Source organism: Acomys minous (genome assembly GCF_964271855.1).
Source record: "Acomys minous genome assembly, chromosome: 3".
NCBI classification, from domain to species: Eukaryota; Metazoa; Chordata; class Mammalia; order Rodentia; family Muridae; genus Acomys; species Acomys minous.
Genome location: NC_140485.1, coordinates 20418339 through 20706696, shown reverse-complemented (window position 1 = coordinate 20706696; position 288358 = coordinate 20418339). Strand labels below are relative to the sequence as shown.

The following is a 288358-nucleotide window of genomic DNA, read 5'->3' as shown; positions in this document are numbered from 1 at the left end:
TCTCCAGCCTCTCCCAGCATTCATGCGGGTCCCTTCCACACAAGAGATTTGTGGGAGCCTGCACTCTCTGCTTCTTGCTTTTGATTGGGATCCCCACATGACCCATAACAATTCACTGGCCTCCTACACCCTAGGAAATGGGATCATTCTAAAAGGGAGATCACCTGGTCTGACAGAACAGGCCCAACTGATTGAGTTTCTACTCTTCCACCTCCCATCTCTGGGGCAGACAGAAGAGAGAAGCAAGGAAGACAGAATTTTATTGTCATGGGTAGAGGTGATGAAGGAGGTCACACGATCTTTGTTCTAGCCCAGATAACTTTTCAGCCCCACAGGCAGAGGTGGGTTTCCCAGCAAATGCTCACAGAGTGCCCCTCACCAGGCTCTGAAGCCAAAAGATGAGAGGTGTCTCTGCCACTTTCCTTGCTCTCAAAATTTTCTCCATAAACGTATCTGAGGTCAGAAAGGAACTACTTTAGATGTAGCATCTCAGCCTTTTGGAACATCTCTAAGGTCAAAGGGCTCCTTCTGCCTTCAAAGGTTGCTTCCTCTGAGCTCTAACTGTTCAACAAGGCTTTATATAGTTATGACTGAAGCTACCCTGCCGTGTGTGTGTGTGTGTGTGTGTGTGTGTGTGTGTGTGTGTGTTTATGTATGTGTACATACATACTCATGTATCATGTATGCAGGTGAATGGGCTCCTTTGCATGAGTGCAGAGGCCAGAGGAGAATGCCAGGTGCCTTGCTCTGTCATTCTTCATCCTATTACTTTGAGACAGGGTCTCTCTCTGCATTGGAGCTAAGCTGTCAAGCCATGGATATCTATAGACTATGTTTTTGTTTTAATCCCAGGTACGGGGATAAGGGGCTGCTTAAGAGCAGCTGACTACGGTTTGCTTCATGCTTGAGCCAGGGTGTGGTTTTGCCAGCTGCAGACAGTTTCTTTGAGTATATGACCTTCGGAATTCTGGGAACTTCTCAGAGGATATATATAAATGTTAGAGCCCAGATGAGTGGGTGGCTAGTTGGTAGTTGGATGCTGTTGTCTTTCAGTTTTTTAAAATAGTCATGTGCAAGGAAAGAAGAAGAGGAAGAAGAAGAAGAAGAAGAAGAAGAAGAAGAAGAAGAAGAAGAAGAAGAAGAAAGAGGAGGAGGAGGAAGAGGAGGAGGAGGAGGAGGAAGAGGAGTAAATTAGACATCCTGAAGGTAAAAGTTGAACTTGCCCTGAGGAACTTGACACCCTTAATCAGCAGAAGTAGTCTAGTGGTGATGTTGCCCTTTTCCCCTCTATTCTTTTTTCTCTCCTATCTACTGTTAGGGGGTTGAAAATGTAGAAGAGGGTGGAAAAGAGGGAAGAAAGAGGAACCCACAAAGTAGCCAAACACCAGCAACAAATATCCTCCTGCCTCCACCACTCCCACATAGCAATGGGTTACAGGTGTATGTGTAGACATGCATGGTTGTTACCTGGATGCTGGGGATTTGAACTCAGGTCCTCATATTTGAGGAGCAAGTCCCCTTACCCACTAAGCCCCAGCCTCTGAAGCCACATCTTTAACTGTCAGGACAGTAAAAAAGAAAAAAAAAATCATACCACCATTTTTTACTCACATGTTAATTCCAACAAATGCAGAGATGGGGAAGTCATTTTGAAGTGAATTTAAGTACCGCAATGGAGACACTAACACAGGCAAAAGGGATATCAAATAAACTTCGAAGTTTCTTAAGCAAAAATAAAAAGTGTCAGATAACAAGCATGGGAGGCCTCAAAACGCCTCTCCCTTCTTGCTGGCTTGTTCGAGAAAAGTAAGGGTTAAATGGGAACCCTTCCTTTCTTTCCAGCCTTGGCACCAGACCCACTCACGGGATGAAAACGTCCATTGTCAACATCCTTAAGCCTCAGCCGTACCACTGCCAACTGGCCAGCTGTAGGCCATGTGGAGGGACAGCATCAGTGTCTGGTCACCAGATAGGCCAACATTAGAAATAGCTTCCTGAAAAAACATGGGTCACAGCACTTTCCCCCCTCCTGGATACAAAAAGCAGGAACTGACATTCTATCTAAGGTAAATCTTACTTACAGTGTCCCCAGCTCAAGAGAGAGCTCAAAGCACAGGGCTGGCCTAAGCGTTGGTTCCTGACCCCTCCTCGGCTTCTCTTGTCTTTCCAGGGATATTTCCACCCCAAACTAAGAGCAGAATTTGGGATGAGACTCCCTTTATGCCCATCTTTCAGAGCATCTCTGCCCTTCCATCTGTGCACCGTTGGCTCTGCCCTGCATTTTTCTACATCTTTGGGAGGGGGGAGTCCCCTTGCTCCAGTCTTTTGCTCATGGATTTGTTTCTGCTCTGGATGGTATAGCCCTTCCAGTCTGGAAGTTCCATGCCATCTTCACGCCAGGCCAAATGTGTTAAAGACGCAGGGGTGAATGGGTGAGCCTGGAAACTGAGTTACACCTCAAAGATCTGACACCCCCACAGCATAATCTCATTTATTGCTAAATCTTCTCCCTATGTAGCATATTTACTATTATGCTGAGGGATTTTTTTTTTGTATACTTGAAAATTCTTTTAAAAAATTATTTTTTAGGCTAAGCTCACTTGGTAAAATACTTGGACTTCTCCTTCCGTTTCTCTGTGCCGTGTCTTCTGTGTCCTGTGTACCTGGCAACCTTCTCACCAGAGGTGAGACTTGAAGGGAGTATTCTCAGATGTTCTGTCTCTGTCTTAGATATGACCCACCTATTTATTTATCCTCAGGCAACTGGGAGCCCAAAAGTCCATCTCCATGCCATCAGTAAATGTCACTTAACAGCAGTAAGCAAAATATCTAGGCACTAGAAGCCAAGGACAGAGGCACATCACGGGCAGGGAGAGCTTGTTAAAATAGACCCCCTGAGTCCCACTCCCAGACTGTGTGATCTGGCCAAGCTGGGAAGGTCCCAGAGAAAGCGCATTTCAAAGAATTCCCCCCCCAACAAGAGCAAAACTTTGTCTGCTATTCAAAACCTACCCAGCTACCCAGGGCTAGTGAAGTTTTGGATCTTGGCCCACAAGACCTCAACTCTATACAAAGAACTACAGGCAACTCAGGAATGCTGAAAGCTGAAGAAACAGTCTTCTCTAGGGACAAGCATAGCAATTGGTTATCCAATACCAAATGGGCTGCCCCGAAAACATACCTACAAGTAACATTATACAGATTGAGCAGATTGGTTTATGTATTCAGAAATACACGTGTAAGTACATGTATTTGTAGAACAACAATTTGTGGGTGTGGGGGGGGAAGGTCATGAATTTGAGAGAGCATGAAGGGGCATATAGCAGGGTTTGGAGGGAGGAAAGGTAAGGAAGAAATGATGTAATTTTATTATAATCTCAAAAAACAAAAGTAATAATAATAGCTATGATGATGATGGTGGTGGTGGTGGTGATGTTACCAGGTGATGGTATCATTCTGGGTTGAGGTCCCATCCCCTCAGAAGCCCCACTGGTCCAGGCACCACATCCCAAGAAGAACCATCTTCTAAGAAGCACCATTTAGGGATTGTTATCCCTGCACATCTCTGCCTTATTCTGCGCTGCATGTGGCAATAGGTGAACGGACACCCTGTGGATCTGGACTGTGTCTCCCTGGGGTCCTTAAACCCAACAGTTTGTCATCACATTGGCATCTGGCATTGATCTTCACTTCAGTCCCTCTCTGCCAGGATCAGAGTTGCTCACATCTATTTCCACTTGGTGTGGACCAAGCTAACTCTTGGCTGGAAGAGAACATTCAAAATTCAACAAACAAATTCATGACTGCATGAAGACTAAAGAGAGAATTGGGCAGAAAGACAAAGAGCTGATGACATCAGGAATGAAAAAAAAATGGAGAAATTAACAAGGCAAGAGTAAATACAGAAAAAGAAAACTAAGGAGGTGGGCTGTCTCCTCCCGTGCAAGGTGATCCCACCGCTAGCAGATGCCCACTTCTTGGCCAACAGAGAAGACACTGGAACCCTAATAAATTCCTGCAGGTAAATTATTGTCTTTAACTAGAAAAAAAAATGGTGCCAGAGAAAAATAACTGCCTGGTAAGAATTCTCCTTAAAAAAAAAAAAAAGTCACAGTTTAGCAGTCAAGGTCTGTCTATCCTGAGTCCTATCTACACATTTGCTGGGCCACAGCCCCCAAGGGTGCCCTCTGCTCCAGCCTAGCCCTTGCTCGCCCAAGCCCAAGTAGAAGCATGAAGAGACAGAGTGCTTTCCATTCTCAGGGCTTATAGCTGAAGTGCCTTCATCCTTGAAGTAGATGAACAGTCATCCGCCGATAGGGCGGTGATGGGAGTGAGGTGAGGCTGACGGTAGAGAGAACATTTCAGTCTTTACAGATGTCGGTGTTTGGGGTGGAGGCAGCGGCCAGCTACTCTGAGAGGCTGGGATGCTGCCAATGCTGCACCTTGAGCTCCATGAGGTGGCCTGGCTGTCAAGTAAGCAGGCTAGTCTAGAAGGAAAGTTGAGGCATCCTTTGTCCGCACAAGCCGTTTGTGAACCCACTTCCTTTCGCTCTTTTTTCCTATCTGCTCAGAGTAAATGCGTGTTTGCCATCGAAGGTTTTTAAACGCTGCATAAAATACTCTCTGTACAAGACTGAAATCCCAGCTACTGACAGGAGAATCAGAGGGCCAAGTCCTGCCTGAGCTGTAGAAGGGGGGTGTAACTTAGGTGTAACTTAGGCCTTCTCTCAACAGTTAAAGAATAATTTTAGGGTTGGCCCTGCAGCTCAGCAGTTGAACATTGTCAGCCATGACAAGGCCCTAAGAATAGTCCCCAGCTCCGCATACAAACGAATGAGACACAAACAGAGCACAAACCCTTCTTTGTGAGGCACGATAACAGTTTTCAACTTTGCAGCTCCAAGTGTGTTCTTTTCAGTAAACTCTTTCCTGAAGTCAAATGTACTTAGAGAAAAAGTAAGGGGAGGGGGGGGGGGAAGCAGGTGCCTTCTCATTGAGGTGACAAACCTGTGCAACCACAGCATCAAAAGGCAGGACGTAAGCAAAGGCCCAAGAGTCCCTCTGTGACCTCCAAAGGACCACCGTCTCGACTTCTCCCTGTATTGTATAGCTTTTTCTGTCCTTGAGCTTTGTAGGAATGAGACAGTCCAAGGCACCTTCTTGGCTGTCTTGAATATGGTGTTTATGAGCATCGTGCATGAGATGCTCCATCTCATTCATTTAGTTAATTTCAATACTAAGTGTACCTTCACGTACACAGCCACATCATTGTTATTAGAAACCGGGGTTAATTCCAGTCTTTGGTTAATATAACTACATGCTTTCGTGTTTTATGTGTTTCTGTGAGCACCGGTATGTCTTTCTGTTGGGTATGTCCTTTGGAGTAGAATTCCTGCTCATGGGATTGGTCAGGGGTTGAGGATGCTGTCCAGTGAATTTCCACAGTGGTTGTACAAGTGTGTCCTTCCTCCAGCCAATGGATGGCAGCCGCAGTTATACCGTTGTTTCTAGTGTGTGTCAGATTTATTTCTCTCTACATTTTTGAGGCAACTCTGGGGCTTTATAGTGTAAGTAGCAACCTGTGATTTTATTTTGCATTTTGCTGCCTTTGCTTTTTGGCTAACTGCAAACCTTGGCAAAGAACTCTTTCAAGCCATTTGCCCACTTGTGTGGGGCTCGTGGACCGTGCCTCCAGAGGAACTGTCATAGGACTAACAAGATGGAGGATGCGTTCAAGCCCTGAGAATCTCAGAATTTAAGATTTAAATCTCATCCTGAGAATGGACGGTGTGGAACAGAGCTCTCTCCTTGTTCCCCGGGCCTGCCTCAGGAGCAAGTGACACAGCCCCCAGGTGGTTACATGTGATCAGTTGCTGTAGGCTGTCCCCTCTTGTCTTTCTCCATGCAAGCAGAGCATCGCCAGCCTAGCTGGCACCATCCAATCAAACACATTCACCTCCAAAACCCCTCACACTGCCCAAGGCTTATAAGTCCCTGTTTCACATGAAACCATCCAGCACCACCTAGTTCAGCAAAGATTGTCTGAGATTCTTCGTTTATTCTGGGGAAAGAAGGGCTCCCCACATCTCTAAAGGACTCACTGCTAGACCTCTGAGCTTTACTCTGGTCAGACAGCCATAGTGAACTGGCTCAGCTGCCATGAAAGCTCTCCTGACTACTGGCCAAACAGGATACCCTGTGATGCGTAGACTCAGTTCCCCGTGTTTGTTCCTTCCCCACCTGGAGACCGATTGATGTTCCTGGGAGAGACAGAACCTTTGATTCCTTGCTTTGCCCTTTTCTGCCCGGAAGTGGTGGTGGTGGGACATACAGACCGAACTGAACCGTGTGTGTGTGTGTGTGTGTGTGTGTGTGTGTGTGTGTGCGTGTGTGTGTGTGTGTATCACCTTTTCAACCTATTAGCAGCAATCTATGACAGCCAATGTTCATAGTTTTAATCAAGTCTTGACCATCCCCTCTTTAGAACTTTCATGTTACATTTGGGGAAATTTTATTCCAAGGTCATGCAATGAATGTCTTGGGCTATCTTTCATGAGCTTAATTATTTTGCCTTTAATACTGAGATTACCCTTTAGCCGACTATGTGTATGGTGTGAAGTGAGATCATGACTGAATATTGTAATTCATGTCTAGAATCCAAGCCCTCAGGAGGCTGAGGCAGATTACAAGTTTGAAGCTGAGATTTATCAGTCAACACCACAGTGTTTATAAAGACTATCATCTATCCGATCCTTTATGATACATTAAGCTTTCAAATAAGGAATCCAACTTATTCTACAAATAAGCTAAAAATCCTGTTGTAATATACAGGCCCTGCTGTGGATCCCTTGGAAGGGAATTGAACATAGGCTCAGTAAAATAATGTCTCTTAACCCATGAATATTTATTTGACTATTTTAATTTCTCTCAGTAGTAATTCTGTAGCCTGTAGTTTTCTATTAAATTAGGTTTATTTCTCTGCACCTTTAATTCTATTAAGAATATTTGATATTTTAAGTGTTCCAATCATTTGTCACTCATGTAGACCGCTTTGTCTTCTCCTTAAGCTGATTATTGACCCCCCTGCAGAGCAGTTAATACAGCAATTTGAGAATCAAAGTCACCCCACACGGTTTTCCTTGGTTTATTTCTCTCTACTGTTCAGATTGGATGGTGTCTATTTTCTTTCACCAGCCTCACTGATTCCAGTGCCTGTTTTATCCAGTCTGCTCGTGAGAAGAGTCCTAGGAGGGTGTTTTTGAACCTTTGTCACTCTACCTTTCAGTCTTGTATTTTGTTCTGGGCTCTTCACATAGCTTCTCTTTCTTCTCTGGTTTTGTTCATTCTCTTCAGAAGGATCTGCAATTGCACTCTGATGTGCTTTTGCAATGGCTGCTTTGAAGTCTCTCTCAGATAGTTCCACCATCGGACTTGTCTTCACATGAGTGTTGTCCAGCCGTCATCTCTCTCACTTGTTTTCCTGGTTCTGGGCTGGGGAAATGGCTCAGCACCACACTGTTCTCCCAGAAGAGTTGAATTCAATCACCACCACTCATGTGGGGCTGCTCAGGACGATCTGGAACTCCAGCTGCAGGGAATCCAACACCTACAGTCTCTGCAGGCACCTGTCCACATACCCACCCACATACACACACATATATGCAAATTAAATAAAAAATAAATCTTTAAAAATAGTTTTCCTGGTTCTTGGTACACCGTGTGCTCTTTCACTGTATTAGGACACCTTGATTTTTGTGTTTAAGAGCCTCCTGACTTATTTAATTGGGATTTCCACTCTGGTTAGGTCTAACTTAAAGGACTTGGCCTCATTTATCGGCCTCTGAACCCAATGACTTTCTACCTTCATAACTTCCCTCACACAATTACAAACTCAGGGTTCCCTGAGGCTCTCCCAGATCCTCGCTGGTGCGGCCTGGAATGTGGGGATTTTCTTAGTCTGGCCCTCCTTATGCCTTCAGGTGAAAAGGGCATCTCAGACCTATGGAGACCAAGAGTGATGCTCAAATAAGGCTGTTGTTAAGTTGTGGTCCCCTTCCTTGTCCTGTCTGGTCCCTTGTGTATCTGTCAGTGAAGAAAGAGAAGACACTGGGCCCTTTGTGAAGAGAAGGACTGAATCTTCGCTACCCAGTTTAGGGAAGTGCCAGGCCCAGGTCATCTTCTGGGTGTGAGGGTACATGCTGCCATGCCATACCTCTAATCCCATAATCCCTAACTAGCCCCTCCCCCCACTTCTTTTCTTTTTACACTTTCAGAGCCCTCTTGCTGATGTCTCTTGCATATTTTTCAGAGCTTATTCTTCCCCTAGACGGGAGGAAAGAAGACAGGCCTATATTAGCTTGTCTGAAACAGAAGCCCTTTCATAAAGTAGTTCTTAAAAGATTTATTTTCCCTGATGTGTGTGAGTGCGTGCTCCCATGCATGTGCACACCCACCCTATGTTTGTGGGTGCCCAAGGAGGGCAGAAGCAGGTGTCAGGGAGCTGGAGTTTCAGGTAGTTGTGAGCTACCTGATGGAAGTGTTGGAAGGTCTTCTGGGTGAGTACAAAGTATTCGTAGCTGCTGAGTCATTCCTCTAGTCCCGAAAAAGTATTTTTCGTTTACATTTACATTTATTTCATTGTATTTATTACTAAGTGGAAGAGAGAGTGTGTGTGGGCGTGTGTGCATACCATAGCCCACTGTGGAGGTCAGACATGCAGGAGACCCTTCTCCCCTTCCTCTGTGAGACCCCACAATCAAACTCAAGTCACCAGGCTCTCAGGGCAAGCCTGGTGCTCTTGAGCCACCTTGCTGGCTCATCACAAAATAATTTAAGCCAAGGAATGTAGGAAAGCGTTGATCTCAGATCCAAGGTATTGACTCTTAAAAAGCTGTACTGTGAACAAAGAGTAAACCTGCATACTGCGTAGGACCTTCGGCTCCCCTACTGTGGAAAACTCCATCCCAGAGCAGCACATCCCTTCTGCTATTCCGCTCTGCAGGTATGTCAAAACTTGACGAACCCACAGGGGAGAGCTGAGGAGAACACAGCTGAGGTGACGGAGTTTCTTGAGTGCGTGAACAGCTGGTAAACTATTGACACAAAGAACACAGATGTGGGTGAGGCATGGAAACATTCTGAACACACACACACACACACACACACACACACACACACACACACACACACCAGCTCAGAAAAGAAGATAGAAACCTACATCCAAAACAGGAAACATAGGAAATACCAACTGAGAAGCTGCCCGCTTGTCACCTGCAAGCTGCCTGCAGGCCCCGGCCTATTTTAAGTCAATGACGCACAGCCACGCTTTCCTTTTCTGCACCTGAAAGAATAACTTCCATCCCAGCTAAGTCCCTCTCAGAAAGGACGGGTTTATTATTAGACCTGGACACGTAGCATTTTGCTTCATTCTTACCGATTGCCCCTGAAAGGAAGCAGCTGTTCTGTGACCGTCCCAACTGGGATCCTGCTGGAGGGAACCTGGTTTCCTAGGTAGCACACTGGAGTGGAGGCAGTGACAAGGAGGCCAGAAATGGCTCTTAGCTCCCTCCATACACCTGCTGCAGTTGCACCAGACCATACTAGATTGTCCCCGCCTGTGGAGGGGCTTCATAAGCCACGGGACTCTTCTCTCACTGGTTCACTGTCTCTGGAGGGCAGGAGAACACAGTGCAGTCATGTGAGTCCTAGGTTGGTACTCTGTAAGCTATGTGTTTGGGAGTATTAACTTCTCTGACATTTATATTCAATCTACATATGGTAGTACCCCTTTATCTGTAAAAGATACATTCTAAGACCTCCAATGGATGCTTAAAACCACTGATAATGCTGATTTCTCTATGTAACATGCCTTCCCCCCCCCCATACAAGTGTGATAAAGTTTAATTTATAAATCAGGCACAATAAGAATGTTACAACTACAAAGCCAAACATTTATACAAGTAAAGTGTTAATAAACTGCCATCTTCACTGTTATTACTCTTTGGGGCTATTATTAAATAAAGCAGATGCCATCTGAACACAAGTATTGCAATATTATGACAATCAATCTAGAAGCTATTAAATTACTAATGGACAGGTAACTATTACAGTGTGGCTATGTGAACAAAGGAGGATTCACGCCCCAGCGGGAAGAGGCAGAGCAGAAAAATTAAGTCATTATGCTGCTTAGAACCTTGCATAGTTTAAGATTCATGAATTGTTTATTTCTGGAAGTTTACATTTAAACTTATGGGGACCACAATTGACCATGGTGACTGAAGCCATGGTAAAGGAAACCATAGCTAAGGGAGAACTCCTGGAAACTCTGAGCGTTCTCTCTTGGCATCTTGGTTTAACTTCTAGTTTGATTCCATATTCTGTAAACTTGTTAATTCTGTATGCATATGTGTATGTGAATATTTGTATGCTTGTGGATACGTGTGTGTGTGTGTGTGTGTGTGTGTGTGTGTGTGTGTGTGTGTGTGTGTATGTGTGTGCATACCTGTGGGTGCCAGATGTTAACATCAGGAATGTTTTTTTGCCAGTCCTCCACTTTACTGGGACAGAATCTCTTGATGAACAAAATTCATGAGATCAGCTAATCTAGCTAGCCAGCTCGCCCCTGTCTCTTCCTCCTGTGCCCCAGAATTACAAGTGAGTCACCACGTGCTGGGAAGTCTGAACGCTGGTCCTTGTGCTCATGTAACTGTGCTGAGCCATCTCCCTGGTCCTGTTAATACTGTTCTATGACCTAAGATGTGTCCCACCTTGCTGTGTATTTCATAAGCCTTTCAAGAATCTGTATTCTGCTGCTGTTGAACAGAATGTGCTGGGATAGGATTAGATAGCTATCTGCTGGTGATGCCAGGTCCTATGTTCTCACTGGTTTTGTGTCTGGTTCCTGGACGTTCTGAGTGTGAGGACAATGGCTGGAGATCATGCCCTCGCCATTGTTGTAGGGTTGTGCATTTGCTCTTTCAGTTTACCTTTTGCTTTAAACCTGTGAACCTCTTGTGTTTGGTTCACAAGACAGTTATTACTTCTTGATGGATTGATTCTTTATTGTTTAATAGCTTCCCTCTTTGCTCACAGTAACTTTCCTGTAGGATGTTTTGATTTATTACAGCCAATCATGCTTTCTTTTTTATTAACAACGTTATGTTATATCCCTCCATCAGTTACTTAAGTCCGTGAACTTGAAATGAGTTTCTTGGAAGCAGCATATAGTTGGACCATAGTTTTAAAACTTCTCTGCCAATCTCTGCATTTTAATGGGAATATTTAAATCACTTAATTTTAATATAATTTTTTACCTATCAGGGCTAAATCGATTTCCTTATGGATTGGGGTTTGTTCTTTCTGTGTATCACTGTTCTGTTTTCTTTGGCCTTTTTGTAGGTTTCTTGATTTTTTTCAAGCGTTCTATTTGATTTCATTATGTTTTTCCTTAGAATATCACTTAATATTCTTTCTTTGTGATGCTCATGTTTGCAAGTGCTGCTGCTGGGAAACATGTGGGGGTGGAAAGTGGCTGCTAGGCCTAGCTTTCTAATGCCACAGTGGAGCTGGAAAGATCTAGGACTTCACTGCTGCTTGCTGTGACAGGCCACCTGCTGATGCCCTAACTGTAGACCAGATGTGGTGGGGGTGGGGGTGGGGTGGGGGTGATGACTGTGGTGCTGGTGCTGGTTATGCTAGTGGTGGCTGTGATCGATGGTGATGGTGGTGGCAGTGATGGTTATGGTGGTGGTAATGGTGATGGTAGTGGTGTTACTGTTTTTGCTGCTGCTGCTGCTGCTGCTGCTGGCAAGACAGGCTGTCTTTAAGGACCTTGAGTTTTAAGAATAGGGGCTGAAGCATGTGGCTGGGTTTTTATTTGGGCTTTCTCTCCTTCCTTGGATTTTAGCCAGAGAGAACAGAATGTCTTTGAAGATGTTCTTATCTGTACCTTTTAGTGATCCCCACTGCAAACCTCTCCTGAGGCAGGCCAGGTTGAATGAGAGAGAAAAAGGAATGCCAGGAAGCAGCAGCCATATCACTGTCTCTCAACTCCTTGGGTTTCTTGCCAACACATCTTCTTCTCCTCTCAGCTTTCAAGCTCTTATCATTGTCTGTTGACCAATTTCCAGAGCTGTTATTTGTAGTTAGAGAAGGTGTTTACATTGCTTTGCTCCAGATCCGGAAGTCAGCACAGCGCGTTCTTCAGGCTTGGACAGGTTTTATTCCCTGAGTGATTTCTGGCGCAGAAAGAATATGTGATCACTGGGGCCTCCCATGATCCGAAGTTCATCTCCTGCTTTCTTAGAAGGGGCCCATCGCATGCATTTCTGTGCACCTGCCGTGCGTTGAGTCAACGGGATGCTGGATTCCTTTTGAAGAGCTAAGCAGATTACCACTCCTCTCCTGGACAGAAAGTTTATTGTTGCTGTCCCCACTTGTCAGCGTTTTCTCTGAGCTCTCCCCTTCCCTTGCCCCACTCTTCAATAACGTCTCCCTTATTTTATCTAAGAGGAGGCAATCTTGGAGTGGCCAGAGCTTTCTTAATTATGAATGTTTAGCTGTGCTAACAGAGTCTTCTCAAAGCTGGATTCTGCTTGTGTCTGTCTTGGACTCTTGCCCGCCTTGGGATGGGCTTTCCGCCCAGTGACTCACGGAAAGTGCTATATTAAAAACTTGGAGTTAGTGGTTTAAATCAACCAGCAAAGACATACTAGAAAAACACACTCTGCCCGCTGATAGAGCCCCATCCCCCACTGCAAGGGGGTGGGGGGACAGTTCTGCCTCTTATGTGCTCCCTCACCACATGTAATCTTCTCTTTTTCTTAACTAGAGAATAGGGAAAAATCAAATTTGTTGAACATTTTTAAACCTCACAGACAAAGTTTAGAAAAGGTGGTCTGGATTCAACGTGTCACACTATTTTTTTTTTCTTTTTTTGTGTGCCCTGTGTTACTTGTCCCAATTTAAGAACTTCCATGAAGTTGACTTAAGTCAGTCTATAAAGTGTTGATATGTATATAAAAAAGCTATGTGCTTATCTGATTTAGGTTTATATAAGTATAATGATTTATATGATGAGATGTATTACATAAAAATATGTACACATGAGCACACACACACACACACACACACACACACACTCACCCAATTCAGGCCATCGGTCTTGGCATCAGGCCCTTTTAACCACTGAGCCATCTCCCTGGCCCCCTTAAAACAAATTGAATGTTCAAATATGAAGTATAATAAGCATAGTTAAAAAATGCCTTTTGGACATGTCAGGGTCCCCACTACACCCAGGGCTGCCCCTGATAACCAGAACCCCATGATGCCCACTGCACAGTGCATGAGCAGAGAACAAAAGCAATGTTCTGCTCTGCACATCTGGAGAGACGCCACCATGATCCACCCTGATGCTGGGGAGTCTCACCCGCCCAGTTTCCCGACCCTCGACTCAGAGACTTCTGTTAGAGACTGGACCTGACCTTCAGCTAAAATGTGCAGCACCGGTGAGCAGCCTTGGGGAGATGGGCCTAGGACCGTAGCTTGGATTTAGAGTATGAGCCTTGTGTGATGACCCTCAGCATAATAAAGTACAACTTCTGTTATTGCAACTATACGCCTACACACACAGACATGCACACTCATGCGCATGCGCACACGCACACATGTGCACACACACCCATACACCATGGACCTTCTTGCTTTCAACTAGAAATAAGGTATTTTAAGGTTCACTTTATGTTTCCCTTGTCCTGAAATCCCTTTATCACTGTGAGCTATATATTTGATTTTTTTTTTATTTATTTAAAAACATTTATGTCCTCCTCTGGCTCTTCATTCAAAGCTTATTGCTTGAAAGCAGGGTAAAAAAAGACACCAATAAATTACCATATTCTATTTTATATAGGAGCAATTTCCTTTAACCTTATCAAAGAATGAAATAAATCACCTCAGATAACCAAATAGTATAATAAACCTTTTCTTTTCTTTCTTTCTTTTTTTTTTTTTTTTTAGTTTAAAAAACTGGATAAGCACCTTGAATTGTCATTTTACTTTATTTTGGTAAAAGTGGAAGCAATACAGGTAACTTAAGGCGCAGCAGGGTTGCGAGACTCAGGGTCCTTAAAGCCTTAGCAGGAAATGTGGCTACAGGAGTTCACACAAAATTCACCCAGTCTCCGAATTCCCAGAAAGACACAACATCAACTACGGAGATGAATGTCTTCCATCTTATTCTGAAATTTCTCCTTGCCTTCCTGACTCCCAACACAGTGGAGGAAGAAAATAAACTTCTATAAAAACATGCAAAAGGCCATTTTACCTTCCCTTAACTTAAGCAAACCTAACATTAATAATAAATGAAAATTAGTTGGTAAAGGAAACAGCTTTCCTCCTGGCTTCTTTTGAAACACGTCTCCTTTTACTTTTCTTTAACCTACAAATGGAGGCTTGGAATGGATGAGTTTGGCAGTGTGAAAGCTTAGAAGATATAAACAAGGCTGTGTCCCCTCCCCTCCCCTCCCCTCCCCTCCCTTCCCCCCCCCCCCCTTCCCTCTCCTCCCTTCCCCAGTGTCTCAGTAAACACCTCAGCTCATAGTCTGGCCTTTTTCTGCTCCTTGGGGGTGGGGACTGAGGAGGTCAAGGGCCAGGGTGGAGTTGGGGTGCCCCGCCGTAAAGGGGAGAAAAGGACAAGAAGAGAAGAAGGGAGTCATTTGGCAAACCCCCAGCAAGGGTACATAAGGCCACGCCCCACATACACACACCACACACAGTGGAATCAAGCTCAAGAATAAGAGAGAATCAGAGAGAGAGAGACAGAGAGAGACAGAGACACAGAGAGAGAGACAGAGAGAGAGAGAGACAGAGAGAGAGAGACAGAGAGAGGGAGAGGGAGAGAGAGACTCTACATCAGAAAAAAATATATTTTCTGGTTTGATGTCAGCTCCCAGAACTGGCTCCAAATTGCCCACAGCGATATTGGGCCCCTGCCCACTCAGCAGGCAGAGTGTGTATCCAGCCAGCAACTGGCTTTTAATAAAACAACAAGACACTGTCCCTTTACTCAGGCTATCCTGGGAATGGACCCCTTTTCCCTGGCCCCACGAAACGTCCTTCCACCCCCAGGCGCAGGAGCAGCTCCTACACGCGCCCCTTCTGGCATTCCCTTGGCTCTGCCGCGTCTCCAGGGTTCCCGCCCAGTGTGCTGGCTCCTCCTTCTGCCTTCAGACCCTGTCTGCTTATCCGGGCCCCAGTTCGGTATGGATAGCCGAGTCCTGGATGCACTCAGCTGAGAGGGAGGCACTCCTCGTCAGACCTCACAGGAGACCTGCTTCCAGCTTAAAAAGAGACCAGTAGGAAAGGCCTGGATTCTATCCCCAAATCTGCTCTGCTCCATGTGGGGTTTTGAACACGCTGCTGTAGGTGTGGCTAGGCTCTCAGCTTGGAACGTGAGCGGCGGGGTGCTTAGAGAACAGTAAAGTGTTGAGCTCCAAAGGGCACTGGAGCCTAGGTGTGACAACTACGTTAGTCACAACCAAATGATGATCAGAGCTGATAGCGAAGGCCCGCGAGGATTCTGGGGCTCCCTCCAAGCTGGGAGAGTGTGCTGTCCATGCCCGTACTTGTGCTTGCTGAGGAGTTGTGGGGAGGAGATGGGAGGAAGGAGTGCGACAGATGTCCTGGTTTCTTCTCTCCCTCAGAGATGTTCCATGGCTTTGGAAAAGAAGAGAGAGGAAGTCAATGGAGGAACATCTGGGCGTGAGGATGGAGTCAGAGTTGGGAATTTTGTCTCCTGGGGCACAGCCCAGATCCACCCCCCACCCCCCAGAACAGCAGGGTCCTGCCAGGAAGCAGGGTGTAGCAGCCAACATCTGAGAGGAGGATGCTGCAGAAGACTAGCCAGGGTGACCGGAGAGCTGTTCAGATGGCAACTTCAGAGCAAAGAGTGCAGAAGGCCCCAATAAATCAAAAAACAAACAAACAAACAAACAAACAAAAACCCCCGCAATGGTAGAATGGTAGAGCCTTTGCCGGAGAGCAATAGCTGAAGTTCTTGTGAGCAAAAGGAACAGCTCAGAGGGGAGCATGAGAGGCTCCTTGGAGGAATCCCTGGGGTCAAGGGGGAATCTGGATTCCAAGCTGGAGAGTCAAATCCAGCCCAGGACAGCATTCGCCACTGTTGTCATGCTTTACCATACCACTAAGCTCAGGATTACCGAGGCAAGGAGGGCACTCTGTGCACAGACACATCCCCACTTTCACTGAAGGACAAGGCACCTAGATTACCGTCCCTGGGCCCAGTGGGAGAAGCAGTGTTTTGAAAGTATGTCAGACTAAGGAAGAGGAAAAGCTGTGGGTTACAGGTTATTGAAAGAGTGATGCCTGGCATGGGGGGGGGGGCGGGGGGTTCGAGGCTGTCGTGTACAACTATAGTAAGTGCCCAGACAAGAATCTGTTGAGAAAGGCAAGCAAACATAAAATTCAGTCCAGGAGGGCAGCTGGGCAGAGTGGATGGGTGACCCCCAAGGTCAGTCAGCAGGTGTGGATAACCCATCTGGATGGCTGGGTTAGTGTTAAAGGGTAAGGTCAAAACCAATTAATTACCGGCTCTTAGACCGTGAAGGGGGACAGACAAGAGTCAAGAATGCTCAGGCTGAAGTACAGGCTGGGACAGGGCAGTGCTCAGGGCTCTCCCACAGCTGCTCTGGTCAGGTCGGTCAGGCACTGCGTGTAAAAGGGCTGCCTGGGTCTCAGCCAGAAGGGAACAGGTGTCCCTCCAGGAGCAACAGGCATGGCGGGGAAGGCTCCTCTTTGCGAAAGCAAGTCTCCCCCATTCAGTTAGTCATAGTGCAGTTCTCAGAGTGAGACAGCAGGCTCATACTCTGGGTTCTCTCCTCATCACAGCTTTGCCACTCTGGGGCCTGGGCTAGCCTACACCTCTGACTTCTGTGAGAAGCAGCTTCAGAGCTCGGCAGGCAGAAGAAGTCCTGCTGATGTAACTGCTCTGAGCTCAGCTGTGCCGATAGCCAGCGGGTCTTTAGACGTGCTTTAGAACATCCTCCAAGGCAGAGGTTCTTCTTCTTTTTTCTTTTTTCAAGAAGATTATGAATCTTAGCTTCTATCCCAAAAAGTAAATGGGGGTGGTGGCGTGAGGGGGTGGAGTGCACAGACTCAAGACAAGATCTCAGTCCCAGAAGGTTTCTAAAGCTGGTTGGCCGGTAGACCAAAAGGAACAGGGCTTTGCATATGCAAATGCTTGACAAAAAAGAGCCAGAGATACACAATTGCAATTTAGCTTCCTCCTTGCCTAGTTAAAGAATCATAAGAAGGAGGAGGAGGAGGAGGAGGAGGAGGAGGAGGAGGAGGAGGAGGAGGACTGGAGAGACAGACATGAGTGGTATTGGACTTAACTGGTCTCAGCTACCATAGAGACTGAGGTAGAGGTTATAAATTCTAGCCCTGACTCAAAAAAAAAAAAAAGGCGCAGAGGACTGGGGATGGGGTGTTGCTGTAGAAGCATGAACAGCTGAGCTTGAATCCCTAGCACCCACATAAAGATAGGGGCACGAGGGGTGCACAGCATGCCTCTAGCATTGTGGGAGAAGGAGTGGGGTCCCCTGGGGGCTGCAGCCCTGGAGGACAGCGAGTTCCAGGTTCTGTGAGCCCTGTCTCAAGTGAATTAGATGGAGCTTGGCAGAAAAGGACACCGAATGCCTTCCTCGGCTTCCACAGACCTGCGTGGAGGAGCCATGCACACGTACATATACATAACACACACACACACACACACACACACACACGTACACACACGCAAACTAGAAACACAGGGGATGGGAAATGAGGAAGGTGATCCTCAGTTCCTGGGAAGGACAGTAAGTGACCAGCCTAGCCACAGATGAAAGCCTCTAGAAGGCTTGTTGTTAGGTATAAAATAATTAAACAGTGGGAAGTCCACTCCCGGAAAAAAAAATTGTCAAAACTGCAAAAATTGTGTGAGTTTTGTAAAAAGTAGATGGCTTGATGGGAATTCTTGGACTCTTCTATACTTATCAGGCACAGGGATTGAAAGCATTTCAGGAAGAACATAGTGATCCATATTGGTTTGGTTCATTCGAATGTGAATCTCCTATAACAGGTTAATTAAGCAGGGCATAAATGAGTGATTAAGGTTGATCGCATCAATTTCATCAAGGCAGTGAATAAAGTTCTTCAAAATACTCTCCCTTTTTAAACGGACAAATATGGACTTGATGAAATTTGATTTAAAAAAAAAAAGATTCCCAACTGATTGAAAACAGATGCCCGGATAGAACGCTGAACACTTTGAAATCGTGCGATGGAGACTGTTAAATCTCCATTAGGGACCTCCATCTTCCCAGCCTAGCTTTGCTGGTGTCCTTGGGGAAGCGCGTGGGCTGGTGGTATTGCTAGGGTCATGTGAGTCAGGTATGTGACTTCACACTCGTGCTGTCATCTATCAGCTGAGACCCTGCTCTGGTCATGTGGCCTGGTGTTAGAAGCACAGACCCTTATGGCCTTGACCTCATCTCCCTACTGTAGTCTTGTGACGTTGGTCAAGTCACCCCACCACCCTGAGCCTCAGCTTTCTCATTGTGAACTTCATGTTCGAAGACCTGAAATAAAAATGTGGAAAGCAGCTGGGGTGGTGACACATACCTGTGACCCCAGCACTCAGGAGGCAGAGGTAGGTGGATCTCTGTGAGTTTGAAGCCAAGCTGGTTTAAAAAGGGAGCCCAGGACAGCCAAGGAAACACAGAGAAACCCTGTCTCGAAAAACTAAACCAAGCCAAAACAAAACAACAGGATGAAACAGGAAATCCAAACCAACACCAAAAAATATTCAGTTGTAACATTTTTTAAAGAAAAATACTGAGAATTTAAAAATCAACCAACAGAAGTGTACTGGTTCAGGCATGGCCAGTTGGGCAGCTGCCTTGGTGAAAAAAACTCAGATTGAACAATGACTCTGTAAAAGCAAAGACACCAGCATGCTCTCGGGGCTAGGAGTCAGGGCTCAGGTGGAATTTTCTGGCACCTGAGGGTGTAAATGGGAGTTATACTGCAAGATGGGAATCCAGGCACCAAGCACTCTCTGCTTGGCAGGAACAGTTATACAGAAGCGTTCAGTGAGAGTTTAGAGCGATTGTCTGGCCCTGAGAACAGAACACATCCAGTGATTTAAGTGTCATGGACTTGATGGCATTCAGTAATGGGGCATAAGTCTTTTTGTTTTCTTTTGTTCTGCTTTTAAGACAAAATTTCTCTGTGTAGCCTTGGCTGTCTTAGATGCACTTTGTAGACCAGGCTGGCCTTGAACTCACAAAGATCTGCCTGCCTCTGCCTCCCTGAGTGCTGTGATTAAAGACGTGCACCACCACACCCAACTGGCGTAGAAAAATGGAAAAAGACAGCAGGAAATTCAAGACAAACAATTTATAAAACGTGGAAAGATCTTTGAACTCATAAACAACCAAAAACATGAAATAAAAACAGTAAGACACCGTGTGTCTCCCAGAGTGGCTTCCACACTCTTTTTTTGTTACCATCACACAATAGTGGAGGTAGAGTACTTTCTACAGAAAGGAGTGCTATTTAGTTCACAGCTCTGACTGCTGACTAGCAGGGCATCAGCGCTGGCTCTGGTGAGCTGGCACGGCAAAGAGGTTCAAAGAAGGGGCCAGGTTCCCACCTAGCAACTGTTCTTTCAAGGACTGATCCAGTCCCAGGAGAGCTGACACAGTCCTGTGAGAATAAAGATGGAGCTGGAGTGCTCAGCATCCCAAACTGCCTCCCACTAGGCTCCACCCCTTAAAGACCCCACTCCCTCGGCACAGCTCTGCTAAGTCAAACTTCTAGGACTTGAACCACTGGGGGCTGGCTGAGCCATAGCCACATTGTAGCTAAGGGTGAGACCATAGTAAGCACAAGTGTTCAGAGACAAGGACCACAGTGTAGGCGGGAACTTTTGTTACACATGCTGGGCCGGACTCCCTATGTTCCTGTACTAGCTGTGGCATCAAGTTTGGGGCCTTATTCACCAGTAGTTTCCCTGCCCATTCACTGAAGAGAGCCGTAGCTTCTGCTTCTGAGGGACATGCTTCAAGGAACTTTCTGTGTAGTCACACACAATTGATCCCAATACGTTTGTAAAATGAAAAGCATCTTTTACATTTGAATTTAATAATTAATTAATTAATTAATTTTTGCTCTTGAGACAGGGGTCTCGCATAACTGAGGCTGGTCCAGAACTTTCTATGAAGCCAACAGTAACCTTAAATTTCTAATCCTCCTGCCTTCATTGCCCCAGTTCTAGGATCACGGGTGTGTGTACGCTGCCACGCTTAGCTTATATAGTCCAAGGGGTTGAATCTAGTGTCTTGCAGGTTAGGCAAGCACACTATCAGCTAGCCATGTCCCTGGCCCTAGCCTTACATAAAGAGGAGGGAAAAGCCCATTGTTAAATTTCTTTCTTTATGGTAGTTGTCAATAATGGTGGACTTACAGGTAGGTGAATTTCTTCTTTGGGGGAGGATGGAAGCTGCTGGAAGCTCCATGCTGCCTGAAGTAGTACAAGGACATGATTACATCAGCCTGGACCAGATGTGGCTCTTCAGGGGCTGTGGCACCTGTCCACACATATCGGATGGGTGTCAGGTTCCAGAGAGGCCTGATTCAGCCTTCAAATCTCCTGCCTCTCCCATACAAGACCACGAGGAAGAAAACCAGCATGGACTTGGGTCCTCAGAGGAGATTCAAGGCATCTGTCCAGGGGATATCAACAGACAACACCCTACCTTAGTGACGTCTACTGCTGTGTGAGACTTAAGGTCCCTTGTCCTTCCTCCTTTCTGTCATCCTTCTGTGTTACGTTGTTTGTTGGAATATTTGCATGTAGGGCAGGCGGCAGGAATGCTTATCTTCAAAGCTGCAGGGACTAGTCATTTGGGAGCAGATGAGGAGAAGCAGGGTTTAAAACGTGACAGATCAGCAGAAACCCGTGACAGATCAGCAGAACTGCAGAGAAGGCGCAGAAGTCAAGAGTGAACGCTGCTCTTCCAGAGGACCAGGATTCAGTTCCCAGTTGCAGGTAGCTTACAACTTCCTGTGACTCCAGTGCTGGGGACGATCTGATGCTTCCTCCTGGCCTCTGCTGACACCTGTACCCAACTGTGTGACTCTCTCTCTCTCTCTCTCTCTCTCTCTCTCTCTCTGAAATATAAATCTTTCGCTTCTTAAAAATATGATAAAATGAAAAGCTTAGTACACAGTATTTCTGAAGTGAGAAGCAATCCCCACACATTAAACCGTATATAAGAATGTCATTTCCCAGGCTAGGGTTCTGAGCCTGGTGATTACATGTAATTCATCAAAAGCAGAGGAGAAAACCCAGAGTGGAGAGTAGAGGTTAACACATTCAAGGAGCAAGACCAACGTGTTATTTGGAGTCAACGAGGAGAGACAGACTATTTGGTAATTGGTGGTGGGACAACAGGGCCAAAAAGAATACAAAGTGCATTCTATAGACAAATAAAGCTGACATGGATCAAACACATAAATGTGAAAAATGAAACAGAGATAACTAGAAGAAGAAAATATGGCTTTCTGCTTTGTAGGGAGGAATAGTTTTAAATGTACAAACATAGATGCAAAACAGAAACGAGAAAAAAAACTGATTAAATCGATTGCATTTTAAAAAGTGAAACTTTGGGCTGTCAAGACGGCTCACCTACTATGTGAGGAACAGAGCTCAGGTCCCAGGCACCCACAGCTATGTCAGGGGGTGTGGTAGCCTGTCTGTAACTTCAGCACTCAGTAGGCAGACACAGAGGAACCCCAGGGACAAGCTGCCTAGCCAGACAGCTATGATGGAGAGACTGTGTTCAGAGAGATCTACCTCAGAAAGGCGCTAGATGAAGGTCCAGTGTAGCTCAGGGCTTGAGAAGGCGGAGTCCTTCATGGCGGGAAGAAAAGGCAAAAGTCACACAGACAGCTGCGGCTCCTGAGTGTAAACAAATCAGGAGACAGATAGCAGGAAAGGTGCCCGCATGGCCCTTTCTCCTTTCCTCTTTTTAGTCAATCCGGAATCCCAGTGCATGGGATGATGCCACCTACATGCAGGGTGGGTCTGCCTTCCTAAGTTAAACTTCTCTGGAAACACCTTCAGAGACATTCTAAAACGCACTCAAGTTGACACTGAAAGGGTACTCATCACCATCCTGATGGTGGCCAAACCTACCAGAAACACACACAAAAATCACCTGCAAAAGTTGCTTAAGATCAGTATCTCAGACAAAGCGGCAAAATCCGTGGCTTCCAGAAATCAATCAATTAAACAACAGCAGCCTAAGTATCCCATACAAAGCTGGGCAAAGAGTAGCACTGACCAGATGTGACGATTAAGTCTGTTACCTTAGACCACTCAGCCGCCCTGGTACCTGAGGTGTGCAGACTGAAATACAGTGTCGTATGCCTTTGAAGAGATGCTTTGCACCACAGAATGGAAGGGGGGGGGGGGGAAGCAACTGAAATCTACCCCAAAACATCACTTCAGGACTGTCGATTTTTTTTCTCATGTACTGTATCCAAAATATGTCCAGAAACTGCATCCTTCCTCCTATTGCTTGCTTGTAAAATAGAGCAATTATGGTAGAGCATGATTTGACTGCATCTATCAAAACTCCTAAGGCTTATCCCCTACCTGAGAGTCCAGCCTCTGAGAGCTCACAGAAAGGCCTGCTCAAGCAGGTGTGAGCCGCGTGCACCCACAAAGCTTTTTAGGCAGCATCGCTTGTATTCACTGAAGACTAAACACAGCCCCGAAAGTCTGACAGTCTGCAACTGGTTAAATAAACAGTGGCGAGGCACACAGCTCTTCATGCAATGAACTGAAGTGTCCTACCTTGTGTGTGTGCGTGTGCGTGTGCGTGTGCGTGTGCGTGTGCGTGTGTGTGTGTGTGTGTGTGTGTGTGTGTCAAAAATAGCTCCATTGGATCCTGGGCAGTACGACAGCAGTGGAGAGGCAGAGGCAGGGGCCGGCAAGGTGGCTCATTAGCTAAAGGTACTTGCCACAAAAACCTGGTGACCTGAGTTTGAGCTCCCAAAGCTCACTTGAAGGTGGAAGGGGAGAAACACCACCACAGAGATGTCCTCTGGCCACAGAGATGTCCCCTGGCCACAGAGATGTCCTCCGGCATGTTGTGTCACACGAGCCGCTTCCCCCATGTCACGCATACATACAACGCACATAAAAGTATCTCAAAACAACAGACACAGGCAGAAAGGGCCCTTCTCTGCACATTAGCTTGGATCTTTGCTATACAATGTGTATAGGTTATCTATTAAAATACAGTTAAATTTGTAAAATAAAAAACCCATGTCCTTTTTTTTCCCCCTCAGCAGTGGGCAGATTCTACATTGGAGCACACGCCATCCACTTTAGAGTTCTGGCAGGTCACATTGCTTGGTGAGTGCCCAAGGGGTAGGGCACAATGGAGAAGTTCCCTCTATGCTGTCCCGGAGCCACACCTCGGCTCTGTATGAACTAAGTACACATTAGCAACCTTTCCGCTTACTTACATCCTCTTAGGGGGGAAGCAGAGCAGAGCGTGGTGTTAAAAGTTGACAAACCCAAGTGTGCCAGCTGCTGGCCAGGCTCAGGACTTGGAGGCGTTAATTGATGGTGAATGCGTTTATGGCCAGGGCCCTTTTCACAGCTCAGGGTCACCTCATTCTAGGTTCAGGTTAAAAATAAACCGCCCACCGTTTTTCTTTCCTGCCCCATTCTGAAAACGGCACCAATAGAGGCTTCCCCACCATGACCCCAGTGAGCATGAACCCACTGTGGCCCTGACAGTTCTGACCAGCCATTGTGGCTTTGTGCTCTGTTATAGCACCGAGACACTCAGCTGCTGGTCTGCCTTTGGACTCAGAGCGCTTGTGGGTGACTGCTGTGTGCCAAGCCCCAAGCAGGATGGGCTTGGCACACCCTCTTTGGTTCCTCCAGCAAAAGTCTAGAATGAAGAACAGAGCCATTCCGGGTTTCACGGAGGGGGTTGGCTGACCAAGCGTCCAGCTGTCATCTTGTAAAGGAGGTGGCAGTGTGGCTGTCAGGGGCCTGGCCAGCTGCCTGTGGGTGTCAACAGTGAATTCCCTTGCCCCTGGGCTCAGGCACTGGCTTTCCTGGTCTGGCACTAGCCAGCCGGTTACTGGTTGCTCCTTCCCTGTCTGCCTTCCTCTGAACCCTGCCAGGAGGCGGGTGGTGGTCAGGCAGGCCCAAGCTGAGAGTCTGTGCTGCTCTGCAGAGGACTGAGCAGCCAGGAGGCAGGAAAACAGCACAGAAGGAAATTCCAGAGACAGCTTACAAAAGGCTGTGGGGAAAGATGGCAGCCTTTTTGTCTACCTGAGCTTTGCTTAGCCAGGACAGCATGCTCTGAAAAGCCCACTGCCTTACCTGAGAGAGGACCACACTACACTAACGACCCATAAAAGATGGGCAGAGATCTCACCTCAGGTCTTCTCGATCTTCTGTCTTGGAGCTGGGCCACAGGGGAGACATGGCACACCTCCAGGCCTCCTGTGTCTACATTTTAATAAACTGTCTCCATCCCTGTAACCATTTGTGTGTCTCTGTATAGTTCATTATGAAAAGGAGAGGCCCAGCTGGGCAATGGTGGCACACACCTTTAATCCCAGCAGAGGCAGCTGGATTGCTGTGAGATCGAGGCCAGCCTGGTCTACAAAGTGAGTCCAGGACAGTCAAGGCTACACAGAGAGACCTTGTCTTGAAAAACCAAAAAAAAAAAAAAAAAGGAGAGGCCCAGGAGCCTGGACACTCCCAAATCTACCCTCTAGTCAAGCAGTTCAGTTCTCAGCCTGTGGCTCACAACCCCTTTGGGGTCACATATCAGATATCCTGCATATCAGATATTTACATTATGATTCATAGCAATAGAAAAATTACAGTTATGAAGCATCAAAGAAAATAATGTTATGGTTGGGGTCACCACACCAGGAGGAACTATGTTAAAGGGTTACAGCATTAGGAAGGTTGAGAACCACTGCTCTAGATGCATGTCAGTCAATGACAGAAACACACGGATGTAGCGCCTCAGTCACTTTGCTGTTGCTCTGACAAGCCACCACGACCAAAGCAGCTGGTAGAAGAAAGCTTCTCTCTGGGCTTACAGGACTCTACAGGACTAGAGTCTGCAGTCCTGGAGCGGAGCAGCAGGAAGAGCTGAGAGCTCACATCTTGATCTGAAAACAGGAGGCAGAAACCACTCTGGAAATGGTGTGCTTTTGGGATCCACAAAGCCCACTTCCTATAGCACATGCCCTCCAACAAGGCCACACCTCCTAATCCTTCCCAGACAGTTCCACCAAATAGGGACCAAGTATTCAAACATTCATCCTAAACAGTCACTCAGACTTTTTTAAAGATGAGCTAGTCAGTTGACCTTCACGCTTTTAACCCCAGCATTGAAGAGGCAGATGCAGAAGGTTTTCAGAGCGTATGAGTAGTTCTTTAGAGAGTTCCAGTAGAGCCGTGGCTACATAATGAGACTCTGTCTCAAAAAGAAAAAAAAAGGGGGGGGGGCAGAGATGAAGGGCTGGAAAGAAGGCTCAGTGGTTAAGAGCACTGACTGCTCTTTCAGAGAACGTGGGTTCAACTCCCAGCACCCACATGTAGCTAACACCTGTGTATAACTCCAGTTCCAGGGAATCCAACATTCTCACACAGACATACATGCAAGCAAAACACTAATATACATAAAACAAACAAACTAATTAATTAATTTAAAAAGTTTAAAAGAGGAGCAACAACTATATTTTTTTGAAAAAAGGAAAGAAAGAATGAATGAAAATAAAGATGAACTACTAACAAATGCTAGGGCCTGAAATGGTTCCTGTGAGCCTGTGAGCATGCTGTGTCCACTGGGACTTTGTGTGTGCCTGTTCGTGGTGTGTGTGTATGTGTGTGTGTGTGCGCGTGCTTGCGCGCACGTGCACATGCATACTCGCGCCTATTCATGTATGTTTTCACACTTACAAATGCGTATATAAGCATGTCTAAGTGCTCACATGTGAATGTGTTAAGTGTTAACAAGTGTGCACATCCTTGAACCCCAAGCAAAAGAGAGCACCCCGTGGCTGCTTGAGTCACTCCTGCTCTGCCTAGAATCCTGTTCTGAGAATGGACCCAGTCCTCCAACTTTTAGACAAAGAAAGACCAGGAGAAAAACAGAGGCCTGCTGTGTAAGACCAAACATCTGGGTGCCCAGAGTGGCTATCTGAGCTGCAGTCTGGAGCAGAGGTGTCACCAGTGGGGCATGTGGCAGACCCCTCAGTGGACATAGAGACAGCTTTCCGTTGTTGCTGGGATGCTGTGGGCATTTGGTTTGAGCTGAATCCTGGTTCAGTGTCCGGGGGCGGGAGAGGGGGCACGGGGTTTGGGGGTATGACACTCATTGGCTTTGGCTGGGCAGAGAGCAGCTTCCAGCATTTCTGGTTAAGCCCAGAGGAGAGACAGCTTTCTGAAAGGAAGGAGAGAGGGGGAGAGTCACGAGAGGGACCTGGGAGAAGCCTTAAGAAACGTATGAAGAGTCAAAGTGCAGAACACTCAGCTCACTGAATTGTTTCTTTCCTGGAGGCTACAATTCATGGGCAGGTAGCCAGCAGCCACATTAGGATATGAAATGTAATCTGTTTATAATAAGTTTGCAATCGGGCTCTTGTTGGTACAGAGCATGTAGAGGGTGCCACAACCCATGGTGACGGGACCCTTGCCTGATGTCCACAGCGAGCTCATCTGAGCTGGCAAGCCACTGTCAAGTCCAGCCTCCCGCACACCTCTTTGCTTGGCCTTCTCTATCTCTCTGGAGGAGATAAACACGTTACCGAAGACGACAGCTGGGGTGGCTGAGCGCCAGCCCCAGCTGCTTCTCCCTCCCCCGTAGCTGCCGGAGGGCAGCTACAGAAGCAAAGAAGCAAATTGACCTCTGCAGGTTGGAAGGCACCCCACGGGTCACCCAGTCCCACTGATACAGGAAGCTGGGTCCCTTACACCAGCATCCTCCTGCGGGGGGGGGGGGGGGGGGGGGAGTGGTCCTGAGCAAGGCAGCAGCCCTGGCAGTTCCTGGCCACCTCTGGCCCTTGAAGGCATTGTTCTCACAGTGTCTGGGCTTCCCTGGGTCACTGCTTTCCAGAACAACAGTGAGTGAAAACAGCAGCCAGTGCAGCTGAGGCACTTGCTGCAGGCCTGCTGGCGTCTAACCACTTTGCACACTTCATCTTGGTGTACTCAGCAAATCTCCAGGGGGATGTTGGTCACCATTTTGTAAATGTGGAGTGTAAAGGGTTCTAACAGCATGCCTACGTTCTCAGTGTCGGTAGAGTCTGGATTTGAGCCCAGGCTTTCCTAGCTCCAGAATCCAAGCAGCTACCATGACCAGTGTCTTCCTTCCACCCTGACCCCCACGCCTTCTCCCAAAGCTAAACATCCCAGAACTGACACTGGACTGTCTAAGACTGATTCTAGAATCTTCTTCAGACCTCTTCAAACTCTGATCCCCAGAGGACGTTCCTCCTCTCCATTCAAAACCGAGCAAATAAACCCTATAGAGAAAAGGAAAGGGGAAAAGCAAGGGCAACAGAGCCACACAGATCTACTTGCCATTCTGTGTTCCCCTCTTACCAACTGTGAGTCACCTGTTCAGTCTCTCTAAATCACCAGTGCCCCCATCTAGAAGCAGAGAGCACACTCCCACGGGGCTGCGGTAAGAATTAAATGAATTCAGCCAGGCCTGGTGTCTCAGTCCTGAAATCACACCTACTGGGTTGGGGGAGGGGGGGCGGGGGCGCGGAGCTGAGGCAGGAGGATCATATTAAGCTCAAGGTTTGCTTGGGCTACAGAGTGAGTTCAAGGTTAACCATGGAACTCAGTGAGCACCTGTCTCAGGAAGAAAAGTAAAGAGGACAGGGACGTGTAGCTCCTTGGTCCTCAGTACTGTAAAAAGTTAAGTGGGGTAAAACCTACAGAATGACCAGGTCTGGGTTTGCACGCGACCACAGCTCTAGTGAGGATGTGGTGACAAAAGTGATTTGGCTCAGAAGACACGGGGACTGATCTGGCCAGCACCCGGCTTTGACAGTGATAGAAGGGTAACACCCAAGACTCCCTGACCCCAAGAGATTTGGCACACAGCACACAGACCTGAAGCTCTAGGGACCACATGTGGCTGTGTGTTTCTAACTCTACTGCCCCTCCTGGTGGGGATGATGCTGAAGATGGGCTTTGGAGGGAAGGGGGCTGGAGAAAGTGCAGGATGTGGGGGCACTGATGGAGAAGGCATATCCCTGAAAGCAGACAGTGAGACTCCCCATGCAGCCATGGTCAGAGGCTCTTTCGCTGGGCCTCGGGGGCTGCCCACCTTTCACAGGTGGTGCGTAAACCACCCCAAGATACGTTGTATAAAGATAAAGTTTTACAGGGAAAAAAAAAAACCCTGTGTCGTCTTGAAACCCAGCATTCTCCAAGTCGCCTCCCAGTCCTTCTCCTAATGGTCTGTCTTCTGTTCATCACTCCTAGACGCCTTCCCAACCTATCAGTTCACCTAGCTTTATTTAACCTTTGTAACAGGTGTTGCTAACTGATGTCATGTGTCTATTCCTTGTTTATATTATTGTCTTTCACCACTTGTTGGCTGAAAAAAAAACCTACTGATAATCATCCTGAAATGACTCATAATTCAGAGACTAGGTTCACTAAACAGAGACTGAGGTTAAGGAGAAAAAAAAATGAAGAAAACATTTTACAAGCTCAACTTGTGTTTTAGGTAGCTCTAAATTTTTCCTTCCTTTCATCTTTCTTCCTAGATTTAGTTATCTTATAAGTTTGGGTGTTTTGCCCTACATGTGTGTGCACCACTTGCCTGCCTGGTGCCTGCAGAAGTCAGAAGAGAACATCGTATCTCCTGGAACTGTAGCAACAGACAGTTAAGAGCAGCCATGTGGGTGCTAGGAATTGAACCAAGTTCTCTACAAGAGCAACAAGTGCTTTTAAATACCGAGCCAACTCCAACCCTACTAGTTTTAATTGTCACCTTGGCACAGCCTGCAAAGGGAGTCTTAGTTGAGGGACTGCCTGGATCAGATTGTCCTGAGACCGTGCCTATATGGGGAATGTCTTGTTAACTCATGTAAGAGATCCCAGCCTACTGTGGGTGTCATCATCCCCTGGGCCAGTGCTCCTGCACTGTGTGAGAAAGCTAATGATGCATGACGCAGAACAAGCCTGCTAACAACAACAATTCTTTAGGGTTTCTGCTTCAAACACCTGTTTCTGTCCTGACCTCCTTCAACAATGGACTGTAACCTGTAAGAGTCAATGGACAAATACTCAGCAATTGAAAGGGATGAATTGTGAAATGTGAATAGACCCCAAACACAGCACACAGAAAGAAAGGCCCAGGCAGAGATGAGGGCACAGTTCCTACTTCCGTTCATCACACGACAATGTAGAGCAGGTAAAGCTAATCTAGGCTTGCTTGCTTGTTTGTTTTTATTTAAAGAAAAACAATATTTGCCTTAAGAGGTGTTTGGAGGCAGAGATCAAGTGAGAAGGACTTATTTGACAAGTATCCATAAGAAAGGTGACAACTTCCACTTTCAGGAAGTTGGAGACGTTCTTGTCCCTTCTTCCTGCGGAGCATCACTAAAAAGTGTGCATATTATTATGCAGGGAAAATACAAAAAGCTTGGAAGGAGGAGAGATGACAGGCTGACTAGCAACCTGGGGACAGAGGACCAGCATGGCAGACATTCTTGTTACAGTAATTTGTATCCGTTCGGCCTACAAAGCAAATAACTGACACAGGGAGTCTGAAATGTACATTAAAGCTGCCAGCACTTCGCCGGGCAGAGTCTAAACTGATTCTAATCTACTCGTAAACTAAACAAACTACTCTAAACCTTGTAACATACATATATTCCAAGCACTTGCCACTATGACCCATGGGCTGGTCCTCATCAAGTCCCAACTTTCTCCTCCTCCAGGAAGTCCCGCCTCCCACTTCCTGTCCTGCCCAGCTGATGGGCTAAACAGCGCTTTGTTGACAGTTGATACACTCACTCAGCATTCCTACACACATTCTCTCTGTTCATTTTGTCTCACACGTAACAGGCACGGGCCTGAAGAAGGTGACTAAGGAGACTGCCAGGGCAAACCTACTTTAAGAATGTAGAAAGGGGCGTCCTACAAGAACAGAGGGCCTGAGGCAGTAACTTCCACTCCAGCCTCCACTACAGAAAACACGTAAGCTCCCCCCCCCCCCCCCCCCCCCCCCGTGAGCAAAGGCTAACTGGGAAGCCTAGCGTCCCACTATCTCCCTGGGAACTTCTCTGCTCGCCCACCCTCACCAAGTTCGTGTTGAAGAAAACTGACTAGAGAGATGAGACTTTACATCCATGTCCAAGGGCAACAGGCTTCCCTGGGGGCAGGTAGACAGACAACGTCAGGGAGCCTGCGCTTCTGACCTACCAGCAACCGGTAGCCTTTCTCTTTGGGTATCAACAGAAACTGCAGGAGAACCTGGTCTTCCGCCCTTACCTGGCCTTCTGCCCTTACCTGGCAATAACGAGTTGGTCTTCACTCTCCAATGTCTCCTGGGTGAGCTCTGTAAGGAAGCCAGCTAAGATGGAAGACAAAAATATAAGATCCCCAAATATCAAGATTTTGATGGAAAATACTTGTGCTAAAAATCCAGGGATATTTTAAACTGAATGGGGGCGGGGCAGGGAGGACAATAAATTCTAATACTGGAATGCAATATTATCTGACAAACTTTTTTCTTCAAGACAGGGTTTCTCTGTGTAGCCTTGGCTGTCGTAGAACTCACTCTGTAGACCAGGCTGGCCAGAAACTCAGAGATCCTCCTCCCTCTGCCTCCCTTAGTGCTGGGATCAAAGGTGTACATAAAAGGTGTGGTGCACCACCATACCCGGCCCCATCTGACAAGCATTTTAATTTTAAAGCATCTGTCGCAAGAATGTTGCAAAGAACAATGACAGTACTCTTGTATTTGTGAAACAAATTTCAAAAATAGGAGAAACATGGAAACCTAAGGTCTGAAAATGCCATAAACAAAACTATACACACACACAGACATCAGGAGTTTGGGGGAGCAACTTAACACCTCTGATGGCTAAATATAAGGAAAAGAGGGGAAAACTAATGAATGGGGTGATAGCACAATAGGGAATAAACTGAACGAAAGATAGGCTGGGGTTGGGGAGTGGACGGGGCCCCAGAAACCTATGGGGCTATAACCAATATCTACCTCTTAGGGTACTGGAGTTCTGAAACAGGAAGGAAGGGGAACAGAATAAAAATTACACAATGAAATAATGGCTCAAGTGTCCCCAAATTTAATAAAACACATTAGCTTATAGATTTAAAAAAAAATCTAGGCAACCCATTTACAGTAGTGTCAAAAATAGAAAATATGGGCCAGTGAGAAGGCCCAGTGAGGAAAGGCATTTGCTGCCAAGTCTGAACACCTGAGCTAAATTTCTCAGGGTCCAACCCACTTCAGAGAACTAACTCCTCAAAGTTTTCCTCTGACATCCACGAGCATATAGTGGCACACACACACACACACACACACACACACACACACTGAATGTGATCTTTAAAAAAAAAGTGTCAGTGAAGATGAAAGCTGAATACATATTGACAACCACGATGAGACGCCATAAATGCACTCGTGGGATGGGGGGGGGGCTGTGGGGGGACAAATCCAGCATTTGGACCAAGCACCAGCCCGGACCAGAGCAGAGGAGTTGTTCTCCAGACCAGTGGGGTTCAGAACTAACAAAGTCTGTTCAAATCCTCACTAGAGAATCTGTCTCAATTCTGCCTGCCATGCCCCATTGATCCACTTTCCCAGTCCCCTCTCCCCAGGGCCTCTGTGACACCAGCTGTCTTCTTCTGCCTCTGTCAAGAGCAAGCCCTGCTGTTCCAGGCAGCAGCGGGGGCTCCAGTTTAAAAATAATCTACTAAACCATTAAATGCTCAGTTCTCTGTCCTTCCTTTCCTTTCAGTGCTGGGGAAAGTAGCACTGTGTCTAACTGAAGCAGAGGTTGAAAATGCAAGGCACAGACTAAGCCACCACTCCAGACAGTTCTCAGAGGACCAAACCTCTGGCCACAGGTGGGGGAAGGGGGTCCAGTGAGGCCGAGAAAGATGCTGTATTAGTGAGAAGCCAATGACCTGTGTTGGGAGCCCTGAGGTTTTTGTCTATGGAAGCAACAAGTAAACATTCTCCAGGTGGGGCTGAAAGGGGTGAAAGTCTTGAGGAAGTGTTTTGCACTTTTACTGTCCTGGTTCCCACAGGACAGCCTGAACACCCAGGCCTGTGAGGGCCTTCTTTTATTATTATTGTGTTTAAGTGGGCTGTCAGTTCATAAACAGAGCTGTCAGCCTAGAAGCTCCGTGGAAGCCCAGAGCTCCACTGCATAAGTGAGAATGTTTAACCTTGGCTGGCTGGGATTCTAGCTAATGGAGCAGGACACAGGCTCATGGCGGCCTCAGCCAGCGCATGGATCTACTGGGCCTGGTCAAACTCCAGAATGGGCTTAACTGACTCAAGACGCCTAGTTCAGGAGGGCAGTTCTCCTTTTCTTCAAAGTTTTCTTGAAACTGAGGGACAAGGAGGAGGAGGGGGAGGAGGAGAGAGAAGAGAGGAGAGGAGAGGCGAGGAGGGAAGGGGAGGGGAGGGGAGGGGAGGGGAGGGGAGATGGGGACTCAGAAGACAGAGTTGTCCCTGGAGATGAGTATTACTAAAGATTCACAAATGAAGCAATTTTCTAGTAACAAAATAAACATTATTAAATTGTCCTTACAAGGTGGCAAATTGGTACAAGAGCACTTTGTTGTTCTTTTCAATGAGCCTCAGCCGAGCTGCACATTAAAATGCACCCTGTGGAGAATGTATTATTTATTTCTGTGCCCTGCCTCCCTGCCTGGCTGGTTTTTCCTTCAAGACCTGCACATGTTATCCACACCCACCCTGGAGCTGGGCTAGGGCTGCCTGGGGCATTGTCCTCTGCACTGACTTCTCCACCCCGGGCCCAGGATAAGGGAGACAGAGCCTTATTCTCACACCTGGGTGCTGGGACTCAGCACACCATCTGCACCGTAGGATAATAACTGGTGCTAGCTAGCCTGAGAGTCACTTTCTGGGGATCCTGTTCCTGGAGGATGAGAAAGGTGCTGAATGCTACCAACCTGGGGGGTCCCTTTCTCTTCTGCCCCTCATTTTACCAGGCTATGAAACTAAAGATAGGGTTCGGTGCTTGTGAGCTGTGTCTCAGCTGGGTTTGTAGTTTTCAAAGTTGGCAGAACCACTGTAACACATAAAAGTGGCCATCTATTTTGGGGATGTGGGTACCAGGGTGTTTATTGAGCTAGTCTGAATGCTTTCCCCGCCCCCCCCCTTGAAGATCTGATGTCTCAACCAAAGAAAAGTCCCCTATGAAACCTAGTCCCTCCCCACTCATAGGAGCGACCGCCTTCTTGGTGTCTCTTGCTCCTTTTGCTGAAGAAATCAACCGGAACCCACAGTGGGGGCCCTCCCCGTTTTGTCCAGAACAGCCGCTGCTCACCGGTCCTTTGGCTCGCTGGTGGCACGGGAGGCTTCTGGGTGCAGGATGACATGGTTTCCAAGGTTTGACTCAACCCTTGCCCCTGCTGCAATCCTGCCTGCACCAAACAGAAAGGAAGACCCGTAAGAATAGGAGAAATGCTCTCCGCTGTCATTAAAAGTGAACCCGGTGCAACAAAAAAATCCAAACAGTCTCAGGTTCAAGAAGAACACACCACTAGGGAAAACCCACGGTGACACTGGCTCTCCTCTTCACTTAAGAACCATCGATCTAAATTAAGTAACAACAACAACAACAACAAGAGCTGTTTCCTATGCCATTTGCCCAGCTTCTGCCACCAGTGTTCGGCCTGAACCAATTTCCATGCTTGAGTTATTAGCTTATGAAAATAGGCACAAAAGGGGGGAACTGTGCACAGATTCCCCCCCCCCCCCACCGCTGCATTATTACTCATGGCTATGGCTGAGTGGGTCCCAGCACAAAGACGTGTTATTCCGCCTGCCAGTCTCTCAGTTTTGAACAAAATGCAGCTCGCTAATGGGTTCTGCCTCATATACCTTTCTGTAATCATTACGTTGCCATTCTCTGTAATTTATCCTGTTTTTTTTTTTTTCACCAAGAGTGTGTGCATTAGTCAGGCGCGCACATGTCTTGTAAGTCCCCTTTCATTTGTGGCTGGAAAGAAAGGTCATGGAGCTGCCAGTCACTTGGGGCAAGCACCCATAATGTACCCATTATGCCCCAGACCTTGGCAATATTTGGAAATAGTAATGGATGGCTGTGAATAGAATCTGAAAACCCCGTGAGCCGGGTCAGCGATGGGAATGATGAAGGGAATTTGAAGGCAGTCAAGAGGAGATGGAATCAGGTGGGGGGTGGGGGGCGGGGCGTCCACCCATCCCAGCTTGGCGTCTGTTTGGGCAACATGAGGGACCACACTTCCCTCACCCAATCGGAGACACCTGCTTATGGGGCTGAGTGGTTTCAAGTTTTCCACTTGAACTCCTATAGTGCTGGCTATAGCCTGTTATTTCATCAATTTCTAACTTGTGCTCAGAAGTGCTACTTCAGGACTTGGGGAGATGGCGCGGTAGATAAAGCCCTTGCTACTCATGCTTGAGAACCCAAGGTCAGATCTCCCATGCCAACCCCAAAAGCCAGGTGTGGCAATGGAAGGAACCCAGTTGTGTGTCCCTTATAGGTGCACGGGAAAAGCACATGCGCTGCCACACACGGTCATGCATGTGTGTACGCAAACATTTTTTTTTTCCCCAAAGAAAGAAGAGCTGTCCTATACTAGCTTGAGCCAAGTGTGTAAAGGAACCGAGTGCCATGCTGCTTTTGGAAACCCCAGAATTGGTTGTGGAAATCGAGACCTGTCAATGTTCATTTAGGAGGTGGGGTGGGGGTGGGGGGGCAGGGGTGACAGCTAAAATTGCCAGTGAAGAAAACAATTAGGCAAAAGAACTTGAGACTACACAGGAAAAGCTGGGCCACCCAATTTTCAAGCACTAAGTCTGAAATTGCTAGCACTGGCTACTAAGCAGGTTTACGTGGGGCTGGGCACCTTGCAAGCGAGTGGCCCTAGAGCAGCCAGGGAGAAGGCTATGGAGCACCTCACTTCACCAGGGTAGCAGAATTCTCCACCGGGTTCTTCCCAAGTTGACTCCATGCCATTGACTCTTGTGTACAACAACTGTGCTCTTTCCTCTTCCTGGAAGTGCTAATGAATGCTTTGGTTTTAATCTTTCTCTTCATTTAGACTGAGCTCGATTCTGCCCCCCACCCCCACCCCCACCCCCCACCCCAGGAAGCTGCTCTAATCCCGCAAGCTGGCCACTCTCCTTCCTGCTCAGCAGAGCTCAAGCCTCTCTAAGGGGCCCTCTCCTGTCAGGTGGCCTGAGGGCCTACCTTGTCTAGTTTAGACTCAGCCTCTGGGCCTCTCCATAACACTCAATGCTCTCGGAGCCATTACCCACCTCTCTGGGGCCCAGCAGCAGATGTGAGGTTAGCTCAACCCCGGAAGTCCTGACAGAACCATAGGCACATCACATTTCCAAGATAGAGTGTGTTGGAGAGGCTGCCGGGTTTGACCGGATTTAGCAAGACAGCATGCTCAGAAGATCTTTAGAGCATGTATAGCCCAACCCCATTCGCTTTATTTTTGGTCAAAAATCTCTCACTGGCCTGGAACTTGCTAAAGGAGCTGTGGGGATCTGCCTGCCTCTGCCTGCCCAGAGCACAGCCTTTCTCTATGTGGGTGCTTGCGTGACAAGTACCTTATCAATTTAAGTATCTCCTCAGCCCTTTGCCCTCCTTATAAGAAATGAAGGAAATGAAGAAGTAAGAAAAGCAAGAAATGAAGTGAAGTGCTGTATGGAGACCCACGTTGCCAGGGTAGTGGACTAAGGCAGGAAGCAGCGTCTCTTTACTCCGCTTGCCCACTGTCCGCAGTATCCCCACCCAAGGCCCCCTCTTCCTCTTTCCCAGTGCTAGCGAAAAACCATCAGATCCTGCTGACCAGAGGACAACCTGAACTCACAGGCTTTACCCAGAGGCCACGGAAGGTAGAAAAAAACAAAAAACAAAAAAAGGCCTTCATGCAGCTGCACAGGAATGGTAGGCCTCTGGGACACAGCTCTGAGTCACAGTGACGGGCGAGGATACATCACAGATGGCCCCATATGGCTGCGAGACCTAGGTGGCTGCTAAGCTGTCAGAGGAGAAGTGAGAGGGCCACCTGGGGACAAACCTGAGCAAACATACCCCTCCTTGTCTTACCACACTTGAGTTATGACCAGCATGAGTTATGGGCCACATCTTACTAGGTGTGTGCTTATCACTGTATCCCCACATCCATGCCTGGGTCATAGGATGGTTGATGTAATCAGCCTGATGGGATCTAGCGTTACCTAGGAGACAGGCCTCTGGATAATGCCTGTGAGGTGGGAAGACTTTCCTTAACTGTAGGTAACACTGTGCTGTGGGTGAATTAACCGACAAGCTGAGCATCAGCGTTCACGCCCCTCCCCCCTCGGCTTCCTGACTGAACGTGCAATGTGATCTGTCACTTCAAGCTCCTTCCGCCAGCCCTTCCCCCACCAAGATGGATTGTGAGGCAGAAATAAGTCTATCCTGCCTTAAACTGCTTCTTCTTACATATTTGGCTGTAGCAACAAGAACAGTTGCTAATGCTGGTGGCTTCGTTTAAGTCACCTCTGTATTGTTAAGTATCTTCCCACTGCTGTGTAATACAATCTCCAGGCTGTTAACTCACTTGCAAAACTGAGACTCTACAGCCGATGACCCTTCACTGTCCACGCCCCCTCCCCCAGGCTCCCCGGCAGCTGCCACTCTACACCTCTGAATTTAACTGCTGTAAGCACTCCATACTAGAAGAGTCAGACAATACAATCTTCCACTGTTCTGTACACCAGAATTCCACATGTGACTAATCTTCATTCATGGTACCTGGGCTCAACTAAAACCCAAGCTGCTGGGCACTCCTGTGAGGGGAAGAACTTTCTCAAGCAAGTTAGAGGACCTGTCGTTCTCAACAGAGGCTCACACAGGTGCAGGAAGGTCGGCTCACCACCCCCAGCCAACACTGTCCATCAAACGTCTGTATTCTCTGTGCGCCTCATATCCTCATGTGCCAGACTGCTGTTTCGAAACCATCAGCAAACCCAAGCTGCGCAGAACCCAGAAGTATGTGGTGCCCACTTAATGGGAGAGGGCTGTGGGTTTTTTGTTTGTTTGTTTTGTTTGTTTTTTGTTTTTGTTTTTTTTTCATTCTAGGGCTGAAGCTGTTGGTGGAAAAAAACACTTAAATGGGTCAGCGCTGGGTAGCCATGCACACATCTGTTCTTAACAGGTTTCAGCTGAAAATATACCTAGATCTGTTTATGTGGAACCAGCTAAACATGATAAGATTACAACTTGGAGGGTAATGGTGGAGTTAGGGGCAGGAAGGGGGCACAGAGGGGAGCGGGAGGAAAAACCTGTCCGCACTCAATCTGTGGATTTGCTCCTCACACTTTACCACAGATGTGTTGACTGGGCCGGATTTGCCGTGAATTTTAAAAGCCAGAACGGTTCAAGATTAGTTACAGACAGACAAACTAAAGATGTTCCCACAGCCTTTCTGCAGCTCAGCCCTCCCTCCACTGCACCTCCCTTGTGAGTCCAGAAGGAGGCTATAGCTTGGAAGTCTCTTGAATTTGAGGAGTTTTGGCCCACAAGAAGACGGTGAGCCAGCTACTCACGCAGGTAGGACATGGAACACTTTAAGCGAACAACTCGAAAAGGCAAGGGGGTGGTTTCCCTTGGGTCAAGGTTACAGATCATAATTGACTTGTTCTAATGGCTGTAAGGCTGTGTCAAGAGCATCATTGTAGTGGGAGCATGTGGCGGACACCTCATGACAGACGAGAGAGAGAGAGAGAGAGAGATGGGGTGCAAGGAGGGCATTCCCTCGCCTCCCACTAATGGCATCAAATTCTGTACCCATCAGAATTACACTCATGGATTAGATCAGGACCCTCCATCAACCGATAACTTCTCAATGATTGGATGCACCAGGCCGAGGCCCAAAACGTCAACACAGGAGGCATTTTGGAGAGACATTTTATATCCAAATCATTATGGATACCAAAGTTCCCCAAGGAAGAGCAGGCATATGTCAAGTTCTCTTTCTGCAGGATTTTGAACCTACAACTACACCATGAGACTGCACTGTTGACCCCAGCCAAGAGATGAGCAAACAGGCTCAGATGTTTTTTGTTTTGTTTTGTTTTGTTGTTGTTGTTGTTTTCCTGAGACAGGGTTTCTCTGTGTAACAGCTCTGGCTATACTGGACTCACTTTGTACACCAGGCTGGCCTCAAACTCACCACCTGCCTCGGCTTCCCAGATTAAAGGTGTGTACCACCATGAGCAGCTGGGTTGATTTTTTTCTTAGCTCTGTGGTACTCTAGAGGAGACACTCTTCCCTTCCACCTAACTGACTGACATCTTCACAGGGACTAGCAGGAACTGAAGGAACAAGGGGCATAAAATGACTAATAATGGCTCCAGTGGATTAACCCTGGGAGGAAATGGAGCCTGTGGGCCAGCTTTTCTGAGTTTTACAGAGATAGAAATCACTGGATTTTTATATGATGACTGCTGCAACATTGACGGCAAATTAAAACCGTAGCCCTGTGGTGGCTTCTGAGTCCCTCGTGGGTCCCCTGGTATCTCCACAAATGGAGGAAGGAGGAGGAAGGAGCTGCACAGACTTTGTCTGCTCCGGGCTCAGCCCAGGTTTCCCATCTCCCAGGGCAGGAAGGCCCCATCTTAGGCAAAAGGTGTCAGTTTAGTACCCTTCGCCATTTTCCCTCTGCATGTTACCAGTCTCCATGTGCTGACTCCATTGGCTTGAAATAAGCACTCATCTGCAGACATCTGTCCATAATGTACCTATAAAAACTGATACTGGTCTATAAGATACACCACAGGACACAGAAATAATAGTCACACAGCCTCAGAAGCAATCAGCTGAAACTGACATCGGAAAACATCTCGGGACTAGGGTGGGCTGTGATTGGTAAGGGCTTCGGTCCTGATGGGGCTCCTGCTGTGAGCACTCACCTAGTTTAGTTCATCAAAAGCCACGTCTTTTAATAAGCAGTCCACAGGAAAACAATTATGGATGGCTGTTTCATTATACGGGAAGTTCTGGAACAAATAACACATCACCCACGCTTCTGTGACCCGTTAGATGATGCTGAATTTTAATTAAAAAACATTAACATGTTAAACTGACAGGCAAGGAGTATTGCTCCAAGGTTTTAGAAAGAAACCAGAAAGGCAAAATACGGCTGACAGGTCACCATGACTGTGCAATGTGCCTTAACATCTGTGGCTTTTTGTCTGAGGCTTTCAGTTCTGTTTGTTTTTTTAAGACAAGCTCTGGTTGACCCCCAAACTGGCTGAGAGCCTCCTCCCTCTAGCTCCCAGGTACTGGGATTACAGGTATGCACACTGTGTGTGCACAGAATCCCAGCTGGACACATCTGCAGCAGGGAGGGTTGTGGGATTTGGGAAGTGAGCTTTCTTTTCTTCTGAGTATGTCCAAAGCACATCCTGAAAGGGGGCCCATAGTTAAACACCCCCCAACCCCTGCCACATCCCCCAAGTGACTACTGTCCCAGGTTGTACAAGAAAAGCCCTTGAAAGGAAGCTTTTAGTTTGTTTGTTTGTTTGTTTGTTTTCTGAGCAGGGAACTTGATGCTAGTTCCAGGTGATTAACTTAAGAAGGCTTTCTTTAGTGGGGCTGGTAAGTGGAAGCACACTCTCCTGTAAGCAGCAGCCGAACAGAATCATCACAGGCAATGATGTTCAAGCCACCTCCACTAACCCCAAGAGCAGCGGCTTTTGAAATCATGCGTTAACAGAATAGGAGCATCCAAGTGCTCTAAGCCCATTGGCACACTGGCTTCAGAAAGGCCTTCTAGAGCAGATGAGTGTCCCATACCCTCTCTGGACAAGCCCCTGTGTCAGAGCATATGCTGTGTCAGAGCATGCCCAAGGTTCTGTAAAAGAGGAGACACTTTGCCCCAACCACAGAGCACTGAGCTGTGGCCAGGACCTCTGGGGGAAGACATTGGCTGGTGTCCAAGGAGGAAGTAGCTGCCTGGGTCTTGGGAGCCCACAACGACCAGCTTCACACCTAGGGATGAAAACATACTACAGGGTGCTGAGTGAGCCTGCCACATGTTCTGCAGGATGTGGGTCTTAGGAAGTCCCACCACATGGAAGTGAGGCAATTGCTCCTGTCCTAAGGAGGGTGAGGAGGCTGTGGAGTTAGCCACAGCTAGAAGAACACCTCTACTTCCTCCAAGGAAGAGAACAGAGTGCATTCTGAGAGCAGCTCCAGACATGCAATGGCTCAGTTGCTGAGGCTGGACTGGGCCAGTGTGAGGTAGGGAGTGAGCCACACCTGGGATCGTGGGAAGATGCTGGGGTAATAACCCAAAATGTGAAGTGAGTCCCGTCCTCAGAATACAAGTTCTAAAACCACTGGGTCAAAGGACACTTGCATGTAATCTCAGCACTGGGGAGGGAGAAACAAGTGCATCCCTGGGGCTCTCTGGCCAGCCAGCCTTGCCCACTTGACCAACGAGAGACCTTGTCTCAAAAATCCAAGATGGTTAGTGCCCAAGGAATGACACCTACGGTTGTCCTGTGGCTTTCACGAGCACACATACAAACACACACACACACACACACACACACACACACACACACACACACACACACACATTCCACACCGTACCATGAAATTGTGGGTCCTGAAAACTATGTAGAGAGAGATTAAGGTCATCATGGGAACTGTGTCCCCTACTATGCTTTTTGTCGCCGACATAAAACACTGACAAAAAACAACTTGTAGAGGAAAGGATTTGTTTGGCTTAGAGATTATAACCCATCATCAAGGAAAGCCATGGCAGGGACCTGGAGAGAGAAACTGAAATAGAGCTTTGTAAGTGTGTGTGTGTGTGTGTGTGTGTGTGTGTGTGTGTGTGTGTGTAGAGGGGGAAGGATGCTGCTTACTGGCTTGCTCAGATACCCCGAATAGCCCAGGACCATCCACTCAGTCATGCCCACAATGGGCTGGGCCCTCCCACATCAATCACAATCAAGACAATTCTCCATAGACACAGTCCACACCTGTGTGTGTGTGGTGGTGGTGGTGGAGGGTAAAGGTGACACAAGAAATCACTCTTGGACGAACTCTGGTGCCCCATATTTGACCGTGTCCCCTGGACAGGGAGGCCTGGTGGGGCACTCAGAGGAAGGCTATTAGGCTACCAAGAAGAGACTTGATACCCTATGAGCATATACAGGGGGAGGAGGTCCCCCTCAGTCACAGTCGTAGAGAAGGGGAGTAAGGGAAAAATGAGAGGGAGGGAAGAATGGGAGGATACAAGGGATCGAACAACAATTGAGATGTAATATCAATAAATTAATAAAATATATTTAAAAAAAAAAGAAATCACTGTTGGGTCCCAAACTGGAAAGGGATGTAGTTTGTACATTTCCCAAAGACTGGACTTGACTGCATGATGTCATATGATGATGTATGCTCCTGGTTGTACCTTTGGACACCAGTTCTTGGGCCACTTCCTCGTGTTGCCCCACCCCTGTGTCCTCACCATGTCAAGGTCAGTAGCTAAGCCATGTAGGTCCCTGCCTCTCGACAGGTATCCAGTAGGATGGGTTTGGCTTGCTCTTTCTGGGGAAACATGTGCAACTCCACTGAGGAGCAGTAAGGCATTGAGTGTCCAGGGTCTTGAAAAATACCATGGTGCTTACAAGAGGGAAGTGGCAGAGGACCACCACAGGGAGATCCAAGATGTCCCTGAAGTAAAGCAGGTGAGCAATACCTGAACACAGACCTCAAGCCAACACTCCTCTCCGAGTATCCCCATCGCAGTCAGCAGGAGCCCCTGTCAAGTGTGCACATCGGAGCCAGTGTGGTTCCTAGACACAGTACCGCCAGGGCCCTTCCAGTCTTCCACATGAGAAGGTGCTGGGTCTTACCTGTGTGCTCTTCCCACTGGCTGGATAGAGAGGCTTCCTGAGTGGGGAAGAGATGCCAAGGCTGGCTGAAAATGGACAGCAAGGGCTCATGGGGTGGGGTTCTCTGTGCCCTTCTTAGGTTGGGGCACATGACTAGTTTTCTCTGAGCCAGCACATTTTCCATTCTAAAAATAGCCCATGATGACCTAAGACATCTTCCCCTCCCAAGGGGACTCATGGTTCTGTGTTATTGTTGTTGTTGTTGCTATTTTTCCCCCAGAATTTTTGTGACTTCTGAAAGCACTGACCAGAGAAACCATTATACAGTCAACAACCATCCTGGGATCCCCAAGACACAACACCCTGAGGACCAGTATCCAACCCTTAGCTGAAGAAAGAGTTTGCCCTGGGAGGTAAGGGAAGCTCCCTTTGCCAACCCTCTTTAGTCAGCCTGCTTTCTCCCTCCACCAAGGGAAGCAGGGGTGCTGTTCAACTAGAAAAGATCAGCAGGCAACGATCCCCTTCCCTGCCGCCATGTTGACAGCAGGGCACGCCTAATAACCCTGAGGTTGTCTGAGCTAGCCACAGCTGAAGGAGCTTTTAACTGAGCTCTGGATTCCTATCTGCCCTGGGAACCTTCCTACAATCGATCCTGGGATATTTCTGGGAAGTTTAGGACACCAGCCTTTTGAAGAGGAGGCACCCACCACTGATCAGGTGACCCCTGGGACCTGTGTCCCTGGACTGCTTGTTTGCAGGCATTGGGGCTATTTTTACATATCTGAGTGAAGTCTTATTAATTGCTGCACAAGCACTTCTAGGGAAGTTCGTGTTTCCCCGAGGCCAACCCTTAACTCTAAGGGCGCCAACACTTCCCAACAGAGCCCTGGGAGTAGGGGGTAGAGAAACTTTGTGATTTGCTTATGAGAGTCACAAAACCGCACTCATCTTCCTTAAAGAGTTAATGGCTGCAGACAAAATGGTCATATGAAGTTATACATGGCAAAGGGTGAGCAAGGCAGGCAAGCAAAAGGAAAAAAAAACGTAAAAAGGGGAAGATAGGAAAAAGAAAACCACAAGGATCTGCACCCTCCCCCCACCTCCCTGCCCCCCCCCCCAACCCTCCTGCAGAACATTATATGTACAGGCCACAGATTGGAGCGAAGTTAAATTTGGCTCACAGGAGTACAGGAAAGAAAGAAAACAGATCAAGTTACACTGAATCCTATTCAGATTTGGGCTTGGGCCTCAGCATACAATGCCTGGCTGAAGAGAACAAGGCCATGGTGTGTTGTGGAAAAGCTCACACCCACCAGCTCGGCTTTCCCTATAGTCATCTGCTGGCCCTGCCCTCAGCTGCAGGCTAATTCCCTGCTCCACAGGTGGAGACAGATAAAACAAACCAAAATGGTGTCATGGACTGCAGGGAAACCTTTTCTTTCAGAACTTGGTCAGCCTCCAGAAAGGAAACATGCATGGACTTTTCTCTCGACAGCAATCTGTTTTCTTAGGGTGCAGAGAGAGGCCCGGTGGCCAGGGTAAATAAGGCAACCAGTGGCGGGGGCTTTTGGCAGGCTGAGTTGCACAGGAAGTTTGAAAAGACTGCTTCCGACACACTCTGATTCCAAGCAAGAGTGAGCTGTCAATCTTGCAGGATGGAGGCACTTGGAAAGCACCGGCCAGGAAAGAGCCGCTGCGAGGGGGAAACCTAAGTCACAGGTGCGTGCCTGGAATCCGCCCCAGCTCCCTCTGGCTTGTTCACCTGGCTAGAACCCAGACCCAGAAGCTGGATTCTCCAAGTTCACCAACTGGGGCCAAGCAGGGCTCCTGGAACTAAGCTCCTTTGAGCCGCTGGGTAGGCTGGCAGAGAAAATCAAATTGGACAAGTGACCCTGCGTGTAACGCCAGTCGTGAGATGGTCAGGTATGTCTTAACCCGTGGAGAGGAGACCCTATCCCTCCCCCCAGACACCAGCATGTAATGTAGAGAGGACAGAGTGCAGACAGCGCTTCCCAGGGAAAGTGGCAGGATGCTCTAAGGGTGGCGCCCCATATTGCTGTGGTGGGTGGGTCTTTTCAAAGCCGTTCTATCTTATCTTCTTTGTGTCTCTCCTGACCCTAAGTGGGCTGAGCAGGGAGAACATAGTCCTCATTGTGGAATAGGAAGATGCCTAGTAAGGCTTCCCTTTGCCTCAGAGAACATGGCCTAGTCTCTGAACAGACACATGCCAGGTCGGGTTAGGTGGCCCTGGGCCGCTCATACCTGGGTGTACATCACAGTCACCAGCCTTCATCAGCTGGTGCCACTTACTCTCCTCAAGAAGGTTGCAGTAGGGTCTGGAGGAACTGCTCAGCAGGCAAGAGGTTCTAGCTCCAACATCTACACGGCTCCTCACAACCATCTGTAACTGTGGTTCCAGGGGATCCAGTGGCATCTTCTGGCCTCTGCAGGCACCAGGGATGCATGTGGCACACAGACATACATGCAGGCAAAATACCCACGCACTTTTTTTTTTTAATTACAAATTTAAAATTAAAATTACAGTCAAGAATGTTACCCTGATCTGGACCTGGGCAGTGGAGTGGGCTTCTAGTATCCTTTGTTCTTAGAGGGCTCTTCCGTGATGTGAGCACAGCCTGTGTCCACAGCGTGGGGACGGTGCTCAGAGCATCCCCAAGGCTGATCCAGTGGTACAGTCACGCATCCCACCCCATCTTCTGCCTGTGATTCTGTGGAGCATCATCAAACCTATGCAAAGAAAAGGGTCATCATGGGAACTGCGTCCCCTATTACCCTACTTTGCTTTTCGTTGCTGACAGAAAACACTGACAGAAGACAACTTGGAGCTGAAAGAGTGTGTTTGACTTAGAAATTAAAGTCCACCTTCAAAGGAAGCCAAGGCAGGAACCGGGAGAGAGAAACTGAAACAGAGGCTTGTGAGTGTGTGTGTGTGTGTGGGAGGGGACAGGCAAAGGATGCTGCGTACTGGCTTGCTCAGATACCTTGAATACCCCAGGACCATCGGCTCAGTCATGGTACTACTCACAGTGGGCTGGACCCTCCCACATCAAGCACCAATCAAGACAATTCTACACACACACACACACACACACACACACACACACACACACACACACACACACAGTCCATAGGCCAATCTGCTGATAGAGGCAGTCCCTCGATCGATATCCCCTCTTCACAGACACTGCTAGGTTTGTGTGAATTCGACACTATGACTTGTACCAGACTCACCCATTCAAGTCCAACCTCTCTAGGACCTCAGAAGGTACCCCTAACTGGAAATTGGGGTGCTTTGGAAAATAATTAGTTAAGATGAGGTCACTAAACTGGGCTGGAATTCAAAATTACTGCAGTCCTTCTTTAAGGGGAAACTTGGACACCACAGCTTATACTCAGGACACATGCTATGTAACGGTGAAGACAGAGCTCAGGTGGTACTGCCGTCCCTGAGCCAACACTGTTAACAGCTGCCGGCAAACATTAGCGCTTTGAGCAAGTTCACCTTCACTCTCTCAGAAGGCTGGTCCATGCCAGGCTTAGACATCAACATAGGTTTCTATCCAGTGAGCCCTGGTTTGTGGCTCTCTTCAGAACAAGGCCCTGCACACCAACATGCTAAGAGAGCAGGTTGGAAAGGATTTGAGTCTGTGGTAAACGCTCAGGCAAAGCCAGAATCCAGGGTCTGCCAAGCTCCGAAGACAATCTATAGTTTGAATGAGTGGTGATACTGTGTTGCTGGGAATGCTCTCTCTCTCTCTCTCTCTCTCTCTCTCTCTCTCTCTCTCTCTCTCTGTTCCTTTGGGAGAGAAAGTCTGGTCCTTTGCTTTAACATCTTGTCCCTATTTGTTTCTCAACAGAATTCCTCTGAAGTGTCTCAGAAGTGAGAGCAACACGCAGTTCCTCTTTTGGGCCTAGACGGGGCTCTCACGTGAGTCACGGTGGAGAGGGGACACCTTTGCCCTCAGCAACTGAAGGCCTGGCCTCTGGATAGCTTCCCCTTTACCCCAGTGGCTTTTCTAGAGAAACCTGACAACTTATTCACATGACTATAGGAGAAGCTGCCGCTGGGAGCTTGTAGCAGAAGCTTCCCTAGGTGGGACTGAGGCTGCAGGATGCAACCACAGGCAGGCTCCTGTAGGGGCCCCAAGCCCCGACAGCACGCACGCTGCACGCTCATAATGTGAAGCCTCTCCCATTTGGTGAGAATAACTCCTCACCCACCCCCGCCCCCAGCACCCTGTGCAGGCTTGCTCAGTCCTCAAGCTCCCGGGGCAGCGTGGGACATCATGTCTGTTCTTTAAAGCCTCCTGACAGTATCCAATTGGCTCTGGGACATTGTCACCATATGGCAGCAGCCTTAGGACGCAGGCAGCCTTTCCGGTGAGGGTGAGGGGAGCTGTGCGCACAGGAGGTCTTCAGTATTCAGGTGGACCATCAGTGAGAGGGCACTCCCACACCTGATACGCTTTCTCCTTTCACTGTACCCCAAATCTACCTCCTGCTCTGCACTTCCCTCCTAAACACCCTCTCTTTTTCCTTATATTTACCCCCAAAGTCTTTATTGTTTATACAAGTCCAGAGTTGTTTTCTCTCACTAAACATTACTTAATATATCAATTTAGAAAACATTTTTTTTCTTCCATGGAGACACTTGGCCATCCATGTTTATTGGTGCTATATTCACAGCAGCAAGGAGGTGGACCCAGCCTAGCCATCCATCAATGGGTGAATGGATCCTTTAAAGGTGGTACACATACACAGTGGAATATTATTCAGCAGTAAAGAAAAAAAATTAAATCTATAGGAAAACAGATGGATCTTGAACGTATAACACCAAGTGATCCAAAGTCAGAAAGACAAAAAAAAAAAGTTCTCCCTTATATGTGGACTGTAGTCTATAATGTATACATGTATATATGTAAACAGGTATAAGGGTGAGTAGTCTAAAAGTCTAGGAGGTCAAGAGAGGGGAGTATTATTAGATGCTAAGGAAGGATAGGGGGTGCTGATTATGTTTTTTTTTTTTTTTTATCAATTTACACAAGCCAGAGTCATCTGAGAGGAGGGACCTTGATTGAGAAAAGGCCTCCATAAAATCAGCAAGCCTGTCAGCAAACCTGAGGCCATTTTCTTGACTGATGATTGATGTGGGAGGGTCCAGCGCTCTGTGAGTTGTGCCTCCCCTCGGGAGGTGGTCCTGGCATATATAAGAACACGAGCTGGGCAAGCTATGGAGAGCAAGCCAGTAAGCAGCACTCCTCTGTGGCCTCTGTTTCCGCTCCTGCCTCTAGGTCCTTGCCTTGAGTTCCTGCTCTGACTTACCTGAGTGACAGAGTGTGACCTGAGAGCTGCAAACTGAAACAAACCCTTTCCCCCTCGAGTTGGTTTTGGTTGTGGGTTTTATTACGGCAATAGAAACCTTAACTAAGGCAGAGGCCAGGGCAAAAGAAAACGTGGGACGTGAAAGAGGAAAGCATAAGGTGGGTTATAAAGGGGGGCAGGGGGAGCAGAAGGGTGGGAGAGATGAGGGAAGTCAAGGGTTGAAACACATTTTGTCGGGCTGGAGAGATGGCTCAGAGGTTAAGAGCACTGGCTGCTCTTCCAAAGGTCCTGAGTTCAATTCCCAGCAACCACATGCTCACAACCATCTAAAATGAAATCTGATATCCTCTTCTGGTGTGCAGTTGTTACAAGCAGACAGAACACCGTATACATAATAAATAAATAAGTATTAAAAAAAACACATTTTGTTATAATGGTATTGAACACATTAATGCTGGTTAGTGTATGTATGTGTAGATATGTATATATATATGTGTATGTGTGTATAGAGAAAGAGAGTAGGAATTATGCTTTTGTCTTTCCCTCTTCTCTGTGACTGGCATGTAGGAATTATTCAAGAAGTATTTGCTGGGGGGCAGATTCACCTGAATTTCTTGTGTTCGTGTACACTTGTCCTCTGTCTTGACCATCCTATCTTTCCTATTTGAAGCACTTGGTCAGCCCATCTATAGGTGTCCCTGTCTCTTACCTTAGTCACAATCTAGAGTGCCTAGTCTCCCGGTTACCTGACAAAACACTCATAGACATTGACTTACTTATTTTAACGTGTGTGTGTGTGTGTGTGTGTGTGTGTGTGTGTGTGTGTGTATGACTATAGTGTGCACGTGTGCTATATGCACAAGTATGTGTGATGGTGCATGCTGAGGCCAGAGGAGGGCATCAGGTGTCCTGTTTTATTGTCCTTGCATCCTTAGCCCCTTGATGCATGGTCTCTCATGTAACATTTGGAGCTGGAAGATTATTTTGAATGTATTTGATGCACTTCTATTCTTTTTCTTTTTCTTCTTTGAGAGAGGGTTTCTCTGTGCATTTCTGGAACTCACTCTGTAGACCAGGCTGGCCTTGAACTCAGGGATCTATCAGCCCCTGTCTCCTAATTGCCACACACCTTTAATCATTATTTATTATTTCTTCGGTAAGAGGCCGCATGGCTCATCAGACTCTCACAGCTGATGAAGTGGCAGAAGGAAGCACAGAAGACAGATGTTCTGGTTTGAAGTACAACTGTTTATCATGCAGATGAATATGTCCTCCATACGGAGTGCACGTGTCCGGTAAGTCAGGTATAAAGTTGTTCAGGAAGGCTCCTTCTGTTGGTTTCTGAGCACTTCAGTTTACCATTCACATGATTTCAAGAGAATCCAGGCATCCCTACTCAGTCTGCTCTGTAGCTATTCCCAGTGAGGAGCTGTGTGGGCGGTATGGACACTGTGGTCGTCCACCTTAACACAACAGGTTGAATGGCCGGGACACTGCTTCCCCTAGCTCGCAAACCCGCATCACACCCAGCCATGGTGACTTACACGGAGAGTGCTGTGCGAATCTCCGAGACAGATCTGTTTTCAAGCCCTAAGGAAGCCTAAAGCAAAGCAGCCTTCCTGGCACAGAAGCCAGCCTCATTGTTTTCAAGCCGAACACATGTTTTACATCAAGAGGAGGGCTGTGGTCGGGGTAGGAGAGCTCTAGGGAGATTCAAAGGTTCCTCGCTTCTCATAGGTCTCAGCCTTTTCAAAGAGTCATCCCACTCAACAGCAGTGCTTCTGCCCACACTTGGGCACTGTGGTGCATGCATGAGGACTTGACTGTGGGCCATAGAGCAGATAAGAGACACAGACAACACCCCCTGCCCCCTCCCCCCTTCTATCCCCAACAGATATTTTCCCTGGAGGATGGATGTTTCCCTTAGGAGTTTACTGAGCTCCCTAAGCTGAGTGCACGGGACATGAGATCCTGACTGCTCACGAGGCCCTGTCAACCATGCTGATGGGTACAAAAGGGTTCAAACTAGCACAAGTGGGGAACTTCTACAAGGGATCTTTGCAAGTGTCAGGGTCAGCGGGCGATGGAGAGATCTGACTGTTTGTGACATGGAGTGTAGTGCACAGATCACCACCAGGCCTCAGAATCATGCACAGGAAGCCGCCTTGTAAACGTCAGGGGACTTAGGCATTTGTATGATGGTGTTTCTGACAGAAAGGAGTAGAGGGGTGAAGGGAAGAGGGGAGGGGAAAAGACAGGCATCAGAAAAAAGAGAGGAGAAGGATTGCCTTTATTTACCTACTTAGTTTTCTAAGCTTCTTAGTTTTGAAGTTTTAATTTTCCAGAAAAGTTGACAAAGTAATCCAGAGACTCTCCCCGTACCTCACACCGGGAGCCCATGACTAGTATATCTCTCACCATGACTCACTATGTAAATTAACTGAAGTCTGTAGCTTTGTCACGTTTCCACCGTCTCTTACCTGCAGACTTGGCACAGCCGCCTACATTTACTTAGCGGGCTTTATTCCTCTCTTGGCCATGACAAGTTCCCAGACTTCCATTTTTGAAGCCTGTGATCATTTCAAGAACAACGTTAGGTGGAACTTTTGTTGGTTTTTTTGTTTTGTTTTGGTTTTTGTTGTTGTTGTTGTTGTTGTTTTGTTTGTTTTTGGAATCGCAGGTAGGTGATAAAACCTCAGAAGAGAAGTTCATTCCTCAACACTCTGTATGAATGCCTGCCTTCGTGACATCTCAGTGACCATCTGACTAGGATGGTATTTGAGGTGCCTACCCATGTACCTATGATGAGACTCCTCTCACTCTTTGGAAGGAAGTCATCATGCATGCAACGCTTGGAGTGTGGGACGTTGTATTCCACCTATGAGTGTGGAATGTCTGTACATTATTCAAAGCTCTGTGGCACCCTAGAGATTTTCTTATTTCCCCTCAGTCATTTAGTCAGATATAGCTGTGCCCAGCTATCTGGGAACCCATGCATGTTAATTTTGTACTTGAGTTGCTTAGGCTTTGTACGGCGTCATTCCTCGAGTCTGTCTCTCTCTCTCTCTCTCTCTCTCTCTCTCTCTCTCTCTCTCTCTCTCTCTCTCTCTCTCTCTCTCTCTCTCGCTGCTGGAAACGCTCATGGCTGTTACTCCCCTGACGTGCACTGTTGCTTGTTTTTCTAAGTGCTGTCTTCCTGGCACACCCACATGTACCACACTTGACTTGTTTATTTTCTGCCTGTCCTAGGATTTGCCGTGGTGTATGAAGTGGTGCTGAGGGTGAGGTTGTAAATTAAAATCTGGACATAAAGTGCAGGAGGGATGGCACAGTTGTTAAGAACACTGGTTATTCTTGCAGAGGACACAGGTTCAATTCTTAGCACCCACAATGCAACTCACGGCCAAGCGTAACTCCAGTTCCCGGGGATCTGACGACCTCTTCTGGACTCCAGTGGCACTGCATGTGTGTGGTGCACAGAAGTGCATGTAGGCAAAACACCCCTATGCATACAATAAAAATTAAAACAAACAAAAAATCTGGAATAGAGGTGTGTTCTTTGTTATTGTAATAAGACTTTTGCAGGCCCTCTCAGCTGACAGAATAATAAAATATGTGTCTGCACGAGCTATCTGAATATTTTGTATGTACTCATCTATACCTGTAGTAAGCCAGAGTTGATCCCATAGGGATCTAACAGGAAGCTATTACCAAGTGGACAATTTCAGCCTCTTTCTTGTCTGTAATTCTCACTCTAACAGTGAGAAACCTGACTCTTGCCCTCCGCTGTCCAGTCACTTCACTGTTAGAATACTTAAGTTGTAGCTTCCAGACGCAACCAATTAATCTGAATTGTATTCTTAAAAAATTGTGTGCATGGGTGAATAACACCTCTGAAACTTATACTGGAGTTTGATCAGTGTTGTGAGGGCTGAGGAAGGTGGAGGCTTCATGTAACTGTGGTGTTTACAGGCAGAGTCTTTAAGAGAAAGTTAGGTGAGAAAGATCATCGGGATAGTCAGCTTTGAATATTGGTTGGCTTTATGACAGAGAACAGAAAATACATTCATAAATACACACACACACACACACACACACACACACACACACACACACCACATATACACACATTATCTCTCACTACGTGTTCCTCTGCACCCCCTTGAGTCTCTGCCAAAAAGAAGGCAGTCACTGCTGATTGACATTAAAAATGGCACATGTTATAAGCAGCTGGCACCAGGGAGCATGCCAGTGTCTTGAAACCCTATGCAGCCAGGATGGTGGTAAACCTAAGACAACAGTTCCTCCACATCTGATGGCCAGTCTTCACTGAACACTTGGTGGGGTGTAGCACTGCCATAGAAACAATCCCCTTGGCATGTCTGTTGGGGGATGTTTCAGATTGTGTTAGTTGTAGGTTGGAGAGATGGCTCAGTGGTTAAGAACGCGTCTTGTTCTTGCCGAGGACCTGGGTTCAGTTCCCAGCATCCTCTTGGTAGCTTACAACCATCAATAACTTCTGCTTCAGGGATAGAGTGGCCTCTTCTAACCTCAGTGGGCACCAAGCATGCATAGGGGACATAGATAAACATGCAAGCAAAATATTCATACACATGAAAATGAAATAAATCACCAGGCAGTGGTGATGCACGCCTTTAATCACAGTACTTGGGAGGCAGAGGCAGGTGATTCTCTGTGAGTTTAAGGCCAGCCTGGTCTACAGAGTTCCAGGACAGCCAGGGCTGTTACACCGAGAAACCCTGTCCTGAAAAACAAAAAAACCAACCAAACAAAAAATTTTTACCTTGACTTAGTTGAAGTGGGAAAACCTTCCTAAGTGTGGGTGGCACCACTATCTGACCTGGAGTCCTGAACTGAATACAAAGGAAAAAGTGAACTGAGTGTCAGTGCACACAGGTCTCTGTGCCTGAGTGTGGCCCTACTGTGCTCAGCTGCCTCACACCGTTGGCACAGTGCCTTCCCACTATGTTGTACTTTTCTTGAGTTGGGCACCAGGATAAACCCTCTTCCCTTCCCTTACTTCTAACAGTAGTGAGAAAAGTACATCACACCCAGTGCCAGGCTCGGCGGCAGGTGCCCAAGCTGGGCCTAGCCTCCTCACACATACAGAACCATGGATCTAGATTGCTCAGGATTAGGGCCTGGTGATAATTCATCCTACACTGGGGCAGGGTTTCTAAGATCACATGCTTCCTGTCATTCCCCCCCCCCAATACCACCTCCCCCCTCCCCTCCCCCCACACATCACCTCCCCCCACCCTCCCACACACACCACCTCCCCTACACACATACCACCTCCCCCCCACACCACCTCCCCCACACATACCACCTCCCCCGCACACACCACCTTCCCCCCCACTACCTCCCCCCCACACCCCCACACAACCTCCCCCCCCACACACACCACCACCTCCCCACTCACACATATACACACTCCCGCCAAACATACCACCACTGCCCCCCACACCACTACCCACACACACACCACCTCCCCACACCACCACCCCCATACACACCCCTCCCACACACATCACCTCTCCCCCATACCACCTCTCCCCTACACACACTACCTCCTATACACACACACTACCTCCCCCCACACACACTACCCCCCCACTACCTCCTATACACACACACTACCTCCCCCTGCAACACGCACACACACCACCACTCCCCCACTGCCCTAGCTGAATCCTCATGCCACTCCTCCAATGTCTGCCGCTTAGCTGCTGAGTCCCTGCCAAGACTGGAGAGGTGCCACCCCCCCCCAACATGCTGGAGGAGTACCCCATCCAACATGCGTAGCTCCACAGAGGTTCTTCTGTCAGGGAGGCCCAGGAGAGAAATAACTATTCCATTAACGATTTCATTTTTGTTGGAATTGATCCACATCTCTATATTGTCGTAGAAACCCAATAGGAAACTTCCATCTTTTAAAGAGAGGGGATGTATAATTAAAAAGAAAGAAAGACACACAGCGAAGGCCGACCTGAGAGACTCAGAGACCCAGAGCAGACAGAGACCTGGTGAGCTACCAAGGAACAAACACCACCACACAGACTATGTGTCCTGACACATGGTCCTGGCTGCCGTGAGGGGCAGGAGACCGGGCCTTCCTGTCTGACGATAAAGACAGGGAGTTGGGGGCCCGTGGAACACATTGGAGGGTCTTGGATGTGCAAGGCTGTACGTGTGGGTGCCAGTGAGTAGGAGCCCCTATCTGGAGAAGAACAACTGCTTAAAGTGTTAGAGTCTGGAGCTGGGTCCCCAAGGCAACTAGAGTCCTGCCCGTTTTGGGTCCCTCCAGGTTTGTAGCTCCAGGCAGAGGTGATCCAGGCAATGTCGCCCCCTGGGGTGTGGTGTCCAGCAACCAGAGGAGAAGAGAACTTTTAGCTTTTTCTTGGCGGTTAGGCCTTTAGCCAACCGGAATACTCAACCTTGGGGTTCCAATAAGCTTTTTATTGGGCATTTTTCTTCTGATCGCAAACATGATGGATGTTTATTGCGTGACTTTTGGAAACAGAGAAAAGCAAATGAGAAATTAAAATGGACCAGCGTCATCCTTCCACCTAACTAGACTCATTTATCAATCAGACGTTTTTATTTCCCAGCCTTTGGAAAAATACAGACTGTAATGACAAGAATGGGAGAAAGCATTTGGATATTGGGGTGGGGGGAGGGGCAGGGCAAGGGGTGACCCACCACTCAGGCAGACTGAGCAGATGGAAAGCCATCCTGCCACCAGCAGGGGGAGGATGAGAACCCGAGACTTAGGAGATGGAGGAGAAGGACATGGAGAGGGGTGGGGGTGGGGTGGGGGTGGGGTGGGGGTGGGGTGGGGGTGGGGTGGGGGTGGGGTGGGGGTCGGGTGGTGAGGTCCTCAGAGTTTTTCAACCAAACAGAAGTAAGCAGTTGAAGCCTGAATGGCCGGCCTACAGAGACTGCACACAAAGCTCACAGATGAGTGAGCAATTCCCTCCTCTTTTCCAAGTACAACACCGCGGGTGACAATCCGTTTCTTGCTCTGGGTGGGATGTGAGCTATAGCGGTCATGGCTGAATCCACGTTTCTGGAGATGAGGATACTAACAGGCTATGTCCTTGTCACAGCTTTACTGGCAGCATCAGGAATAGGTACCATGGATCCCCCGTCCTGCCCCAGTGACCACATTTTTGTTGTTTCATTTTCTCTTTGTGTGTATGCATTCGTGAATGTGTGAATGTGGGCGCGTCCACACTGTAGCGCATCCATGGAGGTCAGAGGACAGCCTGCTCCTTGTCACCCACCTTCTTGAGATACCGTCCCCCCCCCATTGTTTATCTGTGCATATGTCAATTTGGCTAGCCCTCGAATTTCTGGGGATTCTCCTAGCTCCACCTCCTAGCTCCCCATGGGGATGCTTGGATTATAAGCAAGCTCTGTTGTTTCCAACTTTCATGTGGCTTCTGGGGGCTTGAAGTCAGGTCTTTGCACCTGCAAGTGCTTCTCCTACTGGACCATCCCCTCAGACCACCCAGTGGGCGTGTGTGTGTGTGTGTGTGTGTGTGCGCGCGCGCGCGCGCGCGCGCGCGCGCGTGCTTGTTCAGGTGCATGCATGTATAGAGGTCAGAGGTCGATCTCAGGTGTCACCCACCACACAATGGGTTCAATTACCAAATACAGTCACAGTCATCAGCTCTGCTGAAGCTGCTAGGAAGGGCTCGTTGCCTTAAGTCAGGGCTCAGCCACCTCTTTTTACAGTGCATGCCATTTACAAAACAACACAAAGCGTTCTTAAGTGTCTTCTTTACCAATCAATCAAAATGAAAATACGCATACTAAGTCCTAAGGAAAGAGCTCAGACTCATTTTAGGACTTGAGGGTCCTAGGAGGGGATGAAGAAATATCCACGCAGAATCTGGCATAGCTCTTCAAACACAGCTGTTGGCTCTTGGTTGAGAAACAAGCCCAGGGGACCTTCTTTATCTTCTGGGTCAGACTCAGCTGTGCACTGAGGTCATAGGTCACTTGCAATGGGCATCAGGGATGCACCACTGGGTTTGACACAGACAAGACACAGTTCCACAGGGCCAGTGTGTTCTGCCTTACCCATTCTTCACTTCTGTTGCACACTTTCACTCCCACTAGTAGTATTTGCTGCAAGTTTAGCTGGTCAGGCTCCTGGCAATAGAAAGCGCCCTGCTGGAGCCACAGGGGATCACTTCCCAATTGAGAAAGCTAAGGTCAAAGCAGGCAGGATGCTCACGGCCTTAGTGTTACCACCTACAGAGGCTCAAGCTGCCTCGTGGTTAGAACCCAAAGGGGCCTGTCAGCAGAATGAAGCCGATTTTCTTCCTCCATAGAAATCTAGAATTTTCAGGAAAGAGGGGGGAAACGCACCAGAGCTACATTTTTAGGAAAAGGAACTTAAAGGAAGCAGGTCCACTCTGAGTGGCCCTCATGGAGTTTTCCAGATTCCAAGCATTTTCTCCTGGTTCAAAGTATGCAGCTGGCAGGCAGGGAGGGTGAGGGTAAGCCTCATGGCGACACTTGAACCTTTACAGTGTGAACATATTCATGTCCAAAATAGTAATTGTAACAAATAACAGAAGCTGGGTGTGATGGCTCATGCTTTTAATTCTAGCACTTGGGAGGCTGAGATGGGACGATTTCCACGGGTCTGAGATCAGCCTGGACAACAGAGGAAGCTCCAGGCCAGCCTGTTATAATAAGAGACCTGTCTCAGAGAAACAGTGCCACAAACAAAAACGAGCCACTGTTAGTGTCAGTGAAAAATAATGACATCTTGCCAAATGAAAGACAACACAGGGGCCCAAACCAGTCCCCACTCAGACATCTGGGCAGTCACACGTGTGACTCCAGCAAAGGTGTATGCAGGCCAGGTCAGAGGCAGCCATTTCTTTGGAAGTAGAAATATCAACAGTGAACAATGGAAGTCAAGCAAAATTATAGTTTAAAAAAAAAAAAAAGCAACAATGGGTCACACAGGTGTGGTGTTCTTCTGAGTGCAAAGAATTACTTAAACATTTTATATACAATAGCTAAGATCCTCACACTTGTACTGAACAGATGAGGAAGGTGGGTCCCAGAGAGCTTAGGCAAGGTACTTCCAGCCATACAGCTTGTGTGTGTTGGAGATGGGGCTTAACAGACGCAGTGGGGAAGCTGAAGCTACAGCAATTCTTGCGGATGAGGGCAGCTCGAGGATGAAATCCAGACAGGCTGCCTTCAGGGCCTGCATGCTTTCTACCGCTAAACTATCAACCCAAAGCATTTGAACCTTCAAATCATTTTATTTGAAAATCTCAAGTGGAAGAGAAAATATAGCCCACATCCTCAGATCCGATTGGACAAGTATGATGATTCATTTCAGTTGTCAACTGGACACAATCTAGGCTTTTCCTGGGGAGAGAGTCACCATAGGGATTGCTAGATCATCAGGTTGGCCTGTGGCCATGGCTATGGAGGAATGCCTTGATGGTTAGAGGAGGTGCCAAGCCCTTCCATGAATATGCTCACACAGCTCTTACCTGCTGGGAAGAGCACTGGACACAACAGCAAACAAGCAGGCTCAATGTGCAGCTTTATCCCTCTTTGTTCTTGGGTGAGAGGTGACTAGAGCCGTTTTGATTCCTTCCACCTTGACTCTCCATCATGAACGACGTGGAATGGTGAGCCAAATAAACACTTCCCTCTCCTAAACTGATTTGAGCCGGGGTATCTTATCACAGCAACAGAAATAAAACTAGAGCACCCCAGCAAATAAAAGAACATTTTGAAAGACCTTGGTCGTCCATTCAGTGCCAAAGCTCCCCAGATGTGCTTGCTGGGTGCATTTTTTTTTCTATTTAAAAATTTACATAGTTATTTATTTGTGGTGGTGGGTGGGTATATGACAGACACACTCACACAGAAGGGGGAGGGAGGGAGGGAGGTAGGGAGGGAGGGAGGGAGGGAGGGAGGAAGGTGTGTGCCAGTGCCCAAAAAGGAGGCTAGAAGAAAGCACTGGGTCCCTTGGAGCTTGAGTTACAGGTGACTGTGGGCTACTTGATGCGGATGCAGGGAACTAAACTCAAGTCCTCTGGGAGAGCAGCACATGCTCTTAACTGCCTACTCATATCTCTCCATCCACACATCACTATTTTTTTTTCTCTCTTTCCTGAAACATGGTGGATTTCGGAACCACTCCTTCCCAGTCAGAAGATGCAGTTGAGCTCAGAACAGTCTGATGTTGGTTTTGATCTCTGCACTCTCAGTGGGAGTGAGTCTGTGGGACTCTGGGCAGCTCTTCTCTCTCTCTCTGGGATTCTGACAGTTCTCATGAACAAGGACAGATGCCAGGTGGAAGCCTCATTACTAGAGATTTTCCCACTCGTAGACCTCCAAGAACTCCTCAGAGAGACTCCCCTGGGAAACCCCAGTGCCCTAACACCAATACCCCATTTATCAGTAAGAATGAATTTTGCAAGTTTAAGTTGATCAAAAATGAACTGCACTTTCAAGGGGTGTTCCTGATAAGCAAGAAAATACCAGGATCCCCATGGAAAAAATAGGGTACAAGACCAACCCAATATAATGTTATTTAATGCTTGAATTATGGGGAGCTGCATTGTATATTTGTACAAAGTATTAAAAACTTCTGAAGACCATCCTCCCACCACAAATTACCTTTATACAGCCTTCGGGTGCCCAGGCACTGTTAGACATCTAGGAAGTAGCTGGCCTGGTATTCTCTGTTCCTGGATTCCTACCGTTCCTGGATTCCTGAGACATTCTAGCTCTCAGGAAAGGCTCTAAAGAGCTCTGGCTACTCTTAGGGAGCTATTCAGAACATTTTCTGTGGAGGTGAATTTTGAAATATAGTTTTCAGAACCTTAAGATGGGTACAGAAGTTGTAGGTGTGGCAGTGGTGGAGCAGAATGGTTCCCAACAGTCAAATCCTCTCTAGGAGATTCATAAACTCTGAGCAAAATGTGAAAGAAAAGCATATATTTGGAAGCTTTGGGAGCAACTGAAGCAGGTGGAGAAGCTGGGACATGACTTTTGGAGACAGAAACTTCATTGGGTAAGACCAGGACTGTACTGCCTTCCACTTGGCTCCTCCAGATGGTTGGCAAAAAACTGCCATGAGGTGACAGAGCGCGGTGCTTGCACTACCACAGTGACTTGAGCTTGGGGGAGGGGTGTGTGTCTGGAAGTACCAGAACATTTTTAAAGGTGGGCTGGGATTTCATCTCCTACCCACCAACTGGGAGACAGAATTTAGAGTTTGAATCCTGCCAACTTTTCCAAAAGAGCCTTAGAAATGTCTTAGACCAAGTCACAAAATCCTAGGACACATCACACTGAGGAGCAGGAGACCCTGTCCCAGGGATTAATTTTTTTTCTCTCGTTCTAAGGGGAAATGTTGAACAAGGCTACATTAAAGATGCCAACCTTCTCCAAGTTTGAGATGATGTCCTTAAGTAACCACCTGATGATGTCAAAGAAAGACAAGATCCAACATCTTGGCAACCACCATCATGAGGAAAAGTTTCAGTGAGAAGTTTTAGGTAGGCAAGAAAGTGCTTCAAAGGGAAAACACAGTGACACAAAAGCCAAAGTACATCACATGTTGGAATAACTACATGAGAACTTTGGTTTAAGCCCAGGGCCTTGCACATGCTCAACTCCTCTAGCGTGGTGCTAAGTGCCCAGCCCCATAAGAACTTTTAAGCAGCAATTAGTTATATGTTCAAAGGACATAAGTGAAAACATCGCCCTGATGAGTGAATAGATGGAGAATTGCCAGACAGCAATGGAAGTGTATGAAATATGTGTGTGCGTAAGCATGAGTGTGCATAAGCATGAGTGTGTGTGTGTGTGTGTGTGTGTGTGTGTGTGTGTGTGTGTTCATTTTAAGGTTATCATACAAAATAGTGGGTTTTGTTGTGGCATCTTTATTCATACATGCATCACACTTTGCTCTCCCTTGCTCTCCCCCAACTGTTTGCTCCAATGTCTCCCCATCTACAGCTGGTTTCTCTCCTTTCCCCACAGCCTCCTCTCTACTTCTTATTACATGTGTCCCATTATCCTCTCTATTCACCACTTTCTTAGTGATATATATATTATATATATATATATATATATATATATTATATATATATACACACACACACACACATATATATATATTCAAGTAGAAGTTCCAGAACTGATTGACTAACCCATAAAATGTAAAATAATAATAAAAAAATTTAAATCTTCAAATGAAAATTAAGTAAGACACACTTAGAAGTAAAATTTCCAAACTATAAAACATACAGAAGAAGACATGAAAAGTCTTTGCAGTCTTGAAGTAAGCAAAGAGTTCTTAGGACATGAAAAAACACTGATCACAAAATTTAAGTGATAACATATTTTCAGCAAAAATGAAAAGGGCATCGATGGTGTGAAAATAATCAAAATCCATTCAGTTGATAAAGGATTTATACTAAGAATATATAAAGACCCTCTATAAGTTATTAATAAAGGCTGTCCTGTTCATCCTCATCCTGATGAACTGACAAACACCCTGGGCATCAGTGAGGCACAGTTTTGGGCTTGTCTCTAAAGGCATTTCCATAGAAGGTCAACAGAAGGAAGAAGACCCACCCCGAACGTGAGCAGTACCTTCCATGGCCTCGAGTGCTGGACTGAAGAAAGAGGTATCAGGAGGAAGCCATGTGGGTGTCAGCCTCCCTCTTTCTCTACTTCCGGGTCTGATGAGATGTGTGCAATTAGCCTCACATTCCACCTACCACAGCCACAGGGCATTCACCACTGTGCCTTTCCTGCCATGAGAGGTTGTACCTTCAAACTGTGAGCCCCAATTAACCCTTGAGTTGCTTCTTGCCGGGTGTCTCAACAACAACAACAAAATAGCATGGGGATAGGACAGACACTTCACCAGTGGCTAATAAGCCTGTACAAATAGACAACATAATGTGTAATTATGGAAATGCAAAGTAAAATCCCAACGAGATCCCATTTCCCGTGTACTAAACGGCCAACATGTTTAAGTTCACAAGTCTAAACTGTTGGTGAGGACATGAAGCAGCTAGAATTTGCAGACTGTCAGTGTGTGTATGCTTTATCAGCAAAATGAAATATTTTGTTATGACTAACCAGCAGGTTAATATATGGTAATCCCAGCACTCCAGGGAGGCAGAGGCAGGTGGATCACTGTAAGTTCGAGGCCAGCCTGGTCTAGAAAGCAAGTTCAGGACAGCCAAGGACTTTTCAAAACCCACTCTTGAAATAAATGAAAATAAAAATAAAACCCAAAGAGTGGCAGCTATGGCTTGTGCTTTCTATGCTGTGACTGGACGTGAGAGGAACAAGCTGTGAGAAGATGTCACTGATAGCTGCTGTCACAAAATACCCAGCTGAGGCAACTTAAGTAAGGGAAGCTTGGTTTTTGGCTCACAGTTCAGGGTGCAGACAGTCATGTGAGGGAAGGTGTTCAAGTGGGAGACATTGGATTCTCCTGCCTCAAGTAAGGAGCCAGAGGGAGACAAACACTGCTACTCAGCTCCTGTTCTCTCCACTCGGGGACCCCAGCCCGTGAGGGGATACCACTCACATCCAGGGCGAGCCCTCCTGCCTTAGTTCATTCTGACTGGGAGACCCTCAGAGGGACCCACAGAGATATGCTTCCAGCTGACTCTATCCCCTGTTGAAGGCTCACCTTCACAAAGGAGACTCCAGAGGCTTGAGACCCTGAGGACTCTCCATCCAGGTGTTCAGGGTTCCTCTCCACCTGGGTGTATCCCTGCTGATGAGACAAGCGGCCCCCTCCTGCATATCAGATAGTTACATTATGATTCATAACAGGAGCAAAATTGCAGTTATGAGGTAGCAGTGAAATGAGTTTACGGTTGGAGTCACCACACGAGGAACCGTATCAAAGGGTCGCAGCCTTAGGAAGGAATGAGAACCGCTGCTCTGGAGGAAGAATACTTTCCACGTGCACTCGATACCAGCTCTGAGAGGCAAATGTGTCTGCGTTTTGTCAAATACTAGAATTCACTGTTAAAATAAAAATCTGATGCTTCTCATGAAACCCAAAGGTTTTTAAAAGTGCTCACTTTCCACTTCCCAGTCCAAAAGCTTGGAAACGTTTTGGCCTCTATTCTGAGAGACGTTGAGAGCAACCCTCACCCTCACCCCACCACACACCAAGAATAATCAGAGGAGGCATCTATCCCAGTGATCCAGGCTCAAGACAAAAGGGGGTGACAAAGTCCTTTCACAGCCACAGTGTTCTAAGGGAGGGAGCATCTAGCCATCCAGGTCTCCCCTGGCCTGAGCTGGCCTTAGTGCCAAAAGCCCTTTGTCCAAGGAGATCCTCTGCCCTGAGCAAACCAGGATGGTTGCCCACCTGGCTGAAGATCAAGAGCTGCCTCTTGGAAAACTTTTGTCACTGTCAAGCCCCAACTCTCTGGAGGACCTTGATATAGTGAGTAATACCCTTTCTCCTCCAGCCAGCTCTCCTGGATTGTGTTGTCTTTGGTATCAACCCTGACACACACACACACACACACACACACACACACACACACACACACAGAGAGAGAGAGAGAGAGAGAGAGAGAGAGAGAGAGAGAGAGAGAGAGAGAGAGAGGTGCCTATACCCCATATCTTATTAGATTTCTACTATACCGTCATGTATGAATGACAAATGTTCCCCCACAGTCTCTGGCATTTGAATACTTGGCCCCCTGTTGATGGACATGTTTCAGGAGGCTCAAGGGGTTTGGCAGGGTGAAGTTCGTCCCTGGAGGCAGGCTTAGAGATTTCAGAGCAGCCCGCCATCTCCTAATTTGTTCTCTGCTTCCTTCTTGTGAGCTCAAAGCTGTCCTAGTTGTCATGTCTGCCTTCTGCCATGCTTTCTCACCTTGGCAGTAATGAAGTCTTGTCTCTCTACAACTGTGATCAGAAATAAACCCTTTAATCCCAGCACTCGGGAGGCAGAGGCAGGTGAATCACTGTAAGTTCAAGGCCAGCCTGGTCTACAAAGTGAGTCCAGAACAGTCAAGGCTACACAGAGAGACCCTGTCTCAAAAAAACCAACCAAACAAACAAACACCAAATAAACCCTTCCTTCTAATAAGTTGCCTTGGTCATGTTGTTTGCCCCAGCAATGTAAATGTCACTGAAACACATGCTGTCAGGACGTTTTGATGGTGCTCACCTGTAATCTCAACACGTAAATGGGAGAAGCAGGAGGCCCTCTCTCCAAAACAAAAACAAAAAAAGCCTGTGGTCTCTGGCCCCTAAATACAATTTTGTTATCATCCAGACCCTCATAAAATGGAGACAAGAGGTCAAAGGAGGGGAGATGGAGGTGATATTGTAGAGTCATTCTGCAAGATAGAGGAAGAGTCCACCAACCAAGGACTGTTGACAGCCTATGGAAACCAAGACAGAGGGAGACAAACATTATCCTCCGGTGCCCCATAGGCACCTTTACTTTTGCTAGTGAAAGTCATTTCAGCCTCCTGAACAGCAACAACAAAAACTTGTACCACTGGAAGCTTCCAAGAGTAGGGGGCATCATGGGTAGACGGTTACTCTGTAGAGCATCATGGGTAGATGGTTACTCTGTAGGAGAAAAGCAAAAACTAGAGGAACCAAGTGGGTTCCTTAGGCTACAGGGAAATCCCCGGAGGTCTTCAGACTGCTTCCTGCTGGGACACAGCCTCCAAATACCCCAATCTAAAAATCCCCTGGACCAGACTCCCCTGGGCCTACAGGGTCATCCAGCATCTGTCCTAGTATGCCCACTCTTAGCCTAAATCACTTGGCTGGCAGCAATCAATATTTTTTAAGGCAAAAGAGAATACCCACCATGCCAAGTACAGTGCATTCTGGGAACAGGGCCAAGCCAACTGTCAGAAAAAACAAGGCTGCTAGGTACCTGTAGGGTCAGGGAGCCATGGAACTGGGGGAAAGCCATCCTGGAGCAAGAGTGGGTTTGAGGCATGTCTAAACCCCAGAGATCTCATCCCAGGGCACACAGGCTTGCACCCCCACCTTTGCCTTCCGGAGGAGGTGTCACATACCCCAGGTAGCCAGGTTAAACTTTCTCTCTTCTTATAAGGTCATATCTGGCAGCACCTGGAATTCCTCCTTACATAAATGAGGCATCCCCAGTGCCCTGGCCCCAGCCAATGATGTACACTCTTCCTGAAAGCCCCTACCCACATCCAAAGGTTTAAGTAGCCGTTGTTCTACCCCATTAAACATGCTGGTGGCACACGCCTTTAATGCCAGCCCTCGGGAACCAGAGGCAGGCAGATCACTGTGAGTTCGAGGCCAGCCTGGTCTACAAAGTGAGTCCAGGATAGCCAAGATAACATAGAGACACCTTGTCTAGAAAACAAACAAACAAACAAACAACAACAACAAAACCCCAAAAAACAAACAAGCTGTCTCACTGAAGCTGTCTCTTGAGGGGGAGTTGCTCTAAGGGCCACAGGCCACTGAGGCATTTAAGTCACAGGATGTGGGGAGAGGGAGTGGTAGAACTAAGCAGGGATCTTGGGCTGTGACTTGGGCTTGGGCTGTAGGTGTCCCTACAGGTGTCTCTCAAAAGACGCTAGGTAGACATGAAACATCTCTTGCTGGCTCATTTTGTTCCAAACTGGGTGACAGGGTGTGATGTGGGGGAGGTGAGGTACTTTTGGTCACAGCCCTTGTTTACCAAAATGCCTTCTCCTGACCAAGAAAAAAAAAAAGTCCTGGAGTGGAGGAAGGGGTGTCCTTGGCTTCCTTCAGCCCTTTTGGTTACAACAGTCTAGTCCCACAAGGCATCAGAGCTTGACAGTGACAAATGGGGAACAGCTGTCTCTCGGCCATCAGAATCACAGCTCCTTCCTCCTTATGGGGACTATGGGACACAGACAGTGCGTTCCTGATAGCCTCTAAGGCCAGACAGGCCAGAATCTGGTCACCGAAGTTTGGGCTCCGTCACCATGTGGGAAGTAACGGCCCAGGCTTTCCCTGACACAGTTGAGCAACTTTTGAGGCTTGTAATTGCCTTGGGAATTTGGTTGTGTCTCAGATGAGGAACCAAGACAGGTTCTCACTTCCCGGTGGGGCACAGCTCTACTCACAGACTCCCTGTTCCCAGGCTTGGGAAGCAGGCAAGTGGGGCTCCCGCTGGGAGCCGGGTGCCAGGAGCACCATTTCAGAGGTTGGGTGCCTGCTTACTCTTCTGCCTGACTCATTTTTCCCATGTCAAGGGCACTGAGAGGATGACAAGGACAGTGTCTACCTCTAGCCAGCATTGGGGCCACCCTCCTCTGCGGCTGGCCTCTGCACAGTGTAAGCCCAGGCTCCCACTGCCTCTGCCTCCAAATGTCCAGGGGCTCTGGAGGAACCAAGGGTCCAAGTGAAGCCAATGACTTGACTGTGTTATTCCCACAGCAGCTGGCACTGGAGGTGCAGGCATAGCCCACAGAGACGCTGGGCCTTGCCTCATTTGCCTCCACACTCAGAGCACCTCTCTGCCCTGCCAAATAGCCGACTTACCAACACCTAACATGTGCTGTGCCTGCCAGCGGCTAGGAGAGAAAACTCAAGTGTTCACCTGCCGGGTTTTAATCCTAGCACCAGGCCTCTCCTCCATGTATTGTGGCATTGTTTAAGCTCAGTGCCTCAGTTTCCTCATACCTAAGTAGTGAGGCGTTCGGAACACAGGCGAGCCAAGGGCTGCACCTGGCATAAAGGGCAGGCTGGATATGGATAGAGCTGAACATGGTCCTTGGGTACCAGAATGCAAGCCAGAGGGCCAGGTCGATTACCACAAAGTGGGTCAAGGCCCCTTTAGACTAGCTATCCAGGCTCTCTTCTGATCTGCCATTGGCTCTAGGGCATGGGCAGAAGGCAGAAGTCTTTTCTGGCATCCCAGCATGGAGGCCACTTTCCGGGGGAGCTAGCCAGATCCACGTCCTACATCTCTTCTCTACATCTCCATGGGGCAAGGGCCAATCTTGCCCCCCCCCCCCCCCGTTTACCAAAGGGGAAACAGGCTCAAATGGGTTGTCTTGGGTGATAGAGCAAGTCGGGGCTGCAAAGTGAACTGCCCCTTGCCTGCCTGTTACCTGGGTCTGCTCACCTATGGTGAGAAGGGGCTGGATGTCTTTGCTGCCTGAGCCAGGTAGAGGCAGGATCAGAAAGTAAGTAAGCATTGGGGCCATAAGGCACTGGGACCAGGTTTTCACAGCACTGTGCTCTGTAGGCAGTTAGCACAGGGTCCCATTGTGTGCTGAGCCAGGGCCACCAGAGACCCTGATGGGCCCACGGTGTTTCTCTGAGCATGTAGCAAGCTTCTGTGTAGCTGGGAGCGACTCAGATGGGTACCCTTCCTGGGATCAGCTGAAGATCGCAGGGACAAGAAAGACGGCATGATAAATGAGCCTGGGCTTCATAGCACTGCTCCTAAAAGAACCTGGTGCCAACATGCTCAGGCGTCCTGCATCAGTCACCCAAGGGGAGATGTGGATGGCCTTGCCTAGATGGCCATGGCTAGCAGCAAAACCAATCCCCGCTGCCCCGCCCCACCCCCACTATGCAGCGATGGGGACGGGGGGGGGGGGGTGGGGTGGTGGGGGGTGGGGGGGGTGGGGGGGTGGGGGGGCGGTTCAGTTGTCTAGTCCCTGGTTTCTTAAGCTTGCTAGCCAGGGAACTTTATCTTTTAAAAAATGTTGATTGGGCTTTCTCTGCATCAAGACTAGGGGCCTGGGCTACCTGGCAGGTAAGTGGCAACATTGTCCCCACACGTCTACTGCCTGACTGCAAGGACGTACCCCCAATTTCACTTCTGGTAGGCTGGACAGACCCTTTGTCTAAAAATGCTAGGGTTCTGGTATTACTTTTAATGATGACTTGAGTTGAAACTGACGGCGTCTCAAAGCACGGCCCATGGCCCCAAGTACTAGGTTGCCTGGGGTTTTGTTTTGCTTTTAACAATGTTTTATTAGAACACAGTGGCTGTCCTCTGCGCATCGCCTCTGGCTGTTGCTACACTGCAGCAGCACAGCAGAGCAGCTGTAACAGACAGAAGGGCCTGCAAGTCTTAAGATAATTTCAAGCTAGCCATTTGGAACAAAAGTTTGTTGAAAAATCAAAACTTACTTGAAAGTTTGACTCGGTAAAGACTCAACAGTGCAGGGAAATTTCTATCCTAAATCTCTGCAGTTTGGATCAATACTTGTTCTACTAAGGGAGCATCCAGTGCTGTTGCAAATATAGATACGTGTGTGTGTGTGTGTGTGTGTGTGTGTGTGTGTGTGTGTGTGTGTGTGCATGTGTGTGAGAATTAGTAGAAGGCAGCAGACATGGGTACTGATTACCAGTGTGAGTCTATTGGTTACTGATCCTGACCTTGAAGCCAAAGCAGGGCTCAGATTCAAACTGCATCCATGGGCAAGTGGATTATTCAGGGCTCTTCAAAGTACAGAATAGAGATGGTAATTATTAGATTATTTTCAGGATGCAGTCTGGGTAATCTAGCAACGACCTTTTAACACTGGCAAGGCCAAGAACCAGATATCTGTTCTGCCCACGAGACTGGATGTCTCACAGTCCCACTGTGGAGTCCTGGGGACTCCTGGAGAGACACTGGCTTCAGTCTATATTGGAATCCTTGAAGAAGCTGGTTCTAATATTGATGAAGAAGAGAAGCAACAGGACAGATGGTCTTGCCAGAGGCAGTGGGGGCAAGTAGGCAAAAAGCAGTTCGCTTCTTCCTTGTCCTTCTGTGTGGCCTGCTACCAGAGGCCTAGATTTAGGGTGAGTATCACTGCCTCAAATAATCTGATAAGAAAAATCCTTCACAGGGGTTCTCCAAGGCTTGGGTTTTAGCTGATTCCAGATGAAGTCAAGTTGACAGCACAAAATAGCCGTTATAGCACCCTATCCCATCCCATAAACCTCAGCTCACTCCCAGAGGAAGCTCGGACTAATGCCACCCACCATCCAGGGCTGCTGCAGCCAACAAACGATGTCAGGTGTGCAGAGCTCATCATCTGGGGCCTTTCCAGAGCCTCCAAACCACTCCCAGGAGCACAGTGGCAGTGGGAACACAGTGGCAGTGGGAGCACAGTGGCAGTGGGAGCACAGTGGCAGTTCTTACGACGGTGCCCCACATGCATTAAATGCTCAGCCAGCTCACCCCATGCCAAAATCATTCAAGGCACCCATCATTATATTTAGGATACAGATATCATTTTAATAAGATAATATCCCTTTTTTTCATAGGTGTGCATTTGGGTCATCTTGAGAATGTGACCCTCTGCCATAGTTTCAAATATGCAGCATTGGTCACTTTACCTGCCTGCAATCAGGACATTCCCCATGCTCTTTGCGTAAACCAGTGACAGCGGCCTAGGGAGCAGATGGTCCTGTCAGCATCCCACAGACTTACAGTGACCCCTGGGCAACTGGCAAGGTGTACATGGCTCCTGCTCTGGCTAACAATGAGACATGTTAGATTCCCCAGGGCAGTCTGCAGCGGTCCTGCTCTCTGTCAGCAGTGAGCTCTGTCCAGAGACAGAGGGGTTTATCTGCCATAGCCTGTAGTTTTTATTGCAGTCAGTCGCCCTGTGTATTTAATGGATGGGGGCAGGGAAGGGGGGGGGAGAGAAATTTGCCGAAATGCTTACTGAGCCACAGGGGAAAAAAGAAGGGAAGGAGGTGGGAAGCTGCTCTCTGACCCCGAAGTTGGCGTACTTGCCTCATTAATCAGACCTGTGCTGGACTGCAATGTTGTTCATGTTCGGGGAATTAAAACTTGAAGCTAAAATTGTAGCAGGAGGTAACCGGAGTGCAGGCAGCCTGTCTCCTGCGTAGATTTATGGTGTTTACTCAACAGCGGATGGGAGCTTTCAGGGAAAGAACAGCTCTCCTCCCTTCTTTTTTCAAAACACATCATCAGACCACAGCGATCAAGTTCCCCGATTTTCAGCGCGCAGAGCGCACACTGTGTTCGCTCTTCCTTGATTCAGTGGAAGGGGGAAAGCATGCAGCTATGAGGGGTTCCCTTCTCGGAGGGAGTCGTCAGCTCTGACCGCGACGCTTGCTTGGCCCAGGCAGTTCTCTAGTGCGCCACCTCCACACTGTGTAATGGTGAACCAGGAACATTGGCCCCCTTGCCACGCCACAGAGAACACAGGGAATTCCTCAGAAAAGCCTTCATTACCCGCCTTGTTTTGCTTTCGCGTCCTTTGTGGTTACCGTTCTGAGCGAGCACTGATTGCTGGTGATGTCAGGAAAAAAAAAAAAGGGGATTCCATTTTTCAAGCTTTCCCACAATAGCCTCACCTGTTTGTCAGTCCAGGTAAACATCAAAATGAAGTTCTTTCTAGAAGGGGTTCCTTAATCCCACAGCACTCGGAAGGCAGAGGCAGGCGGATCGCTGTGAGTTCGAGTCCAGCCTGGTCTACAAAGCGAGTCCAGGACAGGCAAGGCTACACAGAGAAACCCTGTCTCAAAAAACCAAAAACAAAAAACAAAAAACAAACAAATAAACAAAACAACAACAACAAAAAACAAAAAACAAAAAAAAGGGGGGTCCTTTAAAACATCACAAGGAGCTCTCCTGCCACTACACTTGGGTGTGAAGGCGGGAAGCACGACAGCCTACCATATTTCTTATCGTCTTTTTACACTCTTTGGTACAGACAATCCTACAGCCAGGCAGGAGGGATGTCTCTCACTGACTGCCTGGCCCTCTGGTTGCCTTGGGCCTCTGGTAATGCAGATAACCACGCGGCTGTTTCAAACTAACTTAATATTTTGAGCCTTCTTGTTAAACAAACTCATTTCCTGGAGGCCTTTGCAAAAGCATTTTATGAGCCTCGATTTACAAATGCATTTTCAAGCTTAGCTAGTGTCCAGAAGTTTCGCCTTGACGGATATTCTACATCAACAAGAGCAGACACAAGTAAGAAAAGGAATGCAAATTCCATCGTTTTACGGCAGCTTTTTAACCTCCTCTTCTCGAGGAGCCTGGTCGTGGGAGTGGGCAGAACTGTCTTCCGGCGCGATGCCTGAGTCCTCCCAGACAGTAGTACCTCCAAGTGAGCCGCAGAAGACCAAGAGACCTCACGGTAGCTGTGTTTTTCTGCAGGGCAGCCCCGTGCCTGTGTGCTCCGGGGCTTGGAAAGCAATGGGGAATGAGGGCGCTGATAATTTACAAGCAGAGATAAGATAGGATTTAGAGGAGGTCAATCAGATAAAAATGCCACACAACACGCTTGGAATTTAGCTGCGTCTTTCATCTAGTCTCGAAGGGGAAGATAGGAGAAGGACAAAGATGGGCGTCAGAAACGGGCTTCTGGCGAGCTGCCTGTTTGAACACACTTGTGGTTTAGTTCGAGCCATCTTTAAACAAGGTGGAGTGACTCATTTCATCTTGTCTGCTTCCTTTTTCTCTTCTGCTTCCTTTAAAGACTTGAAAGATGTACTCACGGTGCCCTCAGTTTACCTTCCGAAGGGAGCACTTTGAAAAACTGACTCTGCCAGCGTTAGCTGAGTATGTACAAGTGTTGTGGGGTGTTGGCATAGCTAGTGAGGAGGCCCAGAGTCTCCTGCTGCTGCTCTTGGTGCCCTTTGAACTCATCTTCATCTGCTACAGCGAGCATGAGACTTCACTCTTATGACTTGAGTTACAAAGCATGCGCCTCTTTTCCCCACCACTCACCCCAAAGCATGTTAGGGATCTTGAGTTTCAACAGAATCTCCATGAGTCATGAAAATCAAGGAACTGTGTATTCAGAGAACAGTAAAATGCCGTGTCAGAGGTGAAGAAATTCGTCCCAGGGGAAGCTAGTGGAAGATTCTAGTTTTGGAGCGGACCCTGCTGGTCTCACCAAACAGTCTCACACGATGGCTCCACACAGTAGCGTCTCCTCCAGCCTTCTGCCTAGAGAGAGAAGGGTGCTGCCTGTGATGCCAAAAAATGTGCCTTACAGTCTGCTCTTTGCTTCTCTCAAACCTCAGAATGTATAAGAGGATTGAAGCCAGACAGAGAGGGTAGGTCCCGAGCCAATGGGGAGCGACCTTTCTGCTTCCTGCTCCCACAGCCAGGCCCAGCCAGCTGCTCATTTCTTCCTACTCACAATTGAAGGTTGGATTCTTTTTTTAAACTTTTGTTTGGATATTACTCTATTCTGTTTTTATTGTCTCGGAGACCCTCTCTAGATAAGAAACACACACCACTAATCTTTGCCTGTACATTTTGCTATCTTTGAAGGGAGTCTATTTACACATTTTAATCATTGTGATTTCCATACATCAAAATTACGCATTTTTTGGCTTTGGTAACCCAGAGCCTTGTGAAAGCAGAGTTGAAAAGAACACTATGGTTTTCAATCACTTAAGAGAATGACAGTTAGTTCATTAAAAAATATATATTTTTTTTTCTCTCCTTCCTATTTCCTCAAAAGTTAGTTCTCAGAAAACAATCCATTTACTGTATGTGCCCTATTTACCAGCAAGGTTAAAGGTTCAGGAAAAGAAAGACTTCAAAATATTTACATTAAAGCAAACAGTTCTGTAGATCGGGAGCTGCCCTCGTCCCTGCCTGTGGCAGGGGAAGCAGCATGGCCGGTTCTCACACTGGGACACTATTTCTCTTTTTTTCCCGAGAATGTGGTCCTCTCTTCTTTCTTGTGATGTTCATTCATCATGGCTAAGGTCCTTAGAACTCCAGAAGAATACTTTACTGATGACATATGCCTACCATTTTCTAATATATTTATTTCTCAACATAAGCAGTTTGGTGAGCTAGAGTGAATAATGTGTATGCTAGCCAGCATGATGGGCCTCTGCATTTGCACCAGGTACTTTGCTCAGAGCTTTAACACATAAGCACAGAGGTCCTTCTATGCTAATGCGGTTGGCAGGCAGTATCTTCTCTGCTTTGTGGATTTGCAAAGCAAAGATTCTGCACCACTACTGCACACACCCATCACACATGCACACAGCTACTGCACACACCCATCACACATGCACACAGCTACTGCACACACCCATCACACATGCACACAGCTACTGCACACACCCATCACACATGCACACAGCTACTGCACACACCCATCACACATGCACACAGCTACTGCACACACCCATCACACATGCACACAGCTACTGCACACACCCATCACACATGCACACAGCTACTGCACACACCATCACACATGCACACAGCTACTGCACACATCCACCAGACATCTGTTGAGCTACAACAGACATCATGTACACAGAATCCATACCCACTTACACACCGTGCAGAGATACCACACATATGAATTTCAGATACCTGCACTCATACATGTGTCACACATCTAAGCACATACACACATATATAAATATAAATTATATATATATACTCATATATATTTACCACAAATGTCTACACTCGCATCCATCCATGGACCCACCCAACCATACAGGCATGGGTGTACAAACATACTCAAGTAAACACATGCCACAGACATGTGTCACATACCCACACATGCACCATAGACATCCATCCCATAGACACTCAAGCACCAGACACACAGTCCACCTCTTCATGTACACCACAACCTATGTCACATATGTGCACACATGCACAATAATCATATGACCGTGTCTCCCCACCGACATACATGCAGACTAGTGTGTGCACACTCATTCTCATGCCTCAAAGTTTGCTTTGCTTCTGCTGAGGCAGCCCTGCAGGAGGCAGGTAAGCTTCCATTGCTTCCTCCTCAAAAGGACAGTGAGGTATAAGGGGCTACCGTTTGCCAAGTAACCTGTAGATGGACCCGAGGAAGCCTGTGCTGGCCTAGGTTCCGCGGTCAGTACCTCTCTGAGCATGCATGACTCTGCAGTGACTACTTGAGAAATGTGGGTTCCTAATAGGCACAAAAAGGCCACTCTGAGCAAACTGGGGACCATGGACATATAGAAAGATCTAGAGGACCAAAATGGCAGTATAGCTGTTGGCATACAGGAATGATTGCCGATCACTAACCATTTTTGATGATTTGTTTTCCTTTCTCTTGTTTTCCCTCTTCAAACACCATCAATGACTTGTGTGGAAGTCGTTTTGTTAGTTTGCCAGTCTATCCCGTCTCTGTGTTGTCACTCCTCCTCAAAGTTTTCCCCACCCTAGCTGGGGCCCGGAAGCCTCTGCCTGACTGTCTGCTCCACCACTCAGCCATGAACCCTGAGGAATCAGGCTGGGGCGCCCTTCTCTAACTGACTCAGTGCTGACAGTCTGCCCTTTGCCCTCTCAAAGCCCCCTGGGAGCCTGTGGAAGTGGTTGCTTCTGGAGCCAGTGGCCAAGGCTGGCGCCTCGACCGTTTTGACTCAGGCAGAGGGCTGCAGCAAGCAGAGCCTGGGGAGGGCACAGGCCGTTGAACTTGCAGTTATGCCTTGATGTTACTGAGCATGCACAGGCCTTTGGAAGGGCTGCATGCTGGACACCTACAGTCGGCCCAGATACTTTCAGGCCAATGTACACCATCTTGTGACAAGAGCTAAACTGATTCTTGCTCAAATTCAGACTCCTTAACCTAAATGAAGATAATAACGCTGTCTCCAGAGACTGAAATAATGATAGAAGCCACCAGAAGAGAACAAACAGGAGTTGGGGGGGGGGGGGAGAGCCGAGCTGTTATTAGAAAGGTGACTATTTATAGACCCAGCTCCTCTGACGCTCACACTGACACACATGGGCCTCTGAACCGAGCCTGGCCTGAAGGAAAATGGTGATGTGTGATCCATTCCAGCCTTGAACTCAGGATGGCTTTTGAGATTCTGCTAAGTCAAGTAAACACACACACACACACACACACACACACACACACACACACACACACACACCACTTAATACACCCATGGGTACATCAGTGAGAACCCAGAGAGTGGCCGAGTAGACATCCAGAGGTAAATCAAGTCTAGTATTAGGGAGACTAGAGTCTAACTTAGTCATTGTGAGTCAAGGCCACATTTTCCCTCGACTGTGTAAAGGCAAGCTGACCTTAAAAGTTCTTTAGTATTAGGAAAAAGATACATGGTTCTAGAAAGTTCAACAAGAACCCTTTGCCAGAAGGCCTCAGCAAAGATAACTAAGATTCCTGCCAGGCCATCGCTCTTGGCAGCTCCATTGAAGACCTACCTCAGTGGGCTTCAATTGAAAGGAAGCAGCCTGGTTCTTTCTGCCTCTGGAGCAGGGGAGAAGAACTTGCTCCCATGGGCATTTTTCATCTCTTCGGGGGGCTTTCTCTTCTTGGTATTCTTTTAAAAGTGGGATTAAAGGGCCCCCCTCCCACTTTGGAAGGAGCTGCCTAAAGCCCATGCCACATGTGAAACCTTCCACCTCGGAGAGGCACGGAGCCCTTAGCTTAACCACAGTCTTGCTGTGGTTGGCATATATGCAGATATAGCTTCACGCCAACCTACAGACATTTCAGAGATGCTGTCGTGGGAGGGGGGAAGGAAGGGGTCGAAAGGCTGGGAGCAAATGTTTCCCAGAGGAGTCGGTTCTAAAAGCCTGCAAAAGCCCAGATACTCCCATCTCTAGGGAACCCCGGGCAAGGTGTGAAACTGGACCATGATCTCTTGGTAAGAACGTGGTGGTCTCTAGGAGGCAACACAAGGTCTCTGAGAGAAAGTCATTCCATGCTAACCTCATTTCCTGTTTTGACGAGCTTCACCAGCACAGGCGATTAGGGGAATGCCCCAGAAAGTGTGTCTTACTTTCAGTAAGGCATTTGAAAACCTCCCCTCCTATCCTATCTATATGTGGCTCAAGATGGGCTCAATGGCAGTGAGGCCAGGATTCACATCTGCCCAGACAAAACATCCCCAGGGAAGAAGAACAAACGACCTCAGGGCACTCCTGTCGACCTGTTGACCAGGCCCCTCGGGAGACCTCGGATTCTTCAGCGCTTCCTTCCATGGTCAGGTGTGGTCTGGAATGCCTGCCACTGCACCCACCAGGAGGTTGAGTGACGGTCACAGCACTAGGCTGAGCTTAGACCCCAAGGGTGTCCTTGAGAGGCATGGTCTTCACTGAGAGCTGCATGGCTCTTGCCTCTGTTTTATCCCATCTGTTGTTTTGTTTTGCTTTGTTTTTTTTTTTGTTGTTGTTGTTGTTTTTTGTTTTTGTTTTAAAATAACTTGCAAGGAGACAGAGAAGTTATATTATCAAATTCAGGTCACACAAGGCTCTGGAAGAAGAGACATCTCCAGATTTAAGGGCTGAGGTTGAGAAGACAGAGGTGAAACACAGCACATCATGGGTTGGCTGGTTACAAATGCAACCTGCTGTAGAGGCTTAAAAAAAACTGTACATTTCTCTCTCAGTTGTGACACTAAGCATTTCAGTGTGGCCAAGGATGTGAAAACCCAAACCTTCACTTTTTAATTCTTTTCAGGGACGTTCGAACAGCAATCGTCCCTCCCCTGCGGATCTGAGGGCCTCAGTGTGAAAGCAAAATAAGCCCAGGATGATAAAATACTCAAAAAGGGAAAGCTCTGAAATTCAAAATAGTATTATTCTCTGTCTAAGGTGCTTTCCCTCCAACTTAAAAAAAAAAAAAAAAAAGAAAGAGAGAGAGAGAGAAATCTGACACTCTGAGTGATAAGAAGAAAATGATTCAGCTTTGGCTTCTATCTCTCCATTTCTAGCCCCACACTGGTAGAGCTGGCTCAGCCCTCTCCCTGAGCCCATTATTATTTTTTAATTAAATCAAATTAAAATGTATGTGTATAAGTGTGTTTGCCTGCATACATGTATGTGCACAAGGTGAAAGCAGTACCTGCAGAGGCCAGAAGAGGGCGTCAGATCCACTGAGCTACTGATGACTCTGAGTCACCATGTGGGGTCCAGGAATGGCATCTGAGTGGTCTCTCCCGCCCCACCTGAGGCCATTTCAAAAGCTGTGCATCCTTGTGGCGGCACTACCTCTCTTCTCCCAAATTTCTTCAATTCTTGGATTATAGCAATTACACATGTAGGTTCAGAAGCTCCCTCTCTATGGCTGGGTCTCTAAAGAGGTAGAAAGCAAGAACTGTCTTGAATGAACACCAAAGGGCAGGCCTTGGACTTTTTGCAGAATGTTTTAGATTATTTTCAACCATCTAGTGCAGGGAATGTTTCCTTTGCTGCTGCCCAAGCCCCAGATGCTTGAGATAGGAGGGCAGGTCTTTGCAAAATTAACAGGCAGAGAGAGCTAGCTCAAATTCATTGAGTGTCTTTCAGAGTTTCCCTGATAGTTAAGAGCTCACTGCTCCCGTGTGCCAGGCTAGCTCCTGTATTTCTCATGATATTGCCTTTTCATGGTATGTATGTATGTATGTATGTATGTATGTATGTATGTATTCTCTTCTGGATTATTCAATATGACAGCTGCAGCCACAAGAAACACTCAGGTTATAATAATTAAAGTAAAAAGGAATTAAAAGTTCAGATCCTCAGTTGTATTAAGTGTCCAGTGGCCACATCTGCTGAAGGAGACAGTAACAAACAAGGCAGTCCTGGACCAGTGATGCTCAGTCCCCGCTAAGCATTAAAAATGTGTGTGGTGGGCAGAGATGTGGCTCAGTGGTTAAGAACACTTGCTGCTCATCCAGAGGACCCAGGTTCAATTCCCAGCATCCACATGGAGGGTTACAACTGTGACTCCAGTCCCAGGGTACCCAACATTCTCCCTTACCTCAATGGACATCAGGCATACATGTGCAACACAGGCACCAGGCACAATTGCAGTACACAGACATACATGCAGGCAGAAAACTTATGTACACAATAATAAATTTTTAAATTGCTTATGGAGAATTTCAAAATGCCAGGGCTTGTTTCTCGTGCTTCCTACTTTCAAATTCTGATGTTTTGGATCCATGTGAGTCCTGGATGTTTAGGGTGTGTGTGTGTGTGTGTGTGTGTGTGTGTGTGTGTATGTTTTTGTGTGTATATGTATATGTAATGTATATGTATGTGTTCACTCTCTGGTCAGCGTCAGAATTTTGTCCTAATGGGATCTAAAATTATATGGCCAATTCTCTTTCACATTTTCTCTTCTTATTCTTATAAGCAAATTATCCCATGAATGCTGCATGGGTTAGGTTATTTCTGGTCTTCCTAAAGCCTGTGACTCACATTTTGCTGTTGTCGTTCTTGATGGTGATGACGCCATAAACATCCTACTGAGTTGCTGGGGGGCAATGAGGAGAGGGTGGGCTGGGTTTTGTTGGAGAACACAGGAGAGGGAAGGCTGCCTGGGAGAGACATACCTGCTGGCGGGAGCCCCCTGTGCCAGGGTTAGGGGTATGCCCAGAGAGGACTGTGTGAGCCTCTGAAGGACACATGCACAAACCTGTTTGGGTCTAAGCTCCTCATCACCTTTGGGGCCTTCATCTTTGCTCCCGTGTGACCCCTCCACATTGCTTCCTTCTTGGCTAGAGCCTGGACAAATGGAGCTAGCACAGGAAACAGTCTCAGGACATTCTTCTGAGGGAAGCTGCTGCTGGAGACACCCCCACTTATTTCTTCCACGATTCAATTGTTTTTGCTTTTCCAGGAATATAATCAAACAAACTTGGACTTGGGGACATGATAAGCAAGGAGAAGTCTGGTTCAGACAAGCATCCGGGTATGGAGGCAGGGAAGCACTTGTGACTCACCCCTCCTACTGAGCAGCAGGCTGGAGGACAGCCTGGACCCTCACCCATCCAGCCTCTAGCTGCAGAGGCAGTGGCTTACCCTCACTGTGAGATTGGAATACAGATAAGCCTCTTGCTGTGAAGCACAGAGCCAATGGACCCAGGCTACACATGCCTGTTGTACAGACTGCCCAGAGGCTGTGGACAGACTTGGAAATAAGACAGCACATCTGCCTCTGTAAAGAAACTAAGGAGGACCATGAGACACACAAACAATAAATAAACAATGACAATGATGACAACGATGATCACCTCTAATACTAGTTAAGCCCCGTTCTGAAAATAAAGGAGGGGCAAAATGGCAGAGGTGAGGGTGCCTCTTGGGACTTGGTGTTCAGGAAGGCTTCCCAGAGTCTGAACATTTGGGTGAGAGCTGGACAATATTCATGAGCCACTCACCCAGAGCCTCTGTGATGAGCCCCAAGGCCAATTAACACGCTGATGCTGAGAAATATGCAGTGGGCGTGGCCACCGAGTTATTCTTGGACTCCTGCTAAGGGAAAACTAATCGGCTCTTGGAAGGTGACTACAAATGGCCTCTTTGGCTACATTCCCAGGATGGTAAATTTGTTCAGCTCACAGTTGGGGGGTGAGAAGAGGTCTTTGTAGAAGGGATGACTGGCCATTTAACCGTTTTCAGAGGATAGTCAAGTGCCAGTCACAGGAAATCAGGACATCTGAGCAAAATGACCAGCATATACACATGACCTCCCAGTTCGTCACTTCTTGAACCAGACCAAGTATAAGTAGGCTACACGTGACAGGGAGGTGGGGGCAGAGGCTACCCCATCTTGTCTCTAGAACATGGTACAAATAGGTCTCAAAGAAAGTACTATGACTTGAATCTACAACTTAGCCATGTATATGGGAGTAGAGGGAGAGGGGAAGTAAAAAAGGTTGGGGTTTCCAACTGAAGCTCGAAGTTGAGGATGATCAGGATGAACATGGAAAGACATTTCTACACAGATCCCAATGTTTTCCATTGTCAGCCAGGCAACAACAACTCTAGAGAGGTCTAGAAAGATCTAGAAAGGTATTAAAAAAAAAAAAAGGCAGGACAAACATGGTTGAGTAATGAGATTCTAGCTCAACACGATTTTAAAGACGCCTCAGTGTATGGTTGTGATAATTTTGATGAGTAGTGACCTTAGAGAGAGTTACCTGAGGTTTAAGCTTAGAGCGCTTTGATTAGTGTTTCTGTATAGCTAATGAAGAGACTATTCCATTCTCTTTAGTTTTGTTTTTAATGAAAGATCAAGGCGTGAGAGAGGGCCCGATGAATGAGAAACAGACTGAAGGAGACTATCATGAAAATACTGCGGGCCCATTACCTGCCAGGGAGCACGGAGGTCCACCAGAGCCCTCAGTAGTTAAGAGTCCATTCCCGAGGGAAAACCCTTCTCCTGCCTCCTAGCTGTGAACAGCAGGGAGCAGGTAGAGGTGCTGCCGGGGGTAACGTCCTGATTTTTTTCTGTTGTCTGTGTCATTTTCGATCAACTGTGTCATGGGGTTTCCTGTTTCAGCTCCCAGTTATTCTGAAACAAAAATATGCAAGAAAAACATAGGTCACTGCCAACCGCACTGAGACAGTCACTTCTAGTACATGGAAACCGAAAAGGGAGACAGATCATAAACGCCACATTGAGCATGGGATAAAATCAATAGCACATGTATTCACACAGTGAGATCAGAAATCGAAGGGCAGTGGTGAGGTGTAACAACCCTTTAAAAACCATTCAGGGGAGAAAAAAAAAGACAAATGCGCCCAGAATCCCACTGTCTTGTTTGGGGCCACCCTGTTGTGACTTCCCCCATGGGGTCTGGTACCCAAAGGGCTATGAGGCTCTCCATCTGTGTTCTTCTGGATTTTTGCTGGAGACTCACACAGGACTTAGAAGGCACCGCAGGTGATGCCTTGAACTCCCACCCCCAGGGACCCAGAGCAACCTCAAAGAAGGCCACTGGGAATTCCAGTTCATGGAGGTCTCTAGCCACATCTCCTCTCTGTGACTCTGAAGATAACAACGGTGGGCTCACTTGAACTTGTGCCAAGCAGCCTCCACAGGAGAGAAGAGAAAAAAAATGAGACAAAGCTCTCCACTCACACAACCGACCAGAGGTCGCAAGGACCGGTCCAAGGCTGACAAAAAGTTCCAGAAAGACCGTGGTTCCGTTAATAACTGCATTGTTGCTCAAGGCCCCTGCGGCCAGCCTCCCAAGGATGCACCCCTGTTTGCCAGTCACATTCTCAGCTCTCCCCCCCAAAAAAGGTGAAAGGGCAATTCCCAAGGCAGAGTACATAGAGAGATGCAGATAGTGCCATACCCACCAAGGGCAATGCTGTAGACCCACAAAGCCGGGTACTGCACTCAAAGATGCTACTCACACACCCACAGGATAAAGCAGTTTTTCCATGAGATGGTTGGAGACAGTGCTCCCACGGGAGCAAGATTAAATCTGATCAGGCCACCGTTCCCAGCTGTGCTTTGGAACACCACAGCTGAGAAGGCAGTCCACTCAAAGCTTCCTGGGACATCCCCCTGTCCCCTCTGTAGACAGCCTATTTAAGATACCACCCTCCACCCCCACACCCCCGACCCCCAGGGTTCACCCTGAGCTCCAGAGGACCCTGCAGTGCCCTGGGGCCTCTTGTTAATAACCCACATTTTCCTGCAGCATCAGGGGCGGGGATTGTATGACTTTTGGAATCTATCCATGCTCCCCCAAGAGACCTTTTCAGAATGCATAGTGTACAGAGGACTTGAGAAGCAGGAAATACGGAAAGTTGCTCAGACTGGCGTATTGTGTGTTTCCCAACATTCGTGCTGTTGCTGCTGCGTAGAGTTAGGAAGTCCTGCCGAGGGCAAATTGCCCAGCCATTGAGCTCTGGCTGGCCTTCTTCTAAGGACCCTCACTGGGCCGCAGGTCACTAAAAACAAAGCTTCTCGGAGGATCCAGGCTCTTGATAACTGGCAGTTGTGACAATTCAGTACCTCTATTTTTCTTTAAAAGGCCCTGGCAGTTCCAAGGGGAGGGGGCATTTCTGGGAGCTGAAGAACCTGCCTGTGTGACACCTACACAGTCAGGAGGAACAGCACGCACTCACTCCAGCCGCATCCCCCATGCCCCCTCACCCCCAACACAAACACACACACACACACACACACACACACACACACACACACACACAAACACACACACACACATGAATCTCTTGGGAAAACCAGCTTCCCGTTTTGTGTCCTGTGAGCCAGCATTTTCTGACCAGGCTCACAGTATCCGCCATCTGGCCCAGGATTTCATCTGCAGCACCTTCCTGGGTGGGCAAAGAGAAACAGGAACTGAGTGACGCACCAGTGGCTGACACGGGTGGAAGGAGAAACTGGCTTCCTTTAGTCCTACTAATGAAGCAGAGAGAGCCTACGGCCCCGTCCTCACTGGCCTGCCTCTTCTAAGTGGGATGCAGAAGCCAAACGTTAATAGCCCAGGCGGCTACAATAGGACATACCCAGCCAATGTGGGTCCTGAAATTGCAGAGAGGTGACAGGGTCTTGTAGACAAAGCAGACCAGGCACACAGAAGAGGGAAGTGGACACCCTTCCCAAGGTCACACTGGAAGAGGCACAGCTGTACTAAGACTTGGGTCTTTCCCACCTCGTTCCCATGGGCTAGTGGCCAAAGCTGAGAAAGTTATTGAATCCCAGCTTGCCTTTACAGGCCTTGAACTAGCTGGCCTGGGAGCTTTTGCATAGATGAACCCAATTCCTATAGACCTCATACTGGATGGCTTATCTAGTTATCAATGGAGAGGCCCAGGCTAGTCCATTTGGGTACTATACGAGCTTTGTTCTGAATTCTAAACAAATCTCAAGAATGTTTCCACAATCCAGTGGACACTGAGAGTAAGTAGAGACCCACCCACGCTTCCCTGGTATTGAGATGGACTGAAAGGGTGCCTGGTCACATGGGGTGGGGCCATGTCACTCTCTGCTTTGGAGAACTTTGCTGTTCTTATGCATTTCTGCTACTCACCATCAGCAACTCCCCACCCCAACTATGGCTACACAACTGTGCTCATCAGGGAACAGAAACGCAGTTCAGGCAAGAGGTGCCCACTCACTGGATGAGGCACTAACCCTTGATGCCCTCATCTTGCCTCTCACCAGAGTTCCTGTGTCCAGACCTACATCCAGGTATCTGAGTAGATTTAGAGCCTTTGGGCTCTAAGAAGCTTCTCCAGAGTGCTCTGTGCATCGTCGCTAACTACCCTTGGCTCGGAAAGTGACTGTGTTCTGTATGGAGGCTTTCTACCCCTGGCAGCAGAGCCGGAGTCCCTCCCAAAGCTCTTCCAACACACCCAGCTTGTCATCCACCACTGACTGGGTACAGCATCCTATCTGCCAGAGTGTCCTTGATGTATCTTTTCAGGCAAGGTTGGCACCCGTTCTTTCAGAAGGATGTGCCAAGGCCGTCTTTTACCAACCAAAAGCATGGGGATCCTAAAACCCAGCAGGCAGAGCTTCACAGTCATGCCCAGCTGCCCATCAACCATCTTCCTCATCATCCTGTGAGTGCCCTGGCACAGCTAGATGCTCACAAGTAACTCGAACACCAGAGCTTCAAGGGTCCTGCAAGCTGGCTCACCTTTTACTAGTCCTTAGTAACCTCTGAGGACAGCCTCAGTTTATAGCAAAGGTGCAAATGGGCAAAGGGCTCAGAGTTAAAGGTCTGGTCTTCCTAGCTTATCTTCTGGATTCATCTTTCCACACCCTTCCCTTTCACTACTTTCTCCATCTTTGCCAGATTAAAATTTATTTTTCAAAAACAAGTAGATTTATACAGCCTGACTGACTCTGTGGAAGGCCAAAATTATAGATAGTCTTACTATATAGTAACTGAGAAATGCCAAGGGCCTTTTAAAAACAGCATCCACCTCTAAGGCTGTGCTGAGACATGTGTGAAGAACCTCAGCCTTCAAGAACAACAACAACAACAACAACAACACAGTCTAGAGCCGTGATCCTCCAGGCATGGCAGTTGCCCCAAGGCCCTCAACTGCGGTCCTCAGTGCTCAGGTCTTCAGACCAGACCATTCTCTCTGCAGTAGCATGAAATCACCCGAAGACTCATCAGATATTCAAACTCTCAAGCTTCCCCCTGGGTCTTCTCATTTGGAAACTCGGGGGTGGAAGGTGGGTAGTGAAAGCCCAGGAGCTGGGGTTGTCCTCACAACACCCAGAAATAGAAATACAAGAGCCCCCAGCAGCAAGTGATGGTTTGCTCCTGATGACTGTCTTAAACACTGGGTCCTGGGCTTAGTTGCCACAGACCCTACTGACTAAGTCACCTGTTGGTGCCTAGTTTCAGTAACTGTACTCAAGGTGCCCAGTGGTTGGCCCTTTTCAAGGATCCCCCACAGTGGGCAGGAAAGGTGTGCCACTCAGAGGGCATCCAAGGCTAGGGACAATGGTAGAGGAAAAAGCCTCCGTCTCCTGCTTTTGAGGTTGCACACCTGCATAGCACAGACCTGAGCTGGAGGACTCTTAGATCCAAGAGACAGCAGTTTCTCCTACACAAAAACTGTTCACCCATCTGAGCCACCCGTCACTGCCTCCTGTCCCCAAGCTACATAGACCCACGGAGAACACAGGCCCCTGAGGTCTCTTGACACCTCCCTTCAATAGTAACAGAGCCATGCCACCAGCTATACCTGCCTCACTGACACCCTTGGAAGGAGGGTGGATGCCAAGCCACCCACCTTTTAGTCTGGTCACCATGAAGTGTCAGAGCGTAGGTACCAGACAGAAACAAAAGGCTTATACCGAGACAGGTAGGAACCACAAAAGGGCAGGCCAAAAATAAATAAATAAAAGGTTGAAAAAGTGTTGAACGAGAATAACAACAACAACGAAAAGCCTAACCTTGTACAGGAAGTATGAGAAAAAGCAGAAAAAAAAGAAAGAAAGGGGGAGGGGGTAGAGGGAGGAAAGAAAAAAGGGAGGGAAGAAAGAAGGAAGGAAGGAAAGAAAGAAAGAAGGAAAGAGAGAAAAGCTAGGTAAGATGTTTGTCTCTCAATTTCCACAGTCACCTTTACAGAGGTGGGGGCACAGGCAGGAGAACTTGGGGAACTGTGGAGAGTTTCAAAGCCAACAAGACGGTTGGAAGGTACATGAAACACAGGCTGACCAGACACCAGTAGAACCTAGTTTCCACGCGCAGCCTTCCCAAAAGGTGTGAACACCCTAGCTTGGAGAACAAAACACTGTAAATCCTGCCTCCCTGCTCCAGATTCTGACTTCTTGTGTGTTTCAGATAAAGAAGCAAGACTTGAAAGATCCTGACCACGACACACACACACACACACACACACACACACACACACACACACACACACACACGGCCGGGCACGACTGCAGTGGCTGAAGAAAGCCTGCCAGCCTGCCTCCATGCCGGGAGTGCAGACCAGCAGCACAGCAAAGCCCATCCAGCCCGCCTTAGCACACCAACCAGAGGCTACCTGAGGCAGGAAGGAGGGAAGGGACTGCCGCCTGACACCAGGCCCTTCTGCCCTCTGAAACGTGGCCTGACTGGACTGTGAAAAAACAGCAGGGAGAGGTGTGCTCAGCTCCTACAGAATCAGAGTGGAGGCAAACAGCCAGACTCAAGTCCGTTTCCTCTGGCTAGTACCAAACAGTAAAAGAGTAGGAATTAGGAACCATCCCTGCTCCCCACAGTAAAGCCAACAGTGTAACAGGAGCAACTGACTGAAAAACAGAGCAGTTGATTATGTAACTGTGGAGGAAAGCAATTAGTCAAAGGAAGGAGGGAAGAAAGAAAGAAAAAGGGGTTTTGTACACCCAAATCTTAAAAATAGAACTAAAGGATTCAAATCATAGCCAGCAGTCCACCGTAGACCCCTCTTTTAGCTGCTGAAAAGGTTAATAATTTTCCTACCGAAACTGAATGTGGGTTGTGAAAGAGCATTAAAATGAAGAAAATTTCCCCGTGGCTGCTAATGTATTACCAGCAAAGGCATCGGGTTTCAGTTTGAGTTGTTTGTGTTTATTTGTGAAAACAAAGATCAGCTCAACAGAAGCCTCGTCTGACTATTGTCCTGGAGTGTCTGAGTGCTTGGAGATGGAAAAAAAAGGGAGACCTTCACTTGTACACGCACGCGCGCGCGCGCGCGCACACACACACACACACACACACACACGTGCGCAAGCACAAACGCACACACACATGCACACGCACGCATGCACACACGTGTGTAGTCATGAGACACCAAAATGGCAATTTAAGGAGGAGTATCTGTTCAATTCAATTCTATCACTTGAAGAAATAAAAAGTATTGGCTCATGTCAAACTTAACTGTTTACAGTTTGTCCCAATACAAGTCTCCTTTTGTACTTTTAATTGTTGGAACTTTTGCCTATTGCGTGGTCAGGTAGAGAACTTTTTTTTTTAACTGTAGTCTTTGTTTAACACTTCTAGAGGGGGTGAATATACACGTGCCATAATTCCACATAGAGGGCATAGGGGGGAAACAGAATTGAAAATTTCCTTTCCAGGATTAGACTCATGAGCTCGGAGACATTTCTGAGCAGGTGGAACCGGAGGAAACGCTTTTAACCAAAACGTTTCTAGGTGCCAGGTGAGTAGGTTTTTCTCTCAGGTTTTAAAAGAAACCAGCCGATCAAGTGGTTAATGAGGCTGTGGGGTGCTCAGAGACTTCTCTGAGTGTATTTCCATCACAACATAAACACCAGAATAAAGAAAGAAAAAAAAACCTGCAAAAGGAACTCTCCAGTGGTCTCACATCACCGAACAAACTGTTTTTCTACCTATTTTGTGTTGCGGGCTTTTGTTATCAACCCAATCGGCAAATTGTGGCCAATTTTGTCATGGTGTAAGCAGACATTTTGTTCCCAAACTGTTTTCAACATTTTAACTACCAATTACAGTCAATGAGAAAATGAACAAACCACAATAAAACAGAAAGGGTACTTCTTCTGTACTCAATTAACCCCTCTTAAAGTGAAACGTGCATAGGTGTGTATAGTGGTGTATATTTTTGAAAACAGAACTCTAGTAAATTCATATTCTGAAACAACCTAGTCAGCCTCTTGTGGAAAAAGAATCATCAATGATTAACCTGCTGATTGGATTTTGAAACCAGGCAGGAGACAATCTCCGGTTCTAGCCACGATGAGACCCTGGGACTACCCCCATTTAATGACACACCCTATCATTATTAATTGACAAAAAATTATAGAAACCAGATAAAGTTTGAAAATGCACATGAAACTCTCTGGGAGTCAAATGAATTAAAGCAAGGGAAAAAAGAGAAATAGAAAACCAACAGTTGAGCAGTTATTTACTACTGAAAATAAGTGACACCCACGGAGTTCAAGCAATATATTAATATTGAAACCAAACGGCAGCTTACACCACAAATCATTTCATTAAAAACAAATAAAGACTGACACCTAGTTAAAATGAAAACGCAAGGCTTTATTTGACGAGGCATTAAGTAGATCAAGCCACGGTGGAAAGCTGGCGTGGGTTTTCTTTTATCCCTTTTGTTTTTGTTGCGTATATTACAACAGTTCACTGACAATGCAGAAACCAGGCGGGACCTTTTCCTAAAGCTTCCAGGACGACTTGGGAGGAAAGCAGAATGTGACACGCAAGACCGAGATCAGAAAGCTCTGCTTGTCCCAGTCCCTCAGGTCTAAAGACAGAGCAATGTGTACATTTTTAGCCTTTTAAAATACCAGCATGCCCACACACTGCCTCAGATTAAACCAAGGAGAAAATGACACATTCTGAAACCATTTTCTACAGCTACTTTCCTGATAACACCGAGGCGCTTACAATCAAATTAATGAGTTCTTAAAAGCCTAAACAATTGCTCACAGAGAGGCAAAATCGTTCCCAGCAGCCTGCACACCACTCTCGATTTTCCAGACAGTTCTGCAAGTATTCAACTTTGTTATTTATGTTAAGAACAAAAAACAAACCCCCCTCAGTTTTCTCATCTATTTTAGACAAAGACACTGTTCATTGCTCTGGACACTTACATTGAAGAACACCCTGAAAAAGCCCACAGAAACATAGAGACACAGAAACAGTGCTTCCCTGACCTCAATCTAGGAATTGGTTGATTCTCGTCCCCTGAGCCTTTGCGTAACCTGTTCATATTTGAAGATCCTTTAAGTAGCAAAGAAAGGAAACACCCACAGACTCGAAGGAGTCATGATTTCTTCAGAAAGTCAGTTTCTTCATAAACAGCCACCCGAAAATAAACAGTGAAGAGGACCCAAAACAAACAGCAAAAAAAATACTGAGGAGGATGGCTAGACAAATAGATTGTCAGACCCCTCAGCAGAAGGAATTTTAAGTCATTAACAAAGGAGTCACTTTTATTTTGTGGTCAACCTAAGAGAGTCCCAGTGAAAGGTCGGCATTGCTTCTGATGCAGAGCAAGCGATGAGAGCGTCAGTGAGTTAAAATCTTCCATTCAAGAGTGATGCTTTAGTAACCTGCCTGCGATTCAGAAATGTTTCTCTTTCCACTTCTCTCTGCCCTTTGAGACCATGTCCCACCAGGCAAGCAGTCTGCCTAGTGGAAGACACCAGCATTTATCAAAACAAAACAAAACAAAAAAAAACCCCAAAAAAACAAAAAACAAAACAAAACAAAAAAAAAAACAGCTTGGAAACAACGCTGCAATTTAAAAGTGGCAGAAGAGTTTCAAGACAAAAGAGGTGACTGACATTTGTCAGTTTTGGAGAGAGCATCTGGCGAGAACATTTGTTACTTTAGAATGCCTTCTCTGTCCTCGCTTAGCAAAGCTGGGGACCCAGACTCAGAAGAAGCCATGAACACCTTCCACCCTCGTAAAACCACACACAGCCCCGTCGCCCTGGGTGACACTTGGGGAATGACGGTGGCTTCAGTCACCTGGAAAAAGCAAAGCATGGCACGGTTTTGAAGAGCTTTTGTTCAGAACCTCTGTCTTTTTAACTTTGCCTCACCACAACAGAAAAGTTCAAGTTCACACTCCATTGTGCTTGTGACCCGGGAATTTCTTAAGAGCAGGGTGGTTACACAGTCCTGATTAAATGGTCAAGACAGGATCTAAAAAAAAAAAAATCTCAAAGTTTTTGGAAAGTATATATAAACATAAAAGCCCTCCTGTATGTGAAAAAAAAAATAATGCTTTTAGCACAACTGACATGTAGCCTAGCTGATTCACTATTACTCTTTTTCACACTTGTTAACACCAAAACTTGTAAAACTTTCTTCTGTTTAAAGACATTCCTAAGTATAAGTAAAATGTGTGGGTTTTCCCCGCCCATTTACCCTTTTGTTTGAAGTCAATCCATCATTTACAAAATGATGACAGTAATTTTGTTAAAACAACATGGCTTTAGAGGTTTAGACTGACTCAGATATTGAATTGGGGGATTTTTATGCAAGTTTTTTAAAAAAAAAGAATCTATAAATAACTGAAAAGTGGGAGGGAGGAGCCGGACAGACAAAAGTCAGAGGAGCCCCTAAATTCAAATTGTTTCTCCTGGAAGCTAGGGTCTCACACCACTACGTTTTATTTTTCTTTCTACAGAGAAGAAAAAGAAATTGATTCTCAGTAAAACATCAAATATGTAACAAGCAGAAGAACTTTGCAATATATAAAATACTAATTTCTGAGGAAAGACACACTGCTTCTGCAGCCTGACTCTGACCATGTCACAGGTGTCACAGTGAGCTGGCCAGTCGCATTACCCAGTGGATCTGCGTCACAGAAAACAGGATGGCTCTGGCTGTGAACTCGAGACTTAGCTCTAAAGCGTGGGTCTGTTACCATGAGTCAAAGGCACCGCGGATGTCCCTGGACCCTGAGGAGTGCAGTACGCTTCTGAGAGTGACCTAGTCCTTTCCTTGATGTTAGCTGGAAAGCTAGGTTTAATTAGCTGTAGGGTGCCAACCAATCTCTGTATCAAAGCCAGCTGAAAACAAAACTGAGAGACACAGCTTGTGGTTTCACAAAAAAAAAAAAATGTATTTACATGAAATGTATTTTAAAGGGAGTTCGATCCCCAGGCACGATGCCATCTGTGATGTGTGGTGAATCTGACATTTAAAGAGGTCAGAGGTTGTCAGATGTATCCACCTCCAGTCTATACATAGCCAACAGGCACCACCCCTGCCAGCAAGGCTTGTTTTGCTGATTTCCAGCTTATAAATCTGAGAGAAGACTCCACCTTATTTATTTCACACCAATCCTCTCGTATCCTTTCACTTCCTTACCTAAGATCTGGAAAGGAAGTGGAGCCCTGGGTGACCAGGGAAAGGAAAGCCAACTTTCACATGTTGTCACAGGGATGGTGACAGAGGACTCAAAACACGGAATCCAGAGTTGGGGGACAGAGTTGTAAATGACAAGTGGTGTTTCCTACCTCATGGCCCACTTCCTCGCCCCCAAACTGTCCAGGAAAGAGCTACCTGCCAAGGCAGCGCTCCTTGACTCTTAAAAAACGGCGCACGGTGTCTGGAAAAACCCAAAGGGACACCAAATGCTAGCGCCACTTATAGCTGTGTCAACAGAAATCAGACCGAAGGTGCCATGAAAGTCCCTGAGAAACACTGCCTTTAGGCTCTCTTCATTAGAGGATTCAGATGCCATGGGTCCTGGCTTAGTATTTAGCAACTAAGAATGAAGGCTGCATGCTTTATCAAGAAGTAAAGTGTGAATCACTGCTAACTCACCCCCAGTGATGTTTGGTAAATGTATGAGTCATTGTCCCCTCATTTCCAAACGCCACTTCCCTGCCTAATGTGCTGGGAATGAACACTGAGCCATAACATAAATTAGGATTAAACCCCCCCCCCCACAGAGCCAGCAACATATTGCAATCTCAGAGCCTCCCTCCTGAGAATGTACAGATACCTCAGGTAGAAAGGGGCATGGCCTTACAGCTCTCCACACCCTTCTCTTTGCCCTGGCATTGTGGAGGCTGAGGGACACTGACCCAGGACCTTAATGCAAGCAAGGGTTTGTGTGCAGTGGCAGCGTGGCTCTCGAAGGGTGTGAGGGGGGATGTTTTACAAAGCTGTGCTAACTTCTCTGCTAGTTTGCTTTTAAAGTTTTTTTTTTAAAGTCCTCTTTTCTAACCCAGAGCTTTCACTGGGAGCCATTTGCTGTTGTTGTTGTTGTTTTTTGTGAAATTGTGGTATTATTTCACAATGTGTAATGTATATATATCATATATTTAAAAATGAAGAAAGGATTTTAAATGATTTTACCATAAGTAATTGGAAGCTTTAAAATAATATATTGATTGTTGTTGTAGGACTCATACTGGGAATCAAATCTGAAGCTTAGTGCATGTGAGGCAAACACTGTACCATCCTGTTTACACTCCCCAGTCAGGAGATCGATGCATTGAATCTGACATAGACACTGCACAATGTATGAGTATATCACGTGGTTCCCCCATAAGTATGCATGCTTTTAAAATTCATATCTATCTGATAACAATTGTAATTGATAAGAATACACAGATATATATACTCGATAGTAAGGGTGTAAGACTCCAATGTGAAGATGCACAATTTCAGCTACTCCAATTGAACGGAAGTTCTTGAGGCGTACAGACTTCAGGCCTGCTCAGTTTTGATGTGTGAATTTTTATTTGCAAGGGTTTTTTTTTAATAATAAAGTTTATATATTTTTTCAAAATGGTGATAATATACTATGCAAATTTTATTTCAATAAAATTATAAAAAATTATGGTTTAAAAAAAAAACACCCTTATTGTTATCTTCCAAAGCCAAGAGGACCAGAGGACCAGGCCCGCACACAGCTTGCTCTGTGGGGAAGCCGGCAGCTCAGGGACAACAACAGGGACCAGCGACTGTGCTATCTTTTCAGCAGCAAATGGCAGCTTTGACTTCTTTTCTGAACTTAGGGCCACCCAGACTTCACTTGCTAAGAATTTTCTTCTACTTGCCCAAGCTGTGGCCTTCATTCTAGAAGTTACAAAAGCTGGGTTGCTAATGCCAAGGTAAGGAATGAGGGGAGTTACTTAGCCCTGAGCACTAAGGCATCTCTTAGATCTGCCGTGCACACAGCTTGGGTCTGCAAACTCCTTTGTACACCAAGCTGACTGGCGTTCTGAGTCAGCATACACGAGTCCCAGGGACAGCTGATTACCACCTCTGCCTTACGGACTCGTTTTGAGAGAGACAAACAGAGTCATAGTGAAGCACTTCTGACTGGCCTAACCCAGCCTGCTGACGACTGCCCAAACAATCAAACATGTGGCTTTCATTTCTACACCAGAGTCCTTTTCCCTACAGGATCCAGGTACCGGGAGACAGGGATGCCATGAAGCAGTGTGCTCTGCCCTCCGTCCCGGCTCCATGGCTGGATTTACTGTTGACACTGCCCCCACTGATTCATTAGCCTTCGCTGCTGCAGCCTGGTGCCAGGGAAGGAACCGTTCTCACCTCAAAAGAGCAGCATTTGCAGTCCTCACTCTGCAGTGAGCACGCACAGGAGGCACAGTCTGGTGACAGGGTGGAAATAATCCATACGTTCATTTTTACATTGTTCTTAAAAGGATAGCAGTGCACACCCTACAGAGATGTGCATGCGTGTGTGATGACCTGTATATCTATGCACATAGATATAGATTTATAGGTCTATCACAAAGGTTGGCACTTGGAATGAATCTGATTTCAATTTCGTATTGAATTGCTGTCCATCATCAGCAACCCAGTGCCTGCAGCCTTTTAGAACAGCTTGACTGTGGATCTCACTAAACTGACAGTCTTTATTTACTCCCCTCCCAGCCTTGGAGGAGGGGGCGCACGAGAGAAGCAAACCACACTGTCAAAGCATTTAAAAACAAACCAAAGGAAACTGGGTTTCCAAGCTTTAAGCAGACGTTATTTACCCACAATCCATTTCCAAGATGTCACTTGGAAACCGGCTCCCTTTTCATCAGTATTCATTTAGAAGCATGGAATGTTGCTGGGACCCACGACATATATTTGCCTCTTGCCAGGGATAAGTGCAGGGTGAGCTGTCTTCACCCCAGTTTACCTCCACCTTGGGGGGATGTCTGTCCCAGCCCCTTTGTGTGCCTTCCGGCCACCATTGCTGTCAGAGACCAAGCAGCTGGTAGAGGTGAGCAAAAGGTTCCTGCTCATGTGGAACACCGAAGCCTTGCCCCAAGGCCAGCATGTGTTTTGAGAGATGCCTCCCCTTCCTCTTGATAGGAGGATGGTCCTGTCTCTAAGGACCACACATGCCTTTAGGCTTCTTGGATAGTGCATCCCAACTGTCAAAACTGATTTTCAGGGTGGGTGGGTGGGGGCTTGGGGAAGAACTGCTCATTATGCGTTCCCTAGGGTGCTCTTGGTGCAGAGCTCATCCTGGGTGAGGATCTGTGGGCTGTGCTCATCAGTGACGTGATGAAGAGCATCAATCAAGTTCTTCACTTGGGACTCAACTACCATTTTATGGTTGACCCAGACAGGCCCACTGAGATGAAGGCTGCCAACAGCCGGGTTTTCCCAGGCCCGCTGCGTGACATCATCATCTGATACAAGGGCTCTAACTGCCCTCACTAGAGGGAAACCAGTGGGACCGTGGTCAGTTTGCTGCAGATGACAGGAAGGGTGACAGACACTAACAGCCCAGCGTAGTTTTGTCCTCCCGCCTATTTTGTCCTCCTGCTATTCCACTCAGTGACCCCTGCAATACAGTCCACACAGACACTGGAACCCTGTGGGTTTGAATACCTGTCTTCTTGGTTGGAATGACTTTCCAAGACAGACACTAGAGCAGTGGTTCTCAACCTCTGGGTCATGACCCCTTATGTGTGTGTGTGTGTGTGTGTGTGTGTGGAGGGGGAGTGACCAACTTTTTCACAGGTGTTACACATCAGGTATCCTGCATATCATATATCTACATTATAATTCATAAAAGTAGCAAAATTACAGTTATGAAGTTATGAAGGTGGCAACAAAAATAATTTTATAGTTGGGGAGGGGGTTCAACACAGCATGAGGAACTGTATCAAAGGGCTGCCGCATTAGGAAGGTTGAGACCCACTGCTCTGTCGTCAGCTACCTTCATCTCTCCAGCACCAAGTATCCTACCTGGAGCATCATGGCACATGTTTCTCTGCCTGTCTACCCTAGAGATGCACACATGCTACCACGGGGCCTTCCATATGGTTACAAGCTCAGATAAAGGTATTCTCAAATACTGGCCCGTTAGCCTTGTCAGCAGTGCCTTGATAGAAAACAGAGGAGACAGACTACGCTAAGATTGTTTATCCAATTAAATAACATTTGTCTTCAGAAGTTTTCGTATGGGTAATCTACACAGCCAAGGCCAGGGACCAGTCTGGCACACCTAATCCAAAGTTCTGCCAAACTTTCTGGGCAACACAAGCCAAGAAAATCTGCTTAACCAGGTGAGTGGCATGGAGGGTCAGGCTAGGGTGTGTGCCTGGGGAAGTGTGTATGTGGCAGCCAAGGAGGGGGCCCTCTGGCCAAGCAGGGCCTCTGGCATGGTTTTCATAGAAAGCTTATTAGATTGGTTATTTTCAGCACCAGCACTATTTCCCCCTTTGAGTTTGCAAGGTCTCTCCCAGTTCACTGGGTTTTTAAAATTACAGCTTCATTTAAACTTCACAGCTGCCCTGGGAGGTGAACAGTGTTTGGACTCAAGCCTGTCATTTGTTCATTTGTTTATTTGAAAGAAAAAAAAATGCTTGTTTAGGCAGAAAGGCCTGATTTGTGGCTCCTAGGATACTGACCTCTTGGCAAGAAGACCCCAGCCTCCTGATTCCTGTACTGTGTCTTGGGGCAGTTGTTTCAGGAAGGGTCTTCACCCATCTTAAGGGTGGAACGGGAAATCAAGGCCTCCGAGCCGCTCCATAGCACTCAGTTTTGACTAAACCCTGAGGCACTGTCTAGTCTGTTGTTGAAACCCTGGCTTTTCACCACATTGGCACTCAGAAGGCACTCCTTAGGTGTGGCCTGCATTTCCCACTTGGCCATGTGAGGCCCAAGGGTGAATCTCTAGGGGTTTCAATAATACACTATAAGGAAATGATTAGTAAGGCTTGTCACCAGAGCAAAAATGACACAAACGACAGGCATCCGAGAACACTCTGAGCCAGGCGTGGTAGCGCATGCCTTTAATCCCAGCACCTGGGAGGCAGAGGCAAACGGATCGCCATGAGTTCGAGGCCAGCCTGGTCTACAAAGCGACTGCAGGACAGCCAGGGCCAGAGAAACCCTGTCTCGGAAAACAAAACAAAACAAACAAACAAACAAAAAGGATACTGAGCCTCCTAAAGTCAGAATCCCAGGGCATCACCCAACAGTACCAAGTCTCAAAGGATCCAGGCCAGGATCTGGAAGCCGGAAGTGGAAGACACTGTTCCAGGAAGACAAGGAGAGGAAAAGGTGAGAATAAACAGAGTGTTTTCTCCTTTCACTGACCCGAGGTCACTTTAGACTAGTCTCCTTAGTCAGGGGCAGCCCATAGACTCCTCCTCCCCTCTGCAGTCAGGGGCAGCCTGTGGTGTGGACTCCTTCCTTAACCAGCTTCACTGCCCAGGGCTTCCTTCCCTTTGACTACTCAAGCAAAGGCCCAATTTACTGTAGCTCCATCACGTCTCAGAAAGACCAGGAGGCCCTCCACAGCCTTGGGTCACTGAGCTGTGTGTGACAGAGCACCCAGGGAAGGTTCCAGTGCTTTTGAAATTCTTAAGTGAGGGCCGCAGGCTTGATGGGTCAAAGGTCCAATCCTAGCAATCAGGAGGGGTCTGAGGCAGGAAGATTGGAAACTCAAGGCTAGTTCTGGGCTGGATATGATTTCCAGGCTACCTCAGGCTACAAAGAGAAAGAGAGAACTGGGCTGCTTGGTTGGGACTGTGTCTACCATGCAAGTGGGCGGGCCCGAGCTTGCATCCCCAGCACCTAAGGTGTACATCTAGGTGTGACCGAGCGCAACTGTAGTCCCATCACAGGAGGGGCGGGGACAAAAGGATCTCTGGAGTTCACTGGCCAGACTGTCTTGCCAATTGGTGAGTACCAGGTTCAGTGAGAGAAAGCCTGCCTCAAAAGGATAAGGTGACGGAACGGAGAACTGTGGAGGAAGACATGTTGACCCCTTCATATATGCATGCACATGTCATGTGTACACACACACACACAATACAGACACAAATAAACTAAAAAAAAAGAGAGGTGGAGAGAGAGGGGGGGGCCGCAAAAGTACACAGGCCACACTCATTTCGTGCCAGATCAAAAGTGCGGGGGAGGTGACATTTGGAGAAGAGCCTATCTCATCAGCCTGTGGTTTACTTGTCTTTTTCCCTGGGGGAGTTAGAAGGCCTGTTTTTCCTGGGTCCTCTGGGTTGGCTTGAAGTCCTCTTTAGGGGAGTGGCAGCCATGGTCACTAGTAAGCCCTGGTGGGTCCCTTGTGGCAGGTACCCCATTAGGCCACCCAGGTCATTGTGGCTTTTCTGGTCCTTTGCCACAGAGGCTAGCAGGAAGCTCTGTACCCACAAGGAGGGCATAGGCTCCTGCCAGAGCCACTCTCTAGCTGGAGTAGAGGGCGCCATTGTTTCCCTCAGTCGTTTCCCACCTCCACACTTTTTTTCTTGCAGGCTAGGAAGGCCGGTTTCATTTGTTTAATTTCATTTTTTTTTTAAATTTTCAAGTAATTTTTTTTCTTTTTTCCTTCAGTGCAGGAAATAAAACCCAAAGCTTCAGGCATGCGTGGTAAGCACTCTGCCACTGAGCTACCTCCTTAACCCCTTGACATCTTTCTGATAAATAATTCACATAGATATTTTAGAAAGGAGCATCATGGGAAGATAGAGATCCAAAAGAAAAAGGAGGAAAAGAAAAGGGGTAATGCTTGGGGAGAAGAGGAGGCAGGAAAAGGAGATGAAGGCAAATAGCAACCTCCTGCAGAGAGAGCCGGGAGGGAGCCACAGTCTCCTTTTTGACTCAAATATTTATTTCGTAGTGATTACAGAAATAAAATGCAAAGACTCTTCAGGTCAGCTCCCACTGTCCTTTAGGGAAGCATCCACCGGGGTGGGGGATGAGGGAAACCCCTCTCTCCAAAAGAGTGTGGCTTTGCTACTAGCCTCCTGGAAGATAGTTTTAGCAGCAGGGCAGAAGACTTATCCTTGGACTGTACGTGTGGCCTAGGAGTGCCCCCCCCCATAATGAAATAAATCTCTGCCTGCAGGGGAAGAGTGAACACAAAGAGTGACTCTGGGGAGTGGCAGGGGGTGGCAGGGGGCAGCAGGGGGCGGCAGGGGGCATCCTTCCAGCCCTTTTAAGAAGTGTGGTTTTAATGGAAAGTGTTTTAAGATTAGTGATGACTCTGCAATTTATCTGAAAAAAAAAAAAAGTCAAAAGAGGCTTTCAAAATGATGCTCTATAGAAATTTGTACTTGTGACTCCGCACCCCCCATTGCGTGCTCCAGAGCAGGCTGGCTAGTCTCCAGAACTCAGACTACTCTGTATGCTTGCTTGGAGAACGCTCTAAAACTCCAATCCTGTCCCTCAGGCCAGCAGCCCCAGCCTGGCCAAAGCTCGGAACACACTATCGGCCATTTTCCTTCACCCTGGCCACAAACCTAGTTTGCATCTTCTTATACCTCAGCTTTTTTTTTTTTCAGTCTTCTCTGTCATGTCATGGGAACAAGCCATATCCCTCCCGTCCCGTCTTCCACCTCCACTTCTTCCTTTCCCTCTCTCTCCTTTCTTCTTTCTCTCTTTCATCTTTTTTTTTTTTTTTTCCTGATAAGCCCATTTCACACTCTGCTGGACACTCACTGCCCTGTTTGGATGCATATTTCTGATATTACATTCCAGGACCTCTTCTCTTTGTCTCACCCCATTAGTCTGGTTACCCCCACCCCCCCTTTCGAGCATGCTAACTTCTTCATAAACCTCCTGAGTATCGGTAACCTTCACGCGTGGGGAGCTTCAGACGGCATCCAGGCAAGCTCACCCTCTTTAGTTCTCGTGAACCATCTGTGCCGTGCGCGGCTCCTTCCCTCGCTATGTTCTCCGTCCCCGTGTACTTTCTAGCTCTGTATTCCCAAGTCTCTGTGTGTGGTCCCTTTTGGAAAGAATTTATAACAGGGGCAGGATGAGGGTGGGTGGGTGATGTGGGGGAGAGCTTGCACCAGATTAGAAGATAAAGGCGTCCACCTCGACAGCGGAAGGACAGAGGTAGCCACAGACACATTATTTTGCACGCTGTATTCAGATGGTGTGCAATATCGGATGGTGCCGTCTCAAATCCACCAGGAATGACGTCACGCGTGCCACATGTCCCCAAATGGCACTTAAATTGCCCGTGAATGAGACGTGGAGAGTGGGGTTTGCCAGCAAGATGTATATGAGAAATCTAAAGATGCTACCTCATTTGGAAAGAAAAAGCCTGTTGTGTTTTGTGTCACCGAGATAACTAGGTCACACACGTGAAAGCATCTGTGGTCCCTAACCAGGCAGTTTCTTCACTTCGTCACCACCTCCAGGTGGAATTGTTCGTTCTGGCATCGGTCACCCATGCGCTACCGCAAAACGTCACACAGGCTGCAGCAGTGTTTGGTGGCAGGAATTATGGGAGTCGGCCGCCACAGGGACACCACCAGCTTGTGTGAAGGGAAACATAATTAGTGTGCATTCCACACGCATGGGCTTTACACAAATACCAGGTGTGGCTCTCGAACGTGTGGTCTGATATCGGAATGTATGCTGGAGCAAAAACTGAAGTGATGTCCTACCTAGGAAATAGTTCTCTCAGGTCAGAGAGTGGTTATGGAAGTTTGTTTCATGGGGTTCTAGCTCTCCAGCTAATACCAACCACTTATAGACGCCTCACAGAGGGACTGGGGAATTAGCACAGTGACAAAGTACTTCCCTAACACATATGAGGTCCTGGACTAAAACTCCAGCACTGTAAATAAATAAATAAATAATAATTTAAAAAATATGTATGCATACATATTTATGTGTGTCTATATGTATATGTGTGTATAATTCTCATTTATATTTTTTCTTAGTAACATGGTACATTTAAGAGTAATACACATCTCCCACACAAGAGAATAATAGATAAAAGTGGGTCCTGATGGTCCAGGCCTATATCTCAGCTGGTCAGCAGGCTGACACAAGACAATCACAGGTTCAAGGCCAGCCCTGGCAGCTTAGTGAGACTCTGAGACTCTTCAAGAAGAAAGCAGCTCAGTGGTAGAATGCTTGCCTAGGACTCAAACCCCAGAACCTTAAAAATATTTTTTAAAGATATGAATAAAATTGGAGTTCACATTGTAAAGCCGCAGGCCATATTCTACCTAGCTCAAATTTCATGTAAGGCCACCTGGCCTACGTGACATAAAAAACCCTGGATTTTCACGTCCTCCTGAAATAGCTGCAGTGAGCTGCAGACTAAAGAGCAATGCTACAAACACAATTTCCCAGTGAGATAAAGGTCTCTGGATTAGTGGCATTGTGGAGTCTTGGCCTGTGGCAACCAACCCTGAGCTTCGCCCTGGAGACAACAGTCCAGCTTGGGAAATATCTAGATTAAAGGGTTGGGGTAAGGGGTTCCCTGCTTCGGGGCCTTATGAGGCTGATCTAGTCACAGCGAGAAGAAACCAGCCCATCCAGGGCCTGGTGCAGTAGAGACAAAGGACCCCAAGCTGACTCCCAGGACTAGAGAGTGACTCTTGGCTGTCCTGGAACTCACTTTGTAGACCAGGTTGGCCTCAAACTCACAGAGATCTGTTTGCTTCTACCTCCTGAGTGCTGGGATGAAAGGCGTGCACCACCATGCTTGGCTCTCTTTTTCCTTTTTAATTAAAATGTGTTAAACTTTATTACAAAAAAAAGAGGCAAAAAAAAAAAAAAAAAAAGCAAGCACCTTAACTAAATGGGCCCTCAGAGTATACAATTTCTATACAGTTAGAGTAGACACTCTGAGTGGAAGTTTCTATAAATTCTTACAAATTACATCTAGCTCCTAATTGCATTACAGAGTGATTCAAACACTCAATTTTCATAGAAGTGTACATATGTTTTTAACTGTGCTAAAACAGACATAACAAAACTGAGCATTTTAACCACATTTCTGAGTATAATTCACTGCCTTGTGTCCGTGTGTGCTGTCTAGTGAACGCCACACTACCTTTCTCTAGGAGATTTTTGTCTTCCCAAACTGCAACTGGCCCCATTCCACACAGACTCCCCCACTTCCTCACTTCCAGCCCCCACTCTTTTTCTATGAAGGTTGCTACCCTTGGCATCTCGGAATTGTGGTCCCACATTTTTTTTTATCATTAACAAATATTTTCAACACTATAAGCACGGGAGAGGGTGACAGTTTATGGGCTAGCCTGTCCTGTAACGGGTAAATTCCAGTCAGCCCCGGCCTTCTCCCGGCCTGCTGGCAAGAGTGATGCTTTTCCAGTGTAAAAAACCAGAAGGTGACTTTTTTAACTGAAGAAAGCACAGGAGCAAGAACGCTACCAAGAAACCTCAGGGCCACACTCAGCCCTAGGTTTGGTAAATGATGCACTTTTAAATCTGATACTTCAAAACTCATTTCAGAAGTCAAATAACCCAGGCTGCCACCTCTGACCCACCCACCCCCCCAACACCCCACCCAGGCTGCCACCTCTGACCCCCCCCCAACACCCCACCCAGGCTGCCACCTCTGACCCACCCACCCCCCAACACCCCACACCCCCTGTGCGTTCTCTACACTCAATCTGTCACCACGGAGAAAAGCTATTCGAATCAACAGGAAGTTTCTGTGGATCCTGACATCGGGGCCCCCGGTGACTGTAAGTCTAAAACACAGTGAGTCATTCCCCCGAGATAGCAGAAGACAGAGTGATTGAAATAGATTGTTTAGTATTTCAAAAATAAATAGAAAGACTGACATGGGGATGGTGTGTCCTTGATAGAAGAGGCAAGCTGCATTTTAAAAATTCATCTGTAAGTGTCGAGAAAGACAAGTCTGGTTTGTCTTGTGTTATGAGGATACTTACTGGCAGTTTTGAATGTTGTTTTTACAAGAGACATTACAGGGTCATAGGAAAGAAATCCTAGGCAAGAAAACAGTAAATCATAATTTCAGAGGTAAGTTTTGTGTGAAATACGGACTTTATGAGCTATTGATATCAAGCAGTGTATATAAATACAGGATAAAATAATCACTGGCTGAGAAGAAGAATTATTTAAAAGCATTGCTTCTGTGTCCTATAGACCACAAAGCAGGTAAGCCAGTAGCAGGTTCTAGTGACAAGGTGACTCCACATCATATTGCTCGTGGATCTGAGCAGCCCTGATGCTGGACCAGTGCTACAGCTTGTCCGAGGAAATAATAGAAAAGCCAGAGCCATAGTATTATCCAGATTTAGGTAAATGTCAACTTGTTTTAGTTTCTGAACAATCTCTTATTGGAGGTCAGTAGCAATTTGATGTTAATTAAAAAAAAAAACCACCACCACCAACAACAACAACAAAAAAAAACAAAAACAAAAAAATTTTAGGATAACTAATTAATATAAATTTTCTTTTAGAAGCTTCAGATGACTTGTCTCCGTGCATAGTTACAGAGTATAAAATATACAGAATAGAAATATATAAGAACATAAAAAGGGGCAGTAGCTAATATTTATTAGTAGACTTCCTAGGAACAAGATGAGAAAAAGCACAGAGGATCATATTCTATATTTAACAAGTAGTTATTATGTTTTCTTCGTTGCCTCGACACAAAGGCTGGAGGGGTTAGATTTTAAATATATTTATGTAATAGAACGGAGATCATTAAGCTGGAAACCCAACAGTTTGGTGCCATACTGATGCCGCCAAAGGCTTCTCTTGTCACCCTTCTTTTAAAATCAAAACAAAAGCTGGACCCTCAGCAAAGGCAGTCAGGTGACCGGCAAGCCAGCAGCAGTCCACAGCAGTCCATACCCACCGTGGGACTTTGAAATCAACAAGTCACCAGACCACACACCAAGCAGGACACGTTCATTTCCCCGAGGGAAAATAACTGTGTTTAAAATGAAAGTATGATCAACACTGGCCTCCCTCAAGGCTGCTGAGACGACCTTGAGGAAGTTTCAGACACCCCGAGTTAGCAATCTGTCTACCTTCAATTACAAAAGCACTAAAAACCAAAGCAAGCTGATTACACTCAATGCACCCAAGTTTTAAAATGACCAAGCCAGTTTCTGCCACAGAAATCCCTGTGTTTTCACAGCAAGATAAAAAAGGGTCCAAGCACACACTCTTGTCCACCCTCATTGCAAGTGGCAGAGCCCCGGGGATGGTGAACTCCACAGGACCCTGGGGAGGGTATTTTATTACACACACACACACACACACACACACACACACACACACACACACGACCACTAAATATTGTAGCTAAGTGGGAGGCAACCATGTACCAAACTCACATATGACTGTGAAAGCCACAGCTCAGGAAAAAAGATGACTTAAAATGGGTCCAGAAGAAGGCAAAGTGGCTGAGGTCTACAGCCCCTGACACCTGAGGGTGAGCATCACATTTCCTAACAACTAGGACTAAAATCAGCAAAAGTGTGTGCATTCAAGAGAATAATTGCATGTCTGCTCCCCAACCACAGGGCTCAGGGACCTGCAAGAACCATTAATAAATGGTGAATCGATGCCCCGCCCCCCCGCCCCGACACAAAAGCAGCAGAAGATGTGGAGTTAATTTAGCTTTGGGATTTAGTTCAAATAGCTTAAGTCTGTGAAAGAGAAGATAGGCAGCTGGTCTAGGAAGGGGCAGAGATGTTTTGCTTTCTGGAACATTCCAAGCAGTGGGACCTGACATAGGTGAGTGAAGCTCCTGACCCTGAACAGAAAAGAAAATGCTAAAAATAGTCACGAGAGTACCGCCTGCCTTCGTAGTCAACCCTAGAACGTAGAATGTGCCACGTCTCTATGAAACACGGCCAGGGACTCAAAGAACCCGTGACTCAACTCCAGGTCCTCAAAGGGACATGTTTCTTTACAGCTCTGTCACAGAACATAAGCTCCAAAGTCACCATGAATACCTTTATCCCTGAATCTTTCTCCAGCACCCAGGAGAAGAATCACTTTCTCAGAGTTCAATTGTTCCTCAAGAGGGTGAACCCAGACAAGCCTTTTCAGGGGGTTATGACCAACTGAGAGCCTGCAGGGTCTTCCACTTTATCTCTCCTCTTTCTTCTACTCTTGTTTTTCCTGTGAGCCGAGGTCTGACAATATAGCCCAGGCTGGCCTGGAACTCCCTGAGAAGCCCGTTGCTGGCCTTCCTACCTCAGTCTCCCAAGTGCCTGACATTCGAAATTTCTGCCACTGCGCCTGGCTGCTTGGCTTCTTTCCCACTTTTTGACGTAAACAACAGCAATATTTTACTGGACCAGACAGAGCTCACACCAGCAAGGCCCCTGGAGTCCCGTTTCCTCCCTCCCAGCTCCACAGACTGTCCAGTTTTGACACTGGGCTCCACTTAGCAACCCACACAAAAAATAAGAAGCCAGAAGAAGGTAGGTAAGACACAGTATGTGGGTATCATTGCTAAGCTCATCGCCCAGAGCAGTTTGCCAAGTGCAGATGAGGCCTGGGGTGATGGTGCAGGAGACGTCAGTACTGTGGGTGCTGAAGGCACCATCTGGCCAGACCATGGCTCCTCTGTGCTCTGCTCTCCTTTCCAGCAATCTGTCCCCCTGTCTGCTTCCTGGTCTTTCAGCTATGGAAAAACACAAGGAGGTGGGACCATTTTAAGAAGCCCAGAAGGCAAAGGTTGTGTGACCTAGTTCTGCCAGTCTCATGGAGAAGTGGGAAGTCACAGAAGACAGAAGGGCCAGCCCAGGGCTCGGCTGCTGCGACAGAGGACAATGGACACACCCAAGGGTCCCACTTCCTTTTAGCTTCTGCTACACTCAGAGGCAAGTGTCTCTCAACCCTTCAGCTGACACAGGCCAGGAATGAGGAGGGGAGGGAGCCTGCAAAGGTGAGGGATGACCATAATCTTAAAGTGGGTCATGAAACTGATCATAAAATTGTCACGGCGGATACTAAAGTCTTTCTTTAAAAAAAAGAAAAGAAAGAAAGAAAGAGAGAGAGAATAAAACCAGATTTTCCTAGTTTTTTGAAATCACAACAGTCTCAGATTGTGGCTAATTACATGTCATAAAAGAAAACAAAGGGATATATATATATATATATAAAGCTATTAAATTGTGCTGGGCTACACACACACACACACACACACACACACACACACACACACCTGGGGAAAGATAGTATCTTGTGTATTCAAGATGAAGAAGAAAGAAGAAAAATATATTTTTTCCACCGAACGCCTGACCTGGACTTCCTTAATAGTCTACAACTTGGTTTGGGACAAATCAAGAGGAAAGTGCAGGAATGCTAGGCGGAGCTCAGCTGCTAAGCCTCGCTCAGCAGGAGGCTAGCAGCTGCTCAGCCTCGGGCTCCTTCATTTCTTTCTCAACACCACCACCTACAGGGCCTATGTGGAATAGCAGGCCAGACGCCCTTAAAAGAAAAACAATTCAGAACAATTGCATCACATTTTTTTTTTCAGCTTCCTGTTTATTAGTATTTTATCTAAGAGCAGAACAAAGGTCTGCACGGGGGTGGCAAATGTACGGCCCTACTCACAATAACACACACAGTGTTCGAATACAAGGGGATTATATTTTCCCACCAAACCTATGGCAGGCTTGTCTTCATAAACCTCTGATGACAGTTGGAGAATAAAAGTATAGAATTCACTAGCACATTAAAATTATAAAATATTTTAAAGATTTTTTTTTAAAAAAGAGGAATAAAGAGAAGGCTCAGTTAAAGAAATGCTGGTCCCACAAGCATGTAAAAAACTGGGTATGGCCCTGTGCACCTATAATCCCAAAGCTAGGGAGGCAGAGACAGGACAATTCCTGGTACTTGCTAGCCAACCCATGTAGCCAGCTGATAAACTCTGAGTTTGGTGGTACGTCCAGCCTCAATAGATAAAGCTAAGAGAAATTGAGAGAGATACTCGATGTTGACCTTTCACCCACTTACACATGCATGGACACACACATGTACCAGTAACCCTTTTGTATAGATCAACAACTGTGCTGGTCTGGGCACATCTGCTACGTATAGAAGTGAATGGTAGTGCTCACTTCTATACATTTTTACCAGAGAGACTTTGTGTTTTGCGTGACGTATCCGTGAACACAGCGGAAAATGTAAGTGTCCCTCTTGTTTGTTTCAGAGCTTGGATGGTTGAAAGGATGAAGATGTGCGGTCAAGGTGAAAGGTGTCCACTGACGTCTCCATGCTCAGAGGTAGGCAAGGCTGGCTGGGGATGGCTTCATTTCTTCTCAGGCAGACAAGAGTCTTGACTAGGGTCCTTCCAGCCATCATAGGGTCACCCTCAATTCCATAAACTCTCACTGTCCCTTGTCCCAGCACGCTGCTCTTCCAAGCCTAGCTTTTCAAAAGTCTCAACACCGGGAGGCCACGGGACTGTTGACCTTTCTCTCTCTCTCTCTCTCTCTCTCTTTCTTTCTTTCTTTCTTTTAAGAAGAGTTATTTCTCTGGAGAATGATACACAAGTTGGGCAAAAGTGCTACCCTAATTGACACTAGACCTCCCCAGAATAAACTGCCTTTTGATGATCAGGGCGAATTGAGTGAAATCGTCATGGACAGATACGGGACAGACAATTTCTTAGACACTCAGCTACATCAAGATACTAAGTCCCTACCTACACATGACTTGGACTTGCTGTCTTCTTTTTGGTAAATTAAAAAAATTTTTTTTTAAAAAGAAGAGTTATTTCTCTTATTTTCTGAACATGAGTGTTTTGTTTGTGTGTATCTATGTGTACCCAGTGCATGCCTGGTGTCCTCAGAAGTCAGAAGAGGGTGTTTAGAGCCCAGAGAACTCAAGTTGTGGGTGGTTGTGAGCTGCCGTGTGGGTGCTGGGAATCGAACTGAGGTCTTCCTCAAGATCCCAACCATCTTTCCAGGCCACATCCGTCACACATTCCTTTAATCACCCTCGTAGATGCACACACAGGGGACTCTTGGGATTGCAGCTAGCAAGCAAGGGATGGCTGCTGCAACACTGGGTGACCTTTATTGTTCTTGTGATGGCTCAGGTCACTTTGAGTCCCCCTGTGCTCTCAGCTGTTCAGAGACTGTTTCAGCCTCAGCGTTTGCAGTCGGCTTCTGGTTAGTCCACGTGGCCTTGACCAGCACTAAAAACATTCCAACTTTCCTGCACACTTTCCCTATCTGAAGATACGTTCCTTGTTAGTCCACACAATTGAAGGCCTTTTGTTTTGTTATTCATTTTCCATTTTCATGTGAATGAGAAAATAAACTTTAAGAACCACAAAAGGAGCCAGGCGTGGTAGCACATGCCTTTAAAACCAGTACTCGGGAGGCAGAGGCAGGCGGATCGCTGTGAGTTCGAGGCCAACCTGGTCTACAAAGCAAGTCTAGTTTAGGACAGCCAAGGATACACAGAGAAACCTTGTCTCGAAAAACCAACACACACACACACACACACACACACACACACACACACACACACACACAAAAGGGGCTGGGGGAAGGGAGCTGTTGGCCTTCCAGAGGAGTCAGTTGGGTTCCCAGTACCCAGAACAGGCTACTCACAGCTGCCTGTAACTTCCAGCTAAAGGAGGATGCCTGCTACTTCTTCTGGCCTCTGTGTGTTCCTTCACATACTTGCATAAGTAAAAATAAAAACAAATCTTTAAAAAAAAAAAAAAGACCTGCTAGACAAAGGCATGTGTGTATGCATGTGTGAACATCCCAAGAGAAAAGCCAGACACAGAAAAGGTTCTAGGCGAGACGATAAAGTCCAGTCTGTAGGTGTCTGTCCTGAGTAAAGGACACTGGATATTAATAAATAAATGAGTCTGTCACAGTCTTGTTTCAGACTTCTAGAAACCTCAGCATGTACCACCACATCCAGCCTTTCCAAATGGCTCATAATCAGAATTATGAGCTGGGAAAGCAGCTCAGTTGGTAGAATGCCTGCCTAGGATGGAGGATGCCTTGGGATCACTCTCCGACACCACATAAACTGGGCACGTTGGCATGCACCAGTAATCCCAGAAAACGGGAGGGAGAGGCAGAAGGCCAGAAGTTCAAGGTCACCCTCAGGATCATAGGGAACTTGAGGTGGGCCTGTGGTACATAAGACTTCATCTCTAAATAACTAAATATGCTCTCCACCTGTACGGGAAAGTGTCCCCATGTCACTTAACGGTCTACCACATTTAACTAATGACACAGAGGGCTACACCAAAGGCCCCAGGAAACCCCAGAGCATGGCAGTTCTCCTGGGGTCTCTGCTCTTTAGCACAGGGAAATCCTACTGAGAAGTGAGGCCAAGGTTATCAGATGGGTCCCTCTCATCCTCTTCTATAGCTGCCCAACAACTAGACGGAAAGTTACTGTGGGAGCTACACCCTTCAGAAATAGAAAGAGAGACACATGAGGCAGCGACACGCAGAAGGGAGGCGACGGCGAGAGACTGCACGGCACAGCCTTCAGCTCTCCGTTCATTTTCAACGTGACTTTGCATCCAGCCATTTGGTAAACAACAATCCCCTCCACCTCAGGCATCACATTTCCTTTGGGGCCCGGTGTCCTTTGGAGAAAGGGTGAAGACCTGAGTACAGACCGCCTCTTGCTTTTCACGGGGAACAGACACTAAAGCTTCTTGGTGTCCTTGGTTCCTCACTGAAGTCCGCAGTAACTCAAGATAATAAGGACTTTGAAATGGCGTTCACACGGGGACGCTCAGAAAAATCAAGAGCTAGGATCCCGACATGGTCTTGCTGTTCCGGGCTTTGGTTTGCTTCACAGACATAAATCTGAGTTGGAGCTATCTGCCGGGGTGTGGCGTTGGAGCTACCCTGATCTTCCTTCGTTCATCATTGAACATCAGTTATAAATTTAAAAGGCCCAGTCATTAGGCTAAGACTCTGAGAGCAATATCCACTCAAGCAAAGGACCAGCCTTATGACAGGACTTTGACCAAAGGGACCCTGGCAAGCTACCCCTGCTTGGCTTTTTTGCTCTACTCACGGATTCTGAACACAGCAGCCAGCTATTACGTCTTTCTTTCCTTAGGAGACTCAGCAAGAAGCAGAGCAAACTAACTGCAGAAGTCTCCACCTCACACAGGGAACACAGTAGCTCTTCCTACAACCTCGCCTGCCTCCTGAAAATCCATAGTGTGGCTCAGAACTCCTTAGAGACCAGCTTGTTCACTCTTGCGCTGTTTTCTGTCCAAATCAAAGCAGAGCTCCTGGCCTCGCCTCCAGAGAAGATTGCAGTTCCCTCCAGGAACGAATACTGACAAGGAAAGAAACCCAGCCATCTCAAGCTAATAAGGACCTGGCCCTCCTCTGGTGTCTCAGGCCTCCAGAGCCTCACTGAGCCCATCCATGGCTCTGGGTACAGAGCTCTCACTGCCCCCAGCTTGGACTGTACATCTCACAGCCCAGAGGCTGCAGCAACAGAAACACTGTCTCTCAGGCTGAAGTCTGGAAGTGTGAGAGGGCTATAGATTGACCGCAAATTGTCTCTGCAGGCTCATGTTTTAAATACTGGCACGCTGCAGAGTCTTCAGGAGGCGGGGCCTGGTTGATGGGAAGGAAGCCACTAGGGTCTAGCATTCCTTTGTCCTGGCAACACTCGCCTACTTCATCCCTCCCACCCTACCCCACCCCACCCCACCGCACCCCACCCCACCCCACCCCACCCGACTGCCCTTTCTGCTTCCTAATCCACTTCCATGCGCAAAGTCTGCCATGGCTTCCACAGCCACAGATCTCTAGAGATATTCTCCTAGGTAGGCCTTCACCACCATGATGCCCCCAAATCTCTGAAACAACAAGTCAAAATAAATCTGAAATTGTTTCTGTCAGATACCCTGTCGCACAGACTTAAGGTGTGAACAGGGGCATGGTTTCACCTTGACTAGCTGTCCTCACTGGCTCTTCGCATGCTGTTGCCTTCTGCAGGCCGCTGGGCCCTCACCTCTTAGGAGGGCACTGGTCATATTGAATTAAAGTCCACTTGCCTGCTTTCGTTTTACCTTAATTTTATCTTCAAGTTCAGCCCCGTTCTGGGGCACTGGGGTTGGTACAGGAACTTAGGACGGGGCGGGGCTCTGCCCATAACAAGCATCAGTAAGACATCATGGTTTGGAGAAGAAGAAGATAAGGGAAAGGAGGAAGGAGATAAAGATGGCTAAAGCTCAGAGGAGGATAGCCTCACCCCCCTTGTCGCTCACACAGGCCGGTCTGCTGCCTTGTTGGCACCTGGAGTCCACCCTGCAGCTACTGTCTCTGCCCTTCAGAGTCCCTGATGAATACGTACTTATCCTTTGCACCCTCTCAGCCCAGTACCCCTCCCCAATGCTGCTGCTAGACCCCAAGGAACACCATAAATGTGAGGGGGAAAGCGGTCCACTCCACCACAACAGCTCTGCACAAGGAGCCTGAGAGACACTGGACTCGAGCAGGCACCGAGCAAGAGCTTGGTTCCCACGGAGGAAGAAGCTTCTCTTCCAGTTGGCCTCCTACCTGGTCAGAGCCACTGAGGGGCCAGCTGGGGACATGCAGTGCCTCCTCCACCTGCCTTGGCATCTTTTGGTTCAGTAGGCTCAAAACACCAAGTCTTCGAACTATCTGAAGGTCATTATGAAAGCATTCCTGGGGCCTTATGCTTTCACTCCTAGACGGAAGTCTGAGCGGTCTGCCCTCGCCACATCTGTGCTCAGTGCTGTCCACTGAAATAGTGAGGAAGAGCATGCTCTTTGGGTGTCCAATCCAAATGTCTGTCTCCATATGTAGACTCTGCCATCTGCACACTGTGTCTCCTTGGGCAGATGGCCTAACTTCTCTGGGCTCCCCTTTCTTGGTTATAAAATAGAATCGTAAAAGCCACCCTCCTGTGGATTGGGCGACAGTGAAATGAAATAACCTGGCCTGGCATGCGTGTGACCTTCCGGAAACCTAAGCACTAGTGCTATGTTTATCTTCCAAAGTGTGGAGTTGCCACTGTCAGGGGGCCAGACTCTATTCTTTATGCCACTGTGGTATCCGGGACACGATAGCCACTCAGGTAATGTTAGGAAAATAAACAGGACCCAGATCAAGTCCAGTTTTAAAAGCACCTTTCCTTCTTTTCAAAATGTTGTAGGTAAGATAATACCAACCAGCCAAGCCTTAGAAGTTAATCAAATACAAGTTCCTCTGTCTCCGATTTATGGTGTCATCCATAGGTTTTCAAAGCAAAAACCCCACCAGTGCTGGCAGAGCTGCAGGTGCAAGCAGGAATATAGCACAGTGATAAAATGCTTCTCAACGTTAACAAGGCCCCACCTTCAGCATTGAAAAACAAAACAAAACAAAAACAGAAAACAAAACCTCCTGCGCCTGTGCAGACCAGTGCCTGTTTCTTTTCATTATTCCAATAAAAACATCCTCAAATACAAAGCAGATATCCCAAGAAGATTGAAAAAAACAGGACCATGACACTTGTCCTAGGTACAAATGACTGACAATTTAAACTGACAATTCTTGGAGCCTTTGCTGCCTACAAACCGCCACATCCTTAGAGCCTTCCCAGCAGCCCCTGGAAACCATGACTCTCGTTCTCATGTTATGTCATTATCCCTTTATCTTGCCATTTAGGAAATCCCACGTGAATGTCACTGTGCCTACCATGAACAAACTTAGACTACCAACATCATCACAGGAGGCCCTGTATCAAAGGCTACATCAAAGAGGCAATGCTCTTCTAAGTTGGCCTGGTATTTACAATGGCTGACAAGCTGATGGATTTAAGAATATTCCGGTAATGTTTGAAAAGGAGATGAGATACTACCCCTGCTGCTCCCCACCCCTGCCACACCCGGGTGGAAGTTTCCCCAGTAGAGGGTTGACCCTTCTATCAACAAAGACGTGAACCCATGGCAAGCTGAAGACAGAGCAAAAGGACGCATGGCTACACAAGGCTACCACTCTCCCACACCTATAAGGAAAACGGGTTTGACAGCGGGAAAACCCTGTCCCCAGGGAACATCAGTCCTGTATCAAAAAATAATGCTGGTTTGATTATATTAAAAGAACCTCACTTTGCCACCTGGGAGATATTACCCAGCAACGGCGACAGGCTCTATAATACTGTCTGACTTTCACATTGCTTCCAACTGAAGACGCCTTACTCAGACACCAAATAGGTAGAAAAGACTTTTATGATATGGGAGAGCTGAGTGTCCCCCAAGTAGCCTCTGGGCCTCGCACTCCACCAAGATCTGAAAGACTCCAGTTGATCCGAGAAAATGACTGGAGGAAAGCAATCGGATCCTTGCCTCGCAGTGTCGAATAACTGAGCTGGGAGAGCGGTCGACTGAAGATTAAAAATGCCTCAGCTCTATTTGCCAAGGCTGGCCATGCCACATGCCAGGCCTCACCAACAGATTACAATCTGAATCAGAAATGACGGACTCCGCCTGCTTGGTCACAGGGTGCAGCTGAGAGCCTGTGGCCAGTTTGAGCTCCAGGTGTTTTAGTCTGGTTTCACACTGGTGCCCCGAGTCCCTGGGCTTAGCCTTCCCTTATCCTATGTGAGAGCCTGGGGGCGGGGTGGGGTAGGGGGTGGAGGGGGGTGGCTGTGTGGGTGGGGGTAGCTGTGATGAAAAACAAGGCCCCACCCACACAGGCTACTGTTTCGGTTTCACCCAGCCTCAAACACCACTATGCAAATGAGTTGGCCACTCCACCTCTCCACGGCCTTCCAGTCCTTACTCCCGCATCCATCCCCCAAAATTGAGGGAATGGGCAAGGGAGGCCCACGGAGTGTATTTGCATCATATTTACTTTAAAAATGCCCAGGTGCAATGGGAAGCCTATTCTCCTTTCAGAAGGACAATCTCGAATATAAAGTGGAGAATTAGTCGCAGTGTCAAGAATGAAGCCCCCGAGGCTAATGCTGAGCTCACATAAGTAGAGTGTCGACAGGCAGGAGGAAAGAGACACCATCCACTTTAGAGACTCATTGGCGCTTGTCCAAGGGGAGCTGGGCCCCCAAGAGTGGACAGACAGCCCCAGGCTCTGCAGAGCTGCACTGCAAAGCTCCAATCGTACGGGGGTTTAGGAAAGCAAATACATCGTTCCCATTCAAGGCACGTTCTAGAACGTGGGGCGTGCAGTCATTTTATCTGTGTCACACACCTGCAGCTAATGCGAGTGATCTGAGGTGACATCCACTCGCACAAAAAAATCTGCAACTCGGAACCAGTCTTTGTAAGAGTTGAGGGCACTGGGGTGCAGGAGCGGGCCTTCTTGCCTGGTTATGTTAAATGCTGGTTCGGGTTTTTTTTTTTTCTTTCTTTCTTTCTTTCATGAGTTTTAGACCAGAATAATTAGATTGTCAGCTCAGATGACCTTGTGAGCAGCGCCGTGCGCCTTGCTAAGAGATGCCCTAGGTTTCTCCCAGGGCTTCTCACAGGAGGCATCATTTTTCTCAGCCCCAGCCCCCCACTTACTACTCAGTTTCATTTTCAAGTTTTGTATGTAGTTCACAGCTGCAATGAAGAGATAGATGACTCTCTTACGTATGGCTCTCTTACTTAGCATGAGTGCAAAGAAAATCTACTCAGGTGGACACGTTTTATAAGACAAACCCTACAGAGGCTCTGGACCATCTCAGAAAGAGGAGACCATAGGCACACGTGTGAGGTTTGTCTCTGTTAAGGATGCTGTATAGAAGTCAGGCAACTTTGCCCACAAAGATGGTTTACGATCTGCATACACTGTTTGGCCCACAGGATGCGCAGAACCATCAGGTGCTCGTTCTGCCCATGCTCTGAGCCCCCCCCCCTTTTTTTCTGGAATGGTTTCCTTTCCTTGATGTATGCAAGGATCCCTGTAGCTGTCCATGTGTGTATTTATGCACACGTGTATATAAATCTATTTATCTGCTTATAAAACGGTATATAAATAAATGTTGTTTCTTCAAGCCACCGGCCTAATGATACTATCAGTTCCATGGGTTTTAAGCATAAGAAAATAAAATCAGGGAAGAGATGCTGAGAGAAAGCAGCATAGCCTCATGTCAGTGGTTGCATGAAACACGAAATGTAGGGTGGCACAGCCCAGTGGAGAAAGTGTCCCCTGCCTGTGGAAACCAAAGCCATCCCAGAGGAGTTGTTTGATGTGTGCTTTCATAGAGAAGTCAGCAAAACACGCTGGGGAAACTGCGCATCTAAATAAGGTAGAAATAAAAGACCTTAGCTGCAAAGGAAAGCAGGATCCTGTTCTCTGCCCTTCTGTGGCCTTTCTGTCACAGAGAATAGTACTAATACTGAGAATACAGCCACATTAATCAGGTTTCTCCAGAGAAACAAGACTCATAGAATATGTGCGTGCAGATGTGTGCATGACAGAGAGATGGACAGACAGACACAGAGGGAGTGAGTTAAAGGGCTGGTTCCCACAGTGGTGGGCTAGAGACCATAAAGAAGTGGCTAACGCATGAGCCGGCCTTCCTGTGGTGTTGGGTTAAATGCTGCAGATCCCAAGCCCTTGGGGCTTAGGAAAACTCGGCAGTTGGGGCTTTGGGACACTGAGACATTTTTCCTGGGAGGTTAGCCTTTCTAGGAAGGCGTCCAAATGGACTGAGTGAGGCCCACTGATCTGGATGACAGTCTTGTCATGCAAATTTACCTTCACTGCGACGTCAAGCAGAGCAGAGGGAGGGGGAGGTGGGAGAGATGGCTCAGCAGGTAAGAGCATCTGGGGCTCTTCCGAGGAATCCGGGTTCAGGTCCCAGCACCCACATGGAGGCATCACTCCGATTCCAGGGGCTCCAGTGTCCTCTTCCAGTCTCCGCAGATATCAGGCACATACCCCAGTGCCCTTACATATATGCAGGCAAAACACTCATATTCATAAAATAAGATCACTAAAGATAAGGGGGGGTGAAAGAATAACAGAGCGGTCGGCAAAATAGTTCAGTGGGAAAAGGCCTTTGCTGCCAAGCCCAATGGCCTGAGTTTGACCATGGTAGAAGGACAGAACCAACTCCCACAGATTCTCCTCTGGCCTCTACATTACGCTGTGCTATTCAAGCACCCACCCACCCATCCACACCTACAGGGATAAATAATGTAACTCAAGAAGGAAACAGTGAGATGCCTCAGTAGGAAAAGTGAAAAGTGAATAGCAGAAATGGGGCTGGAAAGACGACTCCATTGCTACAGTGCCTGCCGTGTGCAAACATTAGGACCTCAGCTCGGAGCCTCAACACCTACGTAATGGTGGCACTTGCCTAGCAGCCCAGCTCTAGAGGCGGAGAGACAGATGGGTCGCTGGAGCTCATTGGCTAGCCAGCTTAGCCAAGTCCACAAGTCTCAAGAAGAGACCTTTATCTCAGACAAATAAGGTGGAGAGTGATTGAGGAAGACAGCTGTGCTGCCCTCTGCCCTCTACACTTGTGTGTGCATCCATGCATGTGTGCCTGGATGCACACACGCACACACCCACATGAATATGTACATACACTGCCCATCGACACTCCCAAAGAATAACAGAACAACACTGGACCAAATGCCTGGGAACCAGGATCTAGCAGGCAGCACGTGCAGTTAGCCTCCGCAAGGATTGCAGGCGTCCGGGCCTCTGCCTCATCACACTCCCTGTGTCTTCTCCGACTCCTATTTCCTTCTGTAGGTTAAGAATGATGGAGGCCAATGAGAAGACACATGGAGCGTGCCCAGACAGCAGAGGATCTGCAGATGTGGTGGGGACAAGGCAGGGTGACAGGGTGACGGAGCAGACATGACTTCTGGGTCTCAGGGACTCGCAGCTCAGCAGCCAGGAGCTGGACTCTCGGCTCCACATTTTAAAAGGTCTAGAACTGGTTACCAAAACTTATGTTTTAGAAGACCCTGGAAAAAGAGGTCCATGTCCCAAGACCCAGTAAAATGAGTCACGGACCATCCCATTCTCTTATGGCAGAAACTAAAGGCCAGTAAGATTAAAAAAAAAAAATCAGGTGAGAGGCTGTTAGAGTTCAGGAAGACCCCTGGTTTCATTCTATCCTGTCCTATTTCTAGTCTAGTCTAGTCTAGTCTAGTCTATTCCGTTCTGTTCTATTTGGCCCTGAAGATTGAATCCAAGAGTTTAAACATACTAGACAAGACCCCTCCACTAAACTACAACTCTCACCTTTTTGTTTAGTTGTTGTTCTCTTGAGACCGAGTCCCATTAAATTCTCCAGGCTGGCCTTGAACTTAACAATCCTTCTACTGCTGCCTCAAGCCTGGCTCTGGCCCCAGAGTTCTGACCGGCACCGGTGGTGGACCACATCTGTTCAGTCATGCTCCAGATTGCTGCCCTCCATCCAGTCCCCTCTGCCTCCTGTCCAGTGTCTTGGTAATGTAGATAGATGGTAGCCGTCAGATCTGCCTATGAGCGACCTCGGGGTGGGAACAGGAGGGTGGGCCCACCTGGTGGGATGGATGACTGCTGATGGCTTGAGTCTTCCAAAGTAGAGGGTAGTAAAGAAATACAAGGTTTCGAGCTACTAAGTGCGGCAAACTAGCAAACAAAACCCCAGCTGCGTGGGAGGCTGGGCTTTGTAACATAAAGAGAGAGAAAAAGAATCCCAATTATTAACAGAAATGGCACAGGTGAGTCACCGGGAGCTACGGAAAGAAGCAACTGAGACCAAGTATGTCCACTACACAGGGTCATAACAGTGCCCAGTAACATACAAAGGATGGCCCCAGTAGGTGGTTCTGGGGAGCATGGACACTGTAATAGGAAGTGTCACAGGGTTTCGATTGCTGTGATAAAATACCATGACCAAATCTTAACTCGGGGAGGAAAAGGGTTTATAAGTCTGTCATCCAGGGAAGTCAAGGGAGAAATTCATGCCAGAAATCTACAGGGTATAGAGAAACAGTGCTCCTTGTGGCTTGTTCAGCCTGCTTTCTAAGGCACCCCCAGACCCTAAGGAGGCACTGGCTCCCGTGGGATGGGTGCTCCCATATCAATCATTAACCCAGAGAATGCCCCACAGGCTTGCCTACAGGCCAGTCTTAGGGGGATATGTTGTCAATTAAGAGGCCCTCTTTTCCCAGTTAGATCTAGGTTTGCGACAAGTTGACCAAAACAACTGGCACGGGAGGTAAAAGTAAGAGCATTCCAGATGTGTCTGGACTTTTCTTACTGTCTGGACCCAGTGAACTTGGCTATGCAACTGCTCTGCATTTCCGGCCTCTCACAGGTTTGCACACCAAAAGGCTTAATAAAGGACTAACTCGATAATTCAAACAAACCCTGTGGCTTGGAAGTCACGGTTTGCGGCTTTAATGTCTGAGCTTCCAGCTCTTCACAGTATGTTTCAGAAATCAGCCTCTGGTCCCTCCTCCATCACTCCCAGCCAACCAGCCTGTGCACAGCGCCCCCTGCTGGCGCACAGCCTTGGTAGCCCACCCGGGGCTGCTCCCAGCTTAAGTCACTCCTGCTCTCTCAAGGCTGCTGGGTCCAAGCTCTGAACACAGATCCACAGAAGGGTCACTAGACCCCTGTAGAATCCTCCCCGCCTCTTCTAAGGCTCTTATTGCTTAAGTCTTATTTTTCCAAAGTGATCAGCCATTTTTGGCGATATTCCTTTCGAATTCACTTCATATCTATCAGAAATTGACATTATGGAGATGAACTGTTTTCTGGCAGTGCTGGGATGGAATCTGGAGTTTAGCCCAAGCTGGGCAAACACTCCACCAGTGGCCTACATCCTGGCAAGTATGCTGAGGCCTGTGGGTGTGGTGTTTTCACTGCTCGGATAACATTACTCCCTAATCACCGTGCGGGAATATTTTAGCAGCATATTTCAGAGCAGATCGGGTGCATCCAGGATGATGTGGCCATAGATATGAGCAACATACTTCAAAGCAAATGGCTATTGTTGTTCTTGGGGATGACCACTGACTACCACATCTGCCCCAAAGTTCCTCACCCATCTGCCCTGGTTTATGTGCCTTCGTTGAAAAGGGTTTAGCTTCATACACAAATGTGTTTGCAGGATTGCACCTCACAGTGTTTGTACATCAGCATAATTTCAAAGACTGTAGGTGAGGTCGTGGATGGCAATGGGCCTGGTGGGTTTTCTGTGGCAGACTTACAGGAGGAGATGCATTCACCTCAAGTAGGAGCCTTGGTCAAAAAAAATAAAATTCTTCTAGAATGTTCTTTGTCCCACATGTGAACGTGAAGGAGCAAAACCCATGACTTCTGGACCACAGGGCGTGTTTGACTTGTTCCTCTGCCTGTTCTTGCCTGAACAGCTTCTGTGTACAGCAGGATGACATCCTAGAACACGTGACTCAACAACCAGGGAATTTCACTGGTTCTAAGCAGCAAACAGTTTGGAAAGACTTCACTTCAACTAGAAGGCTCTTTATTCACTGTATATCCCCTAGTGCTGTCTGGGACTATAGCTGCTAACCAGAAAAAGGGACATCACACCCATCCTAGCAAAAGGCCACAGTGGGCCTCTGTTTCCTTTCCAGCTGCTGGAGCTATGGCGAAAGTTTCTTACACTGTCTCCATATGGTGCACAAAAGAACAGCCTTGCTGGGTGTGGGGGAGGGGCTACCGTCTGGCACACAGGTGTCTCCACTTGTTATTGGTGGCTGCTCAGCTAATACACACTTGGGGAACGGAGGGGTAGTCCCCTAGAGGTACTTCACTCATTTTTTTTTTTAGCACTTCCACTTTGTAAGCCTCTTATTGGTTACACGAGAAAAGCCATGCCACCCAAGCCTAGCCCTCACACGTGGCACCTCTCCTGCCTCATCTGCACAGATGGAGGCCCAGGTGGTGCCATCTGCTCTGGGTTCTTGAAATATTGATGTGACAGGAGTGGCCTGGTGTCTCAAAAGCCAACCTTTCTCTTCTGCTGTCACTTCTGCTGGCATTGTGGCTCTCACGCAGCCACTCCCCTACCTCCCAAGCTCAAGGGAGGTTCCGTTCTCTTCCTGTCACTCCAAGGTCCCATGCTAGAAGCTGTTTCCAAGGGGACTAAGGGTCTCCATTGCATCTTCGTTGTAACTCTGCCCGCAAAGTCATTATGCTAAAGCTGTTTGCTCACTAAACTGTTCCCTCCTCAATAACCTTCAAGCACGCACCCTGCTGGTTAAGACCAGGGTCTGGCGATCAAAGCTCCAAACAGAGGGTGCTCCTTCAGCGAGGCCAGCTTTGCGGATCTGCCTAGTTTTGCCCTGAAGTCACAGACATGTCCCACAGACATGTCCATGGACACTGGGTATCCAAACTCAGGTCCTCGCGCCTAAGCAACAAGCACGTTAGCCCGTGAGTCCTCTTCCTAGCTTGTTCTCCGTTTTGAACATTCCCATCCAGATCTCACTTAACGTTCTAGCAACTTATTCCTTCTCATATTTTCACAGCAGGACCCGTGACATTTTAGAGCAGATAGATCCATTCGTGGAGAAGCGTTCTGCTTTATCCATATGGAACATGCATGTCTCTGCCGTGTTGGATATCGTTGGAGTACACATCTGGTTACTTAATGACCCATGACCAAAGGTCCTGAGAAGTCTTGCTGTTAAAAAAAAAAAAATATATATATATATATATATATATATATATATATATATATATATATATATATATATATATATATATATATATATCTGTATTGGCTCACCTGGACTTTCTGGTCCCACCCTGGCTGCAGGTCTTTGTGGAGAATTGCATCCACCAGCAACTACACAGCTCACTAGCTCCCCCTGACCTCCAATACCAACTCTGCAGGCCTCACTTGCAGTAGAACAATTGGCCAACAGGTGGCCCGAACATAATGAGGCAGCAGGCACCGGCAGGAGCATATGTGGGAGCGCCCCCATTTCCCAGGCTTTCATGTTAGTTGAGCCGAGTCCTGCAAGCTGTGGGCTTGGTAAAGTATAGCAGGGCACGGGCTAGCTTCGTGGCCCGTGGAGCTTTCTTTGCGTTTGTAAATTAGCAGGGTCTCTTTAAGTAGGTACTCATTTGCATGTTGTTCATGAAGGCACAGACCCTGAGTTCCCGCGGTGTGCTCTATGCTCCTAGGGCCTAAGACAAAGTGAACGGGTACAGGGATGGCTGAGGAGTAGCAGAATGCGTGTGATGGGAAAAGAAGGATCCAGAACAGAAACCTACTTCCTCATTCTCAAGGGAACCCTGAAATTGACAGATAAAGGAGATAAACAGCAGCTCACCCCTATGATGTAGGTCATACATGGGAACAAAGTGGTCCCCCTACAGCCACCCTTCCAGGGACCTGGAGTCCTAGCTGGCGGGGGGCGGGGGGGGGGACATTCGGGATACTGCATGTTTCTGGGCTAAACTGTGGTTCCATGGTACATCTGGGCCTCCTGCTGGCTGCCTTGAGTCATGAGTCTGGAGGCCCTGACCTTGGGAGGGAGGAGGCATCACCCTACCACAAGCTCTATCCCCGCCCCTCTTCATTTATGTAAATTGCTTTTTACGCCCCATGGCGTAACTCAGCAGGAGCCACTCTTACTTTATGTACTGGTGAGAAGTCTGGGTATAAGGCCCACAGATTTCACCTGTGCTGGCTCTGCCTTCAGCAGGAGCTTCCTGGATCAGAGATTGGAGGACTAGGAGCATCACGGACTAGAAGCATCGCGAAGGCTCATCGAGAAAGGGGTTAGGACCAAAGTCCTGGTGGGGCTACGCTAGGCACGAGCCCGGGCCAAAAACAAATGTGCGAAGCTCCATGTTTAAAAAGTAAGTCTCGAAACAGGGGCTGGGAGACGGCTCAGTGGGTGATGTGCTTGCTGCCCAGCTTGAGGGTCTGAGTTCAGATCCGCCGAACGAACCCACATAAAAGGCCAGATGTGTGGCGCCTGGCCTCGGCAATCTCAGTGCTGGGGACGAGGAGAGGAGAGTAACGTGGCAGATCCAGGGAGCCCGCTGACCAGGGAGCCAAAATGGCAAGCTCCAGAGAGCCTGGCACCAGAAAAAAAAAAAAAAGGAGAGCACTAGAAGGAGACGCCACAGTTAAGTACCACACACATGTGCGCGGGTGCACACATATGCTTACGCCATACATACCTTCAGAGTTTCAAGGCAGCAGAAACAGAACGGTAAACAAGTGCCTATTCCATAGCTACACAGAGTCTATGTTCCAGAGGCCAGGGTAGCTTACATCCGTCATGGGCTCAGGGGCCAGAGCCAGAGAGTGCGGAACTTAATGGCTTGCCAGTCCTCAAGGAAGAAACTCTGAAATAGAATGTTCTGGAAAGACTCCTTCAAGTAGTGACTTCCAGGATGGCTCTCCAGTGCTGCAGCCCAGATCCAAGTCTCTGGCATACCAACTTCTGCAGTGTGGGCTCTCCTAGGTATGTCCACTTTCCCCAGACAGTGAGGGACCCAGAAAAAACGAGACTTGCTCCCTCCTAGCTTTTGCTTAGCTGCCTTTCAGTGCATGGCTACTTGCTCTGATTTTCCGAATGTCCACTGGTCTTTCAGGATCCTCCCTGGCCTGGGCATCCAGGGCATCCATTGGGCATCCAGCACTGGGCATCTGTCTCTCTTGGGCTGCCCACCTGCTGAAATGCTTTCTGCCCTGACTTCTCAGATCCTGGAGCGATGGGTTCTTCGGCACCTCTGTCATCAAGGCATCTTTTACCGAGTACTTTAGCATTTCTTCAGCAGTTACCGTACAGTAAGGCATTCAGTCTTATAGACATCCCATTTTTGGTGTGCGTTAGATAACAACTTCCATTTTGGGGTCAAAGAACTACTCAATAGTTATGTAGGAAATGGCTGTGTTGTGGGGCCCCTGATGGGAGCGTTTTCTACTTGCCCACAAGAGTACCCCCTTAACTTCTGAAAAGGACAGGAACCTGTAGACTCCTGAACCCCAGTGCAAGGGAACACCCAGCTGGTAGCCTGCCTTCAGGAAGCCACCCTGCAGGTCACTTCAGCCCTGAGTCCTTGCTCCCTCAGCCCCTGATTTTGAAGTCAAAGCTTCACACCCTTGACAAAATATTCATGGCCGAAGCCTAGTCCGGAGACTAAAATAACCTTCCATGAAGTGCTCGGAAAGCAGCTCCATGCCTGTAAATGCTGTGATATTATAAGACACATCCGTGTTTGTGTGCGGTTAAGTCTCATGTAACCGCCTCAGTGGGGCCTGCGAGGCCATCACAGCTCATCTCTGTCATTTCTAAAACCCAACACTCTTTCACTATAATGTGGCACCTTCTCGGTTCTTTAAACTATTTTTCTCCTCAAGTTCTCATGAACTGATGGTTCCTGTTTTTCTGAACGTGCTGTTGGAGCCTGAGTTTCTGAGGGTTCACCGCTCACCTTTGTTACACCCTATCGCTGTGACGCTGCTGTCCCTCGGGAGACTGGTCCTCGCTCTGTGGAAATCATCCTCTGGAGTGAGATGCCCTCACTGGTTCCCTCCTCCCTGCCCCCCACCCCCCATGAACACGAACTTCAGAGAAAGGGAAAGGAGAGTGGCAGAGTGGGTGAAAGTTCGGCTGGTGCAGGCGAGACTCTCAGGGTGAGATGAACTGTAGTGAGCCAGCAGCCCTGGGCTCAGAGACCCCAGTGGGTGGACCCTGTGAGGCTCACCCTCTGTGGCCCACCAGAGGACCCCTCATTCAGTGTATGGATGAGCCATGTCTTTCCTTTTCCAGTTTTCCCCTTTTCTTAGCAAATGAAAGTCCGAATTCTACTTTAGAACCTCTGCTTGTTCTGCCGCCTTAAAAAAGTATTTTTTTATGTTTTTATGTACGTCATTTCTTCCTTTCCCTTCCTCCCTTCAAGTCCTCCCATGTACTCACCCCTCCTTGCTTCCTTTCAACTTCATGGCCTCTTTCTCTTTAACTGTTGTCAGTTTTAAGAAAATATGGAGACACAGAAAGACCATTTGGCTCACCTAAATATTCCAAAAAGACTTTTTGCTGACAGGCTGAAAGGATAACCACCATCAGGAGACACCTTTCAAGGAGCTGATCCACATTGGGGTAGACCTGGGACTCCTCAGAGCCTTCTTCTATACCAGCGAGGCTGTGCAGTGCTGCCCAGCAGGTACCCACCTCTCACTTCTGGAAGCTAGTGTACAAAGGCACAGGCTCAGGCCAGGCTCTGTGCCCTCCAAGAGAAAGATCTGCTCCTATCTTCCAGTGACCCCTGGCCTGTGTCTCAGTGCCTCCAACCTCCCAGGGCCTGTGTATATATGTCCATTTGTCTGGTATTTTGATGTGTGGTTTGATTTTTGGTTTTTTGGGGGGGGGGTTGTTGTTTGTTTTGTTTTGTTTTGGGTATGTGTGTCTTGCCTGCACATATGTCTGCACACCACATTAATGCTTAGAACCCAGGAAGTCAAAAGAGGGTACTGGACCTCCTCGGACTGGAGTTACAGATGGTTATGAGTTAAAAGGGTACTGGGAATAGAACCAGGATCATGGGGGAAAGTAGCCAGTACTCTTAACTGCTGTGCCATCATCTCTCTGGCCACCCTACTCCATAGGACCTAGTCCCAGGTCTATGATGACATGTTCTGAGCTGTTGGAAGCCTATATACTTTCAGAGATCCAGAGGCCACATCCCAGACACACACCGAGGCCCTAACTGGTGACTCACAGCCTGTGACTCCTACTCACTTTTCTTCCATCAGCCCACTCCCCTGAAAACAACCATCTCCCCAGGAAGCACCTTTTGGCTTCCTGTTCTATCAGGGTCCATGTCCTTGCCCAGGAGGAGTGAGATCAAAGCTGCTCACAGTCGCTGGAACTGCTCTTGTTGAATAAAGCCTATTGTTCCTCCTTGGCTGGGTTCTCTTGTCAGCCTGGGCTCTGGAACATACCAGACAAGCTAGACATGGTTGCCTCTCTATACCCCCATGTCACCCATGGGTGCTCTGAGGAACCTCCAGCATGTCCCACAAACCCTGTCTGCACTCCAGTGTGGTACCTCGGGACATATAGCAGTAGGCAGACAGTGAGCATGTCTCGATCACTGCTTAGATGGTCCCGATTCTGCTTTGTAAGTGGCACTCGGTGTCAAGGGGCCTCTGAAGGTTCTGGGTCCCTCATAAAGCACACGGTGCTCCATATCAGCTTATCACCCTTGGGGCTGGAGTACCAGCCCCCAGGAGCATATCTGGTGCTAACTCTAATGGGCACAACATATCACAGTGGCCCCCTGGGACTAGGCTAGAGACTGGAGAAGGGCCATCATGCCTTTCCTGGGTGCAAAAGCCTGCTATCTAATCCTCACCTCCTCTGGAGGGCCTTTATCCTCTTGGCTTGGTAGAGTGCTTGCCCAGCATACACAAAGCCCTGAGTTCAGTTACGAGTGCCACATAAACTGACTATGTCAGCCCAAAAATCATTTTATATAGTTTTATTTTTTTAATCGCATATATATTTAAAAAAAAAGAATTAAAGCTAGAAGTTATAGTCCTTCACTCGCCTCATTTGCAGGTTCAAAGAGACCTCTTGCTCGGCTCGAGAGCTGCTGGGACGACCAGCTAGAGGTCAGTATGGTGGCCCTGAAAGTCCCTTTCTAGGTGAGACAGAAGGACATCTGGACAGAGGTGTGGCCTAGGACAGGCTAGGTTGCATCCCAAGGCCTTCTCTGAGATTCTCTGAGGTTAAGGAGAGTCTGCCTCAGACCGGGGCCAGGAGGATAGCCATCTCTCCCAGCAAATAATACACTTGAACAGAGTCTTAGAAAACAGAATCTAGCAAAGCTGGGTGTACACAGCCCCCTGGAGGGTCATGGTGACCAGGAATTATGCATCCACTCTAGCTTTGCACTCTCTACTTCTCATGGACCTGTTTTTAATAGCTATGGCTTTTGTGAGTGGAATAAGTTTGAATGGGCCTTTGGCACATGTGTCTGACCCACTAAGGGTACCCCAAGAATACTAGTTTCTAACCGCCCCCCACCCCCGCAAGTAGCCAGAGGCACTTTCCAAAGAAATTTGATTTCCCATCTACAGTTGACACAGCACGGCTGATCTTTCTTATACCCTGCAGGAGATAAAGTCTCAAACCCCCAAAGGGCATCAGGCTTCCATCAGGAAAGGATGGGCGGTGACAGGGACTTTACAAAGCATTAGCTCAGATAACTCTTAGACTCTGTTTTCTAAAACACACACACACACACACACACACACACACACACACACACACACACATACACTCTCTCTCTCTCTCTCTCTCTCTCTCTCTCTCTCTCTCTCTCTCTCTCTCTCAGGCCCATATAAATATACTAAAGGAGAGGATAGTGCCAGCTGAAAAGGCATCAGCACTCCTGATGCTCAAACTCTGAGGCTAAAACTGTACAAGGTGACGAAAGCTGTGGTACCCAAAGGTCGTGTTCCCAAGTTCTAAAAGTAGGAATGCTCAATTAGTTACTTTCCTTTTGTGGTGACCAAAGTAAACTTTTTAATTTTTTTTAAAGATTTATTTATTTATTAAGTATGCAGTTTTTTGCTTGCTTGTACACCTACACACCAGAAGAGAGCACCAGATCACACTATAGATGGTTGTAAGCCACCATGTGGTTGCTAGGAATTGAACTCAGGACCTTCGGAAGAGCAGACAGCAGGCTGCTCACACTGAGTCCACACTCAGGGAGCGGAGGGTGATGTAAATGAATGTGCAGCTCACTTTCTGCATTTCCTGCAGTCTGAGAGAGATCTCAGGCAGTGGAACGGAACTGCCACAGTTCAGGGTGGGTCTCCCGCCTCAGAAAAGCCAACCTAGACACTCACGTGAAGATGTGGTCAGAGATTTGCCTCCTAGATGGTTGTGAATCCTGACCGGCACACCAACTGACTGCCAAAGCCCTTCTACGTGAAGAGAGAGGGCCGAAAGAAAGGAGGGGGAGGGGCAGGACCATCCTGGGAGAAGACTGTCTGAGCATCTGAGTCATTTTCCACCTGCCCCAGTCATCTAGACAACCACTGTCACACATTCTATTGCACAATGTTCCCATCCCAGACAGTTATGCAGCAAGGACACCCCTTATGTCCCCAAGGCACCTGCAAATGTCAGGATAGCAGCAAACTCGAAGATGATCTTTTTTTGTCCAAAACAGGGTTTCTCTATATAGCCTTGGCTGTCCTGAACTCACTCTGTAGACCAGGCTGGCCTTGAACTCAGAGATCTGCCTGCCTCTGCCTCCTGAGTGCTGGGATTAAAGGTGTGAGCCACCACACCCAGCTTCGAAGATGATCTTTAGTGGAGTGCTCTGACCCCAGCCTCCACTGATCGGAATGGTCACCTGATGAAGAGGTCAAGAGGATGTCTCTCCAACATCATGAGTGTATAGAACATACTAGCTCTGGTGGCTGATCTGGTCCCTCAGTGAAACAATCAGAAGAAGTATAAGAGGAAATAAAGACTTTTCTCCCTAAGCTGCTGTTGGTCATGGCGGCTGTCATAGCAACAGAAAAGCAAACTACAACATGATCCAAGGCTAGACTAAACCAGGGATGATAGACATTCAAGAAGGAGGAGGAAGAGGAGGAGGAAAGGAGGAGGACAAGGAGGAGGAGGAGGAGGAAGAGGAGGAGGAAGAGGAGGAGGAGAAGGAGAAGAAGGAGAAGGAGAAGGAGAAGAAGAAGAAGAAGAAGAAGAAGAAGAAGAAGAAGAAGAAGAAGGTCACCACCTCAGAGACAGAGTCCCCACAGGATGTGAACAGGCTGTGAGAACCCTGAGAGGCAGCAGATGGAGATCGTCACCAACAACCTCGCCCTAGCATTCTGGACAAAGGCAGTTGTGCTCAAGTGCAGACAGCTGAATCCTCCCTGAGGAGGGCAAGGGAGGACAGTCCCCACAGTTGGAAGGACTGAAACAGTAAGGATCCAAGGCTCGGGATGTAGCTCAGCAGTGTCTGAGGCAGACACTGGGCCAAAATGTGAAAGTACCCAAAAAGCAGCCTTTGGATCGTTTCCAGGAGCATTTCCCAGTGAGCACACGCATGCGCACGCGCGCACACACACACACACACACACACACACACACACACACACAGAAGGGGGGCGGGGGGAGGGAGGGAGGGAGAAAGGAAACTGCAAATCACAGTAACGAGTAGATTCTTCTGACACTCCAGGTCACCTCAGCTTCATGGGATGGAATGGTGAAGGTGATTCACCCATGGCCAACCAGCTAATCAGGAAGAAGCAAATATTCAGCCAGGGAAATCTGACTTTATGTGGGAGCAAAAAACAGTCCAGGGTCTCCAAGGGTCCTCCCTTTTGTCCCCACCTCAAGCCGCCACCTCTTTCCTAGAGAAAGCAGCCCAACTCATAAAGTGAAGGCCCATTCGCTCAGACCCCAGCACAGGAGTCACACAGAGAGATTCCTGCACAGGCTGCCTCCTCACCACCACCACTCACCACCATGGGTGCTCCTGACCAGCTTTCACGGGGCTCAACAAACAGTGAGCAGAGAGAGGAACCACCCAGAGCAAAGCTCCAGGGTTCCGGAGGAACTAACAAAAGGACACTAGATCCTACAGCATCAGCTAGACAACTGGATGACCATTACGTGTGGAACGTCCCTGAGAGCCCTTCATGCTTAATTCCCTTCATTGTCTGGAGACTGGTCTGCAGTGCGGATCCATCTTACAGATTAGAACACTGAGGACTGAGCACGGAGTGACTTCCCGGGTGGACAGCAGGGAGCTGGCTGAGTGAGGTTAACCCACAGGAGAGGATTCAGCTCTGTGTTTTGTGGCTTTCCTGGGAGATACAGTCCAAATGGGACAATAATCAAAGAGTAACAAAATCTAAGAACTTGAAGGAGCAGTGGTGAGGTGTGAAAATGCCCTGGGTCCTCTTCGGAGCCATCGGCTGCCCATGCACTTCTGTGCTCGTGTCTCTAAAAGCCCCGCAAGGGTGACGTGGAGGAGTCAGGACAGTGACAGCATCAGGGCAGCAGGGAGCCTTCTCCATAACCACTCTAGTCAGATGGCAGAATGGCTTCACACAGACAAAAACACAGCAAAATCCTCCATCCCCAGGGCATGCCTGAAGCTGTGTATCCCAACACCGTGTGTATATATATATCCTGGTTTTGTGTTTGTTTGTTTGTTTGTTTGTTTAGCTGTATATGTGATAAGACTGAACTCAGACAAAATAAGAGATGGACGATGATTGATGAAATCTCACAGTTACAGCAATACACTATGTAATAAAAAGCATCACCATTCGTGTGCTCTGGAACCAGTAGTGAGTAAAATAAAGGTTACTTAGAAACAAGCCCTGTGCCGCTGGGGCAATCAAAGGACAGAGATGGCACCCGGAGGACTAAGAGGCAGGCAATATACACATTGTGCATACTCTGGACAGAGGGATTTGTGACTGGGCAGGACGAAGCAGGTTTGTGACAGATCTCATCACACTGTTCCCACTCGCCTGCAGCTGAAAACAGGAATTATTTATTTCTGGACTTCAACATTTGGCGGGCCGTACTTGACTGTGGGTGATTGAAACCAAGGAAAATGAAAGGGGGCAGGGACGGAGGGGGCAAGGGAGGGGGGCAGGGGGATCATTGGGGAAAGTGTGGCTTCTAGCCACACATGGCTATGAATATTTAAATCACAATTAAGTGATTAAGCATTCAGTTCAGTTCCTGGTCACATTGGCCACATGTCTGTTGCCTGGTGGCCACAAATGAGGTCACCACAACACGCAGCGCAGACAGGGGGTTGCCATCACTGCAGGGTTTGTTGGACAAAGCTTCCTCAAAGGGATTAAGAAGCCACAGGACACAAACACACTGTTCGACTTCACCAGACACCCGAGAGCCATTTCCTTGTTGCCAGGCAGAGACAGGAGCCTCCACGTAGTCAGCAGCACTTCGGTGGGGCATGCATAGGCTGTCTCCATCAGACCTGCTGAGAGGATGGCTGTAAAGGAAGGAGAGCTCCAATCTAAGGCACCAACCAAGGACAAAACGTGCAGTCATCATCAAACCCCTACCCAGATCTAGCCAAGGGACAGAACATTCTCCACAGTTAAGTGGAGACTGGGGACTGACTTTCACACAAACTCTGGTGCCCCATATTTGGCCATGTCCCCTTGATGGGGAGGCCCAATGGCACTCGGAGGAAGGATAGCAGACCACCAAGAAGAGACTTGATACCCTAGCATCATATTCAGGGGGAGAAGGTCCCCCTCAGTCACAGTCATAGGGAATGGGGTGAAAGCGGGAGGGAGGGAGGAATAGGAGGATGCATGGGATGGGATAGCAAATGAGATATAATATGAATTATTGTATTTTTCAATTAAAAATGTGTAAAAGAAAAAAAAGTAAAAAAAAATAAATGGAAGGAGAGTTCACCATGCCTGAGGCTGGATGAATCTCCAATATCAGTGCTGTGAGTCTGTCCCTATCCCAGGTAGGGCTATCCCTGAGTGGCTCCAGTAGCCTCCAGAACAGCAGTGGGTGGCAGCCACTTCAAATGATGGACATCCCTGTAGCTTGATCTCTGCCCAAAATGATCTAACCACACCTGGAACACTGGGTCCAGCATTGAGGGATTTCTATTCCCCAGGAGTCAGGAGGGGGGAGGGGGAGGGGCAGGGTGCCCTCGAAATGGATTTGACAAAATTCCAAGTTAGAAAAGAAACACATGTTATATAGACTTGGAAGTGTACATGCTAACTGGATGAAGTAATTAGAAACATACAGGAAAAAAAACCGAAGAAATACAAACAGGGCTGGGCAGGCCACGGGGTTGGTGAAGTGCTTGCCCTGCCAATTGAAGGACCTGAGTTCAGTACCCCAGAATCCACATTTAAAAAGCCAAGTGTGATGGTGCACACTTGGGAATCCCATCACTAGCGAGGTGACGACTGGTTGATTATTTGAGGCTCATTGCCAGTCCACCCAGCATATTTGTTCAGTGCTAGACCAATGAGACATGCTAAGAGGAGAAGGAGGAAGAGGAGGAGGAAGAGGAGGAGAAAGAAGAGGAGGAGGAGGAAGAGGAGGAGGAGGAGAAAAGTAAGCAAACACCACCTAAGGATTGACATCCAGATATGTACCCTGGCCTCCACTTACATGGGCATATTCACCTGTACGTACATGAAAACACACACACACACACACACACACACACACACACACACACACACACACACACTCAGAAATGCAAACGAATGGACCAGTCTACTCTGAAAGTCCAAAGATAACATGAGTGTGTGAGAGGCTCATGCACGCAGCCTCCCAGCCAAACCTGTTTGCCAAAGGCAGAAGTAAGTTATACTCAGGATCCACTGTGGCTGTTGCTATGGCTACATAGCTCACAAGGTGCCCCCTTGAGACCCTTTCCCAAGGCAAAGTCTTTCCAAGGATGCTTCTCTGATTCCACAAGACCTAAGGGTACTACGGTTGGCGCCCATGGTAGGATCTCCCCAAACTATTTTCATTAGAGAGAAAGCAAAATACATTCTCAATGGACATAATTACGAGTCCAATGCGAATAAAGTTTAGCATTGTACCAAGACAGACAGACATATTTTTTTCCAAGTTCAAAAAGGCTGCTAGAGCTCCAGCCATCTCTTCAGCATCCAAGACATATAGTAAGGAGAAGGATCCAAAAATTTAAGCCAATGGGCCTGGAAAACACAGGAATCTGGAGAAGGGAAGTGTGAGAGCAAAGGTCAAAGGTTGGCGATGTCAGCCCTTTAAAGCACTTTCCCAGCATCCTTGGATAGCCCACTAGTCTTCCTCTTTCTAACTGCAAAGGAGCCTGGGAAACAGTCTTTACTAGGAGCACTGTTGTCCCTAACAACACAGAAGCTGTTGTTGACAACACAGGAAGAAGAGGAAGGATGTAAGACAGGAGACTTAGGGACAGTCCTGTGGGGCAGTGGAGATGGCTCAGTGGTAAAGGGTGAACATCACTTTTTACAGAGGCCTGGGGCTTGGTGCCCAGCACTCAAGCTGGACAAACTCACAGCCCACCTCTAACTCCAGCTCAGGGCAATCCGATGCCCTCTCTTGGCCTCTCCAGGTACTGCACCCTAGGCGTGAGTATGTATATATGAGTCAACTGCATTCATGTTATAGCGCTCACCCCTCTGTGACATGGACCTGGACAGCGGTCTCAGCAGGAAGCTTTCCAGGCAGACTACATGAAGAGCAGACCTTTTTACCTGCGCAGTTAGTGAGCAGTTGTTGCTTACCTAATAAAGGAGCGATGTGGTAGCACCTGCTTTTACTCTCAGCATCTGGCATGGAGGCAGGAGGATCCTAAGTTTGAGACCACCCTGAGCTTCACAGTGAAGGCCTGGAGGGCATACTTGGTGTCGGGTTCTGTTCTGGGTTCCTCGTACATCCTATCTCAGACTCACAAGATACCACACGTGGCGGAGCCGGACACAGCCATAACATACCACCATATGAGGAGAGGTACAGAGGATAGAAAGAAGAAATCTCCCATCCCCACTGTCAGTAGGCAAAGTAGCCAGGGATGTGGTGACGGATGAATATGAGCTTGTGCCTGGGAGACAGGAAGCACCCTTCCCTGAGTGGCTCAGCTGTTCCGCCTGGGCTCCCTCTCCCCCTCCCCCTCCTGCTCCCCCCACAATCCCTCCCCCCACCCCACCACACACCAGGGATCCAGCTGCTCCTGGTCTGGAGACTCAGCCCTCCCTCCTGAAGCTCATTCCCAAGGCAGGCCTGGGCACTTAGTCCCAGGCGGTAGCCAAGAAGCCAGCTGGCTTCAGAGGCTGGACCAGTAGCCAACACAGATACATAGGTGATGCTTGCAGCATCAGAAGAGGTAGGAAATGACCTGGTCAACATCAGAGGAGCTGAAGAGGGTGAGTCTCCCTCAGCTCTGGAACCAAAGAGGGTCACAAGATGTGACTGGGACAGGAACACTTATCCTTAAACCTGCTTTAGACACAAGTCCTGGTCTGCGAGTCCCATCCCCGGGCCTGTCCTCGTCCACCATTTGTAGACCGTGCGACAATGAACGTCAATTGAGTGGGTTTGAGGGAGACTTTAAAGGAGGCTGACATCCAAAACATTAGCTTTTCCCACCCCACCCCATCCCTTCATCCTGTCAGCAGAGTTCTTGAAACTATGAGACAAACTGGAGAAAGGTTGCCAGTGCTCCAGAGCCAGGCTGTGGATGAACCAACGGCTGCGTTGGCCCCGCCTTGGACAAATCGCTTCCCGTGAGAACAGACCGGAGAACAGAACTGTTTGAGAGGAAACAAACTTCTTCCTTTGGGAGCCACTGATCGTTAAGAAATGTTCCTCTATGTCCAGCTGAGTCGCCAGGAGCCCATGCGGCCCTCACATACTCTGCATAATTCTGGCTCAATGGTTAACGAAAATTCTCTATTTTTAACATGATACTTTTTCCCAGGGCAGGGTGGCTGGAAGGCCCCACCTCTCTTTTCCAGAAATCCTTGCTTGCATCTAATCAACCTGGAAAGAGAAAGATAAGCAGGGAAGCCAGGCTCCATAAGATATACCTCCCGCCTCTCTTCTCAGTCTATACTGAAGACAACTGACTTTTCGTCAGAATAAATCCTGTGAGACAAGCTGCTCACTGGCTCCCATCTCCTTCCTGTGAACCAACTCCCTTCAAACTTGCTGTCTTTCCTATGAGCACTAGGATCCAGTCAGAACCTGTGGGGGGATCCCCTGCCTTTGACCCACCCTCAAATCTTAGTTATGATGTCAGAGGCAGAGAAGGGCCTTCAGACTCCTGGCATAAGAGCAGCTTTGGGGAACCCGTGACTACTCCCCAACCACATGCACGCACGTGTCACATCCACAGTGCTCCAGCACACCCAGGCCAGTCTGGAGCCTATGTACATGGCACGAGAGACAGACAGAGCTCGAAGACTGTCCCTTTCAAGGCTGCCACCACGATGATGCAAAGACCACGAGGACCCTGGCCCGGGGGTGGGCATGAGGAGGTGGCTTTTGAGATGAGGCACAAATTCAAAGCGTCTTTTGCGTTGGTGAGGAGAGGCCGTGTTGTGCTCTAATGTTCTAATGTGGGTCTTTGGTGCAGTTTATTTAATGTTTTCACTCTGACTCATCTCCCATTCGCAATGTTTTTTCAAGTAGCAAGCATCTGGATGAGTGACAGGACAACTGCCACCGGCTTCAGCTGGGAAGCACCAGTGCCAAATCCAGCTGTGCCACCTCTGGCAGGTCCATGCCCAGGCGTCCCGGGTTTCCTGGCCTTTGGCCCAGCTGGCTGCATTACACAGGAAACCCCCCTGGCCGCTGGCTCTTGCCCATTTTTCTGTGCTGAATGGGCGAGTGGTTCCCTGGCACCGCACAGCTTCAAAACAGGAGCTGTGTGTACTATGCATTGAGACAGTGATCAAGACAGGGGACTGTCGTCTTTCCTAGGGTCCTGGGGGTTGTGCTAATGTTAAATGGGAGGCACACAAAATGAGGTTAGGCTGAATAAAATGGGAACTGTCCTTTTGTAACGATATTGATGATAACGATGATGATGATGATGGTGGTGGTGATGGAGATAATGACCCCAAGAACCTAAGGCTACCTGAGAGAACCAAGGAGCAGTCTCCATTTGCCGAAAAGCAAGACCCTGGCGAATGCAGAGCCCACCACAGATTGAGGCCTCATGAGAGATCTTGCTTCAAGGACAGGATCCATTCTTAATGGAATACCACAAAGCCGCGGAACCAAAGACAGGTGCAAGAGGCTGGTCACATCTCCAAGAAGATGCCTGACCCAATGACAGTGTCTCCTGGCAACTAGTTTATGCATGCCCAGATTCTTCCCAAGGCTCACAGTCATAAAATTCTCATCCTTGCTTCACAGTGAGGAAAGCAGGACACCAGGAGCTTCAAGATCTCACCAGCACCACCGCCAGAAGTCGACACAGAGTTGGTGTTGTGGAAACCTCTGCACAAAAGGTCATAGGGCACACATCCCACTACGATGAAGACCAGAGATAGACAGGACCACAAGTCACAGGTTAGTCCCAAGCTGAGCACACTGTGATAGCAGCATTCTGGTCATCAAGTTGGGAGCACTTTGTTTTCAGACAGATGTTCCTTCCAAGCATAGTCTCAATTCTTGCCATGGAATGAGGCCCTGTGACTCCTGTCTGCAGCCACACTTAGCTCAGCTCTGTGTGGCAAGCGGAAATCACAACAAAGCCACAAACCGTGTGTGTGTGTGTGTGTGTGTGTGTGTGTGTGTGTGTGTGTGTGTGTGCACAGAACTGCACGTGCCATGGTCCATGCATGTAGAGAGCACAGGACAACCTCGGGTGATAGCCAGCATCCTTCACCTTGATATGGGATGTCTTGCTTGTGGCTGTGCATGGCAGGCTCTGCCTCCCATCTTGCCACGAGTACTGAGATCACGGAGATCACCGTGCCCAGCTTTACATGGGTCCTGGAAGTCTGGACCCAGGTCCCACTACGTGTACATCAAGCTTTTTTATTACCACTGAGCCATCCTCTCAGTGCACACATCATGGTTTTTGGTATTTGTTTTCACACTTCTCCAAACCCTTTTCCTTGTCTTCTTCCATATCTTTCCCCTGATCACTAAAGAGTCCTGTCAGTCTACCTCAGCCTCGTTTCTCATTGTAAGAGGCAATGATATATCAGGATTAGCATGACTGCCTGACCTCTACATAACTGATCAAAACAGATGCCTAAAACAAAACACAGCGCCACTAAGCCACGACCCAACAGCACTCACAGGAGATTTGGAGACACAGAACCCAGAGATGGATAGACACATGAGACCTGCATGTGCGTGATGTGGGAACCCGTGCTGGTGTGCTCAGCCCACAGACATACTGTGTTACGGCTCTTGGTTCTTTACCATGGTGTTTCTCCACTTGCTTGGACAGCTTACTCTCCAAGAGAGACAAACCAACTGGTCTCCACCTAGGAAGGATGGCTAAGCTCTCCTGAGGATGTCTCTGAGCTGGCACTGTTGTTCTTAGCCTTAGGACAACTGCTCCCCACCTTGGAATGGCAGTCACTTTCTTTACCTAGCTACAAACCTGCAAACCATGTGCCTTCTTCAGAGGCCTGAGAAGTAAGGATAATGTTGCTGAGTCCACTCTCCATCCAGGCTCTTCTCTAAGCCCCTGGCAGGAAAATGGGACAATGATCTAAAAGTCCAAGGTTTCCAGAAGTGAGACAACAGGGCCTGGGGCCCATTAGTCCCGCTTTGAGCCTCCCCTCTTATCCTTTAATCATGCTATCCAAGTTTTGTGGCCTCAGGGTGTGGTCCCAGAAAGCTGAGACCCACCCACCGTTATCTAAACACAGATAAACAGTCTTCAGGCAGGGCCACAAAACTAGCTGGGCAAAGATGCAAGGCGTGCCTTGGCCTTCGAAGCCTTCGGCGACCTCAGTGGATTCCATTCACAGAACTGCTCTTGGTATCTCTCTCTAAGAAGGCGCCGGGAGGCTTCCCCCCTCTGAAGGTTGCACTCTGATTTATTTAAGCCAACTTAGTGCCTGTCTCTTGCAGACGCCAGCTTCAAATTTCTTATCTCAACAGATTCTCCCAATCATCAAGGTGTGAACTGTCTTAAAGGGATGGGGGCGCCTGTGGCTCTAGACCACCTTAGTCCCTTCCTAAACACCAGAGTTTTTCACTTAGCAAACTCTATGCTCAGTCGGGCCAGGACATGATACAGTAACCATCAGCTGAGAAAGCCAAGCAGTGTTCCTGACAAGCTGGGCAGATCCCTCGGCCAACGGACCTCCCAGGCGCATCACAGGAGTCTGGGGCACTGAGAAACGAGAGCGTGTGATTGTCCTCTTCAGAGAGGGGCAGCCAATGCTAATTTCAACAGAAGACCAACCTTCCCTCCAGAGCCAGGCCAGCAAGCCCTGCGCGCGTGAGCGCGTGCTCGCTATGCTCAGGGCGGATGGAGCTGCTCTGGGCTTCTCATTTTGTCAGGGTGCTGACTCATTCTTAACCCAGGAAGCCCCACACACCCTGGTGAGTTGCTCAGAACAGGCTCTTGTCTTTCCTCCCCTGCCATGCTGCTTTTAAAGCAAGTGACCGCTTTTCAGATTTGCTTTAAAAGCGGCATAGCAGTTATTGTAACTATTTGACAGTAAAGGTATGCTCATAAGATTAGTAACTATTTATGTGACCTCAGGTCACTCCACTCGCCCGTCTTCAGTCATCCCCTCCGGGTCCCTAGCCTGTGGATTTTCTTTCTGCTCTCCTGCATGATTTTCCACCTGGAGCGTTAAGGTCCTGAAGCCATTTGCACATGTTCAGAGAAAAAAGCCAAAACTCTACCTCACAGTGTATTCCTTGCCCTGCAGTTGCACAGCTCAGGCCAGGCCAGAGGCCAGAAGCCACCCCAGGACCGGCTCTTGCTTCTACTTCTCAGGAGCGGAAGCTAGTCCAACCTCAGTGCCCAGTTAGCAGACACCCACCTCCACCTCTGACCTTCACTTTGGCTTCTAGCTAAGACTCCGAAGCGGCTTCCTTCCCAGCCAGTCTCGCGATCTCCTCTGAGATAGCTTAACACACAGCCGGCATCCACAGTGCACAGCTAAGAAACTCTCCCCCAGAGTCCGGCAGCCACAGCAGAGGTAGGGAGGAGGCAGAGGCAGCCACTTTTCTGACACCACAGACCTTCAAAGTCAGGGAGAAGCACAGTGTCTACCCCAGGACGCAGCAGCTGTCGCAGCAGCTCAGAGGCGCATGCAGACACCATTGACACAAAGTACTCACCCCCTGGGGGGGAAGCTGATGGACGGCTCCGCCTTCCCAGCCACCGTGCAGTGAAGATCCCAAGATATGCAGGGCTTGCCTGGAAAGTCACTCAGAAACTTAGAAAGCAGCCACCGTAAAGTCACTGAGTCCCCTCATTCTCAGAGATGTCCACATGATTAAGGAAGGAAAAAAAAAAAAGACAAGAAAAAGACGCACACCTCAGCCTTCATTGTCACTGGAACCAGATGACTCATGCTGACTCAGAGCCGCCACTTCCTCTTCATACTTGTGAGCCAGGCTGGTCCAGTTCCCAGGGTCTCCACCACCCTTCCGGAAAGAGCAGCTTCTCAGACTGTGGCAGTGCGAGAGCCCCAGGCTCGTAGCCAGTGATCCTCATCAGGGAGGAGATGCTTTGCTTAGGAGACTTGGGGACAAACTGAAAATAAAAGGCTGAGATCTCACATGTATTTGTGTCAAACACACACTGATGTTGTAACACGCCGGCAGCCCGTGGAAGAGGGAAGGATCCATTTTCTCCCTTTTGTTAAGGCATCTGGGCTTGCTTTGTCCTGATAACCCCCATTTCCATTCATGCTCCCCCCCCACCCCCCTGCACAGAGTCCTGATCTAAAATCATCATCTATTCTGGGCTGGCGGTTAGGAGCGCATGTGTCCTGAGCCTAGACCTCAGCGGCTCGGTCTTGCAGACTTCAACAGTAGGCTAGATCACAAGAGCAAAAGTACTAAGGAGAGAAATGGGGAGTTACGGCTCTCTAACCTTTTAAAATTATCGAACATTTCTGTGCAAGAACCAAGAGCCCGCCTCTGCGTCTGAGTTTTCTTTTGAATGATCCAGAGGGCGGGGCTGCCTTCCGCAGCTTCAGGCATCTTTAAATTACCAGAAGTACTCCAGAGAAAGCGGAATCCACGGTCCGCCGAGCAGCCTCTAGTGAGGCCAGGTAGTGTGCTGTGACTGTTGGTATCTCCATGGCCCCCACCCCCACAAGAAAACAGCACTGTCCAAAGTGAGGTGTTCCTTAATTTAAAAAAAAAAAAAAGCAGAGCTATGCTTTTTTTTTTTAACGGAGCATTCTAGCATATCAGGGAATGCTTTAAATAACACAGCATATGTAAGAGTAGCTATGTGGCCCAGAAACCCTCTAACTTTCCCTAACCTACCTGCAGGTTAGGGGAAAGCTGACAGCGCAGGCAGGTAGAAGGAGGGGATTTGGTGGCACAGAGGGAGGCAGGGGAAGGGACCCTCAACATGTGGGTTGCTACCTAAGGATTAAAGGACCCAAGGACCCTTCCGCAGGGCTCACCTAAGACCATTGGAAAACACAGGTGTGTACATTACAATTCATAATGGTCACAAAAGTACACTTAGGATGGAGCAACAAAAATAATTTTGCAGTTGTCGTCACCACAACTGAGGAACTGTATCAAAGGGACGCAGTATTAGGAAGATTGAGAACCACTGGGCCTAAGGGGACGGACTGCTGGGCCTTGACAATAGTTTGCAAGGACATTTTTCTCCAAACCCTCCAGACACCAGCTCAGCCCCTCCAGCACTTCAGTGTTGTTTGAGCGGACGATCTGGCACAGATTGCCCAGCCTTCTGAGAACTGCTAAATGTGAGAGGAGGGGTTTTCAATACTAACTACTTAATTTGGGTAATCGGTTACGCGTCATTAGAAGACCAATATACTTGGCCCACTTGCAAAATCCAGACAATAATAGTTCCTTCCTCTTTGGACTGTATGAAAATTAAAAGCTAACTCCAAGCTATAATTAATGTCTATATTAATGTGTAAAAAAAAAAAAGAAAAGAAAAAAGAAAGAAAAGTGACAATACAACAAAGCCTCCTGATTAAAATTTGCAATTTTTGAATGACTAATAAATAATATACTTTAAAAAAAAAAAAGCTAACTCCAGAGTCTGCGGCAGTAGTGAGCTTCTCTTTTCTCTTACACCACTGAGCAGGCCAAAGTGGGTGTCCGATGGTATGTGTGGTTTACTGTTGAAAGTTTTCCTACCAGTATAGTATTTGAGTCACAGGCCACAATCAAAAGTCTAGAATTCAAATAGATGAATCACACACACACACGAAATATGTAACATCTTTTAAAATTCAGAGCCTATGAATAAAATGCATGGCCATAAGCTGTTATTTAACAATGCAGACCATAACAAAGACAATGTCAGTATATCGGGAGCAAAGGTCAGGAAGTGTGGGTCAGTCAGTCACAGATAGTCAACAAATGTGCTCCAGATGCCAGGCTCTGAGGCAGAGCCTTGGGAAAAAGCACTGGGGGGAGAGGCCTCTGTTCTCAGGAAGTTTATATTCTCAAGGGATGGGACAGAAAATAAGCCCACAGGAAGAACTGAAGATCGTGACATGAACAGTATGAAAAATTGCTAGCTAGTTAAATGCAAAGTCCTTGACATGAGTGGGCTGTGGAGACAGGGGTGGGACTGGGGAGAGAGGCAAGGAAGGGGCTGATGTTCTGTGCCTGGTGTAAGAAGAAAGCACGGGGGAGGGGTGGGTGGACTGAACAAGAGAGTGAAGTGATCTGGTAGGAATTTTCCAAAGACAACACTTGCTGAGAGTCGAGCATAAGGGAGTCGAGTCAGCCCCACTTTTGGTCTGATGATAGTGGTGGAAACCGAGCAGTGTGTGCAGGCAGAGGTGAGGGATGGGTTGACTAGGGCAACAGTAGGTACAGATTAATCCAACAGAACTCTTGGACTTTCAGGTTGAGCAACAGAGTGGTGCCACCTGCTAAGATGGGAGGATTGAAGGAGAAGACAGTCCCAGTGAAGAAGAAATGGAGAACGTGGGCTCTGTCTCAGCTGCCATTTGGCTGTGCCTGTCAATGTCACATGGAAATGCTTAGAAAGATGCTGATAGTCTTTCCATGCTGGGAGGAGGTCTGTGTCCAGACAGGTTCAAGAGGTAACAATCTGAGGGGAAACCAAAGCCCTGCCCTGGATGAGGAGAGGCACAGGCATGAGACATGAGCAAGGCAGTTTGGACCCTTGGCCAGTGAACCTGGAGGCGAACCAAGAAAACCAGGGCGCACAGCCAAGAGCCTCAGGTTTCAGGAAGGCAGAAAAGGCTGGCTGGCCAGGACTGCTGGGAATTCCCGCCAGACAGAAAACAGGGCAGGGCAAGCTATCCAGGATACAGGAGGCCATGGTGACCAGGTGGGATAGCATCCTCTGTGACCTAGACACAGCCTGGCAGTAAGGACTGTGAAGCCAAAAGAGTGGAGGCCACACCTACAGGCAACCCTGCCCAACCCTCCAACGAGGCATCAAGGAAGTAGATACGTGGCACTTAGAGGCCTCAGCAATAACAATGACATCAACTAAATGGCAGAAGCTGGGCGGTGCATGCCTATAATCCCAGTACTCAGGAGAGAAAGGCAAGAGGGCTGTGAGTCCAAGGCCAGCCTAGACCACACAGCGAGATTCTTATATTAATCAAATACCCCATGCCTGAATTTGGATGCCACAGCTGCCTGTGTCTGTGTATAACTAGTGCTCCTGTTGGCCCGTGGATAGAAATGATACAGGCTATAAAGTCAGGTGCTCACTAGCCACCAGGGCACCGTGCACCAGCCAGCATTCCATGCTTTCCATCCGTTCTACAGACACCACAGCTGCGGTCTGAGGACATTGTTCAGATTGGAGTCCTCTGGTTCAGTGAAGACAGACAGACAGACTGTACTCTTGAAATATTAACAGGAAAAACATAAAGTAACACTGCTTTTAGGAGCCAGGGCAGTTGCAGTTTTTATTCGGGACTGACAGACGAGCATGTGAACAGTGTCTGCTATAAGCAACATCTGGTAACTGCCACTGTCATTTCCCATGGTGTGATATAAGTACCAAGATGTGTAGGCTAGTCTGTCCAAAAATAAATAAATAAATAATTTTTTTAAAAAATCTAAAGGCTCCTTGGTTTGATGCAGACTGATATGGGATGGAGCGTATTGTGTATCAGAGCAACATCTTGACTGATGGCAGAGTCCTTTTGTTAATAGTACCAGCTTAATTTTCAATCCTCATTGTCCATGACGTCCCTCTAATGACTCCTCCCACAAATACACCATGAAGACCCAGCTACCCCAGGGGCACTGCAACAGTTTTAATGGGACTAAGATGAAATCGCGCTTCCTGAGTGCGGTTGGCGAGTGGCTGGATTTCATCTGATCCGAACCTGCCAACATTCACTCATGTTCATCTCCTGCAGCTTTTCATGGAAGACTGAGCCTGAGATCTTTTCTGCGGCCACTCTGATTCCAGGCCTGAAAAGAGGGTCCCAGGAGAATACTGCAGTCCCTGAGGGTCACTTCACTCCTCCCCGACCTAGCCCCTACCCTCCCAATATCGAAGCCGCCATTCATTCTTCCTGGTCCCCCTCCCAGGCTCTACTGCCTTCTCTGAATGGCTTCTTTCACTTTTGCATTGACACAAAGCCCTCAGCTCCCAGCAGGCCACTCTCTGGCTTTCACATCTGCACAGCCAGGTGGGGTAGAGGTGGAAGGGGTTGTCCCTGAGTCCAACAGACTAAGGTTTGGAACTGAGCTCCCAACTCGGTGGCCTCGAAGTTGTGCCTGTATGCTCTCATTTGTAAACTGAAAAGCCACCCTCCTAAGAATGCCTTCATTGCAGCATTTGACGGGGATGAAACGAGGGGGCTCAGATAGAGTGGTTGGAAAGGGGGGGGGTCCCTTTAGTCAGCACCAGTAAATGCAGGTCTCTATTGTGGATACGTAATAGCACCCCTTCCTGGGTACCTCCTCTTCCTGTCTCCCTTCTGTACCTCCCACTCCAAACCACCTCTTATTAAGTCAGCCTGCTCATGACTGAACAGCAGCGATGATGACTTAAGTTAGAGAGAAGTCTGACCTTGGCTGTGTGGGCTGGTGGGGCAGCCCCGGGCTGTCACTAGGAGATGATCAGGCACTTGTCTTTCTGATCTGCCACCTGGAACTTGGCTTTCTCCAAATGACTCCATAGAGCAAAATGTCTGCTGAGATGCCAGCCACCAAATCTATATCCTTCATCTTGACAGTAGGAGGAGGCTGAGGTTCTGTAGTCTCCCTATTAGGAAAGAAGGGAGAAGCAAGGGAAGGGGGAAAAGTACATAACACCCACTCCCATCCCTACTGCTGTGGAGCTTTGCTAAAGCCACTACGTGGGAAGTTTCTCCATGTACAGAAGCAGGTCTCGTGGTCTCTCCAGCTGAAAAAATGTAGACATCTCTCTGGGCTAGTCACCAGGAATGTAATAGGGCTTTTAGGTAAGCAAGACAAAGAGAAGGCTTATCTAGTCCTACCCAGCAGTATCGGCCATGGCCCGGGGCCCAGGGTGGCCATCAGTGTGCCCTTCCGTAGGATCTGACATAGAAGACTATGAGAGCTAATCCATGTTCCTTATGGGCCACAGGTGGAGGGACATAGCAGTGCCAGTCAAGGGGGCCAAAGAGTCAGCCCGGGAGGGAGGCTGCCCCTGCCTCTGCTTAGGCAGAAACCTAGTCACCTCTCAACCCCAGGCACATTTACACGGCATCTCATTTGTGCTGACTCAACACCCATGATGGCAACTGCTTGTTGTGATGAATAGGCTAAGGTTAGAACCTGCTCTCCGCAGCCACTGCATCCATGCTGCCTCCCAGAAGCAACGTCCTTGCCTGAATGTTCCCGCCCCCTCCCCATCAGTGTCCTCCTATGCTCTCCTTCCTAGAAACCCCTGTTTAGTCTTGAAGCCCTGACACTCAAATTCCTCTCTCTATAGAAACCAACCTGTCCCCCCCTCCCCACCCCCGCACCCCTGCCCCACTCCTCTGCAGTCATTTGATCCTGGTCTTAGTGAGCTCTCCTTTCACTGCAGTTCACCGCCCCCCTCCCGTCACATACTAGACTGGAGGACCCAGAGGGAAAATCCCGTCCCACCCACACAGACTCCCACGTGTGACCTTTAGTTTGTAGCTGGATGACTGAATGAAAGCAGTGGAGTGAGCTTTGGTTTCCACCCCCTCCCCCAGGAGGCCTGTAGTGCGCCCCTCTCCCCCCACCATTCAACTGTAGAGGCCTCTCCCGCCTATTGGCTACCTGCCTGATCCACCTGGGGCAAGGCCAGTAGAGCCAGCAGAGATGAGCTGTGCTCTGTCCCCTGAGCTTCGTTGTCAGGACTCCTGCTCACTCTCCCTTCATGAGGAGGCCTGCAGGACCCCAGGAACATTCAGGTCCACCTGAGACACCTGAGGTGAGCAGAGGGCTATTCTCTGAGCTCCATTGTCAGGCCCAAGGCTCTTGCCTGCCTCCCTGAGAAGTCCTGAGTTGGGAACATTTGGCCAACACCAAAGACAGGCAGATAGTTAAAGACACAGCCAGGCATGGGAGCAAGTCTTTAATACCAGCACTCGGGAGGCAGAGGTAGGTGAATCTCTGTGAGTTTGAGGACAGCCTGGTCTACCAAGTGAGTCCAGGACAGCCAAGGCTACACAAAGAAACCCTGTCTTGAAGAAAAAGAAAAAGAAAACAAACAAACAAACAAAACAAAACAAAGATAATAGAGACCTTTAAAGAGGAAATGAATAAATCCCTTAAAGAAATACAGGAAAATACAATCAAACATGTAGAAGCCTTTAAAGAGGAAACTGATAAATACATAAACCCCTTGAAATACAGAAAAACAATCAGGTGAAGGAAATAAATAAAATTGTTTAAGACCTGAAAAATGGAAATAAAAGCAATAAGGAAAATGTGAACTGAGGGAATTCTGGAGATGGGAAACCTAGGGAAAAGAACAGGGACAACAGATGCAAGCATCACCAACAAAATCCAAGAGATGGAAGAGAAAATCTCAGGTGTAGAAGATTCGATGGAAGAAGTCGACATATGAATCAAAGAAAATATTAAATCTAAAAAATTCCTGACACAAAACATTCAGGAAATCTGGGATCCTATGAGAAGACCTAACCTAAGAATACTCTGTATAGAAGAAAGTAAAGACTCCCAGCTCTAGGACCAGGAAATATTTTCAACAAAATCATAGAAGAAAACTTCCCAACCTAAAGAAAGAGATACCTACAAACATACAAGAATCATACTCTAACACCAATTAGATTGGAGCAGAAAAATATCCTCCTGCCACATAATAATGAAAACACCCCATCTATAAAACAAAGGATATCAAAAGCTGCAAGGGGAAAAAGACCAAGTAACTTAATATGGCAGATCTTTGCAAACTAAATCCAAGCAGGACTGTTTGAGCAGGGCTGCCACTGGATGTGAACCTGGGGCCACCTCCACCAGCTCTGGGTAACAACTCTCTCCTCCAGGGATCATGATCACAATGCCTGGCACACAGTAGTGCCACACATGATGCTGTTGGCTCACAATGCCTGGCATACAGTAGTGCCACACTTGATGCTGTTGGCTCACAGGAGGGTAGTTATCTGTGGGTTCTCAAGTCTGAAACACTCTTTTCTTTTATTCTGTGGCAGCACTTGGCCAGGGTGTGACTTGCTGCACTGACAGTGTGTTTGTTTTCCAGGTGGGGCAAAAATTTTGCTTTGCTGCAAGCACTGTTCTGAAGTCAGTGCATTCATTACCATCAGGGAAGGAAGAGTGTGGAAGTCAGGGCCTTGCCCAAAGTCACCTGTGTTTACAGAGAAGACAAGGCTGACCAGAGAGAAGCCAAAGACCCCAGCAACACAGAAAGAGATGCAGGGCTGGCAAGAAGGCTCAGAGGGTAAAAGGCACTTGTGGTTAAACCCAGTGAGCAGAGTTCTACCCCACACAGTGGAAGAAGAGAATTGACTCTGATCTCTACATGTACCGTAGCACTTACCCCCACCACCCTGACACACACATACACACATTTTATATTTATATAAAATATATATATGCATATGTATATAAATATCTTATATTTATATTAATAGTTATATTAATACGCATATTTATATAGCTATAAATGATATAAATTATAATTTATAAATATCTATATTTTATATAAAGTATGGTTTTATATTTATAATTAAATATAAATATTTGCATTTATATTATATAGATGGTTTTATATTTATATAAAATATGTATGTATATTGTTTTTACATATATACATGTACATATATGTATATATTTTTTTTTAAAAGATGGAGTCATATGGTCCTCTCGTGTGTTCTATAAAAAAATTCAAGAGAATGAGTTAAGTAGGGCAGGTGAGGGGTGGGGCATCAAGATTATAGATTGTCAGAGAATGTGGTGGTTTGAATAAGAATGGCTCCCATAGTCTCATAGATTTGAATGCTTGGTGGCCCTATTTGAGAGGACCGAGGAGGTGTGGCTTTGGAGGAAGTGTGGCACTAAGGGTGGGCATTGAGGTTTCAAAAGCCCAACCCTAGCCCAGTATTTCTTCTTCCTACTACCTGAGGATCCGGATGTCCAGCTCTCAGCTCCTTCTCCAGCATCATGTCTGCCCATGTGCCGCCATGCTCCCCACCGCAATGATGGACCAACCTCTGAAACCGTAAGCCAGCCCCAGTTAAAGAGTTGCTGTAGGCATGGTATCTTCACAGAAATAAAACACTAAGGCAGAAGCAAGACTGGAAACTCCTTGGGCTGAGGGCTACATGTAACAAAACAGCTCGTGCAAGCAAGCCACACACGCTCTGTGGGAAGAGGCAGTGCCACGTAATAACCTTATTAAGGGTCATGAAACTGGAGCCTGGGGCTTTTTGCATCCCCTATCTGGTCTGCTTCTGTAGCCCACTACCATATTCAGGAGTGTTTTTCCGGCCTTTTAATAAGCTGTAAGTCTATCATTATCTTTGTGTCCCCGATCCGGCTATCTGTGCTAGAATACAAGAACCTGGAAAGCTTTGCAGGTGCCCTTTGCGCTCAGATCCACCCCAGTAGCGAAAGAGATAAGAAAAGAGGAAACAGAGACCTGGAAAATAAGCATACAAACCCACCCGTGTGGGAGGCTGAGGCAGGAGGATCAAGTTCAATGCCTGGCCTACCCTGGCAACTTAAAGAGACCTTGTTGCAAAATAGAATACACAGAAAGGCTACAATGTGGCTCCACAGCGGGACAGCGTGCCTGCTTGCACAAGGCTGGAGGCTCAAACGCTGGCCCCTCCCAGACAGACAGTCCCCCAAGGAGAAAGGATACAGAGGAAGTCGTGGCTTCTGTCTTTCAAGAGACAGGACTGTGGCCATGCAAAGCTGACCAGAAACACACAGCTAGGGAAACTGTCTCCATTCTGTGAGAAATGACTCCTCAAAGAGGTCTTGAACTGAAACACTTCAGGCATACAATAAAGGATTACCCAGCCACAAAGAAGGAGTGACATTTCCATACTTGTGTCAGTATGGCAGAACCTGGAAAGCCCTCATGCTAGGTGACAGAAGCCAGACACAGAAGGACACACTCTGTATGGCTTCATTTACGTGGGATAATCTGGAATAGGCCACCAGTGCAGATAGAAAGTGTTTTATGGGGTTGGAGAGATGGCTCAGCCGTTAAAGGCTAGGCTCACAACCAAAAATATAAGAGTGTTTTATGGTGGTGGGAGGAGTCAGAAATAGGAAGTACGGAGCTTGATGGACCTGGGGTTTCCTTTTGAAAAAAATGTGTTTGAAGTGGGCTAAGGTGCTTGTCCACAGTGAGGCAGCTCTAAGCTCCAAGGTCCACTGCCTTGTTCATTTGTGGTGGTTAATTCTAATGTGTGAATTTCACTTCAAGTTTTAAGAGTCTTTCCTTCTTCAACTGGAGGGCCCCAGCGCTTTCAGAATTAGGAAATGAGCTAGAAAAGCTATGCAGCCCTCATCAAGAAAGCATGTCCAATCCTGGGTGTGGCAGCTGCCCAGCCAGGGGGAAGAGATTCCCTGAGCACAAACTAGGACCCCAGAGAATAATGAGTGGGAAGCCTCCACAAAGGGTTCATCTTGAGGGGGAGGCTTCCTTTGTCTGTTATAATAGCTTTTGGGGGAAAGCCAGACCCCTATGAGGATGCCCCTGCGCATCCCAGAATAGTAGTGCCGCTCATACCTTGCCTCCAATTTCAGGGCTCTGGGTGTGAGAGGCCACTAATTGATCTTACTGTGTGATTGATTATCTGTCAAGAATGATCTCAAATGCTGGGCTCCATCTAGAATCCAGAGACAGCCCACCAAGCATAGCTCAAATTATGACAGCATTTCCCTATCGCCTTATCTTACAGCTCTCCCCTTCGGCCTTGCTGATCTAGCCCTTGACTTTTGACTGTATACGGAATGATTCTTTCTGAACGGTCCACACATGTGCCATGTCCCTTGCAGCTGGGTGAGGCCACAAGCCAGGAAGTCCGGGCTATGAGCTGGGAAGAACTGGATTCATAAAAGCAGGTAGCTGGCGGGAGGAGCCACCACAACCCATCTCTGAACTTCTTTTGCCTACAGGGTTAAACTATTTGTATCAGAGCACTGTACTTACAGTTTCTGTAGAAAGGTAAAGGACGTTGAAGGTAGCTGGTTCTGTAGATTCTGTCCTAGTTAACATTAACTCTCAGTCACCCAGCCAGCCCAGAGATATCTGAGATGGAAGCCTTGATTAAGAAATTACCTACATCCGATTGACCTATGGGCATGTCTGTGGGAGACTGCCCATTGTGGGCAGCACAATCCCTAGGCAGGCGGCCCTAGGCTGTATAATAAAGCTTATTAAGCGTGAGCCTATAAGCAAACCAGAAAGCAAGCCTGCAAGCAGCCTTCCCCCATGGACTCCAGCCCTGACTTCGTTCAATCATAGTCTGTGATCTACAAGTGTAAGCCAAACATGCCTTTTCCTCCTCTAAACCCCATCAGATTTTAGTGTTTGGTCAGGGTCCTCATTCCCCGCAGAACTGGCCAGGGGAACCACCAGTGTCTGGCAAAAGCAACCCCATCTTCCCACCTTGTGGGATCCAGATCACCAGGCCTGTCATCTTTTTCTTCCCCCTTCTCCTCCCACCCTTCTGTTTACATAGATGGGTTCATCTTGGGTAAACAGCTGCACCCACCTTTATCTTGCTCAGCTATGTAGAACACCAAGCTTGCTACACCTAAGCATGCTTGTTGAACCCACTGTGCCCAGTGCCCGCTCTGTTTTCACAGGAGCACTCAGATGGCTCTCAGTGGTCCTCATACCCAGTCTTAATTACACAGAGGTGACCCCAAAGAACATTCCTCTCTTTGTCTACTGAGAAAGACCCAAAACAACAGCAAGTCACAGAAAGGCTTCATTAGCTGCCTGTTGGCTCCATGGACCAGCCCTCAGTTGGCCAAGAAGCCCTGCTAATTTAGATGTTCTTTCGTGCAGAAGTACTCTGGCTTTAACTACAGATGTAGGCACACTGCTCAAGCAGTCTCAGATCCCCCCAAGAAAGAGCAAAACTGTGTGTGTGTGAGGGGGGGGGATACTCGGTTTGGCTTTCAGTAGGCAAAACATCATCCTAACTCACAGAGTCAGTCAAGGCTGCCCCTCAGCCTCTGCCCTGCTGTGACATACCCAAGGTTGCGTGGAGCCTAAAGTAAGGACCAGAGGAAAAGGAAAGATGAAGCCAGATCAAACTTCTGGGTGGACTTTCACAGTGTCATTTAGCTTCTTTGAAAACAGCATTTCTTCTGCAGTGACCCAGTCACACAAGGCCAACCATATGTATTTGTCAACGGCTGGGTCCCTGACACCTAGACCTACTTGGCATGTATTGCGCATTCAGAACAAGTTTAATGACTGCGCTTACAAGCTCCCCTTAATGTCAACATTCAGAAATCCATCAATGTCAACAGCATTTTCTCATGAAGGAGCAAATGCCTCCAGGCTTACACAGAGTCTTCAACTGTCAATGGGGATGAAGTACCAATAAAACCTCAGCACACTGAAGATCTGGGAAATTGAGCATGCCCATAGTGCGTGCAACACCACCCTGATCCTCTGCCTCAGATCAGATCAGCAACACAGCACACTACGTGGAGCAATTGCTTCCCCTTGTGAGCACACACCAGGCAGAGTTTCAGCTTCAGCGAATACCACCTCATTAGCTCAGAGAAAAGGTCAAAATTTTAATCTAGAAGCTTGTTTTCCATTGAGCGTGTGTCTTTTTCTCAGCATAATAAAAGAGAATTATCTTCTGTGGAACTATTTATTCTACATGAAGTCAGGGGTCCTCTAAGACTTTCCCCACTGGCCACTGCTCTCAGAGTGGGGTCACTCTCTCAGCTGGCTGCTCCCTCTTCAGCCTTGATCCTTGGGGTAAAGTGTACAGAGCTTCAGAAAAGAAGAGTGGGAGGACATGAGGAGGTGACACTGCACTGAGGGACAGAGGTCCTTATAAGACAGATAAACTTCCCTGTTCCAGAACTTCAGCCCAGCTTTCTTTCTCAACCCTCCCCTCCTTCCGTGTTTCAGATGCCTTTATCTCCTCACAGTTCTCCAAACCCAGAACTCGGGTTCACTGGATCAGTGCTAAAGGTCAACTGTATGAAGAGGCTGGCCCATCCTCAGTGACAGGGTTCCATCACGCTATGTATGTATCGTTTAACCTCTGGGAGGATGAGATGACAGTTTGGGCTGTAAAAGAATATCACAGGCCACACATGTACCTGAAGTCAGGTGTGGCTCATGAGTAGAACTGTAGGGGCATCTGGACTGGTGGAGAATTGTTCTGAACTCTTACCCACTCTGGAAGACAGGAGGCCTCAGGTCTGTCTGCAGCCTGGAAAGTTCTCCCTACACTAGGAAAAACAGACCACCACATACAATGTTATATATACCAGAAAGCATGTGGTCAACAGGAAGGCAACTGAATAGATGTCGTCTCTATTCACTGGCAGCAGCGACATCACCAGTACCCTCCCTGTCACCTACATGATTAGCTGGACCTCACTATGCTCAGACACTGTGCAACACCTGTCTTCTCGCACAGTTTTGCATAAGTCTTCTCCTATGTCAACAGGAGAGTATCTCCCTTTGCTTTTCCCCTGTTTACCCAAGAGACACAGCTTTGGTGAGGCAAGGGCCCAAACACAGACACCGGTAAAGGGAAATATTCACTGTGGCCAGGACTTTAGTCCTTACACCGGTTGCTGTAGAGAGGCCAGAAACAGAGCCTTGGAGATGACCTCTCACTCCAGGTACCTCACATCCTGGGACTCACTCTTATGAAATCCCACTGTTGAGCCTGAGTCTGACTTGCTTCCAACAACAAATATGGCAGACACTTCCAAGGTTAAACAATGAAAGATGAGTTTCTGCCTCCGGGGCCCTCTCTCTTCCTCCTTTGGATTGTTCACCCTGGAGGCAGCTGGATTGTACATCGTAACACAGTCTTAGCAGCAGTGAAAGGCTAAGGCCTCACACAACCAGGTGAGTAAGCTTAAGACAGATAGAGCCACCCTGCTGTGGGACATGGCGGTTTGAATGAGAATGGCCTGGTCCCTCTGGCAGGCTCAGATATTTGAGTCCTTGGTCCCCAGTCAGTGGAACTATTTGGGAAGGATTAGGAGGTGTGGCCTCCTTAGAGCTGAGGGTAGGCTTTGAGATTTTGAAAGTCCATGCCTGGCCCAGTGAGCTCTCTCTGCCTCCTGTTTGTGGATCAAATGTAAGCACCCAGCTACTGCTCCAGTGCCATGCCTGCCTGCCTGCTGCCATGCTCCCCACCAAGATGGACTTTAACCCTCTGGAACTATGAGCCCCTAATTAAACACCTTCTTTTATAAGTTGCCTTGACCATGGTGTCTATGTTAGGGTTCTCTAGAGGAACACAGCTGATAGAATGAATTAATGAATCAATCAAATATCTATCTATAGCTTTATATTTTATATAGATATTTATATTTGTGGAAATATATTCATGCAAATGTATCTATCTACATACAGGTGGAGATATCTAGATATCTAGATAGATAGATAGATAGATAGATAGATAGATAGATAGATAGATAGATAAGCTCATTTATTCTATCAGTTGTATTCCTCTAGAGAGCCCTAACTAATACAGACACTATGACCAAGGCAACGTGTGTGTGTGTGTGTGTGTGTGTGTGTGTGTGTGTGTGTAGATATAGAAACAAATATATAGATATACATAGATACATGGATGGATGGGGGGGGCAGGGGGTTATCAGAATGGCTCACAGGCTGTGGTCCAGCTAGTCCAACAGCTGTTGTTTACCAGTGGAAGACCCAAGAATCCCGTAGCCGTTCAGCTCACAAGGCCAGAATCCTGGAGTAGCCGGCTCTAAAGCCAGGGTAGGAATGGACTTGACCATGTGAGTGAGACCAAGCAGGTAAAGAGCCAAGCTCCCTTCTTCCCTGTCCTTCATATGGGCTGTGTGTGAGTTCTCTAAATCTCCCATGTGCGTCCTAAGTCACGCCTTCCCCCTTAAAACATTGTCCCCTGAAGAGTAACGCTTAGCACATAGCAGAGCCTCAAAAGAGGAGAAGGAGGAACAAAAAGGCCTATGACTTGTTCAGCTATTCCACAGCGTCTACAGTCCCTCCCCACCCCACCCCCCAAAAAAGTGAATAAAGCACAAATGTTGGTAAAGAGAGGAGAAAAATGTATGATTAGATGAATGGTAATTTTACCTCAGTTGACACTTCTCGTCTCGGCTTAGTAATACACTGAGGGAGAATTCTTCTTGGCAGGCCTTCCTAAGAATAATGTTCCATAGCACCCACCATTGATCACTGAGTTAAAAAAAAAAAAGTAAACAAATCTTTATTTATTACAGTGTTCCAATAAATAACACATTAATACGATGTGTGAAGGCCAGAAGCTACAAGTCAACCGAACAGCCTGACATTAATAGGGAAACTCATGGCTCCTCTCGTAATTTATGGATTTGTGCAGAAATCGGAGCTCATTTCAGAATCAGCTTCAAGGGCTGTGGGGACAATGATGTCAGCTGCTGAGAGGCTGTGAGGGCTCGCTCATTCTTCACTGTCAGACGCAGGCAGGGCCCTTATTTTTGTCCATCTAGTTTTTCATTTCATTATCCAAGGCCTTTAACGGGCAGCCCGAGGCAAACTAATCTAGACTAATAATCTATTTAAAAGCTTTTTGCCAACAAGTGACTGTTTGCTTAATTCCAGTTGTATATAGAAAAGGTTGGGGGTTGAGAGAAGATTCTGCAAAATGCAGAATGCACGTACATCAATGGCATGGGGTTGCAGAGCGGACCCTCTGAGGTCTGACTGGCTCCCTGTGAGAGCCATGAGGACCCACTAAAGATTTGTGAACAAGGACCCCAGCATTTACACCAACTGGGGGTACAATTCCCCCAAAAGTTAGTGACATGACAAGGACAGTATTTTTTCATTCTTTCTTTAAGTCTGCTTTTAAACTCAGAAAAAAAAATGCGTCTGGACTTTCTGTGTGACTTGTCTCCATCATTAGAGAGATGGATGGTTGTCACTAAAGACCTTGCGGAAAGCTCAAAGGAAATTTTACCCCAGGCCCTGGGAGCATTATCGGGTATTTATTTTGGCCAAGGAGCCGTTCCCTCCAACCCCTCAACACCCGTCTCCTGCCCTCCGTGTCTGCATCCCCCAAGTCTCCCAAGACAGACCCTGATAGGTCTATAGAGTGGGGTGTCCCAGTTCCTGGCCCAGCAATGTCTCCCTTGTTCCTCAAATTCTGTCCTTAGTAGCAGCATTCCCAGGTTGGATTCTTTTACCGCCTTCAAAAGAGGGCAGTCCACACGATTATTCAAAGACAGTGTTCAGAAACAATCTTATTCAAAAAGAAGCAAGCTCTGTGTTGTCTCTGCCGATTCCTTCACGCACCTAGTCACCAGGCAATTGTTTCAGCTAAGTGGCTAGTCCCATGCAGCTTTGTACATTTCCATTAGTTAGCCCTGGATCCATCAGCAGAGAGGACCTAGCAGCTGGAAGGGCTGTTCTTTCCCTCCTACTCATGGCTGCATTTACAGATGCTGGAAAGGGAAACCGCCCAGGCTCCTGTGCACTGGGACCTGTCCAGCAGAGATGCTGAACACTTCCTTCCGAGGGCATTCACATGTTCCTACAGCTTCTCCGTGCCAAGGTGCTATGTCTGGGCAAGCAGCTATTCCCTGTGCAGAAAGAGAGACCAGGAACAGCTCATGCAAGAACCAGGCAGAAAAATACCCCAAAACTAAACACACACACACACACACACACACACACACACACACACACACGCAGATGCACATGCGTGCGTGCACGCACGCACGCACGCACGTGCACACACACGCTTTTAAAAAAAAAAGCAGTCTTCAAAAAATAAAATGCAGTTCTGAATAGAGCCCATAAGTAGCTTCAAACTTGGACTTCAGCTCTTTGTTAGTTTTTGGGCCAGACACAGTTGCACACAACTTGACCAGCAATTAGTAGGTAGAGGTAGGAAAATCAGGAGTTCAAGGTCATCTTCAGCCAATCAATCAATCAATCAATCAACCAACCAACCAACCAACCAATCAAAATGTCTTAGTCCCTGAATGTCAGCCAACCAGATATTTCTTACATTTGAAATATGTGTGATCAAATGCATTTCACCAAGGAGCTTCAAAGTGAAGCATTCCTAGGCATAAGAGTGGAACACTCTAGAACTCTGCAGAAATCCCTCGAGAATCTATTTCCCCTCAAACCACTTGGAAACGGGGCAGTCAGTGACTTGGGACGAAGTTTCAATCCCATCGTTAATTTGAAATAGTTAAAGTCACAATCCTGCTCCCAAACTAGGGGCTTTTCAGTCTTGTGGTCAGACGACACACCGTCTGTCTGTCCACTGGTATCCACAGGGACACTGTGCCTCAGGCAGGGACTGGGGTTCTTTCTGCAAAAGATCAGAGAACCCCTCCTTTCCATACATGCCTCTCTTTGGCCTTCAAAACACCATTCTGTCCCATTTCCTCCCATCGACCTCATGCCCCAGAGACAGACATCTTTTCTGGAAACCGACTTTTCCTTGCATCAGCTCTTTCTCTCAGGCCAGTTCCAATTGCATGTATGATGCAGGCACTGTGGAGACTAACCAGCTTTCCCATCACTGTGACAAAAATACCGGGGAGGAGGGCAGAAGCAACATATAAGGAGGAGAACGTTGTTTTGGCTCAAAATTTCCTTCCCTGGCCATTTGGTTCCATTGTTTCGCTGCCTATGATGAAGCAGGACACCATGGTTGGGGGTGGGGCACAGGGCGGAACAAAGCTGCTTACTCCATGTGGACAGGAAAGAGAGAAAAAGAGGAAGGGGTACCAGTGTCCTCTTTAGAGACACATCCACGGTGACATAACTTCCTTCCATTGGGCCTCGGAAGGTTCTGTCACCTCTCAATAGCTAGTGGCCAAGAGTTCCATGTGGAGGACATTCAAGATCCAAATGTCACAAATACACAAATAGTGTGCCCACCATTATTACCACCCAAAGAATTATGACCCCAGATGTTTGGGCTTGCAGGAAGACTGTTTTCTCCTCCTTCCAGAATTTGCAAGGTAGATTTAGAAGTTATCTCTGCAGCACCCCAAGAATCCTTTCTCTCTCATACAACCTCAAGTTTTGAGTTTCCTTTTCCTATCAAAAAGGCAAAATATATTACATCTGAGCCTACTGTTGGCAGCCTTCAGCCAACCAGACACCAGTCACGACATCACAGGCCACTTTTACAGCCTCGCTGAGCTTCCCAGAAGAAAAAAAAAAAAAAGTGAAAAATTTCCCACGGCTGCAGTGAACGAACACAGTTGACCCCAGAGACCAACACTGCAATGGCATTTTACAATCTCAGAGTTTCTCTCCCTTGGGGAACATAAATCACCATCTCCACAGCTAAAACCCAACATAGAGAATTTGGGGTAAGAGCAAATTGCATTCGTTTTATGTGAGCAGCTAAACTAGAGTGGAAGGTATTCCAAGTGGGACCAGCTGCTGGCGGCGGGGGTTGGGGGGTTGGGGGGGTGGGGGGGTGGGGGGGATAGGGGGGTGGGGGGATGGGGGGGTGGGGAGGGTAGGGGGTGGGGGGGTGGGGGGGTGGGGGGGACACCAGTTTCTGTCCTGTAAAGGTCCCAGCTCACCACTCCTCCCACTTGGCCCCTCTAACTGAGTTATTGCGTGTTGCAGTGGGGGCTACAGGGAGTTAGCTCATGGAGGACCCACTGAAGTTTCAAAGGCACGGAAGACGTGACAAGCAAGGCCACAGCATACATAATCAACCACGAACAAGCCCAGAGAAGAGGGGGATTCCTTCCTTCCAAGACCCATGGCCTTGGCAGAATTTCTGTGTGTGAACCCCGAGGCAGATCCCAGAATCCTGTCCAGGCCTTTAAAACTTTCAAGGATTTGACACTAATGTGACAAAACAGCACAGAGAACAGAGTGGCTTCTATTTTAAAGTCTGTGACAGTAAACGAGGTTTGGCGGTCTATGGGAGGAGGTGAGGGTTCCTGTGGGAGCGTCGCAGAGTCATTCCTGCCTGGGATGAGTTCAGCAGAGGAGGAGAACCAGAAAAGTAATGCTTAAAGCTGTGGGCAATTCAAGGACCCCAGGAAGGGGTTTTGAGATGACATGGCCACCATGTTCAAGATTTCAGACTCAAAACATTTGGAGCTGGTTGTGTCTTGATGTCCTGAGACTCTCAGCTGGCAGGAAGAGAAGGGAAGGAGCATTGTAAGGAAGCACATATAGGCTGCATATAGAAAATGGCTAGGGGGCTGGTGAGATGGCTCAGTGGTTAAGGGCACTGACTGCTCTTCCAGAGGTCCTGAGTTCAATTCCCAGCAACCACCTGGTGGCTCACAACCATCTATAATGTGATCTGATGCCCTCGTATGGTCTGCAGATGTATATGTAGGCGGAACACTGTATACATAATAATAAATAAATTTTTAAAAAGAAAAGAAAAAAATGGCTAGGTATAGAAGGTTCTGGAGCAGATGTTAAGGTAGGCAGGGGCGAGCTCATCAGAGGCAGAGAAAGAAGAGCTGTGGTCACAGCACAGTTGCCACCCTGGCACCTGAGAAATCTAGACATTTAATGGGAACAGAAAAGGTCATGGAAGAATAGGAGATAAGGTTGGTGTTGGCAACTTCTCTTTATAGGATCCAAGAAGCCATGGAGGGGAAGTGTCCCACAGGAAAGATAAGCCAAACAGATCAGGGGGAGCCTGGGGCTAAAGATCCAGACCTGAGATTTAAACTGGAATAGTTCATGGAAAGTGGCCAAAGCTGTAAAAAGGGATCCTGGGAGATGTGGCAGGAAGGTAGGAGTTCCTCAAAGTAGCTCCCTGGCAGCAATCACTAGCCACCCATGAAAAGAGCCCCAGGCCTGAATCTGAAGCCTAATACAACAGCTTGGCAAAAATAAAATTAAATAAAAATTAAAATTAAAAATAAAGATAAATAAATAAAAACCCTGCCTCATTTTATAAGTGGACCTGTAATACTTGTGCAAGTTCAGAAGCTGTCAGGAGGAAGATCTGGCAAAAATGGCCACGTTTGATGGGGCTCTCATGGCTGAAGTCTTCCTTCTAGGGCAGTTCCCTCCAATCTTTGAATAAGACTATTGCACTCAAGGCAAAAGAGGTGAGGTGCGGCTTAGCTACTTACTCTTTGTTTACGAAGAACTCGCTATGTTTGAGTTTGGAGAGGGGACACTTTTCAGGGAAGTTATAAAATCCAGGGAAATTACGAAATGCTCAGAGGTGGCTTGAGCCTCAGCTCTGATCTGTTGAAAGCATCGGAAGCCATGGATGCAGGAACTGGTGAGGTAGCTGAGCTGGGGGTTGCCATGGTACCCTTGGCCTGGTCCTGCCTCTCTGGATAACAGGTCACAAAGCTGCTTCTGTGCACTTCATGTCTTGCTGGCTTGCTTTTCTAAGAGTAAAATCTGTGCCCAGCCCAGCACAGGAAGCCTTAAGGACTTTCATTTCTTCTTCCCACACCTGGCAAAATGTGAATGCATTTCCCCAGGGCCTCAATTCTTTTTCTAAGCCAAAGATAAAATCAGTCACTTGAACTTCCACACACAAGTCTGGACATCTTAGAGGAGATTTGCTTTCAAGTCTATGCAGAAGAACTCGTGGTGAGTAGAGAGTTAGAGTTAGGGTTAGGGTTGGTGTTGGGGTTAGAATTGGGGTTGGGGTTAGAGTTAGGGTTAGGGTTAGGATTAGGGTTAAGGTTAGGGTTGGGGTTCAGATTAGGATTAGGGCTGGGGTTGGGGTTAGGGTTAGTGCTGGTGTTATGGTTATGGTTAAGATTAAGGTTAGGGTTAGGATTAGGGTTAAGGTTAGGGTTGGGGTTCAAATTAGGATTAGGGCTGGGGTTGGGGTTAGGGTTAGTGTTGGTGTTATGGTTATGGTTAGGATTATGGTTAGCGTTGTGGTTGGGGATAGCATTAGGGTTATGGTTAGAGAGGCGTTTTGGCCCAAATGTAGCACACTGTCTTCCTGATATAGATTACAGTCAGAATTGTGCCCCCGACAGCTGGGCAGCCTGCTTCGGCCTCAGGTCCAGTTGTTGACAAAGAGAGGTTCTGCAAAGTGACATAGGGAAGGCTCCCGGGAAGCCAGACCTCTCCACTCTTCCCCTGCTACCTTGCTGGAAGCAGAGGCCTTGAAAGAGGTTAAAGCTAAGAAGGTCTAGGACGTCTGCAAATGCAGCCCAGAGCAACCTTGCTGGGTTTTTCTACAAGCATATGTCCACCGCTAAGTTGAGGTGTACTTATTTGGATGTGACTGTCTCTCCAGGTGATGCATTTGTTCATATTGAAATGATGTATATGCATTTCTATTAAGGTAATTGCTTTATTTTTTTTTTTTAATTACAGGAAACTCCTCATTGTACAAAGATCTGCTGCGGGAATCTTTACAAAGACAGACGCCAGCCCCTGTGATAAATACATTGTTCCATTTACTGAAAAAATAGTCTTCAAACAGTTACCAACAACCTCATGAGCAGGCAGCTAGACCTATCCTGGGGGTCCTGTCTATTCTGTTTTTGGGCCAAATAGAGTGGGAATTGATCTGTAACCAGCCCTCAATCCCAGGTGTCAATCGCTCTTGCAATCACTAAGAGGAGCAAGTGGAGTGTCTTATTCCTTGTTCTTGGGTCTCCTGTTCTCCTGATACAGGAGATAGAGCAGACTCTCGTCAGGCCAGAGTCACCAGAGGCCTCCAAGCAAACAAGGCCAGAGCAGATCCCACCCCCTCCCTGAGAGTCTTGTTTCTGCACAAGTGTGATCTATAACGTCATGAAGCTTTCTCATATGGTTGGTTCCTGGAAGCAGAGCACTCCTCCACACAAGACATAAAATCCATAAAGCATAGTTTTAAGATTGAACAAATTCAGTCTTCTTTTGGCAAAATGTGGAAATGAGGGTCCCTTCTTTTTCTTTTCTTTTCTTTTTTTTTTTTTTTTTTTTTGGTTTTGGTTTTTTAATTTTTTTTTTTAAGCATGTGAGGCAAAAAATGTGAGGAACATTTGGCCAGAATGTGCCTGCCAATCACAAAAGCAGCTATGCTTTGCTTAGAAAACCACTGCCCCGAGCCTCACTGAGCACCCAGCTTCCTCGATCATTTAAGCAGCCCAGGCTGACTTACCAGAAATTTTCCTCGCCTCCCTCCTCACCACTCATGACTGATACCGATCAGTAGATTACCAACCACCAAGTCTCAACGGCCATTCCCCTCCTGCACGTGAGGGAGATGAAGCTGGCATAAGGCTCGCCTTTGAGGAGGCATGGCCAGATCCTCTCAGTCTCGGCTCCCTTACCAAATAATCTTTTTCCTGGTTCCAATGGCTTGCCTTCAGTTTACCGGGCCCCTTGTCCAGCTGTGAGCAAACAGGTATGGTGTCAGTCACAGGTTCAAGGGTAGGGAATCAAAGGCTAGAAGGAGAGGGCATGAAGTCTGTGTGAGATGTCAGCAGGTCTAACTCCTAGGAAGGTAGAGAGGGCCAGGGGGAGAGGGGTCTAAAATGATATTTACTGTTAAACTACACTACACTGACAAGGAACAACTTTTAAGAAAACCTCAAAGGGACACAGAGTTGCATATACTTGAGAGGCAGAATAAATCAGATCTCTGTGAGTTCAAGGCCAGCTTGGTCTATATACTCAGCTCAAGGACAGCCAGAGCTACATGGGGAAAAAAAAAAAAAGATCTTGTCCCAGCAAACCAAAAGCATAATTTAATAAAGACAGAAAAACAGAAAAAAATCCCCAAAGGATCAAGCTGAGACCAAGTGATAAATACAAGAAATAAAATGGTTTCTAAGGCAATGTTTTAAAACATTAGTAATTTACATAAAGGCCAAAGTATGCAGACATGCCTTTTAATTATATTTTTGGGGGGTGAGAAGGCAGCTGCTTCTCTTACCAAATATCGTGACTGAAAGTATAGGCAACCACTGGAATTGAAGGCAGGCTATATCTCAGCTCCAAATACTATGCTACGACACCCTGTGTGGCACATGGACAGATTGGGCAGGGGCCATCTTGTTCACAGATAGAATTCCTCAGAGACCTGTGGGGTCAGTCCCACATATGGCCAGATCCTGGGGGCTTGCCCCGCACCCCACCCCCAATTATCAGGGTTATGAGATCCACATACCCTGATTCCTTCCAAAGAAGAACTTGGTAGACAGAATGGTGAGGCATCCAACTTGTCATGACCCTACCAATTATAGATTCCATGCAAAAACTAAAGTAAAAACAAAACAAACGAACAGAAACAAATAAATTCCCCACCACCTGTGGCAGTCAGGATAGCTGGTCCTGGGGTCTGGGGTCGTGAGAGCTGGTGAGCTGGCCCTGTCCCTCTCTAGCTACAGAACTCCAGAGAGCAGGCCCTGTATCTCACTTGGGTAGCACAGTAGACCTGGCCCTCACAGAAGGGGTGCAGGTTAGTCTGCCAAGAGGTTAAGAACAGAGCACAGGAGAGCTGTCTCTGCAACTCATGAGGTGGCATGGGTGCGGGGTGATGCTACCCCCTCTCATGCACCCCTCACCACCTGTGGTAGGCAGAAGAGCTGGCCCCAACGGCATGAGAGCAGAAGATCTAACGGTCCCCTCACTAACTGTAGCCCTATTGGTGTACCTTGCCTGGGCAACACAGTCGAGTTGGCCCTGATGGCAAAGGCATGTGTGAGCCCCCTGAGGGTATGAGAGCAAGAGACCTGGTCTAGCCATTCACAGGTTATGGCACTTGAGGAACTGGGGCCTGTGTCTTGACTGGGAAGCACAGTGGAGCTGGGCAGGAAAGTCGACCCTGCCTCCTGCCAATGGCAGTATTGGGTGGCCTAGCTGGAGCAGTGCTGGAGAGCTCACCTTGGTGGTGCAGATTCGGGAGAATCAGTGAGCTGACCAGCTTTCCTATCACCCAGCCCAGATCCAAGGTTCTGAGTTGGCCCTCAGAGTCTACATCACCCATGGCCAACTGGGACACATGAAAGGGCCAGTACTGCTGATGCAAAGCTGCAGGATCTCCACGACACAGAGCAACAAGAAGAGGATCAATCAGGAGGAGGCCTGGTAAGGATCCAATACTGATGATGTAGGATCAGGAGGATCCAATACTGATGGTGTCACAGAAGCCAGAGATCTTGAACTATACCAATGAATGACTCATTGCAATGAACATTTGCAAGTGAAAAAATGCATGGACAGAGGGGTATACCGTGGGACACACTGTGACACACTACAGCTTCCATGATGAGATGTTTACTGTGCTTTGTTTTTGTTGGTGTGTGTGTGTGTGTGTGTGTGTGTGTGTGTGTGTGTGTGTGTTATTTTGGGGGGAGGTTGCAAGGGTGTAGGGTGCATATGAGAGAAGAGGAAGATGAACAGGACTGGGGTGCATGCTATGAAATGCACAGAGAATCAAAAAGTTTAAGAAAAAACCGCACACTGAGGGGAAAAAAGCAAATAATAAATACTCAGCTGTTTAAGTCACCAAAGTGAGCCTGTAAAGAACCATGTGTCAGCCCCAGACCAGTGTGGTCCTCAGCCTTCCCAACGCTGCCACCTTTTAATACAGCTCTTCATGTCGTGGTGACCCCCAGCCATAAAATTACTTTTGTTGCTACTTCATTGCTGCACTGTGAATATCTGTGTTTTCTGATGGTCTTAGGGGACCCCTTTCACAGACGTCACTACCCACAGGTTGAGAACCACTGCTCTAAAAGGGGTGCTAAAGAGACGCTTCCACATGGGTGGTCTAAGACAGGAAGGCCTCGGTTTCTCAAACAGTGGTGGCCTTCAAAGCTCCCCATATCCCAGGCAAATGTATGATCTGATTTGGTTGGTCTGAACTCAGCCCTGGGACGCTGATGTTCTTGAAGCTTCCTGGAGGTGCCTCCGCTGCTGGTCCAAGGACCACAATTTGAGCAGCTGGTAGTTAGAACATTCGTTTGGGAATGATAAAGTTAAGGACATTGCAGGTAAGGCCTCTGATCTGAGCCTGGGGCAGACTGAGGAACTGTGACATCAGAGACACCCTGCTCAGACTCCGGAAGCTGTCAAGGTTTTAATTGCCCAGATGTATGCATGCGTTCACACCTGAGGGAGTCCATGCCATGCTGCTAGCACTCGGCTACACAGAAAGATAAAAGTCACATGATTTTCCTTATATGTGAAAGCGCAAATGTCAATCTTACGGAGATTGAGAGTAAAGTATCTGAGTTACAGGCATTGGGGGGAGGGGGGAGGGAGGAGGGGACAGAGGGGAGGGGGAGGGGCTTGATCCAGGATGTGACTGGATAGGACGAGTAACTTCTAGTATTACAGTATGGTATCTATGGTTGGCAACATTTAATCTTATGTTTTAAAATCATAGGTAGACAAGATTTTTGAGGTTCCTGAAGAAACAAATGACAAATGTTTGAAGTGATAGATACGCCAATTATCTTGATGTGACCATTTATATTGAAATGTATAATGTGTTGAAAAGCCACACTGTGCTCCGTAAATATGCACAATCATTATCTGTCTATTTTAAAAAACGTGCTACAGCCTTTTCTCCACACCCCCACATCATGTGGGTGACACATCTCGCCTGGAAGTTGGAGCATTCATTCTGGAAGTTTCTCTTTGAGTCTCAGTCACGGGGGTAATTTTTTAAAAAGCCAACATCTGAAACGCCTTCTGATAGCCAGACCCTGTGTGCCTGACTTTTAAGGCTACTAACTTCGGCCGATGGATGAGGTTCGCTCAAGTGCCAGTGATGGTCTGGAATGTGATGGTCTGGCTTGCCTCCTTTCCAGATCTGACAGCTGCAGCACAAAACACACCAGACACGGAGGAGAAGAGACTCAAGTCCCAAGACACCTCTCTTTGATGATTAAATAGTTAATCAACATCTTAAATTACCTTAAACTTAAAAGGTAGACAGTCTTCTCTCACTGTTCTTTAGCCTCCCGTGGTGTCACGTGACCTTTAAATTAGCTCTGCACAGGGAATAAGAGGGAAGAAGAAGGGAAGTTAACTGGGTCGTTTTTCTACACATGTGCTTTGCTTGGAATTTATGTCATTTTATGATTTTCTGTTAATCCTCAATCCAAATAGGAACAAAATAGAACATGTGGTCAAACAGAAGGACTGGCCCAGAAATTGCAGTAAAGATGCAGATGTAAGTTTATGCTGAGTTTGGGATTCTCTGGGCAGTGTGAGCTTGGGGACCTTCTGACAATGTCAGAAGTTTACAGAGAGACTCCCAGGGCGAGCTCTCTAGGGATCACCCAATTGTTGTTGTATCCAATGGAGAGGTGTCTGATTTGGCATGTCCCCTGACCTATTCCAGTTAGGAGGAGTTCCTCAGCTTCCTTGTATCTATTCTTGGGCTTGCCACCCAGGTGGAACAGGATACTGTAGACAAAGGCTTCACCTGTCGGTCTCTCCCTCCATGACAACAGATGACTATGAAGTCATGAAGTCATGGGGGCTGTCATAAACTTCCTTATTTTAAAGAGTCTTCAAAATGACACTCTCTACATTCCTGATTTCCCCTAACTGTCACAACCTTTCTCACACAAACAGGGGTGAGTTAGTGACCTCAGTGACTTTCCCCTTATTTTCCATGTCTGAATTAAGGGTCAAGACCCCAAAGTTATTCTACTGTTTTCTCCTAAAGCAGGTGGTTCTCGTCCTGCAGGTCGGAACCTCTATCAATGCTGTAGATCTGATATCCTGTACATCAGATATTTACATTATGTTTCATAACAGGCAAAATTGCAGTTATGAAATAACAATGAAAATAATTTTATGGTTGAGAGTCACCACAACATGAGGAACTGTATTGAACTTCATTAGGGAGCTTGCGAACCACTGCCCTGAAGGTTTACGTGTCCCACTTTTCCCATCTAAGTCAACCATCCCTCTGGTGTGGCTTTCAGCAACATTCTTTTATATAGTAATTTGGGGTTTGACTATTAACTCAGCGGTATCCCTCATACATTGTAGGGCTTTTGTTTGCAACAAGGAACCAGAAGTTTAGAAAGCAAAAAAATCAATATACCCTGAAATTATAGTATTGTACTAGTTTAACTTACGGATAGTCAAAATGCCAGAAAATGACTTTCCATTTTGTAACACTAAACAAAAGCCAACTTCCCATCAGCATTCATCCTAACTATGGAGAGAGAATGCTTGTGTGAGCTTATCAGATCACAGTGAGTGCTTAAGACAGGTTGGTGGCTAAAAGAAGGACTCTGATCATGTGGTGTAGCTCACTGACACAATTTTTATCTAAAATGTACAGGGTTGTGTCCAATTCCCAACAACATCTCCTCAATACTCCTCCCCGAAAAAAAAAAGCCAAACCTCAGTGGACAATGTACTGTTATTTGTATATTAAATGTATATTCACACACACACACACACACACACACACACACACACACACACACACACACAGAGAGAGAGAGAACCATGCTTGCTAGTTACACTCACTGTATTTCTCTGTTTCTCTGAGCATGTTTCTCCATCCATTGGTTCTTATTCTGTTGAGCACTGCACCATGTGCAGTGAAGTGGTTCGCATGGGTGAAATTGGGGACCTTCCAAAACCACTCAGCGTAACCACTGAGTGAAGACACTTGAGAGCAGGCTTGGCTGTGGCCCTGGTGTTCGCTATTGTGCGTTATGACTTGTGGGCTGTGCATCGTGATTGTTTCCAAGCAGGGTCTTCTGGGTCACAGAGGTGACTCGTTCGTCTAGCTTGAAAGGGGCTGGCATATGTGGTGCACCCGTAGCCACATCCTGAGTCAGAACCGGAACACCAAGACTGATTTAGATATACTGTATGTGACAGAGCATAATTTCTCTTGCTGGGAATTGAGTTAAGAGTCTGCCTTTTCAGGGGCCAGGCTGCTAAGTAGGGAGAGTAGTTTATTCTTCTTTTCCTTTCTAAGATTACTTAACTAATTTTTATGTGTATAGGAGTTTTGCCTGCATGTATATCTGTGCACTGCATGTGTGCCCACAGAGGCCAGAAGAAGGTGTCAGGCCCTCTGGGACTAGAGTTACAGACAGTTCTAAGCTCTTGTGTGGGTGCTGGGAATCAAACCCAGGCCCCCTGGAAAGCAGCCGATGCTTTTAAACTCTGATGTCTCCCGCCTTCCTTTTAATATGAGCATAATTGACACTGTGAAGTGACTTGAGAGTCTCAGGACAAGGGCAAAATTCTATCTTGTCTTAGACACAATAACACAATTCAGTTATTTTCTTAAATAGAATTATTGGGACTGCAGAGATGGCTCACCAGTTAAGAGCACTGGATGCTCTTTCTGAAGACTCAGGTTCAATTCCTAGCACCCACGTGGCAGCTCACAATTGTCTGTAACTCCAGTCTGAGGGGATCTGGAACCCTCACACAGACATATATGCAGGCAAAACATCAATGCACATAAAAATAAATCTTACAAAAAGAAAAACATAAAAAATAAATTATATATATATATTTATCTTTGTATGTGTGTGTATATATACCATATTTTTTGGACTATAAGACACACCCAGTTTTTAGAGCAGTAAAACAAGAAAAACAGTAAAAATAGAAACTGGACCATAAAGCACACCCTAATTTCCCCCCCACACACACACTTTGGGGAGGGGAGTGTATCTTACAGTCTGAAAAATATGGTATGTGTAGGGACATGGAGGTCAGAAGACAACTTTGTGGGAGTTGGTTTTCTCCTTCCTCCATTAAATCCCAGGGATTGAACTTGGCTTCTAAAGCTTGGTCAAAGACCTTCATCCAGGGAGCATTCTAGCTAGCTCCATGGATCATGTCTTAAATCGAGCACAGAGTGCTTTCCTTTATCATTAGGATCCTTGGGCACTCCCACGCAAGCCAAAAACGCTCTGTCTGAGCCTAAGCCCAACTAAAAGATTCCGGTATGGCAAAGGATGGGGCCAGCTGTCTAGGGCAATGAGCTCGAGCTGTGCTTCTGCTGAGTCTGAACTCCAGCCTGGAGACCTCAAAGAGGGAAGAGCTCCTGGAGGGCTTTACGCTCCTTCAGGTTTCTGAGTCACAAGTTAGTGGTCTTAGCTTTCTCAGGTGGAGTCTTGATATGTTGTCCTTGAACTCACTATGCATCTCAGGCAGGCCTTGAACTCACGATCTTTCTGGCTTGGCCTTCCAAGTGCTGAGAGGTACCGTGGCATTCAGCTCACACATTGAACCTGGACAGTATTACCTGGAATTAGAAATTTCTTCCAAGTCTAAACTCCTAGCCGGCTGTATCAATTTCACAGGGACATCGTTGTGGGACAAACTGACTGTGTGACTCGGCACAGAGGCAAGTCCATGTGCTGCTGCCCAGATGTCTACTCTAGCCATCCCTTGCTTAAGCGCAAAGGACTTGAAACCTCTCTGTCTGATAATCATTTACCCATTATGGGTTGTGTCTTTTACTTCAGGGTTAGGAATAAGAAAAAAGGCTCTGTTTAGAAGGGTTGTATCTGCCTGCCCTGTGCATGACAGCTGGCTGCTCCGAGTTGTCAATGTGAAAAGAAAAAGAGGGTTGGTCCATGCCTAGGTCACATGGTTCCCAACCATCCCCTCATCCATGGCCAACATTGTTAGAAGTACTGTAACATTCTCCCCTGTTCTTTTTATTTTATGAGTTATATGGGGCTAGAGAGATGGCTCAGTGGGTAAGAGCACTGGCTGTTCTTCCAGAGGTCCTGAGTTCAATTCCCAGCAACCATATGGTGGCCTACAACCATCTATAATATGATCTGGTGCCCTCTTCTGGTGTGTAGGTGAATATGGTGACAGAGCATTGTATACATAATAAATAAATAAATCTTAAAAAAAAAAAAAAAGGCCGGGCGTGGTGGCACACACCTTTAATCTCAGCACTCGGGAGGCAGAGGCAGGTGGATCGCTGTGAGCTCAAGGCCAGCCTGGGCTACAAAGTCCAGGACATCCAAGGCTACACAGAGAAACTCTGTCTTGAAAAACCAAAAAAAAAAAAAAGTTATATGAATGGTTTTCTTTTCTTTCTTTTCATGTATGCATGTGTGCCACATGTGTGCCTGGTACCCACTGAAGTTGGAAAATGGCATGAAATTCCCTGGAAATGGAGCTACAGATGGTTATAAACTGCCATGTGGATACTTGTAACCCAATCTGGGTCTTCTGCAAAGGCAGCCAGTGCTCTTAACCTCCGAGCCATCTCTCCAGCCCTTACCTCCCTCTTTCTTAACTGACTTCTTGATGAAATGAAACAGATTATAAATGAAATATACTTAGTCTATTTACTCCTCATGCAGTGACTGTGGGGGACCTCACCCTGTCCCCCCCTCCCCAGGACCCTGCAGTCAATGTGCATAACTTTCTCTTCGACAGTGAAACCCTTCAAAGTGCATTTACCCTAGTTAAAATTCTAAGGATGTCACAATTGAAAACTACATTCATGAATTTTACTACTTGCAAGATCTTTCCATCATCTTCAGAAAGAGATGATTCATTTTCAAAGTGATTCCACGGCCTGCCCAATTCAAAAATGTCATCTTAACCTTTGATTGAAGGAGACAATGTGTGTTTAAAAAAAAAAAAAAGCAAAAAGTTAAAGATTGCCACAGTGACTAGTACTGTGGTCAAAGCCTTTCCCACAATGATAGAAAATTGATCCGATGCCTTTGAGTGGCCCGGGGTGGGGGGGTGGGGGTAATATGACTTTCAGAAATGAGAGAATGGAAGAGCTGAGTGGAACGTTTCCTTACAGCAACATCCCAGGTGTCATCCTCATGGCTTCAGATGTGTAAATGGCGGAAACACGGGTGACAGTCCAGGGCTGCGCCCTCAGTGTAAGCTCTTGGCTCCTGACCACAGTGTGTGACCACACTCCAAAGAGACATGGCCACATTTCGTGTTCATTCGGCTTCCCCGTGGCCGCACGGAGGCTGAGCATCCAGCTGCCCCATGGCCACACGGAGGCTAAGCATCCAACTTCCTGCCTTATCCTTTTGACTCTTCGTACTCCAAGCCACATCAGCAGGGAAAGCGGAGATCAAAACACCAGCACCCCATTTTCCAGATACATATCAGCTGCCAGAGCCCGGCTTCACATTTTCTTGCTCCTGGCAAAATTGCGTCCTCCCTACAATGTGGCCAGAAATCAATTGCCTAAAAAAAAAAAAAAAAAAAAAAAAAAAAAAAAAAAAAAAAAACCACACATGCCATTATGCATCAGACGCAGGCAAAATAAAAATTGCTGATGCTCTGTTTTGCAAGGACAAATAAATTTGCCCCAGAAATGGCATGTGTGCCACCGATCTCATTAAAAGTACAGTGAGATCATCAAGAAAAATTAATCCAAGCGATTGGCTATCACCCACATCATGTCAGCCCGCAAAGGCAAGTGCAGCTTATCAGTTTTCTGCTGCGGGCAAGGACAGGTACTAACAAAGAAAGTCACACTCAATTAGAAACCATCCCCGCACTGGCATCTGCTGCTCTCCTACACCAGGCCAACTGGAACAATCGCAACATTTCTTTTTGCTTTGAACTTGAAAACAAGGAAAGGTTGAGTCCTTTCTTGAAAGTGCGGAGGAGGAAGAGCAGCCTGCATGACAAGTTGGGAAACCGAGGCTTCAGGATGCTGAGCATGCTCAAGAGATAGGAGACAGGATAGTTATGCATTTGTGCTTTGGAGATAAGCATTTGCTGGGCATGAAGTGGTTTGGATTTTCAAGGTGTTGCTATGTCTCCTCTGGGTCCCTGCACAGGTTCCCCGCGCGCTTGTCCCCAGGTGACTGCCCTATCATCTCTGTGCGTGGACGTCAGGCATGGCAGGTCTTAGGCGCTAGTCCAAAGCCTAAGAACATCCAGGCCCTCATGTGTCTTCTGAGCCACCCATGCAGCAAATGCCTAGTGAGCAAGAGTTATAGATCCAATGCCAGCCAAGACCCTGGGGATGCAGTAAGTGAGCAGAGAAAGGGAAGTTATGTTCATAAGGGTTTTACTGCTCAATACACATCTGTGGATGTGTCCCCTCGGCTGGGAGCTGCCCCCTACTGAAGCCCATCTAGAACAGCTTGTTGTCGGCTACTCTGCACAGATGGCCAGAGTGTGTCTTCCTCCATAGACTAACACAACTAAATGACAACAACTGCTAAGGCTGCTCAGGGGGACTTCTTTCTTAAAGTCTATATTCTCCTCAGGAGGCATTTACGAAAGGCAGACAAGGGAAAGGTGGGAAGATGGCACGGTTGGCAAAGTGACCGCTGTACAAGAGTAAGGACCAGATTTTGGATTTCTAGCACCTACATAAAAAGCTGTGGTGGTGCTCTGCTCCTGTAACCCCAGTCCTGGGAAAAGGAAGACAGGATGCCTGGGGCTTGCTGCCAAGGTGGTCGTGCAGAATCAGCAAGCTCCTAGTTCAGTAAGAGCCCTGTCTCTAACACAGTAAGGTGGGAAGCACTGGAGGAACACTTCTAGCAGTGACTCTTGGCCTCTGAAACCACACAGTCACACACACACACATAAATACATACACACACATACGTACACACATACGTACACACATACATATACACATACACATATACACACACATATACACACATACACACACAGACACACACACACACACACACATACATACACACACACGCTATCCCCATAGTATATGTCAAAGAAATAAAAGCATTGTTGAACTGTGAACAGCTGGAAGTCTGTAGGCCATGTTCTGTAACTGACCTGGGATGAGCCTCCAAAGGCCTTCTGGAAGCTTCTTGGTGCCTCCATCCAGTCTTCCTCGAATGGAGCTTGTCCTGCTATAACGTTGGTGTGGCCTCATTTTGGTGCTGACTAATGAATGCATCCATGCTTGGTCAACCAGGGGACTCCAGGCCCTTTCTCTTCAAGAATATGAGTTTGAGTGGCAGGCAGCCATGCTAACAGAGGCATTTCTCCTTAGAGTGAAAAAGAGGTCCTGTGGCTGGAATTGCTTTGAGGTGGGGCTAGAGTCTGCCTCTTGGGCTGAGGTTTTCTGGACCCTTGTGTGTCCCTGTCGATGCCGCCTCCAACCAGCAGGAAAGACACCAACACCGGGAACTCTTCTTGCAGCAGTTTATTCAGGAACCTGGACTACCAGAGTGACCTCAGGAAAAGCTCCCACAGAACCTTTATAGTGTGCCTGGTCCTATCAGAGACTGCCACGTTGTCGCTCTTGGTTGGTGCATTCGGATCACGCCACCTCACGTTATGCCTTCAGGCATGCGCATAAGGGGCTCACTCAAAGGCGCATTGCGCATGCGCATAAGGGGCGCATTGCGCCGGGGAAGCAGCAGGGGGCGCTGCTATCTGTGGCTCTCCACATGTCCCCAGAGGTGGCGTCTGATTTCCAGATCATTCTTGATTCTACAGAATGACAAGAGGTTTCTTAGTGCTTGGCTCCCCAAAACTCAGTGAGTCCTCTGGACCCCCACCCCAAGGCAGTCTGCAGTGATACAAGGTCAGGAGGGCCAACCTGGGATACTTTTAAGCACCCACACTCATAGCTTGACTAAAGAAAATTAGAGGAGATCATGAAAACCGTTCTTTTTAGATCCTGCCTCTGACTGTTCCCTAAGGAAACTGGCCCACCTACTAAGGGAAAAGTCACTAAAAGTAACTCCATTTACTCCAATATGCTAAGCTCTGTGAGCCAGAAGTTTCTAGAAGCAATGAGACGTTTGTGACTATGAACAATGCTGAGTTTGTTAAAGCTCTACCTGCAAAGGTGGAAGAGAGCCTCCACCTCAAAGGCCCACACTTTTCAAAACAGCTGGACCTCACAGAGAATGAAGAGTTATCCTCACAAAGACCATGGAAAGGGCTGGTGGGCACAGCAGACAGTACCAATGGGCCGCCATTTTGGTTGACTTCCAAATGACAAATGATACCTAGACAGAAAGACACGGATGTTGGTGGCTGAAGGAGACGCATTGATATCTAGTACCGTGGGAGACAGTTTATCTGGTTCATCTTAGAGGGAGTGGCCCACAGGACAGGGAACAGGCTGGGCCACAGCCTTTATGAGTCGAATAAAGCTAAGTGATGTTTGAACACCAGTGAGGCCAGAGCTAACCAGCTCCTTCCAGTTCCTCGCTGCTGTTCACTATTGTCCTCTGGCAAGCTCTTACCCTTGTTATGGCTTAAAATCTGAGAAAGCAATCATGTCCGATGTCAGGATTGTGAAACTCTACCATCATTCATCAGGCCCACCCTTAGTTCCACCCAAAGGCACCCCATAGCCTTAACCCAAGGGCCAGAGAAGGCAGCATTCCATAGTCACAGCCTATAGGGCTCTCTCTCTCTCTCTCTCTCTCTCTCTCTCTCTCTCTCTCTCTCTCTCTCTCTCTCTCCCTCCCCCCATTTTAGGGTGTGTGGTATTAAGCTTTTCTGCCGGTAAGTAGAAAGGACACTTTTTGTAAAAACTGAGAAACAACTCACAGGCGAGAACAGATATTTCAGAAATGACTCAGAATCATGTTTTGCTAGAAGAATGCTAATGAAACGCAGAGCGTGTAGTTGTGAAACTGATAGCACTCCCTCAGAAAGAAAATGACTTCTCTTAGACTTCCGGGACTTGAGCAAAACACTCACTGATTATAAGGTAGTGGGTGAAGTTATGCCTGGCAAAATGCCACCTTCATGTCAGGGACTCAATGAAGGGTGTCCTCCAATCTCACGACAAAGCTCACCTCACTGGACTTTAAACCTCAAGAAAGAAGAGTCTTAAAAACACCAGATCCAGTAAACTAGAAGCCAGGTCCCCAGCATGTCATCTCCACGTCTCCTCCCACCCTCCCCGGACTCAATGTGAAGACAGCGTTCACCACACCCCTCCTCCATGGCCCTTGGAGAATGGGGTGATCTAGTCCTGAATCCAATTCCCCATGTCTAAAAGCAAAACAAAACAAAAAAACAAGCTAGCTCCTAAGCTTGCTCATGGCCGGCATGGAGCTAGCCAACTTCCAACTTAGAAACTGATTTAGTTACAATCTATTTGAGATTCCCATCAATGACCTAGGGCATTTCTGTAGACAGCTAAGGCTTGTCTGGCAAGCCCCGGGCTGAGCATCTCTGGATGTCGGACACAGCTCCTGCATCCGCGGCTCTTCCTTTTCTCTTTCAAACAGATCTTGTTGACCAACACCTATTGCCCCACTTACTGCTGGGTTTGACGATGGCTCAGTTTCCAGTCTCACCTTTCTTGGTCTTGTTCGTTTCTACAGATATGAATAAGAACAACTCACAAAGGAGCCACAAGGACCAAAAACCTAGAAAGAGTGCTGGTGCGTTTGCAAAGCCATGGCCAGTTGTTCCAGATCTGGGTGACTCAACTCCTTCCAGACTCTAGAGACCCCAGGTCTAGGAGGCTCAACCTTGGGTCCACACCTCTAGCTTCTTTGTATTTAAGTTATATATTATTTTAGATGAGCCCAGACTGTAGTGCCTCAGTAGTGCCTGAGGTCTTGGCCTCAGGTCCTATAGCCCTGGCAATATAGGAATGTACCTCTTGCCTGCCTTCCAGTGCCCCTAAACACTCTCTGAGAGGCTTCTGAAAGGACCAGAATAGGACTGAAAATCAGGCTTTAAGCAACATTGAGCAATTTGAAACCTAAAGTAATACAAAGGCTATGGATAAAGAAAAGAAATTAAAACCTCATTAGTTGACTTTAATTTCCCATGAACTAATAATCTCTAACACTACAGAGGTAAAAGGAGCATAAGGTTAAGGCTAGCCTAGGCTACACAAAGAGACTGTGACTCAAAAGGGAGGGAGGAGAAAGGGACAAAGACGCAGACATGTGGGAGGGAATGTGGGAGGGAGGGCGAGAAGGAGGGAGGGAGGGAGGGAGGGAGAGAGAGAGAGAGAGAGAAAGAGAGAGAGAGAGAGAGAGAGAGAGAGAGAGAGAGAGAGAGATCATCATGGCTATAGCTAAGAAAAACAAGAGTTTGTATATTTTAGAGATGTACACTAAATTTTTACAGACAAAATCACACAGTAGTGGGATTGGCTTTTTAATATTGCCCGCAGAGTGGCAAGGGGAGAGTTACAGATGAGACACAGTTACCACCATAACTGTACCATGTCGCCCAGGGGTCCACACATGAGACCTCACTATAGTATTTAATCTGCTTATGTTTTGAGATGGTCTTTGATGAAAAGTTAAAATTAAATATTATAAGACGAGAATATCTTTCTTGAGAATGATGATCTAATTTGAAACTCAGGGTTTTTTTTCTAAACACTTAAAATTTGTTTGCATATGTCTAAATCATGTGAGTTTTGTCTCGTAAAAAAGAAACCACGTCATTAAACACTAGCTTTCTCTCCTGCCCTCCCTTCCTCTGTCCTTTCCTCTCTTCTTCTTTTCTTTCCTCTCCTCTTTTTCTCCATCATTTTATCCAAGAGTCCTGGGCGAGGACCACAGAGCACAGGCCTGGCATTCAACAGATGCATTCCAGAAACACTGCTGCCTTCATCCAGACAGCTCCTCCCTGTGTACTGGCCAGGGAGGCTTCAGTGGGCCTGAGGTCATATTACCACATGGAACAGCCAGACCATGCCTTTTGTAAACACCATTTACAATTACAAAACTTGACTACTGACAAATCTACAAGATGTCTTTGTATTCTTCAATAAGGAAAAGCAAAATCCATGGCACTACTGAGGGTCACAGAGAAGTCCTCCGGTACATCTCTGTGTCATCTTGCCACATACCCTAGCCCTCTACCTTCAGGGTTAGGTTGAATGACTCTGAGCATAGCAGATGCTCTGAGTGGGAGCAGAAGCCAACCGAGTGAACCACAGTCAGTGACACAGGTGACTCCTAGTGGGACTTCCCCATCCCCAGGGGCAATAGGCCCTCCCCTACTTCGAACAAGGCACACTGAAGAAGCAGTTTGGAGTTAATAAAACTCCAAACCAAATCACCCTTGAAAAATCAAACTCTGCATTTTCCAAGACAAGGGTAGACACCACTTGGCAATGCTCGTCCTGGGTACACAGCCTCAGAGGCCGGACATGGGCGGGGGGGTGGGGGTGGGGTGGGGTGGGGATCTCAGCTTAATCTGTGTAACAGGAGAGATCAGCTAGGCACAAAATGAGTGCAAAGATGTATAACTCCTGGATATTTAAGCAAAGAGAGCCAGAGGCCACAGTGAGTTTTCAGTAGGATGGACCCTCGGATGGACCCTGGCTCTCTGTACTGCTCGGTGCCTGAGAGTCTGAGAAATCCACATACTAGAGAGTGCCCTATTCTGAATGCAAATGTAATTAAAATCTAGTCTATTGCAAATTATGGGTCAGCCTTGAGACCTCAGTAAGCTGCCTAACTGTTCTATGCCTCACTTTCCCTGTGTGTAAAACAAAGAGAGGGTCACAGAATCTACCTATGGGACTGCTGTAGGAATTAAATCATCAGTACAGTGGAAGGGCTGACTATGCTGTGTCTGAGAGTCCTTGGAGGACGCACACTACAGTCACTTCCCCTAGCATGTCTTGTCTACACCTTCCTGCTGCTCAGTGTCACTGCCTGCTCCCCAGAGCAGTGACAATAGCATCCTCAAGTGCTGAGGTGTAGAGGTCGTCTCTCCTCTGCCCTGAGAGCTCTCCAGCTGCAGAGCCACTGTGTCCCCTCAGTATTCAGCCTATTGAGAACCTCCTGAGGTCACTGGTGAGCATCTGAGGTGGCGTGTGACCCTCAAAGGTAGATTTTCTTCACAGGACTCACTCAAGCTGGAAGTCTTCCCTGACATTTCTTTGTTGGTCACTTTGCTCAGTGCCTGACTTAGCATCATGCGTGTTCAATTTCTGGATGAATGAAACTCCGCTTTATTCTGCCCTAGCACCTCCTCCCTCCATTTCCAGGAGGCTGTACAAGCTGGACCTGGTTTTAGAATGCTCCCTGGGGCATCAGGAATGGTTCTTGGGTTTTCTGCTGAGTCTGGTTAGCTCCATGTGTTTATATGCTCAGGAGATACCTATCATATACTTAAAATATCAGAGGTACACTTGGGCCAGAGCAGGGCAGAGAAGGCCGAGACCTATACTGGTTCTGAGTGTATCATCATCCATGGGGCTCCGACGACAGAAGGACAGCAAGAAAGCAAGTGAGTTGCTATGGAGAGGAGGCTGAAAGGCGAGTAAGTTCTTCTCTTAAATCATCAACTAAAGTTAAGATTTTTTTTTCCTCTTGATGCTATGCAAAGGCGAACCCTTGGTTCGTGCAGCATCTATTGTCAGGTAGGACAAGAAGGTGCTAAGCACCTGAGGGCCCCCTTGGGGATCCAGTGTAGGAGAGGGAAGCTACCTAGTGGCACACACCTGTGCATATGGAGAGACGGCATCTCTATCCACCCAGGCGTGCATGTGCACACATGTGCACATACACTTAGTGAAAATTAAGATGTAATAAAAATAGGGAAAGGACACTGGACTCTGTGGCTCAGAAACCCAGGATTTCCAACCTAGTTGTGTCCCTGAGCAGCTGTGGGACCTGGAAGCGTAGTAAAACGGGACCAACTGTTTCCTTCTTTACATGAAGGGATAGCTGGTATATGTGTTTACAGCATCTTCTATCAGCCAAGAACATCAGTAGTGTGGGTATCTATGAGCATCTATTGAGCGCTAAGTAGCTGTCAATCGCTGCTGCTTGACTTATTTGCATATCCCCTTATCATCTTTAGTGTAATTATGTGGAGTAAGTCTATGATTGTCACCCTATAATAGGATTGCTTATAGTAAAGTCCCTCAAATCTACCACCTAAATTCTGCTTACATAGAAAGTTCTAATGAGGCCAAGAAAGATAGTAAAGAGATAAAATTGTTGCTAAAATTTGAATTTGGATCTGGGATGAGAATTAAGGTTTGGACCCCACCTTGGAGCAACTGAGAGGTGGTAGACTGTTAAGGGGCGGGGCCAACAGTCATTGGGGGTGTGTCCTCGAAGGGCAGTGTGGGATTTCAGTCTTCTCTCTCTCCTCTGTTTTGGTTTCTCACCCTGGCTGTGAGGTGAACTGAGTTAAGTTACTCCACTATGGTCTCCCCACCACGATGGGCTGTCTCCTTAAAAGCAAGGGCCAGAACAAATGTTTCCTCTTCGTAAACTGATGATCTCAGATACTTGTAACAGTCACTGAAAGCCAATTAGCATAAATTCCCACGAGAATTAAACAACTGGAAAGCTTAACTAAAAAGATCATTCTATTTAATATAGCACTAGAAGATGTCAGTTCTCTGAGGGGGAAAAAAATCTAACAACAGGTGTTCAGGATTTTTAAAAGGAACAGAGGGCTGAAGAGATGGGCTTAATAATTGAGATTACTATTAAGTCTTGGAGAGGACCCGGGTTTGGTTTCTACCCTAATTGTCTGTAACTACAGTTCCAGGGGATCTAATGTCCTCTTCTGGCTTCTGTTGGTCCTGCACACACATGGTACATATACATGCATGTAAGCAATCACTCGTACATGTAAAAATTTAAATAGAAATCTTCAAAGAGAACAATACAGAATTGTATGACGACATGTTAAGGAAGGCCTTAGTAAGTGGGAGATGTAGTAAAACTATGAATAATCTGATTAAATATTGTAATTTTTTTCTATCACACCCTCATACTTTTTTTTTTTATCTCCCAGCACCGCGGCTGCTTGCCTGACACAAAAGTGTTTTGCCAGTGAACTACACACCTCAGCCCCACTTTTAAAAATAGAATATGAAAAGAGTAATTCTAAATTTGTTTGAAAGAGTTGAAGGATCAAAGTAGCCAAGATGAAAAATAACTCAGCAGCAACTTACCCGATGCATCTGGACATTGTGGTGCAGGAGGGATGGGCCTGGCAGCACTGGTGAAGCCGGCAGGAAAAAAACCAGACCATAGCATGCAATGAGTCCTAGAAATAGAACCCCACATATAAACACTGTGTATTATAAGAAAAAAGGAGGTTAATGATGAACAGAATGGGCGATCACTAAACAGAGCTGGAAAAAGTGGTTATGCCTATAGGAAAAAAAGGGAGCTTGGGACTCTCTCTCAAACTGTATCTCACAAATAAACCCAGACAAAAGAAAGGATTAAGGTTTTTCCAATAGTTGCTATTTCGTAATAAAGAGCGTCTTTTATATACAGAACGAAGAAATATTTTCTTAGCTGAGCACATAAATTATTGATGATAAAAGATGGTGTGATTGGCAATATCAAAGTCAAGAACTTTGCTTCAACGAGAGATGCTTCGACCAAGTGAAAAGATATCTAGACACAGTGGTACACCCTGTAAGCCCAGCACTCAAGCCATGGAGCTGAGGTCAGCCTCGGCAACGCAAGATCCTGACTCCAGAAGAACAACACAGGAAGAGCTTTTTTTTTTTTTTTCAATTTTTAATTTTTAGGATTTATTTTATGTGTAGGGGTATTTTGCCTGTGTGTCCGTGTGTGTGTGTGTGTGTGTGTGTGTGTGTGTGTGTGTGTGTGTGTGTGTGTATGTATGTGTGTGTGTGTACTCTGTACACACAGTTTCCAAGGAGGCCACAAAAGGGTGTTGGATCATCTGGGACTGGAGTTACAGATGGTCGTGAGTTGACATGTGAGTGCTGGGAATCGAACCTGGGTCCTCTGCCAGAAGGAGTGCTCTTAGTCTCTGGGCCAGCTCTCCAGTCCCACCACACAAAAAAAAACAAAAACCAATTCTAAGTGAAAAGACAAGGTGGAAATTGAAACAAGACATTGGTAACGTCAACCACAGCAGCCTACAACCAAGACCGTACAGAACTGCTCAAACCAATCTTAACAAAACAAACAGCCCAGCATAGCAATGGGTGAAAACCGCCAACAGGTCTGTCCCAGTGGAGGGACCTTACCTGCTGACTGTATTCATGAAGAAACACAAGTCAGGGTACCGTGACGATAGTTGGCACAGTGGGTTACCTAGTGCTGGCATGAGAATCTGCGTTTACAATCCCATGACCCACACTAAGAAAATGAGCATGGTAGCACACACCAGCAATCCCAGGACCAGAAAGACACAGGAGGATCCCTGTGGCTTGCTGGCCAGGCAGTCAGTGAGCCCCAAAACTCAGTGAAATTGTCCGTCTCAAAAGTTAGATGGAAAAGCAGTAATATGTGAGAGCATCACAACGCAGCCTGCATCCACCACTCTCAGGGGATCTTGAGAGAGGAGGTACCACAATTTCTGGTTTGAAGCCGGTTTGTAAGAGTCCTTCTGGCACATTGCATCTGCCCTTGGGCTCTCCTTGGTATAGGCTTTGAAAGGCCATCACACACCAGAGCACTAAGAACAAAGTGACCACGGGGACACACAATACCATGGATGGCTCTTGCCACATGACATAAGTAACAAAAACGGAACTCCCAGGAAGCTACATGTAGCATGCCACTTTCACAAAGGATCAAACTCTACGTACTTTCTGGAGATACACACATCAATATAAAAGGATTAGGAACGCAGATTGTAAGACATCAGTGAGTGACCTCAGGGGTAAAGAGAAGGAGTTAGTGAGATCTTGAGGACTAGGGATTATGCACCCACCCTCTGTTGGGTGTTGGGTGCATGGGGACTAACTGCACTACCAGAAGCATCACTAAGCAAATGACGAAAGAGTACTTGTCTTTTAGACTAGTGCTGAAGGGCCTGACAACCGAGGATTGAGATGAACATGATTCTTACGTCCTGTGAACTCGGGATGGGGTGGGGACTCTTTCCTGCTCCAGGGATGATAGTAAACACTCCTTGTCATCTGCATGCCTGAGGAAGGGAACTGGGGCCCAGTCTGGTTAAGCATCTTGCCTCAGGTCACTCCATTGCACCTCTGTAGGAGAGGCAGGGGCCGAGGAGCAGGGGTCTTGGTCACACCCATGTGCCACTGGCCACCTTGAAGCCTTGTACACAGAGTGACTGCTGCCTTGAAGAAGACCTCATGGCGTCTGTTTATAATGAGAAGTCGATTTGGGAGCTGGATCATTTATTCCTACCTTAAGTCCAGGCCTTGCATTTCCTGTTATAACCTAGAGGGTCCTAAAACCCTGGTGAGATGATGTCTCCTCCTGACTCCCCCCTCCCTCTCCTCCCTCCCCTCCCCCCTCCCCCCACCACCCCAGTCATTTTCATACTCTTTTTGAGTAGTTTCATTTTCTAGCCCGGCTAGTTCAGATCTCATTCACAGGGAACTGATGAAAGAAATCGGCTCGGGCACTGACTAAGCAAATGAGTAAGACTCGGTTTTAATAGCACCATGTAGGAGGTTTCTTCATAAATGAATGTGGAGGGGAGGAGGCGGTGCTGCAAGCTGCCCACGGACGAAAGCTCAACTTGTCACAGCCCACTAATGCTAAAGGGACCCTTCAGCTTCTGGACTGGAGCTGTGCTTTGTAACAACAGCTCCAAGAATACCAAATAAGTAAGTAAGTAAGTAAGTAAGTAAGTAAGTCAATTTAGTTTTGAGGGTCACTAAAACTCCTGTTTATAAGCTTAAGGATCCGAGTTCAGATCCCCAACAAGCACATAAAGCAAGGCCTGACAGTGCACAGCAGTACCGCTAGTCCTGAGAAAAGCACAGACAAGTGGATTTTGTGAGCCGCCTGGCCAACCAGTTTAGCCAATCAGTACACTCCTGGTTCACTAGGAGGCATACTCTCAAAAATAAAGCGGAGAGCGAAGCGATTGAGGAAGACACCTGATGCCAACCTCTGGCCTCGGTATAGATGTGCTCCCAAGTGCAAGTGTAGCCATGTGTCACACACATATACTAATTTTAAAAAAATGGCTAAGAACCCATAAATTGACATTTGAAGACTACATAGACAGCCAGTTCTAGTCTGTGTTGAGGTATTTTTGTAGCAGAAGTGCCCATTTCGGGACAGAGGCAGCCGGAAGGTTAAAGATGAAGCACAATTCCTTTGCATTGCTCCAAGAAGCTTAATTCCACGTACAAAGCCACTTTGAGAGGACTGGACCATGGTAGCCATGTGTACCTTCCAGAGTGGAGAAGTGTTAACCATATAGTCTCTGTCCCCAGCTTGCACACTCAACCTCACACATGTCACCAGGGCAGGATCTTGTCCCGTATAGCCATCCATGACGGGGCATCAGGTGTGACAACATAGGGTGCGTCAGGAGAGAGTCATCATGCTAGACCTGAGTTAACTTGGTACTCACTGCATGCTGCTAGCTCATGGGCTAGGTAGCTCTGGAGCATCCTCCTCAGCTCATTTCCTACAACATAGCACTCCTAAGTCTCTGGTGTGATGAGGGAAGAGTCTAGATTCCACTGGCCCCTCCCTGGGGAACACATTCCCCAGGCCCCATCCCCCATGCTACTGATTGCCCTCGCTGAGCCACATTGTAATATAATAACCCTAATACCCACGTTGCCTTTGGGATTCTCAGGCACAGAGACACAAAGGCCCCAAACTGTTCCATCCCTCAACCCCCACAAATGGCCACTTCCCAGGCAGTGGATTCCAGGCAAAGGTGGTCTTGAGACCCCACCCACCCATCCTGGGCAATTTGAGCTCTGTAGAGTAAAACTCACCTCCTCTTAGGAGTTTCCTAACTAGAGCAGTGTGGGCAGCCAAGTCTCACCCCCTCTTTGCCTTTCTCCTTCAACCCTGGGTTGTTCTCTGTGTTGTATATTCAACAGAGACAGTGGTGGGCAGGGGCCAGGGACTGGGGTCCGGGGTAGAGCCATTTACCCATTTGGGGAGCTGACACAGTACACTTCCTTCTGTAACATCACTATCAGATACAGTATTTACCAGTCTCACCTGCCAAGAAAGACCCAACTTGCAGTCTTCCCCGCTCCTCTGCCCCCACCCCCACCCCCACCCCCAGGGTACATTTGGAGCCAAAAACTGGCTCCTAAAGCCCTCAACTGCAGATTGAGGAAGGCCAGGGTTATTTGTGGCTCTTTGGGGATATTTTAATTTTAATTTTGTATTTTTCATCTCGCCAGGTTCTCTCCTCATGCCTTTGAATCTTCTCATCTGATCTTCACTCTGGAGTTACCAGTTCTGGATGCCATCTTCGCCTCGCGGTAGAAGACGCCATTTTGTCTTGATGACTAGGAAACAGAAGACATTAAAATGGCCTCACTGTACCAAAGCATACAAATCTGGAAACACAGGGACACCGTGGATCCTGGCAGCTGGGTGAGGCGGGAGACATAGCACGGGAAACGATTCATGCTTCTGCCTTGTCCTCTTCCACGGCGTTGAAATTATGTAATTCCTGTTGTTTTGCAACTAAGAAAAGGTTGCATGATTTTATAAGTTTCAAATCCCAGTCGTTCAGAGTCATGTAAACTCCACAGTAGTTAGGGAGGAGTGCACTCCTTTTTCTGACATTGCAAAGATCTCACCTCCAACACCAGGGAGCAAGGGTCCTGCTGGCCCATGCCTAAAAGGCTTCCCCCAGGGGCCAGGACTCCACGTGTCTGCAAACTGAGCATGCTTGGCCATCCATACTAGGTCCATCCTACCTCCATTTTCACTGTCCTCTGCCGACCTAACAGGTGCATTGCTTGCCATGGATCCTTCATGCAGCAGCCAGACCTAAGTGTGACTGCCATATTTAGTGATGAGATCTCCTCCTTCAACCCTGGGCAATAATATAGTGCCCACAATAAAAAATAAAAAATAAATTAAAAAAATAAAAAACTAATCACAATGGAGCATTACAACAACAACAACAACAAAATATATAGTGCCCACAGCGGTGCCAGCAACCTCCTGAGACCTCACCTTCTCTAGGTAGGGCAGGAGTTAAAGCAAGGACTCTGCCTGCATTACCAGTGCCCTTTCACCCCCTCACAGCTCCCCCATAGCATACTCCAATCCTGGATGTTTCTTGCTTTCCCTAAAATGTGCTGCAACCCACAGAAGGAGCCAACTGTTTCTCTACCTTTAATCCTCAACTTCATTTGCCTCTACAAACCATGAGAAACTCTGGAGTGCAAAAGGAACCTAGCCTTTGGGAGGCAGTTCTCAATGCCTAACCAGACTGCCAGGCACAGAGCCTAGCTGAGTAAACGGGCACCAGAAAGGCGCCCTAGGGTGCCACATCTTGTGTGAGACACAGGTGCAGGATCCAGTCACCTGCTGCATTATCCAAACGACACCTGTCTGTAGCTCAAGGCAGGCAGCAGGAAGGACTGCCAGAGGGGTTTAGAGTGCCAGAGCCTGGGGTCTGGTGGAGGTCGTGATGTTGCACAGCAGGCAGGGCAGGTGATGGGGACAAGAGATCATAAGTGGGAGGGCAGAGGGAGGAGGCAGGAGTGCATTGCAAAGGGCAAGGCTGAGGCTGAGAGCCTCTCTGAAGAAAGCACTGGGCGCTCTAGCTAGCAGGTGTCCAGGAAATAGCTGACAGGGAGAGGCCAGGAGGGCAAGGTCACTCCACAGTTGAGGGGATTTATGTGACTCTTGTGGACCCTTAGTTAGGGCTGAGTCTGGGCAATGCAATCTATCATGGCCATCCAAGCCTGGAGGTGGGGCAGGAAAGACAAACCCCAGGCAAATGTTCACTTTCATGCTGGCCACTGGAGCTTTAACCCCACATTAGCATCGTTTCAGCACGCTGTTCCTCACCCAAGTGTCAGCATCATTTGAGTGGAGGACAGTGTGATACACAAACATACACTGCCTCCCCCGCAGGCCCCTCCCATGCCCTAAAGCCACCCCCAGAAACCTCAGACACTCCTGAATTCCATATGTTTACAGTGTTTACAAACGTTCCATATGTTTACACGTTTACAGTTCTAAAAAGATCTTTCAGCACCAATGAATGAGTGAAAAGAAACATTGTAAATTGGTGCCGGCTGTGGATTGAATGAAATGTCCTCCTCTGACTCCTGTGTTTAAATGCCTGGTTCCCAGCTGGTGGTGCTCTTTTGTGGGTGGTTTATGGAATTCCTTTTGTTTTTTTTTTCCCTTCAAGACAAGGTTTCTCTGTGCAGCCTTGGCTGTCCTAGACTTGCTTTGTAGACCAGGCTGGCCTCGAACTCATAGTGATCTGCCTGCCTCTGCCTCTGCCTCTGCCTCCCAAGTGCTGGGATTAATGGCGTGTGCCACAACACCCGGCTGGCTTATGGAACTCTTAAGGAATGGGGCCTAGTTGAAGGAACTGGGGTATATTTAGGTTATGTGCATATATATATGTGTGCATGCATGTGTGTATTGGGCTTTATTCTAAGATCTTCGTGTATTATAGCTACTGAAACTAGACTTCAAAAAAAGCTTGTCCTTTATACTTCAGAAGAGAAGATAGGAGTTAATAATATTCCCATTTTTCAGATAAGGATATTGAGACACAGAGTGATAAAGGCAGGTTAAAACATATATGCCTCCACGCACGCCTTTAATCCCAGCACTCAGGAGGCAGAGGCAGGCAGATCGCTGTGAGTTCAAGGCCAGCCTGGTCTACAAAGCAACTCCAGGACAGCCAAGGCTACACAGAGAGACCCCCTGTCTCGAAAAACCTAAAAAAAAAAAAAAAAAAAAAAACCATATATGCCTGTGTTTATAATGTATATTTATAATACATATATGTGTTTATAATAGCACGCACATATATGTGTATGTATGTATACATATATGTGTATTAAAGGATGTACTAACTCATCTCATGTGAAAATAGCATCGGCAGAGAGTCACACCTGAAGGCATGAAAACACAGCAGTCACTCAGTTTTGAGGCTGGCTGCCTAAGCAGTCAGCACAGTCCCACAGTAGCTGTCTCCCGCTGGAGAGGCCAGCACCTGGCAATCTCTCCGTCCACAAAGCTGTGTTGCCTCAGCAGTCCCAGCCTGGTGCTGGAAACCTGGCAGTTCCCTGGAGAGCCGCTGGCCCTTAGTCATCAGTGGCAGCCTGGGCAGGCTGGGTCTACTCTCAGCAAAGGAATCTACAGCTTCAAGGTAAACCAGCGCTGCAGCAAGAAGGAAGGGTCACGTGAGTTCAAGGTCAGTCAATTGGAGAGGGTCTTCCCCAGTCACACAATCAGGACATTTCAGTTGAGCCTCACTACTCAGGTGACTCTGGTCTTTTTTGGGGGGGGTAACATTTAAACCAACTGTAATAGGTAGCCTGGGGGATACCTTTGGTATTGCTGTGTCATGGAGACATCAAGACACCATGGGTTCTACATGTGGAAGGGCTTTTGGGGACCCCACAGTTGCTGTCCCTGTCACAATTTTCTCTCCATGTGGCTGCACCTTCAAACTGTCAGCCGAATCAAACCCTCCTTTCCTTCAGTTACTTCTGTTGGGTGTTTTGTTAATAATGAGAAACTGATATGTCTGTATGCCTAGCATATTATATAACTTCTGATGATGGCTGTGGATTAAACTGACTTTGCAAGAGACTGGAAGCCTTAGACCAGGGCTGGCAAGCCACTAGTGACAGTTTCAGGCCCTCTGTACCTGGGTGTCTGCTGACAAGGGAGAGGATGTGGCTTTCACCCAGGAGATGCCACACCCAGTACTGCAGTCACATGGTACTGTGTGGCTCAGAGTTCCAGGGCTCCCAACAGGAAGTCGGCCTGAGAGAGTCTGGGAAAGCATGTGTGATGTTGATCCCATGTACACTTCAGAAAAGGAAGGGCGCTGGCCGAGCAGAGGCCCTGTGGGAATTTCAGAGATGTTCCAACAGCAGGCCGTGGAAGAATCTGAGTGTGGGAATGTGCTAGAAGCACCACAGCCAAGGGCATGACAAAAGGGGGTCGGAGAGAAATAGAACCTACTGGGAAGGTCTAGAAAGACGCAGTAATTGGAAAGAACCCCGTGACACCCCCTCCCAAAGCTGACTTTGTATTCCTAGCCTTGAACAAAAAGGCTGTACTTGTAATTCCAAAAGGATAAAATTATAAGTTTGGACAGGAAGATATGGAAAGAAAGAAAAATGAAAAAGAAAGGTGGCAACCTTGATCTCTTACTCCCCAGCCTATGAATCTAAACATTCTTGAACACACACGCACACACACACACACACACACACACACACACACACACACACACCTACCTTTGTGAACCAGGAGCTCTGAGCACTTGAGTTTGTGGCCCAGGGCCCCCTGAACTGCTGGTCTTTTTGATGGATGGTTTTTTTTCTCTCTCTCTTGAGGCAAGCCCAGCTCATAAGCTATGGGGTCTGCAGCAGTAACAGTCGAAAGAGGACTGACAAGACTTACAGAAGCTTCAAGGGCTGCAAAGAAGCAAGGCAGACAAGCCAGCGGGTCACCTACCCAGGGGCTCCTGGGAGACCCTGACATGGCGGGAGACCCGGGAAGCTGTTCCTTCTAAGAATCTGCAAGTCTCACACTTTCACAACCAGCAGAGAGATGTCAGCAGCGCTGAGACAAGCCAACGCATTACCCTGAGATGCAGGTGGGCTGCCAAGCAAAACACAGGCTGCTGAGTTACATTTGAATTTCAGAAAGTACATGGTGCTGAATGAGGAGGAAAAAAAAAACCCTGCATAGTTAACAACCCAAAAATTAATGTGAGGCTAGTTAGGACTGTAATCTGGGAAAACAGATCGAAAAAATCTTTCCATTCACTCTTCCACACTGTCCCCTGACCCTTAGAGAGGGAGAGTCGGTGTACGTGTCCCGTCTGTCGCTGAGTACTCACAGTTGCTTATTCTCAGATTTGGAATAACTATGAGTCTCTACATTAACCACCATCTAGAAAAACAACACCAGTAGCGTCTCTCCCTGCGGCTAAGGACATCTTCTTCAGCCTTGGGAGTTGACATCGTTTAAAGTATCAGGCACAACTGCCCTTTTGAGAAGCAGACCTCAGATCCAATCAAGAATGCATTTCAAAATAGTCTTGCCACTACTGCACTAGTAGACATGTATTACATGGCAGGTCAATATTATAGCACTCAGGGTCAAACACTGAATAAGAACACTGGTACCCTCACCCCACCCCTTCCCCCCCCACACACACACACATATACACACCAGCAGCCTCCATAGCACCTTCCAGAACTAGAAAACTAACCAGTAAGAAACACTTCCTGGGTCAATCCAAGATCCATTTCTCTGTGTCCTATAATCAAAGTAAGTAGCGTCTTCAGCAATAGGGTCTTGCCATTTAGTTATAGTGGACAACCAAGAGCAATGACAATGACCTATATTGTTTTGGATGCTTCTGGGGCCGCCCTGATCAATAACTCACAGAGGTGACGTGTGCCTGGCACTCAGATTTCCACGGGAGAACCTGTATCTTTTCGAAACAGAATTGTTCACTCATGTTTGGTATCTCTGCTCAAACTCCTTTTAAAAATAAATGTATTTTAACTAGTTTACAGACTAGTGAGGTCTCATAAGACTTTTTCATACATCCCTTACCTTCCTGCTCCTCCTTTTCCCTAACCTCTGCTCCTGTCCTATAACAATTTTGTTGGTCTTTTCAAGGGCTAACTTTTGTTTCATGGGTTTTTCTCTATTCCCCTTTTGTTTCCTATTTCTCTATTTTCTACTCTCTTTTTCCTTCTTTCTGCTCACATAGAATCTTGCTGTCCTTTTTTCTGTGGAGTCCAGGAACTGAAGTTATCTTTTGGAATCTCTCATCTCTTCTAACACAGATTTAGTGCTGTAAATTTCCCTCTCAGAGTTCCAGGGGCCCCATCCCTCCACTTCGGATATCTGTGTCTTTTCACTTTCATTTAAAAGCCGTTTTTCTTTTCTTTTCCAATTTCTCTTGACACTGCCTCCTTGGCCAGTGAATTGCCAAGTCTTCTGGGAGTTTCCTTATTCACCTCTGTTATTGATTTCTACTTTATTTATTGGGGTCCAAGAACACACCTGTATGCTTTCAATCTTTTCAGATCTGTTGACATTTCTTCTGTGAACCAAAATGTGCCTTGTCATGACAGCTATCTCAGGAGTCCCTAGGGGAAAATGTGTATTCTGCTGTCATTGACTGGGTAGCCCAGAGGTTAAAAAAAAAAAAAAAAATCCTGTCCTGAATGCTCCTCAGAGTGGCTTTCAATTTAAAAATCAATGAATCTTAATTTTTGAATTATCTGTTTAATATTTTTGACCATAGCTGGCCACAGGGAGCTGAAACCAGGACTGAAATGGAGCCTTCAGTGTAGAAACTTTTCATACAGCCTCGCACCCAGTGCCTTCTTTTTATTAATGTCTTGTGTTAGTACAGTCCACTGCCCCAGTCAGCCAGACACTGTATGATTACTGACAAGGTCTACACTTTCTTTAGATTTCCCGTGTCTGGCCCTGGGATCCCACTCGGCCCCACCACATTTCTTTAAGTCATCACCCCCACATTAGGCTTTTCTTGGTCGTGATACTGTCTCGCACTTGCCTTGATTTCTGTAGACTTGGTTGGTTTTGAGGCCGCCTTGTCAGGATGCCTCTGTATTAAAAAAGTATCTGAGTCCTTTATCAGGACCTAGCTGAGACTGTCGGTATTGGAATGGACACAGATAAAGCCATCGTTCTCATAAGGTCCTGTCAAGGACCCACAACATGATGGTGATGAATCCCAGTTGGTCCTGAACTTAGTAACCAGGCTAAGGCAGTGTGGCCCACTGCCTCTCACTTTCCTCTTTTTTCTTTTCTTTTCTTTTCTTTTTCTTTTTTCTTTTTTCTTTTTTTTTTTTTTTTTTTTTTCACTATTTGGAAGAAATTACCAGGTTCAGTTAGACCTTGTCTCAGAATAAGGTGGGGAGGGACAGAGGAAGACACCCAAAGCCAACCTCTGGTCTCTAGAACCACATGCACAGCCAAGTGCTCTGTCTCAGAGGTTGGCCCCTCCCCTACCAGCTGGTCCCTATAGCATTTGCAGAGTGTATTTGTCTTGGGTCAGAATCATCCCTGTGGTTGCTGCCTTGTGCAAGCAGCTTGTGGTTCCAGGCCTGGAAACGGTTTGCTCTGTTGGCCCACACTGAGTCTGCAGCTCGCAGCAACTCCAGTGTCAGTGGGGTGAGTGCAGCGTCCTCACTCGGCTTGTGCCAATTTAGCAAAGAGAACTCTATTTATATAAGAAAATCCTCAGCTCTCCTCTCAGAACTTTAATGCTTTTTTGAGGGGTTTTGTGTTTTGGTTTTTGGGGTTTTTTTTGTTTTGTTTTGGTTTGGTTTGGTTTGGGTTTTTTTGTTTTGTTTTGTTTTATTTTATATCCCTGACAGAGTCACCTGAAGGAAATCCACTTTCCCACAATGTTTGTACTTAATACTTTCTTAACCTCATGTATTTATTGGCTTGGTGTCCAGCATCTCTGCTCCTGGTTAAAATTTTAGTTCTGTCAAGCCAGGACCCTTGACCATTTTTCCTTTGGCCATGAGCCCATAACACTGCCCAAAGAAACGAGCACTGTGTAAACACTCTTCAAATGAATCATGTCGAATCCAGTTGAGTTGGTTTCAAGGGGAATTCAAGCTCCTAAAAGGTGGGTCTTTAGGCTTCAGGGGTTGTTCACAGAAAAACACAGCTGTTGGGTTACAGGCTCAGCAAGCACAGCTCCGGCTTGCCATCTAACTCAAACGGCCCAGTAGTGCTGGGCTCAACAACAAAAGTACTTCCCAGTGGCCATAGACTTCAGGTCACTTACAAGAGTGTAAGAGGAAACCTAGGACCAGCAGGTGCCTGCCAGGGGCCGTGGAAAGGGCTGAGAACAACCTCTTCTTGCCTTTAGTGTACTTTTTAGTATTGTATTTGAACTGTAGTTTGCAAAGAGGAGTAAACCGCTGGGAGCCCTGGAAATGCAGCACAGAGCTACTGCAAGGGAAAGCAAGCTGAGCAGGGGTGTTGGGAGGGCAGCTGCAAGGCTCCAGCCGTAGATCAACATCCAGGTGGCCAGTCTTGAGGGGAAGGCATGAACACCGGCAGACTTCAGTGTAGGGGTCAAGCAAGAAGACCTACAGCAAAGACATGGCAGACAGGAAACTGGGGTACATGTCCAAGGTGACTATTAGTTCTGGCTGGTGTCCCTAGTAGGGAGTTGGTGTTGGTGATGACATTGCCACTGTGGAGAGGGGTGATGGACATTTTCTGAACACTTACTTTTTCCAGTTTCCACGGTAAATGCTCATATCTGCTCTGTCTCTCATCACCATGGTGTAAGTAAGAAAGGGCTTGGAGCTTGCTCAGTTCTTCAGCTTTTTGCAAAATAGAGGCTTCGGCAGGCAACTGACATTTCCGAGGTGATGCAGGTGCATGTGGTGGGGCTGGGACAGCACCCCAGTGTGGATGTGTCAAACAGCGGACCACGCAGGATTCCCATGGCGGCTCCCACATCAGCTCCTTTCTTGGTTCCCAGCCTCAACCCACCCTGCCCTTGTCATGTCTGGGACGATTTTAAATGAGGACAGCACAGGTCAGAGAAAGACAGAAAGGACACAGAAATAAGGAGGGGCAGTCCTGAGTCCTGTGCACCTGCAGCAGGGACATGGCGGGGGCAGGGGCGGGGTCAAAAGCCTCAATTGAGTTTAACAAATTATAGTGGAAAAGTATTGTTTTGTGGGCTTGCTCTGGTTTTATTTATTTATTTAATGTTTGGGGGGGGGTTATTATTTTTTTTCAAGGCAGGATCTTCCCTATGTAGCACTGGCTGACTTGAAACTCACTATGTGGACCAGGCTGGCATCTAACTCACAAAGATCTATTTGCCTCTGCCTCCCAAGTACTGGACTTAAAGGTGTGGACCACTATGCCTGGCTTGGTTTTATTTATTTAAAAAGATATTTTTGAGTTGGGTGTGGTGACACGCACCTTTAATACCAGCACTTGGGAGGCAGAGAGAGGCAGATAGATCTTTGTAGGCTCAATTTTTTTAACCAATATATTTTAATACAACTTATTAACTGAGCGTTTGTCACTTATAACCGGACTAATCAAAACAATAGGAAAAGAGAATTAAAGAACACAATAACAAAACCGTAAGGATATCAGTTCTGAGGAAGGATTCTCCTGGCGTAAACCACAGGATTTCTTCTGCTGGAACCTCAGCAGGAGTCGGAGCCCCTAAGCCTCCCTTGAGTGGTTCTCTCTAGGAGCATCTCAAAGTGGAGCGATGAACAGCCAAAACTATCCCAAGTCTCCAAAAGCCCTGCCTCCAGTTCAGGGCTCATTTATATATCTCCTCCCAGAGTCTGTTCACAGGATCTTTTCAGCTGGCAACAATCAAGCTCCTGCACAAGGTGACTGGTCTTCTAGTGGATTAACATCACCTGTTCTCTCACAAGACCATGCCAATCCCACACTTGGGATCATAAACAACAGGTTTATTTCTCCTCTAGATCTTAGGGGCCAGCCTTGTCTATATAAGGAGTTCCAGGACAGCCATGGCTACATAGAGAGACCTTGTCTCAAGAAATAATTAATTAAAAAAGAGTAAATTTAAAATAAAATGTAAAAACTGAACTTTAAAAAAATGTAGCCATCCTGTGGGACCATTATACTGTTTGCTTCATATCTTCTGATCAAAAATAAACATCAAAAAGAGTCTGTGTGGGCCTGCAAAGATGGCTCAGCGGCTAAGAGGGCTTGTTCTTTCAGCCGACCTGCCAGCAGACTCCAGCACCCATGTGGGGCAGCTTTCAGGGTTGCCTGTAACTCCAGCTCTAACAGAACCTATGCCCTCTTTTCCGGGGCAGCTGAACACATGCACCACACTCAATAATTATTTTTTTAAGTTTGCGTGCTCACATGTAGCTGCTAAGACAAGACTATCAGTATTGAAAGCATGTGGCCAATCCATCAGATGGACCTGCACTGTAAACCCCAGGGTGACGGTTCATTTTCACTTTCACTGTCAACTTGCCTGGATTTAGAATCACCATGGAAACCCTGCCCTGGGTGTGTCCATGAGGGTAATTACAGTAAAGTTTAACTGAGTGGGAAATCTCACTCTGAATGTGGGTGGGTTGGTCCCATAAGCTGATGTCCTAGACTTAATACAAAGGAGTCAGTGAGCTGAGCACCAGCATCTGTCTCTCTCCTCCCTGGCTGTAGATGCAGTGTGACTAGCCACTCCATAGTCCTGCCTTCATGCCTTCCAGCAATGTAGCACTGCATCTCTATTTTTAAAAAAGAAAGAAAGAAAGAAAGAAAGAAAGAAAGAAAGAAAGAAAGAAAGAAAAAAGCAAAGGGGCTGGAGAGATGCCTCAGAGGTTAAGAACACAAACTGCTTTTCCAGAGAACCCGGTTTCAAATCCTAGCACCCACATGGCAGCTCACAACTGCCTATAACTACAGTTCCAGGGTATATAACACCCTCACATAGACACACATGCAGGCAAAACACCAATGTACTTAAAACAAAAAATAAATTATAAATTTATTTTTAAAGCAGAATTAGCCCTTTCTCCCTTAAGTTACTTCTTCTCAAGAAGTTGGCTGCAGCAGCAACAACAACAAAAAGGAACTAAGAAGCCCAGGATACAGAGGAGATCTGGGGAAACCTTTGGCTGCAACAACAAGAAGGGGAACTAACAAGCCCGGGATACAGAGGAGATCTGGAGAAGCCTGCAATGGAATGAGTGAAGGGAGAAAGCAGAGAGACAGGGTACAGGCATCCTCCAACATCCAGGAAGAGTCCTGTTGACTTGACTTGGGGGAAATTCTGAGTTACCTCATTTGTAAAGCCTGGAGTTTTGACCACATCCCAAATTTGTCTATAACAGACAATAGGATAAAACCCAGGACAGGACGAACAAACGAAAGAAGACTAAGTTCAGGAGAAAACGGAGGGAAACTTCCAACTGTGGGATGGTAAATGGTGGCAATAGCCCTGGCAGGGACATCGTGGGCTTTACTTTTCTAGAGACTCTAGGACACACTGATCTGATGCCTACCTAGACTTGGAGGTGGTTTTGCAGAAGCCTAAAGACACATGAGGAAGTGTAGATGGTTCGCTCTCCCAGGCATGATGCCTTTACACAGGAGGAAATAGACAGGCATCTTGAGTTCCGGAGGTCAACGCAGGGCAAACAGCTGGGGTGATGACACCCTACCACCAGAAGCCCCAAGAGACGGAAAAGAAGCACGCGAAGGGAAGGTGAATAGAAAGACATGTGTTTGAGGTGGGGAGGGGTTGGGCCAAAACATATAACATCGATGAGCTAGTTTTCATGTTAAGTGGAACTGGCTCACTGATTTTTAAAAGGGGCCAAACTTAGTGGCACAGGCCTGCGTGTCAACTGCTTTTTCTGTCACTGTGAAAAAACACGATGGCCAAGGGCTACTTATGGAAAGAATATGTTATGGTGGCTTATGGGCACACTGGAAGTCCGGTGACACTACAAGTTCTTAAAGGTGTTCCCCTAGTGGACATACTTGCCCCAGCAAGGCTACGCCCCCTAAAGTCTCCCTCAAACAGAACCAACAAGGGAACCTACAGGGAACATCCCTCATTCAAAGCACACCCTATCGTCTCAGCTACTCAGGGGGCTAAGGCGTATAGATTACAAACTCAAGGCTTGTCAAGGCTACAGAATGAGTTCAAGGTCAGCCTGAGCGATTTAGTGAGGTCCTGCCTTAAATAGAAGGTACATGACTGCTCCCTGACACAGTGCTTGCCCACCTAGCATGTGCGAAGGCCAAGTTCAATCTCCAGCACTGAAAATAGTAGCCAGTGTCATGCCCCTAATGTCTATTGTGCAAAACATAACTATAATAACTAGCAGGGCATATTTGTAGTATGTGGAGATTGTTTGTTTGTCTGTTTGTTTTGGATGTATGCAAAACGATACACGCAAGTAGGTGGGCAGATAGCCATGCCTGTATGCAGAGGGCACAGCCGGACGGCAAGTGCCTTCCTCCCACTGTCTGCCTCACTGGTAAGTGCAGCCTCTTGTGTCTGGACATTGCGAAACCGTGATGTGCTGGGAACTCTGAGTTTTGGAGGGCAGGTGGTGAGCCTTGAGGTCAGTAAAGACGTTACGAGCTGTTGGCGTTGGATATGGTTTGCCTATTCTGAAGCTCAGTGTTAGAATTGACTTCTCATCATCTGAGGAAGGAAACAATGTGCTTATGGAGTCGGCAAGTGGGGTCCCCGGAGGTGACGAGGGTTAAATAAGGGCATCAGAGTAGGGCCCATGACCAAATCCTGCTAGCTTTAAGAGAGGAAGAGGAGATCAGAAGGCACACACACACACACACACACACACACACACACATACACACACACACACACGGACGCATGCACACACACACGCATGCTAGCACACACACACACTTGAGCTGTCCATCTCATGTCATGTGACCTGTATCATCACACCAGCAAGAACCTATCACCAGCAGAGGTCTCATGATCTTGGACCCTCAGAATGACGAGGCAAGATACGCCCTTCTCTAAACAGCCCTAGTCTGAGGCACTATGCTACTGGCTGCAGACCTGCGCTGCCACCTGGTGTGACCATGGTGTGACCATGGTGTGACCATGGCCTCTGTCGCATAAGAGTAGTTGAGGGACCACTTTGTGCCTCAGTTGCCGCCTCACTGCGCACATCACACAAGGCTAGGTAAGGGCTGGTCACACAGTGCGTCACCTGTATAAAATGCCCTCCATATCTGCCACCTGCTCTGCCATCACGGGCTTTATAATGAAAAATCCTGAGACCAGGACATACGCACAAGCTGTTGGCATGAGTGTTCCCTGCCTCACATGGCCACCTCATTAGAGCAGCCCCCCCTCCCAAGCCCCTACCCCCAGTGAGCCTGTTCCAGGTCATGCCTGTTGTGGGACACTGACATGGCCCCATCACTGGAAATTGGGAAAACTGTTCCGGTCCAGACGTTCTTCATTTTATTAAGGATTTGCGATGCCAGATGTGCTAAGCAGAAGCCAGAAAGGCTACAGAGTGACTTTGGGCAGATCGCTTACCATATCTGAGGTTCTGGTTCCTATTTTCTGAAGCTGAGACAGAAAATGAGATGCCAAAAATAAACAACTCGCTGTGAATCACGTGACTCTCAGATGCTCTGCGTTAGCACGTTCTGAGACCACACACGTGGCAGGCCCTAAAACCATGTGGCTACAAACTAAATGTAGATGCGATGGCACATGAAGATGCACCTAGGAGGGCCACATCTTTGAAGCTGGTGTCCCAGTGACACCCCAGGACAATGCTTAGAGCCTTGGCCTCTGCAGTAGGCAAAGGAAAAAGCAATTTGCCCTTAAGCCAGTATCTGCCTATGTGAAAAGAAAATTACATAAATTCCCCATGTGGAAAATACAAGCAAGTCATAGAAAAGAGGTGGCTCTTATGCTCCATTTCACTATTGGTCTAATGATCTAACGCTTGATAAATATTTGATGGTCCCTGTGTGCACTTCCTTTTATGGGAAAAAAAAACATTATTCATCCTTGTAGAATCACTAAATGCCACAGGTTTAAAATAACGACTTGAATTAGAGCAAAAAAAGAAAAAAATGTTCAACATATAATGAACTCCAAAGGGAAACAGGAATTGCCGGATTGCTTAAAGTAGAAGGAACTAGAAACTTAAATACGAGACTAAATTAAGACTAGGACATCTTTAATTATGCAGCCCCGAGGTTTTTAATTATTATTCAATATTTGGAAGCTGTCAGAGATGAAAAATGCAACTATGTATGAAACAAAAAACAAACAAACAAACAACCCAGCAATAACAGGGTGGTGAGGTGGCCCAGTGGTTCACAGTGCATACTAATCGTGTATGTATTTATTTACATATTAATTACATAATTGTACTCCTGAGTTCTGTTCCCAACACTCACATCAGGTGGCCCACAACCACCAGAAACTCCAGCTCCACGGATGCCCTCTTCTGGCCTATATATATATATATATATATATATATATATATATATATATATATATATATAACCCACACACAGACACACACAATCTAAAATAAAACACTTCTCTTTTAAAAACAATAATAAAACAACTTCATAGCAAAAAAAAAATACACCCTGGATAAATACCAAAGATAAATAGTGAGCTAAAATAAAAGATTACAACCTATGGCACAGACCCAAGATCAGTAACAAGCTCCAGAGAACAAGTAAGAAAGCAAGCCCAGGAGTCGACTGTGCAAAGGATGAGCGCAGACTTCGAGGAAACACGGTGACCCTAAAATAAAAAGCAACCAGAATAAAGATGGACAGCTGTGCCGTTACCTGAGCGTGGCTCTTGCCAGCTCACCTGGAGTAATCTAGCTTTTCAGGAGCTGGTTGGTTTTGCAAGTTGGCTGCTAGAGTCAGTCATTATTAAGACGTTAATTCTAGAGACATCAATTACATAAAGCCTGCTGATAATGAAGGTCATGAAACTCTTAGGTTTCTCATTATTTTCCTGTTACTCATGGGCTACCCTTGTCTCCACGTGTCGAGTGACAACTATACAGTGGCTGCTGCCCGGTGCTCATCTCAAGCCCACATTCAGAGGGCAGCCATGGTCATATTTGAGGTTAAAATTGGCCTGGGCAGAAATGATGTATTTACACCATGAAAATCACGAGACACAATAAATCAGGGCTGCTTTGAGAAGCGGTTGTTTGACACTTACCAGAACATCTCTGCAGAAATCCCACATGCCGCTAACATACCCTGCTGGGGAAGCTGGAGGCAGCAGGGCCGTCTGATTCGTGCTTCTGGTACTGCCCAGCAATGGACAAAACTGTATGGACTGTAACTTGGTAATGTGCTACAATCCTAAGGGCTCTTGGCACTGTGCCCAGCAGCTTCTCTCCGGGGAATCAGTCTACATGTGTCTGCCTGGGAGGGAGACAAGGCTCCATCGGAGGCCATCCTGTAAGAGTCACCACAGCGGGGTGTGGTAGGCAGGCCCTTTCCACAGAGGGCCATGCAGCCGGCCACATAGAAGTGTAGGTGTTGGGGGCTGGAGAGATGGCTCAGGGGTTAAGAGCACTGACTGCTCCTCCAGAGGTCCTGAGTTCAAGTCCCAGCAACTACATGGTGGCTTACAACCATCTATAATGTGATCTGATCATACTGTATTCATAGTAAATAAATCTTAAAAAAGAAAAAGAAGTGTGTTTTTGGTGTAGATACGGAAGTCAGTCAGAGGCAGATTATGTTATAAAAGCAAGACACAGCTAGCGTGCTTCATCTTGTCTGAAAGTGGGAACCCTGAATCTATTTCTACATTTCTGTTTGTACAAAGGAACTCCAAAGGGTGGACTGGTGTCATGAAACCAGTTCTCTGATCCCACAGGTGACTCAGGATGATGTACTTTATAATACCTTTATTTTGTTTTATTTTATTTTATTTTATTTTCCAAGACAGGGTTCTCTTTGTAGCCTTGGCTATCCTGGACTCACTTTGTGGATCAGGCTGGCTTCGAACTCAAAGAGATCAGGCTGCATCTGCCTCCTGGGATTAAAGGTGTGCACCACCACACCCGGCTCTATAATGCCTTTAAAGGGCCATCCCAAAAGGAGGATGCCAGAAGGGCCCTGGGGGGTGCACTGGAGAAAGAGGAAGGACAAGAGCTGATACCTGCCTAGAAAGCCAGAGCCACCAGGAAGGCTTGAGGGCTGCATGGTGTTGAATGTTGCCCAGAAGGAAAGCCATACTCCACACAGACAGGCCCAGCGTAGAAGTGGGGTAGGGGTGGAGGGGACAAGGCCAGCAGAAGGATCAAGGCTGGTCACTTCTCTCTCTCTCTCTCTCTCTCTCTCTCTCTCTCTCTCTCTCTCTCTCTCTCTCTCTCTGGGGAAAGAGTCAGGTTTATAATGTCACTGGCATAACAACAAAAACACATGGAAAATGATGATTTTCTCTAACAGTTCTTGCCTTCTATGGTATTAGATATGTGCCCAGAACTAACATTATAAAATGTTAGTTTTATTTATAATGAAGATATGAAGATATATATTAGCTTCTAACAAGATGTTAACTTCATGCCAAACAAAAGTACAGAAGGAGAGATTCTATATTCAATAGTGTTAACTCTCACATATGAAATATGTCACTAGAAAGGGATAGGATTAGATTCCATTCCGAACCTCTTAAGAGAAACAACAGAAAGCCTGACACTTAAAACCATACCATATTTAAAGTTATAGATCCATAGGATAACAAATTGGTTAAAGCGGGCTTTAATTCTAATTTCTTCCAAGTTGTAGCCTACCCAGGACTCAACTAACAGGCGGGTGCTCTTGAACTGATCTGGGGGGAGATGTGAACGCAGAGGAGGAATATACGAGGACGTGCTGAGGTCTAGTCACAAATAATATGTTCACTACGTTTATCAAATACATTAACCAAAGGTCCCTTACTCTGCTCTCCTGCCATCTTATGGTAATTTTTGAATTTTTTCTTTTATTGAAAATAGATTCCTTTCTCATACAATATACCTTGGTTATAGTTTCTCCTTCCTCTATCTCTCCCAGTTTTTTTTTCCCCAGCTCATCTCCCTACCAGATCCACTCCCCTTCTGTCTCACATTAGAAAAGAGCAGGCTCCTAAGAGATACCCAAAGATGACAAAATGAAAGACTAAGCTACTAGCCGTAAAGCATGTGCGGAGGACCTGGTGCAGATCTGCGCAGACCGTGCGCTTCATTCTCTGTGAGTCCATGTGCGCTTTGCTTAGCTGATCCAGAGGGCTTCGCTCTCCTGGTCCACACAGACAGGCCCAGCATATAAGTGGTGGGGCGGGGAGGAGCCCAGCAGGACCTCTCAATCCACGAGGAGCATCTGTGTCCCCTCGGCCTCTTCCACTCTGCCTTCTCCTCCACTGAGCTCCGAGGGGAGGGATTCAGACTCCAATTTAGATTCTCTCCACAGAACGGTCTCTGCATCCGTTACCATCTACTACTGAAGGAAGCGTGGATGATGACGATGACAGCATAAGGCACTGATCTATAAGTATAGCAGAAAAGCAGTAGGAGTCCTTGTGTTACTACATTTTTTTTTTTAGACCAGTCATGTTTGGTTTTACCCAAGATCTCTGGGATATCTCGTCTCTGGTTCTTAGTTACCTAAGCAGTGTCTGGCGTGGGTTCCTTCTCATGGAGTAGGCCTAGGTCAAACCAGACGTTGCTTGGCTCCCCCTACAAGTTCTGTGCCACCGTTGCTCTAGCATTATTTTTGCAGGCAGGACAGGTTGATGGTTAAAGGTTTTGTGGCTGAGTTGGTGTTTCTCTTCTGGTGGCCTGCAGAGTGCCTTCCTGCACCAAAGACCCTAGAACTTAGGCGTGAAGGCTCCATGTAGGCAGCAGCTCGACTTCTCCATGTTCAATGGGTCGTGTGGACATTTTCCTCAGCAGTGTTCCCCACTGTCAGCTGTCCCCTCTTATTTCTCTTAAACAATAACTTTCTTGAGGTGAAAGGCATGACGTCAGTTACTGGTCTGTGAGGCCGCTGACTACCTGCCACAAACACCTGACTTGGCTCGGTTTCAGAAAGTTTAGTCTGTGGGTCAGAAGTTGGGTAGCAGCATCGTGGTGGTGAGCGTCTGTGGAAAAAAGTTCTTCACACTTTGACAGATGGGAGGAAGCAAAGACACAGAATGGGACAAGCACAGGGCAGACACAGTCCCCAATGATCTGGCCCTATTGTCCTGCTAGGCCCAAACTTCTATCTTTCCCAACTCCTCAAAGTGCCATCATATAATGAATGCATCAAGAGACTAAACCATCGATCAGGTCCAACTCCTTATAATCAATTATATCCAGAAACATCCTTACATTTGGAGATGTGTTTGCCTCTAGTATTTCTTTATCTAGCCAAATTGACACATGAAAAAAAAGGTGCATATGCTTTTTAAAGAGATGCTCACAGTGAGATGCTAAGAAAACATGTCAGTGCATCAAAATGGAGCTCACTCTGACTAAAACAGGAACCTGAGAGGCTTGATGCTCCATGGGCAATCTCTGGTCGATGCTGTGGGGAGGTCATGCCAGTTAAACTGAGAAGAGAAGGGCGCAGACCTTCTCTTGGGCTCGTGAGGTGTGGCTCTCCTTTGGCCAGAGAAGAAGCAGTGGTGGTAGAGTATTTACCAAGTTACGTGGGGCCCTAGGTTCAAACCTAAGTATTTTTTTTAAGACTTTAGTTTGGAGGAAGCAGTTTCAGGTTCATAGTTTACCTACCCCCACGCCTAATCATGCACAGCCTTTCCTAATACCGACATATCTCAGGATAGTGCAAGAGTTAGAAGCTACCAACCATGGTAGATGCATCAGTAGCACCAAAATCTATAAAATGCGCTGGGCTTCACACTCCATATACATTCGGTGGGTTTAGACAAACGTGTAAGAACACCGGTCCATCACAATTGCATCATCCAGGGATCCTTACCGGCTCCAAGCATCCTCTGCGCAGAGCAAAGGCGCAAACCCAATCACATGGCGTCCCTACTGAAACCCTTTGCTGGATAAAGACCTCTGCCTTTCCAGAGATCCGTCCCACATCTGTCTGCCTCCCCATCCTCTGCTGATCTCCACCACAAACCAATCTTCCACCAGGATCATCTGGAATGCGGTCATGATCGTTCCTGGATCCCCTCCTGCCTCTGTCTCTTACACACCTGCTGCTTTCATGTCTCCAACGCCAGGCACCCCATCTAGTAGGCAGAATCCTTGCTCTTGACTCACATAGCTCCTTCTAGATATCTCTCCCCAAGCAGGAGGCCTACTCTGCGGTAAAAGAGGGTGAGTGGGATGAGCATTTGTCAAGCACGGAAGTTTCTAGACCTTTCACTCTATCGTGTCTTGCATCTGGAAGTTTCAAGGTTCAGGATCATCAAGCTCTTGTGCCTGTGAGAAGCTCCTGCTAGTAGGCAGTGACCCATTTTGGCTCTAATCACTGCCTCTTTCTCCTGCTCATCACTCTTGTCCACAAATACATAGGACTCCGTGGGAAGCTGACACTGGCCAGGAAAGTGTGGCTCCCTCTCTTCCTGGCCTTCTCAGATGAAGCACTGGACAGGAAGCCTTCGGGCTTGACTAGAGCCTAATCAAGACAAAAGGCCACCAGCCTCAGTGGCAGTCACATGTCACAGGGCTCCGTCCTGAAGGGAGTCCTAGTCCTCTCCACTGGTCCCCTGCCCAGCCTGCCTCAGCAGTACAATTAGTCCCTGCCTTGACAGAAACAAACATAGACCAAGTCTTGGACCACCGTGGACTCTGAAGCCTCACAGCTCCAAGCTGAAGGCCAGCATCCATTTCTCACAGGCACACTTTATGACCCCCGTCAGATGCACCGTTCCCATCCCTTCCATTCCTAAAGGAGGAGAGCACGCCCAGGTCATAGCTGTACGGAGTGCGTGCCTCTTTCCCCCTATAAAACAAGTCCAAGTACCTAAGTAATGCATCTTATCAGAGACTGTGCACTGGGTGATTTTAAAATATTGCCCCCCCAAGTACAGATTGTGTATGCCAAGAAACCATCAACAGTAAATTACCTCTTGCTCCAAGGGCCAGGATGTGGCCACTGTCCCCATGCAGGCCGGTCACATAAAACCCAAGACGTCTCCCACTTCATCTCCAAACTTTGTAAAATTTATCGATCTTTATAGCCACGCAAGGCAAGAGGAAATATATTTCAAGTTCATGTCTTTTATTGCCGACCTACTGACCACGTGAAACGGCTCATATTTATCCTCTCCTCACAGCTGCCAGCATTTATGGCAACTTTTAAATGTGTCACTTTACCCAGGACTTCGCATGGCTCAGGACACTTGGGGAGTTTACAGAGTGTCTCTGGCTTTCGGGGTCAGAAAAATGCGTGCAGCTTAAGTACTTTTGCAGCTCGCTGGATGGAGGAAGTAAAATTCACTTGAGAAGATGGTGGACCATGGACCCCAGAAACTCAGTGAAGAAGGCAGCTCTCCCAGATTTATGTCTTTCCATATGGGGGATAACAGCAGCTTCCCTTGTGCTTCTCTGCTGTGATGGAGGTATGAGGAATAGTCAGATTCCTTTGCGACACTGGCTACCTGCAGAATCACTCCCTAACAGAGACCCCCCCCAGGGGCTGCACTGGCCTTGGACTCTATAGCCCCCACACTCAGCTAGGATGCAGAATGGGCAGCAGCCACCAACGAACGAGTATCCATCCAACAAAGATGAGACCAGGCGTGTGCACCAAGAGCAGCTCTAACAGCAGAACTCTAGCTGCCTCGACCCCAGGGCTAACAGACAAAAAGGAATAGTCAAGGCAACAAGCCTCCACCCTGTGAAGTAGGCCCTGGGCAAAGCAACCTAGCTGTATCACAAGACAGGGATTTCAAAATAGCAATTATGTATATGTTCAGGGACTTGAAAGAGGACATGCTTTAATGAAGACCATGAAAACACAAACAGCTGAGTGAAATAATGAAAGCAATTCAAGACACCAAAGTAGAATTTAACAAAGAAATAGACTGAAACCCAAAGTGAAGTAAAGCTGGAAAATAAAAAAAAGAAAGAAAACTCAGGGTGGCAAACAAAAACCTCAGAGGTAAACATCGAAAACATATTGAAAGACATGGAATAAAGAATTTCAGGCCTTAGGCACAGAGGACTGGTCACTCAGGAAGCCACATTTTTCTCCTACAGGGAGAGATGGCTCAGTGGTTAAGAGCACTGGCTGCTCTTCCAGAGGTCCTGAGTTCAAGTCCCAGCAACCACATGGTGTCTCATCTGTAACGGAATCTGATTCCCTCTTCGGATGTGCATGAAAACAGTGCACTCACATACATAAAATAAATAAATAAATACATCCTTAAAAAAATAATTTCAGGTCTTGAAGACAAAATAGAAGAAATGGGTGGCTCAGTGAAAAGAAACATAAAAGAAGGAGGAGGGGCGGGGGAGGAGGGGTGGGGGAGGGGGGAGAGGAGGAGGCACCAAACATCTGGAATATCTGGGACCAAACCTGGAAGTAATAGATTCAGAGAAAGAAACCTGGGTCAAAATCACACACACACACACACACACACACACACACACACACACACACACACACACATACACACACACTTTAAACTATTTACTCAGACTGTAGGCCATGTGTTTACTATCATTGCTATAACCAAATGGCTTAAACAACATGAATTTATTGTCCCACAGCTCTGAAAGATAGAAATCAAAGACCAAGGTGTCAGCAAGCTTCATTCCTCCCGGAGGCTGTGAGACGGGTCTGTTCACGATCCCTGCTGGCTCTGCTGGCACTTCTTGGAGTTCCTGGCATTCCTAGTCTCACTGGTATAGCATCCTCATCTCTGTCTCCATCACCACAAAATGGTTCAATTCCTCCCTTTTACGAGGCTGTCCATCATCTCAAACCTCATTCTAACTTGATTGTCTCTGCGAAGTCTCTACCTCCAAACTATGTGACGTCACAAGGTGATGAGGGCTGAGTCAACACATACGTGCTAGGGACCCACAACCTGGCCCCTCACATCCTACACAGTATAGTCTCTGGGGCTAGAGAATTCCACAGAACTTGTCCTTAAGTATGAAGCAACTTACTGCCCCAGGAACGGAGGAGTGGCTGTATTCACCTCTTTTTTATACTTGTCAGCGCACAAGATGCTCCAGACTCTGGTATAAAGAGTCTTGTTAACCATAGATCCCAACAGCACTGAGGACTGGTCACTCAGGAAGCCACATTTTTCTCCAACAGGGAGAGAGACCCTGGTAGGGGCTGGGGCACAGGTGAGAGAGCTATCTGCCCTTCCCCAAGGAGGAGGAGGAAGGCTGCCAGGGAAATGGTAGGACACTGCGAGGGGCCAATTCCTGGAGAATGGGTGGCAATTTGATGAGAATTTTAGAGGAGACACTTATGACAATGACAAGATGAAGGCACTCTAGGCAGAAAGGGCAGCCAAGGCAATAAAGCATGACAGGCCCCAGATGCTAAGCTGACCTATTAGGGTAGCGCATCCTGAGGCCCACTGTATTTAGAGCATTGTCCCAGGTCCCAGGAGCCTCAACATTCTGCCTGGTGTGGCCTACAGTAGAGGTAGGCCAGAATACTGACTACAACACATGTTACTGCTGCCCTTCCCACGTGCTCCCACTGCCCTTCCCGTGTGCTCCCGCTGCCCTTCCCACGTGCTCCTGCTGCCCTTCACACGTGCTCCCGCTGCCCTTCCCGTGTGCTCCCGCTGCCCTTCCCACGTGCTCCCACTGCCCTTCACACGTGCTCCCGCTGCCCTTCCCACGTGCTCCTGCTGCCCTTCCCATGCGCCTCTGCTGTTATCACTGCTGTTGATTCTAAACTAGACCTGTGGTCTAGGGTTTGTTACGATGCACATGTTAAGATTTCAGGGCCTGGTGGCCTCATCAGTGAATCTGAGTGGCAGTGACAGGCCTGAAGGGTCCTTCTGTACAGCTTCTGACAGTACAACGAAACAGCTGAAAGGCTTAGTCTTGAAGATTCAGCTCTATGGTAGAGTCTCTGTATCTCTGTCTCTGTCTCTATTTCTGTCTCTGTCTGCCTGCCTGTCTGTCTGTCTGTCTGTCTCTATCTCTGTCTGTCTGTCTGTCTGTCTGTCTGTCTCTATCTCTGTCTGTCTGTCTGTCTGTCTGTCTCTATCTCTGTCTGTCTGTCTGTCTCTGTCTCTCTCTCTCTCCTTTCTCCCTCACCTCCCCTCCTCCTTTCTTCTCCCTCCTTCCTTCCCTACCCTCCTGTCTCTTCCAGGTTGCTATACAGCCCCAACGGGTCTTGAACACACTAATTACCCTCAGACTCAAGCTTTTAATCCTCCTGCCTCAGCTTCCAAAATTATAAGATCGCAGTTACATGCTACTACTCCCAAGCTCTAACCCTCCTGTTTGGTCCTTCCTTGTTTGCCCTCATTCAAAGTTTTGTTATAGCCTGTGCACATCTGCTTGCACACCCAAGCATTCGATCTATAGATCAGGACAACAGAAGACATGGCATTGAGAAAGCTCTCTTTTGAAAACTATTCTTCTTTGCCCCAACACACACTCTCACTCACGCAGAATGTTTGATAAGCGTAAGTCAATGATTAAAAGGTCAGAACTTACAACTGAAAACTTAACTCTGAAAGGATTACCAGAAAATAAGGAGAAATGTCCACAGACAGAGGACGGAAGCCACCAGAGCCCCTCTAGGGAGCAACGGAGCCACAGGTATCACATTTAAAGCCGGAGAGCTGAGGCTGAAGAGATGGCTCAGCCGGGACACCCGTTCCTATGCAAGCATGTGGACTTGTGTTTGAGTCTCAGAACCTATGGAGGTGGAAGAGGAGCCAAGCACAAATGTGTAACCTCAGTGCTGGGGAGGTAGAGACAGAATTGCTGAAGCTTGCTGGCCAGCCAGTCTAGACATATTGGCTGTCTCCAGGTTCAGCAAGAGACCCTGTCTCAAAAATAAGATGAAGAATGATTGAAAAAGACATCCAACATGAACCTCCAGCTTTCAGGTGCATGTACACACACACACACACACACACAGGATAAATTATATATATAATTTATACATATATACATGCATGTATATACATATATGCATGTATGTATGTAGTATGTATGTATGGATGGATGGATGTATATGTACACTCTGTAACCCAGTAACTTGGGTTTTGGCTATATCTCACAAGGAAACATCAATTTAGAAATGGCGGGGATGTCAGTGCTTTTTGCAGCCTTGCTTGGAGGCAATCTCAATATCTAATTAAGTAAGCAGGCCAAATCATGAGTGGGACCCTCCCCTGGCACACATGCACATGCTCCCTCTCAGAGCAGGAAGGGGGCCTCTCTGTTTGCCTCACCCCCATCACAGTCAGAGCTCCCAGGCCTGTGGGAACCCTAGGCACACACCAACTGTGGCAATCCAGTGTGGAACGGAGGATAGCAAGACTACACAGGTTCAAACCTCAGCTTGGTCTTATCTTGGCCACTGGTGTCGGTAGTCTTCCACCTCCAGCCCTGGCAAGCTGGATGAAACTCTCAACTCTAGGAAGCATCTGAAATACCGCACAATTCTCCTGATAACCCCGGGGGTTCGGTTCCTGCACTCACCCACCAGCACCACACAGAGCCAAGACTGAAATCCAGGAGAGTGTCTTTCTCAACTCTTGCCATCCCAGGCTGCCTCCTCTGGGCTGGCCTCCAAAAGCCTGAGAGGCTGCTGTGACACGAGTCTCAGACTCAGAGCCTAGATACAGGGATCTGAATGTGGTCTTGGCCCCTGAGACACATAAGATACCTCTAAAAGGTCACAGCTAACAACAGCTTTCACTGGGAGGCCCCAAGCCCTGGAGCTGGAGTTCTGAGGGGGAAGCCAAAGAAAATAGCTGTAGATCTCCAAGGCAGTGCTGATCTCCACAGCTTGCCTCAAGAGACATGGCTGGATTTGCTTATAGGAAACTTCAGGTTGTTTCTTTGAGAACGTTCAGGGCATTTTCGTCATTGAGCAGGCAGGGGTAACTTTGGCTTATAGAAGACAGGAAAAGCACTCTATGCTGCCTCTGTGCGACAGCTCCATTGCCCTCCCTTAAGGAGACACTCCCTGGGGTGGGTATACATGGCCCTGGGGGGAGAGTGTCCAGGCAGTGGGGACTTCCTTACCCAGCTGAGACCTCGACTTGTCAAGCAGAGAGAGAGGGTCTCCCAGCCTCCCCTTCCACAGCTAACTTATCTCTTCCCCTGTACCCTACAAATGTCTCCACACACATGGTAACTCACTGGTCTTTTGTTAGTTTTGTCCCCTGGGCTTCTTTTTTACATTCTCCAGGAAATGAGGTGTCTCTTCAGAGGATGTCTGGTCTGTGATAAGTACTTTGGGGGCTAAGGGTACGGTTCAGGGACAAAGAGCACCTAGTGCGTTTCCAGAGGACTAGGTCCCGTACCCAGCACCCACACCTCTGGCCTCTGCAAGCATTACAGTCGAGCACAAACCCACACTCACACACACGCAGACACACGATTAAACATAAAAATAAATCATTTTTTTTCTTTCAAAAATAGGTACCATGTCCATGTGAAGAAGTTTTCTGGAATTGTTGTGGACAAAGAAAATGGTCCACAAGGCTTCACAAGGGTGCAGCTTATCATGGGGGGGGGGGGGAGTGGCAGGCGGAAACATGGCAGTTGGAGCATGAAGCGTCTCGTCACAATCTCTGTAGTCTCTGAAGCCAGAACACATAGAGAGATGAGTCCCCATGCTCAGCTTATGATTTGAGGGTCAGACTATAAATTTAGGCAAGTCGCTTGACCTTTCTGTGTCTCAGTTTACCCAATCTTAGGGTTACCAAAAAGAATATGCGTGCATGGTTATCTGCTGCAAGTACCTAGGACATTGGCTATCTGTCGGTTTCACTGCTGTTGGTATTTAGTCAATCTCCAGCTTAGGAGAAAAAGAGGAAAACAGGCAGAGGATGTTCCATCTCTGTCCCCTCTTCACGGCAGATGGATTCCATTCTATCTTTGAATATGCTTAGTCCACAATGGAATAGACTGGCTTTGGATAAGATAATCCCTGCTTGGCATCAGTTTGATCTGGGACGATGCCAACAACATACAGGCCACTCTGGGTGCCCGCGGAGAGCTCACCTACTCCACTGAGCCCTGAAAGACATCTCTGAATGAATCACTCCAACTGTGTGAGCATGAGCAGGGTGTCCCAAAGAGCTCCGCCCCCAGAAAGGATCTGTGCGAAAATGTAAGTAACAACGCTGCACTAGCCAGCTTCCTCTGAACGGATGGTGATGAACTGGGATGCCCCTTCGTTGGCTGATTTGAAAATCTCAAGCGCAGATTCCACAATAGTTCCTTTCTCATCACTGTGACAAAGTGGCTGTCAAAGGCAAGTTGAAGAAGGGAGGGGTTGTCTTCCTTCATGGCGTGAAAGGGCTGGTGACAGGAGCGTGGCATAGCTCGTCACACCCAGCAGTCAAGGAGAGAAGGAGATGAACGCTGAGCTCAGCTCGCCTTCTCCTTTTTATTTTTATTTATCCCAGTCCATGGAATGGTGCCACCCACACTCAGGGTGGCTCTTTCCCCTTCAGTTAAACCTTTCTGAAAACACCTTCCCAGATACACCCAGAGGTGTGTTTCCATGGCGGGTTTTAAATCGCCTCATCCTGTCTTTCCGTTTTTATTCCAAGGCTTCAGAGCAAAGCCTAAAAAGCATTTTTCCCACTCAAAAAAAATGGGGAGTGGGTGGTCATTTTGTCATCATAGAACTCTCCCGATTCTTTTAACTCACGTCACGGCATCAAGTCCTTTGGGTTCTGTCTCCGCCCGCATGCCTAGCTGTGTCTTCTGGCACTACATGTACCCTCTCCTTCAGCAGCCAGGGTGTGGGAGCATGCTGGGCCCTGCCCCCTTTCCATGCCCCACGATCTCAGCTGAGATGCTGTTCCTCATGTCTCTATCACGCTTTTCTAGCAAGATGCCTTCCGTAGCATCCCCCAGTCCTTGTGCCCCCCTGGCCCACCGCCTTGGAACTGTGACTCCACACTAGCTCACTCCTACTAGGGCAGTGAATTCTCAGATCCTAGACTTTTTATCTCTCACCTCTGCAGCGACTCCTACCACCTCACACCTACTCTAGCCACTGTTTTTACAGAATCACTCCCCCCCCCCCCCCCCCCCCCGCCGCCCACCACCCAGTGACTCAAATCTGGTAATTGTGTCTTTTCTGAACTCACTGGGTGCGCTCCTTTAGTAACTGTCAAGAGGAGACTTCCTGATAGAAATCAGTTGGTGTGGAAATAGTAGCTACGTTGAGTAACAGGGGCCGAGATGCTAATCTCGTCTATAATGGGAGGTGCTCCCAGGAGCCGGTCAGTTGTCAAGCTACCATAACTCGTGCCTGGTGTACGGTACACAGCCTCTCCAGTGATGATTCTTTTGCTGTTGTTGTTGGATCTCTTTCACGTTTGTTAAGATTCATGGTGCACCTGGGTGGAGTCTGTCGCAAGATAGCAGAAAAGCACCGAACACTTAACTTAGAACCCAAGTCACGGAACAATAAGAAGTTCCGAGCTCACTTGTCACCTTCTATGACCCAGATTTGGAGTTTTAAAAGGGCAGAAACCTGGAAGCAACAAGGGACACGACAAGCTAGCTTAATTGTCAATGGGGACACAACCTGTAGTTACCTGGGATGAGAGGTCAACAGAAGGGTTGTCCCGCATTACATTCGCCTGTGGCCTTGTTAGTGAAGGATCCACTTAATTAAGTTCATTGATGTGGGAAGGCCCAAGCCCACCATGGGCAATTCCATTCCCTAGGCAGGGGGTCCTGAACTGTGAGCACAGGAAAGCAATTGAGCGTTCATACATTTACTCTCTCTCCCTCTCTGCTCTTGGATGTGCTAAGACCAGCTGCTTTTAGCTCCTACCTTGATTTCTCTGCAGCGAGAGACTGGACTGTTAGTTGGAATTTTAAGCCAAATAAACTCTCCTTCACTGAAGTTACCTCTTTTTCTTTTTTTTTTTTTTTTTTTTTGGTGGTGGTGGTGGTGGTGGAGGGGCCCAGGGTATTTTATTACAACCACAGAAATGAAACTAGAAAATACATAAAGACAGCTACAGAAAGCTTGCTCTCCACAGCCACAGGACCAGGAGCAGCCGGCCCAGAAAGACAAATTAACCAGTCACACCACTTCAGCCGAATGCCATAAAGAAGCTGTGGTCTAATTGCTACCCACACCAGAGCTCATGGGTTACCAGCAGTTGCCCTAATAACCCCCCTGTCACAGGAGGCCCAATAGGAAGCTAGAGTTTCCATATTCCAGGCAGTGTGAATGCCCTTTGCCCTTGCAAGGTGGCACTTGAGACCACCATGACAGTTCATGGTAAGAAGGCTGAGTGGGAAGGCAGGACCTTCGCCAGAGCCCGGTGGTGATAAGATCAGGGCCCGCCCCACTCCCTGCTTTTCAAATGAAGAGTGAGTCATTCCTGCCCCCCTCAGCCGGAAGAGTGTCAGTAGATAGCGGAAGCGATAGGACAGTGGGATTAGAGAGATTCTAAAGCAGCTGCTATGAAAAAGTGCTTCACTGGGCACGTGCAAGCTCAAGAGCACCGGAAGCCAATGGGAAAACATAAAAACTACCGGCGCCATCACCGTCTCCTCACCTACTGACTGATAAAATACCCCCGACTAAAGCTACTACCTAAAGGAGAGTGGATTTATCTGGCCCACAATTCTAACTTATAGTCTACCACTAATTCAGTTAATTAATCATGCTTATAATTAATATCATATCAATTAATTAATGCATGCATACATGCTACTGCTACCTTCCCAGGGTAGTTCAGACTCATCTTCTCTGTAGACTTTCTCAGCTAGTACACCGTCCTCCCCACCTTAGCAATCACTTGCCAGCGGTGACACCCACCGTCTAGTTCATAAGTACTATAATACTTAGGTGAAAGCATCTCTTAACAGATGAAGAGCCTCCAAACGCCAGAACATTGACCAATTTTAAAGGCACCCAGCTTTCCCCTCTAAGTACCACGCACATAACAGCACCCGCTGAACAACATGTAAGTGACACCCGTCGCGGCTGACAGAATTCCCGGTTCTTCCTTCTAACACAGATACTTCACTGATTGCTCCAAGGCGGTTTCTCACATCAAGGAAATGTGTAGCAAGAAGCCCGCTGGGTCCTCTAAAAACCACAGTGAGGCACTGGCTACAGAGGGTAGCCACAAAAAAGGGCGCTGGAGACAGGCAGAGAGCAGAGGGAAGGGCCGGCAGCTGCGCTCAGCGTTGGCTTTCGGCCTGGCCCAGCACAGGAGAGCTGGAGAGAAAGCCAAGCTGGTAAACCTCACCTGAAGCTCTGCCTGAACCAGGCCGACGCTACAAGAAGGGGAGCGAGGATTTTAAGGGTCTACGTCTCTTTTTGTCCCTCTTTCCCAGCTCTTGGGCCTGGCTCTCCCTTCTCTTCTAAAATTTATCCCAAAAGATCTAGCCAGAGTGTTATGACCCTTTGCCCCTTTCTCATTCTACATCACTTTGTAGAGGACAATAAAGCTTTGTAGAGGATAGCAACCCTTACCTATGCTGGATAACCAGAAGGGGGCGCTCACATGGGCCAGAGCTGCGAGGTTCCCTGAGGTAAACTGAAAGGATGCAAAGCCACATCCCCTGACAGATAGCAAAGACAACCCTCACCAGTCACCAGACCAGAAAGCAGGAAACAGCACCAAGTAACCTCTAGTGCAAAACTGGAAAAATACCCACAAACACACATGTATTTAAAGAAAATAATCCTCAGGGGAAAAGCATCAAACTCATACATGGAAAATTAATGGTCCAGGGAAAGTATTAAGAAGAAAACACAAACACTTTTTTTTTCATTAATTGGATACAAGTCCTAGATGCATGTTCTCACACACAGGAATTTTCTATTTCAAAGTACAAAAAAAAAAAAAAAACAAAAAACAAAAAACAAAAAACAAAAAACAAAAAAAACTGAAAATTAAAATGAGTACAAGTAAAAGTGTCCAGGAAGACATATGTGGTGGCTTGTCCCTGTCATGCTAACACTTGAGAAAGGGTGAGACAAAAAGATTGTCTTGACTTCAAGGTCAGTTCCATCTACATAGTGAGGTCAGTGCAGACTACTAAAAAGATGGAGACTGTCTCACAAGATAAGAAGGGGAGGGAAGATGGATGGGTGGATTGGGGGCCGGGGGGAGTCTGCTCAACTATTGGACTAACCAAGGACAATACAATAATAAACATCGAACCCCTACTCCGATCTACCCAATGGACAGGACATTCTCCACAGTTATGTGGAGAGTGGGGACTGACCTTGACATGAACTCTGGTGCTCCATATTTGACCACCTCCCCTTGGGGGGGGGGAGGCCTGGTGGCACTCAAAGAAAGAATAAGCAGGCTACCAAGATAAGACCTGATAGCCTATGACCATATAGTGGGGGAGGAGGTCCCCCTTGGTCATAGACCTAGGGGAGGGGAATAGGGTGAAAACGGGAGGGAGGGAGGAATGGGAAGATACAAGTGATGGGATAACAATTTAGTTGTAATCTGAATAAATTAATAAAAAATTAAAAAGAGGGGGGAGGGAAGAGAAGGGAGAGGAAGGGAGGCAGAGGAGGGGGAAGGAAGGGAAGATAAAAATATCCCAGTGTTGACGTAGTGCTGCACAACTTTATCCCCAGCATTCCAGAGGCAGAGGAAAGATGAGACCTGTGAGTTTGAGGCCAGCCTGGTCTACAGAGTTCCAGGACAGCCAGAGCTACACAGTGAGACCCTGTCTAAAAAAAGAAAAAAGAAAAAGATCCCAATGCTAATACGGGGATACCTCTCTATGAATTATTGCCCAGGGAGCTCCCAGAGGCTGCCAAAATAATACGGCCTGTTGTCATTGTTTTAGGTTACCCACCAGAGAATTAGCCAGTAAGACACGGTTTGTTAAAGGCACCATGTACTTTACATACAAGACACTAAAGAATCCAGCTGCACCTGAGTTGATGCAGAAGGTGCTATGCAGGCTGCTGAAGAAGAAAAGGCATTAACAGTCTTAAACAGATGTAGATACACACTGTGTGCTACAATTCTGGCCAGTCACGCAAGATGTACCATCCAATGACGCAATAGCGGCATGCCTTGTTTAGGGGGTAACCAACTACATTCTGATTAGGTCTGAGCCCTGCTCCACAGGAGAGCAGTCTGTAAATCTCGTCAAAAGCTTACCAACGGGGAGGTCCAAGGCCATAAGGGACCATTTACGACTGATGTATTGCTAAATAAATATGTACTGAAACTGCCTTCTACATACGGATGTTTGTCTCTATAAACTAGTGCTGTTCTCCGCCTAAACCAAGGAAGCTTCTTTTTGCAGAGGGTGACAGTCAATGAAGAGACTCCTAGGTTGAAGTGTTTAGAATAAGTGACTGTTGAGTGCTCAGCCCTAAATGAGACATCTGTGCTACCCTTTCCAAGGCTCAGGGAACATGGTACAAGAGGGGACAAAAAGACTGTAAGAATCAGAGGACAACGAGGACTATGAAGCAGTCTGCTGAGTAGGACACGGCCATTGCAATCCTGCACACACAGAGGCTATGTCAACCTACAAGACATACATTTTTAAGGAAGACATGAAAGCAGTGGGGGAAGTAGTTGGGAAACAGAGCGGTCAACAGGAATGGGAGGGAGTTAAGAGAGGACAACGGAGTGCATATAATCTCACCACATCAAATATATGTATGGAAATGACTTTTAAAAATTGGGAAATTAAAAGGTATTTCCAGTCATTGGATTCTTGTACTCACTCCTTCCTTGTGTGGTGGTGCCCTCCTGGACTGGTTATGTGCCTTCCTTCAGCCATCACTAAGTCATCAACAGCTTGCTGGCTTTTTTGCACAGTTTGGCTCAGCCCCTGGAGCTCCCATGATTTGCTATAAAAAGCATTTGCTCCAAGGGCCCTGCTGCTCACGGAACTAGACTTATGGAACAGACCCAAATCTGACTAACAGTTGGAGCCAAGCCTAACCAGAAGCAGGCAGATTTCAGCTGACCCACGGATCCACAAGCCAGGAAAATATATGCTTGTCCTTGGTCAGTCACGGGACCATAGGTTAATTCTTAGGAGGCATTAATGCAGCTGTGTCTGATTAATAACACACTTTACTGATCAGCCTTCGTCCCCGAAAGAGGGTGGAATTAGTTGAAAGGCATCATTCTTCAGCAAAATGCAGCACAGCATGAGACAGGGGTAAGAGAGGAGTAAAATGTATAGTTACATTTCAGTAGGTATTGGTTGTCATAAAAAAGGCATAACCTATTTATGTATTTATTTGTTTATACAAGGCATCACTTTGTTGCCCACAGTTGGCTTGAAATTTACTATATAACCCAGGCTGGCTTCAAAATTACAGCAACCCTCTTGTCTCTTTGTCCTCCCCCATGCTGGGATTACAGGCATTAGCCACTAAACCTGGCTGGGAGACACTGTAGCCAAACACACAGCATAGCCTACAGATAAGGAAAACATAGCTTGTGGCTTTGAAGATTGAAAGTCCAAGTATCGTAGCACAGTGGCCAAGGCTACCCCTCGGCTGAATTACCTCTTGGCACAGACAGACAAAAAGAGGCAGGTAGAGCCAAACTTGGGCTTTTATAACAACCCAGGGCCCCTAAGGTCCAACTACCTCCCAACAGCACCACCACTCAGGGAGCCAGGCCTTTAATCGCTATAGTGATGGGAGTGTTGCTAAAACTCCTCTCTGAAGGGCAGAGGTAACCTATGTCTTCCTCTCCTCCTAAGGTCCCAACGACAAGCCAAGATGTGATTCCATGGATGTTCTCTGTGGGGAAGCAATGAGTGTATTGGGCTGATTTACAGACCAATGGGAGAGGGGTTGAGGGAAGGAGCAGGAGTGACATTAAAGCACCCAGCATGGATGAAGACTCCCCCATGACTGTGCAGATGGAGCCCCTCCCACAGTCCTTCCCTACTGATATTTGCTAGCCCTTCACAGAGCTCCCAGGTCACATGTAATGCTGAATGGCATGCAATTGGTTGAGAGGGTAATTGGATACTCAGCAAAGGTCCCACTGTCCTCTCTGTCCCTCTTTCTAAGAGGCAAGAAGGTCTACAGTCACAGTTAACAAACCATAAGTTATTTTGATGTTTAAAAAATGTTTCTTTCAAGGCTTGAGGAAGGCTTAACAGTTAAGAGCACCTGCTGTTCTTATCCAGGATCGGCTCACAGCTGCCTGTAACACCAGTTCTAGGAGATCTGACGCCCTCTTCTGGACTCTGCTGGCACTGCACATATGCACATAATATGAAGACATAAATAATAAAAACACATTTTAAAAAGTTTAAGGTACACAGAAGTACAAGTCTACAAAAAGAGCCAAAGTCATCTTGGAGGAGGACAAAGCTGGAATATTTCTATTTCAAAGAAACTACCGTACTTAAGATAAGGTTGTTTGTTGTAAATATGTAGACAATAGAAAATTGGAACAGAAAAATAGAAATAGAAACAGACCTTCAGATGTGTGTCCATATGCAATAATAGCAAAAGATTAAAAAGACTTTTTGATGAAAGTTTGAGAGTCAATCAGCTATCTATATGGAGGAAAATGTATTGTGAAGCCCAGCTGGTGCTGTACACAAAGCCAACTCCAGTGTTATGGGTCCCCCAAAGGTGGAGAGCAGAACAAATAGGGTACCATCATAATATTCAGGAGAGCAGTTGTGTTAGCTAGTGTTACACTGACTTGACACAAGCTAGAGTCATTGGAGAGGAGAGAGCCTCAGTAGCAAAACTGCCAACTCTAGGCAGACCTGTTGGGCATTTTCTTTCGGTTTTTTGTTTGTTTGTTTGTTTGTTTGTTTGGTTTGGTTTTGGTTTTTCAAGACAGGGTTTCTTTGTATAGTCTTGGCTATCCTAGACTCACTTTGTAGACCAGGCTGGCCTTGAACTCACAGCGATCTGTCTGCTTCTGCCTCCTTAGTGCTGGGATTAAAAGCATGTGCCACCACGCTCGGTGGCATTTTCTTAATTAATGATTGAAGTGGGACCCAGTCCATGTGGGTGGTGCCATCCCTGGCTCATGGTCTTGGGTTCTATAAGAAAGCAAGCTGACCAAGTCATGAGGGGCAAGCCAATAAGCAACACCCCTCCATGGCCTCTGCATCAGTTCCTGCCTCCAGGTTCCTGCCCTGCTTGATTGAGTTCCTGTCCTGACTTTTTTCATTGATGAACAGTGAGGTGGAAGTGTAAGCCAAATAAACCCCTACCTCCTCAAGTTACTTTGGTCATGGTATTTCATCACAGCAATTGAAGCCATAACTAAGGCAGTAATCCCATAATCTTGAGCTAGTAGAAGAGCTGTCAATGGGCAAAAACCCACTAAGAGGTTAAATTAAAGAGATGACTCAGCAGTTAGCACATACTGCTCTTGCAGAAGACCTGAGTGTGGTTCCCAGCACCCATGTTGGGCGGCTCACAACTGTCTAACTTCAGCTCCAATAAATCCAACATTCTCTTCTGGCCTCTGTGGGCATTTACATGCACCTACCCATACACAGAGGTACACACACATACACATTAGATTTTACAAAATAAAATCAAAATTCTTCTTTTTAAAAGGAGAATTGCGAAATTCAGTTTCATCACTATTAAGAAGGTCTGTTCAGAAAAATGAAAGCCACCGAGGGGGTGAAAAGTTTATTGATGAGAGAAGGTTAATTGTAGGATGAATATTCAACAAAAAAATCATATCCAACATACATAAAGAATATCTCCCAACCAGATAAAAATTGACAGTCCAATGTAACAACTAGGCAATAATGTAATCAGGCCTTCACAAAAAGAAGCTAATGAAATGCCCAGCAAAGAGCTGAGAAGGTACATATTATTAGCCATAACCACTTTTGTGCACCACATGAAGGAATCTCACAGACCAAGCACAGGGGGACATATTGTGGCGTTCCCTTTAGGTGTAGTTTCCAAACGAGAGTCAATATAGCAGCTGCCGGTGAAGGAGCTGAGTCTTTGGGAAGAGGCATGACAGCGCCAGTGTCCAAGGCCCTTCCTATCACAGCATACATTTTCCCCTCCGCATGTTGAAAGATTTAACCCACACTCAAAAACAAAACAAAAACAAACAAAAGAGCATCAGCCAAAGCTTCCAGAAAGCAAGAGAGGTCATCCAGAAACTGCCAGACGGAGTGTGAGTGAAAGGCGGGGCCCCCGCCGAGAATGAGGCTGACCAGAGCCTGCGAGGGCAGTCAGGAAGCAAGACCCGGATTCCTCACTTATCAAATCTTCCAGGCGGAATCAAGTGCCCGTTCTTGCTGAAACAGAGCAGCTGCTACTCTCAGTATCAGACAGAGATGCTGAGGAAACCTGGCTCGGGCCACATGGAAAACTTTAACTCCTTTGCCTCCTCCCTCTGGTTTTGAAACCAGCTCCAACTCTTTCCTGATATAACGGAAGGAAGAAATGTGTAGACATAGAGTTGAGCCTACCCCCACTTCCCAAAAGAGAAATTTCTCTCTGAAGATGGCCAGAAGCAAACCATGGAAGCCTTAGTGGAGCTCTCTTTTGCCTCTTGGAAGTGTCACCTTCAATGGCGCTGCTGACAAGCACGGGTGAGTGGAAGTCTCATGCCAGGCAGTGTCTGGCACGGGGAAGTGAACTAACCTGGTGAACTCCACAAGCCTATGATTCATATTTTATCATTCCCACCTCTGATGTTCAGATGAGGACACGAGGTTCAAATGTGGACCAAACTTAAAAGTGGAAGATGCAGCCAAATTTAGCAAGCACCAGGACCTAAGTTTGAACCTCAGTGCTAAAAATGATAAAATAACATAAAATGTCTTTAATAGCTGGGGGTGGTGGCCTTGTAATCACAGCACTGCAGAGGCAGAGGTAGAGGCAGAGGCAGGCTAGGTGGTACCCTGGGGTGCTTGTTGTCCAGCCAATCTATACTGCTTGGTAGGCTCCCGGTCGATGGAGACTGTGTCTTAGCAATAACAAAACAACAGACTGGGGAGATGGCTCAGTGGTTAAGAGCACTGCTGGCTGCTCTTCAGGGGACCTAGCATTGGCTCCCAACACCTTCATGGCCATTAACAATCATCTGTAACTCCAGTTCTAAGAAATCTGACATCCTCTTTTGGTCTTTGAGGGCACTGCATACACATAGTGCATATACATACATACATACATACATACACAAAAGAGATCTATAAACATATAATAAAATGAAAAAAGTAACAAAACAAGAAAAAATGGATAAGGCTTGAAGAACACCCAAAGCTGTCATCTGGCCTACACACACACACACACACACACACACACACACACACACACACACAAAATTTGGATACCTTGATGAGTAATATTCCAGCTCCTGATGACATAGGTCAAAATCACCCCCACAAGTTCCGAGGTTCACATCTGCAAGACCAGTTGTCTCCTGGACCGTCTTAGGGAATTCAAGGCCGGTGTGAATGACCCATGCACAGAGAATGCAAAATGTGGCATTCCACGGGGGGGGGGGGGGGGGGGGGGGGAATCAATTCGGTTTGATCATCTCACGGGTTCACATTTACAAATGCAAATTTTCATCAAGTAGAAACAATGTTCTTTTTAAGAAGATTTGTAACCATTTTGAAAAGTTCAGTTCAACCATAGTCTCACATCCTGCTGCTTATTCTAGAATAACAGCCAAGCCCAGAAAAAGGTTTCCCCTTGGTGAAAGCCTTTGAAGGGCAGGCTTATCAGTTTAAAAAGAAATCTGTAGTGGGGTTTCTAACCACTGTTCCACAAAGTACCCAGAGGAGGGAGTCCCCCAAGCCGCAATGCTACCTCTACTAAGAAGTGGCTCATCAGAAATGTGGGTCAACAATTCCATGATCTGGACCAGTTACCTTGGTCTCAAGAGGTCCCTAGGCCACATTTGGATGCTAAAGTCATATCTGCATGCAGTCTACAAACATCCTCTTGGGTACTTTAAATAACGCAGATGACTCACGCCACATAACACAATGTAGAAGCTGTGCAAGTGGCTGTTGTACCATATTGTTTACAAAATGATAAGAAAATAAATCTGTAACTGTTTAGTACAAATGCAATTTTTTTCACAAGTTGAATCCATGTGTGCAGCACTCTTGCTCACAGAAGGCCAACTGTGCTACCAAGACCTAGCTCTCCTTAGTACCCAGAACATACCAGAGGTAGACTGGTGAGCATGGATATTCACTTGCTGCTAAGGGCTGAGATGGTTCCAGAAACACAGAGGTAAAGTTCCCTAAACCCATGGACCTGAACCGATCCCCAGTAGAAGGAACTACACTGAGGCTGCAGGTTTTTCTCCTTCAAAGGATGCGTTCTGCTTCATTGTGGGGGTTTGTAAACATCAACCATCAAAGGCAATGGCAAAAAAGGCAGGGAATTGAATCAAGGTAGAGGTCCTTTGGGTCAGGGTTAGCAAGTACATTACTTTTTGTACACAGTCTACTATTAATGTCTTTCTCAAATCACCCTTCTCTGTCTACAGTGATGCTCAGACTAGAAGGACCCAGTGTCCCAGGGATGAGGAGAAACTAAAAACAGATAGTACAGTTTCTCAATATGTTGATCAGGGAACATTGTACCTAGGTGGTCAGACAGTTTTCTCAGAAACAGCATGCCAAGGGAAGGACACATCAGTCCTCATTGGTCCTTCCTCCTTCCCGGAGCACCCTACAACACTCTGTACCTCAACCACTGAAATACAGAGTTCTGTATAAAAGGAAGTACACAACATAAGAATTATTCTGATTCCTAATAGTTTTATAATCAAATTATTTCAGCCTGGGGTAAACATTAATATTATCCTGACGAACCCTAGGCTTCTGTACACCGAATAGGGTAAAGAAGAAGGTATTAGCATCCCCTGTTGGTAAACTGAGTTCTTGGGGCAACTGTGAAAAGCATGGTTTCCAGTGCTGACTGACTAGCTGGCTGTTTGGCCTCAGACAGTTTGGATTGCAAACTTTGCCTTGAGAGACCTCCTGGGCCCAAGTCCACTGGGTAGGGAACCTCAGAGAATCTGCTCAACTTTCTTGAGCCTTGCTTTCCTCATCTGTAACCTCAGGCTAGCTAGGGATTCCTGGCTTCTTCTGATTTGTTGTTTTTGATGGTGGTGGTGGTGGTGGTGGCTGCAGTTATACTGTTTTGTTTTGAACAATACTGGGGATTGAACCTGGGACCTCATGCATGCTGGGCAAGCATTCTGCCACTGGGCTATATATATCCTTAGCCTTCCTTTTATTTTTGAGATAGGGCCTCATTAAGTTCCCAATCTAATCTTGATTGCAGTCTGTACTTTAGACAGGCCTTCAACTTGCAATCCACCTGCCTCAACATCCCAAGTAGATGGGATTATAGGCTGGCCCAATGGGGGGCCACTATGAGATTTACCTAAATTAGCATACTGATTCTATCTCATTTGCTGACCCTGGACACTAGTCATACATTTGAGCTGGATGCCGGGCGTGGTGGCGCACACCTTTAATCCCAGCACTCGGGAGGCAGAGGCAGGTGGATCGCTGTGAGTTCGAGGCCAGCCTGGTCTACAAAGTGACTCCAGGACAGCCAAGGCTACACAGAGAAACCCTGTTTCAAAAAAACCTAAAAAAACCAAAAACCAAAACAAAAACATTTGAGCTGGATATACTGGGTAAGTGGCACCAGGAACATTGTGCCAGGGGAAAGATGTTCTAGGGATGTTTCTACCCACGGACAGCCAGTGTCTCCCCTCACACCCCCCACTTCCAGAAATTCAGCCTAGCGCTCTGATAATTGACTTCTGTTCAGCAGTGATGATTATGGATTTGTTTGTTGATAAAAATCGCAGCCAATTCTTCAGTTCAGTAAAAAGAAGACAGTACTCTAACCACGCCCATAGTCTCCCATGGCCAGTCTCCTCATGACCTGCCCGTGACTATTCCTTGTTCAGCTGTCAAATCATGTCACCAAACACGGCGTCACTTTTGAGCCAGCCTCCACTCCATTTCTTCTTTACAGCCGTTGGCTATCAACTTTGGGCCTTTTGTTAGTTGTGTGGGGTTTTTCTCCGCAATACCGTAATTTTTCTTTTATTTCCTTTGCCTCAACTTCTGGCACCTATGAGTTTCTTTTTCTCTTTTGTTAACCAAGCTAAGAAAGTCAACCTGAGAGAATGTTTTTGAGATTTTCATTTGTTTTTGTTTATTTGTTAAGTTTTTGTTTTTGTTATATTGTGGTTGTTTTGTTTTGTTTTATTTTTTGGTTTTTCGAGACAGGGTTTCTCAGTGTGGCCTGCCTCTGCCTCCCAAGTGCTGGGATTAAAGGCGTACCACCACCGCCCAGCTTTTTGAGATTTCCTTTACCCAAGTCTAATCGATATATGCTACAAAACACTTAGACTCGTCAAGCTTTGCACCAGGAGAGAAAATCCAACAAGACGATTGCCAACACCCTTCAAAGATTGTTCTTCAAGTCCCTCTCTCCTGACGGTCTTCAGTGGGCTAAACGAGGCTGCAGATTTCACTGCAGACCAAATTTCTTTCCAACACTTTATGGAGCTTGCGCCTCCTCTGCCGGGTCTCACTGACAACGCCATGACAGCTCCTCTCTCAAGAGTCCTGCTCTGCTTCTTTATGATGTTCATTCTTATTTTCTAAGCCACTGACAACTGCCATGGCCTGTGCACATGTGCTGGGGTTCCCAGTCTTTCCTCCACGGGCTCCATGGGCTCATGGGCTTGACTCCCCCATAGCCAGGATGCCCACAGCAGGCACCCGGGCTTCAGCACAATGCAGAACAGTGCTGACCCAAGCCTTCAGTGGCAAGCCAAGCTGCTCTCAGCTAGGGCCCTGCCTACTGCTGCAAAAGAGAGAAGGGAGAGTCTATCTTAGAGAAATACTACAAAGGGTAGTGTGCTGCTCCGAGAGGCAAAAAGATGGAGCAGAGATACTTGCTTCTGAAAGCCATCCTTGTATTAACGATCTTTCTGCTATGGTGGTACTATACTGCCTATTAAAAGGACAAGAAAGGGGCTGTGGAAAGGGACCAGTAAATAAATGCAAGTATAAGGACTGCTGTCCAGATATCCAGCACTGGTGAGCCCATGTCAGCCTCCCTAGAATTCCAGCACTCAGAAGGTTGAGACAGATGCTCTCCCTGAGCAGGTTAGGTAGCTACACTAGCCCTCATCATTGGTCTTTGGGTTCTACTGAGATACATTGCCTCCATAAAGAAGGAAGGGAGCAGGCAAGAGAAACATCCAATGTCAACATTGTGCATGCACACATGCATGTGCATATGAGGAACTTACACATGCACAGTAAACAGTAAAATTTAAATAAATAACATTTAGAGAACAAGGAAATGCTTGAGTGTAAGAGAGCTCTGGGGGCTCCAGGCTTGCTCTGGGCTGGTCTTCTCTTTACACAAGAAAGGACAACACACACAGACACATACATACACATGCACAGACACTCATACACAGACATGCATATACAATCAACACAAACATACACCACAGAAACATATGCATACATATATACATATACATATATACACAAAGACATGTACATACATAGACACACACATACATATATACACATACACATACATGCATGTACACATATACTAACATATATATACATACACATGTACATATATACACTATACATACATATACACACAGACATGCACATAGGCACACAAACACATACATGCATATACACATGTACACACAAATGCATGCACACATATAACATACATACACACAAACCCATATACATAAATACAAAGATATACATACACACATAAACACACACATACACACATGCACATTCATCCACATATGTATACACACATACACACACATCCATCTTTGTCTCCCTAGCATGGGTTAACCAGAGCAATGACTGAAAATGCCTCTGCCAAACCCACAAAACACAATCAGCGTTCCAAGAACAAACGGTTTGAATTCCAGGCTGGTCCTATCCTCCTGTCTCGAGATAGCTGCGTGCAGGCAGGGAGGGTTCGCCCTGCAGGTTAGCAGACTTTCCTGCGCTGTCCTCCCACACAACACAGATAAATGCACTGTTTTCCCTAGGATAACCTTGCTGTCACCTCACCTCTGCTCAGTGTCACCTGACTTGAAGGTTGCTTTATTATGAGCTACAGGATAAAAGTCTAAACGGTCTCTTCATGAAGCACTACCACTCTGTGTGGCTCCTGGCTTACCATGATATTGTTCCTTAATCCTGTATACAAAATGACCAACTTGCCTAATGCTAGCCCTGAGGCTGGCCAAGGGGAATCCAGGAGAAAGGACTTCCTCCTCTCATAGCTCAGATCATCCGATATCTATGGGCTGTTCAAACTACAATGCATAGCTCATGTCCTGGACAGTAAGTGTCTGGAGAAAGACCAACTAATTCTTTAGATCCCAAGGGTCCTGTTCCCCTATAAAACAGGATAACAGTCTTACTGCAGGCAACTGCCATCCTCACCAATGTCCAGTTGAGGCTGGCTCTGTGTGTGTGTGTGTGTGTGTGTGTGTGTGTGTGTGTGTGTGTGTGCGTGTGTGCGCGCGCGCGCGCGCGCACGTGTGCCAGTACATTTGCCTGGGCATGCTCATGTAGAGACCAGGAGTTGACTTGGGTTGACTTTTTATAACAACATTTTTATTAATTTATTTTGTGTATGGGGGGGGGTCAAGTGTAAGCTACAGTGTGCAATCTGTCAGAGTCGGTTTTCGCCTTCCACCATGTGGGTCCTAGGATTTGAACTGAGATTGTCAGGTTTAGTTACAGACAGACACCTTAACTCACGGAGCCATCTTGAGAACTCCTGGTTGACTTATTTTTTGAGACAGGGTCTCTCACTGAGCCTAGACTGGCTTGCAAATGAGCTCTGGGAACCCACCTATCTCTGCTACCTTCCCTACCCAGCTCTGGGGTTCCAGGTGCCTGCTGCCATACCCAGATTTTATGTATGTTTATATTCGAACTTAGGTCCTCATGCTTGCACAGTAAGTATTTTACCCTCTGAGCCATCTCCCCAGCTCCAGGACCTTGGATTTTCAATCAAGTACTTTTCTCTGAGTGCATTCTGTCTGAATGCTGGCCACATCGTTTCCCCAGCTTTCCTTTTCCAGAGCTTTAGGCCATGTGTCAGCATCACTGCTACCTGAATCCTGCCCTTTCCTCCTCTGATATAGGCTAGAAACTACCTTGAGTCTACCACTTCCATCCACGGCATTCAGTGAGGTCATCCTCAAACACAGCCCTACTAATAAAGGGCACCAAGTTCTGATAGAGCAGAGCCCTGCCCAGCAAGAAGAGCCAGGATCTGAACCGGGACTCTGCAACCTGCCAGCCTCCCCTCTACCCCTAGCCCACGCCCACGCTGTGCTGTGATAAATGCAGAATCGTTGCCCTCTGTCTCTGGCCCAGAAACTCCAATGCCCTTGCAAGCTCCTGAGTGCAGAAAGATCTTCATTGTTTATTATGGTCTTGATTGTCAACTTGATAGCACTTAGCATCAGCACAGAAATAAATCTCTGCATATATCTGTAAGGGGTAGAGTAGGTCAATGCGGGGGAAGGTCCACCCTAAATGTATGCAGCCCCATCCCATAGGCTGGGGTCCTGGGCTGCATAAGAAGAAGAAAACTAGCCAACACAAGCATCCTTCCCGCTAGCTCTACTTCCTGAATATGGATGCAAGTGACCCGAGGGCCAGGCCTTCCCTACGAAGATAGAACAGTCCGTTCGAGCTGTAAGCCAGAACAAATCCTTCGACCCTTAAACCGCTTCTTGTGGGACCTTTAAGTAACTGCAGCAATAACTTAATCTAAATTTATGTTAAGGGGATGAGCCTTGGATAGTTTCACGGGACAAGTTGATGTAGCTAGAAAACTAAAGTGCGTGGCAGGGGAGCTGGAACGCTCAGCTCTAATACTGCCTCTCCGTGGAGCAGAGGGCGCTAAGCGTGGAGCTTGGTCCTACCGCGACAATCGCATCAACATCTACGTAATGAAATTGCAAACAGAACCAAGAGAAACACGGCTTGGGGCTCTTCCTGGCTGGTGGGTATATATGTATATATTAACCAAGGGACCGCCCAGAGCACAAACTCAGTTGGAGAAACACATGTGGAGGCCCATTTAGCCACAGACATCCAATGAGTAACCCAGAGTGACGCTTCCTAAATGTTCGGTAGGTTACCAGAGGTTAGCATTTGTCACTAATTGATTTGAAGACAAGGAGCCCTCAAAATGCTGCCCTCCAGACCTCTCGGGAGTGTCACCAGCACATTGCTGGGGTGGCTAGCAGGCTCTCTAAATCCACTTTCCCCTCCTTTCATTAAACAAAAGGCCAATATCAGGGGGATTTTATGTTCTTTCCACAAACCTGATGGGAAAACACAGTTTTATTTAAGACCAATTTTTTTTCCCTTTGTGACTAGCATGTGAGTCTCTCTATCTTGTTCTCCTAACTCAACACATAAAATTCCCCATGTCCATAATGTTCCCTCCACCTGCCCAACGAGAGCGGGGCGAACACTGCCAACAATAATACCGCACTGCGTGTTTACATTTCCAAATCACTTTCACACACGCTGGCCCGTTTCATTTTCTTTCCAGAGAAGAAATGGCTACGGCCACCTTTCTTTTTAAATGGGAGAAATGTGAAGCCTCAAAAAATAATGGCAAGGACATATGATGAAGCATTTATCCTATACATCCCTGCCTTGCCTCTCCATACGTTTCTTTTACTGGTCCTTTGGGTACCCTGTGAGACCAATGCGATTAATGAGTGACCCACAAACTGGAGCCAAAGAGGCTGAAGATACTGCCTAGGTGTCACAAAGAAGGGAGGGCTGTCCTTGACTCAAGTGCAAAATCCATCTCCTGGCTCCCTGCCTGGTTACCTCTGGGTGTCTATCTATGATTAAGTCTTCCGGGCTGGTTCCATCCTGTCTTATTCTCAGTGATAGGTCTCAACACACCATGTCGCTGCCTGCTAGGTCCCTCTCTCAGCCCTGGTCTACTAATAGTCCCACTGCTGAGCTTGGTAGATGAATGTCAGTGAACTGTACCTCATCAGATCCCTGACCACGCTGAGACTCAGTTGGCTCACGCATCCAGCGATGAGAAAAATAAATGCTGCCCTGCTCCCTAGCAATGGGGACGACACAGTATTTGGAACGCGCTCCAGCGGAGCTGGCAAATAGTACCAGTTCAATAAGCAGTAATGGTGGTGGTACTGTGAAGACCGTGGACAGCACTAGCTGGAGACAATGAAGAAGTGTCACCTGTTCGAATTCTCTCATACGGTGAGGAGGCCGCCGCCCAAGGCCCAAGATTGGAAGTGAGTTTTCTGTGGGTGTTCAGTCACATGGCACAGCTGGGGCTGGAAGCAGGGGCCCTTGTATCTAGACCTCTCCCTGTGGACCATGACATCCCCTTCCCCCATCCCCCTTCCCCCCTCCCCCTGCCCTCCCCCCTTGCCTGTGGTCTGCAGCTGTTTCACTCTCAACAGCCATGAGAGTCCATGTAAGAGGGACTCAGATTTCTTTCATGCTTTTGGCTTGACTGCCTGGCCATGGCCACAGGGAGCACTCTCCCTACACCTCATCCCTGGGACCTGCTGTTCCCTGTGGCCCCACCGCCATCTCCTCAACACAGCTTCAGTGAGGAGATTGGGAGCATCGGGGCCTAGCACGGGTTTGGTTTGGTTGTTGAGCACATAAGACAGGCCTGGAAAATGTTTGCTTAACCCGCTCCCAGGCTCATACATAGGAATACCGCACCACTTCGGCGAAAAGACACTGAAACCACTAATATAAATAGAATGCAGACTGTAGCTTTCCTGGCAGCGTACAAGCCCTCAACTCGCTCCTACTCACTGACTCCTCACCCAGGTGCCAAAACCAACGACACACTACTATTCCCGTTTTGCACCTGAGCAAACCACGTCTTCAGAGGTCTGGGGGTTCCCCCAAGATGATTCAAGTCAGTAACTAGCACAGTGGTGACTTCAGCTGGGGCTCTCCCTGCAACCCTTTGGCCGAGTCTGCGCCAGCCGCTAGCTGTGTAACCATTGGCCCACACGGCCAGTCCTGAGGTCTCATCTATAAATCACAGAAGTGAAGGACCTGACCTGGCCCATCTCAACACACACACACAAAAAAAATGCTGTGGTAGATGCCAGTAGATGCGATTGGTTTGAGCTCCCTGCGTGGGCAGGCAGGGCCCTGGGTGTCCTCCGTTACTGGGGGAAGATGGCTGAAGGAGTGGCCGCAGGAACAGTTGTTTCTAAGCTTCGCTTGGCTTCACTTGTGAAGTGCCTTCTGTTTGGGGCCTGAGAGCTGCATCTCGTGTGTACATGAACAAAGTCAGTGGCTGGAGGAACCTGCAATGCATGCTGGACCCAACTGCAGCCTGGTTGCACCCTCAAATAAGTCTCCCACTGCTGTCAGGCTCTTTTCGGTGGGGGGAGGGGTTCCTCCCTCAGAAGCCCCGGGTAGCCTGGGGACCCTAGGAGCCTCAGTAGAACCTATACTCTTTCCCCACCAACACCTGGTTCTCTTTCTTCTGGGTTAATACTTGGAAAATAAGATGCCCACATGTTGTCCCTGAATCCCTGAGGAGCTAAAGGAACGCCACTTTCTAGGTCACCTCTGGTTTGTATTTCTTTTGTTTGTTCATTTGTTTGTTTGTTGTTTTTTGTTTTTTTTGTTTTTCGAGACAGGGTTTCTCTGTGAAGCCTCGGCTGTCCTGGACTCCCTTTGTAGACCAAGCTGGCCTTGAACTCACAGCGATCCACCTGCCTCTGCCTCCTGAGTTCTGGGATTAAAGGTTTGCACCACCATGCCCAGCTTTGGTTTGTATTTCTTACCTACACAGTGGAGCCTCCAGCAATCAGGTGTTAGTGACCACAGACCTTACACAGGATCAGAATGAACTTCTGGCCCCCTGGATCTGACGGCAGGGGTAGCCTTGGCATACTCTTGGCTAGCAGGCTCTCTGGAAGGCCAGTTCTGCCATGTTCTATCTCTGGTTTCATCCCCTAAGAGGCAAAAATTTGGTAGGATAATTCCAAGGTCGAGGATGCCTAACGCCCTTTATAAACACTGCACATCGTTGTGGCAGGCAGCGGGGACCCCTTTTCCTTCTCTGTTCTTTTAAAAGCAGAGTCACTTTTATCTTGCCCTTGAACTCACTTGGTTGACAAAGATGTCCTTGAACTCCTGACCCTTCTACCTCCGCGTCCTAAGCGATGGACTTACAGACAGGTACCACACTAGGAGTGTACGTCAGGTTAGGGCTAAACCCCAGGGCTTCATGCACGCTAGGTAAGCACTCTGCCAACTGGACTGCGTCTCCCAGCGGATTTCCTTTCCGCTGTGGATCAGACCTATGCGCCCTTCACATTAAGCATGTACTCTACCACACTGAGGGCCCAGGTGTCTACAAATACATCTTAAAAGCTTTGAACATGGCCTGGGAAAGAGCAGAAGGGCTAGCCTCCAACCTTCCCCTTCCCTGCCACCGATCCAGGGTCCTCCCCTGGGACAGTTCTTTGTTATGCTATTTGGGTTTTGCCAACTTGACACAAAGGGACTCTCAAATGAAGAACTGTCTCCATCAGATCGGCCCACAGGCAAATCAGTGGGGCATCCTCTTAATTGATGACTGGTGTGGGAGAAAACAGCCTGTGTGTGTGGCACCACACCTGAGAAGGTGGTCATGGGATGCCTTCCTCCAAGGCCTTTACTTCTGTTTCTGCCTCCAGGGTGAGGGCAGCAAACACGGGAGGAACTTGAGCTCTCCCGGGCTGGCTTTGCTCAGAAGGACTTCCCACCTTGCAAGGTGTGGCCTCTAGACCATATCTGACTGCTTGGCTCTGCTTCTGTAGAGGCCAAGTTTGCAGGTGCACGAACTGGATGGGACTCAGGATCTCTGCTCCCCAGGCCCCTAACCTGGCACAACTCAACTGCTGTCACTGTTTTCACCAGCATCCTAAGGACTGGATTTGAGGTCTTTTACTAACAGATGACAGTCACGCAGTACCTGAACTTTAGCCTCCTTCGAGGTGGCTTTCTAAGTTTCTAAGGCACCTGTGAGGGTTTTTGTTTGTTTGTTTGTTTGTTTTTGTTTTTGTTTTTTTGGGGGGGGTTGTTTGTTTGTTTTTTGTTTGGGGTTTGTTTGTTTGTTTGTTGGCATGGTAGAATAGGAGTTCTCACTGCCCCCTGACCCCCCAAAATAGCTTTTTACCTTTTGGGATATGATTCACCTCTAGTCTGGATTTTTCCACAGTGCTTTTGAAGTGAAAAATCTAATGGACACACTGAACTGAGGCCAAGTTCTCCATTTTGAAGGCCTCTGCCCAAAATGTGTGTTCCCCACAAGCTTAGCTCTTAGAAAAGTGTGAGGGAAAATAGACTCAGTAAAGGATTTGGGAAAAGGTGGGCCAGGGTTTTGAGTCAGGAGTGGGAGAACACTGACATGGCAGGAGTCATCGCTCATCCTGAGAGTAGTGACGAGGGCATTCAGTGCCAGAACTTGAAAGGCCAAGGCAGATGAATATCAGCGAGTTCAAGGCCAGCCTGCTCTACATACAGTGAGACTCTATACTTAGACTCTGGACTTAGACTCTGGACGCTGCCCAATTCTGTGTCTGTCTTACATGAAAAGAGACAAGTATCAGAGCTTATGTTACACCTACATCCTGCCTATGTAAGACACACACACACACATACACACACAGTTCAAATATAATAGATTTAAAATAATTCACGTCGATGTGGAATCTCAGAGTGTTATTTGGAAATAGTGTCATTGCAGATATAACAAGTCATCAGAGGCCATACTGGATTAGAGTGAGCCCTCAGTCCTATGCACATATGAGGGATGGAGACACAAAGGCAGCCAAGTAAGATGACCCAGTGAAGACCATGACACAGTCCCAAGCCACAGAACATGGAAGATCAGCACTAGCCAGCAACAGGAAGAAACAAGGAAGGTTTCTCCCTGGGACTTCTTCTTCTTCTTCTTCTTCTTCTTCTTTTTTTTTTTTTTTTTGAGGTGGGGAGCAGGGGGAGTATAGCTGTTTTAGTTTTCTGGAAGAGGAAAGAGTTTATTTGGCTTACATATCCACCTCACAGTCCATCACTCAGGGACATCATGGCAAGGACGTCAAGGCAGAAAGTGAAGCAGAAACCATGGGGGGAATGCTGCTTCCTGCTTGTTTTCTAGCTCTCGCTCAGCTAGCTTTTTAAATACATATAACCCAGAACCCTGCCTGCGGATCGTATTGCCCACTGTGGGGTAGGCTCTCCTACATCAACTAAAAAGCAAGAAAATTCTCAAGCACTGTTCAGAAGTCTAAAGCCACAAGATAATTTCTTTATTGTGAACCCATGTAAGAAGATTTTTTTAAAAAGAGATACAGACATCAAATGACAATGCACAAAGTACACATTCCATGACAGAGAGGGGAATGGGTGGGTCTCAAGGAAAATTCAGGAAAAAGTAAGACCAAAATGGAGCAAATGCAGCTCCTGCATCTTGGGTCCAGGATCTGGGCCCAAGTGCTGGGCCTCAGCTCTTAACAGGCTCACAATCTTCCTGCTCCTTTTCTGCAATGAACTTTAGAGTGTAAGGAGTGTGACTTAGATTTCCCATTTGTGGCTGAATACCGAAAAGGCAATTACTCTCCTCATTTTGACATTTCAGATTGAAACCATAGCACCCAACAACTCCACCCCCCCAACCCCTCCTCACCCCTGCTGAAATGAGAAGGTGCCAGAGCCCTCAATTGTGAGTGTCTGAGTTAATCATCAGCCACTGAGAGGGGAGTAAAAACTAATCTCAGAAGAGGCCAGAGAGCTGTTCAAGTCCACGGGTAGAGAGATACAAGTTTAGGAAGCATTTCAATACTATGTCCATTTAGCAGGCTAATAATAATAGATTCATCCCTGGGTCCTGTAAATTTATCAGTCAATTTCTTGGCCAGGTCTACAGTACCGGGCACGTCTCTTCCTGTAGAGTGAGCCTTAAACCCAGTCAGACAGTGATTACCCCCATAACATTCACACCACTGTCGCACTCACATGCATATCTTCCCACACTGGTCACTATGATAATTCATAGAAGTGGTAGTTGGGAAAGACTATCGATAGCTCCCCCGACCCCTGCAACGCAGCCTGCCATGCACCTCCTGATACTATGAAGGTAGCAATCACAGAGGAAACTTCCTGGTCAGCAGCAATTTGATGTCTCCATGTCCTGTGACTAACGTGTGTGATGTGGTCAAGCAATAGCATCTTACCCATCAAGTTCTGTTGGGCAACCAAGAACATGGCAAGAGTCTGTGTTGTTTTGGGGAGGTCTCTAGGACACCTCTGCCCAACAACTTGAGAGAAGATACCTCATACCTAGTGCTGGGAGTTTTATTTGGTGACTTGCAGCATTGATGTGAATATATTTAGTATGCTTATAAACTGGGTTTCAGTAGGGATTTTTATAGCATCCTTAGTGTTAGTTATCCACCCCAGGCCCCCTTTGTTATGCCCTACATTGCCATCAGTCTTCACTTGAACACCCCTTTTCTCTTCCCCTTCATACCACCTGTGTTCTACAACACCCCCCCCCCCTCCTTAAGGGCTTTCAGCTTCCTTAAAGGTGAATCTTGATTACAGGGACCAGGATACACAGAGCAACAAAATAGTCCTTTGAGGTTTCTTCTTTTCTCTTAGCTCTTATGCAAGACGCTGTCCTTAATAGATCTGGGAGACACAGATGAATAGTATGTAGCTCTTCTCTAAGTATTGCTTTCAAACCAGAATGAGCAGGTTTAACCACAAGGAGAACCAAGCTATGACCTAGGACACGTTCTGACCTAACCTCAGCATCAGCACCCTACTCCCACCCTCATCTCCCTGAGGCCGCATAACAGGCCAGCCAATTATTTTCAAGCTGTATTTTCCCCCCTGGACTGAGCAGAAAAACATACACACCATACTTAAAGCTGTCTTTACAGGTACAATTACTTTAACAAGATAACAGCTCTCTTAACACTGACCCTCAGTTTCTCCTACAAGAAAGAGGGAGCGAAGAGAAGTGGTTCAGGGTTTAGGACTGTATACTGCTCATGTAGAGGATGAGAGTTCAGTTCCCAGTCCCCATGTCAGGCGACTCACAGCTGCCTGTAACTCCAGTTTCACATGATCTGGCACCCTCTTTTGGCCTCTACTAGTAACTACACTCACGTGCACATGCACTACATAATTTAATTTTTTAAAGATTTATTTATATGTATACAGTATTCTGCCTGCATGTATGCCTGCAGGCCAGAAGACAGATTTCATCATAGATGGTTGTGAGCTACCATGTGGCTGCTGGAAATTGAATTCTGGACCTCTGGAAAAGCAACCAGTGCTCTTAACCTCTGAGTCATGTCTCCAGTGTCGCCTCACTCCACCCCACCCCCACCCTCCTAGACTTGCACCATCCTAGACTCGCTTTGTAGATCTGGCCTTGAACTCACAGAGATCCACCTGCCTCTGCCTCCTGAGTGCAGGGATTACAGGTGTGTATCACCATGCCCTGCTTAATTTTTTTCTTATTAAAACAAAACTCACCCCATAACCATAATTTAAAACAGGGTCTTAAAATAAAATCAGCTTTGAGGTGAGAAGATGGCTCAGTGGACAAAGTGTTTGCGGCACAAGTGTAAGGATCAGAAGATCTCCAGAGGCCCCTCAAGTACCAGGAAAGCATACAGGTCCACCTGTAATTCCAGGGCCAGAAGCACAGGACCACCCCCCAGAGCTTACCTGCGTAAACTAGTCTATATACGGTGGAGAGCGATGAAGGACTACTCCCGGAGTCCATCTTGAGCTTCCACAGACACACGCATGTACGCACACGTGCACACATGTGTACTACATGCATTCAAATGCACACACATGAAGAAAAACATTCATTTTAAGGTGGAAAAACTATGACTTTTCAATTCTAAGCCTGTGGTTTGTGACAGTAGTGGCCATAAGGTGGCTATATATGGGTATAAATGTTGACCACTGCTGTCCATTCACACAGTTTCACCACGTGGCTCCTGACATTTTAAAGCTCCTTTGTGGCTGTGTTAGTTCTGTGTGGCTGACTATTGAAGTGTCACACACTTCACAACCTAAAACCACACCCACGCGCCACATGCAGTTCATCGGGTCAGATGTCTTTGTTCAGTCTTAACAGGCTGAAATCAGAGCATCGAAATAGTGGAGTGTTCTTTTCTACAATCTCAAGGAAAGACGTGGGCCAAGTTCACTCCAGCTACAGGATGAATGAGTGGCAGGGTTAAAGTCCCTAAGGACTATAAGATTCAGTTGGCTGCCACCCACGTCCCCTACCATACTGGCCTTTCCATCTTCAGACCCGATGGCAGAGAGTCCCCCTCACATTAATCACGTTCACTCTTGGCATCTCTTTTGCAAGAAAGAGCCTGGCCCCTTAGAACACCCTGTTAGGTCTGGCTCTCCCAAGATAATCTCTTTTCCCAATAATCAGTCTATTTGAGAACTAATTATACTCACAAAATCTTATCCTGGTGGCACCTGGTTTGGTGCCGAACTGCACAGTTGGGAGAAGGTGCATTTACACCAGGGAGAGGTTGTGGTGGCTTAGATTTAGATACATAAGTCACTGTCTTCTTTCCAACAAGAATGGGAAAGAGTCCTCTATTTCTAATTGTTTCAATATGTTAGAAAATGAAAAATTCTCTTGGACCTGACAGTGCAATCCTTAGCCAAGCTGGCAACATTTCAGAGACCAAATAAAACCCAGCCTCTTCTGAAACCTGTTTCCTAGGGCCTGGTGTTAAAGTCCACTTATTATTATCGGTAAAACTGCAAGGTCACTTGGGCACCGTGGGCTACCAAATGGTGCTCTACGGACAATCGGGGCTGAGCACGTCGGCCTAGCTGGGTCTCTCCTACACTCGTTCTTAGGAGTCATGAATCAGCAAAACTCTTACTGCACGAAGTGATGCTCTGAAGCAGCCTGAGAGGCTGGATGAAATACAGAGCCCAAGGCTTCATGCCAGACCCGCTGAGCCCAAGGCTGCCTTCGCAAGGTTTTAGATAAAAAGCCCAGTCACATTTGAGGAACATGGCTGTAAACCGTGCCTTTAAGGACCAAAGTTTACCTTTTCTTCTGGGAAATGCACAAAGGATGGGGTGAAATCTGAACAGTTTGTCATCCCCTCCCCCACACACAACTCCGAGTACATCCCTTGCCCGGCCCATGCATCATCTATAATGGACCAGGTCTATGCTGTATCTTTCATTATAGTCTGAATGTGTGTGTCCTCTAACAGTCTTGCATAGCTACAACTCCCAGGGGATAGAATCAGAAGCTGAGGATCATGGGATGTGGGTAGGCCATGCGTGTGACCTTCAGATAGGATTACTTTCCTTATAAAAAAGACTTCAAAGAGCTGCCACGCATACTCTTGCATGTCTACACACACATACACTCTCTCTCTCTCTCTCTCTCTCTCTCTCTCTCTCTCTCTCTCTCTCTCTCTCACACACACACACACACACACACACACACACACACACACACACGCACACGTGCAGTTCTTCCATGCAAACGCAGGTAATGCATGATCATGAAACACAAGTTCTGATGCAGACTACCTACCAGCACCTTGATCTGGAGCCTCTTGCCGTCTAATATACATTGTATTAGTGAACTGTCACCTGCTGTTTAAGCTTGTTGAAAGTGGACTCCAGGCCTGAGGAATCCCTCCCTTGTCTCAGGCTCAAGCGTGTCCATTCTGAGTGCTGCTCTCCCAAAGCCCCTGTCCTAGGACAGGCTGACCCTCTAATTCTGTGACCACAAAGCTACTGGGAGGGCAGCACATATTTACTTGGTAAACAGACCTGGGTTTGAATTCTGCGTCCCTGCTTTCTGGGCATGTGACAATTTGGATGTCACACCATGGCTTGGGGTAATGGTTTTTCTCCGATACTCCGTTCTCTTGGTTTGCCTTTACCTCCAGAAACACCACTTACTTGAGGCTGGAAGGCTTGACGTTACCCATGGCCCTGACCTCCGGTGCTCGCCAGGGTTACCCAGGGGCCTTTACTTATTGTAGAAGCCCCAGATAGCATGTTTCTTACTCTGTTTTGGAAGCTCCAGCAGGCTGCCTCATCCCCTCAGCCCACAGCTAACTAGCTCAAACTGGTCACATGACTCACCAGCCTCTAGGGGCAGGAAGCATCAGCCCTTCCAGACAGTAAAGATTATCCAGCCCAGTGAGGGCCAAAGACTTCCAGCCCAGTGATGGGGAAGACAGATGGGAAGGAGGTGGGTGGTCTCAAGGCCCACCAAAGTCTCCCTTGGCTATCCTATTCTCAAAGCATTCTGAGTTGCAATTGAGGAGTCCCCAAGAACCCTTTGCCCTGTGGCAGAATTTCCAATAATGAGCTAATACGACCCAAGAGGGCAGCATGGCACCAACCCCCTATTCAGCATTTGAGCTGAGCCCCCCTTGCTGATAGGACAATGCTCATCTTCACTCTCCGTGAAGGCGAGGCTTCTCTTTCAGGAATCAAATCTGTCCCACTGTGGAATATCTCTAGCTGAGAGCAGGCTCAAGAAGCTTGAGACGTCCCGGGATCCTGGTCTGTGGCTTTGCGTCGGAAACACGAGCTCCACCTAAGGCTTTGCAGCCTGTGTTATAGTCTCCGCTATTTCACTTCCTAGAGTTTGGCTAGGAGTGGGTACACTAACCTGTCTGGACCTCCGTTTCCTTCCAGCCAGACTCCCGTTGTTAACTTTGCATACTTTGTAAACTTTGTATACTTTGCAGGAAAGAGGGGGGAGGAGGCAGGGTGGAAGGGGTGGACTACTGTGCCAAATTAGGCTGCCTCAAGCTTTGCCTCTGGGCTCCCCCTACATCTTTCCCTGGGTACCCCCCTCTTCAGCTCTTCAGCTCCCCTGGGTGCCCCACCCCCCCCCTTACCTCCTCAGTTCCTGAAAGAGGTGCTGGTGCTCGGATCTTCAAGCTGTGCTGCTGGCCTCTCTACGCCTCCAGACAGCAACATCTCAAGACTTCCAGAGCAGCTGGGGCCTAAGATCAGACACCTGAAGAAACTAAGAAGCTGAAGGCACAGAGAAAGCAGCAACACCTGAGGCCTCAGTTATGGCTGCTTGCCACTGACAGGGAACTCAGGAGAAGGGAGTTAGCCTGTGAGCTTCTGCATCATCTCTGTGGCAACAGTGTATAAACTAGCCCAGCTCTGTTGCAGCATTTCATAAACTAGCCATTCCTCCAAGGCAGGGGACTTTGCATGGCCTGACACTGCCAGCCAGGGACCAGGACCAGGACTCAGACACCTGACTATAAGTTCATAGTTTAGTTAAGGAAAGTTGTTTTGTTTAGCTTAGAGTTCAAGTCCATGTAAACCCCTTGAGGCATGAACTAATAGACTCCTCCCCAACACCACTCTAACTTTCAAACTGGCAGTTCCAGCCTCTACCACAAACGCTATCTCCAGCCCTTCAGTGGGACCTTTCCCAGATTTATGCTAATTTAGGTGAAAAGGCTGAACAAAATCCCACCAATCCCTATGCTTCCCCCAAGCTCAGGACTTGAAAGTCCACCAATCCTCACTCTGGAAATCTCTGCTCTAGAAAGCTCCAGCCCCTAAAAATCCTATATAAAAGGCTGTGTTTGTTCAGTTCTCTGCTGTCTTCTCCTGAGAATAGAGACAGCCACTCCTGGATTCGTCCCTCCAATAAATCTTTTAAGAGATTTGCTGCCTGCTGTGACTCTCTGGTTGGAAGAAGCCAAGAAGCCCAGAAGAGAAGTGAAGGAGCCTGGGTGTGTAGGTTCCTAAGTTCCTCAGCTCAGCAGGGGTTGGGGAAACCCCGGGCTGGAGAAGCAGCTGGGCTGAGGCTCCTGAGCTCCTCAGCCAAGCTGGGCCTACCCTCCCCCTGGGAGCTGCTATGTCTTTGCTGAGGAGGCCTCCTCTCAGAGCTCTGTGGCTCCTGGGCTCCTGTGTCTCAGGTTACTCTTCCCTTGGGACTATTGCTCCACCTCAGAGCTGGGATACTTTCCCCGGCTTTGGAATTGTGGGCTTCCTGGACACCTTCCTACCCAGGCAGGAAGGCCAAGAGTAACTATTCAGCTTTGGCTACCCAAACCCTCCTGGTGCGAACCCTTGAGTCATACCTCAGGGGGCAAATAAAATGTAAGCAGGATAGAGCGCATCTGTGAAATGATGTGTGGATTCTTGAATGGGGCTCCTTTTGCGAGTGCAATGGCTAGTCTTGATTGTCAGCTTCACCACATGTGGAATGAACTAAAAACCCAAGCCACTGGGCACATCTGTGAGGGATTTTTAGTTAACTACATTTTTTTTTTGAGGTGGGAAGACCCATCTTAAATCCAGACCACCTTACATCTAGGCCACACCTTCTGGTGGCAGCCTATATAAATGACATGGAAGAAGGAAGCCTTTGCTCTTCGCCCGCTTGCCCTGGCTCTCGTTTGGCAAGTTCATTCCTTCATTGGCATTAAAGCCTACTTAGTTCTTCAGAATTCTGACATAAGCTGAAGGCCAGTTAAGACATCCAGCCTCGTGGACTGAACAGCTACTGGTTCTTGGATTTTTCTGTTGGTAGGCAGCCATTGTTGGACTAGCTGGACCACAACCTGGAAGACACTCTAATAAATGTCATTTATAGAGCGAGATTACTCTATCAGTTCTGGTCCTCCACAGAGCCTCTGCTAATGCAGTACACGAACTAATTTTGGGACGGTGAGTGCTAAAGGAAAACTGGCTGTGTTTGTAGCCTCTCCTGGAGACACTGACCTCAGCTGATGGCTGGATGTCCCAGCCTGGCAGAGGGACACGGCTCCTGATCCCATCACTTGTATCCCACCCGTAGATTCCAGTGTCTCAGAATTCTAGGAACAGTCATACAGGAAAGGAACCTAAGGGCTTTCTCATGCTGGAACCAAAATAAGCAACAGGTCACACTAGCCTCTTCAGCAGGCTCAGGGAACTTGTGGATAACAGAGTGTATTCAAGGGTGTGAGAGATGGTCTGTCCTTCTTTGCACATAGTGGTTGGTGAGGGACATATGTTTCCTGCCTCCGTTTAGAAATCGTCTGTGTGAAGTGAAGGTGCTGCAGCTGGCCTTTGAGAGCACCACACTTTTTGTGAGAGGAATAGGCAAGGAGAAGAAGACTGAAATATTTACCTGGGGCTCCCCAGCATTTAAATATATACTATTGACCCAAAGTATATTTACATCCAAGGCAGAAAAAAAAGTCACTGGGAACAAGACAGGTGCAGTGTTACCAGAAATAAGGCCTCCCAAGTCCTTCCCAAAGTTCTGTCTTTGTTCAAAAAAAAAAAAATCTCCCTGGACCTTGCTATTCTCAACAATTTCTTTAAGGCCAAGGACAATCACTCTATTGCCTGGCCCAATAACCCAGCCTGAACTTTTTGGCAATTGATGGGCCCCAGACTCTGTTCCTACCCGTTAGAAGATGCTCCATCGCCTGATCCAAACAATGGTACCAACTTTGGGAAGCCTCAGTTATTTCCCTTCCAGCCAGGCCTGTCTTCAGCCTTCACTTCCTGAAGGAGAACATGACCACCTGCCCCCACAGAGTGGTGGTAGGACTGGCAGGGGGGCATGGACAACATTTATAGTCTGGGTCTCTACCCTGGCAAGCATGACCACCACACTGCTGAGATAGCTATATTTCAAAGTCTTGGAGCAGGTTTGTGTTTGAGGTAAACTGAACCCATATCCTCCCTTCCCAAGGATCATCTTGATGTGGGATCCTTGGTCTAACATGGAGGCAGCAGAATGCTGTGCTACAGTGACACCAGAAGCTTTTACCAAGCTTTTTGCTTTCATTATCTTGTGGGGGTGTCAAGCTTCACAAGGCTCCCGCTGCATCTGGCCTCTCAAGGCTTTATTTGCAAGGTTCTCCCACTACATTGATCTCTTCAAGGACATAGGTGAGTCTTGTCACTTTCTCTCCCAGAAGCATACAAGGTGGGTGTTCAATGGGGGAGGAAGAGGGGATGGACAGATGGATGGATGGATGGATGGATGGATGGATGGATGGATGGATGAATGGACAGATGGATGGGCAGACTGTTGAATGGATGGATGGACATATGGATGGACGGATGAATGGAAGGACGGATGGACAGATGGACGAACGGACAGACGGATGGATGGATGGATGGATGGATGGATGGATGGATGGATGTTGGCAGTAAACAGCCTAGGTGGGGAAGCTCCCTGCAGGTGATCAAAGTTTCAGAGTGGCTTCTGCCACTTCCTGGAGAGAACATAGCCCACTCTCTTGCCTGAGGCCTCCTGTCCTGGACTTTCTGAAGCAGCTGTCAGGAGGAGCTGCTGGTACTTTGGGTTCATCACAGCATCTCAAATCATTTTTCAGGCTCTTGGCCCACCTCCTCAGACCTCTTGCCAAGCACTTTTTTCCTTGGTTTTTAAGCCCTTGGGAAATGTTATCTGAATGTTTCCAATTCGTTTATGCTCAGCTCATCAAAATGCCATTTTATAAGAGCTGTTTAAACTCCAAAAGGTCTGGGAAACTTTCCCCTCATATATTATATGTGGAAAATAGCCAGGGTTCCTCTATTAAATGGGAGGCCCCACTGTGCTGTCAGGCCCCATGCTCCTGAAGCCTGCCCTTCCTGATCCCAGGACAGCCTGACAGACTTAGGAGTACACACATCCAAGGCCAAGGCAAGAGAACCAATCAACTGGGTCTTGTCCAAGCCATGTTATCTTCACAACTAAGAAAGAACACTTGGGTCCTTGTGGCAGATCTGAGTGTCCACTGCAAGTCTCTCCAGAAGGTTTCCTCCTGACCTAGCATCCTTAAATGCAATGCGAATTCGGAGTTTGAGGTGGGCAGAGGGAGATTGTATCCCCTCGGGAATGGCAGGGAGGGGGGCTCAGCAACCGTCTCTGCTTCTTCTGAGCAGTGCACGTGAGGGTTTCTGGATAACCCAAGTCCCTCCTGATCTGATCCAGGGCCTCTTTCAAGAAAATCTAAAAAGCACTGGCAGGGAGACGGGCTGCCTTCCTCAAGATCTCCAGCTCAATGCCCCAATAGCCCGGAGGCAGAAAAAGCACAGATTCACAGTATCTGCCCTAACACTCCTCTCTTCCTCCTTCTTCCGCTCTTCCCATCCACCCCCTAAAGGGAAGGATGGAAATAGCTTCCTTATCCCACATCTCCAGTTTCCCTTCTCCTCTACCTTGCCCTCCACTTACAAGTTCTTTGGAAAAATCAATAAAATTGACAAACTGGTATCAAGACTGAAAGAGAGAGAGAGAGAGAGAGAGAGAGAGAGAGAGAGAGAACAGACTGACAGACTGCCACCTTCACAAATAAGATAGAAGATAAAACTAGAGCTGATACAGACATCACAGAAAACAAATAAGATTTCATACATAAATCTGACAGTTTTGAGGAAATGGATCTATTCTGTGAAAATTCCAGCTTCCACAAGCACCCAAGATGAAACACTCAAGAGCCCTGAAACAAAACTACAAATGTAAGCCAAGCCCTACAGCTCCCTGAGAAGAAACTTCCAGGCCAGATAGTTTCTCTGAAGAGAACTCTCTCACAGACATTTAAAGGTGGTTTGAATCTTAGGGTTCCATGGTGTAATGGTTAGCACTCTGGACTCTAAAGGTGGTTCGATGTAAACTTTATACAACTCCTCCTCCAAAATAGAAGGGGTTACTTTACAACTTATTTTATGAAGCTGGTATTACATGATATAAAACCAAAAATAGAACCTAAATCTCTAAGAGATTAATACCACATGACCAAGTGGAGTTTATTTTAGGGATGCAAGATTGGTTCAGTGCTTGAAAATCAATCAGTGTAGTCAACACAAACCACATGTAAACCATAACCCCATCATGAGAAAGGAGGATAGTGAAACGGAAAGGGTTAAATGAGGTGAAGGGTGGGGGGGGCAGGGGAGGGAAGGGAGAACAAGGAAGGATAACGTTGAAGGCCTTTGATGCCATCTGGAAACCTACTGCCGTAGAAGCTTCCTAAAACAAACACACATACATATACAGAGAGAGTTTGCAGGCCAAGTCTGCTGCACAGGGTGTACACTGGAAGAGGGGTAATCTTATATGGCGAGTATATTCCAAACACTATATTTTAACTGGAAAAGTTAAAGTTAAAGTTGGGGGGGTCATCTTATATCCCAGAAATATGGTGTGGGGGCATTAAATAGAGTTACCTTGTGATGAGAGAACAATATCTCCTCCAGACACCACGGGTTATCAGATAGGTAGGTAGGTAGACAGACAGACAGACAGACAAAAAGATAGATAGATAGATAGATAGATAGATAGATAGATAGATGACACATAAATACATAAATAAGACAGTACCAGTTATGGATTGTCTCTTTTTGAGCTGTTGATCAGCTATTGTTGTTTCTCTTGGTTACCACTCAGAATTTGATGGTAGGATCCTATTGCTGAAAGCACTACATACCTGAGTCACAGGACAAAGAGAACTCAATCTAGTACTGATCTGGAAGCTTCATCCCAACTGGCTAGACTTCAGTTAAAAAAAAAAAAAGCTGGAAGCTTTTATGCACGCTACCCAGGGAGAAAAGTTATCAGCCATCTTACTCGCTGTGAACTCTGTGAGCTACAATAAAGAATGGCCTGGTAAAATATGCCCATTAGTGCAATAGTGGCACAAATGTTATGGGTATAACCAACAATTTTATAATTGGACCCAAAGCATACTCCACAAGATGAAACCCATGCCTGGTACCACTAAGGCAAGAACCTGTGGCCAGACAGTTTATAGGACCTGGAGGAGAGCAGTACTATTGTTCTGCTAAGTGGTCATAGTAGTAAACTGTCTCTTACATTCTTGATTTGTTTTGTTTTAGTTTTTTTGTTGTTTTGTTTTTTAAATATATTTTATTAATTTATTCATATTACATCTCAATTGTTATCCCATCCCTTGTATCCTCCCATTCCTCCTTCCCTCCCATTTCCCCCTTACTCCCTTCCCCTATGACTGTGACTGAGGGGGACCTCCTCCCCCTGTATATGCTCATAGGATATCAAGTCTCTTTTTGGTAGCCTGCTGTCCTTCCTCTGAGTGCCACCAGGCCTCCCCATCCAGGGGATGTGGTCAAGTCTTCACTCACCAGGAAAGTGGAACAGAGGGGAGGATATACTATTGGGACTCTAGATGAGAGAAGCATGGGAGAATGGGGAAATAGAAGGATCCAGAGGGTCCTAGAAACCTACAAGAAGAACGTTATGATGGGCGGATCTGGACCCAGGGGTCCTGCTCAAACTATGGCACCAGCCAAGGACAATACATGCAGTAAACTTTGAACCCCTACCCAGATCTAGCCAATGGACAGGACATTCTCCACAGTTGAGTGGAGAGTGGGGTCTGACTTTCACACAACCTCTTGTTTTGATTTTTTTCAAGACAAGGTTTCTCTGTGTAGCCCTGAATATCCTGAACTCACTTAGTAGACCAGGCTGGCCTCGAACTCACAGTGATCCTCCAGCCCTTGCCTTCCTGAGTGCTGAGATTAAAGGCATTGAACCTTATACTCATAGATTATACATCATTCAGCCCTCATCAAAGAAGACTCTTTTGTAGTTGATGGCAAGTAATAGAGAGACTCACAACCAGTCCACATGCAGAGAATAGGAGACTTCAGAGTGCTCAGTCCTACATTGAGACCCACTTCACACCCCTTCCTTCCAAAGCTCAAGAATCATCAAGGAAAAGGGGACTGAAAGATTGTAAGAGCCAAGGGTAGTAGACGTCTTCAGCAAAACAGTATTTGCCAGACATGACAGGATGGTTGCACACATGAACTCACAGTGTCTGGGACTGCATGCATGAGCTCAAGTCATCCAAAATCCTGACATGATGGAGGAGGGCCTCCTGAAGTCCCACTTCTAACTTATGGTTATCATCAGGGACGTGGCCCCTGAGAGGGTACCTATGTTCCAGGATGGCCCCACTCTTGTACACATGAGCAGCTCTAAATGCGCGCAGTGGTATTAGAAAGAGGATTTGTGCTCACAAGGTTGAAAGGAAACGTGATGGGGACAGGGACGGAATTGGAGTAGAGGAAATAGGCATGCAGTTGATTTTTAAAAACAGAGTATATGCCAGTATAGACACTGAATAACATATTTTTTTTAATTAAATTTTTGACAGAAAAAGAGGCAACATTTAACAAAATCTGACACCCACTTTTGCTAAACTCTCAGGAAAAGAGTTGATATGTAGCACTTACCAAAAACTACAACTAACATCAAATTTGATGAAAGATTGAATGCTTTGCACCCAAGACTGGGAATAAGGCAAGACGTCTGTTGTCACAGTTGTTAATCAACTTACTACGGGAGGTTCCAATAACACCATAAGGCCACAAATGAACTAAAAGAAGGAAGAAAGGTGGCACCATGGTCTCCATGGAAACTGCTGTGGAATCTACCCCTCCCCCTCCCCCATTTTTTGAACCAGCATTAATAAGCAAATTTAATGAGACATAACATTAACTATGCTTCTATATACTGGTGTAAATATATGGTCTAAAATGTATACAGAACCTACTGCTGTTCTGCTAAGGGAACATAGCAATAAGACAATAAGACAGCTCCTCCTAAAATATTACTAACCCCATAACTCAACACATCCCTCAGCCCTCATCAGAGAAGCGTCTTCTTGAAGTGGGAGGCATTTAACACAGAGATCCACAGCTGGGCAGTGTGCAGAGAGGGAGGGACTACAGAGCGCTCATCCCTAAATGGGATGTCTTCCTCAAAAGCTCCCCTTCAAGGCTAAGATCCTATGCAGAAGAAGAGGCAGAAAGACCGCAACAGCCAGAGGTGGTGGACAAGTCCAAAGAAACAGCTCTTTCGGATACAACAGAACCGATGCACTTGTGAACTCGCAGAGATTGTGACAGCGTGCACAACACCCGCACAAACTCAAGCTAGACAAAACCCCAAGCAGAGGAAGGGAAGCAGACATCAAGTCCCACTCCTAGCCAAGACTCTGTTTGAAACTGATAGCTGCTGTGAGAAGGGAAATCAGTTTCCTTCAGTGGAGTGTCACTGCTTATGAACCGCACTCCAGAGCAGGCCCCGTGCTCCAGAGTAGTCGGCCAACACAAAACACACTCCATTGACTTTGCGTTTGTTTGTTTGTTTGTTTGTTTTTTGCTTATTAAATAAATAGTATCTTATTTTTCCTACCTATTAAGATTTTAGTGTAACCAACTCTAAATTTTCTTCATAACGTAATTAGGATTATAAAAATGATCACTCAATGACATCAGGGGTTTTGTTTTTTAAGTAATTTATATATTTACTTTACATCTCTCTCATAGCTTCCCCTCTCTCCCCTCCTCCCAGTCCCTCACGTTCAACCTCCCTTCCCATCAAGCTTCCCAGCCTCCCTTTCTCCTCAGGAAAAAATGGGAGGTCTCCATGGAGATCAACCCACCTTGGCATAATCAAATTGCAGTAAGGCTAAGAGCGTCTTTCTTTTATTGAGACTAGACAAGGCAGCCCAGTTAGGGGAAGGGATCCAAAGGTAGGCAGTGCGGTCAGAGATAACCCTGCTCCTGCTTTAGGTGTCCCACATGAAGACCCAGCTGCATAATTGTTACACACGTGCAGAGGGCCTGCTGCAGTCCCATGCATGCTCTCTGGTTGGCCGTGCAGTCTCTATGATCCCCTATGGGCCCAGGTTAGTGGGCCCTGATTCTGTGGGTTTTCTTGTCGTGTCTTTGACCCCTTTAGCGCCTATAATCCTTCCTCCTCCTCTTCCACAGGATTTCCCAAGCTCCACCTAATTCTTGGCTGCGTGTCTCTGCATCAGTTTCCCATCAGCTGGTGGATGATGCCCCTCAGATGATAGTTATGCTAGGTGTCTGTGGGCAAGTATAGCAGAATACCATCAACAGTGTCACGGGTGGGCTCTCTCTCATGGCACCGGTCTCAAGATGGGCCAGTCCTTGGGTGGCCATTCTCTCCATTTTTGCTCCATCTTTACACCTGCACATGGTGTAGGCAGGACAAATTGTGGGTCAAAAGTTTTGTGGTTGGGTGGTTGTCCCAGTCTCTCCATTGGAAGTGTTTTATGGTTCCAGGAGATGGCTGGTTCAGGTTCCATATCCCCCATTGCTAGGAGTCTTAGCTAGAGTTACCCTCAAAGATTCCCGGGAGTTTCCATTGCCTGGGTTTCTAGCTCATCACAGAGATGCCCCCAGACATACCAATTCCAGCTCTCTCTCCCAATACTCTTTCCCTCTGTCTTTCCACCCCCGCCCCCCCCCCGCACTTGATTTTTCCTCCTCCCCCACCCAGTTCCCTCCACCCACACACCCCCAATGTCTATTCTATTTCCCCTTCTCAATGAGATTCAAGTGTCCCCCACCCCATGGGCCCTCCCTGTTACTTAGCTTTTTGGGGTCTGTTGATTGCAGCATGGTTATCCTATACTTTACGGCTAATATTCACTTACAAGTGAGTATATACTATGTGTGCCTTTCTGGGTCTGGGTTACCTAACTCAGAATGATTATTTTTCTAGTTCCTTCTATTTGCTTGTAAATTTCATGATGTCATTGTTTTTGATGGTGGAGTAATAGTCCATTGTGTAAATGTACCACACTTTCTTTGTCCATTCTTCAATTGAGGGACATCTAGGTTGTTTCCAGTCTCTGGCTATTAAGAATAAAGCTGCAGAGAACATAGTTGAGCTAGTACCCTTGTGGTATGGTGGAGCTTCTTTTGGGTATATGCCCAGGAGTGACATAGCTGGGTTTTAGGTAGAACTATTCCCAATTTTCTGAAAAATCACCAAATTGATTTCCAAAGTGATTGTACAAGTTTGCACTCCCACCAGCAGTGGAGGAGTGCTCCCTTTTTTCCACATCCTCTCCAGCAGGGGCTGGCACTTGAGTTTTTGATCTTAGTCATTCTGATGGGTATAAGATGAGTTTTGATTTGGTTTTCCCTGTTGACTAAGGATGTTGAACATTTCTTTAAGTGCTTCTCAGCCATTAGAGATTCCTCTGTTAAGAATTCTCTGTTTAGATCTGTGTCCATTTATTTTTTAATTGTGGTGTTTGGTTTGTTCATGTCTAGTTTCTTGAGTTCTTTATATAGTTTGGATATCTGCCCTCTGTCAGATGCAGCTCTTTTCCTGTTTTGTATGTTTTGTCCTTCTGATGGTGTCCTTTGCCTTGCAGAAGAATTTCAGTTTCATGAGGCCCCATTTATTAATTGTTAGTCTTAGTGCCTGAGCTGTTGGTGTTTGTTCAGGAAGTTGTTTCCTGTGCCAATGCATTCAAAGCTATTCCCGACTTTCTCTTCTATTAGATTTAGTGTATCGGGTTTTATGTTTGTCTTTGATGTACTTGGACTTGAGTTTTATGAAGGGTGAAAGATATGAATCTATTTGCATTCTTCTACACGTAGACATCCAGTTAGACCACAACGTTTGTTGTAAATGCTTGCTTTCTTTCTTTCTTTCTTTCTTTCTTTCTTTCTTTCTTTGTATAGTTTTGGCTTCTTTGTCAAAAATCAAGTGTCCATAAGTATGTGGGTTTACTTTTGGGTCTTCAATCCAATTTCATTGATCAACCTGTTTTTATGCCAATATCATGGGATTTCTATTTCTATTGCCCTTTACTACAGTTTGAAATCAGGGAAGATTTTACCTCCAGAAGTTCTTTTATTGTACAGGATTGTTTTAGATATCATGGTTTTTTTGTTTTTCCCTATGAATTTGAGTATTGTTCATTCAAGGTCTGTAAAGAATTGTGTTGGGATTCTTGATGGGGATTGCATTGAATCTATAAATTGCTTTTGATAAGATGGCTATTTTTACTATGTTAATCCTATAGACCCATGAGCATGGGAGTCTTTCCATATTCTGATAGCTTCTTCAATGTCTTTCTTCGGAGATTCGAAGTTCTTGTCATACAGGTTTTTCACTTGCTTGGTTGGAGTCACACCAATATATTGTATATTGTTTGTGGCTATTGTGAAGGGTGTCATTTCCCTTATCTCTTTTTCAGCCCATTTATTGTCTGCATATAAGAGGGCTACTGATTTTTTTCATTAATTTTGTATCTATCTGCTTTACTGAAGGTGTTTATCAGCTGTAGGAGTTCCCTGGTATAATTTTGGAGGTCACTTATGTATACTATCATATCATCTGCAAATAGTGATACTTTGACTTCTTCCTTTCCAGCTTGTATGCCCTTGATCTCCTTTAGTTGTCTTACTGCTCTAGCTAAGACTTCAAGTACTATATTGAAGAGATGGGGAGAGTGTGGGCAGCCTTGTCTTGTCCCTAATTTCAGTGGAATTGCTTTAAGTTTCTCTTCATTTAACTTGATATCAGCTATTGGCTTGTAGCATATCTCCTTTATTGTGTTTAGATATGTGCCTTGTACCCAAATCTCTCTAAGACTTTTAGGATAAAGGGGTGTTGGATTTTGTCAAAGGCTTTTTTAGCATTTAATGAGATGATCATGTGGGTTTTTTCTTTCAGTTTGTTTTTATGGCAGATTACATTGATGGATTTTTATATGTTGAATCATCCCTGTATTTCTGGGATAACGCCTGCTTGATCATGGCGGATGATGCTTTTGAGATGTTCTTCGATTTGGTTTGTGAGTAGTATTTTATTACATATTTTTGCATCAGTGTTCATAGGGAAGATTGGTCTGAATCTTGCTTTCTGGCTGATAATTTTGGTGGTTTAGGTATCAGAGCATGGCCTCATAAAATAAATTTGGCAGTGTTCCTTTTGTTTCTATTTTGTGGGATATTTTGAGGAATATTGGTATTAGCTCTTCTTGAAAGTCTGGTAGAATTCTGTGCTAAAACCATCTGACCCTAGGCTTTTGTTGTTGTTGTTGTTGTTCTTGTTGTTGTTGTAAGACTTTTAATGACTGCTTCTATTTCCTTAGGGATTATATGTCTGTTTAAATAGTTTACCTGATATTGATTTAACTTTGGTAACTTCTATCAAGAAAATTGTTCATTTTGTTTAGACCTTCCAATTTTGTAGAGTACAGGTTTTTACAGTAAGACCTAATGATTCTTTGGATTTCCTTAGTAACTGTTGTTATGTCCCCCTTTTCATTTCTTGGATTTTGTTGATTTGGATATTCTCTCTCTTTCTCTCTCCCTCTCTCTCTCTCTCTCTCTCTCTCTCTGCCTTTTAGCTTCTTTGGGTAAGGGTTTGCCTATCTTCTTGATTTTTCTCAAAGAACCAGCTCTTGGTTTTGTTGATTCTTTTATTGTTCTCTTTGTTTCTAATTTATTGATTTCAGCCCTGAGTTGGATTATTTCCTGCCATCTACTTCTTTTGGATGAGTTTTGTTTTTTTTTTTAAATCTTGCCTTTGGTTTATTTGTAAAAACAGCATAGTACACTGGTCATCTATAAATAGTGCATAGATAGGTGTGTCACACCAGTCCATCTGTCTTCACATTCGCAGAAGCTTTTTCTGCATTTGGGGCATATATGTTTAGAATTAAGACATCATCTTGGAGAATTTTTTCCTTTGATGAGTATGAAGTGTCCTTTCCCACTTCTTTTGATTAATTTTGGTTGAAAGTCTATTTTATTAGATATTAGAATGGCTACTCCAGTCTGCTTCTTGGGTCTGTTTGCTTGGAAAATCTTTTTCTAGCCTTTTACGCTGAGGTGATGTCTATCTTTAATGCTGAGGTGTGTTTCTGGTATGCAGCAGAATGATGGGTCCTGTTTCACATCCATTCTGTTAGCCTGTGTCTTTTTAGGGGGGAATCGAGTCCATTGATATTGAGAAGTATTAGTGACCAATGATTGTTAATTCCTGTTATTTTGATGGTGGTGGACATAGCGTGGTGTGTGTGTGGTGTGTGTGTGTGTGCGTGTGCGTGTGTGTGTGTGTGTGTAGACAGAGACACAGATAGATTTTAAGAAACAAGATCTCAAGTGGAGGGAAAGCCCAGGTTTTAAGGCCACACTGGAAAACCAGAAAAAAGTTGTTTTATTGTTACAGTTATCTAAATTATTCCCTCTTTCTTGGTGAAATCAATCTTTTTCTTTTTTTAAACAATGGCCTTCCCATGAGTCTCATCTGCCCATGGAAGACAATCTGCTTTACTCAAAGTCAGCTGATATAAATATAGTCTTGCCCTCTAACCCCTTTACAGAAGCATCTAGAAAGTTTGGAGTGGTAGTAAATTGCCTATATACCTAGCACTGAGGAGGCTGGGGTAAGGGGATCTTGAGTTCTAGGTCAGCCTGGGGCGCATAGTGGGACACATGCTCCAAAAAGAAGAATGGGGATAACAGAAGGGAAAGGGAAGTAGGGATGAGATGGGGGTGGTGGGAAGGGTGAGGTAAAATCTGTATTTGACAAAATATCTAGTAGCACAACTTACAGTTTAGCCCATAAAATTAACTATCACAAGGAGTGCTACTCCGTGATTTAAAACAAAAACAAAATAGGCTCAGTACACACAACATGTTGTCCAGAACTCAAGGGAATTCTGCTGAGTGAAAAACAGCTGGTCTCAAAAGGTCACGCACTACACAATCCCATGTATGTGACAATTTGAAAACATAGCCAAACTGCAGACATGGAAAAGATCAGTGGTTGCTAGAGGCGTGGGTGAAGGGGTGCATCCACAGGGGAGGGAGGTTGTCTGCGGGGTGGACTCCGTCATGGCTGCAGTGGCAGTTTGGGGACTGTGTGCCTGTGATAACATGTCATTAAGCTGTACACACAACATCCCCGTGCCAGCCTCCTGGGTTGGGTACTGTGCTGTAATTATGCTGGAATCAATGGGGTAAAGTGAGTGGGAGGTAACCAGACCCTCTAAACCATGTCTGAAGCTTCATGTGATATAACCTGGGATTATTTCAGAACAGATGATGAAGGAGGAAGAGCAGACCAGGAGGGGGAGGAGCAGGGCCCGGAGGAGGAGGAGCAGGACCAGGAGGAGGCAGGAGAGCAGGAGGCTTTGTAGCAAAGAGCCCACATAGAGACTTCCAGCAATAAGCAGAGAAGCCTGCTGAAACAATATGCTCATTACCAATTTATTATTCCTTTTTAACCATTTCTCTGTGTGTGTACAAGTGTGTGCGGACATGTGTATGTGCTCACACTCTTGTCACGGCATACATACAGAGAAAAGAAGATAAAGATGGCCTGTGGGAGCCAATTTTCTCTTTCCATCATGTGGGTCCCAGGGATCAAAATCAGGCCATGCAGCTCAGTTCAGCAGTCCATGCATTCACTCTCTGAGCTATCTCACTGATTACTTTTTCTTTCTTTTTTAAAAGATTAAAATAAAATTTTTTTTCCAAAATAAAATTAGTCAAGAACCTGTCTGCTAAAAACTGTTGCCTAGAGTCAGGTACAGTGGTACACATCTGTAATCCTAACACTTGAGAGGTGAGGACAGGAGGATCAGGAGTTCAAGGTTAGCCTTCGCTACATAACAAGTTTGAGGCTAAGGTTGGACCCAAATGATACTCTACCAAACAAAAAAAAAAGGAAAGAAGGAAGAAAGGAAGAGCTGAAGTAAGGGAAGAAAGAAGAGAGAGAAAGAAAGAGAGAGAGAATGCCTGATGTCTAGCTGGGTGTGGTAGCACACACCTGAAATCCTAACACATGGGGTCCAGCTGAGGCAGGAAGATCCAGGGCATAAGATCAGCCTGAGCTACACCAGACTAGTGGCAAGACCAGCCCTCAGAGCTGGCTGACCCATTACCACCACCACCACCACCACCACCACCACCACCACCATCACCACCACCACCACCATCACCACCACCATCACCACCACCACCACCATCACCCACCACCACCACCATCACCACCACCACCACCACCACCATCACCACCACCATCACCACCACCACCACCATCACCCACCACCACCACCATCACCACCACCATCACCACCACCACCACCACCACCACCATCACCACCACCACCACCATCACCACCACCATCACCACCACCACCACCATCACCACCACCACCACCACTACCCCCCATATGGTCCCCTGCAGCTGCCTGTTCTCTAGTGGTGATTTGAGCCATGGACATCGACACCCTCCCCAGCCACTGCATGACCACAAACTCAGACATGGCCTCAGCGGCAGTGCAGGCTAGGACCTCTCCTTGGCCCTAGGCAGCAGGGCTGGCCACTCACAACAGGCTACTCCTCTCCACCCTCACGTCTCTCTTTCTAACACTCAAGCTATCCCACTTCTCTTCCTCTCCCATCTGACCTCTACAGAGTTGCACATCGTGGTGGCTCTGTGCTGAATAAGGCAGAGAGGCAAGGGAATGTCTACGGCCTGCCTGTGCTGGTCACTAGAAGGCAGGTCTGGGGGTGGCATGACCGTCCACAGGTCTCTCTCCATCTTCCTTCCTCATCCTGTGCTACACTGCCTGGATTTGACTTGATGGTCTGATTTTTTTTTTCTGAGTCCTAGGCATAAGACAGCTTTGGCCACCAAGCCAAGCATCAAACTAAGATGAGCAAAGGACTGCCATCTGCTCTGCCTCTGACTGATACAAAAACAGCACCACCAACAAGGGATCTCTTTGCCCATTGCCGGGGGAAGGGGATGCCCCGCTTCTTAAAACTACTGCAATAACAATTACTTTCCATCCAAGTTTTGGCAGGAATGGTCAGGCCAGAGCTGAAACAATTAGCCATGGTAACTGAAGAACGAGTCTGAGAGCCGACAGTTGAGGCCGCGCAGATCCATTTACTCTGACTCTCCAGTTGCAATAGCCAAGTTGTTTTTTTAAATAACAGTATTCTAAGAACCTTGTAGGCATGACCTTAGGGGACCCCGAGGAGTCAGCAGCCAGTCGCCTTTAATAGGGTTACTGGATATGACTGGGCTTATGGGAAATATTAGTCCTCACTATTGAGCTTTGCCAGTGATGCACCTCAGTCCTAGCAGCCTCATCTTCTTCTTCTTGCTGTTCATTTCTCTCCTTCCCTCCAAGCAGGATGCTAGGAGAAAAGGGTTGACTGACTTCGCTGGCCTGGCACTTCCTGATGCCTCTTCCTCCATGGCCATCCTGGGGCAGCAGCCTTGGTGGGCTGGCTCCCTTCCTGCCTGTGGTTCCTCATGCTGACTCAGGGTGCCTGGGCACAGTCTGCAGTCCTGATGGAGCAGGCTTCATGTTAGATCACATTTCCCACTGTCATTAAATATTCCTGGAAAACAAGATGCTCAACAGAGCGAGCATGGCCAAGGCCATCTGTGTGCTCGATACTCATCATTAGCAAGCGAGGACCTTGTCATCTGGTCCATGAAGTAGAGAGAGTTGCATCAGCACCTGCCCGGCAAAGATGTTGCTTTGGATGTCCATCTAAACATCAGAACAAGATACCTACAAGCAAATTACAAATTGATGCCCCCTATAACAAAAGTCCTTGCGTCACTGCAGCCACCTGACCAAAGGGGAAAATATAGACTTTCCCACATCAACACTGACAGACACTAGGCACGTAGACCTTTTGGGTCACAAATATCCTTAAATAATTATGTCCACCACACAAAAGACTTCTTGAATCCATAATTCAAAACTCCTAGACATCTGGTGGGCAACACTTAATGTAGACGCTCAGCATTGCCTAAAGTGCCAAGAATTAGTGAGGACGCTTGGCTCATAAGTGGGACACTGTATCGCCCCCGCCAAGGCTCAGGGACTATTTCAGAAGAGAAGGCAGAAAGAACCTAAGAGTTGAAGGATGAGAGATGTGACCAAAAACACGTCCTCTGGACATGACCTAGTTAGTCACTGCATTCATGAACTCACGGCAGCTGCGGCTGTCTGTAAAAGGAGACTGGTCCTGTCAACATCTCATCACCGATAAAGATAAAAGAGCAGCCCATGAGGTCTGGCTCCTCCTCTGCAAGACTATTGGTTGCTAGGGATGGGGGGGTGCAGAAGGGGGCAGATGTCTTCAGTGTTGTAGCCAGCGGTAAGCTGTCCACATCCCAATAAATAATCTTCCACCTATGTTCGAGGAAGCCACTTCTGTTAAACTCAGTGAGTCTCTCATAGAAAGGAGACGTGAAAGCAGGAGGGGGACTTGGAAGAAGGTTCTAGTTAGAGGGGGAGGGCTGCGTGGGGGGAATGAGGGGGAAAACAACTAAAATTCATCGCACGCATATGTGAAACCAGCAGAGAAGTTTTTTTAAAAACCTCCTAACCATATAAACTATTTTAAGAGGCCAGTTTTTTTTTTTCTGTGTGCTGTGGTATTTGTAGTGATTTCCCTGAGCTGCTCACCTCCCAGGAATGTGAGCTGGTAAAGGTGAGAGTTTAATTCCACAGGACAGTGGTCACATTCCGTCTTCATGCCAAAAGGGGGTGATAATGCCCTGCTCTGCCTCTGTATCCCAACACCCAGCCAGTCAGGGCCACACAAGCACTAGCCTTGTTTGTAGAGCATATATTTCATCTCAGGGACCACACTAGGCACTTCTCTGAAAAAATTTTTCAACAGCCTATTCATTCATTTTGGTGCTGAGGGATGAACCTAGCTAGGACTCCCAGAATGCTAAGCCCACGGCCAGCCCATCACCGAGTAAGACTTACAGCCTGCAAACCAGTGCTGTTGGCTTTGAACAGCACAACAAAAGCCACCTCTACACAACAAAAAGGCCAGACCTCTGGCTGAAATCCAGAGCAGCAAGTGTTCCAAACTGAGGGTCCCCTCATCCCCTGCCCTCACATGGGCATTTCCTGCTCATCCATCCTAAGGTCTCCATGCTGAGAGAAAGCCAAGGTTACATGCAGGCGTTCTGGCCCATAGCTACTACTAAAGTCCTAGCTGGTAGCATCAACCACCTCAAACACAAGTGAACCTTTGAAGATTCTAGGCCTCGGTGTTTGCACCATAACCACCCGAGGTCCCAGTTGTTGTCAGTAGAGATCGTCCAAGGGGGTCAGTACAACCTGTAACACGTCACATCATACCAAGGACAACAACAGCAAGTTCCTTAGTGAGTGCTGTCGCTTCTAAGAATACTTGTGGTTGTCCAGTATTTCACGCAAGAAAACTTTCATTCCTCTGAAAACTAAGAGCTTACATGTGGATGGGGCTGGAGAGATGATGACTCAGAGGTTAAGGGCACTAGCTATTCTTCCAGAGGTCCTGGGTTCAATTCCCAGCAACCACATGGTGGCTCACAACCATCTATAATGTGATCTAATGCCCTCTTCTGGCCTGCAGGTGTACATGCAGATAGAGCACTGTACACACACACACACACACACACACACACACACACACACACACACAATGGACTAAATGAACCAAAGCTTGCAAAGGTTACAGCCACTTTAAAGGGCTGAGTGACAAAATCTGGTTGATCTACAGGCCATACTGGAGGCTCCTAGCATCACTCCCATGTCAAGCTTTTGGAACCGCCAGAAGGGAGAGCAGGGTCTTAACCCTGACCCACAGGTCCCAGTAGGGACAGGCAAGAACAGGCTGTCAGAGGAGACCGATGGGAAGGTGTTAGGATTACAACACTGAAGGGTGACATGACTGACAACTGTATAATAATGTTCCTAAGACAAAAAGACTGGATAAGTGTTTGGAGTCTGCACGTGCCAGAGTCCTCCATTGTAACACACTCTATACATGCGTTGAAATGACACTCTGTGTGTCATAGTTAGCTTCAGCTGTCAATCTGACAAACCTACAGTCGCCTATGAACAGACTCCTTTGAAGAACTGCCCAGAGCAGATGTCACTAACGTGACATACTTCATTCTGTGGGCATGCACCCTTGATCCCCGGGGACATTTTATTGAGAATCACACAAAAGTGGCTTCTTGTCAGAATTGATTACGTAATGAATTACATAGCAGCCACCTTTAGTAGTGGCCGTCTTCACTAAGCCGCTCCAGTCAGTCTCACTGGTTCCGTGTTGTCTAAACCTTACCTCCATATCCACCAAACACTGTATCCCATAAGCATGCATAATTATTAGGTGCCAATCAAAAGCCCCATGCATATAGGGAGTGTGCATTGATAGTTCTTTTTTAAGAGATGACTGGTCCTATTCCAGGTGTGTCCTTTTTAAGAAAGAAAACTGAGACAAAAGCCCTGGTCCTTCTTCCCAGCAGCCAGTGAGTGGACCCTGTCGGTGAGCACAATGGCCAAAAGGAAGGCTATCAAATGCAGCATGGGAATTCCTTGCCTATCTCCACCTTTCCCAGCCAAACAAGACAGGGTTCTACCCTGGGCAGGCCAGTAAACTGAGTGAAAGAAATTGGGAGTGTTGACCTCAAGGGCAGATGCCTCAGACAAGTTTTCTCCCAATGTGAGCTTGAGAACAGAAAGAAAATCCCACGTGTGCCCCAGTGAGAGGGCAGTAGATGTGGCTGGTCCACCCTCCACTCCCTGGCATGTGAATAAACAGTTTCACGCTCTGTCCTTTCCTGGAGGATGAGCTGACCCACTGGGGCCATGAAGGTTGTTTCTTCCGTGGGTACAACTGGAAGAGTAGCGTTAAGAGGGGTTCTTGGTAGAGCTCACAGAAGGACAGGCTCTCAGCCATTCCAGCCTAGCGCTCTCCCTCTCTCTCTCTCTCTCTCTCTCTCTCTCTCTCTCTCTTTGTTGTTGTTGTTGTTGTTGTTTCGAGACAGGGTTTCTCTGTGTAGCCTTGGATGTCCTGAACTCACTCTGTAGACCAGGCTGGCCTCGACCTCACAGAGATCTGCCAGCATCTGCCTCGCAAGTGCTGGGACTAAAGGCATGTGCCACCACACCTGACATCCTTGGTGTTTTTCATGGAGTGAGAATTCACTGTGGTGAAGAGATAACCATAGAGAAAGCAAAGAGAAGAGATAAACAGGACATATCAGTAGACACCAGGAGAGGAGACAGTGGAGCACCCTGCAAAGCTTGGCCCAGACACAGCTTGGTTTCCATGGCAGCCAGTAGCCAGGGGAGGAATGAGTACCAGGATGCTTTGTGAGACCTCCCCTCTCTCCACCTCTCTTCTGAACAGCAACCGCCATGCTTTGTGCACAAATATCAATGTAAGAAGACAGCTAGGCAGGTAACTGGCAGCACTCAGAGTTGACTTCTATAACCAAATGAAGAAGCACCCACCATGACTAAATTCTATATACAGAACAGGCCCCTGCCCCTCCCTCCATTTCCCTAGAACAGTGTGGGCCCCGTGGACACATGGCTTCTGCTTAGATAACTCCTCTCATCTGTCATTAGCCTCACATCCATCCCTTGGAGCCTAACAGGCCTCCCTGGGTATGGTAGGTATTCAAAAAATACTAAACAAGGGCTGGAGAGATGGCTCAGCGGTTAAGAGCACTGACTGCTCTTCCAGAGGTCATGAGTTCAATTCCCAACAACCACATGGTGGCTCACAACCATCTATAATGTGATCTGATGTGCACTGTATACATATAAATAAATAAATATTTTTTAAAAATACTAAACAAATACTAAGAGGAAAATCTTAGGAATGTCTTGTATATTTTTTAAGGTCCTTAATGCCCGCTGGGTCTCAGGATGTACGTAGTTCCTATCAGCACCACAAACATGGCATCAATACTGGCCAACTGGGTGGGAAGCCATGCCACATTCGTTCCACCCATAGGCCTCTGGGGAGCAATCACCTCCATGTGTAAAAATGCAGAGACTAAAAATCTCTCATTGGCTTCAAGGGCAGTGTCTAGCCCAGGCAGGACTTCATCCTGACAAAGCCAACTTCCCCCACACCCCCACACCCTCACACCCCACCAACAAAAATGCAATGCAGTTAACATCACTGATCCACAAGCCACACTGTTGGTGATCTGCTATGGCTGTCTTCCCCAACAGAACCCAGGCTTAGCAGCAGGCCCGTTTGAGGAGCAGCCTTTCAGGCCTGATGTCCTCATGAAAATAAGCTCCGCTGCCTATTGCCTTCCTCCTACACCAACCCATGTCCTCCCACAACTGCTCATGGGAAGAAGAAAGAAGGCACCCCCTTCCTCAGACAGTGATGCACTAATTCACGTCCCTTCGTGGAAAGTCTGGTGAGAAGAGACACCGTGGGCTGGGGCTGGGGCCCATTTGGTTGATTCCTTGCCTACCATGCATGAGGCCACGGATTTGAGTCGCAGCACTGCATGAACTAAGTGCTGTGACACATAGTTATGATCGGGGAATGGAGGCAAGGGTAGGTATCAGAAGTTCAAAGTCATCCTCGGCAACACAGGGAGTTCAAGAGCAATCATTGTTCATTTGAAGAAATAAGGAGAGTCAGGTACACGCACCCCAAAAGGCGAGGCTAAGAGAGGATGACCAGGAGTTTGAAGGCAGAACTTCATGGCAACACCCGGTCTCAAAAACAAACAAAGCAAGCCAGGTCTGAAGGCACCGATTCATAAACCCAGCCACTTGGGAGGCTGAGGCAGAAGGAGGTTAAGCCTAAGGGCTAGTCTGAGCTACAGTACAAGTTCCTAACCAGCCTGGGCAGTTAAATGAGAGTGTCGTGTCATCTCAAATGTGTGTGTGTGTGTGTGTGTGTGTGTGTGTGTGTGTGTGTGTGTGTGTGTGTGTGTGTAAAGGTTGTGGCTCAGCAGATAAAGGTGCCCTCCACCAAGCCCAGACAATCTACCTTTGACCCCTGGGTTCCCACATGGCAGAAGGAGAAAACCAGCTCCCAAAAGTTGCCCTCTGACCTCCACAGACATGCCATGGCACACACGTGAGCATGCAGACACACAAACCAACAAATACACAGAGAGATAATTGAATAAACAATAAAGTTAAAATAAAAGATTAGGTACAGCTCTGGGGGGTAGGCCAGTTGCTACAACTATCATGTATAAATGGTCCTGAGCTCACTCTCGAGTGCTGAAGAACAAGTAATGGGTGGACTGTGCTCCCTCCAGCTGTTAGACTGGCAGGGCAGAAAGCAAAGTGTGCCTGTAGCTCTGCCCTTCCCCTGGCTCTGTGGACTCCGCAGGGTCCAGCCATCCCTCTCCCTGAGAGCACCATGACATAGTGACGTCTGCATCAGAGTCATGCAGCCCAGCATTTCCCTCGTGGCAATAGTACATCTGTGAGGCACCAGATGTTTGGAATTTCCAGCTGCAGGGAAAGAATTCAAGTAGTAGATACTAGAATGCCTCCCCTCTTTCCCCTTCCTCCCACCCCCCTACCTCTGGCAGCCTTTGGCACAGAGAAGGCTAAATGCTGAGAAGTCATGCTTATATTAGTTTCTTTGTTTTTGTTTTGTGGGGGGGTTGTTTTTGTTTGTTTGTTGTTTTGTTTTGTTGAGACAGGGTTTTTCTGTGTAGCCCTGGCTGTCCTGGAACTCGCTCTGTAAACCAGGCTGGTCTCAAACTCAGAGATCCACCTGTTTCTGCCTTGTGAGTTCGGGGATTAAAGGCGTGCTCCGCCACTGCCAGCTTCAGTACTTTTTCTTATTGCTGTGACTTAATATTGACAAGAAGCAACTTGAAAGTGGGGGGGGGGGTTGTTTTGGCTTACAGTTTAAGGATCCTTATAGACTATCATGACAGCAAAAGCCTGGCTGCAGGAGAGGACAGCATCTAGTCACACCATGCTTGAAGGAAGCAGACAGCAGACCAGAGGTGGGGTCTGGTTATAAAAACCAGAGCCAGGCATGGTGGTGCATGCCTTTAATCCCAGCACTCAGGAGGCAGAGATAGGCAGATCACTGTGAGTTTGAGGCCTATCTGGTCTACAAAGCAATCCCAGGATAGCCAAGGCCTCAGGAAAAAAATAAAATAAAATAAAAAATAAAAAAATAAAAACAAAAAACTTAAGACCAGTCCTCTAGTGAGCCACCTCCTCCAGTGGGGCTCTACCTCCTGAAGGATTTGTAATCTTTCAAAGCAGCGCCACCAGCTGGAGACAAGGATTCAAACAGGCCATCTTTAAACCATAATACCATTATGTAGTACTCTAGCTCACCTATGGTCCCACCTACAGACTAAAGCCCCAGGGCCGCAGAGCTCAGATTTGCACTCACAGGTAAACTGAGTCAGGCACAGTGAGAACAGCGGTCAAAAGGCCAGATTTAAGTCACAATTTTGCTTCTGCGCTCTGTTTTACTAGCAAATGACAACCACTCAGAGACCTGTAGTGATCTTGGACCGCCTTCCGTTTCCCTCTGTATAGCGCAGAGAAGCCTCACCCGTGGTTCCTGGGACGCCTGGAAGATCTCCCTGAGCACCAAGGGCAGCAGGAGGCACCTGCAGCTCAGGGGACAGTAGCTCTAGCCAGTGTCTGTTAGTGTTAGAGACAGGAGTATGTACAGTAATAAAAATTATCCAGGATCTGGATCTCTAACCAGGTGGAAAGAAACTCAACACAGAGTTTAGACAGATGCTCTATATCTCAACAAAATTCAAGGTGAGAGATATTGGCTTATATAAGGAAACCCAAACCAAGACCTCAGCATACGCACTCACTTGAGAGGCAGGAATTTGTTTCTGGAGGGCTGGCTGGTCCAGTAAGGTGGGTAATTCAAATCAATGAGTCGATATTTTGACTCCAAGCTCAGTTGAGCATCACAGGAGCCTGGCTTAGTATGTGTGCCCAGGGATGCCCCACTTCTTACCTAAGACTCTCGCTAACTCCATACAAGACTTGCCAGGTCTCATGCTCCGTGTAACTGCTCTCTACCAAACCGGGGCAGCCCCAGGACTGCAGGGGCCGGGCCGAGCTGTTTCAGACACCCAAACATCTGTTGTTCTTGCTAAGTAAAAACAAGTGACTAGTCACAGCAAAACCATGAAAGAAAACCGCATGTGACCTAAGGATTTCTGACTCACCCTTCAACCTGGGTACTTTGTGACATTCCAACCAAAGCTCTCAGCCACCTGCAGCAGAGCTGAGAACTGCAGTCCCTTTGTCTCCCTGGCTCAGTGTAATTACCCCTGCCCCCAGATGGCCTTTGCCTTCAGAACAAAATAAAGAAAACCACCTTCCTTTCCTAAGCCCAAGTGACTAAGAAAAGCTGGCAGGGACCCTCCCTCAGACCATAATTGTGGGAACCTCTTGCAAAACAATTTTCGTTGCCAGATAAACTGTGTCTTTTCCCAGCAGCCAAGCGCCACACCTCAGAGACGGGGTGAGAGATTTCCTTTAAGATACCACGGAGCAGATGTGAGGAACCCGGCCTCTTCTGCCCACTAGGCAGAGCTTGTGTAAAGTCAGCCTGTGTGCATGGCGCCTGTGCTGTACTAGCTAGCAGTGTCCTGAAGCTCAGGCCTGCAATCAACAACCTCCTGCTGGCAGAAGGGTCACACTGGACACCAGTAAAGACCTTTTCTCTGCAGGACGGGCAGCTGAGACAAAGCCAGCTGTCCAAGAGAATACGAGAAGCCAGGAAAGCACCATCTTCACCATGGAAACAGTACCAGAGTGAGTTGCCATGTTCCGTAACACATAGCTCAGGTCTTCTGGGTCACACCTGATGAACCTGGGGCCACACCTCAAGCCAAATGCAGCTCCCATAGATTAGATTGCATGATTAGCTGAACACAGTGAATTAAGGGTCCGATCCTCCACACTGCCCATCCTGGGTGGCCTGTGAGGAGCTAGGAATCCTGTCAGGCTCCTTCACAGCACAGCAGAGAAAAAAAAAAAGTACACAAAGCCCTCATCTTGAGAGCCTTCCCTCCCCTGAGCTGCCAGGCCCCGCAGCTCAGCCACCTACAAGTGTCAGGCTGCCAACAGACTGTCTCTTGTCCACTACACACCAACCAGTGGGTACAGTGGTAAAGGCCTCCGCGCCAAGGCGGTGGTCAACAATACAGAGATGACACGCTGGCAGGGGTGCGAAAGGACCGCCTAGGCAGCAGAGTGAAAAGGAAGGAGTCCCGGGCTCTGTGGAGAAAAGTGGCCTGCACCATGATCAGGACTGGGCACCATCTTGGGGCATCAAGAAACCTTACTGTTCAAGCACAGTATTTCCACGGAGGTCTCCCACACAGACTCTGAAATTCTCCATCAGAGTCACACTTCCAACTTAAGTTCCTCCAATGCATGAGCGCAGCCTTAGGTGGAGACAGTTCTCTCAGCCCATTTTTTGAAAATTGTTTAATTATTTTTATATGTGGGGATGTTTTGCTTGCATGTATGCCTGTGTACTGCATGCATGCAGCATCCTCAGAGTACAGAAGAGGGCATAAAATACCATGGGGCCAGAGTTAAAGACAGCAGTGAGCTGCCAGGTGGGTGCTGGGAACTGAACCCAACTCCTCCGGAAGAGCAGTCAGTGCTCTTAACCTGTGAGCCATCCCTCCAGCACCACTCAGTCTATTTTGTCTATGATGAACTATATACAATAGACTTCATAAGGCTCCAGTTCAACCCCATGGCCATCAGGCACTACCACCTTTTTGCTCGATCGCGCCCCCTACTGGCCTCCAGCAGAACAAATTACTTCTCTTTCTTGAAAGGGGCAGGTGCTGCAGGAGTCTGGAGAATCTGGTATTTTACCCTCCATCAGGGTGGTTCTGAGCCTCAGGCATCTCAGGAGAAGGGCCATCATTGAAGACCCAAAGGGTTTCTGCGCCCTGGAGAGTGATCTTTGAACAGCCTCCCCAGTCAGTTCATTCAGACATCTTGAGCACTGGCCTGGAGTATCCTGCAAGCATCGTGTTTTCAATTAAAGTGTTTTATGTCAGTAAATCTTTTTATGCATTATTTAAAAATAAGTCAGGTTTAAATGTGAGGATCATAGCATTCTGCAACACTCCAAATCGGTCCTGCAACTCCAAACTCGGCAGTTAGCAAAGGGCGGGAGAGTCTGAACCTGCAGGAAAGAAACAGTCTCTGAAAGAATCCAACACTCCTGGTCCAGACACCCTAAGACAGCCCTCCTCAGAGTCTGTGTACTGAGGATTATGTGTAAAGTGACAATTTTGACATTTCTCCAAGGGAGCGTCCAGTCTTGGGTTTGGGTGGACCCAAGGACCTGCTATCTGTAGATGCTGTGCAGAGAAAAGTCAGAAGTGACCGTGGCTGGTATCCAGGGGCTCTCCACCCCTAGGGCACTACTACTGGTCACACTTGAATTATGTATACAACTTTTACCTAATGCATTACATCTTCATAAGCTGGATGCTCTAATGGTGAAAATAATAAAGACATGAACAAAAATGTTAAGAAGCCAAGAAAGAGTATAGAATGTTCTAGAAAGACCTCCTTACCAGGCATCATATTATTATTATTTCTACAAGGTAAGTCCTGAACATTCATTCATCACCTTCCTCCTTTTTTGGCCTGGAGCTTCTTGAAAAACAAGTCCAGTCCTGACCCCTTTCCTCACATCAGGAGGAAAGGGGAGGGGACTCTCCTCACCCCCACAGTCCTAAGCCAAGGCCGCTTTCTGTCTTTGGAAGAAACATTCTGCAAAGCCATTTGGCAGCGTGAGTTAGAAGCCTAAAAACAGTTTACGTTCGTCCACCTGGCAATAGCCCTCTCTGGAAAACCGCTGGAAGGAGTAAGTCAGAAACTTGGACTTGTCTTCCAAAGAGGGCTCAATGAAGCTTTATATATAGCTATTAAAAGCTGGCAACAGTGTATCCGCCTCACCGTATGGGGATGGTTAAGTAATTACAGAGCGTCCAGAAGATGGGATATGCTTCACAATTTCAAGATGGCACCTTCAAGGCTATTTAATGATGATGTGGAAACATGGGATAGTTTCCATGGTGTTAAGTGGGAATCTATAATACAAAATCAAATACACAGAACAGTGAAAGTACCTATATGTGAACATATACAGAGGACTGGACAGGAATATAAACTGTCAAAGGGAATTGCTCTGGGTGGTAAGATTACATCTCCTTTTTTAAAAGTGTTCTTTGATACTTTCTATACACTACCTTTATAGATTTTTAAGTGACTGAAAAGAAATTTCTACCAAGAGAAAAAAAAAACCCCTAGCTAGTGATGCGGGCTAAGATTAATAGGTTTTCTATATGGAACATCAGGTTAACTTTACAGTAAGAATCCCGAGCTTCCCCCCCCCACCCCACCCCCCACCCCCCATCCCAGCCTGACAGCTTTTCCTTGCAGAATCAAACTTGGTGTCAAGTTCCCAAGAGCACAAAGGAGCAGGAGGTGAGGGTGAACTGGGAAGGTTTGCAGTAAGAGCAGTAATACTGTCAACCCAAGCTGTATCTCGGGACACCTGACTTGGGCTACCCAGCCACTTGTGTCCAAACAAGTAGTGTCTTTTCAAACACCATAAGGGCAGCAGGAGGTTCTGTAACCACTGCATTTATACTTGGAGACTGTTTCTCATAAAGTGCCAGATACCTGCAAACAACCTAATATGTTGAAGATATGTTCAACCCAGAATTGGACGGTGAGGAAGGCAATGGCTTCTGGCTCCTGAGACAGCTCTGCCCAGCTAGAGTGCTGAAGCTTCTAAACCCCAGCTGCAGGGAGGACATCCCACACTGCCCAGCACGTTCCTGGTGGTCATAGGCAGCCCATGTAGCGGTGGCTTCCTTGAAACCGAAGACCTGTTTTCCTGCGGCATTTGATGCTCCCAACTGCTCTCTCCTCCAAGCCTTTGTGTTTAGATAACACAACCTGCCTCTCCAAAGAAGCTGGCTTCTACGCACTAGCATCTGGAACAGGACCCACTGTTCTGACTTTTAAAAATGGAAGTCACAGCACAGTAGAGATGGCACTGGTGGTGTGCGTGTGTGAAGGAGAGCTGGCCACACTCTCACCGTCTGCCTCACTCAGGAGAGCAACCCGGCTCCTCGCCTGGGCAAAGCAGGAGAGCTGGCAGGCTGAACAAGTCAGCTACCACCCACGCCCATATCCAGGGCTTTGAGTTGGCCCACCCCAACATCTGTACTATTTATGAACTTTTGGATCCCTTGAAGGAGCTGGTCCTGCACAAGCTCCATGGCACGGAGCAACAATGGAATATCCAAGGGGAGTCCCAGTGAGGATCCAGTATTGAAAGAGTAGAAGAAGCCAGAGGCCTTAAAACAGACCAATGACTCATTGCAATGAGCATTTGCAAGCAATACTGGGCAATACTGGTATACTGCGTGACACATCACAGCTTCCACAGCAAGAATTTTGCAGGAGGGGGCGGGGAACGGAGAGTTGCAAGGGCAGAGGGCAGATATGGAGCGATGGGGAGATGAGTAAAATGGGGTGTGTGATGTGAAATTGACAATCAATAAAAAGGTTAAATAAATAAATAAAAAGAAGCAGCCAAGCCTGGAGTGGTGACACACACCCGTAACCCCACTGCTCAGGAGGCAAAGACAGCAGGATCCCAAGTTCGAGGCCAGCCTGGGCTACGTACCAAGATTCTATCTCAAAAAAGAGGAGAGGGAGAAGGAAGGAAGAGTAAAGGGGAGAGGAAGAAGAGGACGAGGAAGATGAGGAGAAAGGGGGCAGGAGAAGGAAGGGGAAGGTGAGGACTTACCTGGTGTCACATGTTTGCTGGAGTCAGAGGCAACCTCAAAGCTGCCGACTCTCCTGCACCCGGGTGGCCCAGCGCGACCATGTTCTTTCTACATGAGCCTCCCCTTTCAAGGACACTCCAAAGGCAACACTATGGAGGTACACTTTGTAACTGTGTCTCTGTGCTCTGTGCACGTAGCATTGCCTGGAATCACACCGCAGCAGCTCGCCCTATGTAATGATTTATGCAACGGCTTGATCTGGCATGGAGCTGACAGAACAAGACCCTGATCCAAACCATGCACTTGGAAACCCACCACTGCAAACTCAGCAGCCACCGGCTGGCTGAGGCTGTGGGTGAGCGGCCTCCCACTGGGGTTCAAGACCAACCCTGAACCTTGGAAGACAGTGTTTTATTTAACTCCCTCACAAGGGTGCCTGGTTAATGTGATATTTTTCCCCCAAGCTTATCTGGGTACAGTTAACATATCACGCCGCCTCTCCTTTGCCCAGTCTCCGTTCTCTCCATGAGCAGACGGGAGCGATGTTTATTTCTTGCATAGCTGCAAACTTCCAAGCTCCTCGAAGCTCCCATGGCAGCCCTCGGACTCTGGACAGCTGTATAGTAAGATGCGACGCCTGAGCAGGAGCGGAGGGAGAGAGAGGCTTGCTGGACAGAAGCCAAGGATGCAGCAGGAGGAGACGAGATGGGGCCAGGAAGAACCTGCCACCAAGCTCAGACTTCTCCACTGGCCAAAAGAGACTGAGCGAGGGAGAGAGAGTTACCCTGAAGAAAGGCAGCCCCCAGCGCTCCAGCTGGTGTCCCCAGCTCTCCCAGTGTGCATGATGGATGTGTCGTCCTCACTCACTAGGTGATGAGGAGAAGAAGGAGGCGGGAGTTGCTCCCCAGAGGCCCGCAGGCTGGCTTCAATACCTGTCCTTGATACGGCTAAGGCCAGCCAGACAGGCGACCCGAGCCAACTTCTTCCACTAATACGTGTGCGGAACCTGAGAGAACATTGCTGTGGCCCTTATTTCCTCGGTTCCTAGCCCATCAGGTTTGTGGTCAGTACCACTGTCATCAGGTGCTTGCTGCAAGCCAACGACCGCTTAAAATGCAATCGATATTGTACGATACAGCAAGACGGTTAAGTGCAATGTTACTGTTTTGAAAACTGCAAAGTAAGCGCACTTTCAGAGTGCTCACCACCAAAGGTGATCATCAATGAGGTCATGCGGATGTTAATTAGCTTTAGCAAGCCACTCACCCCATATTCATACTGTAAATTGTGTTAGGCAAGATAAGTACGTACAATTTTGTCAATTAAAAAAAAATTGTATTTAAAAACAGCCAAAGTATAATCGCGCATTGCTTAAAGCGGGACATGTTCTGAGATGTTGTTGTTGTTGTTGACAAGTGTATATTTAGCAGTGAGGAAACTGAGGCACTTTCTTGGAGCAGTCAGGAAAGGCAGGCTTCAGATCCAGTTTGACTATTGAGCACGTGTTGCTAAAGACATATCATTCTGTTTCCCGGGAAATGCGTGCTGAATAATTAATCAAGGCCATCAGTCAAAAGTCTTTAGGGAACTGTATTTCTTCTAAATAGTCTGGTAAAAAAAAAATGTGTCCTCAGGGGTTGTGGATGTAGCTAGTGATAGAAATACTCGCCTAGTTTCCTTCAGGCCCTGGGGTTTAGTACTAGTGCCAGAAAAACAAAATGGAAAACGAATGAAAAAGTTGGCCTAGGGCTACAAGATAAGAAGCAGAGAGAAAAGCCTACCCGGTGTGATGCTGCCGGTTCCCATGATAGAGATGGCTGGTTCACCATCACAGACAGGCAGACACCACCAGGTGTCAGTTCCCTTGATGGAGATGGCTGGTCACCATCACAGACAGAAAGATGTCACCCACCGGGTGTATAATGACTCTGTCAACGGGGCTGAATTTTAACTCATACTTTCTTCCTTATATGTGTGTGTGTGTGTGTGTGTGTGTGTGTGTGTGTGTGTGTGTGTGTGTTGGATACATTTTAATTTACTTTTGCCTTTACAGAAGTTCCAAGTCTAATCCCTCTCCCCAGCTGTTCATCATCCAGTTATGACAACATGTCCAGAGTTAATGGGAAGGAAACGGGGAGCTGCCTCCTGGGAGCACCCAGGAGCTGGAAAGTGCTGGGCTGGGAGAGATGCCACAAAGCAGGGACAGGGCAGAGCCTAGAGGTGAATGGTGCCAGCTGAGCTCAAGGGTTCTGAAGGTGAGCTAAGTGAAAAAAAAAGTTGGTTCGGGTGTGTCATTTTCGTTGAACTAAAAATGGACGAAGTGGCATGTCACTCTGTTTCTCTTCTCACGAGCTAGAAAATTGCATGGTGTGCACTTGCAGTGTTTCCTGGGAAGGCCTGGATGTGGTAACAGGGGTGAGGCCAGGCTCGGCTCAACCGTGGGAAGAAGCAAGGTGCACACATGACTCCCTCAACCAAAACAAGGCACAAGAGGTTCTGGGAATGAAAACCACAGGTGATTCAGCATACGGGAGAGGGGACAAGACAGGGCACGTGGGGACGTCCTCATCCCACCCCAGCACTTAGGGAGAATGTTCCAAGAGGGAGGAGGGGCAGGCTCTCCATCCCAGGTAGGAGGCAGGAGGCCAGATCATAAGAACCCTCAGGCGAGTCCTAACCACCACTCACTCACCCATCCTGAAGGCTGCACCACACAGCTCAGACAAGCTTCGACCCAGAAGGAGCCTGTTACGGCTTGAATTCAACTGTTCCACATGGGCTCAAGTCTTTGAACACTTAATCCTCAGCTGGTAGCGCTGTTCTGGAAGGTTGGGGAGTCTAGGAGGTAGGCGGTAGAGCCTTTCTGGGGGAAGTGGGTCACGAGCGGTGGGCTCCACCCACTTCCTGCCTCCTTTCTGCTCCTGATTGCCGGTGCCGGTCCCACCACGATGGACTGTGTGTCCCTTATTAAACCAGGAACCACAATCAACACTTCCCTCCCTAAACTGCCTAGTCAGGTATTGCGTCAAGAGCAGCGGGAGAGAGGGAACTCCGCTGGGAGCAAGCTGGCTTCCGGAGGCCCCTCCCCCAGCAACGCTTGCTCAACAGACACATCAATCGTCAATGGGCTGGTGAAGTCCATTGACTGATCAGAATCAGTCCCCTCGCTGTAAACACCGCACTTAAAGGATTTAATGGAGATCTCTGTGCACAGCAGCTAGAAGAAGCCTGCTTCCCTCAGAGAAGCGGGGTAGGGGTGGGGTGGGGCGGTGGGGGGTGGGGGTGGGGGTGGGGATCAAGGCTGCCTGCCCTCTCTAGTTATGCAAATGACTCCCGAACACTTCTGGATGTAACTTGCTTCCTATTGTTATCCCTGATGAAGAACCAGAGTGTCTTTTTTTCTAAGGGAAATGGACACTCTGGTTCTTCATCAGGGATAACAATAGGAAGCAAGTTACATCCAGAAGTATAAGTCCCTCATACTCACGGTCCATTGTTAAAAGCTGATGGTTTGTTTTTAAATCCAAGCTGATAACTTCTATTATGTATTAATAAATTTAAGACACTTACATTTAATAAAATTACTCATATTAAAAAAAAGAAGAAGAAGAAGAAGAAGAACCAGAGTGTCAGAGAGGTTCAGACCATCGGCCCTGGTCACTCGTTGGTAAGTGCGCAGAGCTAGAATTGGAGCCCACGCAGTTTGCTTGAGGCTCTTCACAACTCAGTTGCCCTGATATGTCTCAGTAGGCTGCCACGCCCTAACGCCCAGGGAATTCCATACAGGTGGGAATCCCTGGGTTCAACACAGAGCGATCCAAATTGGAATGGTGTCTCAAGAAGGGGTTTATTCATCCTGAAATGTTGGGGACATGGCTGGTCCATGCTAAGAACAGTCTTAGGCTTCTCCCTGATAACATGCCAGCAAAGTCTCCGGCAAGTTTGATGAAAGGCAGCAATCAGCAGTTTCCACATCTCCAGCAATGCAACAGCAGCTTAGATGAGATTTAAGGGAAAGCTAGGCCATGGGGTGACAAGGATAGAGCACACTATCTCCCACTGCCTGGCCTCAGCTGTCACTTGCCCACAGTGCACTAGATTAGATGCCACTTAGGTTTGGAAGGTGGAGCCAAAGTGACAGGTTAAATGCCAGGTTGTACAGGTCCCCTCTTGTTGCTCTCAACCTGCACAGTCTGTGACAGGGCAGTCTTATAGACAGCTGCGGGCAGCGGTCTCCTGTGGCCCCAACCACCTTGAGAGCCTGGAATTGTCCCCTGAGTTGTTAGCAGCCTTGGTGTCTCCTACCAAGGACTCATAGCTTCAAGTCTCCAATGAAGAGAAAGAGTGGATGGCAGGTGCCAGGCACATCCCTAAGACACAGGCTCTTGGCCCTTTGCAGGTCCTGTAGGCCAGGCATTTTCATCTGCAGGTGTGACACTCTCACTAGGGTCTCAGAGTAGGCCTTCCTGGTTTTGGCACATCCGTGTGAGAGGAAGGAAAAGGGCCGTTAGTTTCGGCTCTCCAGGAGAAGGGAAGAAAGCCAACTGCAGTCACAGAGAACAGCGAGCATCTACCCGCCAACAGCTGCAAGCGTGTTCTCAGAGGCTTCTGGAGCAAGGGCCACCACAGATGCCCAGGGTCAGGCTCTCAGTGGCACCCTCCTCAGGGAAGCACAAGCACACGCTGGCCTGCTGCAGACATTACTCTTATAGTCATGCCTCTGACTTCTTTTCTAAATACTGTAAGGATGCAAGTGAGAGGCAAGTCTTTTCTGGGAGCCACATGAGAGTCCGCATGGATGTGCTGGGGCGTGTACATGGCACAGGTGTGCTATCCTGTTACTCCAGCTGTTCTAGAAGGATCTCAACTGACTCTTAACTCCAGCTGCCCAGAGGCAGGGATGTCAAAGAGGTAAAGGAGAAGCCAAGGAAAGGCTGGGCCCAGGATGGCAGGACCAGAGGAGAGTGGAGAAGGCCAATGGCAGGGCTACCCCGCTGTTCCCAGAGCATCAAGGAACGGGGTGCTGACTGCATCCCCAGGTCTGTGTTCCTGAACTGCTCGCATCTTACTGAACCAAACCTTCACCTCCATTACCCATTTTTTTATCGTCTTAGGAATTAATTACCCAATTGCTCCAGGCAGAAAGCTGTCGCTGGAAGAAGGCCGCAGGCATTTTGCAGTTGCCTGCAGAGCAAAACAAGCCATGTTTGATGCTGAAGAACAGAGGGGTCCTTGGAGGGCGGGTTCTGATGTCCAGCGCTTACTTCGTTCTGACTACATCTAACGTGGCTAGTCCTCTGACAGAGCTCACCAACGAGGCATCTGCCAGCAGCCGAGGAGTATAAAACCACTTCAAGAGGACATCTGCATGTAGGACTGTCTTGCGTCGATCTAAAGACTTGATTTTTTTTTCTTAATTCAGGGTACACAAGAGTAAGTGTCAATATATGTTTGAAAACAAAGAGAAACACCACAGGAGCAAACATCCAAAAAAATAAATAGTGAAAACACCCCAAGCATCCCAAGGCACGGCTAAGGATCCTGAGTCTCTTTCACTCCAGATGGCCGCTTTTCCCCCAACTACGGAAAATATCTCCCGAACTGCCTTCCCTAGGATGTAAAGAATAGTTTCGTGCAAGTGATGTCAACTAAGACTGGATAAGGAGCTGGGGGAGGGGGAGGGGGAAGGGATGTCTCATTGAATAAGGTGTTTGTCAGGCAACCATGAAGTCCTGAGTTCAGATCCAGTTCCTAGCATGCACACAAAAGGCCTGGCTTGGTGCCATGCACTCATAATCCCATGCCAGGGAGGAGGAGACAGGGGACCCCTGAAGCCTGTAGGACTGCTAGGCTAGCACACACACACACACACACACACACACACACACACACACACACCCCTGCACACACACATACACACACACCTACACACACATACACACCTACACACACATACACACACATACATACACACACATACACACATACATATACACACACATACACACATACATGCACACACATACACACATACATACACACACATACACACATTACATACACACACATACACACACACCTACATACACACACATACATACACACATACACACATACATACACATACATTACATACACATACACACATACACACATACATACACACACATACACACACATACATACACACACATACAGATACACACATACATACACACACATACAGATACACACATACATACACACACATACACACATACACACACACACATACACATACACACACACATACACGGCTAGGGTGGAGAATAATGTGGTTTCATAGTAAATAGTAGGTACTGGAGCCTGAGAAGGGTGGACTGGGGAGGAGATAGCAAACATAGAAAGCAACAGTACAGGGGTAACGTCCTGTGTTTTATTGCGTGGTAACTACAGCTGACAACAATTGTGTATCTCACATAGAAAGTAAGAAAGCTTTCAAATGTTCTCCAAACCCAATAAATGTCCAAGGTACGGGATCCAACAAGTCCCCCACGGTAATTAGAACCTTCTCTCATTGCTCTGACAAGCGAAACAGGGAGGAAGGGTTTATTTGGGCTTATAGTTGTGGGCACGGTCGGTCTTGAAGGGGCAGACATGGCAGCAGGAGGGTGAGGTAGCTGGCCATTCGCAGCCATGGCCAAAAGTCAGGGAGGAATGAACACAGGGGCTCGGCTGGTTTCTCCCTTTGTTTCTTTGCACTCAGTCTCAGATGCCAGCCAGTGCCATCACAGTGGGTCTTCCTTCCTCCATTAAACCTCTCTGGAAACACTCCCTGTAGACACCTGGACATGTGCCTCTTAAGTGACTCCAAATCCAGCTGCGTTGTCAGCAAAGCTGTCAGTGAACCATCACGCACCCTGCTCAGATGCACAGAACTGCCACCCTGGGCCCCCATAGAAATGCGCAGTCGTTTCGGGATCTGCTTTCAATTTTTCACATAGAAAATTAGCTGGAGAATAAAAGGTAACAGCAAAGCCTGTGATGGTAAAAAAAGAAATTAGCAGATCACTGTGGCAGAAGTCACAGGGTAGGGCTGACTCAGTAAAGCTGGGAGGCAGCAGAGAGAACGAAGAAATTGGGAGAGTGAGTCAGGTTAGCACAAGTATTTGGAGTGGGGGAGGTGTTTGTTTGGCAAGACAGTTCAAACAGTGAGAAAGCCTGTGTGTGCGTTAACTGTATTTGTCAGGATTTTAGGAATACTGGGAACATCCGGAGGAGCACAAACCACACAGGAAGAAGATTTGTGTACCACTTTAATCTCAGCCTCCCACCTCAGCCTTCTAGAAGTCTATTTTTTACGGATTTATAATAAAAATCTGCCGTGCACACCATTCCACCGTTTGCATTCTGCTTTTAATAATTTACCGTGAAGACCTTTTGATAAACATCTTTTTTCTTTCTTTCTTTCTTTGAACAGCAGACAATACATTTATGTCGATAGCTTCTAACTGCTGGACACCTTCACCGTGGTCACCCAGAACCCTGGCATCTGCAGAGATCCATCTGAAGGTGAGAGTGCTCCTTCAGGATGATCCAGACCAGGCCAGGGGAGGGAGGGAGGGAGGCTTCCCGCCACTCACTGACCCTGTGTCAGCCATGTTCTCCCTGGCTTTCTTCCAGCAGGGTTAAAGGCAGACGCTCTGCTGTCCTCCAACCCCCTATCTATCCTGTAGTTAGAGCGCGCTCCTCTTCCCAAGGGAATAAAGGCCTTCCTTTGCCTATGAGTTTCCACAGCTTCCCTTTCGAAAGCCTTTGGCTGTGCGAGGCTCTGCCCTAAGTACACCCAGAACACATTTACCTAGAAGACTGACTAGGAAATAATATGAGATCTAAAAATCTGTGAGGCAGAAGATTCACAAATAACCTAAGAAGCTCTGCCAGTTCCTGAAAACTAAGCCATTCACCCACTAACTCAAACAACCATTGCTCTGCATTAAAGGCCATGTTCCTCCTTTACCACTCCTCTTAGCCTCTGTGTCTATCCCCGGCCTGTACTCGTGGGCCCTACCTGGGGCCACTCTAGACAGCCAGGAAACAAGGAGGCTGATGCAGCTTCTACACTCCCTCAGCCCCACAGTGCTCCTGTCAACCAGTGTAGGGCTTCCTGCTTCCTTCTGCATTCTTCTACAGCCAGGCTCCAGGCAGGCCTCCCCTGAGGTCCTATGTGCAATCTCAGCCTGTGGAGTGGGGAGAAGCGTGTACATACCCACGTGTAAAATACACGTTTAAGCCAGAGGACAATCTTGGGTACCATTCCTCAGGCACTATTCACCTCTTTTTTGAGGGGGACAGGTTCCCTTGCTCATCTGAAACTTGCCAAGTAGGCTGGGCTAGTTGGCCAAAGAGCCTAAAGATCCACCTTATTCACTGAATCCACAAAGCACGACCTCTTGGGACTCACGTGTAAACAGTCAACGTTATGTATAGCTAGATGTCGAACAGGAGATTGGCAGCAGCGGATGTGCTGGAATAAAGCTTAAAAAATAAAATGAAGTAAATCCCTAGTTCACAGAATTGCTGGGTTCAAAAAAAAAAATCAGGATAGTGGTGAGCTTCAGTGGCAGCCATTTGCAAACAGTTGAGCACATGTGACTGGCCAGATGGATGTCCAGTCAGTGCTGGGCAGTTCTTAGGGGAAAGCAGCCATAACAGAGTCCCCAGGGCATGCAACCAGTAGCCACTCCTAGGCAGGCTCTTATGGTCTCCCTCTCATGGGGGATGAGGAAAGTCTTCTTTTGTTCCTGTGCCCCCACTCCCCACTTTGTGGTGGTTGGGGGAGGGAGGCGGGCCCTTGCTGTGGTCTGGCTTCGGGGCAGAGTAACCCCACAAAGCAATCATACTGCCAAAATTAAACTCACTTTAGCAGAGGCTCTGTGGGTGCTTAGGCTCAAAGGCCTTCTTTACAGCATTGAATCATATTTCAAAAACACCCGAGGGAGTGGCGGGAAGGAGCTGAGAAGGGGGAGCAATCAGTCCTTCTACTTTGATCACCTTATGTATAAAACACCAACTCCCACCTGTGGCTCATAAAAGACACTGAATCCTCGACACCTAGGGAGAGTGTGAACTGTGTCAGGACAGCAGCCCCCATCTCCAGCCGCCCCACCCCCCACCCCCATCCCCCGCCAGGGTAATGTCACTCACTGAGCTGAGTAAGTAAGATGAACAGGCCCGTGTGCCCACAGGAGAAGCATTGTGGTGGGGCAAAGCATTGAGATGTGGCTCAGAGTGGAGGCATCCAGTAAACAAGAGGCGAGTGAGCAAAACCTGCAGAGAGCGGGGGTCTGCACAGAGCAGCACATCACCTGAGTCCTGGTTACCTCAAGGTGAACGAGGGAGGACAGTCCCGCTCTAGGCTCGAAGCCTGTGAGCCGGCCAGTGATGCTGCACACCTTTCATCACAGCACATGGGAGACAGAAGCAGGCAGTCTCAGTAAAGGCAAGCTGGGGCTACTTGGCGAGAGCCTGTGACCTTGAGTGCTTGGCCTCTGACCCTTCACCTACCCCAGCTGTGTCTGAGCTCAGCCTAGGCCCTCACACTAGAAAGCCTGGGTGACTCCTCTGACTGTGCTGGAGGCTTTCTTCTCCTCGGTCCACCCAGATAGATTTTTGACCACGCCCAAACACACAGAGACATAAACTGTAACCCCAAACTCCTTCTCTTCAATTTTCCTTACACGTGATTTTGTTAAATGGTTAATGGTTAATAATAATAATAATAATAATAATAATAATAATAATAATAGTGTGTACACATGTGTCTGTCTGTCTATCTTTGTGTCTGTCTGTATGTGTCTGTGTCTGTGTGTGTGTACACATGCATGCATGTATATGTGAATGCATACATGTATATGTGTATATGTGAATACATACGTATATGTGTGTGGATGCATATATAGATATGGGTGTGATACATACATATATACATACAGCATTGAGGGACTTTAATTTATAAATTAGTTACAATAAGAAATGAACAACAGAGCTGGGCATGGTGGCTCACGCCTGTAATCCCAGCACTTGGGAGGCAGAGGCAGGCAGATCTCTTGAGTTCGAGGCCAGCCTGGTCTATAAAGGGAGTCCAGGACAGCCAAGGCTACACAGAGAAACCCTGTCTCAAAAAACCAACAGCAACAACAACAAAAGAAATGAACAACATAGAATACATTCAAACGAGTAACAGTATCATGAACTTAAAAAGTTATTTAAAAGTTAGGCTGGAGAGAGTCTCAACAGTTAAGAGCACTGGCTGCTCTGATAAGAAAATATAAGTTTGGTTCCCAGTGTCCACATGGTGGCTAACAACTGCCTTGTAACTCCAGTTCTAAGCGATTCAACACCACCTTTGGCTTCTGCTGGCAGGGCACACCGGTGGTACACATGCAGACAAGCACACACACACACACACACACACACACACACACACACATACACACAGAATAAATAAATAAATAAATTTTTGTTTTTGTTTTTGTTTTTCGAGACAAGGTTTCTCTGTGTTAGCCTTGGCTGTCCTGGAGTCACTTTGTAGACCAGGCTGGCCTTGAACTCATAGCGATTCGCCTGCCTCTGCCTCCTGAGTGCTGGGATTACAGGCGTGCACCACCATGCCCGGCTAATAAATAAATTTTTAATTGTTTAAGGATATCAGAGACTTATGAACTGTTCCTTTCTTGGATTTTTCCTTCTCTATTTTCAGATCGCCATCGACTTTGAGTGAAAGGACAGGCCCTTTGCAAAGCATGGGCTGGGGCAGAACTGAAATGACTTGAGGCGCCATCAGAGAGCAAAGAGTATACAGAAAGAGAAGCAGGAGAAAGCAGCCTCTGCCGAGACTAGAACCCTTGACGCCCTGTGCAGTGACCTGATCCTTCCCAAGCTCCAGGGATCCACTTAGAACCCCTCAGACAACATTGGGGTGCAGCTCCGCGGAGCTCACATGGGCAGAAAGCCGACAGGACTCGTGCCTGCGTCCATTTGTAAGGTCTCTCAGAATAATTTGCGGGGGGAAATGTGCTACGTGAATAAGGAGGGCAAAAGTGGATGGTCTAACCTGAAATGACAAAATGACTGCCACCCTCCACACCCACCATGGGAACAGTCTTCGATGAGAGAGGCAACCTAAGAAACACCGTTTGCGTACTGTGTCTTTGGCCTATAGGCTATGACATGCAGAATTCTTTTGTAAAGCTGGGAGGTGTTTTAACCTCTTCTGTCAGAGCATCGTTTTCCAAACACTGAAGATAAGGCTCTCAGACTCCTAAGCCTCCGGTGAGCACAGTTACTACATGAAAGCACACCAGGAGGATTCTGGGAGCATTTGAAGGTCAGTTGGTAGAACTAGTTACAGTTGCCATGATAATTACAAAACTAGTTCGTGTTCAAACCACAGTAAACCCATGAGGGTTGGGTAATTTTTTTTTCAACCAGAAAGAAATGATTTCCCTGACTCTATGAAGCAATCAGCCATAGCAGAGACCTGGGTCCAGACTCTTCCCTGTACTTCTGAACTATAGGCTGTTGTTAGATTGTGGAAGAGGAGGAATCTTATGCCCCCCCCTGCTGAGCCCCCCAGGTTCCAAAGCCATATAGAAGGCCTTGGTTATACCCAGTGGGTCACAAGTCAAATGGAATCCACAGGAAAGAGGTTTGGTGTGAGAAGCCATAGACAGGTGAGGCAGAGAGGTAGGGGTGACGTGTCATATGCTTTGCAAACTTGCAAGAAATGTCAAAAACAAACTTACCTGTTTAAAAATGGTAAAGTAATGCCTAGTGTGGTGGCACACACCTGTAACCCCAGCACTCAGGAGGCAAAGGCAGGCAGATCTCTGTGAGTTCGAGGCCAGCCTGGTCTACAAAGTGAGTCCAGGACAGCCAGGGCCACACAGAGAAACTCTGTCTCAAAAAAATAAAACAAAACAACAAAATGGTAAACTAACAATAGTAAATCCTTGCAATTTTTTTTATTTGGCAAAAGTTGTATCCAACTTCAGGCAGATCTATGTCCTAGTTTCCAGCAAGCAGTATATGAAACAATGACTCTTTGCTTAGAGACCTACAGGGTCCTTGCATGGAGCCCCTGGCCAATGCCCCAAGACATGGGGATCTAAGGATTCCTGCAGAGATTCCTTTTTCCTTGTTGTCAACTCTGGAGTCCCCTTTCTGAGCATGCCATAAGCCCCTTGCTAAGAATTCAGGCAGCTTCTAGTGAGTTAGAACTTTTTGACTGAAAAGCCTATAACCAAAGCACAGATTAACAGACAGCTCAGCTCCGTGACTCTACAAAGGTGAGCTACATAACGGACACTGAAAGCTTAGGTTGCCCTGAGAAGCTGCATCTAGGGCAAAAATTCTCAGGGCCGGGCATGGAGTCTAGTAACAGAGTGCCCAAGGCACCATCCCAAGCGTCATTGTATGTGTCCCGCAGACAGCTTGGCCTCGGCTGACAAGCGCATCCAGACTGAGGAAAAGTGAGATGTAGGCTCTGAGCTGATATTACCTTGGGCTATCTTAGGCCAATTAGCTTTGGATCTGACCTAACACGCTCATGACTAACAGGTGAGCTCCTCAGAATCTATCACCAGCTTAGCAGGACTCTGCCCTCCCCTAACCCTAAGGCTAAGAATGGTGAATGATGTGAGACTACGTCTGACACCTTTAAAAGACATTCTTTGCCACCACACTCTGCTGGGGCTCATCTACCCAACAGTTCACCAATGTAATTGGTCAGTCTATTGACTGGTGACTTTTTGGGGTGGGGTGGGGTGCTATATGTCACTCAGAGTAACTTGAATTACATGTTCCTTGGACATGGTCATTCATATTTGGCCCAAAGTAAACTATTGTTTATTTCCTAAAAGAATCAGGATGGCTCTTTTAAGTTGGTAAAAACAAAGCATAATATTAAGCTACTACACTAAATAATATTCGTTCAGTTGCCATGTATAATTGAAAAAAAAATTAGCCAACACCCAGACACAGCCTGGCAGTTCTTTCGGTTCTATCTGCCAGTCAGTATCCAGCTTAATGTGGGTCTTCCCAGTTAGATTAAAGAGAAAGTCTAACTTTGCCTATAAAGCTCACCCAGTCTGCAGCCTCACACTTAGCCCCCCCTGGGTAATGGCCCCAGAGGGATAGCTGAGGAGTAGGGCACAGCCTGGGGACCTAGGACAAGGGCGTGGCATAAGCCCAAACAGATCCAGGAGGCTTCTGAAAGCGTGTGCTCACACCAGAGCTTACAACTGGAGTTGAGGTTTTACAGAGCCTTCCAGAGCAGAGCCAAGAAAGTGACCCTCTCCAGGAAGCCCAAACCAGAGACATCCCCCTTTTATTCTTCCTTGGCAGCCCCGAGTCCACTCTTCTGATCCAGCCTTTGCCTTGTCGTTCTAGACTGCGCAACAGCATCTGGTGTCTTCCTGCTCCAGGGCCTTGAGAGGCCCACACCAATGCTTTACTTGGCTTGCTCAGCAGATTCTCAAATGCTTCTAAGGAGCAGCCCTGCACCGTTCCTACGGATGAGCAGAAAAAATAAGCAAGGCAAAGTCCCCTGCTCTCACGGAAAAACAGAGATGGGCAACCAAAGGAATAGAAAGTGACCATAAAAATAAAGGTGGCCACGGTGGCACAAAGCCATCTCCCCAGCTCTTAGGAGGAGAACAGGAAGCATGGGGCTAGGTAACTAGGGAAACCAAATCTTGAAGCTGTGCGCATGGGGGGGGGGGGGCTGAGGGGTGGGGGGGGGTGAGCAGAAGAAAATGGAACAGGGAAGAGGAAGCAGCCAAGGTCCCTTTACAAAAGCCCCCAGCAGGCCAGTCCCAGCCCTCACATGGCTCTGCATGTATGGGCTCCACCATCTGCTTGGGAAGGAGGAGACAGCTTATGGCACAGGCCCCACTCCAAGCAGGCACCTGTCACCTGGTGCTGTGTAACAACAGGGAACCAGACTGCATCTTCGTCCTGGTTTCCCTCCTGTTGGGCCCAATATCCAGTACACAGTGAGTCTCCAGGTGATAGAGTTGATGCTGTATGGGCAGGAGGGAGGGTCAGCCATCTGGATGCCCTGGGTGGCCCAGGTTCCCAGACAGCCTAAAGCCTGCAGGAAGTTCCAGGCGAGTGTGCTAGTAAAGCGGCCATTGGGGATGTGTGGGCATCTGACTGCTCCCGCTGTTTCTCACAAGATGAAAAACATGGCTCTTATGCTCTTATCCTAAAGCCTCCCACCCCGTGTGGTAGCACTGAAGTTTGGGGGGAAGGGGAGGCTCACCCCAAGCCTGGTCTCCCAGCACCCGTCAGTACCCTCTCTACCCAGAGAAGCGCTCCTCAGAAGAAAGAGTCCTCCAGTCTCCAAATATTTCAAAATGGGGTCGTATACTGTTCATTGTGTTTCAAGCTTGAAATGAAAAGCGTGTCCCACAATTGAAGCTGTTCTGTAACTAAACCCCACTATTTCCCAGCTCCCTTAAGACCTGCTTATTTTTAAAACAGGGAAATACTACTGTTTCCCAACATGTCCCTTATTATTGGGTAACCTGGGTTTGTACTGCGCACTGCCTCACCCTCTGGAATTACTCCGGAACTGTGGGATGTGGGGCAAATTAGGTCATACTGTATGCTGCTGTCTTTGAAAGATGAGTCAAATGTTGGCATCTAGGAGAGGCTAAGCTTGGCGGGGCTTGGTGGCGCATGCCTTTAATCCCAGCACTCGGGAGGCAGAAGCAGGCAGATCACTGTGAGTTCGAGGTCAGCCTGGTCTACGAAGTGAGTCCATGAGTCCAGGACAGCCAAGGCTACACAGAGAAACCCTGTCTCGAAAAACAAAAAAACAAAAAACAAACAAACAAACAAACAACAAAAAAAAAAGGCTCATCTTCATGCAGGACCTTGTCTCCTGTTGGTTGCCAAGAGCAACGGAGATAGCCAGAGAAGCTGACCCCAACGGAGGAGCTGAAGACACGGCTCAGCTGCTAGTGTCTGCTGTGCAAGTATGGGGGACCTGAGTTTGTGTTCTTCATGTACAGTCCCATTTGTAACCCCAGCACCTGGGATAAGTGGGGGGACAGGGGGATCTAGAGCTACCTGGCTGGCCACTCTAGCCTAACTGATATGTTCCAGGGTCAGTGGGAGGCCATCCCTCAAAAAAAATAAAGGAGAGATAGGAGAAAAATAATTGACACCTACTTCTGGCCTTACACACACACACACCGCGGACCTGCAAGTTTGGGGATTGTGTGCTGCCAGTTGAACGGGTATCAGGGGACCTCAGTGGCCTCTGACACTAAGACAGGATCCTCAGACTTCTTAAAAGGATGAGCTGTGGGCTCAAAGCTCATGACAGGACGCTTATGATATGATAGTCACTTCTCTGAATGAAAAAACGTGAAGACATTTCCCCCCATCCGGGCTTAGGTGGAGGAAACCTCACCTGAACTTGACCCTGCCCAGGCATGAGTAAGCGAGAGAGTTTTTAATCCCACAAGTCACATGATCCAGGGCTACAGTGGGGGGCCAGGAGTCTACTCCTGCCATGAGGTTTATAAGCTTAAACTGATTTCCCAGGGAGGAAGCCAAAGGACTTTAGGAGAAGCCACTACTTTGTGCTTTAAATAGTACACAAACTTATGAATCACAGCTGCCACAGGTAAGCCAGAGTGATTCAGGGGTTGCCCAAACCCAGTGTGCCCAAGAGCTGTGTGGATTCTACCATCCTTGCAAGAAGTTTCAACCCAAGGCTATGTCAACAATTATTTTTCCCCCAATACTTTTCTTTTAATTGGGTGTCAGTGTTTACCAGGTGTGAGATACAGCGCTATCGAGCCCTATTCTAAGTATCCAGCAGAAACCTTCATTGCTTCCCAACTTTCATCTTGGATTTAAACTTGCCCAGGCCTTTCCCTAGAGCACATGGGATAAAGGCTGGCCTCTCAGCACTTCAGGACACTGTAAATGTCTCTACCACTAATCACTTCCCACAGATATTTTTTCCCCTCTGGCCTTCAGTCATTATCTCAACTTGGGAGGAACTTAAAACTGCCACTAGAGGCATAAAACTGAGGGCTCACAGGACACTTGAGAGGCTTGACTCACACAAACACACACACACACACACACACACACACACACACACACACACACACACACACACACACTCTAAGAGGATGGATGTGTCTCCCTCAGTAAGCCTTTCCAGAGCCTAGAGTTCACATCAAGGGTCATCTCATCCATAGATAAGTTACCATCTACTCCCCCAAAGCCAACTACTTACGTGAACCTATAAGACATCTCTGTCCTAGTTAGGGTTACTATTGCTGCAACAAAACACCATGACCAAAAAGGAGGTTGGGGAGGAAAGGGTTTATTGGGCTGCTCACCACCAAAAGAATCAGGACAGGAACTCAAGCAGGGCAGGAACCTGGAGGCAGGAGCTGATGCAGAGGCCGTGGAGGGGTGCTGATTACTAGCTTGCTCAGCCTGCCAGGACTACCAGACTACCAGAATCCAGGGCTCCCAGCCCAGGGATGCCACCACCCACCGTCAATCACTAATAAAGAAAATTCCTTACAGCTGGGTCTTATGGAGGCATGTCCGAAATTTAGAGTCCCTCCTTTCAGATAACTCTTGTTAATGTGGTGCCGACACACAAAGCCAGCCAGTACAGTCTCTAACACCACCGCCTGACAGGGAGAGCGCTATGGGTTTCAGGACAGCTGGTGATGCATTCTGGGCTAATGGTATTCATTTTGATGTCGAAGGAAATAGCGATCTTGAAAGACAAATTTAGTGAAACCTTAGAGAATTTAATCATTTGCCTCCATATGGCCCGGTAATCCCACTCATGAGTATTTTACCCCTCATAAAAATAATAATAATACAGAAGTCCGCACAAAGGCCCACTCATAAATACAGATAGCAGCTTGATTTGTAATTGCCCCAAACTGTAAACACTTCAGATACCCAACTTGAGAAGGAAAAGCCAGATTGTGGCAGACTCCAACAATGCCAGCCCCATCCCCCGCCCCCACCGCCTCTGCCTTTTTCTGTCAACAGGGACCCACAACTAACTCATGAGGACACAAACGAGTCTCAAAAGCAGAGCAGTGAGCAAAAGAAGCCAGGCACAAAACACGACACGCTGCTTGGTGTCGTTTATATGGAATCCTATAAAAGGCAAGACTATAGTGATGGAAAACAGTTCCCTGATTGCTGGACCCAAAGAGAAAGGTGGAGTTGCAGAGAAAAAAAAAGTCAGGGGCCTTGCAGGGGGTAGTGGGGTGCTGTATGTCTCAGTTGTCACCAGTGGTTGCATGACAATATACATGCACAATAACCAGAATGTATCGTGTGTACATTAAGTGATCTTCAGAGATCCACTGCAGTGCACGTGAACTGACCCAAGGTGAGGAGCTGACATGCTGTGAGCATCTGCCTCAGGCCATAACAGACAGCAGAGGAAAAGAGTCCTCAAAAGTAGGGGCAAAGCCTCCCTGTCTGTGGCTTTTACAGCTTCAGATTCAACTCACTGGAAAATATTTTAAAAAGAAAAAAAAAAATTAAAAAAAATAGCAATGCCACAATAAAAAAAAAATACCACTTATCTGCAGTTAGCAACTGGGCAACACACTTACATGGCATTTTACATCATATTAGGCTTTGCAAGTCCAGAGGTGATTTGAGGTCAATAGGAAGATAAGCATAGGCTATACGCCGTTCCGTTCTATGTAAGGACCCTAGAGCCACTTTCCCCTGGACACTAAGGGAGGACACTACAACAAGCCTAAATGCTGATCCACGGAGACTTGGCATTCCTGTAAGACAGGGCAACATTCTCTCTTTCTTCCTCACTAGAAAACAAGCCTCGACGCTTTTAGCTACTTAGAGGACAGACACTGAAGGTTGGCTTGTTTCTTTTTTTTCTTTTTTTTTTTTTCCAGAAGTCGCACATGCACAGAGCCTGGGAAAAGTTCTGAGCGAGAGTGAGAGGCACCACAGCTGACGTTGTGTGTAAGTCAGCAAACTGACCACAGGCTCTCCCCACCACCCCGTGCAGGCACTGGAAAGGTGTTCGCAGACGGGAACCAACGCCAGCACTCCACACGCCAACAGTTGGTACCAATTTCTGTGAAACAACAAAAGAACCAGCGCAGAGTTTCTTGAAGCCAAACCCCTGAATAATACCACCACCACCACCACAGTGGCCCCCAAATTAAAGGTTGCAGCCTCCAGCGGTGAGAGGGCTGCCCTGGAACCCAGCCAGGATCCCCGGTGCCTGCTTCAAGACTGCCCACATGCCCACATTTTGAAAGCCACAGAAGGTGTTGGGCTTTTGCGATCAAACTGATGAGTTTATATGAAAACGAGGAGGGCGGCTGAAGTTCACGGTGAAGAACACGCAGTCTTTGGGTGTCCAGGGCATCCTTGTCTGGGGCCAGGCCCAACTCCCTTCTCCTTTCCTCCACTCCTCTCCATGTGGTTGGCCCCTCCATGTGCTGCCATTGCTTAGCCCAAGGACCGAGATCTGTGGTAAGGGCCAAGGCCTGAACTAGATAGTAAACCACACAGGGGTGCGCAGCTCGTGTATCTGCCTTTAGCCCTCCGCGGTCTCAACACTGTGACTTCGAGGGAGGGCTTCCTGTTTCTCAGACCGCCTTGCCTTCCACACTTGACGATGCTGTTCGGTGGGATGTTAAGCTCTAAATCTCATCTTCACTCAGCAGCCCGGATTCAGGAAGTCTTGGTTAAAACAAGCCAAGTATTCTTGTGTTGATGTTGATACTGTTGAGATCTTGGTACATAGCCCAGACCAGGCTCCCAAACCCTCCTGCCTCAGTTTCTCAGATGCTGGGATTACGGCAGGGTACCGCCATGCCTGACCCACGCAGCTCCAGTGAGTGGTAGTGTAAACCCCATTGAAATGCTGGCCTTGGGTGCAGGGGTGGAGAGCCCCCAAGTCTAAGGTCTAAGGACACAGCTGCTAAGCTCATCCAGAATCCCACACAACTACGTCCAGACACAGCATTTGCCAACTGTTTGGTCACTCCTTAGCCCAGTCAAGGTGGCGGCATATAACTCTAATCATCATGGGGCAGTGGCGGGGGGCTGGGAAGGTGTAGCCACTGGGAGCACTATTCTCTCACAGGAGTTCAATCCCAAGGACCCTCAGCAGGTGCCTGTGAGCCACCTGTAACACCAGCTCCAGGGAATCCAACAACCTACTGTGGCGTCAGTGGGCACATACATATACATACATACATACATACATACATACATACATACATACACACACATACATACATGCATATGTATACATTTAGACACATAAATAAAACAATAAAATAAAAATATTTAAAAATAATTGCAGCCAAGCACGGTGAAGCATGCCTTTAGCGCCAGGGCTCAGGAGACAGAGGCAGGTGGATCTCTGTGAGTTCGTGGTCAGCATGGTATACATCATAAGTTCCAGAACAGACAGGACTGTTAAACAGACAGACCCCATCCCGAGCAAAACAAAACAACAACAACAAGAAAAAGATGGACTCACTTTTTCGGGACAGAAGTGGCAGGTAGATCTTTGAGTATGAGGCCAGCCTGGTTTACAGGTCAAGTTCCAGGACAGCCAGAGCAACACAGAGAAACCCTGCCTTGAAAAACAAAAACAAACAAAGAAAAACCAATAAAATACTATTTAGGAAAAAAAAAAAACAAGACTATGTGACACATGAAACGCCCCCATCATGAAGTACCAGCACTCTATGACCCCATTTACATGGGGTAGTCGAGTGCCCAGAGATAGAGAACAGGGTGGTGGGTGGCGGCGGCTGGAGGAACCTCTGGGGTTCACCAGGCAGTGTAGCGGGTAAAGGGCTCCGGTTCTGCCAGGCGCAAACAGTTCTGGATGCTGGACGTGAAGGTAGTGAACAGTGCTGAACTAAGTACCCTTCAAGCAGTGAAGGTGCCTGGGCTTGGTGACACATGCTTGTAATCTAGCCTGGGCTATATACTATATGTATTTTACCACCATCAACATTTTTTTGTACAAAGTTCCTTCCCGTATTGAACCCTTTCTTGCCCCCTCTTTGGGTAGATTCCACTTTTTGTTTGGCTGCGACGCATCTCTTCTTCAGCTTCAGATCCATCTGGTGCCAGTTTTATTAATGGTAGAGTGAAGTTCAGATAAACGTTCCTCCAGAGAGAAAGGACAAGCTCAGGCACCTTGCCAGGACAGAGGAAGAGCCAGCACACATGCGCAGAAGATACTGGATACCGCGAGCAGGCACACTCCACAGGTGATCCTGACACCGCGATCCGACCTGTGCAGATGGGAGTGGAGGAGCCTCCAACCGCATTACAGTCCACAACATGTATCATTACTGTCCTTCTGGCTTCTAAACGCGTCTTCCAATGAGTCACGAAGGTTGACGGGCTGTTGGATTTAAAAAAAAAAAAAAAAAAAACGCACAGGGCTTTCCGTATATAGATTGTCCTCAGGAGACCTCTGGCTGAGTACTCCTTCCGCCCTCCTCCCTCCTTCCCAGCTAGCAGCTGCTTCTTAGCATGTGTGTTTACAGAAATACCAGTAGTTGTTGCATGTTCCTTGCCATGTGATTAAGCAGTGCCATAAAGCCCGGGCTAGATTAGAAAAAGACCTGCCCTTTCTGCGACGGAGTGGGACCAAACTTGGGTCTAGGATGGACAGCTTGTGCCACCTACTGGCCAATGATAGTATCGCTTGCCAAATGCCCCTACCTGCCAAGGAGAGATAGCTAGAAAACACAGGAATCAATGTGCACACTCACAGAATCGTGTATCTTGGCATTTTATCACGTAGTGTGTACTCAGACAGTGGGAATAGGAGAGTCTATCCCACTACTGCTGATAACTTCCATTTACATCGTTGTCCATGGACCAGTTGCCCTTAAAATCAGTGTCTGAGACAAAGTCCATTATTCTTATTTTAGAGGTGGGGGGATCTGAGGGTGTGAATGTTTTCTCACAGAATTAAATGTCCTCCTGGTATGCTAAGGAATTGGGACCATCATTAAATACAAGAAATTATAACGAAATCTCTATTTTGTCCCTCCATTTTTATTTTGTTATTATTTTATGTGCATCGGTGTTTGGCTTGCTTTTCATCTGTGCATCATATGCATACAATGTTCAAGGAGTCCAGAAGATAACGTCAGATCCCCTAGAGCTGGACCAGACTGTTGCGCACTGCCATGATGTGGGTGCTGGGAAGGTAGAAGGACAGCCAGTGCTCTTAGCGCTGAGCCGTCTCTCCTGCCTCCCCCCTCCACTGTTTCCAAGCAAGCACACCATATTAAAGAAGTCTAGTTGTACTGAGGAAGCTGAGAGGTCCTCCTTGAGAGCTCTACAGCTGTGCGTTGGCTAGATCTGAATAGGGAGTCTAGGTTTGCTGCATGCATTGTCCTTGGTTGGTACGGCAGTTTGTGTAGGCCCCCCTGAGTCCAGATTTGCCAGCCTTGATGGTTTTCTTATAGGGTTCCAGGACCTTCTGGGTCCTTCTATCTCCCTATTCTCCCATACCACTCTCACCTGGAGTCCCAATAGCAAGTCCCAGCATCTGTCCCAATCCCCTGCTGAGTGAAGACTCTCAGATGACATTCATGTTGGGCTAGTGTCCAATTATAAGGGGGTATATACCATGTGTATCTTTCTGAGTCTGGGTTAACTCACTCAGGATGATCATTTCTAGTTCCGTCCATTTTCCTGCAAATTTCAAGATTTCCTTGTTTCTAATAGCTGAGTAGTATTCCATAGTGTAAATGTACCATAGTTTTTTATTTATTTATTTATTCTTCAACTGAGGGGCATCGAGGTTGTTTCAGATTCTGGCTGAATCTTACAAATAAGGCTGCCAATGAACAGTGCATTCTCCACAGTTGTATGGAGAGCAAGGACTGCCTCTGACATGAACTCTGGTGGCCCCTATTTGACCACTTCCCCTTGGTGGGGAGGCCTGGTGGCCCTCAGAGCAAGGGGAAGCAGGCTACCAGGATGACACCTGATAGGCCATGATCATATGGTGGGGGAAGAGGTCCCTTCTGTCACAGATCTAGAGGAAGGGAATAGGGTGAAAGAGGGAGGGAGGAGGAAATGGGAAGATACAAGTGAGGGGATAACAATCAGGATGTAATATGAATAATAAAATTTAATTTTAAAAGAGAGTCCTACAGCAGAGGCTGGAAGGATGGCTCAGTGGTTAAGAACACTGGCTATCTACCCTTCCAGAGGATCTGGGTTCAATTCCCAGCACCACACGGCAGCTCACAAGCATCTGTAACTCCAGTTCCAGGTGACCTGACACTCTCACACAGACATAGATGCAGACAAAACACTAATGCACATGACATAAAAATAAATAAAATTTTAAAATAGCAGCCAATGCTTCGTTCTAGGCTCATCCTAACAAGGTCATCACTTTCCAGACTCACACAGTGCAGCAGGCAGCAGCAGGAGACCATGCCCCGTTACCCACCCACAAAAAAACAGCCTAACATGATGAAAATTTACTACCACTGAGGACACTCATGCTCCAGGGCCCCTTCATAAGCATTTGAACAAATAGTGGCAACAAATATCCCCAGGTGAGACAAGATTACACCTGTGAAAATAGATGGCCTGATTTTTTAAAAAAATTAGTGTTGCCGGGCAGTGGTTGCACACGCCTTTAATCCCAGCACTCGGGAGGCAGAGGCAGGCAGATCACTGTGAGTTCAAGGCCAGTCTGGTCTACAAAGTGAGTCCAGGACAGCCAAGGCTACACAGAGAAACCCTGTCTCGAAAAGAAAACTAAAGAAGAAGAAGAAGAAGAAGAAGAAGAAGAAGAAGAAGAAGAAGAAGAAGAAGAAGAAGAAGAAAAGAAATTTAGGGAAAGAATTGGTTGTAGTGGCAACATCCCAAAGATAGGCTCATCCCTTCAGGAAGAGCATCCTAGCCATTGTCGCCTCTCTTTCCTGCCTCTCTCCAGTAGGTCTTGGAGAATGATCCACAGCCCCCATTGCCTTTACTGAAGAGAAAGGAGTAAGACCCACAGTTTGATCCCATCGTTACCCCCTGGCCAGTCAGCTGCATGTCTCTGTCCAAAGACAAGGCATCCTCCTGCTAGTGCGGGGTAGGGTCGGAGACTCCTCCTCCTCCTCCTCTTCCTCCTCCTCCTCCTCCTCCTCACGGCATCAACTGGAACCCAGAGCCTGGGGTGTGGTCAGGCTGCAGAGCAGGACCCAGGTCTTCACAGGGGACAGGACTGTTGATTTGTGGACCCTAGAACTCGGGGCTCAGAAAGGAGGTGGCACAGATTTCAAAATAATGTCCATATCAATATACTTAGCAATTTATATCTGCCGGCGCCATTTTTTTGCTGTCTGGAGCTGAGCTCTGAAAACTGCCATTGCTCTCAGGAGAACAAGGAAGAAGGTTTCTGGACAAGGTTCAAGGCAGAAACGGGATGGAGATCCCATTCCCAAGCACCAGTCTCACATTCGCCGTGGTGCATTAAAGAAGGAGTAAGAGTCCACGCACACAGGAAATTGGAAGGCAAGGCAAATAAAAGTTCTTAGACGTAATCTCTGCTTCTCTGTCTGTGTCTCATGCTCCTCCCTCTCCCTCCCTCCCTCCCTCCCTCCTTCCTTTTCACTGTTTCTCTCTCCGCCTCCCTCTTTTCCCTCTTCCTCTATTCACCCCTCCCCCTCCTGGCCTTTTCTGTCCCTGGACCAGCAGGAAACCATGAAGGTGCTTCCCAAGGAAGACCTGACAGGATGCTGTCTCCTTGGCCACGCTGTTCCAGTGCTCCAGCAAAGGCCGGCACACGGCTTCTTCCTGAAACCCGGGCATGCTAGTTTGCCTTATGTTGCTGTGATGAGGACCACAACTGAAAGCAATCCGGGGAGGAATCGGCTTATTTCAGCTTACACATCACCAGGCACAGTCCGCTGAGGGAAGCCAGGGCAGGGCCTCAGGGCAGAAACCTGGAGCTCCTGGAAACAAGAGCTGACACAGAGACCGCAGAGACCGTGAAAGCACACTGCTCACTGGCTTGCTTCCCATGCCTTGCTCAGCCTGCTCTCTTATACCACCCAGGAATAGCTGCCCAGAGGTGGTACCGCGGGGCCCTCTGACATCAGTCATTAATTGACAAAATGTTCCTCAGACTTGCCTACAGGCCAATGGAAGAATTTTATCTATCTTCTCAGATAACCTTGGCTTGTATCAAGCTGACCTCCCGGCCACCCCCATCCCCCCAAAAATCTAATCAGGAAACTAGGGAAAACAAAACCAACAGCTTGTAGGTACTGCAGGCAGCAATGGAACCAGGAAAATGTACAAAGCAGGGGATAAGCCCCTCTGGGAGAAAGAGCAACCCACAGGTGAGAACACAAGGCTAGACTCACCTGTGTGGCAGAGAGGGAGCTGAGAGGCACAGAAACGCACTGACGCCATGAGGGTAGCGCGGGCAAGGTTGAGCAAACCAGACTTTAACACTCAGCAGTGTCGCAAAGGAAGCAATGCTCAGCACTGGCGTGTAGAGCCAGAGTATCCACTGAAGACCTACAAGAAACCTCAGCCTCACCACGAAAAAGCAGCTCCTCATTCACTGAGTGTTTCCTGAACACCTACTATGCACCAGCCTCATGGAGCAACAACACACTAGCCAAGTTAGCCTTGTCTCCATGCCCAAGTGGCTCGCCCTCAAGTGGAGGATGTAGAAAACAAACGCAAAGCCATGCTGTGAGCAGAATAGAATATTCCAGAAAGGTAACATGAGGCACAGCGATCTGTCGGAGCCAGGGTACCTGGATAAGAGCAGCTGAGAGAGCATCCTTGGGGAAATGACACTTAAGGGGAGCGTATGTGGATGGTAGCTTGCAAAGGTGTCTCCAGCAGAGGGAAAGTCCTTGGACAGCCCTGATGTAAGACTTGGATCATGACCACTGGATAGCTGGTCAAGGACAGAGGCAGAGAGGGGCAGGTTTGCCTTTCTCTATGAAAAAATGCAAACCACTCCAGCTTCACGTTAGACAGTGGCTTGGCAGAATGACAGAGTGAGCATGACAGAGTGAAGGAGACAAGGCTGTGTTCGTCTTTGGCCACACCAGTGACAGACATATGGCTTTGGTTTTATGAGACTCTTGGAACGCAGAGGTGAACATGTTCAAGGCGTCAGGACCCTTGGAAAGTATTGATGGGTCATGCATGAGGGAACATAGTATAAGTATGTCAGGACAACCCCTCGGTGTATGGTGGATGTGTGCTTTGAGAGCATTTCAGCAAAGGCCAGTTTGAAGCTAGGTGGATGGACATCGTCTTGAAGATACCCCATGTGATAGGTAAGAAGCCACTGTAAGGCATCAGGGGCATCAGGTGTTCTCAGAATGGGGGCACAAGTGGAAAACATCCATGCAGAACAACGGAATTGAAATGAAAGAGAATACGGCAAAATCATCAGGTGGACCAATCCCAGAAATGTTCAGCTTCTGGATGGGCAGGTGGGAGAGACTAGAAAGAGCTGATGCCTTTGTTGACTTTCTGCCAAGTTATCAAAAGACCAGATGCTGGAGAACTTAGAGGTCTGTTTGTATCACAGTTTTGTTTTGTTTTGTTTCATAAATTTTTTTCATAAATTTCATAAAATTTAGACTGAGGATGTAGCTCAGCAATAGGGTACTTGCCTACTATGTACAAATCCCCAACCCCACAAAAAAAAAGAGAGAAAATAAAACATTAAGACATACCAATCAAGCTGGTTGCACAGTGCCACACACCTGTAATCCCAGCACTCAGAGAGGCTGAGGCGGGCAGATCTCTGTGAGTTCAAGGCCAGCCTGGTCCACAAAGTGAGTCCAGGACAGCCAAGACTCCACAGAGAAACTTGTGACAATTTAATTATTTTATTTTTACACTGTTGGATAAATAAGTTCTTTGAAATAAAGTTAAGCTGGTAGGCAAGCAATTAGAAACAAAAATAGATAAAACAAACAACAATATCCATATAGCACTAATATATTCAGAATTTTCCTATGTGAGGTAGACTTATTCACAAAAATTGAATTCCAATAAATTTTTTTTTGTATCACAGTTTTGAAGGCAGAACATCTAAGATTGGGCAGCCCTCCCAGTCAGACCTCTGGTGTTCTCCTGACATTTCAGCTGTGAGCCTAGCCTTTAATGGATAAACCATCTCTCCACCTCCAACAATGTTCTCAAGGCAGTCAGCACCCAAATGGCAGAAGTGTAGATTCCTGGAACCATAAGAAACCAGACAGATCCATAGCCTGCTCTCACCTTTTTATAACAGCTTTCTCTCAGAGGAACTAGCACTTCCATGAGAATTACATTAACCCCTTCCAAAGGCACCCTTCCCAATGAACTACTCATTTCTTAAAGGTGCCTCTTAGCAGTGCCTTGATGGGGATTAAGTCTCCCAGCACATGAAACTCTAGGAGACACATTCAAACCACCTCTAAGCCCTCACAGGCAGCTAGGAATGTTGGGAAATCAATGACGTTTAAAGGCTCCAAAGCCGAAGTTGCTGATGCTAAGAGATCACAAGTGATACAGCCATGAAGTGTCTCTAGGGGGGATGTCACAGTCACAAGGTGGTTTTCCAGGGCCCTTCTGTGGCCACCTCATCCAGGCTGACAATGGGTAACAGCACCTGAAAAAAAACTGAGTCGTTAAGATCCGGCCAAATAGCTACTTGTGCCTTCAAGATCTGTGAACCTTCCAGAATTCCTCTGTCATATCATGTAAGTGTGAAAACAAACACCAATCTCAACAGTGGGGACTTCCCTCAGATTTCAGGAGGAATCGTTCCATCCCTTTGCAGCGCTGTGAATTCTGGGTATTTATACACTACTTTGCTCACAGGATGCCCACCATTGAGGACTTTATATTCTAGACATACTGGTGCACCATGGACAATAAATATGCTGGGTGGCCTAGTGAAAGATGAAGGGAAAAAGAGGCAAGAGAAATAGAGCAATGAGGATAAAAGGTGCCAGCCGAAGAGGGAAGGAGGTTGCAATCAAATTGTACGTGGAGTGGTCAGGAATGACATCACTACAGATGTGGTCTTGTATGTGGAGTGGTCAGGAACGACATCACTACACATGTGGTCCTGTTGTATGTGGAGAGGTCAGGAATGACATCACTACAGATGTGGTCCTGTTGTGTGTGGAGAGGTCAGGAATGACATCACTACAGATGTGGTCTTGTATGTGGAGTGGTCAGGAATGACATCACTACACATGTGGTCCTGTTGTATGTGGAGAGGTCAGGAATGACATCACTACACATGTGGTCTTGTATGTGGAGTGGTCAGGAATGACATCACTACACATGTGGTCTTGTATGTGGAGTGGTCAGGAATGACATCACTACAGATGTGGTCCTGTTGTATGTGGAGAGGTCAGGAATGACATCACTACAGATGTGGTCCTGTTGTATGTGGAGAGGTCAGGATTGACATCACTACAGATGTGGTCCTGTTGTATGTGGAGAGGTCAGGAATGACATCACTACACATGTGGTCCTGTTGTATGTGGAGTGGTCAGGAATGACATCACTACACATGTGGTCCTGTTGTGTGTGGAGAGGTCAGGAATGACATCACTACACATGTGGTCCTGTTGTATGTGGAGTGGTCAGGAATGACATCACTACACATGTGGTCCTGTTGTATGTGGAGAGGTCAGGAATGACATCACTACACATGTGGTCCTGTTGTATGTGGAGAGGTCAGGAATGACATCACTACAGATGTGGTCCTGTTGTATGTGGAGTGGTCAGGAATGACATCACTACACATGTGGTCCTGTTGTATGTGGAGTGGTCAGGAATGACATCACTACACATGTGGTCCTGTTGTGTGTGGAGAGGTCAGGAATGACATCACTACACATGTGGTCCTGTTGTATGTGGAGAGGTCAGGAATGACATTACTACACATGTGGTCCTGTTGTGTGTGGAGAGGTCAGGAACGACATCACTACACATGTGGTCCTGTTGTATGTGGAGTGGTCAGGAATGACATCACTACACATGTGGTCCTGTTGTATGTGGAGAGGTCAGGAATGACATCACTACACATGTGGTCCTGTTGTATGTGGAGAGGTCAGGAATGACATCACTACACATGTGGTCCTGTTGTGTGTGGAGAGGTCAGGAATGACATCACTACAGATATGGTCCTGTTGTGTGTGGAGAGGTCAGGAATGACATCACTACAGATGTGGTCCTGTTGTATGTGGAGAGGTCAGGAACGACATCACTACAGATGTGGTCCTGTTGTATGTGGAGAGGTCAGGAATGACATCACTACAGATGTGGTCCTGTTGTATGTGGAGAGGTCAGGAATGACATCACTACAGATGTGGTCCTGTTGTATGTGGAGAGGTCAGGAATGACATCACTACACATGTGGTCCTGTTGTATGTGGAGTGGTCAGGAATGACATCACTACA

At 47.3% G+C, this 288358-nt stretch overlaps 1 protein-coding gene and 1 long non-coding RNA gene across 2 annotated transcripts; both read right to left on the bottom strand.

Annotated features, from left to right (window-relative positions):
• Window positions 1-14567: 14567 nt before the first annotated feature.
• Window positions 14568-36991, bottom strand: LOC311594833 (uncharacterized protein). The gene is made up of 4 exons (XM_084776900.1): window positions 36959-36991; window positions 33682-33778; window positions 30644-30707; window positions 14568-15711 (listed from the first exon to the last, which is right to left on the bottom strand). Exons 2-4 carry the CDS (start codon window positions 33731-33733, stop codon window positions 15435-15437), a joined length of 393 nt encoding a protein of 130 aa, XP_084633026.1. The 5' UTR covers window positions 33734-33778; window positions 36959-36991; the 3' UTR covers window positions 14568-15434.
• Window positions 36992-150228: 113237 nt separating this feature from the next.
• On the bottom strand, window positions 150229-262730 carry LOC311594834. The gene is made up of 3 exons (XR_014778230.1): window positions 262534-262730; window positions 173606-173700; window positions 150229-150410 (listed from the first exon to the last, which is right to left on the bottom strand). It is a non-coding gene; the product is annotated as an uncharacterized lncRNA (long non-coding RNA).
• Between the last annotated feature and the right edge of the window lie 25628 nt (window positions 262731-288358).

What these genes read in the sequence shown, in the direction of transcription:
- LOC311594833 (XM_084776900.1), bottom strand. Translation starts at nt 33,733, where the DNA reads ATGTCATCCTGCACCCAGAAGCCTCCCGTGCCACCAGCGAGCCAAAGG. An exon ending in ACCAGCGAGCCAAAGGACCG is followed by an intron (nt 30,708 to 33,681) that starts GTGAGCAGCGGC and finishes CTTCCATCTTAG; the next exon opens with CTGGCTTCCTTACAGAGCTC. An exon ending in GACCAACTCGTTATTGCCAG is followed by an intron (nt 15,712 to 30,643) that starts GTAAGGGCAGAA and finishes TCTTTTCCAAAG; the next exon opens with CCATGGAACATCTCTGAGGG.